Consider the following 259,598-nt stretch of genomic DNA (forward strand, 5'->3'; position numbering starts at 1 on the left):
TCAGACACATGCACAGAGGTTAAAGAAGCAAGCTGACGTCAGCCAATATGCTTATCCATACTAGATAGGAGGATCAGAAATGCTTGAAAACTCTAGGCTTAGAGAAATAGCAACAAGTTCTCCAGCCATTAGTATGAGGAACCAACAGGAAACAAGGGGAGCAGGCGGTGTGAAACTCACCAGCTTGGGTTACCAGTTGCAAGACAATTTCCCCACTGTTAAAGACCAAACAGGCTTATCTATACTTTTTAGGCTCTTTCGTCAATGTTCACAAGATTTGAAAAAAGGTGTTAAATGGTGGTTACACACAAGATCCCAGCTCGATAGCTCTCCCTCCTATTAACCATCCCCCCAACCCAACACCTGCTCAAACCCAAAGCTCAGCATCACAGACCCTAAAGCCTGGGTAAATGGAGGCAGGCTGAGGCTGGAAATGTGGGGGAAGAAAATGTGAACACCAAGCAGTCACTAAGCCTCTAAAAATATTTGATGGAAGAAAAGTTGCCTGGATTCCCAGCCGGGGCTCCTTCTTTTAACAAAAACCTTCACAAGACTCATACCAACTTACATGGAGAAACGTGTTGACTCGTACCTCAATTTTGTAAGGCAAATAGATGAACATCCAGCCTAGAAATATATTTATTTATAACGTTTTATATAGTGTGTATCATATCCTACAAGATGTAAGAGCACTTTACATGAGGTATGTTCATTACAATTATGTCAGTACAAATTGTATCATAGTGCCCATCATATAGAAGCTGAAAAAGGCATAAAGGAACATTGAGCGTTTTGCATTGACCAATGGCTTAAGGTAGAGTTGGATATCAGGTTTTCCAGTTCCTTTTTGTAGGTCTCATAGGGTTATGCATATTGTGAGTGGAATACATGCATCATTGCACCTGTTTGCGATTCCTAAATTGCGAAAATTAAGGAATCGCAATTTAGAAATCGCAAACTGCAATGCATGAAAAATTTGCATTTATTTTTGCGATTCGGTATTTTTCCTTAATTGCGATTCACAATTTGCGAATCGCAATTAAGGAAAACCCTTCCCATTGATTCCTATGGGCCAAAAGGCCCATAGGAATGAATAGGAAGGCATTCACATTTTGCGAATTTCAAATTGCGATTCACAAAATGTGAATGCAATTTCAAGGGTGCAGGGGGGTCCAAAGAACCCCTCCCTGCACCCCTGAAATGTAACTTTAAATGCAATTTACACACACACATGCCCCAAGGGCATGTGTGTGTGTAAATTAAAACTTTCAAAAATGCAATTTGTGCATATTTGAAAGTTTTCGGTGAAATAGCATGAAGTTCTACTACTTCTAATTTACCACTTCCAAATTGCGAATTCGCAATTAAAAAATGATCATGCATTGCATTTAAGAAATCTGAAATTGCGATTTCTTAAATGCAATCGCAATTTTAGAAATCGCAACATGGTTGCGATTCCTAAAATTACGAAATGCACGATGCATTCCAAATCAGTCAATTGCATTCGCAAACAGCCGAAAATTGCGATTCGCACCGTTTGCGAATGTAATGGACTTTGATGCATGTGGGCAATAGTTCTGGATTTTTTTGGAGCATTCCTTGAAATGGAAAGTTACAGGGCCAGACGTACTATATTTTAGTCACAAAAAACTGTTACAATTTGCGACTAGTCTTTCTGCAAAGAGAACCTTATTTTGCTAACCTACAGAGGTACTAATTGGTATACAAAATAAGAATTCAGAGTGGGTCGCAATCTAACCTGCTAAATTAATGAGAATTAGGTTGGTAAAAGTTGTGGCTAACTTCAAATAGACAAAATCACAGGGATCATGGCCTGCTGGGGTCACATTCCCTGCAATTCATTTTTTTTAAAAAGAACACTTTTTTAAAGCAACCCTGTTCCATAAAAGGAAACGGGCTGCTCTTTAGAAAGGTTTAACAAAAATGTACAGTGAGAGTTGCCAGTCATCCCTGAACCACTGCCTACCCTGCTGAAATAGCTATTACAATTTACAAAGGGGAAGTGGCCTAAGGGGGGACCCCTTCCCTTTTGCGAATATGTGACCCCCCTCACCTGGAAGTCAGTAACTTGTAAATGGTCTGCTTCCAGAATTAAAGTTGCAAACCATTGATACATCTGATACCGATTCTCTATTTGGAAGGGACACCCAGAACATGTTGCTTCTAGGTCACGATTCCGTATCCAATTGTGTCACATTTGTGGTCCCAAAAAGCAAATCAGGCTGTTTGTGAACGCAAAACAAAACTTAATACATCTGGCCTATAGTTCTCTGTTTCACGAATCCAAGTGGTTAAAGAAGCTTTGCACTTCTTAGGGATTCTTGCCCCTACATGGAAAGGAACTTCTGAGCAAGGTATTGCAGGGAGCCAACATGAATAGATTTGTGAGTTATGCAAGCTATTTAAAAAGCCATTTCAGATTCATGCGCTGGCTGGCATGATGTGATCAAAACCATCTACTGCATTAATGAGTCTTGCTGCTGCATTAAGGGATGCCTTCACAAAAGCAAGGTGTAGTTGTGGTATCTCTACAAGCATAGCATTTCCATTGTCAAGTCTTGATAAGACCAGCGTTCTGTATTTAGTAGAAAGTATCAATGGTATTATCCTTGCCAAGAGCTTCAGTTTATGCTATGCTGTTTTTGTTACTCCATTTATGTGAGCTTGAAAGTTCGCATTTTTATCAAGGATGAAACCAAGAGATTTGGTGCACTCGATTTTTGGTTTCCTATCAAATACTGTAAGAAAATTCAGCCCAGGCTAGTGCAGGTAAGTATGGTGGAAGGGAGTCGGCAGACGACGACGAAGGAAAATAAAACTTTTAAAAAAAGAAAAACAATTACTGTGCGCTTGTCAAATCGCCGATTTGCAAGTTAAGTGATTTTCTTTTTTTAATTTTAAAATTTTCCACTCGTCGTAGTCTGTTGACTCCTCCCTAACATTGCCCCCCGCCCATTGCTCTTACCTGCACGGGCCGTGACTGAGAAAGTTGATTCAAGATTGGAGCTCTGTGGTGGAGAGATGAGTAAGAAATCCGTCCTTAAATGCTGAAAAGCCTCCCAGAAATGTATATCCTATGGTGTTTGATCCAGTCGATATATGTCCTTTGGAGAGTAGATCATCATGTAAAGTTCAGTATTATCGACATAACAGTTATAGGATATATTTCATTGCTTAAGAAGATTGGTTAAAGGGTCTATGTACAGATCAAATAGATGTGAGGGGAAGACTGAGGAGTGTATTTGAAGTTTAGCAGATGGTTCACGCAATGTCATGTTGCAGAGAACATTACATCTGCCACCCTGAAGAACTTCCATTAATTTTGGTGGATGGTCACCCTCCCTTTTGAGGGCCAGCTACCAAACTTTTTCAAACATTTTGCTTTTCAAAAACAAACTCCCAAAGTAGGAGCTTAATATTGAAAAGACAAGTAACTAATGAGCCCCTTCCCAGGGAGGTATGTCAACAGGTGTGGGGGTCACTATTTGGTTTTTTTCTGTCCCTCATCGCCAGGTTCTACCTGGAAGTGAGGGACTGAAAAAAGGACATTACATCATCCACAAAAAGAACAATTGATGGACAGAATGCAGAACAATGTCATAGATTCACCCCAGTAAAGAAATCTGGGCCTAATCCATTGTTGTTTTGCTCACCATACCATTCCAGTTTGGACCCAGCCATATGCAAATCAGTCTTGACCCTGCACCCAATGGGAACAGTCCAGCCCGAACTGCCAGGCCAGGTTCTCCCTGGACTGGAAACAAGCATCCTAGGACCGGTTTTGGGTTTTCAGCCCTCATCAGACAGGATAGCTTGACTCCAGTGGAATGGAGAGCACGGGACCCATGTCTGGGCATACCCGTCCCACTCGGGGTGACAAATGCAAAAAGATCAACTGATGGACAGAATGCAGAACAAAGTCATACATTCACCCCAGTACAGAGATCTGGAACTAAAACTATTGTTTTCTTGCTCACCATGCCATTCCAGTTTGGACCCAGCCACATGCACATCAGTCTTGACCCTGCACCCAGTTTGGGCTGGACTGTTCCCATGAGGCACAGGGTCAAGATTGATTTGCATATAGGGCCCGATGTAGGTAATCCCAGATTACCGATTCTTAAATACCGAATCATACCGATTCGGTATTTAAGAACTGGCAATCGGGATGTAGGTAGATTTACCAAATTATTTACCGAATCGGAATGATTCGGTAATTACCGAATCGGTAAATACCGATTCGGTAATTGCCATTCATTCCTATGGGCCTGGATGCCCATAGGAATGAATGCCAATTACCGAATCGGTATTTACCGATTCGGTAATTTAAGGAAACATTGAAGGGTGGCAGGGTGTCACTTTGACACCCTGTTGCACCCCTCAATTATGTATAGGTGCACATGTTGCAGACATACATGCCCTAAGGGCATGTATGTCTGCAACATGGCACCGTTTAAAAAGAAAAAAAAATGCTTTTTAGAGGGTTTTCATTATTTACCACCAACTTCTAGTTGGTGGTAAATTATGAATTCTTACACCCCTGTAGCAGTGATTTCAGTGCTACCTACATTCCAAAATACAGATTTGGTATTTTTACCGATTCGGTATTTTACAGAATCGGTAAAATTACCGATTCTGTATTTTGAAATGCCCCTACATATCAATATCAAAATACCGGTCGGAAACGGCCGAAAATCGGTATTTTCGGCCGTTTCCGACCGGTATTCCGATACCTACATCGGGCCCATAGTGAGGTCTAAACTAGGGTGGTATGGTGAGCAAAACAATGATGGATTTAACCCAGATCTCTTGACTGGGAGTGAATGTTTTGATTTGGTCTGCATTCCATCCATCAATTGTGTGTCTTTTGCTTTCTCCCCCTAAGTACGTCAGGTATGCCCAGATGTGGGTCCTGGGCTCACTGTGCCACTGGAATCAAGCTATCCTGGCTGAAGAGGGGTGAAACCCCAAAACTGGTCCTAGGATGCTTGTTTCCAGTCCAGGGAGGACCTGGCTTGGCAGTTCGGGCTGGACAGTTCCCATGAGGCACAGGGTCAAGACTGATTTGCATATGGCCAGGTCTAAACTGGGGTGGCATGGTGAGCAAAAGAATGATGGATTTAACCCAGATCTCTTGACTGGGGGTAAATGTTTTGATTTGTTCTGCATTCTGTCCATCAATGGGGTGTCTTTTGTTTTCTCGCCCTAATTGCGCCAGTTATGCCCAGATGTGGGTCCGGGGCTCACTGTGCCACTGGAATCAAGCTATCTTGGCTGAGCAGGGGTGAAACCCCGAAACTGGTCCTAGGATGCTTGTTTATGGTCCAGGGAGGACCTGGCTTGGCAGTTCGGGCTGGACTGTTTCCATGAGGCACAGGATCAAGACTGATTAGCATATGGCCAGGTCTAAACTGGGATGGAATGGTAAGCAAAAGAATGATGGATTTAACCCAGATCTTTTGACTGGGGGTGAATGTTTTGATTTGTTCTGCATTCCGTCCGTCAATTGTGTGTCTTTTGCTTTCTCGCCCTAAGTGCGACAGGTATGCCCAGACATCGGTCCTGGGCTCACTGTGCCACTGGAATCAAGCTTTCCTGGCTGAAGAGGGATGAAACCCACGTAACCGGTCCTAGGATGCTTGTTTCTGGTCCAGGGAGGACCTGGTCTGGCAGTTCGGGCTGGATTGTTCCCATGAGGCACAGGGTCAAGACTGATTTGCATATGGCCGGTCTAAACTGGGGTGGCATGGTGAGCAAATGAATGATGGATTTAACACAGATCTCTTGACTGGGGGTAAATGTTTGGATTTGTTCTGCATTCCGTCCTTCAATTGTGTGTCTTTTGCTTTTTTACCCTAAGTGCGACAGGTATGCCCAGGCGTGGGTCCTGGGCTCACTGTGCCACTGGAATCAAACTATCCTGGCTGAAGAGGGGTGAAACCCTGTAACCGGTCCTAGGATGTTTGTTTCTGGTCTAGGGAGGACTTGGCTTGGCCGTTCAGGCTAAACTGTTTCCATGAGGCACAGGGTCAAGACTGATTTGCATATGGCCAGATCTAAACTGGGGTGGCATGGTGAGCAAAAGAATGATAGATTTAACCCAGATCTCTTGACTGGGGTGAAAGTTTTGATTTGTTCTGGATTCCGTCCATCAATTGTGTGTCCTTTGATTACATCATCCACAGCTTGATGCTCTTTCTCCATTCGCGACAGACTAACCTGTCCACCGAACTCCAAATCACTCAGAGTCTTGATGCACACCCTGACTTAGAGAAAGTGGTCTCTGTAAAAATGATCATTCTGCTTTGTACGTGATTTTTCAAGGTAATAAGTAAATCAACTGTAAACAGTTCCTGTAGTCAGTTCTTTCAATTTCTTTTCTTTCGTATCATATGTGTCAAATACGGTCAAAGTGAGTTGTGTCTAATTTTTTCAGAAACTTCTAACTGATCAAGGACAATGAGAAGTTATGAGGAACTATGATCAAGAAGGTGTTCTTCATCATAACGTATCTGTAGAATGCCCATGTCTGTGCTACAACCTGCCCTAAATTCTGATTAGAAGTTGTCAAACAGATATTTTTTGGGACAAACTGATTGAGTTGAGCAGCTAAGCAGCTTTTCAGTAATTTTCACTAGGATAGGCACAGTTATTAGCGGGTGTAAGTTGTTGAAGGTCTCAGGATCTTGGGCCACCTGTACGACCATTTCCTTTTATGACTCACAATTTGGAAATTTTAGCGACTCGCAAATTACAAATTGCTAAAAGAAATGTACTAAAGTGTCTCAGACACATTTTACAATTACCAATGGGGTTGCAAATGACCTGCCTTATCAATATTCATGAGGCAGGTCGCAATTTGCGATCTATTGAGAATGAGCAATAACATAGGAATTTTGACCTGCTTAGGATTGTGTCTGCTTTTTAAATAAAGCAACTTTTTTTTGTTTTAATGCAGGAAAACATGATGCGTTTCCAAAACAAAAATGAAACGTTTCAGTTTTTTTTAAGAGCAAGGAGTAGTCCTTGGGACCACTGTCTGCTCTTAAAAAACGTTTCAGCAACAAATCACACAGAGGAAGGAGTCCGCTCTGGATCCCTTCCCATTTGCGACTGGCTTACAACTAGGGCTCACGGTTTTATGGTATTTATTTTTTTGACATTTCCGTCTGTATTTATCCATATTTATTTTTTGCTACTTTTTCTGCATTTATCCATTTTTATTTTGTGTTTTCTTTATAAATGAAGCTTCAATGGGTATGTTTCCACATTTATTTTACTGATAAATATATACTCGCATTTGAATGCCCAAAAGGTTTCAGCAGTATACAGTGCAATAGCGTTATCTGAAAATACTTGCATTGTAGAATAGCACAATTAACTGTAGATATGCACTTAATTGGGAAATCTATGGTCTTTTTTCATTTACCCTACCTCTCAATCTGTACTCCTACTGACCTGGCACCTATGACTGAAAGTACAAAAAGTCATCCAAAGAAGACCTATTTTCCATATTTTTCTGTATTTAAAAATAAATACAGACAGGAAAATAAATAGTTTTCTGTCTGTATTTATCTGTAAAAATCAGTAAAAACGGAAAACTGGGATCCCTACTTACAACCTACTTGTAGTAGGCAGTAAACTGCGATTGTGTTGCTACGGCATTCTGGGCCCAAAACAATAGTATATCACCCTTCGACTGGCTATTAGGAAGGGATGCCCTTGGCATGCCCATTCCTAATAGCGACTTGCAAAACCAATTTTGCGAGTCGGTAACAGGTTACCAACTCAGAAAATAAGGTTGATGTATGCTACAACAATTTTTAGCAGTCACATACGGCCCGAATCTCCATTTGCGACCACTAAAACAGTTGTACATGTGGCCCCTTGGCCTGTCTTTATTTTTCTTTATTTTTTAGGAGTAGTGTGATCAATACAATTTAATACAGTCTGGGGCTTTGCTTTGTAATTGGAATTCTTTAATCAGGCTTATCCAGTACATGGGGAAACAAAGCTCTAGCATTTGAAATTGGGTAGATTAGTTCTGAAGCTTCTTTAAAAGTGCTGAAAGTGTCCCGTCTCACCCTGTTTATTTCAGTTAGGGCTGTTGGATGATAGTGAGAGTTCAGTATTTCAAGTGCTTGTTATTCAGTAAGGGTGATATCTTGTGTGCTGTTTTACATTGTCAAATCACATTCTAAACTGCACTTATGGAGAAAGGGACAAGAGCAACAACTTGTCTTACATGCCTAGAAAAAGCCAGAGATCCGAATGCCACAATCAGACGTAGCATAGACGCCAGCAAGTAGTGGGAATGTTTTTCACACTGTCACATTACCAGGGAGTTACTGAGCAAATACTTTGACAACTGCCTGTGCTGTGTGCCCATTGTCCAATGGGCATTATTAACAGAGAACCTGGCAGAAGGCATAGATGCATACTATGCCCCTAGCCCAGACTGCCCAAAAGCCAAACAGAACAGAGCTGGGCAAAGTCATGCTCACAGGGGCATAATAATATATTATCTAAAAATACATAATAATCGGTTATAGTGTTTTGGTAATGGTTAAAACTCATTCTGCCACATGGTTGTTTGAATGGCTGAGTGCAATCCTGCACTGGCACTGTAAAAGCAAAGTGAATAGTTGCCCATGATTGTAATCCTGGCATACAGATGCAAATATTATAGTGACACAATACCACCAGTGTAATTAAGGTTAAGTTACATTGTCCAGAGGGTATTTAGTGAGTTCACCAGATTTCAAACACCTTGCTGAGAAAAACTTGTGTTCAGAAGAACAAATTAACACATTCATAATAGGAGAATATCTGAAAAACATGGATTGCTCATCATCCTACTAAGTCTTCAGCATTAGATTTTTGCTTACTATCTTTAGAGGCAGAAAAGTACTCTCCATGGTAAAGACGGGTACCACTGGCCTAAGTGCCCAACTGTACTGTTGTCTGGATCCATAATTCTGATTTTTTGTTGTAGGCAAACAAGGATCATGCGTGTACGACAAGACAGAGGCTTGTGTTGGAAAGCTATTGCTTTCGCCAAGAGTTAAACAGCACGGTGCGCAATGGTGGCAGCATACTAGTAGTGATCAGTAGTAGTGAACTGGACCTTTTTACCCTGTGTTACTGGAGTGAAGCCCACAGGCTCACTTACCTGTTTAAAAGTTGCGCTGCTGTGTGCTTAACTCACAAGTGGCCTATATCAGATAGGATTTGGTGTGCTGTGCATTGCAGGAGTAGTGACTCTGCGTTGTTTGCACATGTGCCTGGGGAGGGTACAGTACAAGAATGAAGCAGTTCGGTGCAATGTAAGGATGGTTAGTACATGTACTGGGTGTATGTATGCCTGAACATTACATGAGAGATGTAGTGCTGTGCAGTGCATGTGCAGGGAAAGCATGTGTTTGGGTTTTTATGTGCTAGTGTGAGGACAATACATATAGGGTGTAGGGTTTTGCAGCGTGCACATAGAGAATGTGTGCTGTCATTGTGCGTGTTCGGAAATAGCAAACCCTGGTTAAAGACAGAAAAGCTTCAGTGCTGAACAATGCGTGCAGACTGGAGGCCTGATTCACAAAGGACCTCTGCACTCATGGTGGAAGCCCCACAGTTGTGCCCGACTTCCACATTACAGTTCCTCATTGCAGAGGTCCAGCCATGAGTGCGGGCCCTCTGCAAAGAGAGCGGGCCACCCACCACAAGTGCAGGCCCCCCACCCCGAATACGGAGGGCCAATGTGAATTGGGCCCTGAGTATGTGTACTAAATGCATATGTACATGTAAAGGTACAATGCATACAGGGCAGTGAATGTACACTTGCTGAGTGTGCTTGCAATCGCACATTTTATAGAGGACCCTGGGTTCAGTTCCACCTGCCTGGTGAAGACATAAGTGGGAGCGGAATCCCCCAAGATTTGTTTATTGCTGCATTCCTGTGAGCTGGGTGGGGACACACTGGAGGGAAAAAGAAGAGACTAATTACACTTTAGAAGACTGCTCCATGACTTAGTGCTAGATCACAAAGAAGGACCCTGGAAATATCAGCACTGATCAGGGAATCATAAAGAGTAGGCCTGGGGGTCTAGGATTCATCTGTTGATGCACATATCACTGTGGCTGACATCCCATGAATTGTGTTGTGGAAATCAGCTCTGGAGTCATGCCTGCTGTGACAGACATCTTTCATGAAGAAAGCAGAAAATAAGTGCCCACAACAAGGGAAGCAGAACCCCAAACAAAATGTCAAAGACCCAGACCCTAAATCACATTTGGTGTTTGGAAAAGAACGTTAAGAAGGGTAGGTAGAGTCCCTAAAGATTTGTAATCTGCCAAGCTTTACAACACTGCCACCTGTGACCAGAACTGGGGACAAAGGCTTGCTAATCTCTCTGTTCAGTGAAAGAACATCACCCAGGGAAACCAAGGCCACCTGCCCTGAAGCCTGGAGCACCAGTGCTTGCCTGCTAGCCAAGACTAGTGTGTCTTGTGAGAAAGAGAAGAGCGTTGAAGGGAGCAAGGTACATTGAGGAGCCCTAACATGAGGACTTCCTATGCAAGCTATGAGGATTTGGCTGTGCACAGATCAGGCTGTTGCACGTTTGCAAAGTTCTTTTCAGTGACCCCCGTATGCCAGGTGAGGGCCACTGTAGACTGAGTGAAGAGTTGAGGGCTGTGCGGGTATTGCTACGCCTGTATTGCCGCACTGTGGTGACCAAGTATGCCAGAGGGGGCCACCAATAAAGTACCATTGTAAGGAGAGCCAAGACTTGTGACCATCTGGGCTGGGGTGCTGAGGCTGAAATAGTCTGCACCTGTATATTCATTTGCCACAGCAACACCGTATGCCAGGAAGGGCTACGGGCATCTGTTGGGATTTAGAACGGGTTGCGTCCAGTCCTCTCTCTGTGCACATGCTGTCGATTACACCCCTCCCTCTTGACCCATGTGATCGCATTTAAGGACAAGAAACCGGGCAGTCAGTGCTTGGTTTAGTTACCGGTCACGTTGTCTTTTCTGGTGACCGAGCTACGTGGGATTATCGGCTGTGTTCGTGTTGGATTACTGGGAGATACATTGCGTGCTGAGCGAGGCTTCGCTCAGATAAGGATACCTCCTGTATCTGGATTGGGAATACGAACTTTGTTGGGTAAATTTACCTGATTTAGGCACTGGAGTTTGTACGCGGCTGCGTGCGGACATTTTTACACGCCAGTGCATTCATTTCCGGACTTTGGACCTCACTCGATATCCTTTTGTGTTATTCGGGTTCATTTTACGAACCAGCTGCTAGTTGGCGGGTTTTTTCCCTTTTGCTTTTGCTGGCCACTGAATTTTCGGGTTGTTGGGAAGCGGGACGTTTTGTTTGTTTACACATATCCAAGACGGAAGGGGTTTTTTATGTCGGAAGACTTTTTCCCCTAATGTGTATAAAGAATCCCGGAAGCTACTATAGAGTGGAGTTAACTCTAGAAGATTTCAATACTAAAGAAGAGGCACGACGTCTCCTGTCCAGCGATACTGACACCTTCAGCGGGTAAGACGAGAGGGGTTGTTGTGGTTCCGAAACCCTGGATGCGCATAGAGAGAGTACAAGGGGGTGTGAATTCTCATTTGTATTCTTTCTGTTTATCTCTCCTCTTCAGGGTGTGTTTCTCTCTGTACCCCTAGAGAGCCATAAGAACTGGAGACGTACTGGGTCCTCTGAAGTCTTCCTCTTCCCCAGGACGGGTTCTTTTCTATCCTGCCCCCTCTCCTGGCGCAGGCTGTAGTTTGCAGTGTTATACATATTGAGCGCTGCAGTCTGTGTAGGGATAGAGGGCTGGGAATATCGTCGCTCCTGCAGCGTGGTTCCTAGTGGGAGACAATCTGACAAAAAACCAAGCCTACGAATAGTTGCGCTGCCCGAGCGAGGATGGACATTGATAAGAATGAGGATAATGGGCAGAAAGAGAGGGTCCCCACGATGCAGGAATCTATGGGTGCCATAACTGCTTTACAAACACAATTGCAGGACTTGAAACAAGAGAATCAGGGGTTGCGTAGGGAGTTGGATGTGGCTAGGTCCCGAGAACAGGGAAGTTGGGGAGCAGGTAAACCTGTGCTACAACCCGCCACTTTTCAATATGACCGAGGCGCTAGTAATAGCTCTGCTCCTATGACAGTCAATGTTACCACCCCTACTCCTGTCCCTTTAGCGGTCCCTGAACGCTTTACGGGTGACTCGAATAAATTCGCTGTCTTTATGAATCAGTGCCATCTCCACTTCTTGTGCAGGCCCGCAGCTTTCCCTAATGATTCTGCCAAGGTGGCATTTGTGATCTCATATTTGGCAGGGACTGCAGCTACTTGGGCTGTGCCCTTAGTGGAGAATGACGATCCCGTCTTGAACAATTATGATACGTTCAAGAAATTGATGCATGCCCTATTTGCTAAACATGCGTTTATGCAGGCCAGTGACGCTGAACTATGGAAGTTACGGCAAGGTAAACAAGACCTACTTACATATGTATCCACCTTCAATAGATTGGTGTCCGAAACTCATTGGCCTGTTGATAAACGTACCTCCATTTTCTAAGAGGGGTTATGCGAGGAACTAAAGGATGTGGTTTCCCAGGTGGTTAATCCTCCGCCTGATTGTACTGAGTTTATCGATTTGGTGGTGAAGTTGAATCACCGGTTATTGGAAAGGAAGGGAGAAAGAACTAGACACTTTCTGTCAAGACCTCTGCCTATTCGGAGTGAATCACAGGGAACAGGGGGGGAGGTAAAACCGACCCCTGAACCGATGGAGATAGGTGGAGTCAGAGGACCGTTGTCATCTGTAGAAAAAGAAAGGCGTAGAACCAACAACCTTTGTCTATATTGTGGCCATGAGGGACATTATGCAAGGGACTGTCCCGTGAAGCCCTCTAAGGAACCTTCGCGTAAGGCGGTGGCTTGTGTGCACAGGGACGCCTTGCTTAAGGACTCTATGGTACAATGTACCCCGTATCAGATACCCGGCATAGTGAAGAGGGTCCCCAGACATTTTACTATCACCGTTTGTTTGGTTATATCAAACAACCATAGGGCTCCAGTGTCGGCTTTGTTAGACTCCGGTGCTACGGGGAACTTTATGGACATCAAGTTGGCTGAGAGAATTGGAGTTCCCTGGGTTTACAAGGAACAACCGGAACCGGTAAGGGCCATTGACGGTACTGAATTGTCATCTGGTACAATCACACAGCAGACCGAACCTCTATGTATGGTAGGTGACAATGGTCATTCGGAGGAAATAGGTTTTGATTTGATCGATGCCCCTTCTTTCGGTGTGGTTTTGGGAGTACCGTGGTTGCAGACACATAATCCCAAAATAGATTGGATAAGGAGAACAGTGACCCTTGACTCCGTTCATTGATTGCAGAATTGTTACAAGGTCGCAACTGATTGGATAACCCCCTTGACTTGTGCTGCGAGTTCCGGTGGGATGGGGGAAGAGTTGGGAGTCCCTGAATCCTATTCGGCCTTTAGTGATGTATTTGATAAAGGGAAAGCTAGAGAACTACCCCCGCACCGCTCTTTTGATTGCCGGATTGATCTGATGCCAGGGGCTACGCTACCTTGTAGTCATGTCTATGCTTTGTCAGGCCCTGAGGAACAACATTTGAAGGAGTATATCGAAGAGATGCTGGAGAAAGGGTTCATCCATCCCTCCTCCTCGCCAGTGTCATCGGCTATCTTCTTCATACCGAAAAAGGAAGGTGGACTTTGGGTGTGTGTGGACTATAGAGCGCTCAACAAGGGTACGATTAAGAACAAGTACCCTCTTCCCTTGATACCTGTGTTGCTTGATCAACTGAAGCATGCAACGGTTTTGACCAAGTTAGATCTCCGGGGTGCTTACCATCTCATCCGCGTCCGTGAAGGCGATGAATGGAAAACTGCCTTCCGGACCAAATTCGGCCTCTATGAGTATTGCGTTATGCCTTTTGGGCTATATAACGCTCCGGCTGCGTTTCAGTTTTTAATCAACGAGGTATTGAGGGAATATTTGGATTTGAGCGTCATAGTCTACATTGACGATATCCTTGTGTTTTAGACCACTGTTGAGGAACACGAAGTCCATGTGGGGCAGGTTTTGCAGCGTCTGAAAGAACATCAGTTGTACGTCCGACTCGAGAAGTGTAGCTTTCACACGCCTAAGGTGGAGTTTTTGGGATTTGTGATTTCCGAACAGGGGATCATGATGGATCCCAAGAAAACAGAAGCTATCACTTCTTGGCCGTCGCCAACTTGTGTGAGAGATATTCAAGTCCTACTTGGGTTCGCCAATTTCTATCGGCGGTTTATTTCGCATTTCTCTGAGATCATAGCCCCCATGACAGTGTTGTTACGGAAGGGGCTGCCTTTTGTTTGGTCCGATTAAGCTCAATCTTCTCTGGATCTATTAATTGAAAGGTTCACTACAGCACCCGTTTTGGTTCATCCTGACCCTACATTGCCTTTTTTTTGTGGAAGCGGATGCTTCTTTGCGCCGTGGGGGGGGTGTTGTCCCAGAGAGACGTGGAGAATGGATATATGCATCCGATTGCCTTTTTTTCCAAGACCTTGCTGCCCGCTGAAAGGAATTACACCGTGGCGGAGCGTGAATTGTTGGCCATCAAATTGTCATTTGAAGAGTGGCGCCATCATTTGTGGGGTGCTCGGCATCTGATAACTATCTTCACTGACCATAACAACTTGGAGTTCTTCCGGTCAGCACGCGCCTTAACCCCTCGACAGTTGAGGTGGATCTCATTTTTTAATGAGTACGATTTCATCATTACTTATAGGCCCGCGGTGCAGCAGTTAAAATCAGATGCATTGTCCCGTATCCATGTGAAACACACTAACCTGACAGTTGAGAAAGAGAGGTGTTCCTTCATAGCTCCTGAAAGAATAGTGGGCAGCATTTCCATTGAGGACTTTAACGAATTGGTTCGGGAAGAACTGGCCAAGATCGATCTTACACCTTGGTTGTCGCAGCCTTTGATTTCCTTAAGAACTGGGTTGCTGTATCATGAGGACAAACTGTTTATTCCCCCTGATCTTCGAGATATGGTATTGGAATGGTGTCATTCTTCATCTCTTGCTGGGCATCCTGGTTCCACCAAGACCATGGAGTTTTGTTTGCGGTGGTTCTGGTGGGAGTCAGTGGCTAGAGACGTACAGTCGTATGTAAAGGCCTGTCCTGTGTGTGCAGTGAATAAACCAACTCATGCTAAGCCCTCAGGATTGTTGCATCCTCTCCCTGTCCCCAAGGCTCCCTGGCAAACAATAAGTATGGATTTTGTGACGGACTTACCTCTGGAGTCTGGTTTTACAGCCATATTAGTTGTGGTTGATTCATTCACTAAGATGGCACATTTCATACCCTTGGCTAAGTTGCCTACTGCAGGGGAATTGGCCACGATCTTCTTGTCTACAGTGGTACGCCTGCATGGATTGCCTCTGGCCATCGTTTCAGATAGGGGGGCTCAATTTGTTTCTCATTTTTGGACTGAATTGTGTGCTGCCTTATGGATGAAACTATGTCTGTCCTCCGCATATCATCCTCAGTCGGATGGTCAGACGGAGCGCACCAATCAGACCATGGAGCAGTATTTGAGGTGTCTGGTAACGTCATTATCTTGTAATTGGGTTGTGGCTCTCCCGCTGGCTGAATTTGCCTATAACAACAGTGTGCATTCAACAGTGGGAATGACCCCTTTCTTTTGTTCCATGGGGTTTCACCCTCGAGCAATCCCCATTCAGCCTTCAGGCCAGGTACCGGCTGTGACTGCCTTAGGTCTCTCTTTGGTTCAGATCTGGAACACGGCTTTGGAACATCTAGAGAAGGCCAAGGTTGACATGAAGAGGCAGGCAGATAAACATAGGGCCCCTGCTCCTTCCTATCGGGTGGGGGATAAGGTGTGGCTTTCCACCAAGAATTTGAGATTAGGGGGGTCGCAAAAATTACAACCTAGATTTGTGGGTCCTTTTCCTGTTCTCAAGGTAGTTAATCCTGTAGCGATGAAGTTGGGGTTACCTGATGAGTATGGGATCCATCCTGTCATTCACACCTCCCTCTTGAAACCCTATGTCGTTACCACCCAGGTTTTGCCCCCTCCTCCCCCGGTGATGGTAGGAGAGGAAGAGGAGTTTGAGGTTAGTGCTATCTTGGATTCCAGGAGAAGGAATGGGAAACTCATGTATCTGATAGACTGGAAGGGATATCCCCCGGAGGATCGTACTTGGGAGGCAGCGAGTGGGGTCCATGCACCTAGATTAGTGAGGCTTTTTCATTTGCGCCACCCATCCAAGCCCCGTCCGGTTGGGAGGCCTTTGAGGGGAGGTGCTCCCCCACCCGACTGTTGGGATTTAGAACGGGTTGCGTCCAGTCCTCTCTCTGTGCACATGCTGTCGATTACACCCCTCCCTCTTGACCCATGTGATCGCATTTAAGGAAAAGAAACCGGGCAGTCAGTGCTTGGTTTAGTTACCGGTCACGTTGTCTTTTCTGGTGACCGAGCTACGTGGGATTATCGGCTGTGTTCGTGTTGGATTACTGGGAGATACATTGCGTGCTGAGCGAGGCTTCCCTCAGATAAGGATGCCTCCTGTTTCTGGATTGGTAATACGAACTTTGTTGGGTAAATTTACCTGATTTAGGCATTGGAGTTTGTACGCGGCTGCGTGCGGACATTTTTACACGCCAGTGCATTCATTTCCGGACTTTGGACCTCACTCAATATCCTTTTGTGTTATTCGGGTTCATTTTACGAACCAGCTGCTAGTTGGCGGGTTTTTTCCCTTTTGCTTTTGCTGGCCACTGAATTTTCGGGTTGTTGGGAAGCGGGACGTTTTGTTTGTTTACACATATCCAAGACGGAAGGGGTTTTTTATGTCGGAAGACTTTTTCCCCTAATGTGTATAAAGAATCCCGGAAGCTACTATAGAGTGGAGTTAACTCTAGAAGATTTCAATACTAAAGAAGAGGCACGACGTCTCCTGTCCAGCGATACTGACACCTTCAGCGGATAAGACGAGAGGGGTTGTTGTGGTTCCGAAACCCTGGATGTGCATAGAGAGAGTACAGGGGGGTGTGAATTCTCATTTGTATTCTTTCTGTTTATCTCTCCTCTGCAGGGTGTGTTTCTCTCTGTACCCCTAGAGAGCCATAAGAACTGGAGACGTACTGGGTCCTCTGAAGTCTTCCTCTTCCCCGGGACGGGTTCTTTTCTATCCTGCCCCCTCTCCTGGCGCAGGCTGTAGTGTGCAGTGTTATACATATTGAGCGCTGCAGTCTGTGTAGGGATAGAGGGCTGGGAATATCGTCGCTCCTGCAGCGTGGTTCCTAGTGGGAGACAATCTGACAGCATCAACCTGTCAAAAGATTTCGTCTGCCATCCGAATGAGAGAATAAAGTTATGACCCGTTGCTTCAAGCCGAACAGCAAATGAACTGCCTCTGACTCGCGCTGGACTGCTGGATACGCTGTAGATGACATCGCATCAATGCTGGCTCTAGCCCCTCACCCCACTGAGCAAAGTCAACTTATCACATATTTGTAAGCAGGGAGCTCCTTCGACATCTAAGAGACCTCTGACAAATCCGCTCAGGAGAGTGCCTGCACCAACGGGTGCTACTACGTGGGCTGCAAGCAGACTGACTTCTCCGAACTGAGCAGGACTCATGGGTGCCCACTGAAGTTGCCGTCTGCATTGCTGAACTCTTCTGTGCTGTGAAAGTGGGTAAGACGTCAACTGGGCCAGTTGGGCCCTAGGGGACTCGCTTCTATGTGCGCTGCAGCACTATAGACATTTTTGGCTATAGTCCTCAAAAGGCAAAGGGCGAACTCTTGAGTTAGGCCTAATAGTTTGCATTCCCTGATGCGGCCATCAGTGAATGTGGAATAACATGGAACACGTCACACAAAGGAGGATGGTACAGGGATTAATTCTGACAACAGCTACTCTCCCCTCCTGAGGCGGAAGCCGGGAGGTCTCCTATCTTTCCTTTTGCAATTAGCGTTTTTTATTCATGTAACTTCGTTTGTGCATGCTTGATATTAATAAGTGTGTAGAGACTCCCCTGCGGTCCTTGGCGCTTTGTGTCCCTTCTCCCCCCTCCCTTTGCCTCCGGACCAGCTCTCGGCTGAGTATAGACGCCGAGGGCAGGTTCTCCGGTTTCGGCGGCCATATTGGGTGTGGGCTGGGCTGGTGACGCGCTCTAGCAGCGCTTTAAAAGGGTTCTGTTGGCCGGAGCGAGTGATAATTCTGACAACAGCTACTCTCCCCTCCTGAGGCGGAAGCCGGGAGGTCTCCTATCTTTACTTTTGCAATTAGCATTTTTTATTCATGTAACTTCGTTTGTGCATGCTTGATTTTAATAAGTGTGTAGAGACTACCCTGCGCTCCTTGGCTTTGTGTCCCTTCTCCCCCCTCCCTTTGCCTCCGGACCGGCTCATGGCTGAGTATAGACGCCGAGGGCAGGTTCTCCGGTTTCGGCGGCCATATTGGGTGTGGGCTGGGCTGGTGACGCGCTCTAGCAGCGCTTTAAAAACGGACGGCGATGACTCTGCGCAGCGGACGCGTACAGCGGACGCGCCGGACCTGCGCCGGAGTCGTGCCAGAGTCATGCCCGTCTGCGCTCATCCGCGCTTGATCGGGCTCAGGGTCCAGGCACGCTGGTAGGCGATTGTCTTACTCTGCAAGTGACCTTCTGTTATTGGACTCAGGTGGGCAGATTTTAAATTCTACAACGTTGACCATTCTAAAGGAATTTAACATCTTACGTTTCCCTAGTTGTAAGGATACTTTCCAACCATCCCCTTTGAAGCTTGCCAGTCTAAATACTAGGTCACTTCAGAAACACCACCTGGAAATATTCACTCTTCTACAGGACGAGACCATCGACATATTGACCCTCACGGAAATGGTTAGGTGAAAGTTCCTCCCCCGACATCATAGCCGCCCTCCCAAGTGGATACAACATGATCTTGCACAATCGTCCGGACGATGTTCGAGGTGGAGGCGTAGCAATCATTTTTAAAAAACAGCTAACAGTGGTTAAAGTCCTAGCTGAATCAATAAATTCAGTAGACTTACTTGGAGTAAAAATCACCCTGAATAACTCCTGCTTTATCGTTCTCACTGTCTAATGTCCACCACAATGCACCTCAGTGTTTAATGAACTTTTCTCTCCTATCATATCGGATATATGTACACGATACAAGAAAATCCTGGTGACAGGAGATTTTAATGTCCACTGGGACAGGGCAGACAAAGATCTGCCAACACGCCAGTTACAGACCTCCATGACCGCGTTAGGCCTTGAACAACTAGTGGAAGCTCCAACTCACATAAAGGGCCACACTCTTGATTTAATCTGGACCTCTATTCCAGAGGTGACCCTCACGAGCATAGCACCCTGTATCTGGTCTGACCACCATCTACTCCTGTGTGATGTTCCCCAGGATACTCCTCCGGTCAAACCCCCTTTAAAAACTAAAAAAGTGCGTCAGTGGAAAAAAATTGACTCGGAAACCCTAACCGATGCTCTTCCCAAATATTTACAACAGTCAACCAGCCCGCACGACAATCTAGATCTAGACCAAGACTACAACACCATAGTGGCGAGTCTTAGACAGGCTTTCAATCAGATAGCCCGGAAAAGATACAGAAAATAAAGGGCGCAGAAAAAGGGGCCCCTTGGTTTACCCCGACTTTGAGGGATCATAAAAGAAAGCTTCGCCATCTTGAGAGATGCTGGAGGAAGACTAAAGAAGGTACTGATCGCGAACATTATAAAACATCTCTGAAGGTATACAAAAAACTTATTGTATCAGCTAAAGGGGATTACTATGAAACTCGCATAAACAATGCAGTTAATGTTCAGAAAGAAACTTTCAAAATTTTAAAAGAACTAAGTAAGAAGGATGAAAGGGTAGATATAGCGATAGACTTTAACACCTTTCAAGGTTACTTCCTTGAGAAAGTGGCAACCATTCTGTCAGACATTAAGAAGGATACTTCTAATATGTCTACTACTTTGCAGGCCCCCCAAACTCCCCCGAATTTTACCATTACCAGATTTCCAAGTATAGATTCTACAACTCTTAGACAGTTCATCAACTCAACCAAGTCAGGCTCCCCCGCAGACCCTTGTCCCCCCGGAATTTTTCGGTTGGCGCTCCCTGTTCTGGAGGACCATATCATAGGCCTCTTAAACAACTCACTAGATACAGGCCTATTACCAGCTAGTTTTAAAGAGGCAAGCGTCAAACCTTTGATAAAAAAAAACAGGGGCTGATCCGGCCTGTTTGAAAAACTACAGGCCAATATCCCAGCTGCCTTTTTTGACCAAGATCCTGGAACAGCATGTGTTAAAATCACTGTCATCTTTCCTGGAGTCACATCACCTACTCCAGGAGCGTCAAGCGGGGTTTCGTGCCCATCATAGCAGCGAGTTAGTAATGCTCTCGGTGCTGGATGAGCTTAGATGCATGGCTGACAGTAAAAAACCAAGCGCCCTGATACTTTTAGATCTTTCAGCGGCGTTTGATACTGTCAGCCATGCCTTGCTCCTGGACAGGCTGGCCGCGTTCGGGATAAAAGATCAGGCTTTCCAATGGTTAAAATCCTTTTTGTCAGGGAGGACTCAGAGGATCCAACTAGCGGATTGTGTCTCTGAGGCGGGTGCTCTGGAGTGTGGAGTCCCGCAAGGGTCCGCACTCTCACCACTTTTGTTCAATCTCTACCTGCAGCCACTGATAGACAGACTCCCTGGCAAACATGGGCTGTAAAATTTTGAACTATGCCGATGACACTCAGCTGTTGCTGAGTATCGATAATACAATATCGGCTCAGTCCCAGGCCCAGAATATACTAAGGTTCACGGTGAGCTGGATGACGACATATTTGCTAAAAATTAATCCCGATAAAACGGAGGTCCTGGTAGTTTCAACTGCTGCCTCACCTTGGATTGACTTGTTTTGGCCCCAAGAGCTTGGACCTACCCCAAAACCATGCCCTAACGGAAAGAGCCTTGGTATTAAGATCGACCAGGAGCTCTCAATGACCAGCCAAGTATCCTCCGTCGTCGGAACTTGTACCAACTTGATTAGGCAGTTGCGCAAGCTAGTCCCCCTGCTTTCCCTAAACATGCTCCGAACCATCGTCTCGGCAACAATAGTCTCTAGGATCGACTATGGGAATGCACTGTATCTAGGTCTGCCAAAAAATCTGATTATCCGCCTGCAGGTCATTCTGAATGATGCAGCACGGTTAATTTTTAGACTACCCAGACAGACCCACGCTTCCCCATTACTGCACAGGCTACATTGGCTCCCTATAAAGCAAAGGGTGGAATTTAAAAGCCTGTGCATTGCCCATAAGGCAATCTATGGGCATGCGCCTGCCTCGGATGCTTGATTCCGGTCTGGGAAAGATATGGCTGTTGTAGTTCGGACTGGACTGTTCCCATGGGGCACAGGGTCAGAGCTGATTTGCATAAAGCCATTATCTGACCCAGGGTGGTGTGGAGTGCAAAAAACGATAGATTTAGGCCCAGATCCTTGTACTGGGGTGAATGTAAGACATTGATCTACATTCTGTCCATCAAATTGTTTTTTGTAATTTTCTCCCTGAGTGTACTGGGGTAGCTCAGACGTGGGTCCCAGAGCCTCCACACCACTGGAGTCAAGCTAGCCCGGCTGATGAGAGGTGTTACCTCGAAACCGGTCCGGTCCTCGGATGCTTGATTCCGGTCTGGGAAAGATATGGCTGTTGTAGTTCGGACTGGACTGTTCCCATGGGGCACAGGGTCAGAGCTGATTTGCATAAAGCCATTATCTGACCCAGGGTGGTGTGGAGTGCAAAAAACGATGGATTTAGGCCCAGATCCTTGTACTGGGGTGAATGTAAGACATTGATCTACATTCTGTCCATCAAATAGTTTTTTGTAATTTTCTCCCTGAGTGTACTGGGGTAGCTCAGACGTGGGTCCCAGAGCCTCCACACCACTGGAGTCAAGCTAGCCGGGCTGATGAGAGGTGTTACCTCGAAACCGGTCCGGTCCTCGGATGCTTGATTCCGGTTTGGGAAAGATATGGCTGTTGTAGTTCGGACTGGACTATTCCCATGGGGCACAGGGTCAGAGCTGATTTGCATATAGCCATTATCTGACCCAGGGTGGTGTGGAGTGCAAAAAACGATGGATTTAGGCCCAGATCCTTGTACTGGGGTGAATGTAAGACATTGATCTACATTCTGTCCATCAAATTGTTTTTTGTAATGTTCTCCCTGAGTGTACTGGGGTAGGTCAGACGTGGGTCCCAGAGCCTCCACACCACTGGAGTCAAGCTAGCCGGGCTGATGAGAGGTGTTACCTCGAAACCGGTCCGGTCCTCGGATGCTTGATTCCGGTCTGGGAAAGATATGGCTGTTGTAGTTCGGACTGGACTGTTCCCATTGGGCACAGGGTCAGAGCTGATTTGCATAAAGCCATTATCTGACCCAGGGTGGTGTGGAGTGCAAAAAACGATAGATTTAGGCCCAGATCCTTGTACTGGGGTGAATGTAAGACATTGATCTACATTCTGTCCATCAAATTGTTTTTTGTAATTTTCTCCCTGAGTGTACTGGGGTAGCTCAGACGTGGGTCCCAGAGCCTCCACACCACTGGAGTCAAGCTAGCCCGGCTGATGAGAGGTGTTACCTCGAAACCGGTCCGGTCCTCGGATGCTTGATTCCGGTCTGGGAAAGATATGGCTGTTGTAGTTCGGACTGGACTGTTCCCATGGGGCACAGGGTCAGAGCTGATTTGCATAAAGCCATTATCTGACCCAGGGTGGTGTGGAGTGCAAAAAACGATGGATTTAGGCCCAGATCCTTGTACTGGGGTGAATGTAAGACATTGATCTACATTCTGTCCATCAAATTGTTTTTTGTAATTTTCTCCCCGAGTGTACTGGGGTAGCTCAGACGTGGGTCGCAGAGCCTCCACACCACTGGAGTCAAGCTAGCCGGGCTGATGAGAGGTGTTACCTCGAAACCGGTCCGGTCCTCGGATGCTTGATTCCGGTTTGGGAAAGATATGGCTGTTGTAGTTCGGACTGGACTATTCCCATGGGGCACAGGGTCAGAGCTGATTTGCATATAGCCATTATCTGACCCAGGGTGGTGTGGAGTGCAAAAAACGATGGATTTAGGCCCAGATCCTTGTACTGGGGTGAATGTAAGACATTGATCTACATTCTGTCCACCAAATTGTTTTTTGTAATGTTCTCCCTGAGTGTACTGGGGTAGCTCAGACGTGGGTCCCAGAGCCTCCACACCACTGGAGTCAAGCTAGCCGGGCTGATGAGAGGTGTTACCTCGAAACCGGTCCGGTCCTCGGATGCTTGATTCCGGTCTGGGAAAGATATGGCTGTTGTAGTTCGGACTGGACTGTTCCCATGGGGCACAGGGTCAGAGCTGATTTGCATAAAGCCATTATCTGACCCAGGGTGGTGTGGAGTGCAAAAAACGATGGATTTAGGACCAGATCCTTGTACTGGGGTGAATGTAAGACATTGATCTACATTCTGTCCATCAAATTGTTTTTTGTAATTTTCTATATAAAAGAAAGGCTTGAGGTCTACAATCCCAAGCGAGCATTAAGTTCTTCCAACTCCTAACTGCTGTCATGTCCGCGCTTCATAATGGCAACTAAAGGCGGGAGATCCTTTTCAATCCAAGTCCCACAAATGTGGAATAAACTACCGGAGCCCCTTCGTAAAGAAACTAACCTCCTCCTTTTTAGGAAGTCTTTGAAAACACTTTTATTTAGAGACGCCTTTGGCTCTCTTTGAGTTAGGTTGCTATAATCTGAATTCCTTGCTTACCTACCAAACTCTTGTTGCTGTATCTGTCAGAAGCGCCTAAAGACCTGACGGTGATTTGGCGCTATACAAAACCCAGATAACAATAACAATAACAATAACAATTCGCCTGACAACTATAAGAGCACAGACCTCAAGCGTGTTTCTGTTGTTGATTCTGAATGTCTTACTTCATTGCCTTTGTAGAGCTAGAAATAAAATGCTAATTTTCTTATAAAAGCAAGTACTTGGCTGGACATTTGTTTATTGTTCATAGTGTTCGCACTATGAGTTATGAGTTGTGTTCACTGACCTGTAGCTGCATCCTCCAGAGGGAGTTTTGACTGCTTGATCACAACTACCAGTGAGAGTAAAGTACAGACAGCATACTTGACCCAGTTCAGCTGTATCCACAGTAGTTCAAGCCCCAGGACTACAGGAGTAAAAGGCCTCAACCACCACAGTTGGGCCCAGTAACTCCTGTGTGCCCCGTGGCCCTCTGAAAGGGGTTCTCACACTATCAAACAAAAATCAATTAGGCATCACATAAAGAAGCTTGTGTCCAGTCACCTCACTATTTCTGCTGAACACATGGACATGAGATTAAGTGAATATAAATTCACTCTAATGAATATACATTCAGTCAAATAAAATGTAGATTCATTTTTAAAAAAACCATTTGAGCCAGCAAAGTATATTTGACCATAAAGATGTGGAATCACACAACAGAATGTATATTCAGACCAATGAATGTACACTGACAGACATAAATATAGCTCTTAATTTGACTGGGGCAATTTATACATGTGTACAGGGGTCACAGAGAATCATATTTACTGGAGTCCACGAAAATGTTCAACCTGAACCTGCTTTAAAAAAGTTATACAAATTCACTTAATTACTACCAATAGTGGATACACATCCGCTCCACTAAACTAACATGGAAAGAATACATATGCAAGCTGTTACTGGGATTCACGTAATACTAAGTTTACAGTGAGATCTAAGCATACGGTGGGTTCAGACTGTAACACTTTATAAAGTCATAGCTACTAAAATACATCAGTTAAGGTGCATTTTCAAAAAACATAAAAGTGCTATGCAAAGCTAATAACTCATTCTAAGAGATCACCGATACTTCGCAAAGTGACTTCCCGAATTATTTAGGAACAGTATTTGCACAGCACTTTAAAGTACATTAACTGATGCCTTTTAGCACTTTTGAGGCTTTCTCTTTTGTATGTGCTAGAGCCTACCCCTGTTTTTATCTTAACTTCCAGTGAAACCTTTGTCTTTTATTTATCAATTAAATATAATGTGTATTCTGTCGATCTAGCTAAGGTATAGTTTGTCATTGTAAAGCTCTCTAAATAAAAAGTGGCCCTGTCAGCCGACTCAGCAAAGGAAATTTCAAGAAACTCAGAAGTAGTAATTTCTGAGACACCACATCATCGATTCAAACATGCCCTGCAGTTCACACACAGATTTCGGCAGAAAATGCTACATTAGCAAATACATCCACCTACATAAAGATGCATATCACCTGAAAGAGGTAGAATAATCCGTGGAAATGTTTTATTCAACATTGTCTGGATACAATTATTGTTTTTACTATCATTTCATACTGAACAGGAATAGCCTCACACCATAAAAATAAACTACTAATATGATTAATTTTAAAACCATTTTTGTTAGGTCTCGCACCTGCGACGCAGAACGAAGCCCTGTTGCAGCGAGACCTATTGTAGGCGAGTCTGCTTTCAATGAGACAGGAGATGGGCACGCGCAGCGTGCCGGAATCGGATCAGGTGGCGCGCGCGTTCACCATCTCCTGTCTCCCTTGAAAGCCTTGGGCGGTCATGCGGTTAGTTTCACTTTCGCACCCTTCTCTGCCGTCGGATCAATGCTCACCATGCGAGCTCCATGCGCGGCGCGCTTTCCATGAACAGCATGCTCCAGCCCACGTATAGGATGCTTCACCCCACTTACCGGTACTTTGCGCCGCTCCTCATTTTTTGTAGCTTTGGCGGCCCCGTCCCACAGCCTCACAAGCCGCGCAGCACTCCTCAAGCACAGCGGGCGAAGACCGCAGGCGCCACCACTGGCACGAGCCTCAGGGAACGCCAACGTGCACGCTCAAGGCGTCAATCTCTTGCCCTCCCTCGTCTCTTCCATCTTAATTGTTCTACAAAGGCTGTTCTGCTCTCCAGGCCGACTTGTGCCCCAGTCCCGCCCAGACTGTGTGCCTCAACCCCATCCCGAGAAGCCTCACTGCGACGTCCACGCATGTGACTAAAGCCCGCCGACACCGCACCGGACCCTCAACAGGTATCTTGCAAAATTCAGTAGCGTCCAGCTCTGTGGGATTAGCACTACAACCGCTTGAACGTGAGCACCGCTTCCTCCACGGCCTCCAGTTAAGTCTGTGAGTACCGCGGAAAATATTAATGTATAGCATTCGAGGCCCAAGGGCTCATATGTTTCCTTCATTTCCTACCCATTAAAGTAAAGCAAGGATTTCCTGCAGATGGTTTGCAGTGAACCGAGCGCGCCGCAGAACTACCCTTGACCCCATAAGGAAAACAGTACGAGATGAAGCGCGCGCCCCTGATGCGGCCGACAACTTCCGCTCCAATTACACCCCTTGTGTCGTCTCCCCCTCTCACTTCCTGTATACTATTGTGCAAATATTTAGCCTAACAAGGCATAAATAGTGAAAAGATTTACTTCTTTGTCATTAATGTAAAACATTTTCTGAGGCACACAGTCCCACCCAGACTGTGTGCCTCAACCCCAGCCCGAGAAGCCTCACTGCGACGACCACGCACGTGACTAAGGCCCGCCGACACCGCACTGGACCCTCAAGAGGTATCTTGCAAATTCAGTAGCGTCCAGCTCTGTGGGCGCATGTAGAAATACTTTGGTGATTAACTGGGATTGGAGCAGACCTTGTATTAATGCAGCGCTCACGGCAGCCTGATGCCTGGAATCCCTTCCAATTTCAAATCCCCAGTGCGACCATAAATGCCATAGTAGAAGCGCACCAGCTTCCAAGACGGCAGCATCACACATAGCTTGCAAATGCTTGTTCTTATTTATTTAAAGTCCCATGTTTTCTCTTTAACATGGTTGGTTCGTGCGGTGAGCTATGGACCATCTCTTCAGGCCTGGACTCGTAGATCCTATCTCTTCCTTTCACCTCCGTGCATTTGAAGATGCATCTGTTGAGCCACTTTGCTTCCAGAGCATTGGTTCAAGGATAGGCACTTCTGCTATACCTATGCAGGCTAAATCTGTCCCTTTGGGCCTTCTGCAATAGGCCATTTGCATTGTTACTCATAGCACTTAATTAAGTCACCTAAATCTATAACCTGTCCCTGCATTTTCTCCTCACCAAAAGGTATTTGCTAATGCCATTAAAGACCTACAAGAAAGCCCATGTCATGCCACTCATCCTGTGTCTTGCTGTCTTTAGCAATTAAGGAGGCTGCTGATATCTCAAGTCTATCTTTCGTGGTTTCCTAATGTTTTCTCTTATGAGAGAGAGACAGAGAGCCCCTAAGTGGACTGGGCTAAAGCCAAAGCCAGTCCTCCCAAGCCAAAATCTGTTCTTAACTCGTGATTTGGTACAGCAGCTCTCAGCTACAGGTCTAACTTACCAGATCATTATGCCCCTTGGTGAAGTTCGGTTCCTTTATTCATGAAATACTCCAGTAGATCCTAGTATTCTGAGCGATATTTTGTTCAAGAGTCCTTTCCCCACCCTGACGTTTGTGCAGATATCTATGCCTAGATTTGAATGCGGACCCAGCACAAGGGAACTAGTTTACCATGGTGAGGTGTCACAAAGGATGCACACATTCTGGTCATGAAGGAGAAAAAAAATGTTTAGTATTTATTGGGTAAGCACTTCGTGTGTGTTTCACCGCTCTCTCCCTCGTGTATTTCCTCCCTCCATGCAGGTCCCCACCTCCTTATTTCTTATTTCTCTTAAGAGTGCTGCTTACTTACTGTAGTAAATATTCTCTCTAATGTTCTTCACTAGATAGACTGTACTATGTCATCTGTGACATAATAGAATGCCTGGGTGACTCTCTGGACTCACAGTGTCTCTCTCTACCTGGCTGTGGCAGTTGGTTTACTCAGGCTGAGCTGCTAACAGCTAGCTCCTGGTGGGGTCTTACTTCTGTACCTAATATCCTGGAAGGAACTTACAATAAAGGAACTTAACTCTACAGTGGACTCTGCATCTTCCTTTACTACATTTTGGCGACGTTTTTAAGAGGATGAACCTATGTGTCAACTAAACAAACTTCTACAAAGAAAAGAACTTAAGACATTTTGGAATTACTTCTACAAGAAAAGGAACTAGAAATATTTTAGAAATATCCTTAAGCAGAAAGGTAACGCCTGGCTGACCCCACTAGTGTCCTGTTTCACCTTGGACAGCCTGCACCTGGGCGTTTGTTTGTGAAGGACCTAATTACTGTGAAAGTACTCTTGGTCATCTTGCTGTCATCTGGATTGTCTCCAGCAACAAAAGCGCATGAAACTCAGCTGGCCTGATCACCCTTCTGTGCTTCTTCGTTTTTTTTTAAGCCTTGACAGTTTGCAGTATGGGCATTGTTGTGTTTCACAAGGGCATTTGGTGTGCCTACTTTCACGTTTTTGCCCAGCACTAGTCAGGGCCGGACTGAGACCAGCATCCAGCCCTGGCAGGTTGCTTCTCCACCGGCCCTGGTAATGGGAGGGGAGGGAGTTGTTACCCGCAAAGCACTGCTACCGCTTTTCTTACAGAGGGCCGATTTTGCAGCGCTGCTACAAAATCGGCACTCTGTAAGAAAAGCGGCCCCCTGCGGCCACAAAACTGGCCCCCACCCCTCCAGCCCACCGGGGAAATGCCCGGTGCCCGCAAATGCCAGTCCGGCCCTGGCACTAGTGCTTTCCTTCACAACTGCTACCATCGGTGCTTTTACAGAACAGCTGGCTGTACTGCTACCATTGGTGCTTTTACAGAGCAGCTGGCTGAGTATCGTGTTACTTGAGGAGCAGTATTCCTTTTTTCATGGGGAACATTTTGTCATTTGCGATAAAGCAACTCCCCTAGCCAATGGATACCCGCGTCAGGTAGGGTGGTGACTGTGCCTCCTTGTTTGTAGCTGCGTGTTTCCTGGTGTTTTAAGCATTTTATTGTTTAATACTTGACACTCATGCAGTTACTGTGGCACGACAGTTTAACCGCTGCAGTTACGAGTCACGAGCCTCCCACCACGCGCTTACTTAAACACGCGCAGACTTGCCTTCGCGTCATGTCTCAAGCTCCTGTGACGTTTGCTTCTTCAGGCTGCTCGCTATGTCCTCCGTTTTGGTGCACGCCCTTGCCGATAGCCATCCGGTGCGGCGTCTGGAGGCGTGCCGCCATTTTGTGTTATGACATTGTTTTACGTTACTTCTTCACAACGCCTCACTTTGTCTGACATGTCTGTTGTGCTTCCCTCGGCTGGGCTATCTTGGCAGAGGAGTCAGATGACAGATTTCCTTCCAGTTGTGCTTGTGGACAGTCTGGGCGACGGGTGAAACCTGTGATGCATCGGCTGGAAAGCGAGTGGAGCCTGTGGCTTTCCATAGACTGTTTGACCCTTCATTCTTGTGGCGAAGTTCAGCGGCGTCTGCGGAGAGCTGAGCACGAAGACCCCGGGTGAGAAACCACTCACCGGAGCTCAAGTCTTGTGTTTATTTATTCATTTACTTTTGTAGTAATTGGCTTCTAAATGCTTGTTTTGGGTGGGCGTGTGTTTGGCTTGGTTTCTCCTTCTGGCTACTGCTTGGAGCGTTTTGTGTATTTGCTGCCAGGTTGAGTTTCTTTTCACCTTTGTGGTTATTCTGTGTTTTAAGGGAAATTTGTGGTGTTTCAAAGGAAAACGTATGCAGTTATTGTGTTTGCATCGTACTACAGCATGACTTTCACTTGTACTGTGTGTTGTACTCACATTTTTAACTCTACGGTGTACCCTTTCTTTGGGGAGGTTGTGTGCTTGTGGGTAGTCCATGCCCATTTCTGTTTCCTAGGGTGATGTTGAATCTTGCTGTGCCCTGCGTTGGTGATGTTGTTGTGTTGGGTTTTAAGGGAGAGTAATGCATCCTGTTTGTACTCTTGTTGGGTGATGCTGTAGTGTTTGTGGGTAGTCAATTCCCCATTTTTGTCCCAGGTTTATTGTCCTGTGGTGTACCCTACTTAGGGGAGTTTGAGTTTGTGTGTGTGCGGGTAGTCCATGCCCCATTTTTGTCCCAGGTTTATTGTCCTGTGGTGTACCCTACTCAGGGGAGTTTGAGTTTGTGTGTGTGCGGGTAGTCCATGCCCCATTTTGGTCCCAGGTTTTTTGTCCTGTGGTGTACCCTACTCAGGAGAGTTTGTGTGTGTGTGTGGGTAGACCATGCCCCATTTTGGTTCCCAGGTATTGTCCTGTGGTGTACCCTACACAGGGGAGGTTGTGTGTTTGTGGGTAGTCCATGCCCCATTTTTGGTTCCCAGGTATTGTCCTGTGGTGTACCCTACATAGGAGAGGTTTTGTCTTTGCGGGTAGTCGGGTAGTCCATGCCCCATGTAGTGGTGTTTGCGGGTAGTTCTTGCCCTATTTTTGTTCCCAGGTTTATTATCCTGTGGTGTACCCTATTTATGGGAGGTTGTATTTCTTTTTAATCTCAGTGTTTCTACTCTGCGCTGTCCCCTGCTTTTGGTGGAGACTGTTTGTGCACTATGTTCTGGTCGTAGTCTAGCTTCTTGTAACTCTTGGCCAGGGTTTCATGTTGGTAAGACTTTGAACTGTGATTTTATCATATCTTTAGTGTCTGCACGTCTTTATGAGGGGAAGTTCTAGTTCTTTGAAATGTTTGTTTTCTTTGGTGAATTTTTGTGAAAGGGGTTTGCTCTCTTAGGGTTGTCTTGAGTGAATTTTACCCCTATTGTGTCTCTCTCTAGCGTCTCCGTCTACACTTTTTTTTGTTCTAGGGTGTTTACCCTGTGGTGTACCCATGTGTGGGGAGGTTATGAGTGTGACCACTTAGCTGTTTCGGTTCGTTAAGGGAGGGGGATGTGGCATACAGTGTTTAATTTACTTTTCTTTGTTCACATTTCTGCTTATGATACCTCATGCTAGTGTCATCTTTGAACATCTCTTTTGGTTCATTCTTGTACTTTTCTGCTGATGCTGCATTTGAGGTATGAATGAATGAATGAATGAATGAATGAAAATTATTTGTAGAGCGCGCGATGGCCGAACGGCTTCCTGGCGCTGGGAGCTCTGAAGAACCGAACAGACAGGGCCAGGAGGTTTAGCAGGGGTAGGCCAGGGCAAACAGAAAAGTTTTCAGCGCTTTACGGAAATGAGAAAAAATAGGGATCGAACGCATAGAAAGAGGAAGAGAGTTCCAGAACCGGGGAGCAAGAACAGAAAAACGGGTTCCACCAGTGCGAGATTTGTGAAAGCGGGGAACAGTGAGGAGGGCAGAAGATGATGAACGGAGAGTGCGGGCAGGGGTGTGACGGGAAATCAAAGAATTGATGAAAGCCGGTGCAGAGTGATCAAGGGCCCGATGAACAAGGCACCCTAGTTTAAACAGAGATCTCTGCAAAATGGGCAACCAGTGAAGGGATTTGAGGACGGGAGTGATGTGATGGGTTTTGGGCAAGTGAAAGATAAGACGGGCGGCCTGATTCTGGATAGCTTGTAAGCGGCGGGTTTCATAGGCAGGGATGCCAGCGAACAAGCTATTGCCATAATCAAGGCGGGAAGTGATAAGGGCGGAAATGATGATTTTAAGGGAGTCCAGAGAAAAGAAACGAGAAATTTTCCGAATCATTCGGAGGGAAAGAAAACAGGAGGACACCACGGCGCTGACCTGGCCATGCATGGACAGGTCCTGTCTGACCTTGATGCCCAAAGTTTTAACAGAGGGAACGGGGGTGGGAGGGGGGCCAAGAATGGGAGGCCAGAAGGCAGGGGACCAGGGACTGGATGAGCCGCCAATCAGGACAAGCTCAGTCTTATCTGGGTTGAGCTTGAGGTGATTGGCGCTCATCCACCCAGAGATAAATACCTATTGTGTTCTCTGTTCTGTTCCTATTCCATAAGGGAAGAGAATGTGTAGTAAATGTCCTCTTTAACGTTCTTCACTAGATAGACTGTACTATGTCATCTGTGACATAATAGAATGCCTGGGTGACTCTCTGGACTCACAGTGTCTCTCTCTACCTGGCTGTGGCAGTTGGTTTACTCAGGCTGAGCTGCTAACAGCTAGCTCCTGGTGGGGTCTTACTTCTGTACCTAATATCATGGAAGGAACTTACAATAAAGGAACTTAACTCTACAGTGGACTCTGCATCTTCCTTTACTACACTTACCTACTCTTGTGTACTCGCATCAGACCCATGTTGCTCTCACCCTTGTTTGTTCTCCGCTTGTGCTTCTTCCCCACGACTGTATGTTCTTCTGTACATCATGTGCTTCTTTCCAGTGTTACATTGCCCTTGTGCTGTGATTTGTTCTCTTCTCCCCACCTGCGCCTTTGTTCCTGGTTGCCACCAACCCCACCCCTTAGTCTTTATATTTAATTTGCTTTTAATTTCCAGCTTTTACACACAAAAAAATCTCCATGCTAAGGTGGAGTCTGTTGACACTTTCCCAAGGACTTGTTTTATTTTTGTTTGCAAAATATATGAAGCAATGCCACCTATTGAGCGTAGGTATTTTATTTCTCCACCACCACAGCACTCAGGAACACCACCACATCACTCAGGGACACCGCCACATCACTCAGGGACAACACCACATCACTCAGGGACACCGCCACATCACTCAGGGGCACCGCCACATCACTCAGGGGCACCACCACATCACTCAGGGGCACCGCCACATCACTCAGGGGCACCACCACATCACTCAGGGGCACCACCACATCACTCCGGGGGCACCACCACATCACTCCGGGGGCACCACCACCTCACTCAAGGGCACCACCACATCACTCTGGGGGCACCACCACATCACTCTGGGGACACCACCACATCACTCTAGAGGCACCACCACATCACTCGGGGACACCAGAACTTCACTCGGGGTCACCACCACATCACTCGGGGTCACCACCACATCACTCAGGGGCACCACTCGTCTCTCGGAGACACCCCCACATCACTCTGGGCACCACTCAGGGGCACCACCACATCACTCGGGGACACCACCACATCACTCAGGGACACCACCCACTTCACCCTTCCACTGTCTCAATTACAATAACTTTTATTTAAGTATTAAATATTTAAAAAAATTAAAAGCCATTGTTATTTGTAATATCAATACATCTAAGTTACGTAAATACAACACATATTGCATTACAAATGCTATAGGTGTCACATTTACAAAAGTTATAACTATTGGCATTGTCATACACAATGCCAATAACTAATACATTAATGCTGCGAGACCTATTGCATTGTAAATGCTTGTTTAATTTTCTTTGGAAAGCAAGATCCTTTTCAGATTACTTCCACCATAGACATGTTATTGTTTCTGAGATGCTTGCAATGGCAGCTTCCCGAGCCTTCTTCTGTTACAGTAGGAGTGATCATGTTGCTGTTTTTTTGTCTCTTGCAGTAAGGGTGTTCATTTGTGTACGGGTCAGCAATATGATAACAGCTGCCTCCTTTCTTGTTGACTTCACACGCACACCAAGACACTTCAAGCAGCATTTCATTGCCTGTGTGTATGGTAAACATGTGTGTATGGTAAAGTGTGTCCTTCAGTGAACAGGACAGCTTTCCCTGTGAATTATAGCTCCGTACTAGATTCATAGCACAAGCCCCTGTAGCCCATGGGGCGAAGGGGAAGAGGCTAGACTTTCAGGAACCCCCTCAACACTCCCATTCAGGCCAAAGTAAATGAATATCTAGGAGATTTGGAAGTGTCAGGGGCTCCCCTCACATTCTGTCTGGGGCCCCCATTATTTGACCTGTGCATTCTACTCGGGTGGATTTCCTGGCACACACACACACGTGTAATATGTCCCCACTCACCACAGTCAAAATACCGCAGCCCTCATAAGGTTCAAAGGCTGATACTGGACTATTTTGAAAAGCTCAGGACCGTGAAAGAAGACTTCCCAACGCAGTCGATAAACAGAACCACTCCATAAGAAGAAGAGTATCAGCGTGCGGAATGGAAACAAAGTAAGTCCAGCAGACTTGAGGAGCCAGGCGGCTGATACTTTCACAGGAGACCTGACAAAGAACAACGGCCAACAGCAAACAAGTGGAGAAGCACAGAGTCAAACGGTAGGACTCAACTATTGCACCTTACCAGAGTTTTTAACTTCTAGGAACTGTGTTTTTTTTCTCTTTTAATGTTTTACTGTAATGCAATGGTTTTAAATAACTAATAACCCCGCTCCCGCTCCCCCCTCTTACCTGCGGCCACGGGTGACAAAAGGTCTAGCTACCCCACTGTGTTATCTAAAGGTAAACCCATGAAGTAACTATCCTGCACTTACACCAACACCTTAACAGCTGGTAAGGTATTTGTGGGAAGCACCATCTCTACCGGAATTGATCCAGCAAGGCCCATAGCGTTTTGACCGGGGTGAGCGGAGACATATGGCACATGTGTGTGCCAGGAAAACAACCCCAGGGGAACCCATTGAGTTATAATTTACAGGGAAACTGTCCTGTTCACTGAAGGACATACTTTACCATACACACGTGCACCATACACACATGGCAGTCAGTCTATGGTGGAAACAGAATGTTGCCAAGCCTCTTATCTGGTATCCACTGAATAGAAGTGGGAGGAAATGGAAGTATGACTCACTTCTGTTCATGGTGACCCAAAACACCACAAGTGTTAAGCACCGCTGCTTTTGTTACGGCGGGGGCGATATTGCAGCACCACTGCACAACCGCCCCCCAGTAACAATATTGGCCCCCACTGTTGCAAACCCGGCCCCCACCCTTCCAGTCTACCGGGGAAATGCCCGATGGCGGATACGGCCAATCCGTTGTGAGTGTTTCAAAATGTTTCTTGGTCTGGAGGAAGGGGGCAGCATGTCTGCGTATATTTCTATTTGTTCGTTGCAGTAAACCAGGTCCGCAACCCACGGCTTGAACTTGTGGGCTTGGGCTCACTCCCTGCCCCATCTACAGGCTGCCTTTCTCTTTGCTACGAGCAGGCTTAACGCAACAAACTTCCTATTTGCATTTTCCACATCCTTCAGATATCCAAGGAGGCCCACATGGAGATCGACCTCCATCTCACAGTCAGTTACTGTTTGTAATTAAGGCACCAAGACCTCTTGCAAGTAATTGTGCAGGGCCGGCTCTAGGCTTATGGTGGCCCTGTGCAGGGAGCGTAGGTGGGGGCCCCGGAAGAGGGGGTCCGGACGGGGCGGAGCTCAGGAAGGTGACACTAGTTAAGCCAAGTAATTAGATATTTTAGCATTATTCACTTTCTCTTAATTTCCATTACATATGATTCTTAGATGGCAGCGACACCTCCTGTCCAAACGCACTCACCCCGACATACAAGGGCAGTACATTACACTGCTAGAGAGACGGACATGAGGAAAGGGAATCTTTTGCCTTTATCTTTATCTATAGTTATTATTTTTTTTAAAGAATGTCTGAGGAGCAATTAGACTCTATACTCTATAGTTGAGGGGAATTAGAAGAATTAGTGAATAGGGCTATAGGGAAATTGATGGGGGTCGCTGGATGACACGAGCAATAAGAAATTAAAAACCCTTTAAAATATTCAAGTAAGTGACAAACCTGGATGCTCTTCTTGGTCTGACAAATCCCAGACAAAAAAGGTCATCAGGAGACCACCCTCACAAAAAGTCTAAGAAATCTAAAGGAATTACTGACTGTTTACTGGATGACGCCGGTGATGGAGTCAGTGTGTTCGACACTGTGGATAGGCATGAAAGAGGCCCGGTTGTCCCTATATCCAGTGAGTCTGATGACGACCAGACAAATGAGCCAGAAGTGGAACTGTCCTGCTCTTCAGAGTTTGACTCTGACTATGAAGACTCGCCCACGACTAAAAAAGGGATATCTGATGATGCATTAAAGGCCTCTGGGTGTAAGATGGGGATTCTTGACCCACTTGCGGACAACATGTTTGATCCCCTCATTCTAAAACATCCCCTGTCACCTGAATGGAGTCCATCTCAGCATGTGGCTGAATATATTACCTTCTGGTTAAGAAGCAAGATCCCTAAGGAAGTCAGGTCTAGCTTACGCTCCGAATACCCTCGGCCATCCCTCCCCGATAAAATAACTAACACCCAAACTCGACCCAAAGGTCGTGAAATACATTAACAAGGGGAGAAAAGACCCCAGAAGAGGCCTAGAGCGAGGCTTAAAGTCTTGCCAGGACCAGCTCCTGGACATTACTGGCCCCCTTACCAACATCTTCGAGATGGCCGAGGCGGCTTACCTGAGTGACACACAGGTGGACCCCAAAGAACTGCATGAGTGGGCGCAGCAAGCTGTCTGCCTCCTTGGGAAGACAAACACGGCTCTTTCAACGAAAGAAGGAAAAGCACCCTCCTGAAGCTCGACCCCAAACGAATGGCCCTTTCCAATAGAGAAGGAGGACCTTCCTTCCAGGGCCAACTTTTTGGCGATGACTTTATAAAAGAGATGCTACAAGGGACTTATTTTTAAGTTATTTTGTACGATTTGTTGAGTTGTATCAAAGTAACACACTCAGTAGTATCCACGGGATAACAATCTTATTCAACAATTGTAAATTAATTAATAGAAGGTTGAAGGAAAGACAGAGCAAAAAGGTTATATTTCAAACAAAGTTTTTACTACATCAACTCCTGGTTAATAAACAATTTCATAGATGAACCTGTCGGGATACACTTTTGCCGCTGGAGCAGTTGTCTCAAAAAGAACCGAGTTCATTCATGACTGGACTTGACAGCCAGCTTCTTTCCTAGACCAACGGATGTGGTCTCACCCTTTGATTTTATTTTTAAGAATTTATTTGTGGACCTCCTAGACCAACTGATGTGGTCTCACCTCACAATTTTAAAGGGAGTTCTTTTCAGCATTTGAATAAACATCGTCCTGATGATGGTCTTATTGACGACTGCAGCAAAGACGGAAACGTCGACACCTAATCATCTCCTTTAATGTTGTTTTTTGACACCCACTTACAACCACTTTTTATTGATTAATTTGGGTTGTTTGCTTTATTAACCAGGAGTTGATGCTTTGAGTTATGAACTATAGAGAAAACATTGTCTATCTTTGTTCATGACTTTTTTGCTCCAAGTGATTTGTTTGTATTTATCTCCCCAAAACTTTTTTGTAGTAAAAACTTTGTTTGAAATATAACCTTTTTGCTCTGTCTTTACTTCAACCTTCCATTAATTCATTTACAATTGTTGAGTAAGATTGTTATCCCGTGGATACTACTGAGTGTGTTACTTTGATACAACTCAACAAATCGTACAAAATAACTTAAAAATAAGTCCCTTGTAGCACTCTTTGTCTTGAATCGTACAGTGCCCAAGCCAACAAGGTTTGATTGGGTTTCCCCTGCCTATAACATTTTATAAAAGAGATCGCAAAATATGTGGGCATCTTCAGCTCTATACAGAAATTTCAAAAGGAGAGAAGAAAGGTTGTTGACGACAGAGTTTTTGGAAGGGCCGGGCGAACAAGGGGTCAGTTCCCCGGCCGAGGTACACCTTCCTCAAGACCCTTTATGGCATGAGGCAACAGATCCTTTCAACAGGCCTATGGCTCATACTCCAACTTCTACCCCCAAAGAGGGCGTTTCAGAAACACCAGAGGTGACAGAATACAGAGAAGCTTCTCATCAGGTAGGTCATATGAAAGACCTTTTAGATTCCCCTATTAAGGTGAGAAGAAGACTAGTCCAGTTCTGTGGGAACTGGAACTTAGTGATACAAGACCCTTGGGAGTTACAAACGGTCAGGGGATACTGAATAGAATTCAAAGATACACCCTCTCAAAGCACAACCCCAAGGCAAATCACCTTTTCGCAAGAGCATTCAAAGTTGCTAACAAAGGAAGTACAAGACCTACTAGCCAAAGGTGCCATCAGAGAGGCACTCGATCCAGGGGTTGGCTTTATCAGCAATGTCTTCCTAGTAGAGAAAAAGAACATAGAGATGAGGCCAGTCATGAACTTCAAAGATTTAAACAAATGTGTGTTCTACCGACACTTCAAAATGGAGGGGATATATCTGTTAAGAGACATCCTTAGGAAAGGGGACTGGCTAACAAGATTAGATCTCAAGGACACTTACCTTACTATCCCCTTCTGGCCTCCGCATCAAAAATACCTCCGCATCACATGGCTAAACAAACTCTGGGAGTTCTCCAGTCTCCCGTTCGGATTATCCTCAGCACCTTGGTGCTTCGCAAAGGTACTCTACCTGGTAGCAGCTGCCTGGCTCAGAGCAAAAGGTGAAGGTTAATAATATACTTAGACGACATCCTGATAATGGGTCAATCCAAGGACATTGTATACCTACATACTCAGTGGGCAGTAGAGATATTGGAGAAACTAGGAGTTGTGGTAAACCTAAAACAATTATGCCTAACATAAGACACTCAGTTCCTGGGGTTCATCGTAGACTCTTCACACAGAACTAGGCTTACCGAAAGAAAAGCTAAAAAAGTTACGCAAGGAAATAAAAAAGGTGTAATCAGAAAAGACTATTACACTAAAGACTTTAGCAAGAATCCTGGGTCTTCTATCCTCAACTAGCCAAGCTATTTTCCCGGGTCCACTCTACTATCGAGCCCTCCAAAGAGTAAAACAAGCATTTACAATGCAATAGGTCTCGCAGCATTAAAGTTTGAGTTATTGGCATTGTGTATGACAATGCGTTGCATAACTTTTTTAGCAAACTTTGAATTGGTGAGCAGTGAGAGTGTGTGCAAGAGTATGCGGTTGCTCACAGCTGTTATTATTCACACAGCTCTGATGATGCACCTCACGCACGGGGCTGACGCAGTTATTATTCACACAGCTCTGATGATGCACCTCAGGCACGGGCTCACAGCTGTTATTATTCACACGCTCTGATGATGAACCTCACGCACGGGGCTGACGCAGTTATTATTCACAAAGCTCTGATGATACACCTCGGCCACGGGCTCACAGCTGTTATTATTCACACAGCTCTGATGATGCATCTCACGCACGGGACTGAGGCAGTTATTATTCACACAGCTCTGATGATGCACCTCAGCCACGGGCTCACAGCTGTTAATATTCACACAGCTCTGATGATGCACCTCAGCATGGGGCTGACGCAGTTATTATTCACACAGCTCTGATGATGCACCTCAGCACGGGGCTGACGCAGTTATTATTAACACAGCTCTGATGATGCACCTCAGCACGGGGCTGGCGGCAGTTATTATTCACATAGCTCTGATGATGCACCTCAGGCACGGGCTCACAGCTGTTATTATTCACACAGCTCTTATGATGCACCTTAGGCACGGGGCTGACGCAGTTATTATTCACAAAGCTCTGATGATGCACCTCAGCACGGGGCCCATAGCTGTTATTATTCACACAGCTCTGATGATGCACCTCAGGCACGGGGCTGACACAGTTATTATTCACACAGCTCATACGTCCCCGACTTCACCTGCACCACACAGACTCGACGCTTAGACAGGACGAAAAGAAAGAAAAAAAAGCCTGCCTCTTTACCAGCGCCACGCGCCTCTCTGCAGACTCCCCCTGCATTCCACGAGGTGTGGAATAGTCAGTCAACATGCCCAGAAGTATAACTGGAAACGTGCTTTGTGCAACTTTCCAATTGTATATTAAATTATTAAATTAAATAGTTAATTGCAGAAAGTAGTAAAATTGCATCCGCATGTAGATGTAAATATATGGTGTAGTGCAGATTTCTATATTTTTTGTGAATCAGACCCAAGGTTTTCCACCAGCTTTAAGTGGCGACTGTAACACTTACAGCTGTCTCTCACACACAGAGAAGCCTGTCACTTAATTTGCTTTTGAAACGAACATATAGTGCAACAGAAAATCCTTACCCGGTACTGAATGATAACCAATAATCTGCGACATGACACTGCATTACTCGGGAGTAATTAAGGCCTTTGAAGAGTGCTATGGTGTCATTGTCAAGCGCTTAAACCAACGTGTTTTACTACCACTGTGAGTTTTTTTATAGGTTAAAAGCATATTACTATATACTCTATTGATACAATGGTTATTTTCATTTACAAAAAAAGTATTTTTTAATATAATGCTCCACTGTAAATCAATGGTCCTATTATTCAACTCAGACTATACGTTTCCTATTTATCTCAGAAGGATGAAATCCTGAGATTTTCTTGCAGGTTTTAAAACCAGTGTCTAGGAAGTTACACATACATCACTGCAGAGGACACTCTACTCATATTCATCTACATGCGTCTGAATGCCATGTGAAACAAGGAGAATGATCCATAGAACGTTAGTAATTTAATCTATGTAACATTCTTTTTTGTCTTTTGGTTTAATTTAGGTTTCTTAAAGTGCCACCACTTAAAAACGGGTGTACAGCTGGAAAACAATAAATCAAATCCAGAATTACGTGTAGGCTATTAGGGAACGCTCCTATGTTTCTGTTCTTGGGGAAGGTTAAAATGTCCTTGTAGTTGTCAGCGACGAACACCTGAAGGATGTGGCCGACTGGTCAGAGTTGCCGACTTTGGAACAGGAGAACTAGGTTCGAGCCTCGGCTCAACATACTGTAATTCTGGGCAAATCACTAAATCTCCCTTTTCCTACCAAATAACGAATGTATCCGTACATAACGTAACTGGTGCTCATGCAAACAGCTCCAATACCTTCGGGTCAATTTTGCGCTATATAAAAACTGCTCAAAAAAATAAAAAGAGAGAGATGAGGCAGAGAGCTGGGTCCACATGCTCACGTGAAGAATTCAAAGACAAATCCGTCGCTCCCTATTAACACTGGGTGCCAAATCCGCGCTGTCCCTCCTTCCTATTCAAAATAGCAGGCGGCAGTACACTCTTGCCTGCCCAACCCTTGACAGAAAGTCACCGGTTCTGTCCTCGACTAACAGAGCTCCAGCACTCCAACGTGAGCGAAACCCTTTCATAAACTTAGGCTGGCTGAATAGGACAATGGCACGTGCTGACACTACAGCCTATCAGCTCTTCGGGACTATGATGCGCTAATATTGCCTGAATGTCTCCAACTTTACACATTAGCAGTACCGCCCCCTCCCAGATAATCCTCAGAATGCGTTAAGCCGTGAGATTGGGTGTTAAGCATCCATGGTTTCATTTTTGGACACGGTCATCCAGAAACTCCTTAAAACAACCACAACGTTCTGTAACTGCTCACAGAAGTTCCCAATTTTCCTATTCATAGTAATACCAACATTTGTGGTCGCATCACAAACAATGTGTATTGCAATAGGGTATCTTCAACAATATGTCCCCCACTTCACCTGCACCACACAGACTCGACGCTCAGACGGGACGAAAAGAAAATATGCAACAGGGGTTGTAATTTTAGGTGTCTAAAATGAAGGGTACTCACCACACGCCCCCAGCGATTCCAGCAACTATAGCGATAATCCTCAACGACCTGGAGAAAGACGTGAGCGAAACCAAAACCTTCCGTGGGGCAGGACTTCCGTCTTCGGAAACCCACGCACGCGCCCACGGAGTGCCTGAGAGCGGGGCTCCCATGCCCGAGTGAGAGCCCCGTAGAGGCTGCAGAAGTCCAGAATGGCCGTAAGTGGGGCTTAGTTGTAGGGGGGGATGCGCTTGTGGGTGTGTGTGTGCTTGTGTGCGGCGGGGGGGCGGGGGGTCTCTGTATGTGTGTGTGCGTGCGTGTGTGTAGGTGCGCTGGTGTGTGTGGGTCTCTGTGTGTGTGTGTGCGCGTGGCGGGGTCTCTGTATGTGTGTGTGCGTGTATGTGCGCTCGTGTGTGTGTCTTTGTGTGTGCGCATATGTGCAGGGGGAGGTGTGGCTGTGTGTGTGTTGGAGCTTTCCAGGAGACAGGAGATGGCCACAGCGTGCGCGTTCGCGCGCGCGCAGCCCGCTCCAATCGCCAATTTTGGGATGCGTGTGGCCAGCTCCTGTCTCCTGGAAAGCTGTGTCGCTGACAAAAGGTCTCTGGCGAGACCGCGCTTTCGCGCGGTTAATGCCACTAGACCTAAAAAGAGATGGCTTTGCAAAAATCACTCATACTCTCAAACTCTATACTTAGATCAGGAATCAAGGGAGGAACTAGAATGGTGGCTCAAGAATGCACAAGCCTGGAACGGAACGGCAATCTTTGGGGAGGAACCCGAACTGGAGATAGACTCAGATGCAAGCCTAGAGGGTTGGAGAGCGGAAATGCGGAAGTTATTCCACAGGGGGACGTTGTTCAGTCCAAGAGAAGAAAATGAACATCAATTGCTTTGCTTTGCAGTCCACAGTTTCACACAAGAAAGGATGACATGCTGTGTAATGCACAACATTTCAACAGTCCATTATGTCAGCAAGATGGGAGGAATCCAAAGACCTAGCAGACTTAGTGAAAGACTTTTGGGGTTATTGTTTGAGCAAAGGAATTACATTTGTAGCCCAACACATTCCTGGTTTGAGCAATGGAGTAGCAGACTGGTTCTCCAGGAACTTCAGAGACTCCAGCAACTGGAGAATGAACAGGGAGATATTCATAAATATCCAACACTTATGGGGTCCTTTTTACATAGATCCCTTTGTAGACAGATTGAATACTCAACTGACACAGTTTTCAGCTGGAAACCAGACCCTCAAATTGCTGGGGTAGATGCCTTCCTTCAAGACTGAAGAGGTCTAAGGCCATATGCCTTCCCGCCATTTGCCATGCTACCCAGGTTCCTCCTACAAACATGCAGATTCAAGGAAACAGTAGTAGTGGTAACTCCACTTTGGAGATCCCAAGCATGGTTCCCTTTAATTCTGGAAATTACACTAGCCTTCCCCTTACTAATACCGAATCTTGAGACCCTAGTTCTAGGCCCTCGAGGGGAAATTCATAGAAGAAGGCTCCCTCACTCTGATGGCATGGAAGATTTCCGGAGGCAATGGGAAATCCCTGGCCTTTCGCCAGATGCTTTCAGACTCATATCGGAGTCCTGGGCATCTGACACAAGAAAAGCATATAGACCGGCTTGGAATAAATGGATTTGTTGGTGTGTTCAATGGGGCATCAATCCCATTTCAACTGACCTAGTCCATATAATTAATTACCTAACAGAACTATTTGAGTCAGGATTGTCATACAGGACGGTAAATGTCTATAGATCAGCCATTTCTGCTGGCCATTGCTTGATAGATGGACTACCTGTTGGCCAGAATGTCTTAACAAGGAAGATTAAGAAAAGCATTAAGGTCCTCAAGCCACCCTTACCAAAGTACACCTCTCTTTGGAATGTTAAACTGATCCTACAAGTATTAGAGACCTGGGGCGATAACCAATCTTAATCACTAAAGAAACTCTCCTACAAACTCACAACCCTCCTATGCCTGGTTTAATTTAGACGTATATCTGATGTTAGAGCTTTCGATGTCGCCAGCAAAGCATATCAACCTGAGGGAGTATGTTTCTATATTAAAAGAAGAATTAAGACTCTTTCCTCACAATTTCTACCCTTATTACTCAGGAAACCCAAGACTGTGTGTGGTGCAATGCTTGAAAGAATATGAGAGGAGAACCCTTAATCTGAGAAATGGTGTTGCACAACTATTAATCTCTCATTAAAGGCGTCATAAAGCCGTTTCCCTCCCTACCTTAGCTAGATGGAAAAAAGATGTTAAGAATGAAGGGGGTGTGGATACATCTACTTTTGGAGCACACTCGCTTAGAGGTGCCTCAGCCTCAAAAGCTTTTATCTTGGGAGGAGGTTTAAAAGACATATTAAGAACGGCCGATTGGTCCTACAATAGCATGTTCAAAAGTTATTACTTTAAACCAATGTCTAATGTGATTGATAATGTATTGAATGCACTTTGAACTTGCATAATATTGCGCCTCCGTGTCATGCCATAAGATGTATATTTTTCACAGCCTGATGAGCAGAAAATCTGGATTTTATTAATGACACGGAAGCTAAGATTATCCCACCACTAATACCCGCCCAGGTAGACTAACTTATTTTATACTTTCTTTCCGAGTAACGAGGGTTGGATTTGGATATTTCGAGTACATTTGTGTTGTTGTAAAGTATACTTCCTGGAGCCACTTTAGAAGTATAACCGTTTATTAAGATATTATGACAACACACCATAGGCAGGTGTGCTCAGCAAGGCAAGCAATCTCAGAACCAACTGTCAAAAACCCCTGTTACGTAACTGTCAATGTAGAACACCGAGCTGGTCAACATTCCAGCTGGTGACATCACTGTCCCGCGCAGGGGAGGGGAAGCGCGCGGGGAAAGGGAGCAGAGCAAAGTGCAAAAGGTGAGTGTGGGAACATAACACATCTCCTTCCCTTAAAGACACAAAAAGAGGAAACCAAATTGGAAACAATGCTGAAATGTAAACAAGAAACACAACACATCTCCTTCCCTCAAGTACTTAAGAAAGGAATCTAAAGTTGGGGGAAAGCACAGTATACTAAAAAAAAGATTAACTAGTCGTAAACGAAGTCTTTGTATTTGCTAGGTTTATAAAGCTGCTACCAACACTGCTAGTGCAGGCCTCTTCTCACAAAGCGTCTCTATCTGCCATGTGCACAGGTTCAGGGGAAGGACTGGTTTCCAAACCTGATGAGCCACTTGTCCCAAAGGTGATGATGTCTCTCTTTTCGCATGTTAGTTCCAGAGGATCTCGATTCTTCCCAGACGTGGTTACATTACTAACGCCAGGTGATATTTCTGAGGCACCCATACTGGGATCTCTGTATTCATCAATAGACTCAATAAGTTTGTTGTCCTGAACATCACTAGTGCCCTTGTTGCCTCTTGACGTAATTATATCATTGCCTTCTCCTTTCAATTCATGTGTTCCTTTACGCAAACATCTATAAGTGTCCTGCCCGAGCACCTCTTTCCCTTCGTCCCTGGGCTTAATTTCACTAGTCTTTTCTCGGATAACATTTGACTTTTGTGCTTTAAACTTGTTCTGTCCCATGACGAAGTGTCCACCCTTACTCACGTTAACTATATCTCTTTCTTTGATATTGATTTCTTTGCAGTTATGTTTACTGTCAAACTTACCTTTGTACAGAGTTTGTGTCTTTTGGTTTTTATTCTTGTCCTTTTCTGCCAACAGTTTATTTTTTCCACTTGTCTTGGTCCATCCACTATTTACCCTGGCATTTGGTGTCCTTCCTCTCATAATCTCGAAAGGGCTTTCTAAAGTTTTCTCTCTTGGTTATCTTGTATTCGCAAGTCATTTTGTTGACCTCCTTCCTCCAACATTTTCCAAGGTTGTCAGCAAATTGAATGGTTTCTTTTAATATTTTTGTAGATCTTTCTATGGCCCTATTTCCAGCCCTGTGGTTAAAAGAAACGGTATTTTGGGTAATACCATTCCTGTCTAGGAATTGCTTAAAATGTCTGATATGTACTGAATACCGTTACCACTAACTATAGACTTTGGTATGCCTTCCCTAGTGAATATGCCATCCATGAATGTGACCAGGTCAGTTGCATCCCCTTTCTTGCAAACCTTAATTTAAGGCCATCCAGAGAATTGATCCATTTACACCATCACATCTACCCGTTTCTCATTCCATTTTATGGGTCCTATTGTGTCGATCTCTACTCTCTCCCATAGCATGTTTGGGCAATTAATAACTTGCTTTGATGGGATTTTCGTCTGACCCCTGTCAGAATCTTCACATGGTATGCATTTCTTTAAATCACTTTCTATCCCTACGGCACATGGTTATGGGCTGTTCGGGTTAAGTGTAATGCCTAGTTTTCCTTGGTCCTTTCATCCAACACGGATGGTCCTGTAATAGCTACATACAACTTGCAGCAAGTTGTTCTCTCTTTGAATGTAAAAGTTAATTCCCTGAAACCCATCAGTACAATAGGTTCACCTGTGAATGTTTTTAGTGTGTTGTCCATATGCATTCCATATTTCTTTGTGAATTTATTTCTCCAAACCTCTCTATTGATTATCGTGCACGGTGAACCAGAGTCAGCCATTATCTCTGTAAATACACCTCCTATCTCTACCATGCAAATAGGTTTCTCTTCCAGGTCTTCCACATTTCCTTCATTGTATTTTTCTTCAGTCAAGCTCAGTACACACAAGTTGCAGTCAGACTCATCTAATGAGCTCTTCTCGTCCTCATCCTCTGTTTCAACATATTTCACATTTGATTTGATTTTCCTGTAACAAGCTTTTTGAAAATGTCCAATTATGCCACACTGGGTGCATTTGTTATTCCTAGCTGGACATTTCCATTCATTTGCCAGATGTTTTTCGCTACCACAACAGTAGCATCTTAATATTCCATTCGTTCTCATTTATTCTCTACATCTTTGCCCTTCCTTCTCTTTCTTCTTGTAGTCTACCACTTTATTTCTGGTTCTACTTATTTTAGCCACTACACTTTCTCCTTAATTTTTACTTTTATTCTCATTGTTTCCTTCTGTAAAATGTATAACTGTGTACAGCAACACAGATGGCTGGTTTATAATAGTCATCTAAGTCCTCTATGGCTTCATTGAATACATTTCTATCACCTCCTTCTCTCACTTTTTTTGTGAAGTTATTGTACACGTTTAAACCACCTGCACCCAAACAGTGTAGAAGTATTTTCTTTTTCTCCTCTGGTTTAAGTGGTTCATCTTCCTTATCAAACAGAGAAATGTAGTTACAAAAGTACACCTTCTATTCTTCCCATTTGACTAAAGGTACTCCTGCTCCCTTCAAAAATGCTTCTGGTGGTTGCAAATTGTACATATTTGCCGAAGCCATAGTTAAATAATACATTCCTTAATGTCCAGTATACAATATTATATTTGGGTCACAGTACCTATTACTTCTTCCTTCTTGTTTTTTTTAAATTTATTTCTGAACTTTTTTTTTTTAACTCCTCACCTCTTAGTTACACTTCACTTCCATACTACTTCCTAGAATTTAATGCCTGCCAAAACTTCTTGCTAAGTAGCGTATTCACTCTTCCTTTTTAATTCTGTAGACTGGTCAGCTTTCCGGTATGTACAAATCTGCTTTTAATTTCCTTAAAAATGGCGGCACGCACGCTTCCTGTGCGTGAGACACACATAAATCTAGACTGCCGACATTTTTCTTTCAACGCCGGTGTCTGACGTCACTTGTGCTCTTCTTGAACGCGCCACACTTCTGAGGAGAATTTTTTTCCAAAATTGCTCTAGACCCCCGAAAAGCTCTCCCCTTCAGAAACGCTCACCACCACCATCAACTCTTCGCTGCTGAATTCGCAGGCTCTACACAGCTCCAAGGTTCATCGCGTCACAATTCATCATCCTCCCTATGCGTCTCCCAACTCGCACATCCAACCTGTGGTGACAACTCTTACTCCACTTGATGTGCTCTTCCTGAATTCTTTCACTCTGCGCTGTCTGTGAGTACTTAAAATAGGCAAACACGCTTGTATTACTTCTTCTTTTGTTTAGCGCCATTACCTGATTACGCTTGTCGCCTACACTTCTGTTCTGACTTCATTCTTCTTTATAAGTTCCACTGTCATCTCCACAATCAAACGACTCGCCTTTAAAGACTCCTTCCCTCGTTGAGTTGTGTTCAGAAGATTCTCCTTAAGTGAGGCTCATAAAAGTTCATCTCTGTTATTCTTCAAAATTATTTTCATATGTCATTCCTTCAATTAATCCACGTGGGTTCTTCGGTGTGTTGTCCTCGTCGCCATTGTTGTAAAGTATACTTCCTGAAGCCACTTTAGAAGTATAACCGTTTATTAAGTTATCATGACAACACACCATAGGCAGGTGTGCTCAGCAAGGCAAGCAATCTCAGAACCAACTGTCAAAAACCCCTGTTACGTAACTGTCACTGTAGAACACCGAGCTGGTCAACATTCCAGCTGGTGACATCATGGTCGCGCACAGGGGAGGGGAAGCGCACAGGGGAAAGGGAGCAGAGCAAAGTGAAAAAGGTGAGTGTGGGAACTTCTGGATACATTCAACTGGAATTTGTTTGGACTTGAAGTTTAACTTGTTTGCAGCGCAAAAAGAAGGAAGATGGCTGCATGTTGCAGTACTTTATAGATGATTAGAATGTTCTCAAAGTTCTAAATTCTTTTAATTGTTGCTGCTGTGTGAGCTGGCAATAAAGAGAGATTGCATAATCTTTGCCCCCGTGTCCTTAACACCTTGGCTGCTAGAGCAATTGCCGCTGGGTGCTGAAATATTCAGATCCCCCTTCTTCATGGCGAGCTCAGCTCGTCATAAGCACACGACCAGTGTACTGCATGACGAGCTGAGCTCGTCATGAGCATCGAAGGGGTTAATAAAATCCAGATGTTCTGCTCATCAGGCTGTGGAAAATCTACATTGTCTCCCTTGTATGCTAGTTCACAGCAGTAAATGTGCAGTATTTCTTTGAAAAGGTTTCCCTCCTCCTATCTTTCTGCTTGACTGATTCTACTTATCTCTGCCAAAACCAGTTCATCAATTTTGCATGCATGCAGCTTGTTAATTTTTGTCAGTGCTCTTTACCAATATCTTAACTTAAACATTCCTTTTTCTCAATTTGAAGCCCAAACCATAGGTGCTGGAAGTAAGGAGGTGCTGAAGCACCCCTAAAATAACCATGCTGGAGTTCAACATGAATGAGCAATAGACAGGCCTTTAAATTTAGTTTTTATCGTGTCACATTTGCTGTGCAATCAAAGACAGAAGTCAAATGTTAGGCTCTGTCTTCCCAGGTAGGTTGGGGTTTACTTTTCTTTCTTTAACTGCAAAGTGATAGGATTTAGGTGACAATCTTTTTGGGTTATTGTGGTGGGTGAAAAGCAAGGCTGTAGGGTGCTATTTTTTTCTAGCATACAAAACAATGTACATTCCAGTAAATAAACTGTACAAATATTTCAGAATATCTCAGACTCAAGATAGCATAAATGAAGCACAATTTTTGTAATTCAGGAATGTGGTGGAAACAAATCTTTTCATACGATCAGGTGATCACAATTACCCCACATTATTGTTTGTGCGCTGTATAATTTTATCAGTAAAACTGTAGGTCTGTGCAAATGTTATGGCAATTTCAATTGAAAATGTGTTGTCTGTAATGGTAGTGCACTGCCACTCCACTTTATGCAACTCCACTCTATGACAATCTACTCCACTCTATGCAACCCCACTCTATGACTTTCAACTCTACTCTAAGCCACTCCACTCCACTCTATTATACTCTACTCGACTTTGTGCCACTCCACACCACTCTACACTATGACACTAAAGGCCACTCTAAGCTATTCCACTCTACAACACTCCACTCTATGCTACTCCACTCTATGTCTCTTTACTTCACTCTACACCACTCAACTTTACGCCACTCCCCTCTACTCTTTGCCACTCCACTCCACTCTACTCCATACCACTCAATCACACTCCACTCTACAATATTCTACTCTATGCTACTCCACTCTACGTCACTCTACTCCACTCTATGACACTCCAGGATACTCTCCACTCTATGAAACTCCAGGACACTCCACTCTATGTCACTCCGCACTATGAAACACCACTCTATGACACTCTAATCTACAACACTCTGCTCTGCGATACTCAACTCTACGACACTCTATGCCACTCAACTCTACAACACTCTACTCAACTTTCTGCTACTCCACTCTATGACAGTCCATACCACTTTAGTCCACTCTACATCAATCCATTCTGCGACACTCCACGACACTGCACTCTGCGACACTCTACTCAAATCTTTGCCACTCTACTCTATGACAGTTCACATGCCTTTACTCCACTCTACATCACTCCATGACACTCCACTTTACGACACTCCACTCTTCAACACATCACGCCCCTCCACTCTACTGCACTCTATGCCACAACACTATTGGCCACTCCACTCAATGACACTACTCCACTGTACGCCACTCCACTCAGCCACACTTTACAGCACTCAACACTCCACTCTATGACACTATATGCCACCTCACTCTATGACACTCCATGCCACTTTAGTGTACTCTACTCCACTCCACTACACTCTATGCCACCACACTTTTTGCCACTTCACTCAATGACACTACTCCACTGTACGCCGCTCCAATTAATGACACTCTACTCCACTCTATACCAATCAGCACTGCACTCTATGACACTATATGCCAACCCATGCCACTACAGTCTACAACACGCTACTCCGTCCCACTCTACGCCACTCCACTCTACTACACTCTATGCCACAACACAATTCGCCACTCCACTCAATGGCACTACTCCACTGTACACCACTTCACTTAATGACACTCTACTCCTCGCTACAACACTATATACCACATCACTCTATGATACTTCATGCCACTCCAGTCTACCACACTCTACTCTCCTCTACACTACTAACTTTTAGCCATGCTGAATTGCAACCATGCTGGAATACAACATGGTTAAACACATTGGCAAAGGCAATGGCTTTTGCAAGACATTTTCTGGCTTTTTCAATGCTTGTTTGTGAATGAATATATAGGATAGGAGGCAGCGCAGTGGCGTAGGAGCGACCTCTGACCCTGCTCGCAGGCAGGCCGCTCCCCACGCCACCACATGGCCGCCAGCTGCCTCGGGCCTGCTCCCTGCAGCCCACCTGTTTTGCCGCTGTTTCCCGCTCCTTCCCCCCCGCTGTGTCCCTGTGGCCTCCCCCCCTGCTTTTTCAATGCTTGTTTGTGAATGAATATATAGGATATGTTATGTTATTTTAGTCTGATTTGTATAGCCAAAATAATTCCTCGTTTTTATTTAATTTAGCTTTTAATTTATTTTTCCCCTGTTTTTAAGGGCTGCTCCCCTATACTTGCATAATAATTTGTTTTGCACCGCGTTTTGCGGGTCCCTGATCCCTTTCTTTCTGCCCCTCGGCAGTTGAATTGTTTGGCGGCCATCTTTGGTGAGGGTAGCTCGACCCCCTCATAAGGAGAGTAAACTCAGAGCTCTGCCTTGCTGGAAACACCTCAAACGAAAATTCTAACCTGTGCAGAGCGGTCATACCGCCCTGCGCGCTAAAAGAGAAGTATTGTGCTTGAATTACAAGGGTTTTTAATAATTCCTCGTTTTTTATTTAATTTAGCTTTTAATTTATTTTTCCCCTGTTTTTAAGGGCTGCTCCCCTATACTTGCATAATAATTGGTTTTGCACCGCGTTTTGCGGGTCCCTGATCCCTTTCTTTCTGCCCCTCGGCAGTTGAATTGTTTGGCGGCCATCTTTGGTGAGGGTAGCTCGACCCCCTCATAAAGGAGATCATGCTGACGCGCAGCGGTCACGCGCAGCAGGAATGCAGGATCACTGCCGGAGTCATGCCAGAGTCCAGCCCGTCTGCGCCCGTCCGCGCTGAGGACGGGCTGCAGGACGGGCTGCCCATCGACATTTTGCATTCCAACTCAGGTCGGTTAAATCATGATCTTGTTCCCAATCGTCTAACATACTCCGCATTTATCTTAATATCCTTGCGACCCCATACTCCTGTTTCTTGTACTATTTGTAATCTACCTATCCATTATTTTACTTGTGCAGGTTGTGGCTTCTCTACCGGTAAAATGTCGCTTTCTAAGACGCAAACTGCTAAGGCACATCACCGGGGTAAATGGAAGGCCACTAAGATTCTTCTGCCTTCCCTTCCTCTCCAATTTTGGAGTATTAACTGCAGATCGCTCCCCAAAAACAAATTAAATTTGTTTGATTTCATAAATGAAGAGTTACCAGACGCTTTGTTTTTAACCGAGACCTGGCTTCACAAAAGCTCTGGACCTGACATTGCTTTAGCCGTTCCTAATGGCTATGGGATGGTACGTCAGGACAGGGTTTCCGGGAAGGGTGGGGGTATCGCTATTATTTTTAAATCCATCTACCAATGTAAGTTGGAGTCGTTTTCCCTCCCTGGATGTGAGGCCGCTCTATTTAAATTAACGATCGGTCCTCAACTAACGCTTACTGGTCTTCTAATATATCGCCCTCCGGGCAATGCTGGCCCTTGGATATCATCTTTGGCCGATATTATATGCCCTATATTACTTAAATCGGCTAATTTCACCATTCTTGGTGACCTCAACATCCATCTTGAGGACGCTGAAGGTACCCTCAGTCAGTCGTTACTGTCAGATCTCGAAGTCTTCAATCTTTTACTTCGAAACTCTGGGGCTACCCATTCAGCAGGTCACCTGTTAGACCCAATCATTTCTAACTTACCCTATGACTGCTCCCAAAGGGCCCGCCTACTACAATGGACTGACTATTTTGCGGTTCATTTTGTGTTACCTCTTTGTTCATCTAATGCTAAGCCTTGTGCTGGTAAGAGCAAGCTTTCTTATCGGTGGGACAAGCTTAATATGGTGGCATTTAATCAACATCTTTCTGAATCTATCCCGGCTTTGGAAAAATCTGGATTAGAATCTAATGCTGCAGTGTCCCAGTGGCTAAGGGATGCTGTAACTGCACTTCTCCCTCCCATATCTAAGAATCACAGATCTCTTTATCCTCCCGCACCTTGGTTCTCAGAGGAGCTAAAATCACAACGAGCCAAGTGCAAGGCATTAGAAAGAAAATGGAGGCGTTTCTAATCAATCCCCAGTAAGGCAGCATATAAAGAGGCACTAAAAAGATATCATATTAACTGTAAACTGGCCAAGGCCACTTTTACGGCATCTACGATCACTCAAGCCCAGAATTGTCCGGGGACTCTTTTTACAATGATAAAGAAGCTAACAGGAGCAGACACGGTACCCTCTCCTCCGGCTTTGGACAAACCACAGTGTGATGCCATTGCTGATTTCTTTATTTCTAAGGTGGAGTGTATTCATGATTTTTTGTCTACCTCCCCCCCCATCTGCTGAGTCCTCACTGGTGGTTACTTCTGGGAGTCCTCCCCTCCCTTCAACAATCATCAACGACTGGTCTTTGTTTGATGAGACTACCTTTTTATCGTGCCTAAATAGTATCAGGTCAGGCTCCCCTCGGGACCCTGTCCCTATGAAAATTTTAAAACTGTTGGGACCTCGAGCCACGGAGAGTCCTGATGAGACTTTTGAATACCTCTCTTACAAAGTCTACAATGGCACAGGAGTGGAAACATGCCATGGTCGTTCCCTTGTTGAAGAAGACCGGCGCTGACATCACGAACCTAGCACATTTTAGGCCCATATCCCTGCTGCCTGCATGTTCTAAAATTTTAGAACGACATGTGAACACCAAGCTTAATTCGTTTGTCGAAAATGTGGGATATCTCCATCCGTCCCAATCCGGGTTTCGCGCACATTATTCCACTGAATCCGCACTCCTTGGGGTGACGGAGAGGCTTCGGCACGGTATCGATCGCGGGGAGACCTTTGCACTCATCCTTTTGGATTTGAGTGCAGCGTTCGATACCGTGTCTCATTCCATCCTTCTTGACTCTCTCCGCTCCCTTGGTGTTGCTGGATCTGCGCTGGCCTGGATTGCCTCCTTTTTAAGCGGACGCACCTTTCAGGTATTTTCGACAGAAGCTGAATCTGCTGTCTACTCATCAGCATAGGGCGTCCCCCTGGGGTCGATTCTCAGCCCTTTGCTGTTTAATATCTATATCAGACCCCTTGCCACCATTGTGGGGGGCGCCGGCCTAACAATCTATTCGGATGCTGACGACACGCAGATAGTGTTCTCTCTCTCTAGCAGTGAGGGCCACGAGGTCTCTGCTTTGAAGTCTGGCCTATCACGCGTTGCTGCCTGGATGCACGACCATCTGCTCAAGCTCAACGGTGATAAGACCGAGGTTGTTATTTTGGGCAAAAATAAAGATCTGTGGGGCCCTCAACATTGGCCCTGCGACATGGGTCCTCTGCCGAATCCAACCCCCGTAGCCCGCAACCTCGGCTTTCTTATTGACGATAAGCTCTCAATGAGACAGCAGGTAACAAAGGTCGCTGCAATCTGTTTCTCCATCTTAAGATGGTTGCAGAAGATCTTATGGATGTTACCTTGCTCTACTCGGAGAACTGTCGTCCAGGCTCTTGTGATCTCCCGCATCGACTATGGGAATGTGCTTTATCTTGGGGCCCATAAGGCCACAATAAACAAACTCCAGGTGGTGCAAAACTCATCAGCTCGTTTATTGTGTAATGTACCCCGGAGATCTTCTGCAGCCAAGGCTCTGTGTGACCTTCATTGGCTTAAGGTCCCGAACTGCGTACAATTTAAAACCTTATGTCTTCTTTTCAAAATTCGGCAGGGCTCTGCTCCTAAATACCTGCAGAACCTGGTTCAAGTCTATGAGCCTGGTCGTACTTTAAGATCCTCCACCAGTGGCAATCTCTTGGTCCCTAGAATTAAATTGGCCAAAATGGGCGGCCGCTCGTTTTCCTATCTTGGTCCAAGGATGTGGAATGCTCTTCCGCCAGCTCTGAAAGCCGAGACTGATCTCCTCTCATTTCGGAAAAAATTAAAGACTCTTTTGTTTAATTGATCCTTCTGCACTGTCTGTTCTGTTTGGGCTTTTTGCTTGCTTTCTTCTTTTGTCTGTCCCTGGCGCCGGGAAACCCATTGAGGGTAGCTGTGCGCAATACAAGTTTAGATAAATAAATAAAATAAATAAATATAGCGTAACAGCTGCCTCAGCAAAGAGGCATCTTGGCGCTTACTGCAGCTTACTACCCATTGGCCACCCCGCTTCCGGCTCCCAGCTGCTTCTCCCTCCCTATCCCCCTCTTAAGGAGGCCGCGCAGTAGCATAGGAGCGACCTCTGACCCTGCTCATAGGCAGGTCGCTCCGCATGCCACCACACGGCCGCCAGTTGCCTCTGGCCTGCTCCCTGCCGCCGCCTGTTTTGCCGCCGTCTCCCGCTCCTTCCCGCTTCTGCGTCCCTGCGGCCCCGCCCCCCTGCTCCCCATTGGCCACCCCGCTCCCGTCTCCCAGCTGTTCCTCACTCCCTATCCCCATCTTAGGTAGGCCGCGCGCAGCGGGCACGCTAAAGGCAAGCCCGTCCGCGCCTGGACCGCGCTCAGCGCCAGAACCCCTGGACCCCGCGAACGCCACAACACCAGACTCCGCTACAACGCCAGCACCCTCCACGCACTCAACACCGGCCGAAACCACACCTGCTTCCAAGCCGCCCCGAAACGGACTCACTGACCCTTCTCCTGCCACACCTGCAGCTTCACCTGCGACAGAACCACCAAACCTCCAAGGACTGGACCCAACCACCTCCGCTGCATACTCCTCAACTCCCGCTCCGCACGCAAACACGCCGTCGAGCTCTGGGATCTGCTCGACACCTCCGCCCCAGACATGGCCTTCCTGACCGGGACCTGGTGGAATGATTCCTCGGCACCCGACATCGCGGACGGCTACAAGATCACCTGCAGGGATCGCGCCAACGGAACCGGAGGAGGAATAGCCATCGTCCACAAGTCCACCCTCAAGGTCGCCACCCACGCAGACGAACACTCATCTACAGACCCCCTGGACCCTGAGCTCAATTCAGCGACTCCATCGCCGACCTCGCCAGCACCCACGCACTCGCCTCCACGGACTACATCCTCCTCGGGGACCTGAATTTCCACCTCGAGAACAACAACTCCGCCAACTCCGCCACCCTGATCGCCAACCTTGGCCTCAGACAACTCATCACCGCACCCACCCACCCATGCCGCTGGCCACACACTGGACCCCGTCTTCTCCACAGGCACCCACGTTGCCTTCGACCAGACCACCTAACTCCACTGGACCGACCACCGCTGCATCCATTTCACCTTCAAAAAACCAACCATGCACCACCGCACCCAACAGCTACCTCGCCGCTGCTGGAGCAAAGTCACCGAAGACCAGCTGATCTCCACCCTCGCCCAAAACCCACCCACCGACCCCACCAACCCAGACACCGCAGCTCGCAACCTCAGACAGTGGATCGACGATTGCGCCAACACCCTCGCCCCACTCAAGAAACCCTCCAACAACCACGCCAGCAAGAGAGCCACCTTGTTCACCGAAGAGCTGCAGACCTCCAAACGCGCATGCCGGAAACTGGAGAAGATATGGCTCCACGAACGCACACCGGACAACCACGCAGCCCACAAGGACGCCATCCGCAGACATCACCACCTCATCAGATTAGCCAGGAGATCCTCCTTCAAAGACCGCTTAGATAACAATGCACACGACAGCAAAGAGCTCTTCAGTATTGTAAAGGAACTCTCCAACCCCAGCGCCAACACCAACGACATACCGCCCTCACAAGAACTGTGCAACTCACTAAACATCTTTTTGCACCGCAAGATCGCTGACATCCATGACCGCTTCAACACCATGACCACTACGACTACGCCAGACCCCACCTCCCCTTTGAACACCACCAGCGCCAACCGCCTGACCTCCTGGTCCAACGTCAATGACGACGAGACACGCAAGGTTATGAACTCCACCCACTCAGGCTCTCCGTTAGACCTGTGTCCACACCACGTATTCAACAAAGCAGACGCTGCCCCTTGCACCCCAACTACGGAAGGTCATCAACATCTCCTCCGAAACAGCGACAATCCCAGAAAGCTGGAAACAAGCTGAAATCAACGCCCACCTCAAGAAGCCCAAAGCGGACCCGAAGGACCTCAAGAACTTCCGGCCCATCTCCCTGCTCCCGTTCCCGGCGAAGGTCATCAAGAAAATCGTCAACATGCAACTGGCCCGCCACATGGAAGACAACAACATCTTGGACCCGTCCCAGACTGGGTTCAGACGAAACCACAGCACAGAGACAGCCCTCATCGCCGCCACAGACGACATCAGGCACTAACTAGACATCGGCGAAACATCAGCCCTAATCCTCCTGGACCTGTCAGCCGTCTTCCACACGGTCTGCTATCGCACTCTAAAGACACGCCTCCTAGAAGCCGGAAACCAAGAGAAGACCCTTGACTGGACCACGTCCTTGCTCTCCAGCAGAACCCAGAGCGTCCGCCTCCCGCCCTTCCTATCCGAGGCCACCGACATCATCTGCGGCATCCCCCAGGGCTCATCCCTCAGCCCGACGCTGTTGAACGTCTACATGGCCCCCTCGCACAAGTGGCCCGCCAACACGCCCTCAACATCATCTCCTTAGACGACACCCAGCTCACCATCTCCTTTACCAAGGAGCTGCACACCACCAAAACCAACCTCCACGAGGGAATGAAGGCCGTCGCCGACTGGATGAGGAACAGCCGTCTGAAGCTGAACTCGGACAAGACGGAGGTACTCATCCTCGGACCCACCCCCTCAGCCTGGGACGACTCCTGGTGGCCGACCACACTGGGAACAGCACCAACACCCACCGACCATGCACGCAACCTAGGCTTCATCCTCGACTCCTCCCTCTCCATGTCTAAACAGGTCAACGCCGTCTCCTCCTCCTGCTACAACACCCTCCGCATGCTCCGCAGGATCTACAAGTGGATCCCGACCGAAACAAGAAGAACGGTGACACAGGCCCTCGTCAGCAGCAGACTGGACTACGGCAACGCACTCTATGCAGGAATCCCAGCCAAACACCTACGACGACTACAACGCATCCAAAAGGCCTGCGCCCGACTGATCGTCAATGTCCCCTGCTGCAGCCACATCACCCCCCACCTGAGAGACGTACACTGGCTCCCCGTCGACAAGAGGATCACCTTCAAGCTCCTCACCCACGCACAGATAGCACTCCACAACACCGGACCAGCCTACCTGAACAGCAGACTCAGCTTCTACACCCCCGCCCGCCAGCTCCGCTCCGCCAGCCTCGCCCTCGCCGCTGTCCCCCACATCCAACGAACAGCCTCCGGTGGCAGATCCTTCTCCTACCTCGTCGCCAAGACCTGGAACACCCTCCCTACCCACCTACGGCAGACCCAAGACCTACTCGCCTTCAGAAGACTCCCCAAGACCTGGCTTTTCGAGCAGTAGCGGCACACCCTCCCCTCAGCGCGCTGAGACCCTTACGGGTAAGGAGCGCGCTTTACAAGTACTCTGATTGATTGATTGATTAGACTCATCCACTTGACAACTGATTGTTCAGACAGCCATTCTATCAAGGCTTGACTATGCTAATTCACACTTTTTGGGGGTGAATAAAGCTGAAGTCATGTGCCTACAAAGGGTCCAAAACGCGGCTGCCAGTGCCCTTCTGGGTCTCCCACGAAGACGTCACATTTCGGGGGCAATCCGTTGTCTACATTGGCTACCTGTGGCTAAGCGCATAGAATTTAAAGCCCTTTCCATGGCCTTTAAAATCTTAAAGTTCTCTTCCCCTTGTATTTGGTCTGATTTGTTGGTACCCTACATACCTTTGCACTCTCTGCGCTCTATGGGGTTGTAACGGGGTCGGGAAGGGAGGCCGGGAGGACTGGTGGACCCCTGACCATACTTCCCCTTCTACCCTGCAGACCGGAACAGAGAGAGAGAATTGGTTGCTGCAACAGGACACGAGTGGAGGAGCGTCCCCAGGCTCCTTTAAGTGGGCGTGTGGAGACGAAGAGGAGGTCCCGCCTACTGATGACGTGTATACTCCCGGATGGATGAATACGGGGGAAGTCCTATACACGGCGTGTGACGACACCGGAAGAGCGAGGACCGGAGACCGCGAGGAAGAGAGAACGGAGACGCGAGAAGAAGACGGAAGCGAGAGACCAGACTGTGGAGGAAAGCCAGGAGGCCAACGATCCTACATTCCGCCGTGCCATACTCCCGAGGGAGGAGTATGGCTTAGTCAGGTACGGCGGCGTTTGGCGGGCTGGCTGGGGAGAAAGAGTGCCCCTGTAGATAGCGTGTAGCTACCATCGTGTGTGACTGTCCTCCGTGTTTACCCGACCCCGTTTTCCATTCCTTTTTCCCTACCCGTATTCCGCACGCCTCTCCTCCCTCACTTGAGCACATTAGAGTGGCTGAAATAACACGGGTGCTCCCACACGATCACCGGGTCCCCTTTTTGGTGTACACTGAATAGAGAACAACGGCTAACGGCCTCCCTCTGTCCTTCTTCTTTCCCCACACTCGGGTTCCTGAGACGTTACGCCAGGGAGAGACGATCTCGGAGGAAGGCCAGCGCCCAGGGACAACGAGGCAGAGAAGACCACCACCACGGACAACTTAGACTTTGCCAGGGAGAGACTAACCTATAGAACACGCCGAACTATAAAAATAAAGCCCAGTTTGAGAAAACATTCTAGTCAGCCTCTTACTGCTGCGGCACCAGTTCCTACCCTAGAGACAGTCCTTGGCCCCCCTCCCATGCCTACAGTGGTGTCAGAAGTGGGATCTTGTCTCGCTGTGTCAGAGACGGCCATGGAACAAGTGGTGCAGCAGCTCATAGATGGACATAAGAAGTTAGAATGGGCCATCGGACAACAGATGTCGACGGCGGATGCAGACCGCGACTTATTTTAAAAAACACCATATCAGCCCAAATTGAAGGACTGCAAAAAGTGGTACAGGGCCCCGGTAACCTGTTCCGATGGAGAGAAGGAATTTTGGCCCCCATCCTTCAGGAATGCAGTTACAGAAATATGTAACAGGGGAAGATCCCGACGCCTTTCTCCTCAATTTTGAGCGGGCGGCTAGAGCCTGTGGATGGCCTGAGGAGAAATGGCCTTTCTTCCTAGCACCCCTGTTATCCGGCGAGGCACAAGCTGCCTACCAAGTAGCCAACCATGCGGGGGTGACTCCATATGCAACAATTAAGGCGGTGATATTAGATCATCTAGGGCTAGACACTGAAGCCTATAGACTGAGATTCAGGAAAGAGAAGGGAATCGCTGGTGAACACCCTAAGACTTTGTATCTGAGACTAAAGATGGCTGCTGATAAGTGGTTGAAACCAGAGAGTAGGAGTAAGGAGGAAGTGATGTCCAGCATATACCTGGAGCAATTTATGGAGGCGTTACCCTATGGTACACAGCGGTGGCTCAGACAGCATTCGGGCCTTACCGCTGAACAGGCCATTGAGATGGCTTCGAACTATAATAGAGCCCTGCCCCGCACTTTTCCCTGGGAAATGGACAAAGGTCCCAAAGGAACCCCAGGAATAGCAAAGCAGGAGAAAAAACCAAAACAGGTACCAGAGACTTTGAAGACACGCCCCATAAGATATGACACGCCACCCACGAGGGGACCGCAGTGTTTCGAATGTGGGGAGTGGGGACACATAGCCCGAATGTGCCCCCGGAAAAGACCAACAGAAGAACCTATGGAGGTCGGATACATCCCGAGGGCCGTGATGTATACTGCGGAGATGGGACCTTCCTTTTACGTAAGGGTACAAGTGAACAGCACATGTGTGAAAGCCCTTTTAGACTCCGGATGCAAACAGTCGGTCATAAAAAAACGATTAGTTTGCCCTTCCCAGTTAGGTCACAACCTGGTGGTACACATTAGATGCGTACACGGCGACGTGAAACCTTACCCTGTGGCTCACCTTACCCTAAGACCCCTGGGAGGGACTCCTTGTCTAGTAACGGTGGGGGTAGTGGATTCTTTACCTGAAGACCTGATCATAGGGGTGGATAATCCTGACTTTCTGAGCCTATTCAAGGAAAAGATAAAACAATCAAGAGATGTATGCTTAACCACAGAACCCTGGGAGTTAGATCAGGGTTTCAAGTTTGCCCAAAGTAACGACCCAACCCTACTGAATGCATGGGAGGCAGCACACCTAGGTGAGACCACACAGAGACAGGCTTACCCCAGATTCCGAATAATAAACGATCTGTTGTACAGGGAAGGAAATGCAGACGACCCTCCACAATTAGTCGTTCCAAACGACTTCAGAGAACAGATTCTGTTCTATGCCCACACCCATTTAACGGCAGGACATAGTGGAACCGAGAAAACATTACAGAATATCACCAGATTGTTTTTTTGGCCTGGTATTTACAAAGCAGCAGAGGTCTATTGTCGCCAATGTGAAGTATGCCAAAAGAAAAACATGAGCAGACCACCTGCAGTGCCCCTGCAACCTCTCCCCATTATTGGCAACCCCTTTGAGAGGGTGGGAATGGACCTTATCGGCCCCCTCCCTCGCACAACCAGGGGACACACCTACGCTCTAGTTGTTGTTGACTACAATACCAGGTTCCCCGAAGCATTTGCCATCAGTGCTCCTATAACCAGAAATGTGGTAGATAAACTAATCGAACTATTCTCAAGAGTAGGGTTCCCCAGGGAAATACTCACGGATCAGGGAACCCCATTCATTTCTAAAATGATGGCAGAGGTATGCAAAACCTTAGAACTGATACACATACGTACCTCAGCCTACCACCCCCAGACGGATGGGTTGGTTGAGAGGTACAACCGCACACTTAAGACAACCCTCAAAAAAATGTTGACAGCCGAGAACAAGGACTGGGACAAGTTGTTGCCCTTGGCTCTCTATGTCCTAAGAGCTCAAGTACAGAGCAGTTTAGGATATTCCCCGTTCGAGCTGTTATACGGGCGTCAGCCGAGATCCCTCTTGGAAATAACAAAGGAAGCCTGGGAAAAGGAGGAATTGGCAGAACAAAGGTCCCTGCTAGAGTACACCAATCAGTTAAGATCCAGGTTAGGGAAGTTAAGGGACCTGGCGTACTCCAACCTAGAGAAATCCCAAGATAGTCAGAGATACCAATATGACAACGGGAAGAAATGGAGGGTCTTGAACAAGGGTGATTGGGCCTTGGTACTTCTTCCTTCGTCCACTCAAAAGTTTAGAAGCGAATGGAAAGGGCCCTACGAAGTGGTGGAAACTATAGGAAAAACTACTTACCGCCTACAAATCACCCCAGGAAGACAACAAACCTTTCATATCAATATGTTGAAGAAGTGGATAGGGTCCCCTCCCAAATCAGCAAACCTGACGTTGCCAACAAAAGGCGAAGGCACTACTCTGGAGATGCTCCCCATTAACCCAGAGTTGACAACATCTGAAAAAGGAGAACTCCTACATAGACTACAAAAGTTCTCGCCCATATTCTCGGACGTCCCAGGTCGAACACATTTAGCAGAACATTGCATAGACACTGAGCCAGGCAAGGTGGTCAAGCAGAGAGCCTACCCTATTCTGGCGGCCCGAAGAGCAGATGTAAAAAAAGAGGTAAGGGACATGCTTCACCTAGGAGTCATCAGACCCTCAAGAAGCAACTGGGCCTCACCCATAGTGATGGTACCAAAACCGGATGGGTCCACCCGGTTCTGTATGGACTTCCGCGCCTTGAACGCTATATCCTCCTTCGATGCTTTTCCGATCCCTAGAGTGGATGAGTTAATCGAGCGAATAGGAGAAGCCAGGTACATCACAACCCTTGACTTAGCCAAGGGTTATTGGCAGGTTCCACTAAGAGAAAAAGACAGGCATAAGACAGCTTTTGCCACTGATGATGGATTATTCGAATTCACAGTGCTGCCTTTTGGACTCCATGGAGCACCGGCAACGTTCCAGAGACTAATGAACACGGTGTTGGCTCCACACACTGAGTATAGTTCGGTATATCTAGACGACATTGTCATCTTTAGCAAAACCTGGAAGGGTCACCTAGAACACCTAGACCGTATATTACTGGACTTACAAACAGCAGGGTTGCACATTAACTCATAAAAAATCAAGGGCGGTGTTTCCCAGAGTGAAGTATCTAGGGTTCATGCTGGGAGAGGGGGTCATCGCCCCTCAGGAGGAAAAGATACGAGCCATCACAAGTACGCCTTTTCCATCCTCAAAAAAAGAACTTCGGGCCTTTCTAGGGCTAATCGGTTATTACCGGCGATTCATCATGACCTTTGCTGAGATAGCTGCCCCTTTAACAGATCTTCTGAAAAACAAAGCCAAGAACAGCATAGGGAAATGCCCGTCCAAGGAAGCTACTTCTGCTTTTGAAGTACTAAAGAGGGCCATTACATCAAGCCCCGTGTTGATACCACCAGACTTTGAGAAAGCTTTCTCCCTGTCAACCGATGCCTCCGATATTGGCATTGGGGCCGTTTTGTCCCAAACAGGCGAGGATGGGCTGGAACACCCCATCCTCTTCATAAGCAGGAAACTCCATCCCAGGGAGTGTAAATACCCAACAGTCGAGAAGGAATGTCTGGCGATTCGCTGGTCTGTGGACAAGTTGAGATATTACCTGGAGGGCAAAACTTTCACTCTCTTTTCAGACCACGCTCCTCTGCAATGGATGCAGAAAAATATGACTCAGAATTCCAGGGTGTTACGGTGGTTTTTGTTTCTACAACCCTTTTCATTCAAGATAGTGCACAAAAAAGGGTCAGACAATGGGAACGCAGACTATCTATCGAGGGCGCCCGTTCTCCCCGATCGGGAGAATTCAAGGGGGGAGGAGTGTAACGGGGTCGGGAAGGGAGGCCGGGAGGACTGGTGGACCCCTGACCATACTTCCCCTTCTACCCTGCAGACCGGAACAGAGAGAGAGAATTGGTTGCTGCAACAGGACACGAGCGGAGGAGCGTCCCCAGGCTCCTTTAAGTGGGCGTGTGGAGACGAAGAGGAGGTCCCGCCTACTGATGACGTGTATACTCCCGGATGGATGAATACGGGGGAAGTCCTATAAACGGCGTGTGACGACACCGGAAGAGCGAGGACCGGAGACCGCGAGGAAGAGAGTACGGAGACGCGAGAAGAAGACGGAAGCGAGAGACCAGACTGTGGAGGAAAGCCAGGAGGCCAACGATCCTACGTTCCGCCGTGCCATACTCCCGAGGGAGGAGTATGGCTTAGTCAGGTACGGCGGCGTTTGGCGGGCTGGCTGGGGAGAAAGAGTGCCCCTGTAGATAGCGTGTAGCTACCATCGTGTGTGACTGTCCTCCGTGTTTACCCGACCCCGTTTTCCCGTTTCCCATTCCTTTTTCCCTACCCGTATTCCGCACGCCTCTCCTCCCTCACTTGAGCACATTAGAGTGGCTGAAATAATACGGGTGCTCCCACACGATCACCGGGTCCCCTTTTTGGTGTACACTGAATAGAGAACAACGGCTAACGGCCTCCCTCTGTCCTTCTTCTTACCCCACACTCGGGTTCCTGAGACGTTACGCCAGGGAGAGACGATCTCGGAGGAAGGCCAGCGCCCAGGGACAACGAGGCAGAGAAGACCACCACCACGGACAACTTAGACTTTGCCAGGGAGAGACTAACCTATAGAACACGCCGAACTATAAAAATAAAGCCCAGTTTGAGAAAACATTCTAGTCAGCCTCTTACTGCTGCGGCACCAGTTCCTACCCTAGAGACAGTCCTTGGCCCCCCTCCCACGCCTACAGGGGTCATGCTTGGCTTTGGTTCCACGGGTAAATTGTGTACGTGCCCGGGGATATTCTTTTCGCTATATAGCGGCCAAGCTTTGGAATTCTCTCCCCTTTCACATTCGCAGTCTGGATAACTACTTGACATTCAGGAAGGCCATAAAAACTAATCTTTTCCCCGTGGCGTAGGCTCTAGTCTCTTGCCGTCTGCTGTAGTAAGCGCCAGGATGCCTCTTCGCTGAGGCAGCTGTTGCGCTATACAAATCAGACTAAAATAACATAACATATCCTATATATTCATTCACAAACAAGCATTGAAAAAGCAGGGGGGCGAGACCACAGGGACACAGCGGGGGGAAGGAGCGGGAAACGGCGTCAAAACAGGTGGGCGGCAGGGAGCAGGCCCGAGGCAGCTGGCGGCCATGTGGTGGCGTGGGGAGCGGCCTGCCTGCGAGCAGGGTCAGAGGTCTCTCGTACGCCACTGCGCAGCCTCCTTAAGAGGGGGATAGGGAGGGAGGAGCAGCTGGGAGGCAGGAGCGGGTGGCCAATGGGAAGCAGGAGGCAGGCCGCAGGGACGCAGCGGCGGGAAGGAGCGGGAAACGGCGGCAAAACAGGCGGGCGGCAGGGAGCAGGCCAGAGGCAGCTGGCGGCCGTGTGGTGGAGTGGGAAGCGACCTGCCTGCGAGCAGGGTCAGAGGTCTCTCAAAGATTCTAAATAGCCCAGAAGGGGTTTCAGACCCCGTAGAATGCCAAAGCACGTACCAGAAATCTTCATAGTGTGATCCTGAAGGCTAAGGGTTGAATCCATCCAAACCCCTAGGTTTTTCACAACCGACATAGGGGTGGGTGCAATCCCCAGGGTATCAGGCCACCAGTTCTCGCTCCAAAGCTTGATGTTTCTACCTACCAACAACACCTCCGATTTATTAGCATTAAGCTGGAGGCAGTTGATGGTCATCCACTCTGCGACCGCCACTAGACCGCTCCTAAATTTAGGGGCATCCTGTGTGGAATCATCGGATAAGACCACCACCAGCTGCGTGTCATCGGCGTAAGAAACGATGGAGAGACCCGTGTCCTTGGCTATCCCTGCTAGAGGCTGTACGTACAGATTGAAAAGTACGGGACTCAGGGCAGAGCCCTGTGGCACACCTTGTCTGACAGACTGAACACGTGAGAGGAAGGGCGGAGCGGACACATGGAAAGTCCTTTCAGAGAGGAAAGATCTAAACCATTCCAAGGCCAACCCCACCGATTCCTGCCTCCTCCAGACGATGTAAAATAATCTGGTGGGATACAGTATTGAACGTGGCACTTAGATCCAACAAAATCAGTGCTGCGGTGTCATATATATGTTTATATCAAGGAAAGTTTGCCTAGCAAAATGAGGGTGCACTCAATCAATCAAGCATTTGTAGAGCGCACTACTCACCCGTGAGGGTCTCAAGGCGCTGAGGGGTTGCAGCTACTGGTCTAACAGCCAGGTCTTGAGGAGTCTCCTGAAGGTCAGCAGGTCATGGGTCTGACGCAGGTGGGCGGGGAGGGTGTTCCAGGTCTTTGCGGCGAGGTGGGAGAAGGATCTTCCGCCTGTGGTCGTTTGGCGGATGCATAGGATGGTGGCAAGGGCGAGGTCGGCGAAGCAAAGCTGGCGGTTTGGGGTGTAGAAGGACAGTCGTTTGTTGAGGTATGCTGGTAGGATGTTGTGTAGTGCTTTGTGAGCGTGTGTAAGGAGTTTGAAGGTGATCTTCTTGTTGACCGGGAGCCTTTACAGATCTCTAAGGTGGGTGGCGATGTGGCTGTGGTGAGGGAGTCAGAGGATGAGGCGTGCTGATTCGTTTTGTATGCGTTGGAGTCTCTTCTGGACGGTAGCGTGGTCGTGGTTCCTGCGTAGAGGGCGTTGCCGTAGTCCAGCCTGCTGCTGTCGAGTGCTTGGGTGGCCGTTCTCCTTGTTTCGATAGGGATACATCTGTAGATCTTGCGGAGAATGCGAGGGTGTTGAAGCAGGAGGAGGAAACAGTGTTGACTTGCTGGGTCATAGAGAGCGTTGAGTCCAGCATGAACCCCAGATTGCATGCGTAGTTAGTGGGGTCAGCTCCCAGCATGGTCGGCCACCAAGAGTCGTCCTATACGGAGTGGGTGGAGCTGAGGATGAAGACCTCCATCTTGTCTGAGTTCAGTTTCAGGCGGCTGGTCTTCATCCAATCTGCGTCGGACTTCATTCCCTCATGAAGGTTTGATTTGGCGGTGTTCGGCCCCTTGGTGAGGGAGAGGATCAGCTGGGTGTCGTCGGCATACGAGACGATGTTGAGGTGGTGTGCTCTGACGATGTTGACGAGCGGTGTCATGTATATATTGAAGAATGCCTGGCTGAGGGATTATCCCTGGGGTACGCCTCAGGTGATTTTGGTGGCTTCGGATCGGTACGGGGAGGCGACTCTCTGGATTCTGCTGGTGAGGAAGGAGGTGATCCAGTCCAGGGTATAGCCTCGAATCCCTGCGTCGTGGAGGCGTGTGCGCAGGGTGTGGTGACAGACGGTGTCGAAGGCGGCTGAGAGATCCAGGAGGATGAGGGCCACAGTTCGCCCTTGTCCAGTAAGGACCTGATGTCGGCAGTGTCAGCGATGAGGGCAGTTTCGGTGCTATGGTTGCTGCGGAAGCCGGATTGGGAGGAGTCCAGGACATTGTTCTCTCTAGGAAGTGGGTCAGTTGTCTGTTGGCGGTCTTCTCAATTACTTTTGCCGGGAACGGGAGCAGGGAGATGGGTCGGAAGTTCGTGAGGTCCTTTGGGTCCGCCTTGGGCTTCTTGAGGAGGGCGTTGATCTCAGCGTGTTTCCAGATCTCAGGGAAGGTGGTGGTGTCGAAGGAGCTGTTGATTATCTTTCGGAGTTGGGGTGCGATGATGGAGCTTGCCTTGTTGAAGATGTGGTGGGGACAGGGGTCGGATGGTGCGCCGAAGTGGATGGCGTTCATGATTTTGATGGCGTCTTCGTCGGTGATGTTGTTCCAGGAGAGCAGAAGGTCGGTGTGTTTGGTGGGTGTTGGGTCGGCGTTTACCGTCGGCGTCTGGGTGTTGAAGCTGTTGTGGATGTATGCGATCTTGCGGTGGAAGAAGGTAGCCAGGGAGTCGCGGAGTTCTTGTGACGGCGGTACGTCATTGGAGCTGCAGCTGGGGGTGGCGAGTTCTTTCACGATATTGAAGAGCTCTTTGCTGCTGTATGCATTGTTTTTTTTTTTTTTTAAATATATTTTTATTGCAGGAATTAGCCAAGATTACATATCGGACTGGCAACACAAGTACAATCAGAGATATCGAGCACATCAAATCCCCATTTAGAAAACGATATGTGTACACAGCCATTCAGCCCACAACCCGAGGGTCGGGCGGCGAACACCAGAGGGGATCTGAAAGAAGGTCGCAGCCGGTCCGGATGATCCAATGGTCTTCATCTGCTTTTCTAGATCAACCTACAAAAAAAAAAAGGGGCAAAAGAAACCCCCCCCCCCCCCCAACAGCCCGATGATTCAACTAGTTCCCACCCCAACCCAACCATCAGTGTGTGTTGTAGTGCGTGTAGGAAGGCCTGTGGGAAAACCCCAGGTGATTCTATAGTAATCCGAAGTATGATTGATTATCGGGACTCGGGATGTGCCGCATCTTCATTCTCGGAATCGCTGGAAGCGCAATAATCTCTAAGGGCCTGCACTAACGTCTCCCATTCTAGTGCTGATTCCTGCGCTCTCTCGTTATGCTGTCGCCTAGCCAATTGGTATCGCAGAGTGCTCTCCCCCGCCGCCCATTTCAAAAGTTCGCTGTGCCACCTAGCCCCTGTCGGACCAACTCTTGCCTTCCAATTCCTGGTCACCTCCCGCTTAGCAAGGAGAAGCCCCAAGTCAATAAATTTACTTGAAATTTTATTTTTGGGGGTATGCGGGAACCAATGTAGGAGCCCCACCGCCGCGTCGACCGATAAGGACCTGCCCGTTACCCTATTCAGAGTGTCCCCCACTCCAAGCCAATAGGAGGACAGCGTCGGGCAAGACCACAGCATATGAAGGAGGTCCGCCTCAGGGGCCCGGCACCTGGGACACTCTGCAGAATCCGCGGCGAAAAATTGCTGGATCTTCACCGGGGTCAAATAGGCCCTGTGGAGTATGTAGAAGTGGACCAGTTGGAAGCGGGCATGGCGTGTGCCCTTCCAGGCCCGACGCATGAGCTGTGACCAGGTCTCTGGGATCTCCTTCCCTATGTCTGCCTCCCAGCGGGTCCGTAAAGTGGCGAGGGGGGTCAACCCATCGTTAGCCAATCTGCTATACAGGCACGTGAACGTCTTGACCGTCCCTGCGGACATCATAACATACTGGCACACCGGGGACGTAGGCGGCTCCTCCAGTCCACTTTTCCAGTGGGCCTGAATCGCTCGGACCAAAGCCGTGTGTAACAGGAAGTCACCTCGGGGGACGTCAAAGCGGTCTATGATCTCCTGGAAGGGCAATAGCGCCCCGTCCTCATAAAGGTCCCCCACTAACTGCAATCCCGCGTCCTCCCAGTGTCCCAGGCGTGACCAATCTCCCCCGTGAGGCAGTGCCGTCAGCATCCCTAGTGGTATTTCAGGTGCATATGGAACCCTCATCTGTCCCCGGGCGTGGGCGCGATTCCAACATAATCGAATGGTCTTTCCTCAAGCGTCAGGTCTTGCAAGGCCAAACGTTGTCGTAATGTGATGAAGGAGATAACATGCCTAGGCATCCCCATGCCCCTCCTGGTCTCCGGGCCACGAAACTCCCTCGCGACCTCCTGGGTGAAGGTCTGCAATTGCGCCGCCAGATAATATTTCTCGAAATCCGGCACCGCAAGGCCACCCTCAGATTTCGGCCTCATCAAGGTCTTGAGGGCCACTCTCCGGCGGCCCGAACCCCAAAGGAATCCCACCACCATGGATCACAATAGCCGAAAGGTGGCCGGCGGGATCCAAATCGGTAGCGCTCGAAAGTAGTAGAGCAACCGGGGGAGGGCCACCATTTTCAACAGAGCGATCCGCCCTGCCACCGAGAGCGCAGGGTAGCCCAAAAGTCCATGCTACCTCGCAACGCGCGAGTACAGCGGGCTATATTCCCATCCAGGTATACATATACCCCCAGGTACTTGAAACAGTTAGGTTCCCACCTAATGTCCCCACTGATGTCAGGTCTGGGCGTTCCCCTGCGAACCGGGAACAGACAGGTCTTGGCCCAATTCACCCGAAGGCCCGAAACCTCCCCAAAAGCCGTTAGTGCCGTCGCAGCCCCATTCAAGGCAGCAAACGGGTCCTCGAGGAAGAGCAATAGGTCATCAGCATAAAGCGAGACATGATGTGGGCCAGACGGTGTCTGCAAGCCGTTAAAGGAGGTCCCGGACCGGAGCAACAGCGCCAGTGGCTCTACCGCTAGCGCGAAGAGCAGCGGGGAGAGTGAACAACCCTGCCTCGTGCCTCTCTCCACCGGATATTGTGGGGAAATCAGCGGGCCTGCCCTCACCCTGGCCGGCGCCGAGGCATACAATACCGTGGTCCACCTGACAAAGCCCTCCCCCAGACCGATCCGTAGCAGTACTCTGCGCAGGTAGTCCCATTCCAGACTATCAAAGGCCTTTTCCAAATCCACCGAAAGAACCACCGGGCACGGGGCGTCTACGTGCGGTTCTCCCAGCAAGCGAAACAGTCTACGAATATTCATGGTTGTGTTTCGCTTAGGAATGAATCCAGCCTGGTCCTCGTGTACTAAAGAGCGCATGTGCCCCAGCAGCCTCGATGCCAATATGCTGCTCAGGATCTTATAATCGACCGTCAGCATCGATAATGGTCGGTAGGACGCCGGGTCGGTCGATTCTCTTCCAGGTTTGTTGGAGGGGAACCACTAAGGCCTCACACATCGAGCCGGGGAGGCGACCCAATCGCTTCGCCTCTCTGTAGACTATTAACAGCCGAGGCGCCAAGAGGTCAGCGTAGGCGGAGTAGAATTCAACCGGGAGGCCATCCAGGCCCGGGGTCTTATTCCTCGCCATCCCTTTAATGGAGCTACGAATTTCACCTAATTCGATATCGGAGCCCAGAGCCTTCGCCATTTCCGGCTCCAGCGTTGGCAACTCTAGGGGTTGCAGATACTCATCAATCAGGGCGGGGTCCCTGGCCGAGGAACTGCGGTACAGTTGCTCATAGTAGAGCAGGTAGCAGCCCAAAATCTCCGGCTGGGTGTGCACCTCAGACCCCTCCGACGTACGCATGGACGTCGTCAGCGAGGTACGGCGCGTAGGATTGGCTAACCACGCTAACAGCGCGCCCGACCTGTCCCCCTCCGTGAGCGACCTAGTAGTGTAGGCCTTATAATCGAAGCAGCGCAGCCGTTCGACTTCCGCCGCCACAGTCTCTCTCGCCGCTGCCATACGCTCTTGGAGTTCAGGATGACCGGGGCGGGGAAGCTCCATGTCGCGGAGCTTTCGATCCGCCGCGGCCAGTCATCAAGGATGACCCGCCGCATGCCCACTTTTTTAGCAATGCAGTAGCCCCTGATCACAACCTTAAAGGCGTCCCACTCTAACGCCCTCGATCCCGCAGTACCCCCATTGGACGTAAAATACTCCGAGATTTTGTCCTCCAGGTCCGCCTTAAAGACTATGTCCTCCAAGATCTCCGGTCGCATTTTCCAGGTGGGCACATTAGGAACCCCGGGAAACCAACGGAAGTCCACCAGGAGGGGGTTGTGGTCCGAGAGGGTCCTGGTCAAATATTTAGAGCGGACCGCTGCGGATATCAACTCCGCCGATCCCAGAAACCCATCTAATCGCACGTGCAACTCATGTAGGCCAGAGAAATAGGAGTAATCTCTAGAGTCTGGGTGCTGTGCCCTCCAGATGTCCGTGAGCCCCCAGTGCGTCTGCCATTCCTTCCTCCCTTTAGCCACCCGGCGGACTGGGGAGTCTGGGAGGGGGGGGTGCGAGCGGTCGGCCTCTACGTCCACTATCGAGTTAAAATCACCGCCAAGTAAGAGGGTTCCCGAAAGAAAGTGGGCCAACGAACCCGATAACCTGGAGAGGAAGGCAAGCTGGTCCACATTAGGTGCATAAATGCAGCAAATGTTTAAGTCCCTACCCCCAAGTGTGCCTGAGAGAGCCACGTAGCGGCCCTCCGGATCTACCACAGATTTCGCAACCTGAAAGGGAACCCCAGCCCTGATCCATAATAGCGCCCCCCTTGCATACGCTGAGAACGAGGTATAGAAGACCTGCCCTCTCCATCTACGCTGAAGCGCCGCCCCTTCCGCCTTGTTGAGATGAGTCTCCTGCAGCAGCGCTATCTGTACCCCTCTACGCACTAGATAAGCGTGAACTTTGTGCCTCCTAGACATAGTGTAAAGCCCCCGCACATTCCAAGTGATGCATTTCACATTAGCAATATCAACCATTGTCCCATAGTGTCTGTTCCGGGCTTCCCAACCAAGGCTCCAACAAAGGGCAAGCGACAGTCAAGTCAACACTGATGGCGGCCATTTTCCCCAACAAAAGAACAACACCCGTCTGAAACAAACCCTCTCCCACCCTCCCCAGAACAGGACCCAAATAGTTCCATCTAGTTCCCATCCAAACCATTTCCCCAACAATCCCACAATCCCCGACTAATCCTGCGGTCGCCACCGGCTGGGTGCCAGTGATGGGCCCTCGATTCTCGGGCTGCCGAGACTAGATTGAGCCCAAAACAAAAATCTGCCGCTCGAGCAGGGCACCCTCCCTCCACCACCGGATCCCGCAATCAATCGCCTCCCCTACCACACCCACCTCAGACCCCCACCCAAATGGAAGTAGCTCACCCAGTCATCCCTGTCCGTCCAGCATGCCCTCAGCCGAGTCTGGAGTAACCACTGGCAAGTGGACACTATCAGTCTCTGATTCCTCCGTGTCTGTCTGCGCCTCCTCGCCTCCGGGTTCCAGTTCCTCCACAATGGGGCCACTTTGCGATCCAGACAGAGTAGACACCATCTCCAGCACTCCTCGCCGCTCCGCCATTGTCTCCATAGTCGAAGGCCTGCCTGGCTTGCCACGGCGGCTGCAGAGCCTTTTGGAACGACGTTGCTGCCCAGGTTCCACGGCCAGCTGAGACGACGAGCCGAAGCCATCCTTGCCGGCCCTATAAAGTTCTAGCCAATTGCAGATTTCCTCCGGGGAATCGAAGAACTGGGTTTTGTCGTCCATGATAATGCGGAACCTTGCAGGGAACAGGAGCGAATATTGGATGCCCTCGCTCCGGAGCTCGCGCTTGATCGCCAGGAAAGAAGCCCATTTACGCTGGGTCTCATAAGTGTAATCCGGGAAAATGTTCACCTGGCTATTCTCCACCTGATAAGGGCCGTTATGCCTGGCGGCATTGAGGATGAGGTCTCTGTCCCGAAAGTGCAGCAAACGCGCCACCACCGGTCGCGGGGCGCGGCCCTGTTGCGGCGGCCTCGCCGGCACCCTGTGCGCCCGTTCCAAGGTGAAGAAGGAGGACAGACCCTCCGGAGCTACTTTGTCCCGGAGCCATGCTTCCAAGTAGGCCACCATGTCGCCATCTTCGATCTTTTCCGGCAGGCCCACCACCCGAATATTGTTCCGCCTATTACGCCCTTCGGCATCCTCCGCCCGTCTCTCCAGGGCCTCGATCCGGGACAGGGCATCCTTCATTGTCGCGGCCAGAGTCTTCTGTGCCGGTTCCAGGACCTTCACTGAATCCTCCACCTCCTTAACCCTGTCAGATAGCTTGCCGTGGTCTGCCCTGAGGAGGCCCAGGCTCGTCGCTACCTGGGCGATGTCTTGCTGTAGGGCTGAGCGCGTGGTTGCGATCGCTTCCAAAACCCGGTCAAATTGTTGTTGCAGGTGGGGACCACCAGAGCTCTCCGGGTCACCTCGATCATCTTTATCCGGCGCCTCCATATCCGAGGCAGCCGGGGTGGTCCCTTTGCGCCCCCTTGGTTTCCCCATGGCGGTTGAATCCCGCGGAGGAAAGTGCGTCAGAGGCACCACCAAGTGTGGACATCGACTATGGCGCTCCTGGTACGCAGTCGTTGTGCTGAGGGCCGTAGAGTATCGTCGCCAGGGTCCACTACTCCTCCGAACCTTCGGGTCGTTCCACCGTCGTGTCGCCGGAAGCCAACGAGAGGGAGGCGGGGATGATCGGCGCCAGGTCGGGCAGGTCCGCCTGATCGATGTGGATCTGGAACGAGAATCACCAGTGCCACCGGAAACTCTGTGGCGCCAGGTCGCTGTGCTGCCCATGAAGTGCACGGAGTTTCGGCGAGTTCAGGCACTCAGTGGGGGGGCAGTCGGGTGCGGCTCGTGGGATCGTCTCCCCACACAGGGCCTCCGGTCGTCCGTGTTCAGATTTCACCGAAAATTTGACGAACAGTTCGACTGGGGATGGCCACCGCGCTCGGACCCTTCCAAATATTCAACCAGACCAACGTGTCTCGGAGAGATAGGATGTAGAGAGGATGCGCGGAGTCCTGCTAGGCTCCCACAGGTCTAGGGTCTCGACAAAGCAATCGAGAAGGTCCGGGCGCCATCCTGGGTCCCGCTCCGCGGTCCTCTTAACTTCGGTTTTTCATCGAAACCGCCGGTTTTCAAGTGTCACCGGGCGTCCCAGCAGGACCCCACTGGTCCGATCTTCGGTTTGCGGGGGCCGGGGTGCCCCGCGGACTCCGATCTGCAGGATCAAAGCGGGCTCAGTCCCGGAGCCGAGCTCTCAGGCGACCATCGCCATCGGCGTCCAAGCCACGCCACCTGCTGTATGCATTGTTGTCGCTGCGTTCCTAAAAGGAGGTTCTTTTGGCGGATCGGATGAATTGGTGGTGTTTGCGTCTGGTGTTCATGAGAGCTGCGTGGTTGTCTGGTGTCTGTTCAATGCGCCATTGCCTCTCGAGTCTTCTGCAGGTGTGCTTGGAGTTCTGAAGGTCGGTGGTGAACCAGATGGCTTTTGTGTCGGTGTGCCTGTTGGAGGGTTTCCTGATCAGGGCGAGGGTGTTGGCGCAGTCGTTGATCTCTTGTCTGAGGTTGTGGCCTGCTGCGTCAGTCTCGGTGGGCTTGGGTGGAGGGTCTTGAGTGAGTGTGGTGATGAGTTGGACTTCGGTTACTTTTCTCCAGTTGCGGTATGTGGTCCATTGCAGTTGGTTGTGCGCGAAGTGTTTCTTGGCGGAGAAGTGGATACAGTGGTGGTCAGTCCAGTGGAGTTCGGTGGTAAGGCTGAATGTGATGTGGTCGCTGGCGGAGAAGATGGGTCGAGCGTGTGTCCGGCGGAATGGGTGGGTGTCGTGACGGGTTGATTGAGTTAGAGGTTGGCGATCAGTGTTGTGGAGTTGTTGTCGTTGGCGTTCTCGAGGTGGAAATTCAGGTCTCCGAGGAGGATGTAGTCTGTGGAGGCGAGGGCGTGCATGCTGATGAGGTCGGCGATGAATTCGCTGAACTGTGGTCGGGGTTCCAGGGGTCTGTAGACGAGGGTTCCTCTGACGGTGGTGTTGTGATCAACGTGGATCTGAAAATGTAGGTGTTCGGCCATGCTGAGGGTGTCTTCGGTGTTGGTTGAGATTGTGATGGTGTTCCTGTGGATGATAGCAATGTCTCCTCCTGGTTTGTTGTTCCGGTCCCTGCGTGTGACCTTGTAGCGGTCCGGGATGGCTATGGCTATGTCCGGTGCTGAGGAGGTGTTCATCCAGTTCTCCGTCAGGAAGGCAACATCCGGGTCGGAGGAGTCGAGCAGGTCCCAGAGTTCGACAGCGTGCTTGTGGACTGAGCGGGTGTTGAGTAGTATGCAGCTGAGGTGGTTGTTGCCTTCAGTGTTAGGATGGGCCGGACGTGCTGGTGTGCGCCGGCTGGTGTAGCTGCAGTTTCGGCAGGTGAAAGGTCCGTGGGTGAACTTCAGGGTGGCCTGGAAGCAGGTGGGATTTCGGCCAGTGTTGAGTGCGTGGAGGGTGTTGGCGTTGTAGTGGAGCGGGCTCTGTGGAGGTCGCGGAGGCCAGGGTGTCTGGCGCTGGTTGCGGTCAGGTTTGCTCTAGGCGCGCCCGCAGCGCACGTCAGCTGTGCGATCGCGTAGTGGTCAGCATTTGTAGGAGGGGGAGGGATGAGCAGCTGGGAGGCGGGAGCGGGCGGAAGGGGAGGGGTCAGTGACGGAGGAGAAACAGAGGCAAAACAGGAAGCAACGAGGGGGCACAAGAGGAAAAATAAAATAACAGTAACAGAGGGGAAAAATAAAATAACAGTAGCAGTCCTAGGCACTGATCTAACTCACAAGAAACTCACACAGCAGCTAACCATAGTAAGTCTTTATTTTCCACAAACGGATACCCAGCCCTCTGAATTTCAATTTACCTGACACGTTTCGGAGTCTAATCTCTTTCCTCATAGGCTGAAATGTCTCTGGGCCCACACCGTCACACTTTATCAATGCTTGGCTGCCTTCCAATAGGCTACTCGAATGACCTTAATCTCTTGTTGCATCATTGGATTTGTAGTGTACCATCGGCGCAATCTTCTGGCCCAGGTAAAATCTTACCCCAATGGGTTTCTGAGCGCGGGTCCGTTCACATCCCCTGAGGACTGCTGCTCCACAGATGAGACTCGGCAGATTCCAAACCTCGTGGCCCCTTTTACATCCATCGGGTGGTGCTGCCCTCCACGGCCCAAGCCGCTGCGAATACATCAAGGAACGTTTGCTTAGCAAAATGAGGCCACACTCACACAGCAGCTGACCATAGTAAGTTTTTATTTTCCACAAACGGATACCAAGCACTCTGAATTTCAATTCACCTGACGCGTTTCAGAGTCTAATCTCCTTCCTCATAGGCAGAAATTTCTCTGGGCTCCCACCGTCACACTTTATCAATGTTTGACTGCCTTCCAATAGGCTACTCGAATTAGCTTAATCCGTGATAACATCATGGGATTTGTAGTGTGCAATCGGCGCAATCATCTGACCCAGGTAAAATCTTACCCCAATGGGTTTCTGAGCACGATTCCGTTCACATCCCAGAGGACTGCTGCTCCACAGATGAGGTTCTGCAGATTCCAAACCTCGTGGCCATATTTACTTCCATCGGGTGGTGCTGCCTTCCATGGCCCAAGCCGCCGCGAATACATCAAGGAACGTTTGCTTAGTAAAATGAGGGCACACTCACACAGCAGCTGACCATAGTTAGTCTTTATTTTCCACAAACGGATACCCAGCCCTCTGTATTTCAATTTACCTGTAGCATTTCAGAGTCTAATCTCCTTCCTCATAGGCTGAAATGTCTCTGGGCCCCCACTGTCACACTTTATCAATGGTTGGCTGCCTTCCAATAGGCTACTAGAATGAGCTTAATCCCTTGTTGCATCATGGGTTTTGTAGTGTGCAATCGGCGCAATCTTCTGACCCAGGTAAAATCTTACCCCAATGGATTTCTGAGCGCGGGTCCGTTCACATCCCCGAGGACTGCTGTTCCACAGATGAGGCTCTGCAGATTCCAAACCTAGTGGCCCCGTTTACATCCATCGGGTGGTGCTGCCCTCCACGGCCCAAGCCACTGCGACTACATCAAGGAACGTTTGCTTAGCAAAATGAGGGCACACTCACACAGCAGCAGACCATAGTTAGTCTTTATTTTCCACAAATGGATACTAAGCACTCTGAATTTCAATTCACCTGACGCGTTTCCGAGTCTAATCTCCTTCCTCATAGGCTGAAATGTATATATATATATATATATATATATATATATATATATATATATATATGTATACATATATATATGTGCTTATTAGGATAGTTATACTTACGACAACATTTCCATAGAAAATAATTTTTTTGTTTGTTAACTTTGGCACCATATGATGAATCTTGCTGAAACTTTCCCCCACCCCAAAAAAAAGTTTGCCCACCTTAGTACTTTCCTGCAAAGTTTTAGGGTGATCTATCAATTGTGGGCCGATAAAAAAGATGGACTTAAAAAAAACTGTTTTTCCCCATACAATTTCCTATAAGAAAATTAGATACAGCTAAAGCCAAAATAGCTCAAAATAATTACACCAAATTTGTCAGAAAGCTAGATCTTTGTCCAGAGAGGGGGCATCTTGTGACTTGGTGTGTATGTGTTCAGTAGTTTTTTTAGAAATTAATGTTTTTTTTAGAAATTAATGTTTTTTAAGAAATTAATGTTCAACATGTAAGTATATATCACGCTGCAGAGGATCCACAGATCTTAAGATAATATCTGATTGGCTGCCACCACAGCAACAAAGATGTGATAACAGAGATTTTAGGACTCAGGACTCAGTCTTCTGTCCTGAAAATAAGCATTAAAAAAATATATGGGGCAGAGTAGTGATACTCTGCCCTCCTGAGGGAAAAACATATATATTTTTTAATTTACCAAGAGTTTACGGGATGATCCCTTGGTAAAACAATTTAAAAAGCTAGCTCCCACCCTTTAAAAGAAAAATAAACCTGGGGTGGCCAAGCGCCTGGCATAATATATACTTTTGAGGAGGTATGTGTATGCCTACCATTGCCAGCCCATCACGTTGCCCCGGGTACCCAAAGCCCTGGGGCTGAACACTTAAGTTTACGGAAATAGGTGTGTGCATTCCCCCTGCCCGGGCAATGTTAAGGCCCCGGGGACCCCATCCCCTAGGGCCAGAGCAACATGGGTGCCCCGGTGTCCACCCGGGACACGCACAGCAATTGGTGACCGTGCAGCTACGGGAAGGGCCCCAGGGACGCCGCAGCCCCTCCCAGCTGCCGTATCCCAATCCATCGTTATTTTGCACACCATGCCACCTTAGTTTGGACCCAACCATATGCAAATCAGTCTTGGCCCTACTCCAACGGGAACAGCCCAGCCCACACTGCCAGGCCAGGTGCTCCATGAACCAGAAAACAAGCAACCCAGGACTGATTTCACCCTTGTTAGAGCTCCTCTGCCAGGTATGGCTTGGTTCCAGGGACAAAGTGTCCATGGGGCCCACATCTGGGCATACCAGTCCCACTTAGGGTGACACACTAAACAAAGTATACAAAAAAGTAACAGATTGAATGCTTAAATGAATATCAGCCACTGGTAAATACTCTGGGCTGCAGTATTCTATTTGAAATGCCTGAATCACCATATTCACTAGTTCTTTCTGTATTATTGTTTTTATGTCTACTTTTTAAAATGTGGCTATTCTATAGACTGTCAAACTTTATTCTTTTTAGTACTCATGATTTGACAGTAAAACATTGTTGAAAAAAAGAATGCTGGTTTACAGTATGAACTATTGCAGAATAGAGTGGGTGCTTGAATGTGAGATTCAGAAGTGTGCTCCAAGTATGTCATAGTGAACTTGGATGGAGCTACACTTGCCTGTGCTACCTTTGGGCAAACGGGTAAGTAGGTATCCCCTGCTGATTCGTTGCCCTTCCGTGGGTGGTCACCTGCCTTCGAAACAGAGAACGTATGTATGTACATTTATTTATATGGTATTTCTATAGCGCAAACCTAGACAAAAGGCAGTGGGGCATTGTTAATAATCAGGGGGGCCAAGACCCTACCATATACCCTTCGCCAATCTTTGATGTTTCATTGTGCTTAGTTTCGAAATCAGCCCCAGGCCCCCTGACTAGCCCTTGCTACTGTTAGTAAAGGGATGTTGTCACAGGCAGCGGTGCTGTCGCTCATGAGATCCCCATCTCTAGTTTACAACTGGAGCTCCTGGCTTGCAAACTTCTGAGTTGTGTATTCCTTGGCCTATTGCATGTATACTTCCCATCCCGATTGTTGTCTGGGAGTGGGACACAAATCTAGAACTACACACTTACCTAACAGTATGGATTTTATATACAGGGTTGCCAGGTGACTCTTCACCGGTACCCGTCTTTTGCTGTCTAGTTCCATCTTTTCAAAAATAATTGTTTCTTTTTGCTTTATTATGTTAAGAGATATTTGTATAGCGCTGTATTTGTATACGTATGACCGAAGTGAATAAAGACTACAACTCCCATAATTCGTGGATGCGCTCATTAAATGTGGAGTATTAGAAATACGGTGCACTCGCTACTAATGAGTTATTTCGTTACCCCTCACAGAAGAAAACAAAGTTTTGCGAGACTTAAAAGTTACCTTCCACCTCCCAGGCTTAGCAGAAGCTAGAAACAAAAGTCACGGGGTCACCTGTGAGGTAAGTCACCTTTGCGCACAGCGTGGAATTCAGAACAAGGCTCAAGATGCGCCAGAGGGTCGGACCCGTATGACGGCTCTGCGTCACCGCCCCTCGCCGTTACCTCAGCGCGAGCGCAGCGCAGGTTAGAACGCTCCGCGGCTGGTTGGGAGCTTCGACCGCCCCCTTCTGCGCAAGGAGGAAACTACCGTGGAAAGCGTATAGTTTAACCTCTTAAAAGCGGGATCGATGATTTTAAACTCTGAATTGGATTCTCTGAGAAGAGATCTAAATGAAGTAAAATTAATAAACGATGGGTCCTGTCCCTTTAACGCAGCATCTTCTGCTCCCCATCGCTTTGCCTCCCTCTCTCCCTCCATTTCCTTTTCCCATCCCCTGGGGGAAGCTTGACTCGGGGCCCCGCCTCCTGGATGGGCAGGGCCAGGATCCGCTTCCTGCAGCAGAGCCTGGGCCTGGACTGGAAGCAGCAGAGGGAGAGAAGGAGGGCAGGAAGGGAAGGAGCGAGAGAAGGGGAGAGTAGATGAGAGCAGCCCGGTGGGCTGTGGAGCCGCCCTTCCCTGCACCAGAACCCGGGCCTGCGAGACCGCTGGGGCAGGAGAAGCTGAGAAGCAAGAGGAGAAGGGAGCCTGCCCTTCCTGCAGCCGGGCCTGGGAGCAGCTGACAGCAAGGAAGCGGAACAGCGGTGCAGCCCCGGGGCACCCGTCCCTGCACGGATACCAAGCTGGCCCAGAAGGGTCTCCCCGCCTCCCCTCTGAGGATGTCCCGGAAGGTGCAGAGGAGCGAGGTGTGCGCCGATTGCAGCGCCCCAGGTGAGCGGGGGCTTCAGGGGCTCTGAAGGGCATGTTTAAGGAAGTGGAGAAAGCCTTAGGGTGGGAGATGCATTAGGAAAGCATAGCATAGGTGTCCAGAGTAAGAAGGGTACATGTTTTGTGGGGTAGTAGAGGGGGGCAAGGAGGGAATCCAGTGTAACAACAGCTCTGGCATGGTCCAGAAAAGAGTGGACGCAGGGGGTGAATGAGGAGGGTGTGTTAAAAGAGGCATAGGAGGAGCTGGATGAGACGAAGGGAAGGCAACGGGGCAGGAAGAACAGCAGGGGCAGTCCGGAGAGCGGCGCATTGGAGAGGGAGGCAGGCAGGCAGTAGAGAGTTAGTGTACCAGGCAGTCTGTGGCATCCCTGATGCACACAGGCTGGCTGTGCCCAGCCTCTTTTGTGGAGGTATGGCATAGAATAGATGGACCCTGTACATGGCCTTGGCATAGACACCGCCTCCCCCTGGCTTTTGGGGCAGACACATCGCTGCGGTACGTGGCCGGAGGTCACCGATGCTGTGCGGGACTCGTCAAAGGCCTGGCGTGAGCTGAGAGGAAGTGCACTGACTTGTCCCATTGTGCCACACACAAAGGCACTCCTTTGTATGGTTCCTCCCAGCTGATGCCTCTGCAGCCGGAGTGAATGGGCGGGAGGCAGAGCACGCTGAGGTCCTCGGGTGCTCAATGAAGGCTCAGGGGCCCACACAACTCCGATCGCCAACTACCTCCAGGTGGGACCAGCCAGTCCTGGTGTTTTTTTTCAGCCAACAGCTCTTTACATGAGTGAACAAATGGGCCCGAGTGTACAGGGGTTGCAGGCAGCAAACTACAACTCAAAATGCAGAGACTTGTGAAAAGACGTGCATAGCAGAAGCTGCCAAACTAGGCACAACTGTGCATGCTTTAATCTTTTGACCTTATCCGGGCACACTGGGAGAGCCCTAGGCCTTGTCATGTGAAACACCGTCAGCCCGTCCCGATTAAATTGGGAGGCAGGGTTTTCAGTGCCGGGATTTATAAACTCATTCTTGTAATAGTGAAACTACATGTCCCAGAATCTATAGTGCTCTTAGATAAAAATCCAGGAGTGCGGAGCGGTGTCACACCTGCGACTTGGGCTCGCATGGCAGCTGTGTGATGGGGAGGAGGGGTATGACCTATCGGCATGTCAACACTGAGGCTCAGGATCCCAAGTAGCTACTGCTTGAGCTACTTTGGAGCAGTAGTAACATCCATGGTCCCACATAGCAGCTAGAACAATTATGAGGTTCTTGCATGCATCGTGAGCGGTGAGCCCATGTGCATGGGTCCACCTCCCGGTGCTGGAAACAAAGCACAGTTAGTGGTGTTATATAAATAATATTGTAGTTGGGCTTGTGGGCACAGTTTGTTTCAATTTAGATTTCACGGTGACCTTCTTTGTAATTCGGTTATACTGTTAGCAGTGTGCGTGCCTAATCTTTAACCTGACCATGGTGATGTTTGGAGAAAGACCCCTAAGAGATGCGCCCGATTGTAAGGTTATTTGAATGTCGCTTTGTCACACAGTGCCCCAGACCTGGATTTTTATTTAACGCCATATATCCTGGCAGGTATCTTCACGGTTCACTTCACTTGATCCAATGGTACTAACATACCTGAAAGCAATGACTTGTAAAAGAACAAACCATTTGACTACTTGGTGACTTGGAATCATTTGGTAGCCTTACCCCAGTGCTGGAGCCTTTGAAAGGTCCACAAGTGGTTACATGCCACTGGCTAACCGGGCTTACACTCTGTGTCACTTATGATTTACAAGGTCTAGGTGTTTTTTGTGTCTTCCTCTGGTGGTTTCCAAAGCACTTGATATTTCCATTTTAGGGTTGAGTAGAATATTAATTCAAATGTTTGTATAGCGAGCGCACATCGTCCTATTCAATGCTTCTTAGCTCTGGGAAAGAACGGTCAAGTCAAGTCAAGTCAAAATTTATATAGCGCACTACATACCCAGAGGGTCTCAAGGCGCTTGAGGAAGGGGGGGTTTATTTATCGAATATCCAGGTTTTAAGCTGTTTTCTGAAGGCTAGGTGGTTTTGGGTAAGGCGGAGGTGGATGGGAAGGGAATTCCAGGTTTTGGCCGCCAAGTAGGAGAAGGATCTCCCCCCCCCCCCCCATGGTGGCTTTGTGGATGCGCGGAACAGCGGCGAGGGCACGGTTGGACGAACGCAGTTGGCGGGTGGGAGTGTAAAGGGAGAGGCGCGTGTTGAGACAGTCCGGTCCAAGTTTGTAGAGGGCTTTGTGTGCGTGGGTGAGGAGACGGCACGTTATTCTTTTGTTGACGGGGAGCCAGTGGAGGTCTTTCAGGTGACCGGAAATGTGGTCTGTGCGGGGGATGTCTAGTATGAGTCTGGCTGAGGCGTTTTGAATGCGTGGGAGTTTTTTCTGCAGCTTTGCGGTGGTGCCGGCGTAAAGGGTGTTTCCATAGTCCAGACGGCTTGTAACCAGTGCGTGGGTGACCGTTTTTCTTGTTTCGGTGGGGATCCAGCGAAATGTTTCTTTGAGCATGCGCAGGATGTTGAAGCATGAAGATGAGACGGCGTTGACTTGTCTGGTCATCGAGAGAGAGGAGTCCAGGATAAATGCCCAGGTTCCGTGCGTGGTCCGTCGGTATGGGAGCTTTTCCTTGGGCCGTTGACCACCAAGAGTCGTCCCAGGCGGAAGGAGATGCACCTAAGATGAGGACTTCCGTTTTGTCCGAGTTCAGTTTCAGACGGCTGTGCTTCATCCACTCGGCTACTTCTTTCATCCCTTCATGTAGGTTGGTTTTGGCGGTGATTGGATCTTTGGTGAGTGAGAGGATCAGCTGAGTGTCATCAGCGTAGGAGATGATGTTGAGGTTGTGTTGACGTGCGATGGTTGCGAGTGGGCTCATGTATACGTTGAAGAGGGTAGGGCTAAGAGAAGATCCTTGTGGAACGCCGCAGATGACTTCGGTGGCCTCTGACTTAAAAGGGGGGAGGCGGACTCTGAGTTCTTCCAGAGAGGAACGAGATGATCCAGTCCAATGCTTTTCCTTGAATTCCGATGTTGTATAAGGGTGCTATGACAGACTGTGTTGAAGGCTGCGGAGAGGTCGAGGAGGATGAGGGCGACTGTGTCTCCATTGTCTAGTAGTGTTCGAATGTCGTCTGTTGCTGCGATGAGGGCGGTCTCAGGGCTGTGTTTGGCTCGGAAGCCAGACTGTGAGGAGTCGAGTGATTTGTTGGTTTCGAGGAAGGTGGCGAGCTGATTGTTGACGGCTTTCTCATTTACTTTGGCAGGGAATGGGAGGAGCGAGATGGGGTGGTAGTTTTTGAGTTCGGTGGGGTCAGCTGTGGGTTTCTTCAGAAGGGCGCTGAGTTCGGCGTGTTTCCATCTATCTGGGAATGTGCCAGAGTTGAGGGAGCAGTTGATGACGTCTCGGAGGTGGGGTGCGATGATGGAGTCTGCTTTGTTGAAGATGTGATGGGGGCATGGGTCTGTAGGGTATCCTGAGTGAATGGAGTTCATTAGGCGAATGGTGTCTTCTGTGGTGATTGGGTTCCAGTCAAGAAGGATATTCGGAGGAGGTACAGGTTCGGAGGTGAGAGGGGTGGTCTGGTTTACGGGTTGGTTGTCAAAGCTGATATGAAGGTATCAAGACAGTTAAGGGTCAAGCAAGATGTAAGGGAATGTCCTCACTGAAAATTCTTCGGTCGCCGCTCTAGATTGATTAGGTTGTTCAACTACTTGGATTTTTGTTTGGATTTCTGGTGCTTGTACATTTCATTTTCCCATTGCATGTAAGATGGTTTAAGAATCGGATTGCAAATAAATACCAGGACTGGTTGAAGTGCTTCCAAATGACCTGAGACAGCAAGTCTCTAGCTTGCAGCGTATACATGCAGAAGAGCCATTCGTTTGTTTATTAAGTAGCATGAAACATTTCAATTTTTAATTGTGTAGATTAGACCAGTTTTCATTTCAGTGCAATAGTTCAACTGATGGATAGTGCGGAATTATGCAAGTCAGCTTGGTTATAAATAATTTGTCTTAAGCTTCTGAATGACTGGAAGCACAAACAGGTATCTGAATACGGTACGTCGCAAAGCATATGCAGTAGAAGAGCAATGGCTTGTTCAAGATGTATGTATTCAAAATGCACATATTTACAATGATTTGTAACTGCGGGGACGTTTTGTTATGGTTCAGACTCAGAGGTGCTGATTGGCCGAGACTACGTTGCTTGATGGGACATAGCTGAATAAAGGATCTGAGAGGTAACCTAGGGACATACCACGGATGGCCATCTAAAGTCGAATGGCAGTCGGATGTATGCACCTGTGGAAAGAGTTAGAAAGTGAAAGAGAAGATGGTTTGGGTGATAAATCCCATATTAAAGGAAATAGAACCCAAAAGAGGGATTGACCTCTCTGAGTGAAGTGGTATACCGTGGGAAGAGGAGAGGACCTGAGACAGAGCTTTGGCAGCTGTGAGGCGATCGGTCAGATTGCCAGTCGACAGACGGGTCAATTCAGAGTGATAGGGGAAAAGCAGGTGAGTGGAACCTTCAAAGCCAAGGGCTCACCAGATGCAGAATAAAAAAGATGGGACAATGGTCTCAAAAGCTCTAGATCGATCCGGGCGTATGAGGTTGGATTGAGGTGATTGTTACAAACGTTGGTGTTGATAGCTAAGTACGGGAGGGCTGTTTCAGTTGGAGAGTACAGAAGCCTTATTTGGAGGGATTCAGCAGATTATTACAGTAGACATAATGGATCAGTAGGTTAAAGGTGAGGTGTTCATGTATTATGGAGAAGAGAGGAGTTTGGGAGACTGGAGGATTGTTAAAGGTGGAGGGTCTACTGCTCTGGTGTAGGGTGGTTTTTAGTAAGTGTGTAGAACGACAGCAGTATTTTACAGCGTGAGTGATGGGCAACACATAAAAGCGAGTAGATGAAAAATGGAGGGGCCAGGCAGAGTTTGAGTTTACAAGAAGAGGTTTGATGGTTGCAGGACTAAAAGGGTCAAACGGGACAAAAGAGGGATTAGCAGATTTGTGTTTTGTTAAGCCTGTGGGTGAGATGCAGAGGCAAAGCCATCAAACATAGCAGTTTGCGGTTGGAGGGTCTTAGGGCTGTAAAAAAAAGTGGGGAGATTAGTAGTGTGTCATGGGTTTGTGTGTTGCAGACTACTAAGACTAAAATATTTACCCGATGTAAAGCAAGAAGGTTGTACTTACCAGCCATTGTGGTTGTGACTGAAGAGAGATCGTGATTGACAAATCCTTCAGGACAGGAAAATGAAAGCCGGATGTGCTTCTTGATGAGCCGCCTGCGGTCAGCTAGCCTGCCTGATCTGCAAGTGTCCACGTCACTAATAAACATAAACACAGCTGGTGCCCGGGAGAGAGACTGCAGAGAAGGCGGTGGGAGAGAGGCCAAGCTGCCCTTTAACCCTAATGCGCGGTGACGTACGACGAGGAAGTGCCTGGCGCATGACAAGAGTGTGTGTGCGTAAAAACGCACCGCTGCTATCTGTTCGACAAGGACCCGAAATATCGTAACACCACATGTGCTGTGTGTCAGTGAACGCGTCACTGCTAATGCTGCTCGCAGTTTATCAATTTGGCGTATTTGCACGCCTACTGCCCCTTCTTGAGAGAATCCTATTGTGTGTAGGGTGTAGCCACAACTGTACGGACTGCTTCGGTCCAGGTGGTGATGACAACATCTTTTTGAACTTGATAAAACATGTGTGAGGATGGAGCGCACTTCAAGGACTGGCTCTTTTAGCACTTTTGTGGATGACAATATTTTGAAGCTGTTTTCAAATTTGTAATGCAAAACATATGCTGTGGTCCTCAGGACAGGTAGCAGGATGCCTTGGTGAGACGAATGTTGCCGCTGATAAATGCGGTGACTTGAAGGTCTTTTATTTTTTATTTTATTTATTTTTGTGGTTTAAGGGTTCTTGTGACCAGTAGAAGCTATAGATACAGTTTAGATCCAGGTTAGGTAATGCAGCTTTTCACCCATCCGTTGATGTTCAATGCAGCTTCATTAATTGGGTAGTTGTAACATTTTATTTACAGCGCTTAGAAACGACAAAAGTGTTATGTATCAAATCATTAGTGTATGAATACATGTAGAATTTGTAAAGCGTTGGAATCATCCCCGAAGGTGTATCTCCGTGCTGACAGCAGAAGAAATAGAGGATAGAGGGATGCTCAGTTATTAAAAAGTTAAGTTTTCAATAGTTTCCTGAATTTAAGAAGACTAGGGTACTTGCGTAAGGCAATGGGGATAGAGTTCCAAAGACACAGGGCTAGATGGTCAAAAGATTTGCCCCCAATTCGAAGTTTATTAAATCGAGTGACTACTAGCAGAGCCTTCTCTCCCTATGGCGGAGATATGCTAGGACGGTAGTGGACGAGTTTTTCCACCAGATATCTGGCCCCCTATCATTAATTGTTTTATGGACCAGGCAACGGATTTTAGACTTGATTCTGTCACGGATGGGGAGCCATTGTAGGCCTTTCAATAACAGCAGGGAGGCTGTTCTGGTCATCATTTTAACATTCAACCGTGCTGCCGTGTTCTGAACTACTTGCAACCTGTTCAACACCACCTCATTTGCTGCTCCCGGGAGTGCATTGCAGTACTCAAGTTGACTGACTACTAAAGCTTGTAGCAGGGTCTTGCAGACAGATAAAGGGAGAAGGTAGAACACTATCCGAAGGAACTCCAGCATGTGATCTGAAAGATCCTTCAGTATCCTTTGCTCAACTCCTCTGCGTATTCCACCCTGCACTTGTGTTGAGTGAGGGAAGCTTGCACTCTTCCTTCGCACCTAGTGCTCCTGTTTGTTGCTGCCTACCCTATACTACGCGCTCTTATGCACTCTGAGCCTTGTGCATGTGAGGAACGCTTGCACTTGGCTGCCTTTGCTTGCTCTGCGTGTTGTGGGGGAGGCTTACAGTGTTGCTGCTTACACTGCACCCCCGCTCTGCTGACCACTGAATGTGAAGGAAGCTTGAGTACTGAAGCAGTATCCTTCTATTGGTACGGGGACAGTGTTTCCTCCGAATGTATTAAGTTTCCTGTAAAATGGGACATCAGCCTCCCTTTGGTTTGGAAACTTTGCCTTCTTAAGAGCACAGTGTCCAGGCTTCCGAGTTCCTCCAACCTCCCTAAATAAGCAATTGGTCTCTCCCACATCGCTTCGTGATCTTGGCGACAGCGAGCTTGTTGAAGGGAAGTCTTGAGGAAATTAAACGTAGCTATGAATGTGTTTGGGACCTCGAGCATTAATTAGTCTTCAGGGCGCTGGAAGTTTGTTGTTAAGAGAAGAGTGCATGTTGACGCAGGTTACAGAATCTGTGGTTCTATGGTGTACATGTGTTAATAATTTGGATCACCCCTGCCATCAACGAGCCTTGTACTCCTTGGAATGGCCTCCTCCTGGAGTTATGCCGGACCATCAGACGTGACTAGACGGTGTGTATATAGGGAGAGTAAAACTTGTATACAGATGTGAACGTTTTCTGGGGCACCGTGTTTAATTAAGCCTGTCTGAATCGCCACTGATGATTACTTGTTTGTGATGGCAAGAGGGGAGTGAAGTTTTCTTGCTTGCTGTTTCGCATCACTGATTTCGAAGTGTGCTGCTGGACGTTTTCTTCTATTCAAGACAATTCGGTTTCCAGAACAGAGATGGGCAGCAAATATGGCCCATTGTTCTGCACACATCCAGTTACCAGGTTTCAGGTGCTTGTTTGGACTGGTGCTCTTTTCACCTATTATTACCCTGCTGCTCTACTTAGCTTAGTCTGGCATGGTTTATCGATATGTAGTTAGTCTTGTTCTTCTCAGTGCCATTCGTGCAGCACATACCAACACACTGTGTGGATATGTATCGCTCTTACCTTGCCAGAACATACAACAGCAGAAGGTGTGCCCGCCTCAAGTGCCTCTGCCTACTGCATGGAAAATGTTTGCTGTTCTGCATAATGGTCTGAGATGTTCTCTCCTAATGCCTTGGTGAACTTGGCGTTGTGGCTTAAGTGGGATTATGTGTAAAAAGGTAAGACGATGGAGTGGAGGCAATGGCTCACTGCATGGATGACAAATCACAACGTTGAATCTATATGGGAATATGAGGCACCAGAGCTGTGCTGGGATTGTTTCAAGGACCATTTGTTATGTGCGTTTTCATAGCGTCTTTTCCCCTCTGGTGCTTCACAGGAGTGTGAGACTAGCCGTTTTGAGACTTACTCAAAGGAACCAGTCTACAGCTTTTTGCGGAATTCAAGCTAATGGAGGACCCTCAAGTGAGGTCTAATGTGGGACTGGCGTGGGAAGTTGAGGAACAGTGTGGCTGCATCAATCTGGATGCTATGTAGTCTTTTCGAGAGTTGCTTTTTTATTCCTGTGTAGAGCGAGTTCCTGTAGTGATGAGGACTTGGGCGACATTTTTCTGGTACTGTTTGGCACCCACTTGTAGATTTTTTTTCTCTGAGTATCTTTAGCATGAGGAAGCAGGCTGTGGCGATGAATTGACGTGAGCGGACATATCCTGCCTGTTGTCATTGATGATTCTGAGGTTTCTTGCTTGTGAGCTGAGAGTGGGAGCGGGTCTTAGGTCCATTGACCTTCAGATGGAGTTCCATTGTGAGGGATCTTTTACGAAAATCACCACTTCGGTCTTGTCTTTGTTAAGCTTATGCAGTTGGAATTCTTGCAGATTTTGAAGTTGTAACTTTTACTCAGTGTTTTGTCCGAGAGGGACTGAATCAATTGTCTCATTGACATGGGTAATTATGCCGAAGTTGTGTGCTCCTATGACATCGGCCAGTGAGGACATGCAGATGTTAAAGAGAGACTGGCTGACCGAGGACTCCTGTCCACACAATGTCTAGGGAATGTTGCATATTCTACCTAGTGGTGAGAGGGATTTTGTTTTGGAAACCAAAATTGTATTACAGGATACTGCCTCCCTATCGCTATATAACACACAGTAAGCTTATGCTTGATCCCAGTGCCGCATTCAACACTATATCTCACAGTATTTTGGTCAAGCGGCTTTGGAGCAATGGCTTCAGCACCCTAGCACTGTTTTGGTTGACCTCATTCCTGCAGGGACTCACCTTCCAGGTGGCACAAACGTCTTTTCAGTCATCGATTTGCTGTCTGCAGCAGGAATCCCTTAGGGCTCATCTCTAAGTCCAACTCTTTTTAATGTCTAAGCTTTCTGACAATTAATAGTGTTTTTTGTAGAGGGAAATATGTGATCTATTTGGGACTTAAAGAAGATTTGTTGGGCCTCTGTTCTTCCAACTCAGGCATTCTTAGATTCCATGGTTTTAGATGAAGCAGGAGTCTTGCAGCTGAATCTGCAATTCTGTGAAGGCTGCAAAAGAATGTAGGTGGGCACCAAGGTGGTGTCCATTGGCTTAATTAAGGAATGTGAGCTCAAGAGAGATGGTGACTTTAACCCAATCAAAAAAGGAAAGCAATATTACTTGGAGACTTCGAAGTATAAGAAAGGAGGATTTATCCAGCTACATTTTCTTTTGGTGTTAATGTAAATTTGGTGTCTGGGGGGACTCTTAGGCTTTTATGTTTTTGTGTTCAGATGCTACAGGTGGGTGGCAGGGGTGTCAAGTCACCCATTTTGTTCCAGACTAGGGAGCATAATAGTTGTGTTTTATGGCCTGTTGTGAAAATTGGCACACTTGTTAATACTCTACAGTTTCACCCCTTGCAGACAGCAATATCTAGGAGCTTTAATTGTGGAAAACCATCCACACATATATGTATAGATATTAAAAAGTATGTTACAGTGTGTGTATGTTTATGCATTACACACACATATATAGTGTATTTTGGGCCTTGTAAAAATTATTACATGTATGAATGTATGGGTATATATCTATGGGTTTATGTCTTATCCACTGTGGCGTAACAAAGGCCTCTGCAGCCCCTGAGATCCAGGGTGGTCCCCTCAGCACAGTACCCTGGCTTGAGAGCTCCTGAGTGAGTCTGGAGGGGGGGCCTCACCATGTACTTTGCAGACCCCCCAAACTTCGTTGCGCCACTGCTTATGTAGAGACATGACTTTATAATGTGTGTGTCTGTGTATATGTTTGTTATTTTCTAAGAAAAAATAAAATATAAAAACCTTCTATGTCTTCCTTTACCTCCACACTCTGGCTTATCCCAAACTTTACAGACTACAATGGACCCCAATCAATCTTTTCCAAACCTTCTTTCTACCTACTCATCCAAGTCACAGGACGCAGATGTCCACGGCTCCAAGTACCATCTCACATTTTCCCTTTACTAATCCACTTCAATTAATCTATCCCTATTCAAAACAGTAAATGCATCGGATATCTAGAGCACAAACAACACAATTAACCCTTCAAGGGAAAGGAAGCACATATTATTAATCTACTACCTGTTTGCTACTAACCTTGGGTCCAGGAATAGAATGCTACTCACAGCAAAGCGCTCCACGCCTTCAGCAGTAGTAAGCCTTCTTTATATGTAATGCACAATTACAATAACTTCCAGGCGTTGAATAGGAGTTGGCCCAAATGTAACAGCCATGTTAAAGGATTTGATTTGTAAAGATGAATATCTGTTGAAGCTGATGGGTAAAAACTGTTTTGCTGTATCCATTGCTGAACATATACGTGGGAGTATAAGAAATTAATTTTGTTGTGGTAGTCTCTGCATATTTCTCTCCGCCCGTTCTGAGAGGGATCTGTGTGTCTTTCTTGGACATAATCGATTGTCCATTGAAGGATTCTGTGATGGTGACCATAGTGTAAATTAGCATGAGGGAATACTGACAAGGCTTATAACTATATATTTGCTGGACCCCACTGGTGAGGATTGAGATGAGTCTACAGGGTATACTTGAGATCCTCCATGCACATTTCTAATCGCTATAGCATGATGCAGCGAACCTTTGTCAAATGCTGCTACACATAAAACCCATGAATTTGCCCAATTTAAGGGTGTTGATTAATTTACTGAGAATTTTATTTCTCCTGGCTTCTTTTTCTGGTACTTTGATGATCAGTGTAAAGTTTGATTTTGCTAGTTGTTGACCAGATATTTTGTTTCCTTTATCTGTAAAATTCGGAAGACCCTATCATGGTCAATTCCTGGCTGATCCCATTCTATGTACAGTGAGTCATTGATGTTTATGGTGGTTTTGAAGATTGCAGCAAAGGTTGCTAGGTGTTGCTTTATGGTGCTTGACAGTCAAGGACTGTGATTATGATGAGATTGTTTATTGAGTATAGGGTAAACTTGCTATGCCTTGGATGTCTAAGGACATAGAGAACTGGGTTAGTGGCGTGCTTATTCGTACATATAATATTATTTTATAAACTTTGTCCTAGAAAAACATGGACTGTTAGTTCACTAGTTCTGACTGCATTGTGGCACAAAATAACCTATCATGTGTATTTGTAAAGCGCATGTTGACACGAAAGAGTATTTTGGTGCTGAAATAACAGATGTTTATTGTTACCCAACTCATTTGTACTCCTTTTTTTTCCAACCTCCGAAGGATGAAAGGCTGAGTTGACTCGTCTGCATTCAAACCTGTGACCATGAGATCAAACGCAGATCTCTCCAGCATTTGCTTTATCCCACTGCCCCACCAGACACATTTAGTATCTCAATACCCACGAGGTTTAAAACTGTATCGAGCTATTTTCCCACTTTTATATTGTTTTTCTTGACCCCCTTAATTGTCTTATTGTGACCTCTCTGCAGTGATAATGACATTGTATATTGTGTCCGTGGTGCTCGCAGTTTTCAGGCTCTGCACTCTCCTTCAAAAGATGGCTACTTAATTTCTCAGCCATTGTGTTTCTGTTCTTAGTTTGTTCTGCAGAACTGCTTCCATGCAGGTACCGAATGAATAGAGATTATTTGTTGCTGTTGGAGGAGATTTTAGGAGGTTTGCCATTGTGTTTTTTTATCATTACCTTGAGTATCATTGCTCAATAAGGCTTTTGGCAGGTATGTGGACAGTTGTCTTGTGTTGTATTGCTGCAGCATTCATACAGAGCCTCGACGTACTCTGCTTTGGAATCTAGTGCCTGGGTGCCCTTTCGGAGTGTGTGGTTTGAAGAATGATGGATGTAGTATGCCCTGCTCTGAAGGTCTTGCTGAGGTGCATGATGATCAAAGCTGTGCTTCAAACTTAGTACAAAGTACCACATTACGCAAAAGCATGAGCCATTGCAAAGATTGTGAACGGAACATCTGGAATTGACGGTAAGGTTTGGGAGCGATCTTGTGTACTCGAACCAATTAATCTATGGATGAGCCAGGGTTACGGACTCTCGACATTGCAAGTGCTTTATACTTTGAGCCAAGACCATAATGCAGATGGCCGGGCAGCTGGCCTTGGAGGAATAAGGAATGTATTTCGCTGCTGTGTACCCCTGGAAAGAAAACCTAATTTTGCATCTACTGAGATCATCGGAAGCTGGTGAAGGTTGACTGGATTTGAGGAAAGTATTTATCTTTTTTTCTGAGTTATTGTTATGTTGGGCAATTATTTGACATTAGGTGTTTTATTAGCCTGCTTAGCTCAAGCTGTTCTCAAGGTGCCTGCTACCCAAGTAAATAGGCCTCACTTTGTTGCTGCTGAAATCCCAGGCATTTTCTCGAGAAGCAACGGTGTGTTCTCGGTTTGAGCCAGTACATTTACCTAGAACTAAGGGTTTTATTCCTAAACTGGAGGAGCTTACCTGTGAATGGAGACTGTGATGCAGGGCTATCCGTTTGTCAACAAAGCCACATCCATGTCAGTTTGTCATAATATCCTCATGAAGCCCATTTCATGTTGTGCTCATGGTTGAACATTGCTGATCTGAACTTGTCTTTGAAGCTTTCTCAATCACAACAGAATAAGGGAAAGAACCTCGCGTGCCTCTGTATTTGTCATCTTTGTAAAGCCAAAGTGCATCGATATAGAGGATTCAATCCCTTTTTGTTAGGTAGGATTGTAGAATTGTGAATGGATGGCATATGCTCTGAAGAGTTAGGTTTTTGGTCGCTTGTATGTGCATCAAGTTAGATTTTTTTCAGGATGGTTAGTGTAGGTCAGTTTTATGCTTTTGGACATGTTGCCGAGGCAGAGCACCAGGCTACCTTTGTTGTGGTATCCAATGCTCCTCAAAAACTTCGACTCCTATTCTTTTTGTTTCCGTCCAGGAGCTTCGCTTCCTTGCTAGCTGATATTCTTAAATTGCGCTTGACCTATTCAAGAACAATAAAATTCATGCTGAATATTTTCTCTGCATCGATACATAATGACAGCCTGCTAAAGTGCCACCTTTCAATAATGTAAACAAAAAAAGTAATTATATGAGCTGACTCCTTTTAGTACAATCTGAACCGTGGATTGATTTTTCCCGGTTTTGGAGCACGCGAGAGACTGTAGGGAAACTATAATTTTTATTAAACACAATTCTTTTTGTGGTTTCTCTTAGAGTAGGTTGTTGTCTTTAGATTCCTGGGTAAGGTCACCGTGGTCTGTTTACCAGGTCTAGGCAGCCTTAGTTATGGTCTCCTGGTGCAGGAGCGGATTAAATACTGATATAAAATCGTACAACGAATGGTAACATTTTGAGTTTTTATAAATTCTAAAGGGTAACGAAGGCTGCAGAATATCAATTGTGGGTGTTTGAAGGAGATTGCTGTTTTCATAGTTATTATTCGGATAAGCCTGAGCCTGGCTGTCCATGTTTTGCCAAATGCTTTTTAAAGTTTTAGTTATATACTGGATAATACCTTCTGCTAGTGGAGTGCATATGAGGATGTGTTTGTGGCAAATGCATTGAATCCTGTCCTTTTTTATAAACATTTTTAGTTGCCAGTGTTTTGTATCTTACAGAATTTTATTGGATAGAAAGGTGGGGAAACAGGGAAAAATGTTTTTCTTATCATAGAAGTGCTATTCTTTATATTTTTTGGTTTTATTATTTGTGTGATGGGTGTACCCTAACTATATGGGTGAACTCTCAGAAAGCCTGGTAAGCGGTGTCAGGGATGAACTAGAGTGCACTGCAGCTTATTGAAGCATAAACAAAGGTGCTGTTAAATCTCCCGTCTCAGAGACTGGCTCCTCCAATTCTATGTATAAAACTTCTTTTTCCTACAAGTTTAGATATAGATCATATCATAGATGAGATATAGTATTGGATGTGAACATTCAGATTGGAGCAAACTGAGTGTCAATACACCAAAAATGCAAGGGGCATCCAAGGGAATTTCACACATCCATTGACGCATTTATATCGCATCACAGGATTGACAACTTGTCTCACCCATAGCCTCTCAAAAGTTTCTTATTTCCTGGTGAGGCGCTAGAGGAAGGGCAAGGAGTGTAAACTAAGAAAAATAAGTAAGGTTTTCAGAGCTTTGTTTACTCTGATTTTGCCACTGCCATCATGACCCCTTGTTGACAGGGGTCATGATGGCAGCAGGGATTGCAAGTACCATGCAAAGCGCAGCAAAGTTGAAGGTAGGGATAGCACCTGATTGATGTTATGGCAGTTTATGTTATGGCAGTTTATTAAGCGCCATGGTTACTCCATTATGGAGTGTCCCCATGCTGAATTCCATTCAAAAGGCTGAGATCATGAAGAGGATAAAGGATAGAGATTCTAGGTAGCGAAACATTTTCCTAAACAACCCAGTTTTGAGTTGCTTCCTAAAAGCTGCTTCTGATGGCTCCTGTCTGAGGTAAACGGGTAGAGTGTTTCACCTCTTAGCTGCCACGTACCTAAAAGAGGTGCCTCTGAAATGTTCCTAATGAATTTCGGAATGTAGACCAGTCCTGTTCCAGCTGATCTCAGGCTGCGTGTGGGGTGGTAGGAGTGTATCATCGGATGAAGATAGTTCGGGCCCTAGCCCTGCAGTATTCTGTGGACATAGCATGTAGCTTTAAAGGAGATCCTCTCCTCAACAGGGAGCCAATGGAGAATCTCCAAAGCGCTACCAGTTTGGACGAGTCTAGGGATGTTTAAGAGCATCCATGCAGCCGCTTTTTGCACCCGTTGGAGCATATGTATGCTCCTCTTTTTAGTGTCCCTAGACAGAGAACATTCCAACAATCCAACCTGGATGTTACAAGCGCCTGTACCACTGTCTTCCTAGCATCGTCTGGGATGAGACCGAAGATTTTTCTCAACATTTTTAAGATCCCGAAACAGGTGCTGCTGGTTACTGTTCAGAGTGATGAAGCAGTCACCCCCTTTTGTCTACAGTTGTGGCAGTCCATTATATTACCAAGGAACAGCACATTTATTTATCTGTGGTCCTTTGAAGAACTGAATGTATACTCAAGGCAGAGTTTCTTGTCACTATAGAAGTTGGAGATAGCTAGATTTGTAAATAGTTATGCTTTTTTAAAAATTGGAAGTGATCAGATGTGGCATGAAGTGAGAGGAAGATGGTTCCAAATCATGGTGTCGTTGACGTGAAATGTCTTAAGACCCCATTTGCTCTATTAGTATTTCAGACCTTGGAATAGAAGAGACCCTGATCTAAGAATGCATTTATCAGTGTATATTTAGAAAATTTGTTAGACAGAAATTTTGGGCCCTGGTCTTAAGAGTTTATGCATAATACATGTTGTTTTGAAAGTCTCTTGGCTGCAGAAAGCAAGTGCAACTATTTAGGTTGACCGATATTGGATGGTGTTTATAAAGTCTGAGCAAGGTTCTTGCTGCTGTATTTATATTGTTTGAAGGCAATAAAGTTGATTTGTGCTTGGACTGTCACGTTTAGGAAATGACAGAAAAGGAAAAATCTGTTGAAGCAGATTGAGATGATCCTGGCAAGATTTAGACATGGCCAAGAGTTGTCTGTCTAAAGGTAGTGTCAATGAGATATTCTAGGTTCCTAATGACTCAGCAGGTGTAGGCAGATTGCCCATAGAAGAGGGCCAGAACCTAAGTTCATAATCCGGAGGTTAATGATTAAGCAAAACCTTGTTTTTCAAAGGATTCAATTTTTTTCATCCATAAGGGTATATCTTGTATCATAATTGTAGTTGTCACACTTGTTAACTTTAAACTGATGCAAGCAAATGCACTTTATTTGGACCTGGCTGTGAATCAAGTAGGGAGATTACAAGGCTTTCAAAGTGCTCCTGTCTGGTTTTGGACAAATACAGAAGGATCCTATTTCATTTGCCTTGAGTCCTCTTCAATATCTCTGCTGGTTTTTCAAGTGCATGAATAATTTTGCTACGAAGTAATCTACTGATGTCTCAGGTTGGTTTCTACCATCTAACAATCGCATTTTTAGGTCTCCTGGCGTTTAACAGCGCGTCAGCGCTGTGTCCGCCAGGAGATCTTTTGTTGCTGACTATGCTTCCCAGGAGACAGCACTGGCCGCGCGCAAAGGCGATCGGCGTAGGCCACGCGCACGCGAACACGCTCAGCTGCCGTCTCCTGGGAAGCTCCAACACCCTACATGCATGCGCATGCGCATACGCAGAGACACACACACACACACACACGAGCGCCCATGCACGCATGCACCCCTACATAAAGAGAACTCACCCCTGCTGTCGCATACACACACACACACACACACACGTGCACCAAGCGCCCCCGCCTCCCCCCGCCCCCCGCCGCCGCCGCCGCCGCCACTTACCGCTACTCCGGTCTTCAGCTGCCACCGCGGGGCTCTCTCTAGGGCATGGGCTTCTCTCCGTGGGCGCGGCTTCTCTCCGTGGGCGGTTCGATCCCCGGCCGCTCCTCCTCACACGTGGGTGTCCTCCCTGACGGTTGCATGCGTCAGTAATACCATGTGACCCCAAGGCAGCCACGTACAGCAACGAGAGGGGGCCCACTGCCGACAGGACCCCCAGGTGCCTGTGCTACGGCTCCCTACAGCATTTTAAAGGCGGCGCGAGGACGCCGCGCGAACCTGCACCGAGATATGGAGATACTGAGACAGGAAACAAACCAAACGTTTCCACCGAAATTTGTACAGACTGGAGCAGTGCGTAGGTTTCAGTGCACGCGCGTGTGTGTAAATAAGTGCGAAGTGGGGATGGGCAGGCCATTTTACAAGCATTGTATCAAAGAGGAGGGAAGCACGGAGTGGGGACCATTGTTAACGGGGTCCAATGTATATGTCCCAGACAGACTAACCAACAAAAATTAATACAAAGTTCCCCGGGCAAAGTCAACTAGGTGACTGGCATGAGCCGCTCTCTCATCAAGTCAGGCAAAAAGGGTGAGTGTTGTGAACCCTTTTCGGAATTTTTAGGGATACCTCACACAGGTCACCGGTTGGACTACATTTGTAATCCCACCCGGTGATCGTCCAGCGTCATCATCTGTATCCTGCCCCTGCGACAGACTGGCGGTGCAATGCCTGTCGGGCAACAACCGATGTTGCACTTTGGCGGGGATCTTCTATTCCTTCGCCAAAGGGTGTGTGGGTGTAAGGGGCCTAAAAAAGGGGGGAAAGGGTTTGTGGTTGTGCAAAGAGGGATCCAGGACAGCCGGCTGTCCTGCGGTATCGTCCGAAGTGGGAGGGGTAGGTGCCTAGACGCCCTCTGCCAAGAACATTCAGGTGTCTCACACCAAGTTCTGGCCCCACCAGGGCAGCGCGAGGGAGCTTCCCTAGGAAAGAATACGGTTCTGGGAAGGGTCCTGACGAAGGATTTCCATACGACACACACCAGGTCGTATACTGGATCCCTCTGATCACTGAGGGATCCCCTGCAATTATATGAGCACTGTTTATACTTTTTTGGTCCTGACGAATTGCCTTCGTGGCGAGAAACATGTTGACCATTTGTTCACTAAGGGTTGAATGAGGCTCCACTACCTTGATTGTTCCGCCTCAATACCCCTTAATGTTTTAATAAAGCAGTGAGCCACCCCATTAAAAGCTCTTTTTGGACTCTACTGACTTTTTTTTTTTAATCTCACCCACGCTCACTTTTGCACAACCACAAACCCTTTCCCCCCTTTTTTAGGCCCCTTACACCCACACACCCTTTGGCGAAGGAATAGAAGATCCCCGCCAAAGTGCAACATCGGTTGTTGCCCGACAGGCATTGCACCGCCAGTCTGTCGCAGGGGCAGGATACCGATGATGACGCTGGACGATCACCGGGTGGGATTACAAATGTAGTCCAACCGGTGACCTGTGTGAGGTATCCCTAAAAATTCCGAAAAGGGTTCACAACACTCACCCTTTTTGCCTGACTTGATGAGAGAGCGGCTCATGCCAGTCACCTAGTTGACTTTGCCCGGGGAACTTTGTATTAATTTTTGTTGGTCATTTTACAAGCATGCAAAACACACTTTGACGTAAAGGCTCTAGGTTCTGTAATAACTACCTTCAAGGTTGAAGCAGATGGTTATGAAGCCGGGCTACGGGGTTCGAGTCCTGGCAACGGCTCAAACACCCTGTGTTTCCGTGGGGGTTACTTTGAGCTGGCATACGCGCGCAGGAGATAAATTAGTGGAACGGGGGTTAAATGGTTTCCGGTTACCCTGTGTGTAAACGAAGAAAGGAAATACGTGCACAAATACGTGCCATGGCTTATTATCTCCCCTGCGCAAGCCGACCCCTCCCCTGCTCAAGCCGACCCCTGGTTTTGCTACTAAAAGTTGGTTCTTAGTTATAAGCTGAAGGAATTTGCATGGGGGAAACAGTTTAATGTGAAAAGGGTGTGGCGCAGCGGCTAGGGTGGCTGGTTCTGAATGCTGGTTGAACGGATCGATCAACGGCAGCAGGTTACCGCAGCAGCATGTGACATTTGCCAATAGCGCACTTAATGTAACGTTGTTGTAAAAGTGAGTACACACGTTCTCAATCTTGGGGTAATTGTCCCAGTTGAAAAAAACACAAATTACGGCAAATGTTTTCCCCAAGGCAAACGTACGACACAGTATGCCTGCAGCACTCCCAGTGCAGTAAATTGAGACAATAGAGAGCTTCAGGGTAGTGGTCACGGAAATTCTATGCGCAGGAGTACAGTCGTAAGTCCGTAGGTAGTCACTAACATATTACGGCGAATTCCAGGCGTATTGTATGTGTATCTTGCCTACACCAGAGGGTGTGCGTGTAGAGGGTGGGCCATTAAATAAGAAAGCTATTTACAAATACGGGAAAGCTGGACTGTAAAAATTGCTTTCTCACGTATGTTAATTCCGTACACATCGTCAAATACATTGTCATGCTTAGGTTACACAGAACGTGCATGCTTTTCTGCCCCCCTTCCCTCGTTGTGCCTGCTAGTCCCTGCTTGTGACCCGGTTGCTGTGTTAGGTGGGGCTAGGGGGAGGGTGGTGGGAGGAGTCCGCTGGTGGGCAGGTGTGTGTGAGGGTGCGGTAGAAGCACTGCGGGAGAGAAGCTATGGTCTGGAGAGCACACATCAACCACGGGGCAAGAACTTGGAGCAAGAAGAAACCACAGTGACGCCCACCCTCAGCACCACTGCTCTCACCCCAGCACCCGCGCATTTCCAATTGCTGTTTCCCAAGTTTAACCTGCGCGTTTGCCAAAAGAGCTCTATTCTGAGCCCCGCGTCCATCTGCTCCACCCCCTCTTGTGCCCTCAGCTCTGACCGGTGCCCGGGTCCGACATAGCGGCTCTTACCCCTTGGTCATCAACTCTTGCCCCGTACCGCCCTCTGACCTCAAGCAGGGCATTCGTCCCTTGCCACTTTACAAAAATGTCAGAAATACAAAGACAACTGGATATCATTTATTTACCTTATTGGCTGGGTAACCTGGCTCATAGTTGACTCTTCATTATTCTAGTTTTAGAGAGGTTACTGCCAGTGCCTTTGAAGATATATTTCTACATGACCAAAAGGATGTATCAATACATCTAAGTCCCGTAAATACAACACAAATTACAATAGAAATGCTATAGGTGTCACATTTGCAAAAGTTAAAAAATATTGTCATTGTCATACACAATGTCAATAACTCAAACTTTAATGCTCCGAGATCTATTGCACTGCAAATGCTTGTTTTTGTACTCGTGCGTGGTGAGGTGCCCTCGGGGGAGGAGGAGGCCGTTGTTTTGGGTTTGCGGACAGTCGCAGAATCGAAAGCAGACTTTCAGTGAGTGTTTTTTTTCATTTATTTTTTAAATCGATTGTTATGACTATGCTTTTGTCCCTGCCTGTTCAGCTTCATTACAATAGCGATTGCGAAAGCTATCAATTTCAGTGCTGCTTTTTCTTGCAGCATTTACCATCTTTATACAACAATTCAGAGTTTGATAACAAATTAATGTAACACATTGTAATATACAATGCCAATAGCTCAAACTTTAAAGCTGGGAGACCTATTGCATTGTAAATGCTTGTTTATTTATTCCCAAGCCTAAATATTGATGGAGAGATGATCGCAGACTCTTTAATCGGGCTCCATCCCTTTTCAATGTTGTACCATACTCCGTGAGTCTAGAAAGATCCCTAAATTGTACTTATATGATTTATTCCTTTCTGCTTTGAATTCTTTAGAATTTGTTTTGTTATGCATTACTTGGCCCAAAAGCAAAGATATTTGTCTGCTTTGTGAACCGAACCATTCCACCCCCAAAATCAGCTATGGGCTGCCCATAGAAGAGTACAGACCCACTAGCGTCCATTTTCGGAACTTGAGACTATGTGTGGCTAGTAAAATCTCAAGACAAGAGCACATTGAGAAGGTCTATGATTAGGAATTCTAAGAAACAGCAAGGCCCTTTCTAGATGCAGACAGAATAGTGAATATCAAATATTGCTCCGAAATCTGAAGAAAGAAAGTATATGAAACGGTATACAACATTATTTACGATTTACTATGTCTGATATTGCATCCACAACTAGAGCAGTTTACTGCTCAATACAACAGTGTAAACAACATTATGACAAATACTGCTCCTAAAAGTGAAGCAGTATGTGGAAAAGTATGTGATTGATTAAATACAGAACAAATAGCATAGATTAGTATACTTTGCCAAATAGGTCGCCAATTCCACAGAGTATGGAAAGGATGCATGGTCATCCATTTAATTGTGTTAATTCTATTACCACATCTATAAAGGAAATGACTGCATAAGCATACAGGTATAGTCCTTTTTTCTCAGGATAAACCTCTGATGTATTAATCTTTTTTGTGTAGCAAGTAAAAGGGGAAAAACATTAAAGGGGGAGTTTGTCCAAATGGTCTCTGTGTTAGGGCCAACGGCCTTTTTGCCCCATCTGCGTTCACAGGACGCATTGCCAATGTGTATTGATTTACATAGTAGAAAATCTAATCAGTAAGGGGCAAATAATGTATTTTAAAATTACAATTTGACTCTGTGCTCAAAATCTTTAATTTGGATTATTGCTCTATTTTATATCTTTGTGGCATCTCTCGCAAAGAATCAACATCTCCTTTATTGTGCTTTGACTTTATAGTCTAGGTGTGTGTATTTTTTTTTTTTTAAAAAGGGAGTTGTTTAGCTAGTATTGGGCAATAGCCAGCCATTCCTTTTCATCCAGATGAGAGAAAAACACAAGCGTTTACAAAGCCGATAGGTCTCGCCTTTTGCTATTGGTTTTGCCAATATGTTTACCCATGTTGTACACCAGCATGGCTGCTGTTAAGCATAGCTAAAAGTTAGTGGGGTAATAGAGTTGCAGAGTGATTAGAGTGGAGGGGTGTGGAGTGGCATAGTGTCATGGAGTGGTGTAGGACAGAGTGTAGTGGCATAGAGTGTGTTGCTAGAGTGTTGTAGAGTAAAGTGCATAGAGCGGAGTAGATTCTCGTGAGGTGGAGTAGTGTTGAGTGGTGTGGTGTGGCATCGAATAGCGAATACTGGAGTAGTAGAGTAGATGGGAGTAGTGTGTTGTAGAATAGAGTGGAGTAAAGTGGCACGGAGTGGCATAGAGGTAGTTGCGTAGGGCGTCGCACAGTGAAGTAATGTTGTAGAGTGTCGGAGTGGAGTAGAATTTAATGGAGTGTAGTGTCGTAGAGTAGCCTAGCGTGAAGTAGTGTAAAGTACAGTGGTGCAGAGTGCATTGGTTTTGAGTAAAGTGGTATATAGTGCATTGGTGCAGAGTAGATTGCAGTGGCGTAGAGTGCAGTAGTGTAGTATAGTGTAGAGTGCAGTTGCCTGTGGTGCAGAATAGATTAGAGTAGTATGTAGTTGCGTAGAGTTTAGTAGTGTGACTTAGAGTTGAGTGCCACAGAGTAGAGTGGCGTTGAGTTCAGTGGTGGAGCATGCAGACTTGCAGAGTAAAGTGTCTTAGTATGCAGTGGTGCAGAGTATAGTGGTGTAGAGAACAGTGGCCTTGTGTACAGTGGTGCACAATAGAGTGCAGTGACGTAGAGCACAATGGTATAGAGTGGTGTTGCATGCAGTGGTACAGAGTAGTTGACGTAGAGTGCATTGGTTTTGAGTAAAGTGGTGTTGAGTGCATTGACGCAGAGTGCAGTCGTTTAGACTAGAGTGTCGTGGAGCTCAGTGGCGCAGTGTGGAGTGGCGCGGTGTGGAGTGGCGCAATGTAGACTGCCGTGGTGCTGAGTAGAGTAGAGTGGAGTGGGGTAAAGTGAAGTTTGCATGATGTGGTAGCATACTGCCATTATAAACAACACACCTTTAATTTAAATGACCATTACATTTGCGCAAACATCTAATTTTACTGATAAAGCCTATGTCTTCCAGGGAGCTTGGTGGTTACTTTTCTTTTTCTGACTTCAAAGTGAGAGGATTTAGTGACAGTCATGCTGGTTTTGGAGGGAGTGCTTGACGAAGGCTGTCTGATCTCTTTATTTCTAGCACACAACAAAATGTAAATGCCTGTAAATTAACTGTGCAGATATTTCAGAATTAGAAAAGTCGAAATGAAGCATATTTGTTGGTAATGCTGAAGAGTGGTGGAAACAAATATTTTAAAACAAATCAATACACTAGGTGATGAGATTTCTACACATTATCATTTGTGCTCTGTATATGTTAATCAGTAAAAGTGTTTTTTTTTAAAAAATGTTTTTTTATTGGAAATCAGGAAAATACATATTTACATTACCGGTTATTTTTACATTTGTTTTTACTACCGCACCATTGTTCTCATTGTTGAATTCATTTACATTGGCACTACTATTTACATTCTACATATTTACACATGCTTACACGTATTAACACCTATTTACATATAACTGGATTGTTCTTATTCTAACAGCTCCTTCTTCCAAGTCATAAGTGGATCCCATATTTTCATTCCTTTCAGCTTAGCTTTGATACCTTTTACATTTATATAGGGACACTTCCTGCTGACCAATATTCAATATCATATGAACCCATTGAAGGTACGTAGGAGGTTCCTTATCTTTCCAAGCTGTAGCAACCAATAATCTTGCCACTGCAACCATTATAAATAACAAATCTCTCTGTGTGCTATTTAGTTCCATCGTGTTGTCGTAACCCAGCAGCATCAGGGTTGCTGTGATTTTTATTTCAATATTCATTACTTGAAGCCAAAACTTCTCTATACCTATTTTAAGTTCATCTAATTTCCCACAAGAATAAAACACGTGAATACTATCTGCCGCTGTACCTTGGCACATTGGGCATTCGTCCATTTGACTCATACACCAGCCTAACAACTTCGCTGGCGTACAATAGAGATCATACAAAATGTTATATTGTTGGGCTTTTAAATTTGATGACCGCAGAACCCTCTTCCCTATCTCTAATATGCTATCCACAGCCACCTCCCCGTCTGCAGTTTTTTCTGCCCATCTCGTCTCTATTTTTCCCCATGTCATCTATTACTCTCTGGGACAATTCCACATAAAACTTCATAATCCTTCTGTCTCGGTGTTCCATTAATCTCAGCGTAGGCTATCTCCTTGAATGTGACCACTCCCCTAGCCAAACTCTTAATTCGATGGTGTAACTATATATATTTGAAGCATGAGCTTCTGCTTAAGCCAAATTTTTTAAAAAGCTCCAAAAAGGTTAGTTGATCCTGGTTGTTGAACATATCTGCCACCATCACAATCCCTGCCTGTTCCCATTGCCTAGTTGGCCCATCATAAAGTTCATATGGCAGAAGATCTGAGTGCCAAACTGAAGTATATTTGTTATATCTGGACATTTGGCAGTGCTTCATCACCCTCTCCCAGACTTTTATGGCCCCCTGAACACATTTATATTGGTTTCTCTTGCTATAAATGAGTTTAGATAGTCTTTACCTTCTGCTTCTTTCCCCAGTGCCAGCTGATATATATTAGGTAACTTAGATCTTTCATCCCTAACATTTTCAAAAAATAAAGTCTGCGGAGATGCAGTAAGATGCATGCCCAGTAATACAATAATATTTTCAGAGCCTTCCAACCCCCCTTTTCTTTGGGCAAAGTCAGGAATTTATATGCTCGTATCTTTTTCTAGCCCCATATGAATTTTGAGACCAAAGCTTCAATTTTTTTTATTTTACGTCCAGGTAGTTCTAGCGATATAGCTCGCATTAAATATAGAATATTAGGGAACATCCGCATTTTCAATACGTTGATCCTATCAATAATCGTAAGATGTAGCTTTTTAATTTGTTTAAGTTTGGCGTCTATTCTCCCCAATACTGGATCTATATTTGTATCCCAGAGCTTGTCTATCTGCAATGTTAGATTAACCCCTAGATACGCGGCCTTCTCAACTACCCGGGGGTCTTGCAGATGACATGTAGTAGAGCATATGATTTGCGTTTTCTCTTTATTTAACAGATACCCTGATTGCCTCCCAGATTCTGTTGCCATCATTTCAATTTCTTTTAGGGTCCCTTGCGGATCTGTTGTGACTATTTCAATATCATCTGCGTACGCAAGGATTTATGTCTCATATCCTTGTGTAATAATTGGTTTAATCTCCTGATTATTTCAGATCCTTACTTTGAATGGGTCAAGATAAAACGCAGATACAATAGGAGAGCAGGGACACCCTTGACGCTTGCCCCTTGAGATTTCAATTCTCCTAGATGTGTTCCCCATCACTTGTAACTGTGTGAACGGTGTAAAATACATGGCTTGAATAGCTTTAAATAATCCAGGACAGAGCCCTCTATTTGCCAGAGTGTCCCACAGAAATGGCCAGGACACTCTGTCAAAAGTATTTTCCGCGTCTAGGAGGATCACAGCCACTTCCATGCTCTCTACTTCTGCGATATCTAATATTGATATAACACGTCTGGTGTGGTGTCTGGTCCCCCTACCCGGAACAAAGCCATGTTGCCAGGGTGATACCATTGAGAACTATTTTATGCAGTTGTGCGGCAATTATTTTAGAATATACCTTTGCGTCCGCATTAATTAGCGATATTGGTCAGTATGAAGATGGTAATTCTGAAGCTTTACACTTTTTAAGAAATACCACCATATCAGTACCCTGCCACGATACTGGTGGGACCCCACTATATTTTATACCTAAATATGAATCAAGTAAGATAGGGAGAATCTGAATGCCTAGCATTTTATACACTTCCAGCGGTATTTTATCTGGCGCAGCAGCTTTGCCTGCCGGAAGAGACCCCAGTGCTTCTTGAACTTCTTGCATAGTAATTTCTTTTTCTAGTACTATGTCCTCTTCCAATCTGGGCAAAACTAGGTTGCTATCCTCGGTTTCTGACACATCCAGTACCGTATCCGCCCGATACAGTCTTTCATAGAATTCCTCAAACACTTCCAATATTTTCTCAGAGCCCTCCACTGTTTGACCTTTATTGTTCTTGATTTTCAAGATGTTATTTCTAGTGCTTTTCTGTGTTATCCTATATGCCAATGTTTTTCCTATTACTTCCCCGTATTCATACATCTCACCCGTATATACTTGAAATGCTTCAGCCACCTTCTCCTGAAAATGCACATTAATATCTGATTTAGCTATCTCTAATTTTAACATATGCTCCCATACTGCCCCCTGCTCGGCCCCCCTTCTTATTAACCCAACATGCTCAGATTCCAGTTCTGTCAATATCCTAATCAGGTGGTCTTTTTCTGCTTTCTACTGTTTTTGAGTTTGGGCTGTATATCCGATTACTTTCGCTCTAAAAGAGTCCTTAACACCATCGCTGCTAGTGATATTGTCCTCCTGTGCTGGAATTTTCAAAAGTCCATTGATCATGACGAGCTGGGCTCGTCATCAGCCTGGTAGGAGGCTACTTCATGACGAGATCAGCTCGTCATGAGCCTGGAAGGGGTTAAAAGTATCCCAGACATCACCGGATCTGCATTGTACCTGTTACAATCAAAAAATTCTAACTCCCATTGCTTGATATAGGAGCAAAATCCCTCATCGGCTAATAACTTCTTATCAAAAGACCATGAATTCTGTTTTGGTCTACCTGCCGTGCCTTTTATTTCCAGCACCAGAGGATGGTCATCAGAAAATATTTGGGATAGTTTCCTGATATCTATCTTATCTACCAACTGGCTAGACACCAAAAAATAATTCAATCTAGCAAACTTTCTTTGAGGATGTGAAAAGTATGTGTATCCGGTATCTTGCTGTTTCTTCTTTTTTCCAAGCATCTACCACCCCATAAGTTTCCTTGAACGTATTTATTGTTCTGAACACTTTTGGTTTCCTCCCCAAGTACTTATAACTCTTTGATTGTATATCCACTTCTATATGTATATTAAAATCTCTACATATGATCACCGTTTGTGACTACGTGGCTAATTCTACCTCTAATTCTTCCCATGTAGCTGTATCATCTAAATTGGATCCATAATATTAACCACAGTTATCCCCGTATTTAGCTCCATTATAGCCCAGCGTCCCCATTTGTCTGCCGCAGTCCGGATAACTCCCCCGGCTCTCTGTTTAACATATATAGCCTCACCCCTTATCATAGTAGTTTGCGTGGAACACACCGCTAGATTATACCCCCTAATTTCCAACAGATCTTTATTCTTCCAGGGAATATGCATCTCTTGGAGACCTATATAACATCTGGGTTTACGGCTTTAAGGATCTGAAAGAACCTCTCTCTCTTTCCTATCATTCAAACCAGCCACATTAGATGTGCAAATTTGTGAACTATCCATCGCCATTTCTCTTTTTTCCTGTTACATTTGCTCGCCATTGCTGCCCACACTTCATTTCCACTTTTCCATTTTGTACTTCTGATTTCCATATTTTTTTCCCTTTTCTCTTCCTCTTTCCCCCTCAACCCCTCCTCCCCTTTCCCTCCTCATGTCTCCCTACTCGTCCTCCACCTCTGCTACCCCTTAACAACCTCTGTGCTCCCACAGTATCCCAAGCCCCCCTCCACCCCCCCTTTAAACTGTATGTCTGAGCAAATATAATGGTAAATTCCTTTGAAGATGTGTTGTCTGTAATGGAAGTGTGCTACCAGGCCAGGTATATTCCCCTTTACGCCACTCCTCTTTATTCTGCACCACTCTACACTACTGCACTCTACTCTGCACCACTTCACTCTACACCTCTCTTCTCTACATCACTCTACTCTATGCACCACTGCACTCTTCGCAACTGTACTCTACACTCTGCTCCACTCTATTCTGCCCCTTCACTCTATTCTGCCACTTCACTCTGCCACTTCACTCTGCCACTTCACTCTGCCACTTCACTCTGCCACTTCACTCTGCCACTTCACTCTGCCACTTCACTCTGCCACTCCACTCTGCCACTCCACTCTGCCACTCCACTCTGCCACTCCACTCTGCCACTCCACTCTATGCCACTCTACTCTGCAACACTGCACCACATGCCACTGCAGTTGACATCAATGCACTCTACTGTGTACCATTCCACTCAATACCCGTGCACTGAATGCTAATCCGTTCTAAGCCACTCTAATTTACTCTGCACTCTATGCCACTGTACTCTACCGTGCAGGACTCCAATCTACTCTGAAACAATCTATTCTGCTCGAATCCACTCTACTGAGTGCCATGCTGCTCCATTCCACTCCACGCCACTCCAATCTGCTCTCACCACTGCTCTCTCTGCCAATGCACTTTACACTACTTTACTCAAAACCACTGCATTCTGTGCCGCTGCACTCTACGCCAATGCACTCTATGGCACTAAACTATATGCTACTGCACTCTACCCTGCAGCACCCTGCACCACGCCACTCTACAACATTGCAATCTGTGCCACAGTACTTTACGTCACTCTTATCTGCACCACTGCACTCTACGCCACTGCACTCTACGCCACTGCACTCTACGCCACTGCACTGTACTCCGAAACAATCTACCATACGCTACTACATTCTGTGCCACTCATTCCACTCTGTCCCATTCCAGTCTACATCACTCCACGCCACTGCAATCTACCCATAACCACTCCACTCTGCCCTGCTGTACTTTACCTCATTGTACTCCGCACCAATACAGTGTACACCACTTTACGCAAAAAACAATACACTCCACACCACTGCACTCTATTCCAATCTACTCTGCACCACTTCACTCTACGCCAATATTCTCTACCCAATTGTACTCCTCACTTTACTGTTTCCCAATCCACTGCACTCTATGCCACATCTCTACATCACTGCACTCTATAAGAATCTACTCTGCAACACTGCACTGTCCACTGAACTCTACACCATTCTACTCTGCGCCACTCTATCCCCATGCACTGTACTCTACCACGTACCTACAATCTACACCTCAGCACTCTACGCCACTCAAATCTACTGTGCCCCACTGCACGCTATAAGACTGCACTCTACGTCACTTCACTCTATGCCTCGCTACCCTGAACCACTCTAGTCTATGCCAGTGTACTCCGTTCCACTCTTCTGTGCACCACTGCACTTTTCACCACTGCACTCTACACCACTCTAGTCTAGGCCTCTGCACTCTATTATGCTCCACTGAACCCTCTGCCACCGCTCTCTACCCCACTACTCTATGCCACTGCACTGTACCTTTCTTCTCCCCACTCTGCCCCACTGCACTCTTTGTCACTACACTCTACATGGAAATCTACCCTGCCCCACTCCACTCTATTCTGCCCTGCTGCACTTTACCCCACAGTACTCCACACCAATGCAGTCTACACCACTTTACTCAAAACCAATACACACTGCACCACTGCACACTACGCCGCTATTCTCTAATCTGCAACACTCTGCCACTCTACTCTAAACCATTGCATTCTCTTCATTCTCTGCACTCAACACCAATGCACTCTATGCCACTCTATTCTACATAATTTACTCAGCAATATTACACTCTGCCACTGAACTACACACCACACTAATCTGCGCCACTGCAGCACTCTACTCTGTGCCACTCTATGCCCATGCACTCTACCCTACTAAGTCACAACTCTTTACCACAACACTCTACGCCAATCTAATCTACTGTGCACCACTGCCCTTTTTCCACTTCACTCTACATTGAAACAATCTACTCTATGCTAATGTACTCTACCCTGCACCACTTCACTCTACTCTACAACAATCTACTCTACACCACTACACTCAACGCCACTCTACTCCACTGTGCGCCACCCATGCCACTGCGCTCTACACCACTCTACTCTAAACTGCTGCACTCTTCGCCAATGCAGTCAACACCGCCATACTAAAAATCAATGTACTATATGCCACTGTATTCTATGCCAACTACTCTGTACAATTGCAGTCTATGCCACTATTCTACTCTGCAACACTCCACACCACTGCATGCTACGCCCCTTTACTCTAAACTGCATCACTCTACACCACTCTTCTCTGCACTGCTCTACTCTCACTGCGCTTACGTCACTCTAGTGTAAACCACTACAGTCTATGCCAATGCACTCCAAACCACTTTACTCAAAACAAATGTACTCTGTGCCACTGCACTCTGTGCTACGCCACTCTACACCATTGCACTCTACATCACTGCGTTCTACGCCACACTTTTCTACTCTGCAATACTGTACTCTCCGCCACTGCACTGTATGCTACTATGCAGTACTTAAATCTACACTACTCTAAACATGCTGTATTCAGTCTGTGGACTCACACCCCGCCTATAGGCTTGCTATTTGCTGGCTTCATTGTCACTCTTCTCTTCTGTCTTTCTATTGGTTTATGGCATATATTTGTCATGCCTCTGTCAGTGTTTATCCATCCTCAAAAGCAGCGACTAAGTTCAATCTCACTCCACCAGTTCCAACTATCCCAAGTGTTTTCCGAAATGCTTTTTTTTTGTTTGCAACGCAATTTATACAGTCTCATTTCCCCAGGCCGTCCCTTCACCACCACCACCTCCCGCCCGTCGCTGCTTGTTATTTTCAGTGCTTACGCAAAGGAGAACAGATGGATAATGTGCAGCGCAGACTTTGCCTGTAAGTAAAAGAATATATTTTAAGGTTGCATTCTTCATCATAAATCAGCATAACAGCCACGCTGGCGCCTCCGCCCAATTCTTTTGGCATTCCCGCCGAGGTCTCAATCTCGGTGAAAGAGGGCAGCCTCTTCTGTGATATGAAGGTGTGTGAGCGAGGTGTAGCGCTTCTGAAGTGCAGACTGTGTCACACTGTCAGCGACTACATCAGTGCCTCATGACGTGTGCTTTCTTAGTTGATGGGACGGCGGCTCGTATGTTCTCAGACAGAAAGGTGTTTATTATGCTACCCCTTTACTGCAACCATCCCTCCCCACCCCGCCCCCCAAACAAAAAGCCACGGCTGCGTAATGCATTACGCAGTAAGGTGGAAAATGCCCAGACATCTTTCTTTCACTGAGGGTGTCGAGTCGACCACACTGAAAACAAAGAGGTGCGAACGTGCCTCTTTGTTTACTTCAGGAAATCAAGGCGATACCAAAGGGGATGATGGACGGAGCGTTTGAGCAAATCAAACACTCCCCAGTCAACTGATATGGGTTTAATCCATCATCATTCTTTAGCCCACTCCACCACCCCAGTTCAGACATGGCCATATGCAAATCAGTCTGACCCTGTGCCTCATGGGATCAGTCCAGCTAAAACTGCCAAGCCATGTCTTCCCTGGACCGGAAACGAGCATCCTGGGACCTGTTTTGGAATCATAATCCTCATCAGCCAGGCTATCTTGAAACCAGTGGTAGAGTGAGCAAGGGACCCACGTCTGGGCATACCCTGCCAACTCAGGGCGAACAAAGCGATACCAAAGGGGATGATGGACGGAGTGTTTGAGCGTTCGAGGCATGTGGGCTGCTGAATTCATATCTGTGCATAGATCGCCGCCTAGTGTTGGGTCCGGATGATTGCACATTGTTGTCCTGGAAGAGTCTTCGAAGTATCACGAGATAGGTGGCTCCTCCCCTGGACTACAGTGCGCATGGGCATCGCCTCCATCCCCAGATTGTTTTTTTCCGCCATTGGGTTCGGATGTGTTTTGGTTCCCTCTGTCGGGACCGATAGTAGTTTACGTTTCTACTTGAGACCAAAAGGTCTTTAGGCTGGGCGTCGGTATTGTTTTCGTTCGGGTTTGTCTTCCTTCTCAGCTCCGAACGCTTCCTGCCCCTCCGCGTGCTCTCGGCGCGGACGGGCCTACTCGACGCTCCAAGTTCCTGAACATGGAACGGACTCCGTTCAAGAGGTGCCCGGTGTGCACCTCCAAGTATTCACACCTCGACGTGCACCCTGTGTGCAACAAGTGTTTATCACCGGACCATGATCAAACACTCACCCCCAGTCAACTGACTGGGTTTAATTCCGGTCCAGGGAAGACATGGCTTGGCAGTTGGGGCTGGACTGTTCCCATGAGGCACAGGGTCAAGACTGATTTGCATATGGCCATGTCTGAATTGCGTGGCTTGGTGAGCAAAATAACGATGAATTAAACCCAGATCTGTGACTGGGGGTGAATGTTTTGCCATTGTGCAACATTCCGTCCATCAACTTGTGTGTTTTGCTACTACAGGAAATCAAGGCATGTTTACCATTAATTAAACTATACATCCACAGTGTGTGCCACCCTCCATTGAAGTTCAGATAAATGGGCATTGGTGCATAACTAGGCATGAAAACCAAGCCCTGGAGTGGAACCTCCACGCTGACCTACTGTGCTAAGAGCTGTAAAATACTTGCATGTGTAAGGCTCTGTTCACATTTTGCAGACAGTAAGTGACACCCCTTGCTGTGGCAGAGCTATAATTTCACTCTGCACCCGTAAATTTGTATTGTTGAGAAGCTATCTGCTAAGGCGAGATTATCAGCACAAGGTGTTTGCAGGCTTGTGTATCATCCCTCCGTCACCTTATGCTCTCAAATTTCTATTCCGGCTACTCGCAAACCCTTGTGCGTCATGTTTGCTCTTCGACGTCTATAGTTGGCACCCCAAATTCTTTGCATAAAATCTTAAATATAACTGCTCTGGATTTAGCTTCCAGCACATGCATAGTATGTGAGGTGGATTTTCCTGAGCCGGCAGACTTGGCATTTCGCACCTCATTTGAAAATGGCAGTCGATTTCCTAAAAATTCCAATTGGGAGAGGAAGACATTAAACTAAGAAACTTGTTTCTGGTGGTACTCTGTCAAGGAACATGTTGTTAAATGTAATTGGCGAGGCGGGATAATGCAACATACAAAGTCAAATGCAAAAAATATTCCTTTTATTACACTAAGTCAAATCAAAAGTTTAAAGGCACCACCAATCTTCTGCCTAAATACTGCTGTCCATGACGTGTATGTTTCTTTCTCGAACTCCTGGGTTATAACTGTTCTCTACTGTTAAAACAAATTGCATCAGTATCCCATGTAGCTGCTTGCTCGTCTGCTCTTTGCAAGAATTCATTCATATCGAAGATTTCAATCAGCGAGCTTTGCTTATTCAACACATTCTGAAACAATGCATTACAAACTGGACCTTCAACTCCAGTGATTGACACACTAAACTAAATTCCAGACAGATCAAGGATTGTTTCGAGGAGCAAGGTTGATGGAAAAAAACAACCTCTAAAATTGTAGCACTGTGCTAGATTTAACCATTTGAGTTCTTCCAATAGAATACTCCTAAGGCATTTGCCATTAAGACGGGCATCGGTTTTGCTATTGTTACTGCAAGTATCGGCTTAGCAAGCGTGTGTGAATTTTTTTTAAGGGGTAGGTTTCTGTTGCTGCCTTGCTTTTAAGTTTTAGGGAATTACATTTCGGTCTTGTCATCTTATCTAGCCAAACGCCTGGACTATTGTAAAACGACCAGTGCTTCATCATTTTCCAGACTTGATTCACCTACGTCCAAAAATCCAAACATTTGTTTTTTCTGTATCATCCCCTAGATTGTTTTGCTGGTTATAGCAGTACAGCTGTAACTGCTTCTGTAAACCCACTGAAATATTATCTAAAATGATAGTGTCATTGATATACTGAATCACCTTCGGTGTCAAGAACTCGGTATACATGGAAAACTTCTAGTCTAAGTCCCAGCCCTGGATCGTCAGTTTATAGGCAACAATTTAAAGGGGGCCAGCACCCCCCCTCTTTTCCTCCCAATCTGTGAATACCTTTTCAGACATGTCCTGTTTCAATCCCAGTTTAATGTGCTTTTGTGTGTTTTTTTATATCTAGGGCCTGAATAACATGCATTAGGAATTTGAATCTACATCATCCAGCAAGATGTTATTTACGAATCAGTTCTACAGACACCTGTTCATGCAGCAAGCATGGGATAGCTCCAACTTGATTAATATGGAGGAATAAGTCACAATAGAGCTACCCAAAGGGTTACCAAAGATACCACTGTCCAGTGGACAGCCTTTCTGATAGCTTACTCCTGTAATTTCTCAAACTAAAAGCACCATGGGACTGTTGTTTTAGGTCCACCTCATTGTGTACAATACCATATTTACAGTGGGCTCTGGGTCAGCCAGTCCTTGTCATTTGATAAGCTTTTTTATCAATCTATTTGCATTATTCCTATTGGATGGATTTCCTACCTCTTTTTGTGTTTGTCCCTGCACTGGAGCACAACGTCTTGACCATTCTTTGAAATGGATGACTTGTATCCTACCACTGCTTACATTCAGGGTATAATTTTTTCTTTTGCTTTCAGGCCTCAGCCTCTCTCCCTTGTGTGCTGTGCCCCCTTCGAATCCCTTTCGCTTGCTCTCTGTATTGCCCTAAGTTCATTCATTCCAGCCCTCACTCTTACCTGTCCTGCTCAGATTTTTTTAAGCCCCTCCCTTAGCTCCTCCATTTCTCTCTCGTCTCTCACTGCTCCCTATCGGCAGCATTCAGTTGATCTTCCATCAGGTCTCCTCCGTTTCTCATCTGCCCCTCTTATCTCATTTAGTTTTTTTTTTCATTAATTTAAAAAAAAAACTTTTTAGTATGGCCCATTGGCTCCAATGTGATACTGGGCCGCTCATTCTTTTAAATGCGTTTTTGTGCACTTTTTTTTTCCTTGGGCGAAGATCAAGCGGGATTAGTAAAATAAATAAAAAGCCAAAATTGTCACTGTGCTATGTGCATGTGCGTTTATCCAATTACGATCGGGCTAAAATGGCTGCCACGCCACGACTTTTGCGGGCATGTGATTGGTGACGCATGTACATCCATAAAGCATTATGCTGGGGTTTTATTTTGGCGATTTTTGCCACCAAGAATTATCAAAGCTAAAAAGTTGCCTAATGCCTTTAATAGCAAAGCCTGTTGTATTTTCCACTGCTGGTTTAAATGTTGAGCGTAAGAGGGACTGCAACTGGCTGTATTCTCTTTATTCTGTGAACCTGATGGGGGTGGGGGTTGGGGGAAGTGGGTCCTTCTTAAAGTTGTTTGAGGGAAGTCTATTGGGGCCTAATGCACTTGAGGGTCTGACTTTTTAAATTATTCTTTTTAGTATAATTGGGGTTGAGTCTACATTTTATGATGTGTGCCACGTTCAAGGGCACAAGTAACAGCAAGTCATGAATATATACCCTAGTACACAAAAGTTGCTTGTTGCCGTCAATTTTCACCTTGCGCTGCAAACTGCATATCCATTTGTACAAACCTTTTACCTTTTCACATGAATTTGCTACCCATATGCTAATTGAATATTAATGGAACCGAAATTGGTTTGTGACAACTTGTGTAAAGCAGTACGTTTGCATTTATAGCTCCTAGACTCACCACTCCATCTCTGACAGCACATCTAGACCTCCCTCCCAATACTTAGGCCATCAACCTACTTTCTTTTATGTACTTTTATGTACCTGAGCACCAGCTCAGCACCACCTCTGTATCAGTGCACCAGCACTGCCTCACCTGAGCACTAACGCGTCCCCACCTCAGCAGCAACTTGTCACTAATGGAGTACCACTTAAGCATCCGCGCAGCCCCACCTCCGCGTCAGTGCAGCTTCACCTTAGCACAGCACCAACTCTGCATCAGCACAGCACCATCTCAGCATCACCACAGCACCACTTCCATCTGTGCACCACCACCAGCGCAGTCCTACTTAAACACCAGCGTGGGACTACCACAGCACCAATGCAGCACCACCTCAGCATCATCGCAGCATCACCTAATCACAGCACCAACTCAGCATCACTCGGCATCAACACACCACCACCTCAGTATCACACCTCCATACCAGCACACCATCATCTCAGCACAACCTCAGTCTGCCCTCGGACTGCGGCCTCTGTTGATTCTCTCCTAGTGTCCATCTGTTGCTCGTGTTGTAATTCAGGTACTATTTCCTAACCTCCACCCTCCCATTGTTAATGTCCATCTTCCCATAACAAAAAACTATAGCAAACAATTATTCGAACAGGAAGGAAGAATTTGCCAGCATTGCAAAGACTAAAAACTGGAAGACATTTTTTATATTGATTGTTTTTTCAGTAGGGCCTTTCAGTTGCACACAATGTAATTTTGGTTACATATAAGGTAACAAAAATACTTGAAACACTTTTGTATTATAACTTTTCAACACGCTGCACAGCAGCGATGCTGCTCTACAACGTAGCCTAAAGACATTGGCAAAGCCAGTAGCTCGGGCTAAACACTTACAAGGTGCTAAAGGCGAGACCTATTAGCTATGCAATGCTTGTTGTACTTTGGCATGGGAGAGATAGTTCTGCCTACTGAAACTGATGAGAATGTTCGTTCTGTAGAAGAAACATCAACACTAGAATGGTTAGATTTGCTCTGCTGTGCAAGTGGACCGCTCTGCTGTATGTGGCAAATGAAGATCTGCCATATTTACATGATCAAGCCATGAATAAAATCAATTCGGGATAGCCCTTCTGTCTACGGTCAAATATAATTAAATCAGCTGAGCATGGGTTAGGTCTGCTGTATGTGGCAAGGAATGGAATAAATTAACTGGTTCAGGAATAGCTGCTCTGTGGCAACAGAGATCTATCTTATGTCTGTGACAAGGGAGGGATAGTACTGCTGTCAGCATCACGCGAGAGAAGGAAATCAACTGAGCTAGAAATAGTTGTGCTGTCGGTCACAAGTGAAGGATGAAGCCTCTGTCTGCTCGAGCTGGGATAGCAATAAGCGAGTAAAGGAGAAATTATGCCCATATCTGGTGTGGGGTAGCTCTTCTATCTGCACAGGGAAAGGGGTAAATCTAGCTGAACAAGGATTAGCTCTTCTGTTTATAGAGGGATAGTTTGCAGGCTCACACACGTGACGATATCCCTGCACTGTGTTACACTTTGAGGGATAGCTCTGCTGTATGTGACATGAGTGTAGTAGCTGTTGCATGCACGAAGGAAGAGCTAAATCAGTTGACAAAGGAGCGGCTCCGCTGTTTGTCACCTAACTGCTGTCTGCATATACGAAGGCAAACAAAGTATAGATTCAAAGGGAGCAACAGCTCTGTTATGTAGGCCAGGCATCAATCGGAAAGGCAAACATTATCTCTGATATGTGTGACAAGAGAGGCATAGCTCTGCATATCAAGTGATGGATGGCGGTGCTTTCTTCGCTGTGTCGGGGATTAATCAGTCCAGCCAGCGACAGCCCTGATAGGTGACGGATATGCCAGTCTCTGTTCCAGTGCTATAGAAGGACTCCGTGAGCTCTACCCCTTCCTACCACCTAGTCTAAAATCTCCAGAGACAGATGCCCAACTGTGTAGAGTCCGAAGGCGGTATCGTTCTAGCGGTGTGATGCATGGCTGTTATGGAAAAGTAATTCATTTTTGCCTGGGCCATGCACCCCGGGTGCGGAATTACCAGGTTTGATCCACATTACTGCGTGCCCTCAATTTTTGAGCACCATCACCCGTGCGTTTGGATCAGGTTTGTGTGAATGGCTGGAGGGTGTGATCTGTGCTAACTGGGATCGTGTATACCTGCAAAGAAATGCCTAGAGTCTAAATCCCTGCTTCTCGTATTCCACTTCAGCTACTTTACTGGCGTGCTTTAGACTGTCGGTGCATTACAGCAGGATGATGGTGAGCGGCCGCCCAGCCCTCATCACTCTGCCAGAGCACCGCCTAGGCCATGAAAGCAGTGGCGCTCGGGATTCCTGTGCACTGCTGCAGGGCATGTACATGTTGTCTTCGACACCTGCTCTGCTCCAGTTCATACATGCTCAGCGAGGTTACCAGAATAGTGCAACCATTAAGCTAGAGCATGCCCTGCATCCTGGCGTCTTCAATGAACGCAGAAGGAGAAAAAACATGAATGGAAGGCTGATGAGCCTGTGTAGCTCACAAGAGCCTACCGGGGGACTAGGCAGGGTAGGTATCTGCATTTATTCATGTATAACCTACATTTTATATTTAAAATGTACATCTCTAATTTATGTAAGTACATTTTTTATATTTTAATTGGTAAATAGGCCTAAAGCCTGACCGAGAATTATTGTCTCATATTGACATTAATGAGTTCTGCTGACATTACCACGAGCTCCAAGATCGAGTGATTATCATGTTTGCCACCACCTTTTGAAAATGTAATTGAAAACATATATAGAATAGAAATATTTATGTCACCACGTTGAGTTTTCCGACCACTTCAGTGGTCTTCGGTTTTACTGTAATCATCTGGTCAAATTAAACAATTTTCATACATTTGTATTGTTGGGTCAAATTTAGTGTGTGGCATTCCTGGACTCTAGAGTTTTAGGAATACAGAGACTGACCAGTCACAATTTTAGCACAGTACATTGAACAAAAATACAATGAAGCTGTACTTAGTGTGTTAGAAACTGATTTAGTGGGCAGTAGTGGGACAGCATTTTGGTCTCAGTATGCCTTTGCGTGGAGGTTTTGTGATCAAGTTGGTGATGTGGGCCTCTGGTGTGCTCTCCAAGCAATCTTTCCAATAATTGAGCAATTGAATTTTGGTTGTTGGATCATTGTAGTAGTTGGTTGTCTGGGGACCATGACGTCCAAGGATGCTCCAGCTGTAATAAGATGAACCGTGAGAGTGAGTGAGTGAGTGAGTGAGTGAGTGAGTGAGTGAGTGAGTGAGTGTGAGAATAAATATATACGCTCGTAGCGAGTCTGAAGGAGAAGGGTCGGCTTCGAGGTCATCTTCGGGGCATGCTTCTCGATCGAAGAAGAAGCATGGGTCGCGACGTCACTCTGGAAGAGAGTCGGATCTTAAGTCGAAATCTCCAAAACTTCGACATCGGAAGGACTATGTCTCTCCTTCGCCTATTGCATCGAATCCGGAGTCGCAAGGTAAGCCTTCTCCTGTGGCATCTCCGGAACATGCTCCGGCTTCGAAACCTTCCCCAACGCACCCCCCATCTCGGGAGGAGGAGGAGGCTCCAGTGCCTGAAGAGTCTTCGACTCCGATGGATCCTCCATCGGGTCCGGTTGGCCCGACTCAGATTGTACCACAACAGGAGCAGTGTCTGGGGCCATACCCACCCTATCCAGGCCCGATGCATTATTTGAATGCGATGTACGGGGTCTTTTCAAGAGCCATGTACCCCTCTGGAGCACCATCCGGTCTCATGGGTCCAATGGCCTACAATCTGGGTGTACCGCAGACTTATGCACAGGCCCCGTTTATGCCTTTTCTGCCGGCGGCGCCGTCCTGGCATTTCTCGGCTCAGAGGTCCTCGACGCCGATACCATCTTCACCGGCTCCGATTCCGACTCGACCTTGTACGTTCCAGGCTGTACCTCCGTACCCAAGGAGGATGGCAGGCTTTGTCCAATCCTGGACATCAGGATCTTGAACCTCTTTTTGAAGCAAGAGAAGTTCAAGATGCTCACCCTTGCTCAGGTTCTTCAAGCGATGCAGCAAGAGGACTGGATGGTGTCGATCGACTTGCAGGATTCGTATTTCCACATTCCAATCCTGAAGTTGCACAGGAAGTATCTCTGTTTTACGGTAGGATCGCACCATTACCAGTTTGCGGTTATTCTGTTTGGTCTTACTACTGCACCTCGAGTCTTCACCAAGGTGATGGCGGTGGTGGCAGCCCATCTCAGAAGGTCGGGGATACCAGTATTCCCTTATCTGGACGACTGGCTGATCAAAGCAGAGTCGCCAGAGAAGGTGCTCCATCATCTGCGATTTACAACTCTGTTATTGTACAGGTTGGGTTTATCGATAAACGTGCCCAAATCTCACCTGGTGCCCTCTCAGCGCAACCTGTTCATAGGTGCAGTACTGGATACCAGTGTGTATCGGGCATTTCCTCCTCCACAAAGGATTCTTGACATACAGGAAATGATTCCTTTATTTTACAATGGAGCGGTCGTTCCAGTCCTGAAGGTCCTTTGTCTGCTCGGTCTGATGGCTTCCTCTATTCTTTTGGTCAACCATGCACGCTGGCACATGAGGGCACTCCAGTGTTGTCTCCGCAGACAGTGGTATCAGCACAACAGAGATCTCAGGGAGTCTGTGAGGATCACCCGAGAAGCTGCGGCGGATCTGTCTTGGTGGAGTGTGGAAGGCAATCTGTCTAAAGGAAAGCCCTTTCATCTGCCTCCATCGGTGGCGACAGTGATAACGGATGCATCCACCCCAGGGTGGGGTGCTCATCTGGGGATCTGGAGATCAAGGGTCTTTGGTCTCCAGAGGAAAGGTTGCTTCACATAAACCTTCTAGAGTTGCAGGCGATTCGTTTGGCGCTTAAGGCTTTCCTCCCTTCACTTCGCGGTCAGTCAGTTCAAGTCCTGACAGACAACACTACTGCGATGTGGTATGTCAACTAGCAGGGAGGAGTAGGGTCGCAATGTCTCTGCAGATAGGCTCTGCCACTTTGGTCCTGGTTTCAGGACCATCAGATTTGTCTGATGGCAAATCATCTGGCCGGAGTTCTGAACGTGCCTGCAGACAGTCTCAGTCGGCATTTCTCAGCCGACCACAAGTGGAGACTTCATCCAGAGGTGGCTCGTCACAACTTTCGGATGTGGGGAACTCCTCGGATGGACCTGTTTGCCACTCACGAGAACACTCACTGCCAGTCATTCTACAGTCTCCAGTATCCGATGCAGGGAGCTTTGGGGGATGCGTTTCAGATGAGTTTTGGCTCACAGCTCCTTTACTCGTTTCCTCCGATACCCTTGATTCTGAGGAAGATTCGCCAAGACCGGGCCCAAGTCATATTGATCGCTCCGGATTGGCCAAGAAGGGTGTGATATACAGATCTTCTCCACCTTTCCTCGTACCCTCCTCTCCGTCTCACATTCAGGGCAGACCTCCTCTCGCAGTCGCAGGGGCAGGTTCTACACCCCCACCTCCAGAGCTTACACCTTCATGCCTGGAGATTGAACGGGGCAGCCTGAATTCTTTTTCTCTTCCACCTGACGTGGTGGATGTTATTTTATCAGCCAGGCGGCACTCCACCAAGTCTATCTATTCTTATAGGTGGTCCAAGTTTGTCTCATGGTGTGGAGAGAAGTCCATTGACCCCTTGAAGGCTCGCTTGTCCGATATTCTTCAGTTTGCACTCTCTTTGGCTCAGCAAGGATTTGCTGTAGCAACATTGAAAGGTTATCTTTCAGCCTTGTCTGCATTCCTTTGCCTGCCGGACCAGCCGTCCTTATTCAAGTCACCTAATGTTTTAAGGTTCTTAAAGGGTCTTACGAATAAATTTCCTCCCACTACTTTAATTATGCCTCAATGGGACTTGAATCTTGTCCTTACTTTATTAATGGGTTCACCCTTCGAGCCCTTGCACAGGTGTCCCTTGAGGTTTTTATAATTTAAAACGGTCTTTCTGATTGCGATTACCTCGGCAAGGAGGGTAAGCGAGTTTCAAGCTCTAAGTTCAAAGCCCCCGTTCTTGACTATTCATGCTGAAAGAATGGTACTCAGGACCAGGGCTCCGTTTCTGCCTTAGGTGGCAACTCCCTTCCATCTGGGGCAGTCCATTACCGTCCCTACCTTCTATCCTCCCCCTCACCCTTCCAAGGAGGAGGAGAGACTTCACCATCTGGACCCTAAGAGGACAGTGAGCTTCTACCTTGACAGACCAGGGAGTTCCGAATTGATGACCAACTCTTCGTGGGTTTCGTTGGCTGCAGGAAAGGCAGAGCGGTGCACAAGCGCACGCTGTCTAGATGGATTGTCTTGTGTATCAAGATATGCTACTCCCTGGCCGGTAAGGAACCTCCAGAAGGTTTGAGAGCTCATTCTACTAGGGCAAAGTCATCTACATCTGCCTTGTCTAGGGGTGTTCCTGTGGAGGACATTTGCAGGGCTGGAACTTGGGCCTCCCTCCACACTTTCGCAAAGCATTATTGTTTGGATGCAGAGGTGAGGAGGGACGGACACTTTGCTTGTTCCGTCCTTCAGGACTTCTTGGTATAGAAGGGTGGACACCCTCCCCCGGGAGTGGGACCGCTGTGGGAATCTATTCACAAGGTGAGGAATCCACTGACAGATTAATCCATCAGAAGAACAAGTTACTTACCTTTGGTAATGTTTTTTCTGGTGGATACAGTATCTGCCTGTGGATTCCGCACTGACCCACCCGCCTCCCCGTTGTCCACCCTTGTATACCGATAATAGTTGCTATTGCTTTTGTGCATGTTGTTTTTAAGGCAATGTCTTGTTTCTTTTTGCTCTACTTCATTGTCTTCACACTGTGTGTGTTACCTTGATTATTTTGTACTGTGTACACTGTGTATATATACTGTTGTCAGTCCGTCCGTGTGCCTCGAGGGCACGGAAAAAAGGAGGGAACTGATTTCATCACGCCGACAGGGTCCTATTATGGATTCAGTGACGTCAGCGGAGCCGCACGCGATACCTTGCTTCTGTGACGTCGTTCATGTCGGCGTGAGGAGCTACGAAAGAATTTCAGAATGTTGCTGACGCAGGGGATATTCACAAGGTGAGGAATACACAGGCAGATACTGAATCCACCAGAAAAAGCGTTACCGAAGGTAAGTAACTTGTTCTTCATGCCCACAGGAAGACAGGAATCTGGAAGACAAAAAGAAAAGTACGAAGGGTCTGAGTTCCTGAGGGGGTTGATAGCAACCAAACCTGTTTGCAAGTGATAAAGAAATGACTCTGCAGAACTTTATAAACCAAACATATGTTCCATTATGAGTAACCAGTGCACAGAGGTAAGTGATATAGTAGCTGCAGAAGAGATGGAGAAGCAGCCTAGAAGCTTCATTTTGTACTGTTTGCAATCTTTGTCTGAAACGTGAGTGTGAACTCTACTGAGGACTATTGATGGAGCTTTAGTGCATGTTTAATATGATCCTTTTGTTTCAGGTTCTGGGATGTATATATTAGTGACTATCTTTTCTTGTGAAGTGTTGTGACAAAATTAGTAGCTAAAATTTCATGTGTCTGTGTTGAGCAGGATCTCAGTGATGTTTGTGGAATTCCTATAGCCCAACGCCCGGGACATATTGTTTGGGGTCAAGGGCAACAAGTTTTCATGTATATTTTGTCCTTGGGACAAGTAGGCCCAACCCCCTATAGCACAAACCCTTTGGCCGCCAGTTTACAGTCCCACATTATAGATCAGGGAAAGGCATTGCCTGCAGTTAAGGTAATATTTGTGTCCATGTATTTATGGTTCATTAGTGCAAAGCCATTATTATTAGGGTGAGCGCTCTAATTAAATGTTCTAAGCTTAGACTGCACTACAAATAGTGGTTCCAGAATAAAAACGTGTACACAAGTTTTCAATGTTTAGCAATACGAGGCTATGTATACTGCTACCAGAATGCCCTCTGATTAGATGCAAATATTTGCAGAACCTTGAAAGCGAGATTGATGATTCCTTGCTTTCAAAATAAAATGTTCACAAAAAAATGCAAAAACATTTTGCTAAACTACTGTAAAATTTTAAGTACCATTTCTTTGTAGCATTATTTAGTAAAATGTGTTAAAGTATGCTAGTATTTCCCACAAATATTTATAATGGAAAAATCAGTGTAACCAGTTTTGATACTATGGGAAACAAAAATAAATAAGCATTGGTAAAGCCAGTAGGTCTGAAATTGTGGTCAGCCTTTTAGTTTTGTCAATGTGTGACTTATTTTGCCATGGTTTTTGTAAAACCTTATTTGCATGGGAGCTGCCTGGTTCTCGCCATTATAACAAACATTGGCAAACTCAAAAACATGTTGGTCTCAAAAGCGCACATTACCACAGTGTTCCTGGAACTAAACAAAACGACTGTGTCTCATATGCTCCTTGTGAAAGAACAGAATGCTGTCACGCAAAGTGAAGCCAGCCAATAGACCGAGAGAGAGAGAGTCGGAGAGAGAGCGAGAGAGTCAGAATTTTAATAAACACAAACGGTCGTGGTGAACGCCAGACCTAATTAGAGGCCCAGTTATTAAGTAAAGTCTCAAAAGTGCACCCATGTTCTTGCATTGAGTGCAGATATACAACTTGTGTGAATTCACAAGACTTTACATAAGTAGGCCAGGAAATAGTAGTCCTAAAACAGATTTGTGAACTTCATTTCAGCAGGAGCAAATATCCAGGTGGAGATTTGCTCAAGCGAAAATCTGAGTCTTTTCAAGTTCACTTTCCCTCCAACCACTTTTTTTTTCCCAACCATGGAAGAAGTTTTATGTCTGCCATTGGCCGGAGTAAATTTTCAACCTTTCTCCGTATGGGAACATATTAAAGAAGTGTTGGTGAAAACCCTTCATACATGCAAGTTAGTGGGTTTGCACAGACTCAAAGGGGCATTCCAACCCTGCCATTACCTTCAGCCCAAGTATGTAGATCTGCAGAAACGTGGCAACATAAGGGAATTACTAGTATTCAAACCCTACAATGGAAGAAACCCTGGCATAACCGGAGAGGCTATTTTAGAGCTCTTATGTATAATGAGATTGCTGCCATTATTTTTGCTGCATTACATGGCACAAAAGGGACAAGTGATTTTGTTACAGGACAAGTAGATATATGAAGCACCCTGCCCCATGGACAAGTAGATATTTTATTAACTTCCACACCCCTGGGAGGGAGCAGTCCAAACTTTGCTCTGCTTAGTACCTTGATCTGCTTTGTGATGGAATTGAATCGAAGATCGAGTAGCTTTGTGGAATGCTGCATTGGGCTTTGTGTCTAGGTGAATTATTGCAGGAATAGTTGGATCCAATCTGGGGCCATTTTTGCAATCGTGGCTCGAAAAATCCCAAAAATTGTACTAGTCCTGCAGGTCCAGTACCTTGAAAACTCTCCTCGACCTAACTGCAACCTACTTGACCTCCGTCTCTGAAAGCCAAGCAAATGGGACAAGATTACAAGATTTAAAGACATCTTTATTGCTCATTAACTTTGTGAGCAATAAAAATGCCTTTAAATCTTGTTATCTTGTCACATTTGCTCCGTTTTCAGAGACATAGGACAAAAGTTAGTTTGTCTTCCTACTCGCCAGAAAGGGCGAGTAGGACCTAAAAACAGCTCACCCTCGTTCAATTCAGCTCGCATATGCGAGCGGTCGAGTGGATTTTTCGGGCCCTGGCAATGCCTAACCACTACTTCAGCATTTAGATCACAATTCTATAGCTGTCTGTTGCAGAAGCAGCTGAGTTGAGTAGGATCACTCCAGTGTAATGAGGATTTTCTCCCTTAGGGTAGTCGGTGCTGTTTCTGTCCTTGACTGATGTCTGATCATCGATAGTCTAGGTTATTGTGTCCCCTCATTCACTCCTCGAGCTTTTAAATCGCATCATGTATTACATCGTGCTTGGGTGTGAGGGGTTTGAGATGTTTGAAGTTGACCAGAATCTTTTGGCTTGCATTCGTTTCTTGTTATTCTTTTTTTGGATGGGTGAGAACTGCATTGTTAGTCGAAAACCCTGGTGATCGATGCTTCAGAAAGCCCGCTATGCCCTAAGTAAATGTTAAGAACTCCCTCATACAGCCTGCTACCTGTGGTTTGACTATCTAATCATGTGACCTACTGTGAGGACCGCAGATTCTCACAAATAGTAAATATCTAGTAAAGGGGCCTTCAGTGAAGAGAAAACAACAGTTTGCTTTCCCTAGTCCTGCATCACCTCCAATCATTAAATATTTCTTTGATGACATCTGCTAGGGTTTTGACACAATGCGAAATCGCTTACCAGATGGCCCTTTAAAGGATGACTGATGGGTGGATAAGATGTAAGCTGTTGAGCGGGAAGGGGTTTAGGGATTTTTTGGGGATGTTCATGTTAGCTTCGTTATTTTTTCTTGTTGTAGAGCAATCATTGAATGCATTTGTATTCCTGGAAATGTTGGCTTTCCTGTCAGTTCCAGGAAGTAATTAACACTTTTAAGTTCCATAGAAGCGCAAGTTCTGGAAGCACTACGGTTTGCAGTTTCGAACATTAGTATTTCATTGCCATGTATGCTTGAGGTCATAGGAAGATATGTAATTATGGTTCTGCTGTTGTAATGAATTGTGACTTTTGAATAAAATGCCAAGTATGTAACACTACAGTGACATAGCTATTTATAATTGAGGTTTTGTCGCACTCTATACAAGAAAATCAGTAGCTGTATTTTATCTCTACTTTTCACATTTAAGTCCACCAAATTCTGAAATATGTGAATTTACATGTACAATTTGGGCAAAAGAGATTGCAAAATACTTTGCTTAAAACACATCTTTTTTTTTTCGAAATTCCTTAATGGCAAACACCCCACACGTAACAAAACGTAATGAGTGATTTATGGTGAAATTGGATTCTTTTGTTTTTATTTATGTAACCTTCTTGGAAACAAGGGAGGGATGGCCTTAACTGAGCTGTTTCTATATGAATAATGCATAGCTTTTTATGGTCTGGTTTGACAGCACAGCTGTCGACAAACAATTATGTGAGAGTCACCAGGACAGGGGCTTTGGTTCCACCCACATTTTGGGAGCCAGGAGTGGATATTTTGATTGTTTTTCACTTGTGTGCTTCCACAAAAGAGCGCTCGCCTTCCACTTAGCTGTGATCATTTTGTTTATTGATCCAGCTGCCCGACCTTGAACTTTCAGAGGCCCAAACATGATGTTTTAATGTGAAAAATCTTAAATAATTTCATAATTTGTTGTTTTTTCTGTAGCGGCAGGACAGATGGGAAGAGGGTAGTCATGAACCTACATGGATTTTTAGTTCTTGCTTGATAGTGCAACTGTTACCCGACCTTTTAACCTTTGAAATACATATCCATTCCCGACTATTTACCTTTAGAGCTTCAAATTACCTACATTCTTTTAAAAGACCGACCTATTGCTTGTAGAAAAAACACCAATACCCCGTCTAACCTACACTGCAGTTAAATTATGTATCGAATGTCTAGGGAAAAAGATTTCGATGGTAATTCATGATTGTATTGGGAGATGACTAAACCAGTTAAAACAGTTTAGGATATCCTTATATTTTAGCCTCCCCTTGCCCCTTCCTATACCCTGTACTCATCCTGCCACCTATCCTATTGTTATTCCCTGCTCTGTCTCTTACTCTTCCACGCACTCTCTTGACACTTACACATATGCGCATGCTTTACCTTCGCTTCCGCCACACTCTCCGTGCCCATACCTCTGCCCCTTACTCTCCATTAACACTTATTCTCATGCTCTATAATTCGCCATGCTAATATTTCACTCCGCACTTTATCCTCCCACCTGTACTCATGTTCTAGCTTTGCTCGGCGTTTCACTCTGCCCCGCACTTTATCTTGCTACTCATCATGTTTTTAACTCCCCGTGCCTCTTTCTTGTTTTTTATTATATGCCACATGGTATTGCATCTACGTGCCTGTAACTTTCCACTGCACTCTGTCCTGTTACCTATACTCATGCTTTTACCTCACCTTAAAACCCAGACCGTCCTTCCTTGCTTCCACAACATCGTGCTCCCAACCAGACACCCCCTCCCCCCCAGCATACCTTCACCTCCATTGAGCCTCCCGCTGTCTGGGAAAAAATACACTTCAAAGGCCTCCCCCTGCACCAATCCCACTTGCGCCTCCTCCCCTGCGACCCCGTCAGGTGACACCCATACTCCCCGTGGGACTTTAAACACTGTGCCAGGCGCCTTTATGCTAACCCGTTGCGTCACCCCAGACCGAATTCCTCTTTTTCGACTTTTTGACTTTCGCTTTCACCGTTACTTTGCTTCTTTTTATTAAACTTTGAGCGTGAGGCTCACTTTTTTTTTTAGCGCGCGCGTGTGCGCGCACACAACTTGAGGCTTGTTCAATTACATTTTCGCCCACCTCTGATTCCATTCAGAGTGTAGATGAATCATGTAGGCGAAATCTTTTGATCCTACAGTGTGGGGCTTTGTCCCGCCTTCTCTTTCATTGGCTAGCTCCATAAATGGAGGCTAGCCATTGGAAGAGATTGGTTGTCAATCACTCTTTCCCCGTCACAACGTGAATCGGGGGCGTTTCCGTGTCTTTTTTTAAGTCCCGCCCCTTTTTTCGTCATGCCACATGTTCCCGGCTCCCCTCCCGCTGTCCGTGTCTCAGTAGATGTTTTATGTTTGAGCAGCTCAATCTTAGCGGGAGCAGATTCGTGGGCGGTTGTCATTTTTTTATGTCCCGGCCCTTTTCTCCTTCATTCGGAGGTAGACGTTTACTTTTTTTTGCCGGCGCTTTTGTTTGGCTATTTCCTCCGACCGCCGCCGGAAGAAGTCGCTGCACAGCACTTCCGTAACAGTAATGGCCGCCGTGAGGGCATCCCTAGATCACATCGCGATCTACTGGGCCCCGAGCCGTAGATCACACAGTAAGGACGGACTCCCGCTCTGTGTCATCTCCCACTGATCCGCTCTGCACTTCGGCTGGGTACGCCCCGCACTTGGGGACCGTATTGCCGATTGCACCCCTCTCAGCCGCTCTCCCCTTCAGGATCTAGGCGGAGCCAGGACCGGCACCCACAACTTCACGCCGACCCAAGTGACCCGTGACCTGCCCAGCCTCGAGCCGCAGCTCGCCTCACCCCCTGGGAAAGCACTGCGACTTGGGACAACCATCCTCAACGTCGTCCACCTCGAAGATCCCCAGGACGACACAGTAAAGGTAAAGCGTGCTTCCCTTTCAAAGTAGACTGTATGCGACGTACGTTATTTGTGAAGGGAACCGTTCGCTGAAGGTACGCTCCACCCTTACCACAGACTGTGCCGTGAAAGGGAACTGTACGCTGCGCTCTTTCAAGGACCTGTACGCCTCACACCTTCTATTTCCAAGTATTGAAGGCTGCGCGCATCGTAGTGCTGCTTCCAAGCCTGAAGCGTAGGCTGAGAATTGTAGCTGCTGGCAATCTTAGCCCACTGGGACTTTCAGGCAGATTTGGCCCCACACAGGTCCCCCCTCCACCCCCCTGACCGTTGTTGTGCTCTAGTCCCCCCACCCCCTCGACCCTCGTTGCGCTTTTTTCCCCCCCACCTGACCCTCGTTGCGCTCGTCCCCCCTTGACCCTCGTTGCGCTCGTCTCCCCCCAACCCTCGTTGCGCTCGTTTCCCGAGGGAAGAAACTCATTACCTGCACATTCAAAACGCACTTTTTATCTCCTTGCGGTTCCCACCCATGAGGTTCCGCAGAATACTCGCTTCCCGCCGGTGTAGGCTTACACATTTAGCACGTACTTGCTCAGAGAAAAGTAAGAAAGAAAATAATCTAGTGCATCATACCGTGCTTGTGCCCGCAGCTAAAACAAGTGCTAAAATTAGGCTTAGTTTAAACTGCCAGTTTCCAACAGCAAGCCTTTGACTCACTGAGCCATGCCTGAGATGTCACTTTGAACCTGGAACCCCCAATAGGTACATCGCGAGCAACCAGTAGCTCGCAGACAGTCTTGGAGAAGCTCCCCTGCTTTGTCAGGTTAGTTTACAGCAGGAGTCTCCAAACCGGTCCTGGAGGACCGGATCCATGCCAGATTTTTTTGCTATCACATTGAGATACATGTAGTTATTTTAAAAATCTGGCATGGATCCGGCACTCCAGGACCGGTTTGGAGACCCCTGGTTTACAGTATGTAACTGCACGGCCCAAAAAGATGACAGGCCTGCTACTTGAAAGAAGCCTTAAATAAACAAATACATCATATCCGATAACGCAGCCTGAAGAAATGTATATCTCCATGAGAGTTTTATTTCCTTAAAGTCAATGGCAGTAAAATATTTGGTAGAGAGATGCATCACATTTAATTCTGTTTCTTTCATGTTCTTTTGCAGCTTGTTTTTCTTGTTATTCTTTTACAATATTTACTATTCTGTTTGTTGTTCTTTTCTTCCCTCCTTCTATCCTCTTTTTCTATTCCCTGCCTCCATTTGTTTTCTTTGTTACCCTTTCATTTTTGCTTTCCCTCTTTTTCCGTTCTGTTTTTAATATTCACATTCGATTTCTCTCTCATTTGCTCGTATTCGTGCTCGTTTCCTTTGGTTTCGTTCTTTGCTTCCATCTTCCTCTTCTCTATTTACTTCCATCGCACCTCACATTTGTTCCTTCTTCTTTCTTTTCCTTGGTCGTTCTTTCTAACCCCACTCTTCCCCCTCCACCCCCGATGACCCGTAGAAATTCGACTTTTCCAACAGTGAGACAGTAAATGCTCACAGGAGATTTTTAAATTAGCGCAAACATTCACCAACCCTCAGGGCAGCAACTCATCGATGACCTACACACAGAAACTGGGCAAAGTTCTGGATAACGTCTATATCCAAAAGTCCATAAAAAACCTGAGCAGAATATCGCCAAGCACATTTCCTTACCCCATACTGAACAGCTGTATCTGGTCAACCAACACAGGACATGGAAATGGTCAAGGTCAAACACACTTTTAAATGTTGGAGACATTCTAAAGCTCAACTGTGATTTGTACTGAATAGAGCCTTTGAGTTCGGGTGAAGCAGCTCTGGAAGGTGGAAGGTTTATAGCACTGAGAGCACGAGGTAGGCACTGACAGGTAGGGGCACACGGTGTGGGGCTGTGTGTGTGTGTGTGTGTGTGTGTGTGTGTGTGTAGCTTTTTTGTGGGTGGCTCTGTGTGGATGGCTCTGTGTGGATGGCTCTGTGTGGATGGCTCTGTGTGGATGGCTCTGTGTGGATGGCTCTGTGTGGATGGCTCTGTGTGTGGATGGCTCTGTGTGTGGGTGGCTCTGTGTGTGTGGGGCTCGGTCTGTGTGTGGGGCTCGGTCTGTGTGTGTGGCTCTGTCTGTGTGTGTGTGTGTGGCTCTGTCTGTGTGTGTGTTGGGTTCTGTCTGTGTGGGTGGCTCTGTCTGTGGCTTTGTGTGTGTGGGTACATGTGGCTCTGTGTGTTGCTCTGTGTTCTACTCGTACCTGATGTTACTGCATTTATTACTTTCCTTCCATCCTTTTGTAAAGTGCTCTGATATCCTTTGGGATCTTGTTTGCGTTTTATAAAAGTTTATATATAAATAAATAAATAAAATAAATCTATATATATTACACATGCAGTACTGATGACTTTGTATTGGATTGTGTACTTTTTGAGAAGCAGACACACAGTACTGTGCTATTTTTTTAATCCAATTTAGCAAATCCCTGTAAACCTTGGATGTGTTGCTGTTTGTGTAAAGTGGACTGAATTAGAGTTTTTGAACCCAGCATATCCTGTCGTCTTTATGTACTTCTGGGAAGTTTTAGATTGGACCCACCAGGGCATTGAATTCAGCCATTCTGAGTCTGTTGCTGTGTTTAGATCCGCGTTTAAAAACATTGGTGCAAAAATCATATATATTCCAACGTACATTGTGTCCTGGATGTTCAAAAGGCAAGTGGGACAGTTGGGCCTGCATTAGTGGGTGCGTTGCCTTTGATGAGCACGAGCATTGAAGGTTGTAATTTTTTGGACCTGATAAGACTTTGACATGTATGGCATAGCTTAAATGTTTGTGATGTTAAATGCAACATGCAACATAGGCCTTACTACATTTTAACATGGCTATTTGGCTTGTTGGCTTGTTGTAAATTTGAGCATTATTAGGAACGTGCAGAATATGGATTTACTCCCTAATGTACATGCACACACTGACATGGTGTTGACTTTGAATCACATTTGCTATTTAAAAGGGCCTTTTCCTGGATGATGCCAACTAGGTCTCGTCGCCATCTTGTTTAAAATGGATGTCTCCTCCTGCATATTCACTGCTAATTATGTCTGCAGCATACAGTCAAGTCAGGTTTGTTTGTTTCCATTGACACTGTTCTCGCTGTTATCTAGGAAAACCTTCCATCGTGGACAAAGTAATGTTGCAATTTCTCAAGGACTTTCCACGTGCTCACTGTATTTCATTCATTCACAATAGCTTGCTGCTATTTTTGTAACTTTTTTGTCCTACAATTTCCGGATGACATTAGCATAGAGCGGGCAGGATCAATATTCATGTAGTGAGATAGTGCGTCAAATGTAAGGGAATATGGTGTTTAATAGAACTATGCTCTGATTTGCTAAAACTGTGATTCTTTTGCTAACACTATGATGACTTTGCAGATTTGAATGAATGCTTTCTGATGCAAGAAAACTGTATATGAACCCTACCTAGACTTTGTAGATGTGCCAGAGCTTTTCAGAAGACTTTCCGATGCTACTAGGGATGCCTCCTAATTTCGTATTGATTTTGATGCTTATTTTGGACTTTAAGTTTTTCATGAATTTGCACCTTATTCTATATTGCTTTGTTTGCTGAGAGCCTTTATGGCAATTGCTTCATGGATTTACATTTACAATTTCTATACCACACCTATTGACGTTTTGTAATAAATCTTGTAATATTCTGTTCCTGCCCTAGAACTCCATTATTTAGTCTGTCGTTATTTAAATGACTTTAATTTTGATAATTGAGGTCTAACATGGTGTCTGATTCATCCACCCATGGGTGTGCTGTTAAGGTAACATTTTAAGGTGTACAAATTTAGGGGTTCACCCCTCCCACATTAGGTTACGGCCTAGAAGACGGGCTTGTTCAACACTCACATTGCCATTTCAGTTTTTATATTGTGTGTACTCCAAGGTCACACGTTCTGCTGCTCACGTAGTAAGCCACTGAAAGGATTCTTCCACTCTGCAACAGTTTGCTATCACTTTAACAGTGGGCCTGGTCCAAGAATAAATGGCCTTGCATGGTTCCATATCCGTGAAACTAAAAAGATACAAGCCCGGATTATTCTGAATGCTTCCTGAAATCTGAACAAAAGCAATTTTTTCTGCCTGTATAACAAATGCATGAGCTGAACACGAGCAGAACCCTCCGTGACCATACACTTACATGTATGTTAAATTTGTGTATTTATTCAGCAAATTATCACTCCCAAGGGTGTTCTGGCGCTAAGTAGCTGTGTGTGCCTTGCCCTACCTTTCGTAGGTTGTTTAATTGAAATGCCAGGTCTTCACCTACTTGACGAATTCAAGAAGAGGAGGCACCGATGTGGAGTGGGAAGTTGTGCCATGCTTTAGGAACAATGTAAGAGATCTGTTCTCCTGATCTGGTTCAGAACATCTGTCCTCCTGAGCTGGTTCTGTGTATGAAAAAGGTATAAAAGATACCTACAAGAGGGGTTGAGGTAAAGCAGATGCACCCCTTGCTAGAGTGATGCGGAGAGACACATCGCTAACTTCAGCCCTGGTGGCATCAAGGGGTACAGGACCTACATTACTCGCCAACTATTATTTTAAAAAAACAACTAAAAGCGCTTTAAATCGGCTACTTATAACACAGGCAGAGACTAATGGGCGAGTGATTTTTGTAGGACAATATCACGTAACAAATATTTGTTGTAAAATACCAATACTTGTGTGTGTACTGATTTTATAGCAGGGCACCACATTTTCACCTGCAGATGAGATTTTCTGAGAAGTTGCTTTAGCTCCCAACACCCTTCGTCGTGCGAGCAGAAAATCAGTGTGAAGAAAGACTGCTACCAATTTCCTTTGAAAAGGTTTGTGTTGACCTTACTGTACATCCTTCCTTGTGAAGGAACCTATGTTGTTGTGTGTGTTTTTTTTTTTTTTTTTTATTTTTTTTTTAAGTCTGAAGGATCTATTCTCTTCCACTCAGTTGTGCCCTCTTCTGTATTTCTAAAAAAAGAACCTTAATTCTCGGCCTTGAGAGTCTCCACTATGTGTGTCCCTGGCCGACTCCACCCCTCTTTTTGCTGCACGTTCATGTTGAGACAGTGAGAGCAAGAACTGTCTCAAGACTTTCGTTTCCACTATTTAGGTCTAGCCTAGGCAGCGCTTGCATTGTCTTTTTGAGACAAGCTGTATCTAGGATTTAGGCTTGGAAAAAAGCCCCTCTTTTTCATTTGTTCTTATTGCTGTCCTTTAGAAATGCTGCCTTTTCATTTGTGAATTCCCATAGTAGTCCCTCCTTTTGTATCCTCCCATTAGGACTGCCCCTCTTAAATGTGTTCTTACTGGTCAGGTTATTTATACTTGGCTCCAACAATTTTTTTAAGTTGGACTGCCTCTTTGCTCCTAGACTGTTCTGTTTACTTGTGCAATTAAACTTTTGTTGCATCATTTGCTTGCCACCGCTTTATATCCTCTGCCTTCCCCTCACCCCTCCCACAACACTGCTTTGGCTGCTACATATCCCTTAATCTCCCTGTGCCTCTCCATCACCGCTCCCACAACACTGTATGCAGGCCCCCACCACCCCTCGGAGGCCACTAGTGTTTTGCTCCTTTTTTGTTACTTTACAAACACTTTTATTTATATAGCGCACCTGGCAATGGGCTCTGGGAAATTAAACAATCAGCCCATTATCACAGGATGTTGAACCGGACAGCCGACTCGAACCAGGATCCCCAGCTCACCGTCGGCAGCTTTCACCCCTGTGCCATATCTTTTACCTAGTCTTGTTGCAGGGTGCAGTACCATATGCGGCCAAAAGAGGTCCTAAGGGGCACCTAGTGACAGTCTGTGGTACTGCACCCTCAGCACTGCTTGTTTTACCGTGGAGTCGGAGCTGTCATTTTCACAATGGAATTCTTTATTTTATTAAGGTGGGGAGGGCATATCTATTGCATAGGTAAAAAAACATTGGCATTTATAATGCCAATAGCTCTAACTCCAGCAAATGCAACCTATTGCATTTCCAATGATGAAGTATTGCCTCTTGAAAGCGGGTCTGCAGATTAGTTTGACGAGTGTGTGTTACATGCATCATAGGAATGCATTAATCATTAAACTCATGGTCCATTCTGAGCACATCTGCTGTCCTCTTGATTCCTAAAAGTCTCTTATTATTCACAAGGCTCCTTCCTGATGTTTTTCAAGGCACTATTGCACTGTCTCCCCGAAGTAGGTACTCCCTGAAGTCAACTAAGACTGGCACTAGCCCCTTCTTGGTCCAAATAACTGTGAAGGCTTATGGTGATGAGTCATTCTCCTTCTCTTGCTACTCTAATGCTTCTTAAATTAAGTAGTTGGTATTTTGGGACTTGTTGCTTGTACTGAGGCATCTTGGTTGAACTCCTATTGCCTACTCTGAAACCGGTAACGGGGTCCTGGGCCAGCACTGTGAAGTTAGCGTTCTCAATCTTCATGTATTGAGAAGTAGATTGGCCTTGGTTGGACTCCTATTGCCTACTCTAAAACTCGTAATGGGGTCCTGGGCGAGCGCTGTGAAGTTAGCGTTTTCAATCTTCATGTATTGAGAAGTAGATTGGCCTCCTCGCTTATTGAGATCTCTGTGGTGGAAATGTTTGCTTACTGAGGAGTAAGTAGTGGGAGTCTTTCACTGTCAGTTCATATTCTTCTCTTAATGGGAATCAGTGGTTGGACTCTTCGCCTTTTGCCCAGAAATAAGTGATGGGCCATGTTTGCTGTTCAAAAGTCAATGGTTGGACTCTTCTCTGGCTCCAAAGTTGATGGTTGGACTCCTTTTTCTTACTGGGAAGTCAGTGGTTGGATTATTTGTCTTACTGAGACTCCGTGGTTTGACTATTCTCCTGCTCAGAAGTTGATGATTAGATTCTTCTTGTGTAAGTCTACATAGATGTATCACGCTGCCCACTTGCCTTTCACCACCTCCCACTGCTGCACTGTTTAATTTGGTGCTGCAGTGCAGATGGCAAAATGTCCGTCTGTCATAATGAGTCTGGGCATGTTTGCATACCAAAACCAAAGGGGATGACGAGTGTTGAACATTGCAAGCACACACCCCCAGTCAACTGATCTGAGTTTAATCAATCATCATTCTTTAGCTCACTCCGCCACCCCAGTTCAGAAATGGCCATATGCAAATCAGTCTGACCCTGTGCCATATGGGAACAGTCCAGCCCGAACTGCCAAGCCATGTCTTCCCTGTACCGGAAACCAGCATCCTGGGACTGGTTTCTGACTAATCAGCCGTCATCAGCCAGGCCAGCTTGAATCCAGTGGCAAAGTGAGCAAGGGACCCACGTCTGGGCATACCCTGCCAACTTGGGGCGAACAAAGCAAAGCCAAAGGGGATGATGGACGGAGTGTTGAACATTGCAAGCACTCACCCCCAGTCAACTGATATGGGTTTTATCCATCACCATTCTTTAGCTCACTCCGCCATTCCCAGTTCAGACATGGCCATATGCAAATCTTTCTGACCCTGTGCCTCCTGGGAACAGTCCTGCCCGAACTGCCAAGCCATGTTCTTCCCTGCACTGGAAACAAGCATCCTGGGACCGGTTTCTGGCTAATCAGCAGTCATCAGCCAGGCTAGCTTGAATCAAGTGACAAAGTGAGCAAGGGACCCACGTCTGGGCATACCCTGCTAACTTAGGGCAAGCAAAGCAAAACCAAACGGGATGATGGACGGAGTGTTGGAACATTGCAAGAACTCACCCCCAGTCAACTGATCTGGGTTTAATCCATCATCATTCTTTAGCTCACTCCGCCACCCCAGTTCAGACATGGCCATATGCAAAACATTCTGACCCTGTGCCTCATGGGAACAGTCCAGCTCGAACTGCCAAGCCATGTCTTCCCTGGACCGAAACCAGCATCCTGAGACTGGGTTCTGGCTAATCATGTTTGCATAACTCCAGACTTCCATCATGCACTGGGTTCCATATAGTATCTCAAATCCACCTCTGCATTGGCTCACCTTATGCACTTGAATCCCAGGACTGATACATTCACACCGCACTCACAGAGCTCCTCTCCCTGATGGGAAGCCTACTGTGATAACACAATTTTGAGATGTCAGACTGAGCTTTCCTGAATTCATGATCAAACGGGAATGATGAACTGTTCAGCACTTCTCTGCATCCATATCCACACATACTCAATAGGAATATGTTGGTTAACAGTAGACAGGAGGAATTGTAATGGGATAAGACAGAAAACAGGTAACCTGGATATCCTAACCACCCTGTCTTGTCACTCCACTGGGAGCTGATGTGTACTAGGTCATAGTAGATATCTAAAAATAATTGATTTATCGAATTCCTTATCTATGTATAGAATCATCCAGCACTTTCGAATATCTGTATGCCTCAGGCTCTCTGGGATCTTGGTGGAATTTTGACATAACTGGAATATTAATACTATTTCTGTAATTGATATTACTTGATTTTTGGCATAACCCCACACCCTTCGTCGATGAGGCAAATACTTTCTGTTTTCATTATTACACACTGTCTGGTTCTGATATGTACTTAAGGTTGTTTTTTAAACTGGAACCCCTGGAACGAGAGTTTCTGGCCGGTAGAGCTGGGTGCACCACCGAAACCAGCGGTAGCAGTCAAAAGTTTGGGTCTGTACCTGGATGGGAAACTATCCATGGAAAAACAGGTCACGTCTGTAGTAGGAACCTGCATTGGTTTAATGCGGCAACTGAGGAAAATATCGGCACTGCTATCGTTCTCTACCCTGAAACAGGTGGTTTCAGCTACAATCTTGGCCAGACTGGATTATGGAAACTCCCTGTACATAGGGCTACCCCAGCGGCTGCTGGATAAGCTACAGGGGGTTATGAACGATGCCTGCAGGTTGATCTACAAGAAACCTAGGATGACCCACTCATCCCCGCTGATGCAGGAGCTTCATTGGCTCCCAATCCGGCAGAGAGTAGTTTTCAAGGGACTGTGTATAGTGCATAAGACGCTGTACGGGAATGCACCTAAATACCTTAAGTCCAGAATTTCTCTCTATACGCCGAGCAGGACTTTACGCTCTTCGGATGCTACTCTCCTATCCCAACCCCGATTTAAACTGGCCACGGTAGGGGGACGTGCTTTCTCTAAAACACTCCCGGCTCTGTGGAATAAATTGACCCCAGATCTAAGGAAGGAACGCAATTTGTTAACTTTTAGGAAAAAGCTAAAAACTGTGTTATTCAAACAAGCATGGAGCAGTCACTAAGCGCACTCCAAGATCAAGTAATATGCTCAGCCCTACTAGTTAATTTGGACAACCAGCGCTTAGAGGCCCCGGTGGCTATAACGCGCTATATAAATCAAATAAATAAAATAAATAAATAAAACTGTAACATATACATCCAGATTGTATAGGTTACGTGGATACTAATAGATCACTTTCCAAAGCATATACCACTACCTTAAATACAATACAAAAAAATACATACATGAAAATATCAACAGTCTTTAATGGGGATGAGGATGCTTTCCATCCCTCATGGAGTTTAGTATCAAAAATATGTGCAACAAAAAATATAGGTTTATATTCCTTCAGTTGCTCTGTATTTAGTTAAGACTTTGAACATGCGTCCAAAAAGTAAACGATCAATTTCCAAGATTTTCACAGGGTCTAGTAACAAGGTCGGGCTGCAGCAAAAAAGTGTTTTGATTGCCTAGCAAGAACCCTGTGGGCCACGTTGATATCGATAAAAGATATCTTAAAAATGGCCGCCGACATTGCCAAAGAATGTAGAAATTCTGTGGCTTCATGGGAAATAGTTTGCTTTTGTGTTCAGCACCATGTGTGTAATGCTTACTGCTGAGACGCAACGTGGTGGCAAAGGTCTGGGTGCACTGCCAGCCTTTGCTTCCCTTAGAATGAGCATGATGAGTTCAGAGTATTAAGTATGGCAGATGCAGGAGCGTGGAAACATGAGTCTGGCCCACACGTCATGGCACTCAAAATGTAGTTGTCTTGTTGCATCATAGGCTAATAGATAAGTTGTTAGGCACCACAGGAGCTATCACAACGACACTAGTTTGTTTTGCGCCATCCACTAATAAACAAGTTTTGCGACTTTGATAGATCTTTCATATTTAGATCTTTTGTGATCTAAAACAGATACAGATGTCCCTTTATTGAAACATTCACAGAGTTTAGATTGCACTTTTATCCCATTATTGACAAAAGCACAGCACTCTCAAATAACACTACAGTTCTCACTTGCAGTGTTAGCTGTGTTCTTAGTGCTGAGAAAATTAGAGCTCTCGGGTATATAATTATCTAAATTGACTCCACACATTTCAGTTGGGGTTTAGCAGGACTACTTTAGACATCTATTCAAACGACAGGTTCACAGTTAAACTCCTAGAGTAGCCAACTCGGGTGTCATTAGAACCACAGAAGGATGAACACTCGTCATTGAAAGCCTCAAAATGACTCACTTAAATGTACAATGCGAATGTGGTCTGGTTAATCAACATATCCCAAATGCGTAACCTCTTGAGATAAGCTAGTGGTAGATCGGTGAGATGAGTGCTTGCCACAGACACAGTAACCTGTAGGTCACAGGTTCCAAACTCTGTAGCTCTGGAGGCAGCAGTAATTTGCTTGTTGTGACTTGCATGGCTGGGGTTCTGATGCCAGTAAGCTTGCAGCCATGCTGCTGGTAAGGTAGCATGTCTGTTAAAAACACCTCCTGCAAAGATACTGATGCGAAATCTGAAGGTGGTACTTTGCTGTGAAAATAGGATCGCTGTGAAGATTTATGTCCTCGTTGCAGCCATGCCAGTAAAATAATTTGTGATCATTTACCCTCTCCAGTTTTGTGCTTTTTGGGATTTGGTTCAAATCCCTTCCGCTGTTATGAAAAAAATTCTGTTTCAAAGATGTGCTTGTGATTGGCATGAAGGAGTTAAAAAGTTAATTATATCTAAATGGTGGTTCAGCGGGAGTCACGCAGTACTGGAAATTGAAACACTGGCTGAGGGAGCTTTTCTCCAGTCAACCATTTAGGGTTTGCGGGTCCTGGACTGAGCAATCTGATCGCAACACTGAGGAAAATGTAATGGCTGCCACTACAGGACTCTGGGACTCAGTCGCTGTGCCCTAAAAAAGTATTAAAAAAAAGACGGTATAAGGAGGCAGGGTGAGGGCAACCTTAAACCCTATCACTAGTGGGGACCCCATTTTTCACCAAAGGCTAAATAAAAATTTAAAAAAATGTAAGTTGGCCACAGACTGAGATGTACTGTGGTACTCCTGCAGGAATCGCCACTGTAGCTTTGCTCCTGTGGCAAAATAAAAAAAAATTGCAAGAAAATGGGGTTTCAATGCACATGGAAGTTTTTGCACCTTCTGGGTGCTGTGCGCAGGCCTGACTAAATGCCAGGGCCCATAGCCAAGCAAAGGTAGGGAGCAGCAGGGGAGTTGGCTAAAAATTATTTTTAAAATATTCACTGGAAAAAACCCATTAAAGTATTATCGTTAGATATGTTAATAAGATCTTAGCTTATATTAAATACAATCCTTTAAATGCACTGAAAAACTAAGGTTAAAGTGACGTTATAGTTAGTTACCGAAGTAAGATAAAACTAATGTTTAAAGACCAAAATAACTACTGAAATGTATTAGTTATAGTTTACTGAGCAAATTATACTTAGCACCCCGCCATGCGGTACTTATGGCCTTGCATATTACATCACTCATGACATGTTGAATGACATTGCTCATGACATCAGTGATGACATCATCCAGTCATTGTGAGAGTTCCTATTGGGTTGGTACACTTGTAGTAATTCAGCACTCTACATCGTGGCCAATTTTCTCACCTTAACTGGATTACCCTCTTTAAGTGTTCATACGACCTAATTTTAAGTCAAGCGGTTGACAGGTATGAGGGGCGTGGCTTGGCCGGCTGCAAGATGGCCACACTCTCAGTGGGCTCTGCCGGCCAAGCACATCATCCGTTAAAATCCTGCAGATGACTGCATTTATTTTACTCACAACTAACATCTTCTGCTCTGTTGGTAGTACCCCTTGGCCTGGGCCCTGTGCTGATCTAATGCCCGGTTACATTTCCTCGGGCTCTGGCGCCACTGACTCCCAGGCCTCGCCCCCCTTGCTCCCCCGCTGCACCCACCCCTGCCTGTCCCATACTCCGGCAGCGTCCCTGCTCTGCGGCCCAGCGAAGCTCCGCCACGCATCCACCCCAGCTGATACCTTCGGAGGCCTGTCATGCCGTCATCGCTCCGGCCAGGGTACACACTTACTGGCGTCATCCCCGTTCTTCAGGGGCCTTCCTGCTGTGATTAGTCATCGGCCGGTGGGCCTCATGGCTGAGCCCGGGCCTGGATCTCTGCGCCCCACCCCGGAGGCCCTCAACGCAAATTCACCACGCCTGCTGCCTGGAGGTCTGGCGCCCGCTCTGCCTTGGGCCCTGCCCTGAGCTCCTTTCACCATCGCGCATAGCCTGGGGCCTGCCCCTCCTCTTTGCTGCTGACATCTGCTGGTGTGTGGCTATTTACGTGGGGTGCTCTGTCAACCTGGAATTCTAGGGCCTGCCTTGCCTTCTGCTTGTAATGACACCTCTTTGGTGCTGCCTGTTTCAAGCTGCTGTGGTACTAAGGCCTATATCTTTGGCTGGTGTATATGGAAGCGGGGATTGCGGGGCACCCTTTGGAGCTTTCTTCGCTAATCAAATTTGCTCCCACTGTCTCAGTAAGCTGTTGCTCTACCCGCTGGTTGTTCAATGGGTTCCCATGGTCACATATTCTAACCTACCTGTGCTATCTTGGCGGGCTGTCGTTTCGGATCTTTTGACGCCTGCCACACCGCTCTGCAATTAAACGTCGCCTTCTCGTGCCACCCGCTAGAGACAGAGATCCTGCCACCCTTACCGTTAGTGTCTGCTGGCCTCACAAGCCGTGCTAACTACGCCTGCACACCGTGGCTACCCTCTCCTCTGCCTGGGTTTGACTTTTTGTCTGTCTTAATTTGCCATGGGGAGGTCTGACCCAAAACAACCCAAAATCACCTTCGAGCAGCGCAGATCTCTGCACCAAGAAGGTGCAGGATCGGATTATGGTGATCCCGCGGCGAACATGGAGGCCCCACCGGCTCGTGACGACGACCTGAAGGCTATTATGCTCGATGTCAAGTCTACGGTTACTGGAATCGCGGCTCAACTGTCCGCACGTCTGGACTCTGTCAAGACCCGGGTGGACTCTCACGACTCTCGCCTCCAACATGTTGAGTCCCGGGTGTCAGACGCTGAGGACGCCGCAATTCAGGATCTCCGGAAGCTGCTGCAAATGGACAAAATCCTTGACATTATTTGGAATAAAAATGAGGATTTGGAAGCTCGTGCCCGGCAGAGCAACCTCCGCATAACGGGAGTGCCAGAGTCCACCAATATCTCCTGTATGGAGGACTATGTGGAGCAGCTCCTCGGAGAACTCTTTGGTGACGTTCTCTCCCCCATCTTTATTGTTGAACGGGCGCATCGCTCCCTCGGCCCACGTCCGGGCCCCGGATTGCCTACTCGCCCCATAATTGCAAAGATTTTGAATTTCAGAGACCGTGATGCTATTTTACGCGCAGCCTGAGACCAGGGCAAAATAAGTCACCAGGGCAATTCGCTCTCATTCTATCCAGACTACACCGTTGCAGTACAATCGGCCAGACATGAATTCCTCCCAGCCAAGATAATTCTCCAAAACCACGAAGTCGCTACTCATTGGCGTACCCTGCAAAGTTGAGGGTCCGGCAGGGTGCAAATACACATGTGTTTTTCAGTTCCCAGAGACACTCTTGTTTTTGCCAAGAAATTCGATAAAATTCATCGCACCTTGCCTTCTAGCTTCCAAATTGCGGCACCTGACCACCTTAGTGACAATGATAAACTGGTTGTGCTCCTATGGCTTTCTATTTCACTACGTTGTCTGAAGCTCTGGTAGCTTGGCCACCCTGCTCTTCTGCGGGGGAGTTTGCAGAGTCCTGCCATGCCCTCACAGGATGATTCCCTTATTTACCATTGTTTCCCTTTTTCAAGTTGTGGATTACTGGGGTAAGGATGGGTGGAGTCTCAGTCGGATTGGGGGGTTGGAGTGGGTGTGGGGGTGGAGGGTCTCTTGGTAATGTTCTTTGGTTGTGGGGGTGGGGCGGGTGGGATTGAGGGTCCGTCAGGAAATTGTCTTCTCCTTTTTGGACTATTGTATTGCTTCTTCTTGGGTGCGTGGGAGAAGGTTGGGTTTGTGGGTTGCTTACGTTTTTCTGTTCTCATTTTGTGTTTCTCTTCAGCACAAAACACTGTACTTTTATGTTCGTTTATGGTTATATGCCTGTACGATGCACCTCACCATTTTGTAGGCTGGCACCTACTGGTTCGACACTATTGGTCTCGTCTTTCTTCCCATTTCAGTGACGCTCCTCATGGATAGAATCTCTACACATGTAGGCACTGGCTGGCTCAATTGCTTTTCACTGTGACTGCTCAGGACACTGTTTATGTAGATACACCTACTATTGCCACACAAACCAGATCTAGGTCACAGACTGAACTTGCCGCCCGCGCTCCACGCCTCCTTTGAATAGCGTTTAATGACTGATACTACATGCTGGACCTGGAATATTCGCGGTCTCAATGACCATCGTAAGGCCATGCTGATTCACTCCCATTTAATCTGCCATAAAGTGGACATATGCCTATTACAAGAAACCCATCTGTTACCAACGTCCTCCACCTGACTTCAATTGCGGCACTGGGGGGAATCGCACTCCTCCTTTTACTCCTCTTATTCACACGGGGTGTCAATTTTGATACGAAAGGGGCTACGGTGGAGCACGATGCAGGTTATCACGGATCCCAACGGGCGTTATGTCATCCTACATGGCTCCCTATTGTCCCAGCCCATGACAATCGCGGCCGTGGACGGCCCTAATTCGGACGATTCTGACTTCACTCACGTATGGCACCTTATTTCATCCTTGAGTCCCGCAGCGCTTCTGCAGGGGGGGGAGGATTTTAATGTCACGCTTTCTGCTGCCTTGGATTGCTCTGGCCACACTTATCCCACCCCTGCTCCTCCGCTCTCCTTCAATCAATCCTTATTGACAACTCATTATTCAATGCCTGGCGTCACTAATGGCCCGATGCCTGGGAGGGTACTTGCGTCACCGGCACCCGCAGCTGTTGGTCTCGCATAGATCTCTGGATCAACTACCCAGATGTCCTCACTTGGCTCACCTCCGCTACTAACATGACTCGTACTCTCTCTGATCATGCACCAGTCCAGCTCGGTCTCCGCCTTCCCCACTCCTCTCGGCGTGCTTTCTCCTGGAGTCTCCCTCCGAACGCTCTCCGAGACTCTATTTTCTGTGCTGAAATCCAACCGCTATTTCTAACTATTTTGACTTGAACGTCGGCTCCGTCGATTCGGCATCCACCCTGTGGGAAGGTTTTAAGACCGTCATCAGAGGCGAGTGTATCTCCAAACAATCTGGCATCCTTCGCTCCATACGTTCCTCTTTAAGCAGGCTTGAGGCCGAGATTAAGGCCCTGGACGCTCTTTAGGCAACCCATCAAAGCCCCAAGAATCTTGCTCTTCTGCACGGAAAACATACTGAGCGCCCACTGTCCTGATACTATGAACCCGTTTGAGTTACGCGCGTCATGAAAACATCGCTCCTCAAGGCACTCTGCCATTCGTGTGTCTGGAACCAAACTTTGAGGGTGAAGTGATCATAGGGCACACCCTAGCTGGAATTTCCAAGCGCAGAGTCCTTGGATCCGTGTTAGGCTAAACTTTGACTAGGAAGTCAGCAAGTCCAGGCCTTTCCCGCACCAGTTCCCGTATTCAAAAGTTTGCACAGACTTTGCGGGTGCTGGTTCTTGTAACTATTATTTCTGCGAATGTGAATATCCCGATGTCCCTCAAACGTTCAGTGAAATCCGTAGCAGTGCCGTCTCGTTTAAACCTAATTGGAAGGGTACACTTTGCAATGAACAGAAGTGAAATATTAACATTTTTTTTAGGTGACATTTTGTAATAAAGCGTGAAACATTGAGCTAACATATTTAAACTAGTTGTTGCGTACCAGACTTTAACATCAGCCAATCGCGCTCACGGGCATATTTGCTCTGTGACCGCGGCGGCTGGGACACGCTAGTAGCCAGAAGGAGGCGTGCTTGCGACAGGCTGGGGAGCGCGCGCGCACAGGTTCCAGGCAGCGACGGAGGCCTGGCGCGCACCGCCTCCCTGTGCCGTGGGTCTCGTCCCCTTTTCCTCTTGCCAGTGTGCGCACCGCGTGGGCCTGTTTCCTACGCTGGGGGCCTGCAACCGCCGCTTCCTGCGATGTTGGCGGAGGCTGGCGGGGATGTGCCCCCGGTCGGGGGGAAGCTGCCGGTTTTGCAGCCACTCTCGGTCCTTCCCCTGAAGCCGGGCCCGCCTTCCCACCACTGCGTCCTCCACCCGGAGCCTCCGGAGCTGCAGAGGAGCCTGACTCTAGACGGGCAGGAGTACGAGGAGGAAGAGGTGGTGATTCCGCTGACCGCTCCGGCGCCTAACTAGTAAGTACCGAGATTGTGTGTGTGTGTGTGTGTGTGTGTGCAGGGGGGGTGGGGGGGCGGCAGCGTGTGTATGTGCGCTCGCGCGCCTGTGTATGTGCAGGGGGTGGGGGCTGGCTGTGTGTGTGTGTGCGCGCGCCGTGTTTGCATGGAATAGCAGGGGCTGTGTGTGCGTGTCTGCGCAAGCGCGTCTGAGAGGCACGCTTCCGCGGTGAAAACTGGAATGGAAAAGCGCGCGGCACACTCGTGTCTTCATTCCCAGATACGGGCAACAATAGGTCTCGAGCAGACACGCTGCTCGACCTAAAAAGGGTTCTAGAACACACCCTGGTAACTACCGGCAAATAGCTCTATTGGATGCTGTGGGAAAGATCTTTGCCCGTAGCATCCTTGATCATCTTACAGAATGGGTGGAGAAGAAGAAGGTTCTTCCTTTAGTGCAAGCAGGTTTCAGGAAAAATCGTTCCACCTTAGATAACATCTTCATGCTACAATTAATAGAGGAGAAATATACAATTATTCGCAATTCAAATGTGTATGTAGCGTTAATAGATTACTCAACGGCATTTGATAAGATGTATCGCACTTTATTATGGAGAAAATTGCAAAAATTGAGCGTGCCCATCTACTGTTATCTTTAATAGCACTCCTTCAGCTCCGTGCCTCAGGACTCTGCACTGGCTCCCAATAAGAAAGCGCATCAAATTTAAGATCTGCTGCCTAGTGCACAAGTCCATAAATGGACAGGGACCAAAGTACCTTCAGAGAAAACTCCAGGGCTACTGCCCGGGAAGGACTTTACGTTCATCAAATAAACATCTTTTAAAAGTCCCAAATGTCAGGACTGTCAGAAATGGGGACAGAAGTTTCTCCAAAATAGGCCCCACCACCTGGAATTCCTTACCATTATCTATTAGAACTGACCCTAACCACAAAACTTTCCGCAAGAATCTTAAAACCTGGCTATTTTAAACATTGCACTACATTCACAAACTTGGTGTAAGATACTAATGGGTGATAATCAAGGCTTATCTGAAGCTATTCCTACTGAAAATGGCCTGAAACAAGGTTGCTTGTTCGCGCCGTTGCTGTTTTCTCTATATATAGCTGATCTACAGGATTGTTTTAATTGTGCTGAGGGAGACGCCCCAAGGATGATAAGTAACTGGTCATTTGCATGCCGCCTTTACGCAGATGATATTGAATTAATGGACTTAACCCCTATTGGGTTGAACAGAAAGTTGATTTCCTTGCAGAACTATACAGTTCATCACCTCTTGAAAATAAATGTTTCAAAAAGTAAAATGTTTGTCATGAAATGTAAGAAAAATAGAAAATTATGTAATTTCAATTGGCACATAGGTTCTGAAAAATTGGAGGTTGTAGACTCATATCCTTATTTAGGGAAACTAATGGCAGGTAGCACAAAGAACAAACTGTATTGAACACAGCGCATCTAAAGCAGCATCTCACGCCAACGGTTTGCTTATTTTTTTATAATGCTATGGGTAGAAGGCATTTTTTACATGTATTAATGGTTTTTAAAGTAAAAATTCCATCAAAGCTGCTTTATGCCACGAATCTATCCCTATCAAAGATTGGAATTTTTGGGACAGAATCAAAGGTCAGATATTACGCAAATTGTGTAATTTTAATACTTTAGTTCCAACGGCTGCTATTAGGCTGGAATTTGGCTTAATAAGCTCCTACATTCAAGGTTTAGCTAGGGTTTTACGTTGGGATACCAGTTGAAAAATAGCGAGCAAGACTCATTAAGAGGGATCATGTGTCTGGTGTTCCGGCAAGTAATTATTCCTTTTATCATGACTTTTTTATTTGCACAAAAAAACTTCTCTGTACAAGAAGATTTTGTGAAATACTCTTCTTCCTTCAGAATTTAAATCTTTCTTAAAAACCTCTAGTGGTAAGATTAGTTTTAATAGAGACAATGAATTCTGTAATTCAAAAAAGAGACTAGAATTAATTGCAAGGACAAACACACCATAAACTTCCCAAAAATATGTATACTGGAATTTACAGCATTGAACCTGAAGACTTCTCACACTATGTCGCATGAATCTTCTACCTTTAAACAATCTAACTGCACACTGGTCCCCAAATCTGAGTAATGGAAAAATCTGTAACCAGTGTTCAGACCTTGGATCACGTCTTGTTTGCATGTTCCGCATTGACCTCGAGCCGCCGTCGTTGGCTACGGCCAATGTTCTTACAAAATGGTGTCAAAAATGTAACTTCAGCTCACGATTTTCTATTTTGCCCAAAAAATGAAGCAGTGTGTTTTAAATTTTTTTAATTATTTTAAGGAGTTCATGTGTATATTTTAATCCCATTCTCTGCAGCTGTTTGTACAAGAGGGAGATGCTGCGTTCTTTTTCCATCTTCTGTTCTGCAGCTAGCTTAAAGTCTCAGATAAAGTGAGATACTGGATTGCGGTTTTTTTGCACATGCACTCCTGCTACTGTATTGCTTTTTGGTTAGGATAGGATATGTTTTATAAATTCCGTTTGCTGCTAAAATCAAATACTCTGCTGAGGATGAATTCTGCATTTTATTTTGTATTTTACCTTTTTGACCGTTATTGCCCCTCGTACATTTTGTACTTTTCAGGATACATCTTGACATTTTATCCTGTTTATTGTTTGTGGAATGAGTGTTGCTATTTTCACATTTTCTTATGTGTTGTGTTGTTGTTGTAATACTTTATTCGATAGATATTTATCATAAAAGTACAAACATACAAAATACATAAAAACAATCAACCCAATAGTACTACATTTCCAGCAGAATAGCACAGACAATTTGAAAGGGTAAAGGAAAAAAAGGAGGGTTAAAACAATACAGTCAGCCCAAATAAACCATTATACGTTGCCCAGTAACCTGGAACGGATTAACCAGGTACCCGCCAGGTATTTTGCAACCCCACAAACGATGTACATAGAAGCAGTGTTAGTTGACATAATACGCAGGGCTGATCTATGATCCTTTACACCCAGAGCCCTGCACACTGGTTTCAACCATTTATTCCTAACATGTTTATAAGCTGTACATGCGAATAGGAAGTGCCCCAGGGTTTCCTCCGGGCAACTGCAGCCTGGGCAACTTAGGTCATGCCCCCCCTTGCTTACCCACCCTTCCATAAATTCCTTGAGGGGCAGAGTACCATATATCAACTTCAAAAACAAAATCCTGTCTCTGGGTAACTGGATAAAGTCCAGAAAGGGTTCCAACTTACAAAATGATTTATGGTCAAGGAATTTGATCGTCAGGGATCCCAGTTTGGGGTTGACATGAACCTTGGCCTCAACCCAATCCCAATATAACTTTTTGACAATTTGTTTAGCAGGTGGACATTGCGAGGCCCAAGACTCTCCCAAACCTATAGATGTTACCAGCAACTTAAGGTTGTTAAGCCACTTTATCTTGTTGTTGACATTAAGGGAGATTAATTCATCCAGCACTCGAGCATAATCTGTTGATTCCTTCTAAGGCGCACCCAAAATAACAGAGGCCTAAGATGGACTTTATCAGAAATTGATTTTTTTCCCATGTCAAAAAATAATGGTATCAAAGGGGTAGATACTGGGAGTGATACCAAATCTCTGATGAACTTGTTCTCTGCGGTTGCCAGGGCCTTGATGTTTTCGGTACCCCATAATTCAGAACCGTAGACTGCTGAGGCTACAGCCTTCCCCTCATAGACTGCCAAGGCTGGAGCAACCGGTCTGCTAATAGAGAGGCGCTGGTTCTTTAGTATCGCTCCAGAAACCTTTTTGAGATTAAGTACCATTTTGCATATATGAGAGCCCCAGGACATATTGTTCGATAGCCTAACCCCCAGGTAATCAAATTCATTCACAACCTCCAGATGGGACCCGAACAGTGAGATATGTACCTTCCTAACCTTTCTATTTGCGGATAAAACCATTAACTTTGTTTTCGCGGTGTTTATCTATAGACCACGCTCTTTACAAAAGAGAGAGAAACGGTCAAGCAATTTTTGCAGGCCCTTCGGGGTCTTAGACATCAGTTATGTTATGTTATGTTATGTTACAAAAATTTTAATACCGCGCTCGTACACCAATTGGTTTCTTGGCGCTCAAAGACAACAGGAGTGTGGCACGGGGGGTGTGAGCAGCTAACCATGAGCAAGGCGGAACAGATAAGTTTTTAGAGATTTGCGAAAAGTGGGGTAGTCAGGAGTGAGCCGAATAGGGAGGGGGAGGGAATTCCAAGTGAAAGGGGCAAGGAAAGAAAAACGAGCACCGCCGTGCTTCTTACGACGAAACCTTGGAATAACCAGCAGATTGTGGGCGGAGGATCTGAGGTGTCGGGAGGGAGTGTAGGAGAGGAGACAGGAAGAAATAAAAACAGGAGCAGAAAGGAAAAGAGATATGAAGACGGTGCAACCAAGCTTGAAAATGCATCGTTGCGCCACCGGAAGCCGGACATCAGGAGGGTGTCGTCCGCAAAGAGGAGTGTGGGGGTCTTCTCTCCAGCAAGGACGGGCGCGTCCGCAGGGTCCTCCCTCAGATGGTCCACCACCCCATTTATAAAGAGGGAGAACAGCGTTGGGGCCATCACGCATCCCTGCCACACCCCTCTGTTGACTCGTACCCTCCTTGTCAATTGCCCCTGATTCCCCCACCGTATCGTTGAAAAATTGTCCTCATGGAGCTTGATGACAAGTTGCAGCAAATAGTTAGGAAAACCCATGGACAGTAATACCTCCCATAGTTTAGCATGTGGAATAACATCAAATGCGGTTTTGAGGTCTATGAAAGCCAGGTAGAGGTTACCCTTATTAATAGTTACTGACTTCCAATAGACCGCACAAAACCGAAACACCTGGTCCATTGCACCAACATTCTGCCTAAACCCAGCCTGGAAATGTGTTAATACATCTTCATCCATAAGCCATGTCTCTACTCTGCTTATAATGACCCTGCCAACTACCTTTTGGATGGTATCAATTAAACTAATTGGTCTGTAGTTGGCAGGGTCCTCTCTATCACCTTTTTTGTGAATCGTGATCACCTCCGTCCCTTTCCATGATTCTGGGACGGGGTGGCCTAGCTGGATTAGATTCATTAGGCGTGCTATGAAGTCTGCCCATCTGGACCGGCTGCTTTACCTGGAAGGATTTTGGAAATGGCATCTCGGACCTCTCGCGGGGAAAATGGGATCGCCTCAGTAGGAGCATCTGTTCTTGGGTGGGACGAAGATAATGGTATTGGGTGAGCTAGAGCATCATCATCACAATATAATTTTAAAAAGTGGGCGTGCCATTGCTGTTCATTGATGTGATTTAAAATGGGATCAACTCCACTACGGTCTAAAATATTTATTAATTTCCAAAAGGTGACTGAATTCTTTCCACAGGCCGCGGTTTTAAGCTGTTGCCAATGATCCTCCTCCCAGTTTTTTTTTGCTAGGGAAATAGTGTTACGATAGTCCCTCCTGGCCAATCTTACTGCTCTGGGGTCATTCAGTTTTATAGCTAAGGCACTAGCCTTCCTCTTGTTTCTACAATTTGCTGTGTACCAAGGGTTAGTCTTTGGTGGTCTAGAATCAGTCGATGGCTTCCCCTTGGAGTTTTTAAGGAATTACTTTCCTATTTTAACTACAAGGTTCTGGTATTGAGCTAGTGATTTCGGCCCAGAGAAGTTTGGATTTGACAAATCCACCACTGCTAGACAAGAAGTTTCCTCAATAACTAGCTCCCTGATGCGGTTAAGTTTCTCCTCTTCGCACTTAACCACATCCCATCTTAGTTTCCTGTTACAGTTAGAGGGAAAGACCTCCTTAGTAATCAGCTTCTGCCCCACACTCTCACATGTCCCATTGGCCCAGTTGATTCCCATACACAAAGGGTTATGATCACTGTCTGCGGACTGCCTGACCTCCATATCTACAATGTTGGCCCAGGATTGGACGTCTAAAAAGATGTAATCAATTCGCGATGGGGAGCCTTATATTAATTTGCATGTATTTTATGTGGACTTCATATGAGTTCCAAATCCTAATAAATATTTGAATTGAATACAATCCCCGGCCGTATTTATTAAAACATAAAATTAAATCAAAAATTGAAATAACGAATTTGTACACAATTACGCAGAAAACATTACACAACATTTGATTACAATTGATATATACAGATATCAGATGGCTAACCTTAACACCTTCAGCGCGGCGCGACTTTTCGCGCTGTGCTGAAGGTTCTAAGAAACGGGTGTGGCTGTGACGGAACGGTTCTGTCATAAGCACAGCCCAACCGGCGCTCGTGACGGAACCGTTCTGTCACAAGCATCGAAGGGGTTAACATAATTCTAGTACAAGGTATTTCCTATCCGAATCTACGTATCAATCACATTATACAATATTTCCTTTCTGCGTATCCTATTCGGGCCTACGGCAAGGTCACTAACTGGTGTCAAATCCTTATCACTTAAACCATGCCCTCTTGTCGGAGTGCGCATGCGCAGAGAGCCCGTTTACCGTGAGGGTACCCCCCCACCCCCCCCGGTTACCCCTGTACGCTCCATTAACTCCACTAAAGGGGCCCTTGCATCTCTGCGCCGTTTACTGGCATCATTGTGCATGTGCGGGTGGCCAACCAGCCTAGAGAAAGCGTGACTTACCCCTCCCCCGCACCAATGTAGCCAACACGCTTTAACTGCCCCTGGAGTTCTAGGAGAGACCACTTGTCCCTCCCTTTGGGCGACCCCATTCAAGAATGGCGCCGCCCCCTAAGGACCTTAAATTAACTGCTCACCAATCGTGACCTTACCGCCGCAGGCCAGCGTAGTTGACAGACTATCTGCTAATTTCCCACCACTGGCAACACAAATGGGTGACAATTATACACTTCAATTATAATGCATGGGTAGCACCTTCTCATGCTTGTACCGCTTGAGCCTTTGAATTGATCGCCCATCAAACTTGATGCCGTTGCTTTCCACTCACATTCTGGATCTACATGTCCCCTTGGTTGTCCACCATTTTTGCAGTCATAGCGATGTGGAGAACTTCCCAGGTGTCGGGCGTGAAACCAGTCATACAAAAAATTAAAATCAAAGATGAATGATTAGTACCTTTTTGTTTTTATATGACCGAAACACTTCACAGATCATACAAATCAGTGCTACTTCATGAAACCTCGCTGTTACTTTAGTGGCAGCTCCTTATGATAGCACCTGCAGGCATAGGTGCCACAATGATAAAAGAAATTACTGTTTAACGACAAATGGGTGTTGTCTCCACCCGTTACCCCCGGATTTTTGTGAAGCTGGAACGGTCTACACCTATAAGGCAGAGTGCTGCTAAAAATGTACACCGGCTGGCAACAACCACTGGTTGACACACCTGTACTCAACTAATATAGTGCCTGGGCTGCACCATCTCACCCCTTGAGCTTCTCTGTTGTTCGCCCATCAGACTTGATGCTGAGGCTTGCAAGTCACGTTCCGGATCTAGGGTCCCATTGCCTGTCCGCGTCTTGCAACCATTGTGTCATGTAGCGCCTCCCATGCATCACAGTCATGAATCCATCCACAAATGCAAAATCAAACACAGACGATTAGTGCTATTATTCTTTGGATAAAAGATACTTTGATATTATGTGCGACCCAACACTGATGCAAGATAACGTAAGCCTTCAAAAGCACTAACCGTGCACAAGCCATGAGTACGCTAGGTATGGTGTAACACAGTAATAGAGTGCAGAGATACAGACGTCCAATGCACCAAGCGTTCAGGCACCCTAGTGCAGTGGTACTGAGTGACACAATACATTGGTAATAACAACTACGAGCACTTAGCGCACAGCATCAGATGTGTTACCTGGGGAACAATGACAATAGCTTCCAGTGAGGGGACGTAGCATAGCGCCAGTTGTAAACGTGGGGCCTCCTCTTGAATACCCGTAAGGGATCACATTGCTACGACCCAATAAATGAAGCTTTTGGAAGGGAAAAGGACAAGTACTATATACCATCATGGACCCCTTTTGAGAAATGTTGACAACAAAGTGAAATGCCCATGGCTGACCCCCAACGCCCGACTATATGGAAGCAACCCAATACTCTCATTAGAGAACTGGTTAATATTTTACCAGCATACTATGTACCATGTACCCACCTCCCCTGAAGGTGTACTCCACGTGTGCAAGTTGCCCATTAATTACAGAATGGAAGTATTCAGTGGAATATTATATCGCATTCCTAGTTACTTAGGGAGGGTACCGGGCACAGATAGGAGAGCAACCGCGCACTCATGATTATGTAAGGAATGCTGACGCCATGCCAAACAGGGCTATTGGCACAGCAACGGTTGCATTGGATGGGGACCCATTCATTACCTTCAGATCACCCTCAGACTCTCAACTGAGAAAGCTTAGCATTGCACCACTCGCATGCCTCGAGAAAAATTTACATTAGGCTTACAGTGAAAGTGCTAAGTATAGCACCAGTTGGACTGCCTGAGGATCCCTTCATATACCGCTGCAAGAGGTTAACTGATTTGCCTAACCTCACCTGAGTTATAGGTGATGGATATGACTTGTTCACTGAAACCATTGAAAGTGAAGTACCAGTGCCATCTCCCATCTTGGACCCCCTGAGAAACTGTAAACAAAGTGAAATGCCCATGGCTCGCCTTTCTCTGTACCAATGATATGGGGATGCAATCCACAATTCTGTCATAGAACGGGCTAATCTTTTCCCTGCATACCATGTCCCTGGCTCCCCTGCAGGTGTACACCAAATGTGCGCGTGCCCTCACTAATAAAAGAATGGACCTGGAGTGCCATGTTGAGTGTAATAGTGCATTTGAGGTTACCTAAGGAAATGCCGATGCTAAAAAACGTTTAGGCAAACTCACAGCAGAATCCCAAAAGCATTTACCTGGAGTGCAGAGTTGAGTGTAATAGCACTTAGTAATACTTAAATAATACTAAAAGCGTCTGGTCAACACCCAGGCAGCACCCAGACAAATGATGAGTTACCTAGCGCATGTTTTCCTACCACCACTCAAATTACTGTCATATTTCACTATACTAATTAAACACTAAACCTTTATGGTTCTGTGGTAGTGTGCTACTCGCTGGAAAAACGTGTTGACGCCTCGTCAGGGGTAGCAAGCGCTATATAAATACAATGCATAAAGTGAAACTTTGGCAACTATTATAGAGGCGTCTCCATCCTCCAATAGCAGTGTCTCATAGTTAAGACACTGTGACCTTGCCTTGGGTACTACTGAGCATACTTCGGTATTAGAAGTGAGCGAGCGTGGCTTAAGCCAGCCGCCGGGTCTTGGCTCAGCTCGTGGTCCATGTGAAGCTTCGAGCCAGACCTCTCGCCCTTTATCACTTACTTCAGGATGTGAAAACTAAAATCGTGATAGGGCCGGACTGGGAACCCAAAGTAACCCTGGCAATTTTCTTGGGACATCCCCAGGGGAAGCAATGCCTGGCCCGGAAGGCTCGAAATGCCAGCTTGCTGCCTATGTTACTGGGGGCCGTTAATGCGGCACTGCTGCAAAACCGGCCCCCACTGCCCCAAAACCAGCCCCCACTGCCCCAAAACCAGCCCCCGCCCCCGTCAGCCTCCCGGGGTAACACGTGATGCCCGGTCCAGCCATTGCAGCCCTGGTTCCATGACTTCGCTCCAACAATGTGGATAATATTTTAAAGCTAGCTGCAGAACAGTGATTCATACACAAGCAATCAATGTGTACCGCCCAAGGACATTTTCAGGAATATTAAACAAATTAGATTGGATAGCACTATAACCCATGTTCTTGTATTTCCAACAGAAAATCTGATTCACGTCGAGGAACATGAAACACTCAGGAAAATTAAAATCAAAAACATGAAAGAAAACATGCTTTTTATAACGACGTTAACCATGCTAGTGATCTAAAAGCACTCTATCATCCTGTGGTCGAACAACTCAACCCTTGTGATTTCAACACACTGGCTAAAGCCTCCGGCTATATCTGCCCAGCATGGCCATCAAGTCGGGCACAATCAATAGTTTTTATAACTCTGCTCTCTTTGTTTTCCTTCTAGATGAAAATGATCCAAGAATTATTTCCAGCAGGAGAAGGCACTAGCACACTGTTAACCAGTCCCATCTCGCAGACGATAACCCCCATCAAAAGAGCGCCTAGCTCTGATTCTCCGCAACCGAGAACGGCCGACTCAAAGTATGTGCAGCCGCTTTCAAGGGAGATTACCGATTAATGTTTACAAGCCATGGACTGGTCAGGCTCACTCGATTAGCTGGTCCCAAGTAACCTTACTTATTTAACTCTGGCTTTTGAACAATTTGCCCACAACCCGTCCGCTGACCTTTCATTGCAGCATTTTGTCCGTAAACTTTCAATGTTGGTCATATTATTTAAAATGAAATTGCTATGGTCTAAGCGTTTCCTTCAGCTGATCGCGCACCTCACACTGCCATTTTAAAAAATCCAAAATCTTGTGTTGCATTTGCAAGGGATTCCCTTAACGTAATGGCAACTGTTTCAAACAGAGTACCTGTGTACTACGAAGGTGCAAATATTACCTGTTTTGCCCTGGCCTGCCTCCGAGCTCAAACTAACTACCGAGGATCCACTAGTCGTGTTTCTTCGTGCCAGGCCCGAGCCCAGCCAGCTTAATTTTAACTCTGTTTTCCAAAACCACTTGACACAACTCCACGAACATAAGCGTTCACGGCAGCAATTATCATTTAAGGACGATGCGGACATACCAAATGCGCTGTGTCCCGCGCGCAGCAACACGCTCTGTCCCTGTAATTCCCTTGCAGGGATATCGATATTGAGATAGCTCTGGATTGTGGACGGAAGGGCGAGTGCGCTATTTGTTTATGTTTAGAAACTCACTCGGAAATGGGTGACTAAGGGGCATATGGCGCCTCATTAAAGAGCAAAGTAAATCATGTTATAGAACGGTGCAGAGAACCATGGCCCCGGTACCCCGTAACCACACTGAGCAATTCACTCTAAAGACTCTGGGGAAGAGTGCAGTTGGATGATGCGAGAGGAGCCGCATCAGCTGTGTGTGGGCGGAAGTGGAACAAAGTGTTATTTTGCTGTTTTTTTTTTCTTTCCTCCCTTCAGCCTTTTGCAGCGGATGGAAGCTCGGAGACTTCCGAGAGGGTCTTGGGCACCTGCATCGGAGGCGCTTACTGACCGCGAGCTCGTGCGCTCTGCGCACCATGCATTATTGAAACGAGAATGGAGCGGCTGCCGCTAATAGGGGTGCACATATTTGCTGACGCCACAGCTCAACACCCCCAACACAGACACACACACACACTCTCACAACTTCCGCCCCAGGTCTCTTTAACTAGGCTAATAAACATCCAGCCACCGACCAGCTTGTGAGCATGGGTTATGAGTAAATCAGGAGATTTATCGACAAGTCAGGTCTATGGCTCTTAAAGAGCCGGCAGGCAGGCAGTACTGTAATAAAGTTCGTTGCATGTCCCATCTTCCAAACTACTGCCTTTTTAGACAGCGACGCTTTTTAGAACTGTTTTATAGTGCAAATCTGGCTATGGGCATCAAAGCAGTTTACAGAGTGCCACTTTACGTTACATGCTCATTTCTAGCTCAGACAAAATGAATGAGTGCCCAAAAATACAGCGCACTGAGCCGACGACCGGATTAGAACCACGGGATTTTACGCCTAAATCGGGGGTTCAAGCCTGAATCCCCATGTTACATGGTCGAGCGCTCTCCAGCCATGTCTCCGTAAAATCTCCTGCTACGCTTTGAACCCATCATTTAAGTGTTAACAGTGAAATTACAAGTCTTAGAGTGCAACTTTATCTAAAAACTTTGGCGAAAAAGTAGAATTGCTGTGTTATGCGACTTAAAACGGCGCTACAGACGGGCTCAGCACCATTTTGGAATATTAAGTTAAAAGGGCTTCTCTGGTCTTAAACGGCTTTTGTGAAGATAAATTGAGAATCTTGACGTTTTTATTTTGTTTCATATGTATTTTTTGTTTTATTGCACTTCAACATATAACAGGTCAGAACAATTCACCATAGTTCATAATGGTGCTTCCTTAATATTCGGATCCACATATTGGAAAGGTGAGCCCGTTTTGATGTGACATTGGATGTTTCAGGCTCCCAGTCTCACCTGCCACATGTAACCCACTGGGGAAAGATTTGCATATTTTTTGAGGGAGCAATGACACCCACTGAGGTTTGATTTAGCAACGTGGACTACAACCTAAAATAGGACTTTGAAGGAACGATTCCCTCTCTAGAGTCGTGTTTGGGAGTCTCTGGTCACATTGATAAAGAAATTACATTGTTGCTCAACTACTTGGTCATGGAACTCCTCAATGACTTATGTACTTTTAATGTATGTTTGTTCGGGTTGACTCAGTGCCTATTGGATTCCCAATGTTGGACTGATGTTCTTATTTGTTACCTTTTGCCTCAAATTGTAAAGTGCTCTGATATCCTTCGGGATCAAGTTCGCGCTATATAAAACTTTATAAATAAATAAATAAATACAAATGTCTTTGATATATACCTACTATAATAGCAATCTAAACAAAACATAACTTGTCTCAACCTTTAAGTGATCACACACTTCTTGTACCTGGGTTGACCTTGGAGCCATGGATATGTGTATTTGATGCGTGGTGCTGGGGCACAGGGAAGTGTAACCTTGCACAATGGGCGTAGGGAGGGGGGGGTCTCTAAGTTTGGGTATCTCCTACTTCAGTCATAAGTAGCTTGTGCCACCAGTCCACAGTGGCGGCTGGAATCTACTGGTGGAGGGTGGGGGGGCACACAAAATATTTAAAAAACTTACTTAACCCGTTCAGTGCTGCGAACGTCCAACGGTCGTCGCGTGCACTACCTCGCTAGTGCTGCGCACGACCGTTGGACGTCCGGATCCCGTTAGCGCAATCGAACGTCCGCACTGGGGCGGAATTTGCGGCGCGCTTAACGGGTTAACGCGACGTTCTCTGCTCCGGTACTCTTCTTACTAGAAGAACTAGATGCAGTAATTTCCTTGACCAATCCTGTCACTCTCTCATGCAGTATGAGAGCTGCGCCCTGATTGGAGGTAGCGGTCTCACTCGACGCTCCACAGCGCTCTGGAGGCCTGCATTTGCTCTAACGGGTTAGAGATGTTTAAAGTGCAAATGTGTCGCTGGCCGTTGCAAGACGGACGGCTAAAAAGACATTCACACTTTAAACAGTACATTGACAGCCCACCCTCCTTCCTGCTGCTGTCACTCAGCAGGGGCGCCGCCCCCGTCCTGACACACTGTTTGTGACAGGGGGATGATGAAAAATCAAATGGTAATAAGTTACCATTTTATTTCTCATCTCTGGAATTTTGGTTGGGGGGAGGGGGGGCTTTAAGTGGGGCGACTCTCTTCCGCTCCAAGAGGCTAAGCACCACTCTGCTGTGTTTTTCAAGCAGCCGTCAGTGCCCTATTACTCAGCCAGTAAATTGCCAGTCGCTGTCTGGCAAGCTGTAGGGTAAAATCAAGAAACTTTTTGTTTTGTTAGGCGCTTCACCTGGGGGACCCCATTCACCAGCAGAAAGAGCTGCAGAGTTGCTGATAGTTCCAGGGGGGTGGGGGTGGGGATGAGGGGTGGAAGGGGAGTAAATATATATATATATATATATATATATATATATATATATATATATTCGATGAAGAGACACACGAACACCACTTCCTGTGATATGAGGTTATTTTTTATTATTCATCGTTTTTGTATGCAGTGCTCCCGCAACCTGCCATTACGCGTTTCGGCCAGCCAAGCTGGCCTTGATCACATGTAAGCTCCACGCGAGATTTAGACATATAAATACACACCCATATTAGTGTCATGGATTTACGATTGGAAATGGAAAAAAAAACTGTAACATAAATTGCATTTAACAACTCCATATAAATGAATATGCCTCGTGTCTAATTTCATTTCATGGCCAGCAATTTGAATAAAATGTTATATATACAACATATGCCTCCTACACAATGAATAATAGTTGTAAATGAAGTACGAAATGCCCAGTACAAAATACTGCAAATCTTTTTTAACTTCTGATGTCCGCCAGACTCCTGATAAACCTTACCTTCATATATATATATATATATATATATATATTTCCTTCTCCACAAGAAAATAACGCAGGATACCTCTGGATGCTTTCAAAGATGTTTATTTGGGCAAATGTGGCAACTGCCTACCGACGCATTTCACCAGTTACGGCTTGTTCACGGTAAAGCTGTGAAAGTGACTCATGCTATTTACATGCTTGTGCTTAAACAGTGAGGAAGGACAACCCATCGTTACATAGCGGCCATATTGGACTAGTCACTTACGCGGAAAAACAATAGATCACCTGATGAATATACATTTTTAGGTAAATCAAAAACATCAATTACTCGTTATCATTACGTTAAAATAACTCTTGATTTCTGCACGATTGTCACAAAATGTCACATATTCCAGTGACATATCAGTTTACGTTTTACATTTTAAAACGATCAGAAGGTCCCGCCCAAGTGGGCATTTAGTAATTTTACCACCCTGCAGAATAGAAATGTCATTTCTTTCAATCATATATGCCGTAACGCATAATATCAGGTCCAAAAGAAAAGGTGCAAATGTTACATACTACGAAATATTCATATTTCACCCATATGAAACGTTTATATCACATGACAGTAGTTTCGCTTGAATACAAACAATTCGTAATTGGTGCCTGGTTTGATTTCTCAAAGTCCCGCCCAAGTGGGCATATTCCACAGAAATGACAATACTGGCAGTTTAGTGACTTGTTGAGTTCTAGAAAAGTCAATAATTTTATACAGGTGACCAGTATCTCTCCGATTTCAAATAGTCCAATGGGTTTGAGGAATTGGGTTGTCCTAAGAAAAACAAAGAATGTGCTTTTAGTGAAATGAATACTATACTGAAAAAGTATAGTATATCGTAATGAGAGTTAAAATCAATCTTATGTCACTTAAAAACAGTTTACATCATTAAACGAAAGCAGGTAAAATACAGATCCTACGTCATTGTTACATTTCTACGTTATGTGTACTGCCAATTCCTCATTTGAGTTCATCCCTATCGGGTATAGAGTTTCGAAGTCAATGATGTATTTCGACTCCATTACTCTTAATTGGTGTAGTCTATCTCCACCCCTCATTGATGGTTTCACCGCATCCAATACAACAAAGGACAACAAGTTGTCATTTTGGCCATGATAGCTTCTAAAATGTCTGGCAACGGGATATTGTTCGTTGTTGTTGCGCATTGCCCTCTTGTGTTCAAGCACTCTCATTTTAGCTTTTTTGATTGTGCTGCCGATATAATATTTAGAACATGGACAAATGAGGCAGTACACACAAAACTCTGTATTACAATCAAAGGGCCCTTTGATCGTGAACACTCTCTTGCTGTTAGGTACCTTTATTTTATCACAGTTCTTGCTACCCTTACAGGCCTTACACCTCATACAGCACTCAAAAACACCTGTTATTCGATTAGACCTAGTATCCATGGTTGAGATTGCATTTTTACTCAATTTATCTTTTAATGAGGTATTCCTCCTGTAGGTGATTTCAGGAGTGTCATTAAGGCATTGACTTAGATAGCTGTCTGTCTGTAAAATATGCCAGTTTTGTGTCAAGATTTTCCGAACTTGAAAGGCCTGGCCTGAGTAAGTCGTGATGAATCTTACTGTGTTATCATCATCCACAGATCTAATTTTGGGTGTAAGTAGTGCAGTTCTGTCTACTTTGTTAACCTTTTCTATGGCTTGGTTAATTGTCTTCATGGTATAGCCTCTCTCAGAAAATCTCACTTTCATAAGATTTCTCTCTTTTTCAAACTCTTCATTTGTACTGCTGTTCCTTTTAACTCTCAATAACTCCCCATAGGGGATGCTTTGTACCAGACTATACGGGTGGGCACTAGTTGCAAAGAGTAGGCTATTGCCTGCTGTGGCTTTCCTGTGGAGCTTGGTTACAAGTCTTTGATTAGAGACTTCTACCTCCACATCAAGAAATACTACCTTCTTACTGCTAATGTGGGATGTCAATCTGATGTTCAAATCATTATTGTTCAGGGACACAATGAACGCCTTTACACTGATTTCATCTCCTCTCCATATCAGGAAGATATCATCAATGAAGCGTGTCCACAGGATCACCTGCTCCCCTTGGTAGTCCCGACTACTGGACACCTGCTCCTCCCACCAGCCCATGAATAAATTCGCGTAGCTGGGGGCGAAGCAGGTGCCCATCGCCGTGCCCTGTGTCTGTTTGTACAGTTTGTCATCAAAGAGAAAAAAATTATTTGTTAGGCAAAAATGTAAAACGTAAACTGATATGTCACTGGAATATGTGACATTTTGTGACAATCGTGCAGAAATCAAGAGTTATTTTAACATAATGATAACGAGTAATTGATGTTTTTGATTTACCTAAAAATGTATATTTATCAGGTGATCTATTGTTTTTCCGCGTAAGTGACTAGTCCAATATGGCTGCTATGTAACGATGGGTTGTCCTTCCTCACTGTTTAAGCACAAGCATGTAAATAGCACGAGTCACTTTCACAGCTTTACCGTGAACAAGCCGTAACTGGTGAAATGCGTCGGTAGGCAGTTGCCACATTTGCCCAAATAAACATCTTTGAAAGCATCCAGAGGTATCCTGCGTTATTTTCTTGTGGAGAAGGAAATATTTGCTGATTTAAATTGAGGGTGACCGGCACCCACGCGGGATCGCAACCGTTTGTGCGCCAGGAACAACCGGACTGTGTTTGGATATATATATATATATATATATATATATATATATATACACATTTATATACACATTCATTCATTCATTCATTCATTCATTCATTCATTGTTTTCTCTGCTCCAAGAGAAAGTTAAGGTGCTCCTTAACTTTCTCTTGGAGCAGAGAAAACCCTGCATGAATTTAATACAGCCTGGGGTCCTGGCTGACGAGTGATGCACCCCCAAGAAAGTGCGCCGGATTCTGCCAAATTGGGACTGCTAATATATATATATATATATATATATATATATATATATAGTGCAAATTTGGCGTAACTGTGCAAAATGCGTTGACAAAGTGAATAGAGTGACATTACCCAACATCTATCTTGAGTTGCTACATATTGATTTCTAGTGCAAAATACTATTCATATATATATACTGTCCGCCTCCCACTTGTGCTTTTAAAGTAACTATTGTTTGGTTGTGTCTGAGCAGATTGCCTGGTAAAGGCGCGTTATAACTTCAGTGCCCTATCTGTTGGTAAGATTACTGTTTATGTATCCGAAATGTGTGGCTCAGTATCCTGTGATCCCTACGCTCTTTGGGCCACCCAACATTTCTCCTGATAGTGTAAAAATTGTTGGTCCCCCTTCTTGGAAGAGAGCTTGCGCTTTGGCCAAGAGAGCAAACGCCCATTCACAAATACATCTCCCACCTCACAAAAGCCTCCTAGTTTCCAGTTTCTCCTATTAAGTTCCCAGTCTAAATGCCGATATCCAGGGAGGTCCCAGAGCTGCGCTGTCCAGCAAAAAAGGGCACTTTGCGTCCCCATCGGGCTCCAAACAGTTCCCATGCATGCAGGGAAATTTGTACAATTTGCTAGTCGGAGATCTGTGCTGCCCTCTTCTGTATAATGCCCGAGTGAGCTCCAGCTGTGTCTTCACTCCCTTCAGTAGAGATCTATCATCACTGCTTTCTGTCTCATACCAACAGCCTATAAATTGATGTTGTCCTGATCGTGTACTTCTAGGTTTGGGATCCGGAGTACTCTCTGTTCGTAGGTGTATTGTTATGTTTCTATTTTTTCTATTCTCTTCCTTTTCCCCCCAAACTAAGCTGGTAATGGCCGATTTCAGTTCAATTAGTATCTCTCATGCAATTTGGAACATAGTGCACTGAAAAATGTATAGCATCTCGGGAGCATCAGAATCTCTGCTATGGCTATCCTGCCTGCCATGGACAGAGGCAGGGATATCCATTAATCTAATCTGCCCTGTACGTCTGACAAATGTTTATTTGGATTCAGTGTTGTCCAACAATTGTGGTACTTGGTTACCTGAATCCCCAGGTATAGAAAATTAGGTTACTTCCCAGTGTATCTCTACCGGCGGAAGCTGTGCTGTACTCATCCCGTTCAAACCTCAGATAGAAAATATTGTCGCCTTTTGCATGACGACTTTGAGAACTGACTGCGGCCCGAATGTGTCCAGCTACTAAGCAGAGCATTCAAGGGTATTCTGTAGTTGGCTTACTATACAAATATATCATCAGCTTAAAGGACACTATATGGCAGCTTTCTCAGGTTTGTATCGCCCAGTCACTGAGCATTTTATGTAACCTATATGCTAAGAGTTCAATTGCAAGGGCAAACAGCAGAGGTGTCCGCGGGCAGTCCTTTCGGGTACCTTTTATCCAGTTTCTCTCAGCAAAAGGGAGGAACCGTGGTGGACTTTGTTTAACGGGGTCCAGTGTACAAGTCCGAACAACTAGTGACACAAGAAGGGTACAAAGTTCCCCGGAGGAAATGTGAAAAACAGTATGAGTGTAGCGTAGAGGACAGGAAAAGGGAGAAATCCCCTTTTGGAACTAAAAACCCTCACACACCCAGTAAACTAGGTGTCATGCTTCATCATATGGGTTCTGCTCCTCGTCAGACTGGCGCTGCAAAGTCTGACGGGCTCCCGAAACGGGGCTCTTTATCGGAGATCTTTTGATCTGACCATATGGTGCATGCGTGTGAGAGGGCAGAAAAAAGTGTAGTCGTGGAGTGAAGGTGGATTAAAAAAGGTGGGTCAATCCACAAGGTACTTTATTAGCGTGGTTGACTCCCTTGATTAAAAGTGGTGGGGGGGGGGGGGGAGATATATACCGGGAAGGTTCACATCAAAATATCTACAACCCTCAGATCAGGTCAACATGTTTCTTGCCGTAATGGCAATTCTTCAGGACCTAGGTGTTCAGTACTACACAGTGAGAAATAAATAATGTAAATTACAACCTCATTATGTAGGTCAGTAAGCGGGCAGGCCAAAGTCCTACTCTAGTGATGCGACCCTAGGAGATTCCCTAAGGTGCCCCGCAGACTGCTCCCGTGGGACCGGCACAATTTGGTATGTTACCTTCGGCGGCGCGCGGTCCAAGCCGTATAAACCTTACCCCCACGAGCAGCGCTTGGTCAGCCCTGACCAGGCGCTGCTCGTGGGGGTAGGTAATTTACATTATTTATTTGCACCAGTGACATCATTACTCCCTCAAGGCGCATGGCCAGTATCCTGCCTAAGAACACAGAAAAGGTGATGGGAGGCTGCTTACAATAAATCTTACCACTGGCAATAGCGTGGGATAGCACTGTAATCAATTGTTCTGTTGCTCACCATGCCACCTCAGTTTGGACCCAGCCACATGCAAATCAGTCTTGACCCTGTCCTGATGGGAACTGGCCAGCTCGAACTGCCAAGCCAGGTACTCCCTGAACCGAAACACAAGCAACTTAAGGACTGGTTTTGCCCTAGTTATGGGCTCATCAGCCGATTACAACTTAGTTACAGTGACACAGTGAGCATAGGACCCTCATCTAGGCATAACCATGCCACTTAGGGTGGTACATTAAACACAGCAGCTTTCCTAATATTTTATTGTCCGTATTGATAAGAGACAGTGGGTGATGGGATTTATAGTTGTGGGAGTCCTTCCCCGGTTTGGGGAGGAGAATATTGGTGGCCTCACTCATGGATTTGGGCAGTTCCCCTACTTCTTGTGCCTCCTGATCGAGCCGTCTGCCAGCGCACCTGAAAACTTTTGATACCATTCTGCTGGCAACCAACCTGGGCCCGGTGTCTTATGAATGTTCAGTTCTTTTATCACCCCTTTTATTTCCTGCTCTGTTATTGGCCCCTCTAATTCAAGTTGTTGCTTGCACGTGAGGGTGGGCAGCATCATTACCCACAGTACTGTGTATGTGCTCTGATTACTGGGTCGTAGGGGCTTGTGTAAAGTGCATCATTGATCACCCCTTGTGCAAGTACTGTGGCTCCTGTTATGGCCGTGATGGCTGCCGGCGCCCGATCCCTCTCTAGCTGCCAAGTCAGCAGTCTGACTGACCTAACTCCCTCACAATGCAACGACTATCTATATTCTGTGTATTTCAGCTGCTTTTTTTTCATCGTCATTTCTATGATTCGTGTCCTCAAAACATGTTTGTCGCAGGGCCGCAGTTGTGTTGTGTTGGCCTGTAAGGCACTCATCTAGTTCTTTTTTCAGCCTTGTAGATTTGTGTCTCTAGGTCCTTCTTCCTTGTGTATGCCCCAAACATTGCCCTACCCGGTATCACCACTTTCATATGCTAAGCCATCTCACAGTTCTTGCTGGTGCACCGTCTCCTACACTAGCGAAGCCAGGAGTCTCTACATGGGCATCTCTGCCCTATATCTTGAGCTACGCGAATTGAAATGTAGTGGGAAGTGGTCTGAAAGTACTCTGCTTTTGTAAGTAACATTCGATTTGTAGTGTATATGCTGTGATCTAGCAAGACCTAATCAATCCTGGTGCATGTGCTTGTGGCCAGTGCATAATGCGAGAATTCCTGCGGTTGTGGGTGTTGTCCTCTCGAGACACCAATCATGTCCAGGCCCCTCATGGCCGTTCTAGTGTTTTTCTCACGCAGACTCCTTTCTGCGCCACCGTCCAACACGCAGTTAAAGTCCCCTAGCCATAGCATTGCAGCTCCCAAATAAGGCAGTGCAAAAAGTGCCGGGTCCCTGTAGGAGGATTGATTGTGTTGGGGGTGTATAGTCCTAAAATAGTCTGGGGGTGTCCATTAAGACGTAGATGTAGCAGGACATATTGCCCTCCTCTCTACCTCATACAGTGTCTTCGGTGCAAGCCAATTCCCCACACCTCTGGCATGCATGTTATACCCGGTGTGATACAGTGTGGCCCTCCATTTTTTATAGAGTTTGTCTGCCTCTCTTTGAAGAAGGTGTGTCTCCTGCAGACAGGCTGTAGTGAACACATATGCCCTTACCCATGCCTGCTTAGTGAAATTATATAGCCTCCTAACATCCAAGTAGCGTTGTTTATAGTGTCAGCTATTGAAGCACTCCATGCCACTTCTGTGCTTCTAACCCAAAGCCCCCCTGTGACTTGTTTTGTGCCCACTGTACCCTGCCTTGGCACTTCAGTCCAGACAGCCTTTGTCAATGTGATCCCCTGGTACATCACATTCAATCAATTTATTTATTTATACTATGGTAAGCACCTATACTCAAGTCCCTCAACTATACATACTGTCTCTTATGAGTGTGTGATATTACAACGCACACATTTATGTAAATGTAAATGTATTGGCATTTATATAGCGCACTACTTACCCGTAGGGTCCCAAGGCGCTTCGACCGCTGCGAAACCCTTCCTGGCTTCCCTGAGAGATGGTCCCTTAATGGGTATCTCCAGGGTGAGACCAGGCATCCCCGGCGGTCTGGTGGGGCCGTTAGTGAAGATGAGGCAAGCTAATGCCCAGAGTTGCCGAGTGTGATCGCTGATCAGAGTGGGCACCGAGGTGAGAGAATTATCGAGTCCGCTGACCCTGGTCCAGAAACCTGCCGCGCCGGGAATCGAACCCTGGTCTCGGGCCGTCCTCTGCTCTCGGGTCTGCCGCCTCTAACCAGTGAGCCACACTACATCACGCATGCCTTTACAACGCGTCCACTACCACGCATGACCCACTACCACACCTCCCATTACCATGCATACCATTTCATCACACATGCATCTGGACACTTTATAAGTTCCATTCCAACGCCTACACTAACCACGCATACCACTTCATGCACAATTTTATAATGTATTTGTGTTATGTGCTAAACTACCTATAGCGCTTAAACTTTCATGCAGGGCAGCTCTTCGGCTCTGTCTTAACATTACTGTTTTTTGTTTTATTTAATGTTTGTGTTGCAAACATGCACTCTCGCACCCGTACTCCCCTCTCTTTCCAACTCACCTACCACTTACCCATCACAGTGACATACCCCGCAGTTCCTGGTGTGCTCCTCTATGGGCCATGGACACACTTCAGAGATTCTTAGTTTCCTGTTGTTTTTCTGCACCAGTTGTCTCTACACATGCGCAGCCTCGTTTGCAAGACCATGCTACTCTCCTTTTCTTCAAGTTCGCCAAGCCACCCTCTCCTCATTTCAGGTACTAAATTGCCGCTTTGTTTAAGCCCACAGTTTTATTGAGTACTCTGATCTTTTCAGACTTGGTCACACTAATCCCTTGAAAACTAATTTAAAGCACTTAAACCACAGCCATTACAACGCTGTCATAACCGCGCGTGACCGTCACCACATAGCCATTACCACGCTTATGCCTTTATCATACGTGGTAAATGCGTACTCGTGGTAAAAGCATGAGTGGTAAAGGCATGCGTGGTAAAGGCATATGCGTGGTAATAGCTGCGTGTTGATGGTCACATGTGATTATGACTGCGTTGTAATGGCTGTTTCCCGTCTCCTATCTCTCACTATGTGCTTGCAGGGTCCAACCACACTGGGGGGCACTAGTCGGGTCCATTCAAAGTCTTCCCCTAGAGGGGGCGTGGGTGGATATCCTTCATACGTACACCACTCCCTTCCCAATACCTCTCTCCATCCACTCTTCAGTGCAGCAGTTCGCTTTCGCCCCTGTCATTGGACTTGCCCTTTCCTGCCGTGTACCCCTGCAGTTCATTGCCGCTTTTCCTCCATCCTGGTCCATGGACAGGCAGTGTCTCCAACCAGTCCCATGCTTGATGCAGCTCCAGGAAAATGTGTGATTTAGCACCATGCACCACTTGGGGTCTCGTCAGATAGAACATCGGGTATTTTAGATTCATGTCTCTGCACTTTTGTTCACTGCCTCGAAGAATTAGCGCTGTTTTTGTACCTTGAGTGTAAAGTCGGGGAACAACATTACTTGTGTGTCTTCGATGCGCTTTTGCAACTCCTGCAGCAGAACATCTCTATCCCTGTTGTTGAGAAGTTGGAATATAATGGTTCCAGGCGATGACCCCGGAGGGGGTGGCAGCGCTGGTGTTCTTTATGCACGTTCTATTTAGAAGAATTTGTACAGCCCACGTTGTTGAAACTCCTCTGTTATCACTGTTCCAAGTACAGTTCCAGACATTTTCTTTCCATTCTTTTGGGAAGACCCAACAGACGGACATTGGCCCTCTGGAAGTGTCTCTGTGTCCTCCACTTGAGCCTTCAGGGTGGCCGTCTGTCTGAGCAGACCTTCAATATCCCTTACATATGCCTGACGCCTCCTGAGAAGTTTCCTGTACCTGTGCTCCACCCGCGTGATTTTTTTCTGAGACCTTCTGTAGATCCGTGCGAACTAACCCATAGTCTACAGCCACTCCATCCACTTGAGCTTCCAGCAAGTGCCACATGTATTGTATTGCTTTCATGATGTCCTGCAATGTCAAGTTGTGGGGCTGCACACCTGGAACCCCCGAGCCCTCACCCTGAGGCACCAGCACCTTGGTGTATTTGTCCATGTTGGTCTACATGATGGTGTGCCTACGGAGGGCTTATTTTTCCACATGGTGCAGGTGTGGAATTGTTTTGTTGGGGTGCTCTGCCAATGCCGTCAGTGCTCTCACCACCTGCACCTAAGCACTGCCCTGGTCCGCCTGGACCCCCATGGGGCAGGCAGGTACACCGCTCACAAAGCTTCTCCGGCTGGGGGTCCCGGTCCTGTAGGCCTCTCCTGCTCCTAGTCGCAGAGACCAGTCAACATAGCTTCTAATCTCCGCAACATCTGTCATTGCTCCACTTCAGGGGTCCCAGGGGCCTGTCTGCATCCCACAATCACCTCTGCAGCTGTTCGCTTGTCAGTTGGGGCCTCTGTCTCCTCCACACACAGGCTGCACGATGCCTCCGCAGGGGCCGGGCCTTACTTCTGCTCACTCCAATCCCCGCCAGGCTCTGTTAAGCCAGCCCCCCGCTCGTGCAGGGTCGCTCGTCGGTTGGGCACTGCCACACTCCCTGCATCTCCCCCTGGGTAGCAGATACTTCTTACGGGCTCCATTCATCACTTACTGCTCCTTATCTAGTTGCGGGTGCCAATCATACACCATTTTGGCCCGTTCTGCTCCCATATTGTCTCCGGGCTTGAATTGTCGAGTGTCCGATGTCGGAGCGAAGGATTTCACCACTGCTGTGCCTCACCTCTACGTGACACGCTCAGGGGCGGCAATTATCTGGGTTATTTTTTAGATGGATAACTGCACAGATGGTGGGCCGAGGGTCGGAGCTCTCAAACTCGTCCTCACGCCATGGCAGTGCCCCTTGAGAATCTTTTGGTTAACGGATTAGGTCACTTATCATCGAGGGTTTGTGCACTAAAAGTAGAGATCTGAATGTAACCCCTGGGTGATTGACAACCAGTGTTGTTTCTCTAAAGGTCAAGAAATAGTTTCAAATGTCTTTGTATTCAAAATCATCCTGGCTTCAGTATTTTGAACCGTCTGCAACATATTCAGTTTTTTTTGTTGGCAGACCCAGATAAGCAGAATTGCAGTAGTCCGGCTCGGCCAACACAAACACATTCGTAATGTGTACCCCTTGCTAGAGATCAACAAGCATCAGACAGAAAGAAAATGTTGTATCTGGTAGGTGAAATGGAAGCACAAAAGTAGAAGTTATCTGTTGTGGAGGAATTCAACATACAGGCCCTAACTACAACCAAGTGCATTTGAGGTTAGACAATCTAATGTGTGAAACTAGAGTGCAGGGGAAGAAGGTGTAAAAGAGAAAATGGCTTGAATGTTATCAGCATGCAGCTGGTAGTGAGCAAGTAAATACTAGTGTGTTTTTAGGGAGGGGAAAAGAGAGGCACCCAGCCCGAGCCTTCACTGATGCTAATGAACAAGCCGGTCCGCAATCAATGCCTCAGCATGATTGCGGACCGGCTTCTTAATTTCTAGCTGACCGGGAGGTGGTTGCATTTTGGATGTTTTGTTCTTCTAGTTGAGAATAAGCGCAACACGCGAGATAAGGGAGTTCATTTCTGATCCCAGCGCCTTCTATGCACCACAGAGGCTCATTTAGAGATTTTCAACTTGTGAACCTCTTAGAGAAACCAGGCAATCACTGTTCCTTTCCCCTCGTCCTGAGGAAGCCGATTTAATTTCAGAGGCTGAAACGCGTTCTCGTCGACGATACGATTGCGGATGAGTCCTTATTGAACATTTCATAAGTTATTGTTTTGTGACACAAGAGAGCTACAGGATAAGGGTTGTTCTACCACTGAGGCACCTCATTTGGCTACCTCCAAGTGGACTACCTTAAATAAATGGGCAGACACTAATGTGACAAACAATTTTGAGGGTATTGGTAACACTATGTTGTTCATATTAGGATTCATGTTGTGTGTATATATATTTTCCTTATGTACATTTGTATGTCCTTATATATTTAATGTTATTTTGATCGGAAGACCGGTTCCATCATGTATGTGTGTCCTATATCAAATTAGGTGATACGTTTCCAATAGGATTGAAGGACTAAGGTGACAGTAATTGATTGTTCTCTACACTTGCATAAAAATTAACATATCACTGCCTCCATATCATTGTTCGCTTATATATGATTGTGTTTGTTTTCTCAGATACAGGAGGGTGAGTTGGGTACACCCTGAGATATATATATATACATGTTAGATCAAATCATCAGCAAGATATCTTATCACAGAGCAGTTTGCCTCCAGGGCTGCTGCATCCCCTCCCTGCACTGACCTCCTCCCTGCACGTGACAGCCTCCCAGGCTTAACGTGGTGGACCAAGGACTCCTGTGTAGTCTACTCAGCCTGGCTCATCCTATAGTAGTCTTCTTTTCAACACACCACTTTATAAAATATGTACGAAGCCTCAGATGGTTATAAGCAGTTATTGCATAACTTATGTTACCCTCCTTGGTAAAGTGCCATTAGAGTGGTTTTGCAGCATTTTCGAGTCGGTTTTTATGATGTTGCTGGTACTATATTCTGGTACAACTCGTGTGTGTTAGGCATACGGGGCTCTGGGTGTTAAGTAGGAGTCTTTTACCAACCACCTACACATCTCAGTCGGTAGACATGGAAGTCGTCTCAGCATGTTGGTGCAGGGTTTGAGATTTCTGTCTCGTTTTATAAAAGTTGTTGGTTCGTTTCCCCAAGAATGTTTGCTATTACATCACCCCTGATACACCAAACATGCTTCATGCATTTGGAATCCTGCTTTATTTACATTATCTGGGATTAAGTGGAAGCCGGTTTGCTAACGACATCTTTAGGAGATTCGGAAACCATTCGTGGGAATGCATTCCACCCTTTGCCCACCATTGGCTTTGTCGTTTGTAACTCACATGTGCTTGCTTTCTGTTTGCTGGCTTTATTTATTTTAAGCTGACCAGTTTCAGTTCGCCCCTTCCCTTGTCCAAACTCTATTTACTATATTCTAACAGTAATGAATTTCTGTAAACAGGGCTTTAAATCTTCTTATTCTGTCATGTTTCCTGTTTATTCTAAGACAGTGGTCTAATGTCAGGCTCTGCCTTCCAAAGATCTAGGACTTTACTTTTTTTCTCTGACTTTAAAGTGAGAGGATTTATGTGACAATCATGTTGGCTACTCGGGGTGTGACGTAGGAAATGTTTTTTTCCAGCACAAAACAAAATTGAAATGCCTGTAAATGAACTGTGCAGCTATTTCAGATTATATCAGAATAAGGAATGCACAAATGAAACACATTTTTGGATCTTCTCAAGTTTGATGGGAACATACATTTTAATACGATCAAAACAAATCAATACAATATGTGATGACATTTCCACACTTTGTTTGTGCGCTGTATACTTTTATCAGTAAAACTGTATGTATGTGCAGATGTAGTGGTCATTTCAATTGAAGATATGCTGCCATACCATGCATACTCCACTTTACCTCATTCTACTCTCCCCATGTCACTACGATCTACTCTGCACCACTCCAAACTATGCCACTCCACACTGCTTCACATCACTAAACTGCACCACTCCACGTCACTTCACTCGACAACTCTACTCGACACTATTGCACTCTAACCCTCACTTATATTCACCACTGCATTCAACGCAAATTCACTCTAAGACACTAATCTACTCTGCACTACTGCACTCTACAAGACTCTATTCTGTGCCACTACACTCTACACCACTTAACTCTACTCTGAAGCATTCTACACTGCACTACATGCCATTCTATTCCACGTTGTGCCATTCCACTTTTCGCCACTGCAATCTACCCTGTGCCACTGCAATCTACACCAATGTACTCAACCACTTTACTCAAAACCAATACACTCTACGCCACTTCACTCTTCTAGTGTAGTCTCTACCACTGCACTGTTTGCCACTACACATTAAAACAATTTACTCCACACCACTACACCATTGCACTCTGTGACTTTACTCTGCACCACTCTATGCCACTGCACCCCTATGCGCACTGTGCACCATTCTACTCTATACCACTACACTCTCCTATGCACCACTCTACTCTATTGCACTCTACACTAATTTTGTGTTCTGTGCACCTTTGCACTCTACACCACTGCACTTTTCGCATCTTCTCTCGATGCCTCTCTACTCTGCACTACTGTATTCTTTGCCAGTGCACTCTACCCCACACTAATATGCTCCACTGCACTCTTTGCCAGTGCACCACTCTACTCTGCCTTTGCACTGTATACCACTGTACTCTGACATTCTACTCTGCAAGACTGAACTCCACACCACTCTACTCTGCAACGCTGCACTCTATCCTGCGGCACTCTGCCACTGCACTCCATTCTCCACCACTCTGCTGCACCCTACCCCAGTGCACTTAATGTCACTGCACTGTATGCCACACTGCTCTGCATCACTCTACTCTAATCTGTTTTACACCACTGCACTCCATGCCATTGCACTCCACGCCACTGCACTCCACACTACTCTGCCTCTCTAATCCACCCCTGCACTCTGCCCTGCGCCACGTCTCTCTGCCCTGCGCCACGTCTCTCTGCCCTGCGCCACGTCTCTCTGCCCTGCGCCACGTCTCTCTGCCCTGTGCCACGTCTCTCTGCCCTGCGCCACGTCTCTCTGCCCTGCGCCACGTCTCTCTGCCCTGCGCCACGTCTCTCTGCCCTGCGCCACGTCTCTCTGCCCTGCGCCACGTCTCTCTGCCCTGCGCCACGTCTCTCTGCCCTGCGCCACGTCTCTCTGCCCTGCGCCACGTCTCTCTGCCCTGCGCCACGTCACTCTGCCCTGCGCCACGTCACTCTGCCCTGCGCCACGCCACTCTGCCCTGCGCCACGTCACTCTGCCCTGCGCCACGTCACTCTGCCCTGCACCACTTTACTCTGTCACTGAACTCTATACCGCTTTACTCAAAACCAGTGCTTTTTACGCCAGTCTTTTCTGCACCACTGTACTCTACTCCTCTCCTCTCGATTCCACTATACGACACTCCACTGCATGATACTCCACTGTATGACTCCCTACTCCATTAGACTTTATTCTTCTACTTGACTCCGCTCTATAACACTACTCTAAGGAACTTCCTCTACGCCAGTCCATGCCACTTTACTCTACTCAATTCTTTGACACTCTACTTCACTCTGTGCCGCTCCACTCTACAGCAATCTACTCTGCTCTTTTTTACTCTACTGTGAAACACTCTACTCCAATTCATGCAACACCCTCTATCCTCTCCAATCAGTTCTACACCACTTAGCGGCACTCTATGCCTCCCCACTCCATGCCACTTTGCGCCCTTCCACTCTACAACAATCAACTCTCTTCACAACACTCCACAACACTCAATACTGTGCAACTCCATGACACTTCACTTCATTTCATGCCATTATAGAATTAATGTAGCTCAGGGCTCTGAGTCTCATTGTGGTTCTGGTGTCCTTTCTAAGGCTGCTTCCCAGATCCCCATGTAAACAGGACAGCCGTATGTTAAGTGTTTCTGTTTTTTTATGGTTTGAATTTGAGCATATATTGGGTGTAATGTTTTTACAATAAAGTTGGTATCACTCTTGGCTATCCTTCTGACCTTGTTCTTGTCAATTATTTATAATTAGAAGGCCTTTGCTTGGGTATCTTCATGACGTAAGGACTGGGAGGAGGAAGAGTATGAGGAAGGATTTTACTTGGATTACCTGCTGGGAATCCTCATTACTTCAATTCTCTCTTCCTATTCCCAGTTCTTAGGACCCTCCCTAGATTCCTGGCCTTTTTATCTGGGCATTCAGAAACTGCTTGGGTATGGCTCTGGAAGTGACTGGGAATGGGGGGGGGTGAGATGTATTTAAGGGACTTGGTCTTACTGTAATGAAAGGGGGGCAAAAGCTTAGTAGATAGTGAAGAAAAGGGAATGCGAAAGGCAAAACCTCACAACGTAAGTACTGGGACGAGGAATAGAGAATTGGAGTAATGAAGATTACTGGTAAGTAATCCGAGCATTAAGTACCCTGCCGCGTTCTTGAAAGAGAAATAGACGAATGCAGGTACTCACTATCCCAGAGTATCTGTTTGAAACTAAGAGCTGCCTGTATTCACCCATTAAAAGTATTGCACAGTGGCTGCGCCCCCGCTATTGCGAAGGAGCGTTGCCCTACTGCTTTTAAGCAGTGCAAAGTAAAGAAAACATAAAAATGATATTAACTTTGAGTTATTATCATTTTATGTTTCTCTCCGTGCTGCTTTGCGGGTGGGTGGGCAGGCCTGCTCTGCTCTTGGGGGAGGGGAGGAGTGGTTTGCCTACTCCTAAGTGCACATGACTATTTGGCCAGGCCAACCAAAACAATCATGCTCACTTTCCCTGTTCTCCATGCAGGCTGCATTGCATCCTGCGTTGAAAACATGCCCAGGCCTCCATTACCTGACTGAGTGTCGAATCAGTACGCTCAGAGCAGCGTTGTGCTTTGTAAGCACCTAGGCTCCCCTGACCAGTCACAACGCTGGCTATGCCTCCTGTTCCGCGAGTCTGACGAGGAGAGCAGGAGCACAGACACGGGACCCGGTGGTTAGGTAAGAGTTTATTCTTTTTTTTTTCTCATGTTTTACATTGCACACCCTACTCTCCCTGCGCCCTCTGTCCGTCCCCCCAATCCTCCAACCGCGAGCCATGCTGGCCGCCACAGGTATTACACCCTGCAGAAAAGTTCGAGTACTCTCCCCCCTCTTAAAACTAACAAGCATTTACAATGCAATGGTCTCGGCAATATTATAGGTAGAGCTATTGGTATTGCTCATTTTTTAAAAATTTTTGTATCCCTAAATAAATGGCATTGTCCTTTATATTGGCAATAGCTTAATTGCTTGCATATGCGAGACCTATTGCATTAGCAGAGAGATAGTGAGGTTGTTAGATAGAGAGATAGTGAGGTTGTTAGATAGATAGAGAGAGAGTGAGGTAGTGAGAGAGAGTGAGGTAGATAGTGCGAGGTAGTGAGAGAGTGAGGTTGTGAGAGACTGATAGAGTGAGGTAGTGAAAGAGTGAGGTAGTGAGGGAGAGGGATGTTTTGAGGTAGTAAGATGGAAACAGAGAGTGAGGTAGTGAGGGAGAGGGATGTTTTGATGTAGTAAGATAGAAACAGAGAGTGAGGTAGTGAAAGAGAGTGAAAGTGAGTTAGTGAGATAGAAAGAGAGAGAGTGAGGTAGTGAGTTAGAGAGAGAGAGAGAGAGAGAGTGAAGTTGTGAGGTAGTGAAATAGAGAGTGAGGTAGTGAGATAGAGAGTGAGGTAGTGATGTTTTGAGAGAGCAAGTCACAAAGGCACTGTCCCAGCAGGAGACACTCAGGACAAAGGGCGCCCAAAGCCAGACAGTTAAGTGCCACTTTACCGTTGAGCACTGCGAATTGACTCTTCCTGGTCTAAAAAGGCACCTGATAATGGTAAAGATAGGCAGAACTCTTCGGGCCTGTCATAATGATGAAACATATAGGTGCACACGATATTGCACAAGCAAAGCAAGTGAAATGTATAGAGATATAATTGTGGTCAGCAATGCGAAAGTGAAGCACCCAAAATAAATTCTTTCTTAAACATCTGTTCCAATTAAGCTTTGCTATGCAAAGTCATACAATGAATAGAGTCTGTGCACTTTAATTCGAGCGCACAAAGTACCGTCAGCCCCATGTGATTCCTCGTTTTAATGCACCTGTAGCAGAGAAGTATTCGGACTCCAAGGATTCCTTGAGTCCCTTTCTCCTCCTCCAGAAACCATAAATCACTCTGGCAGGTAGCTGGGAAGCAGCTGCTGATGATAGTTTTGATCTGGAGTACAGTAAGTCAACCTTTTACCCCGCCTCCTGTTGTTTGTCCCAGGCTGGTGACAAAAGAACAGATGTCAGCAAGATGCCAACTGTGCGTCTAGTCACAGAGCTGCAAGAAACCTGGAAAAGCAGAGAGGCTGCAATACACACACACTGTCAAATGACAAACTTGAGTCCCGGTCGATTCACAAAGCTTCCCTGACTAAGCGGACATCCAGGCAAAAAATTAGACACATCAACATTTTTGCAGTTTCACATAGCGCAAACTCGACCCTCAGATCTCGGAGTGCCTTACATGAGCATCAGTTACATTACTCTGTGTCACTTTTTTGGGGCGCGTATTCACAAGTTTGTTGAGCCGCTGCGAACTGGGTCCACAAGCTCCAACATCGCCAGCTTTGGGACTGCTCTCCTCATTCTTTCCAGCCAACCTACTGAAATACAATTTACCTTGTTTTACGTGGCATACATACCTTGTTTTCATTTGCACAAGCGGGTGAGGTGGTATTCACAGATTCCCTGAGGAGCAGGAGTCCAGTCGCTGGAGGAGTTCATGAAACATCTTCGCATGGACTCGGTGTAACTGTAAAACGGTGCGACGGCCAGGAGTGACGTGTATCTGTGAAGTGCATGCTCGCCCTATCTCTTGGCAATATTATTGACACAAAAAGGATGTTTGTTACTCAACTTATTTGGACTTGTACCCAGTTCAGCAACCAGGATTCGAACCTCTGTCCACGGGATCAGAGGACTGTAGGTGGGAGTCCCGCTCGGGGGATTCGCGGACAACTGGGGAGCCTCTTCAGGGCTCGTCACAAATATGCCCCACGAGCCTCGTGGGCTCTAAACAAATTGCCCCTGCAACGTAGGAGCAGCCTGCTGCCTTTGGGGCTGCTCTAGGGATGTGCCTGGGCGTCGTTGGGGTCCCTCTCGGGGGACACAAAACACCTACAATGCCCCCGAGTCTCGCAGGCTCTCGGAAAGAATGCGGCCGCAATGTGGGAGCCCCGCTCGGGGGACTCGATTACCCAGGAATGCCCACACAAGAAAGCCTGCACCACTGGGGGAGCGGGCACCGGCAATGTGCCCCGGCGCCCCCACCCTCTTCAACAAACTACCACGGGGCTTCGGCCTCACTCCCCCTCCTCCCGGTCAGCTCCACTCACCGGTGTGCAACACAGGGGCTCCGGAGGGGTCGGCGGCGGTGAACTCGGTTTGGTGCGGGCAGACTTCTTCAATCTCCGCTCCGCTCACCAGGCGCTTAGGCGGGGCTCTCCCCCTTCTCAGGAGAGCCCTGCGGGAACCGGCGCTGGCGTCTGGACACTTTTTCTCCTGGACAAGTGCACCGGGGCGCAGGGTTGGCTCCTGCCTGCCCCGGTGCGATTCGTCTCTGGGAGGCGGGGTAGGCTCCCGCCCTCCTACTTCCGGTTTCCGGTTGTCCCGCCCGGCCTGCCTGACTTCCTGGTCGCGGGCCAGCAGCGATGTTCGGTATGTCCCGGGCTGCGGCGGTGATTCTGGGCTGATGAGGGGTCGGCTCCCTCTTTAATGAAGTCACGAACACGGGGCAAATGAAGGCGGCAATGCGAGGACTGTAGGTGAAACAAACTCACATGAAGGTAGACGTGGAAAACGAAAGGCGCTTCAGCCATTGTTGAGGATTCGAACCTCTGACCACGGATGCAAAGGACTGTAGGTGAAACAAACACGGAGCAGCGAACAGCGGGAGGGGGCGGGAACGAGGACAGCGGGAGCAGGCGACCAACCTCATCTTTAACAGACAGGAAAATGGCGACCGGCAACTCTGAACATTTTCGGATTGGGGGCGCGTTTTGCTGTTTTGAGTGACAAAGTCACTGTCTAAAGAACAGCAAAACTTACGCCCCCAAATCCGAAAAAGACGGAGCCTATTCGGAGGGACGGCTCTCTCCTCCAATGGCTGGCCTCCGTTTAGGAAGCCAGCCAATGGAGGGAGAGCCAAAAAGAGGGAGGGATAAAGCAGCCCTCTTATTGACAATAAATCTCTGACTTCCGGTCTGCCGATATTACCTCGACCTAAAAAGTGCAGGTACTAAATGCCTGCTCATGTAAAGCACTGGCCCAGCCCTGAATTTTCTGTTCATGTTATAACCTCCAGGGTGTACGGAGAACTGCTAGTATCTGAGCGAGGTGACGTGCCGGGTGGGTGTTCTTTGAAAGGTTGAGTCTTTGGAACGCTGCACAGATTAAAACTTGGCAGCTGCCAGAGTGTTGTTACTTCTGCAATGGAAACAGCAACATTAGTGTGAAAACTGAGCATCCTCCGGCAGACAGAATCTTTCCTCCTCTGCGTGTTTTTTTTTTTTTTTCGACGGTGACATCAGCAAGTACCACTTAGCTGAAGCTGCCTTGTGCCGTAGAATTAGAATACCCATGATTCAATTCGCCAAGCTGTATGCTATGCCAGTGGGAGAGGTACCAAGCGGCACAATGTCACCAGTTGCTCCTTAACTATCAGTACATCTCATCTGGGACTTGTTGGCCAATGCTGTCCTTGGTGCTCCTGGATGTAACGAGTCGTTGGCTAAAAAAGAAACAAGCATTTGCAATGCAATAGGTCTCGCAATAGGAAAGTTTGAGCTATTGGTATTGTAAATGACACATTTTTTATTTAGGTTTTGTTTTTGAAAATATCAAAATAAATAGCTTTGTCATTTACAATGCCAATAGTTATAACTTTCGCAAATGTGACACCTATAGCATTTGTAATGCAATATGTGTTGTATTTACATGACTTACATGTATTGATATTACAAATAACAATGGCTTTTAATTTTTTTTCAATAATTAATACTTAAATGAAAGTTATTGTAATTTATAATGGCACTAGCTTAAAGTTTTGCAAATAACTTTTGTGAAGAGTATTTTCAGTGTATTTTATTGTGATGAAAATCCAAGAACAGAAGTGAAATATTAACATCTTTTTGTTAAATTTGTAATGAAGCTTGAAACATTGAGAGAACATATGTGAAACTGGTGTTGTTGAATGGTTGCACAGATTGATGCTGTGGTGGCGCTGAGTGATGTTTTGTGATGGCGAACGAGTGATGCTGTGGCCTTCAGTGATGCTGTGGTAGCTCATAGTGATGTGGTGCCCCTGAGTGATGCTATGGTGGTGCGGAGTGATGCTGTATGCTATGCTGTATTGTTTTGCTATACTATGTTTTGTTTTGTTATGCTATACTATGTTTTGCTATCCTATGATTTGTTATGCTATGCTGTGTTTTGTTATGCTATGCTGTGTTTTGTTATGCTATTCTATGTTTTGTTATGCTATGCTATGTTTTGTTATGCTATGCAAATTTGTGTTATGTTATGCTATGTTTTGTTATGCTATGCTGTGTTTTGTTGTGTTTTATTATGCGATGATTTGTTTTGCTATGCTATGTTTTGTTATGCTATGCTATGTTTTGTTGTGTTTTGCTATGTTTTGTTATGCTATGTGTTGTGTTTTGTTATGCTAAGTTTTGTTATGCTGTGCTATGTTTTGTTTTGCTATCCTATGCTTTGTTTTGTTATGCTATGCTGTTTAATTTAGCTATCCTATGCTTTTTTTGTTATGCTATGCTATGTTTTGTTGTGTTTTGCTATGCTGTGCTTTGTTATGCTATTCTATGTTTTGTTATGCTATTCTATGTTTTGTTATGCTATGCTATGTTTTGTTATGCTATGCAAATTTGTGTTATGTTATGCTATGTTTTGTTATGCTATGCTGTGTTTTGTTGTGTTTTATTATGCGATGATTTGTTTTGCTATGCTATGTTTTGTTATGCTATGCTATGTTTTGTTGTGTTTTGCTATGTTTTGTTATGCTATGTGTTGTGTTTTGTTATGCTAAGTTTTGTTATGCTATGCTATGTTTTGTTTTGCTATCCTGTGCTTTGTTTTGTTATGCTATGCTGTTTAATTTAGCTATCCTATGCTTTTTTTGTTATGCTATGTTTTGTTGTGTTTTGCTATGCTGTGCTTTGTTATGCTATGCTATGTTTTGTTATGCTATGCTATGTTTTGGTATGCTATGTTGTGTTTTATTATGCTATGCTTTGTTATGTTATGCTATGCTATGTTGTGTTTTGTTATGTTCTGCTATGTTTTGTTATGCTATGCTTTGTTGTTCTGTTATGCTATGTTTTTTTATACTATGCTATGTTTTGCTATGCTTTATGTTACGTTATGCTATGCTTTGTTTTGGTATGCTAGGTTTTGTTATGCTATGCTGTTTTGTTATGTGTTATATGCTATGCTATGTTTTGTTATGTTTTGGTATGCTAGGTTTTGTTTTGCTATCCTATAATTTGTTTTGTTATGCTATGCTGTGCTTTGTTATGCTATGTATTGTTATGCTATGCTGGTGAGGGTGTTTGTGTGTGTGGGTGAGGGGGTGTGAGGGTGGGGGGGTGAGGGGGTGTGAGGGTGAGGGGGTGTGAGGGTGAGGGGGTGTGAGGGTGAGGGGGTGTGAGGGGGAGGGTGAGGGAGTGTGGGGGTGAGGGAGTGTGGGGGTGAGGGAGTGTGGGGGTGAGGGAGTGTGGGGGTGAGGGAGTGTGGGGGTGAGGGAGTGTGGGGGTGAGGGAGTGTGGGGGTGAGGGAGTGTGGGGGTGAGGGAGTGTGTGTGGGGGTGAGGGAGTGTGTGTGGGGGTGAGGGAGTGTGTGTGGGGGTGAGGGAGTGTGTGTGGGGGTGAGGGAGTGTGTGTGGGGGTGAGGGAGTGTGTGTGGGGGTGAGGGAGTGTGTGTGGGGGTGAGGGAGTGTGTGTGGGGGTGAGGGAGTGTGTGTGGGGGTGAGGGAGTGTGTGTGGGGGTGAGGGAGTGTGTGTGGGGGTGAGAGAGTGTGTGTGGGGGTGAGGGAGTGTGTGTGGGGGTGAGGGAGTGTGTGTGGGGGGGTGAGGGAGTGTGGGGGGGTGAGGGAGTGTGGGGGGGTGAGGGAGTGAGGTTGGGTGAGGGAGTGAGGTTGGGTGAGGGAGTGAGGTTGGGTGAGGGAGTGAGGTTGGGTGAGGGAGTGAGGTTGGGTGAGGGAGTGTGTGGGGGTGAGGGAGTGTGTGGGGGTGAGGGAGTGTGTGGGGGGGTGAGGGAGTGTGTGAGGGGTGAGGGAGTGTGTGGGGGGTGAGGGAGTGTGTGGGGGGTGAGGGAGTGTGTGGGGGGTGAGGGAGTGTGTGGGGGGTGAGGGAGTGTGTGGGGGGTGAGGGAGTGTGTGGGGGGTGAGGGAGTGTGTGGGGGGGTGAGGGAGTGTGTGGGGGGTGAGGGAGTGTGTGGGGGGGTGAGGGAGTGTGGGGGGGTGAGGTTGTGAGGGTGTGAGGTTGTGAGGGTGTGAGGTTGAGTGAGGGTGTGAGAGGGTGAGGGTGAGGGGGGTGTGTGAGGGTGAGGGGGGTGTGTGAGGGTGAGAGGGGTTAGGGTGTGAGAGTGAGGGTGAGTGAGGGTGTGTGAAATGTTTGTTGATTTTTGTATTCTTCAGTGTGCCTTAGATAAATAACATGACGGTGATACACGATCAGCAAAGCATAATGCAATAGTAAAGAAACCGAGGTAACACGCAACATAACCAAGAGATTTACAGAGAAATGCGCATTAGCAGATCATTCCAGGGCAATGAAGGGCTTGCAAAGAAAGGTTTACAATGCACTGCTGAGAGAACTGGGGACAATCCGATAGATGCATGCTAACAGTTTCAAAGCCTTACAGCTTTGCGGGTGAAAGCTTCTTTTTTTTTCATTCCTTATTTTGAGTGATTAAAGTAGCATTGCGAATTTACTTCTGGTGCTGTGAAAAGCAGCTAGAATCACAAGTTTTTCATGGAGACAATAGGGTTAGTAGCAAAGAACTGTTTTATGAGCGATTCACAGGATTTTTTTGTAGAATTCTGACTTCATACAGGAGAAAATGAAGGCTAACTAGGTGTCTTATTATTCATCTCCATAGTACACGAGGTGAATGGGGCGGATCTGCCAATCAGTAGTAAGCATTTTAATTCAAATAAGGGTTAACAAGAGGACTTGGAGAGATGTTTTACTCTGCAGCAAAATGCCACATTTCACAGATAACTGTGGAGTGCCAAATGGGTACAAGCTCTCGGCATTGCTGTGGCGGGGGAGCGTATTCCTTTGAAGTCTGATGCGAGGCACAGACAAATGGTGGTTTGTGACGTGGCTGATTTGTGCACGCGCATAGATCACATGAACTGTGTCTAATCTGCCGTTTTGGCAGACTGTTCGGACCGCTTACTAGAATCTCGACTAACGAGCATTCCTAAAGCAATGCTTTAGGTCGAGACCTAACTAGTGTCGGGTAAGGGTATTCCTTGCCATTGGGCCAGTTGACAGCTATGCGGCCGCTACAAGGATTATGCCATCCGTCACTTTAAAATGATGCGCACAAGACCCTTATCAGAAGCAGTACAGCATCTCTGGCCATCTCTCAGCGAGTTGTGTTTTGTGCATCTCTGTGCCGGTGTTCTACCTGTGGAAGCATCCCATCTGTCGGTTTCCCACAGCTTCTGGGGAGCCGACGAACACATTGTAGGCAGTCGCAGGAAACATTTTCACTCTCTGCTTGCTGAAAAAACAGCAGGGCTCTTGGAAATAGACTGTCCCCCAAGTAGTCGAGGATTGGAGTTAGGATAGTAAATGATTCTGTCCTCGACTATTTGGATGTCATTCTATGCCGGTCATCGGATTTTGTAGCCAAACGTAAAACTGTGGCATTTTTCTTGAAGTATACACAGGGAAACTTCTGTGGTTATGTATGTATGTATACAAATATCAATAAAAAAGTTTTTTAAAACTTGATAGGAGTCCACCTCGAGGGGTAATCTTTGTCTGGGTTTGTGATCTGGAATGTCTTGATGGCCTTCTGAAGGAGGTGAGGCTCCAGAAATAGGATTGTTTATGATTAAGGATCTCTGTTTTCCGTTTTTACTGATTTTTACAGATAAATAGACAGAATTTTTTTTCTTCTTGTCTATATTTATTTTTAAAGGTAGATAAAAACGGAAAATTGGGTTCCTTTTTGAGTAATTCTAAATACTGTCTGCCATGACTGCCAGGCCAATAGCTGTGTGGATTGATAAGAAAGGGGGCTAAAAAAGAAAGGATTTTTAGTATAGAGGCTTTAACAGCAGTAGATCTGCACAAGGTTAATACTGAAATTTACGTATTTTCTTATAATTTCATTGATGTATCTTCTGCGGGTGTTTACAGCATTGAAACCTAATAAGCATTCAAGCATGATTGCATATCTACCAGTTTTCCACAAAATCCAAAATAAATCTGAATAAATACAGATAAAATTAGCAAAAAATAAACATGGATAAATACAGACGGGAATCTAAAAAAAACGGGAGCCCTATTTATGATTCACAGAGTTTTGTGAAAGGTGAACCAGGCCACTTCAGGTACTGGAGTTCTCGGCTGGAAGTTGGACATGACCGATGACCATGGTTCTAGAGTGTGCACTATTCGCTTAACAAAGACACATGAAATAGGCTGGAGAGGGAGACCAAAAAAGAGATGGAGGTGGTCATACCTCATTGTTGATGTCACCCCTCCCTCTGTGTTTCTGCGGGTTTTAGGCAGTGGAGGTTGATGATCCTGCTGTACAGGACTGACACAACTGCAGATAGTTTCCTCTTCCTGTGGCTTGTACGGTATTGACTCTCTGTTATGACTTGTCTGTTTCTCATCTTACTGGCTCCACTCTTTGACTGTATTTAACTAACCTGGGTGTCTTTTTGCCCATTAATTCCTTGGACCTGTACTCGGATTTATGACTTTGCGTGTCCCTGGTGTCTACCTGTCTTAGTGCCACAGGCTGTAGAATACTTCCACTATGCAAGCTCATGTAGGCATTCCAGGATTTCATGCCATTCAAGTGCACTGAGTCTGGTTGCACTCTTTAGCCTAGGATCTTAGTCATTCTTCTGGCTAGCTTAGCTACTTTTTAGTATGGCTGCTATTTCATGTCAATTTTGTTTGTGCGTATCAGAAAAGTTCCTGCAGTCTGTTTACTTCCTAAAGATTGAAGTGACGTTTTGTCTCCCCTATTTCTTCCCAGGAGTTTCTTGTGCACCTCAAAGAATGTAGAACGTGTCGATATTTTTTTGATGTGCCTGGCTTTGTTGGAACATACGGCTCTCGCAATTCTTCCAACAAGTTTACTGCTTACTGGTGTCTTTGGGCTTTTGATTTGACCTGTCTCATCCAGTTTTACTGTACAGTTTGCTCCTGATAGGCATTCCAAGTGCTGTGCTGGAACTCTACTCCATCTGTTCCAGTAGGCTGCATTGCAATCTGTATTGCCTGAATAAGGTGCCTGAATGTCTCCTCTTCCTGTATGTCTGAATCTGTCCATCTAGCTGGTCTCTTTATTTCTAGAATCGCACGTGTTCTTCTACCCCTGTGTGGCAGGTATATTTGGAGCAGGGTATGTCTTATGTTTCTTAATATGGTCACCCTTGTGACACCATTAGGTCATCTGAATGGGGAAGGTTGTCTAGCGTAGCTCCTTTCCCAACCAAGGCTCTGTGGACGAGATCTTGTTTACCTGTTTAATTGTATCTGTTGTCTTTTCTGGTTTCATATACTTCTGTTTTCAGACTTGCCATGGTCTTCTTCCCCTTAGGCGAGGATGGCTCAACCTGTACAGCATGAGTCTGTTTGTGGTTGTCCCTTACAAACCCAACTCAACTTGTTGGGAGTGGAGTGAATCCCATCTCTCATCTGTTTAGGAGTAATCCGTTCACCATCCACTGCTGCACTTTTTCCTCTGCTAAATCGATTCATCCCTTGAATTCCTGTCTTCTTTGGTTGACTGATAGATATGTCGTGAGTAGTCAGGCAGTGTCATGGAAAGTCATTTGATTGTCTTTGCTGATTTGGCTTAGCTCTGTCAGACACCCTTGCCACTTTTAGACTGCTGGTGAAAGTACTTTTTAATGTTTGTCAGTAGAACTGACAACCGCTTGCACTCTGTAGTGGTCCTTTGGAGCTCTTTCACTACATATGACATACTCTTTGTGCATGTGACGTTTGGATGGATATCATGGAATATTATGTAAGGAATTGGCCATACAGCCTCGTGAAATAAAGACAGACTTGTAATATAGTGCTCGGGGTAATGATTTGATTTAGTTTCCATAATCTTAATTGCACATCGTCCTACTCTTTCTCAAAACAATCCAAGACTCTTTCACGTGCTGTGTGTATCTTTGGTATGAGCTACACATGGTAAACAGGACTTTCCAGCTTGATGAATTGGGATACACGTTTTTTAATTCCAAACCATTCTCAGGTTTCCCTGCTTCCCCATTATACCCGTAGGAAGTAAGGATTGTGACGCAGAATAGCATTTTGTGCTTTAGAATCTATAATTGTAACCTTGCATGAAAGCATGATGGCATACAAATGCTCCACAGCCCCTGGGGGCCTCTGGTATAGGGCCGCCACCCCGCACAAGGCACAAGCAAGAAATGTGGGCGGGAACATTGTCACTTGGAACACCCACATTTTAACTAGTATTTTCCAAAATAATGCATCGATTCATTCCATAATCTTTAAAATGCTGAGGACGACTGTTCGCAATAGGTCGACGTCTCGGCAAGATGTACAATAACCATGGACATAGTTCGCCCTATTCGAGGCCTGTCGGCATAATGCAGCTGGCATAGTTTCAAATTTTTGAAGCCCATGGTATGGCAGATATGTCGACCACACATTACAACTCTTTACGGAGGCCTGAGATGTTAGAGCATCTGATCGGGGCTCATTAGCAAGGCGACGACGGGTTTAATTTGTATGTGAGGCGTGGAGTGTTGTCGCCACGTGAGAGCTTCTGTCGAACGCCACAATGTGCCACTGACGTTGCTGACAGCTTTTCCTGTGTCAGACGCGGAAGGGGAGGGGGCAGGGTCTGCAACGGTGCTCAGAACTTATTTGTCCCTAGTTCAGAGTCTGGATGTATACAGTAGTCAGCCAGTAGTCTGCGTCATGGTATTTATTGGCATACAGATGGTGTGTGCTTACATGTATTGTGTATTTTCTAGTGATGCATTTGCAAGGCCATTCTAAAGGTTATATGGCACATAAATATACACAATTGTATCCTATTTAAAATATGCGATCACAAGTTCGTCTAATGTTGCTTTAGTTACAGCTTCACACTCATGTTTGTACATTTGAGGTTTGTAGTACCTAATTCCAGAATTTAACATTTAAAGCTGTAGTTGTGCGGAAACGCATTTTAAAAACAATAATTGTGTTAATTTGTGAAATTGTGTGACTTCATGAAATTATCCTTTTGGTGTAGAATGTGGTTTGCTGATATTTAATGACTTTTTCAATAGGAGGCCATACTTCACCTAAACCATGCGAGATAACGGCAAGAGGGGTTTGAGCAGAAAATATCTCCCAAGGCATTATCTCTGCATTTGTTTGAAAGTATCACTTGTATGAAGGCAGTATTATGGCTCTAATTTCTACGAATGCAGCAAACATTAAGTTTGTTATTTATAGAGCGCACGGCTGCCCAAGGGCTTCCCCAGCGCCAAACATTGAAGGGTGAATGAAGGTGTAGAGGGTTAGCGGTGGAAGAGATGATACGTCTGTGTATAAGACCCATGAAAACAACCTCTCTTTGGAATTTGTTTTGTTTGACTGCTTTCTCCATCCACTCTTTGATGGAAGTCATGGCAGGTGAGGTATCAAAAATGTGTGATGAGGCTACGACCTTGATAGACCTGGATTAAGACTGAGTTTACGGAGGAAAAGACCGCAAAGATGACAGAGCACATGGTGTCTGTGTAACACAGCAAGAGATGGTGTTCACAGGAGAGAGGAAATGCCTTTGTGTGGCCTGTTGTGAATGACATGACAGAGTTTGAACCACTTGAAGGTCTTGCTTGATGCAACTGTGCCTGCCTGAGCATGCAGTAGGTGTACTGGTCTGAGGAACAGCTTGATCCTCTGTGGATACCAAAGATTTCTGTGTCTTGTGTAGAACAGAATCCCACTTGGTCAGGGTCGAGAATGCTTTGAGTTTCTTTAAGGTGTTTGAAGGGCTATGGCAGGTCAGTGATCGTTCTAGAGCTTTGTGATTGAAATATTTATTACATGATTAGACAAACATTGGTTTGCTATTAATGAGGTTGATATATTGTAACTAATAAAATGAATTTTGAGAACATAAAATTGTATTCACGATTTTTTTTAGGTTGCTATTGTGGAATCTTTATAGTAGTTAAGACCAAAATAACTTTTAAAATGAAAACAAGAAAAATACATGGTTAAAAATAAATTCAAATAAAATCAATTGGACTTTGGAAAGGTCAAATGCACTGTTCTCACCCCACTCTCTGCAACAGTAGGGAAAGTGTTGGATTTTGGAGGGGACAGATTTACTAATCCCACTCCAACATCTGCAACTGTTGGTAAAGTGCTGGACTTTGAAGGGTGGAGATTTACTGTTGCACTCCAAACTAAGCAGCAGTAGTGTATAGGACTTCTAATGGGTATGATTTTCGATTCCCATGACTGCTCCAGAGCTTTAATTTTGAGCGAGGTTTGAAGATGGGCTGTTTCAAAGCAGATTGGACAGCTCATGAGGAAAGGGGCTTAAGGGAGGAACTTTGTCAGTGAATTTTGGTTTTGTTTGCAACTAGGTTTGCGCACTACTTTTTCCTTGTGGTGGGATTGCCCTGCTGCCCATCTGGTATGAGCGTGAAGCAGTGGTTGGCATATGAGGAAGGGAATTAACGAGGCTACTTGAGTTGATGTTTCTTGTGGGATTTCAGTATTCGTGAAACCCCCACCACATGGGGTGCAGGAAGTTTTGTTCAGTCTTGAATAAAACGTGAGTGGTGGTGGTTTTATTTGGCCGTGGGTAGGTGTTTTTTCCTTGTTTGTGGGCTGAAGACTTGGTTTACCAACAGAATACTTTTAGCATGCTACAGTTGCTTAATTTGGTAAAACGGGTCTATGTGTTTATCTGACGATGCTTAATTACTTTGAGATGAATTTTGAGTAATAGCAGGCTTCTAGTTTTTGTATCATTTTTTTTAACTCCGGACTTTTACATTTGAACTAGCGAAGCAAACCTTTTTGTTTTTGTTGAGTACAGTGTAGAGCCAAGTATCCTATCCCTTAATGTTACCTTTAAAGTTGTGTTATTCAGATTTTTTTAGAACGCACTATCACATGGAAGGGTATCCTGTCACTGAGCAGGTGGGAGTCTAGCCTCAACTAGGGCCTAATGTGAAGCTTAAATACTTCCAAGTAATCTTCCTTCCCCATTGCATTGATGTATGGAGTGCCCCTCGCCCGTATGCATCCTTTAACCTAAGTCTTTCCTCTTTATATCATACATTTAACCCGGTCTTTAGAGTATACTGTACCATTCCCATAACCAATTCCCTTTGCACTTAGAACTTACCTGTATCTATCTTCGTTTTTTTTCATCCTCTAGTTTAGATCTTCTAATTTATTTTCTCTTGTATTGTTTTACCAAGGCAATTAAACAGAAAAAACAACAGGTTGTTGGTCAAAGCGAGGTGATGCCTTGTGATAGTTTTGAGGGTCTTTTGTCACAGGCACACAGTGGCATGGAGTGGCCATCCCTATAGCTGTGGCGATGAAGATGGCATATGCTACGTCTCGGAGACCGTCTGGCTTGCCAGATGTGCTAATTTGTCTGAGTCGGTCTTTAGCCTTGGTTCAGGAAGGTGTTCTTTCTTCACCGCTGTTTCTGTTTTGGGGTGGGTCAGAAGAGAGGTCTGGATACAGTAGAGCATGGCCGGTGAAGGTATTAATTTTTTTTTTTTATAAATCTTTTTATTAACTGTGCTCATGATATCCTACATTACACTACAGTGTTCATAGAGCATGTAATAGAACAACATTTCACCATACTGTATAAAGCTGTAACAGACACATGTAGGTATACCAGGCCCTGATCCGCCCCTCATAGCCCTGTATTTCTGCCACGGCACCCAGACCATCTTCCCTTTTTTTGTGCAACCCCTGGACTTGCAAATAGTTTCTTCGTCTCTCTGGCACCAATCTACGCCACGCTGCCATTGGTCCCACTGTGGGGGCGCCTGCGCCCCCCACCTGGTAGCTATGTTGCGTTTCGCCACCCCGGCTGCCATCGCTACCCATATCTCGTTATGTCTGGACCAGTCTGTGGCTCCTTTGATCATCAGTAATAGCCACTTGGGAGGCATTCTTTTAAGTAGCATAGTTACATCATTGAGAGAGATTTTAATTCTACGGTTGAGGTCCAACCAGTGGCTTTTGATGTGGGACGGTGTAAATGAGAAGCGGCTGGGATCGTGTGGGAGATGTCTTGATAATCTGAGTCTGGATGGGAATCTCAGAAATCCATCCAAAAATGGACCTTTCCCTGTAGCAGCAGTATGTCTGAGACCAGAAGGAGGGCAGTTGAAGGTTGGATAACAGGAGACGACGCTGCTCAGACCCGATTAATCTGAAACGCATTGTCTAGTGTAGAGGAGGCTATTCTAGCCGTTCAGCTGCACAGCTCATACATTGGATTTCATTTCTAAAGGTTGCACAAACGAGCTCCTAAAGAATGAAGACGCAGCCCCAAGGCACTCGGTGGTTTAAGAATTATTACTCATTGATTTGTTTCCTGCTGTATGCTGGCTGTGTTGTCGGTCCTATACCACACAATAATTTACAATATTTGTAATATGTGTTTTAGAGAAGATGCACTCTGGAAGCTGCAATCCCTGTCCTGTTATTTCAATCGTCGTATTCTATTTGCAATTAAAAGAAGCATATTTAAGGCTTTGTAGCCAATGAAAGGGCACACCCAACAATTATAAAATAAACAAGATGAAAAAATGTAGGTTCGTGATTTCTCCTAGTGCTGCTTATACCATCTGTGACTGCTGATTGGCAGGCAGGAAGCCGCTCAGACGCTGACGCCTGGGACCAGCCTGTGGAATCAGGGTTACCAGCTGTCGTGCAGTTCTGCTTTCCAGGAGCTGTGTTTTTTCAATCGTTTTATTTCCCCAGATTATACCTTTGTTACGCTTTCCTGCTCCGCAGCAGCTTTATAAGTGGATACATATAAACTTCAAATATAGGACAAAAGCACCCATGTTAATCTACGTAATGTAGGCTGCAAAAGATGTAATCCTTTCTTAGAACACACTTTTTTTTAGTACAGTCTGCATTAAAGGTGGATTTCAATTTTGGACACGTAGGGTCTAAACCTTTATTTTTTTATTGTTTTATGTTTTTAATAATTCCATTTTCGATTTTTGCACCAGTCATATTACTTACTTTTCTTTCGTGAACAAATAAAAGGTATTGCTGTTGCCGAGCTGAAGTTGCTCATTTTATTGACCTTGGCATGATGAAAGTCTGAGTTAAATCTGCAAGAAATTGAACATTTAACCTTCGTGTCGTGCATATGTTTGTTGTTGTTGTTGTAATTGGATGAGCATGTGTCCGTGCACTCCGGTAATTTAAATATTTTTTTCTTCAATTTCTCGTGTGCTTGCGGGGTGACGCCTTTTGATCCACAGCGCCAAGTTACAAAATCAATAGCACGGGTCCTGTTCCCCCTTCGGCGCGACTCCAAAGCCCTTGTTGATGTTTTTTTACTTATATTTCTCGTTTACCTGTTATTACCGTCACTGGTAATCAAATGAATCACTTTATTTCCATGAATGGTTTCCGTTTATTCTTTGTTTATTCCTTTTACACCTCAGTGTTCTTCTGCACATGCTTGATGACATGTGTAATCGACATCCCTTGTGATACACTCCCTTTTGTGCTCCTCTTACATTCTTGCTGTGATTGGATCATATTATCAAAAGCAAATTCCCAGAGTACTATGGACAGTACGGTGCTGTGTTAGGAACTGGGCCGACCAGCATGAGTTTGTCCTGATCTGTGTGGAAAGTGATAACCCAGAGCTGGTATACGGCTTGAGCAAAATGGGCAATTGCCCAGGCTCCAAGCGCCCCCCTCCCCCTTAGCCCCCTACCATCTGGCACCCGGAAAAGTGCTGTTTCTTTATATATTTTATATCACCGCGGTCTATTTATGAATTTCAACCTCTGTCTGCCTACTAGTGGCTGTTTCTCTCTTCCAAATACATATATCAGGTATTTTTATGTGACCCATAATGTAGAATGAATTTTTGCTAGCCAGCGTGCTGGCTCGAATTAGCAGAAAATGGGTAACATATTTTAACATTGTACAGAATGCTGGACCCCTAAATATATCTTGATCTGAGCCCCAAAAATCTTGAATTATGCCACTTTAGTAATCTGTGTGCCATTGGCTCGTAGAGGTGTCAGCATAGCAGCTTTTGCCTTGGCAAGCTAGACTGGTGGGTACTGTCTTAGTGATTAATTTTACACAGGTCTGCCACCAGTTCTTGTCATAATATAATATTGCCCCAGATGTGCTTAAGGTGGAGAGACCAGAACAATGCCACAAGTCTATGTAAGGGCCATAAATGCCCAGGGACTTTATTTTCCTTTAAAATTAAAGGTCCTTTTAAACAGATTATGAAGGCAGGAGATAGACTTAGACTGACAGCAGACCTATCTTTTGAGGCATGACACTGAAAACTGAAACAAGAAGCCCGACTACTAATATAGCACAACGAAGCTCCTAGGCAGCCTCTATGTATATATGGGGTAAGCTAAAGGTATTGTAGGTAGGTAACATTGACTTTGACAAGATGAATATTTGGTCTGATTTCTGTACATAATGCAAAAATGGGCAATTGACATACACAGTGACATTTTTAGTAGGGCCCGACGGATCTCACGTATGCCATTAGGCTGTTAAGGTATCTAGGGCAATAGTGAAAATATTGTACAGCTGGTGCACTTTGGTTCACTCCCAGATACCTCTTGGCACGAGTGACCGCAGAAGGATGAGTAGCTGTGTGGACCTGTCGAGATTCAAATCTATGACCATGGGCTCAAACAAAGTTTGGCGGTGATCAAGTCTCGCATGTCGAGACCTACTCTGACATGGGGTTGACTGCTTCAATCCTGCTAGCCACTCGGCTACTTTAAAGTGTCCTGGGGTGCTGTGCCATCAGGCTTCTGGAGCTAGAGGGCACTCAATCCGAGCCCTCCCTGCCTTTCAGAAACACCAACCTGTCCGCTATATTCGGGACTATCAGCCTGTCCGATTTCCCAACCTTTAAAGCTCTTGGCTGCCTCTTTCAAAGGTCCAGGCCTGTTTTGATGGGCTCAGCACCAGTCAGCCGTGCTTGCCTTTCAGAGCATCATTCGGCCTCGTCTGGCTGCTTCAACCCCACTGGTCTACCAGAACCACTGTTCAGTTCGGACTGACCCCGCCCCAGCCGTGTTGAACGTGCAGTGGCAAGTGTTAAATCTTACCAGTTTGCCTTCCCCTCATTCCTCCCACAAATTACCTCTGCTCTTTCAGGGAGCTCTTTCACTCCCTGTTGTCTTCATGAAAAATGCAGTTTGCGAGTTTTCCAGGCATCCTCGTCTCGCCTCCAAGCTGGATCTCCTCTGGGAGCCGTGCTTTTCCACTTGACTTTGTAAATGGCTCCCTTCATCGGGCAGGAGATGGGATGCGCCCTCTTTGTTTGAAGAATAGGTGGGCGGGGGAAGGAGAGGATATGAACAGAGGGGCTTGGCAGAACATGCTCTGACTTGGAGGGTGGGGGTGGAGGAATGTTCTGCGACCCTGAGGAGGGTCTGGAAAGAATGACTTCATTTCAGATCCTGTGCACTTCGATTCCCAGATGGGGACACGTGGACTGCTTGCTAGTGTGTCTTTAGGCTGCCAAGGAAAGAGTTGTATTGTAGCACTCCTAGTGCTCAGCAGCCCCTCAGTGGCCGTGTCGCTGGCTAGATGGGTCATAAGGTTATTGCTCCTGCTGCAGAAATGTGCGTACGTGCAGCTTGTAGGTTTGAATCCATTGAGGTATAGGAGGCCTGGGAATGGATTGAGGTGCTTGCCTTCGCTAGTACAGTTAAGGTACTGTATTAAAAGACAGCACAGTAAGTAATTCCATTTGGTAAACGTCAACAGTTAGAGTCTCAGTCAACTATTTCATTGTGTACTTTTATAAGGCAATGCTGGACACCTTTCAGTTGCTCCGCAGCTTTTAGTGATGCCAGAGGCAGTATGGTATCTTGTTGCAAAATGGTGGTCTCCATCTGATATTCTGTATTTCTGACGCCATTTGGCTGGAGTTAATTTACAGGTTCATTTATTTTCAGTTTTAGATAGTGCTAGCTAGACCCGAGGGAATAAGAGCGCTTTTCATATAATGTGGGATAGCTTGGTTTCGAGGCTTTTGTATGGGAATGGGGCTTGGATCCTTCCTCTTTTGCTTTCACTTGAGTATAGAGTCCTGAGGCACAAAGCAGGGTGAGGGTTTCCCTACTTTTTCCGCCTGTCTAGCACAGTGAAACTTATACTTTGCATCCACAAGGTCCAATGGAGGGCTTGCCAGGCCTATTGCAAAAGGATATGCAAATTCTAGGCATCTGGTTTTGAAGTTGTTGCAGTTTGTCAATCGTTTTACATTGGAGCCCAGTGTGAATTATGTTGAACAAGTCTCAAGCATGTCATCACCAGTGCTCTAGTCTGATCTATGCGGTCATCGATATGGACATGTTGGAGGATTTTCCAGAGATCATGCGTTGACTAGGATTAAGAAGGCGATTTAAACTTGAATAGAACTCCTAGATTTCTCATATTCAATGCAATGAACTGCTCAAGGAGCTATTCCAAAGAGCTTGCGTAAATGCTGAGCAGCATTCAGGAAGAGAATGACCCTTGTGGCAAACCATATGACTCCTTACTTGGTGATGATTTTGTCATACACTCCAATTCTTCAATAATAATCAGCCAATTGTGGTTATCTATAGTTTTGTAACTGCAGAGATATCAATTATTTAAGGGATGTATTCTGCTGTTTCTGCTCCTGGTCTCTGATGTTAGACAATGGGATTCAGTGTTCCGTCGTTGGGTTGAACCTAGATTGCTGGCCATGCAGGACGTGGTTTTTCATAATCATGAAGCTGTCTTGCTCGTTCAGTGAACTCACTTGAATATGGTATGTTGGAGATTGACCAGTAGTTTCAGGGACCTTAGGGTCGGCCAGTTTTTACGTACTAAAAAGGTGGGCTGAAGATCTGGGTCTAGGACTGATGCATTTGAGAAGTTGTTCCTAATCATGAACTTGAGGTCCACATCCGATGCAGAGAGAAACAGCTTCAAAAGTACATTTAGACAGGGCCTCTCTGGAAGTTGGTCTGACGGTTGGTGATGATTAAGTGTAGTACTGGGTTACTAGAGTCACTAATTTAGGATGCTTTGGATCCTAAAGGTGTTGTTTTTTATACATTGGACTAACCACCTACAGTAAATGTTGAACATTTCTACTCCATTGATCTGTGTCCCTGTTAATAAAAATTAAGTATTTAGCAAGGTAGATCTTTTTGACTAAGAGCATTATGGTAGTCTCTTCTCTACTTCTTGCATCTTATCTTGTGCTCCTCAGACATTGATTTTCAAAATTGCAGTTGAAGGGCTGCTGCTGATTGGTTTAAGCCTGGTTAATCTACCACTGTATAATTTTTGGGTGGATTTGGTAACTGTAATGGCTTTTGTGTGGCAGATAATGGCCGGGTGCACTGAGGAGGGCCCAACTAGCATTCTAGTCATGAGAGTCCAACTAGCGTTCTAGTTGTGAGGACCCAACTAGTATTCTAGTCGTGAGGGTCCAGCCCCAGCCACTGCTGCGGCAGCCTGTTAAGCTGGGGAGAAACTAAAGAAGAGGTGCGAGAGGACGGGATGAGATGGATGCCGGGAGCATCAACACAGGGGCAAGACTGTGGATCGGAGGAGCAAATCGGGAGGAAGAGTATGCCGAACCACTGGAGTGGGCTGAGGCGGAGACCGTGACCAGAAAAGAGGGCAAATAAGGACTGTCTGCTGTATCGGAAGGCCAAGGGGATGAGTCCATATGCCTTGACGCTGCCCTCAAGCCCCCAGGGCAAGGCAAGACGGACTAGGTGGCTGTGACTCTGTCAAAGAGTCACGGCTTCAGGCAAGAGGGCCAGAAAGGTGCACATGGGTGCTATTGTTTGTTGGCTGGCTGCACTGGCCTTCTTGGTGGGGGTATAGCTTCCCCTGCATAAGTGTTACAAGGGGATTCTCTGCGTGACCTGGGATTTGAGACTTGGCACTAACAGTGTTGCATGCACACTTGAGATCACACTTAGGGTTGGCAATCACAACTGAGGAGAGCGGACAAAGAGAAATGGAAAGGGGAGGTCACGGTTACTGAAACTAACTGTCTGAGTTTCTCACCTTTCCTTGTAAATACAGGCGAAAGGTACAGTTGGTATCCAGGTTGTTTTATCGGGACACTGACAGTGGTGAAGCATACGTAGGGGTGATAAGTGGTGACCGGTCCTGTGGTCAGATTAGGACAGATTTTCAAAATCTTTTATTTCTTTGTGAAATGAAATGAAATGAAAAGGGGACTTGTATAGCGCGATTGCTGCCCTGGGGCGTCCAAGCGCTGCAAGACCGAGGTGCCGCTCGTCGAAGAGGTCAGCTCTAGGGACTAGTCAGAGGCTTTAAAGAGGAAAGTCTTTAGTTCCTTACGAAAGGAGGACAGATTGAGATTGACTCTGAGCTGAAGGGGGAGCGTATTCCACAGTTTAGCCGCGTTATAAGAGAACATCCTACCGCCAGCTCTAGTCCTCTTGATTCTGGGGACTACAGCCAAAAAGGCCTGGCTAGAGCGGAGATATTTGCTGGGAAGGTACGGTGTGATTAACTCACGGCTGATCTCCGGGCCCTTTTGCCAAAAAGGCTTGATGAGATATACACATGGCCTTGAAGGAGATTCTTTCCCGCACCGGAGCCAATGGAGGCTCCTCAACTCGGGTTTTGCTGATGTTCTGCGTGGTCGCTGGAGCAACGTGCGAGCCTCGCAGTTCTGAATGATCTGTAATTTCCGCAGAGTATAGTCAGGAGCACCCAGGTACAGAGCATTACTGAAGTCCAGACGAGACTGGATCAGAGCTTGCACTGCTAACTGCTTAGCTTCCATAGGTAAGAGAGGAAGGACTTTCGTCAGCATCCTGAGAAGTCCGAAGCAGGTTGCAGATAGCTTGGTAGCCTGGGTATTAAGAGTCAAGGCTTTGTCCAGCCGAGGGTGACAACCAACCACTGAAGGAGAACACAGGAGAAGATCCCAAGCGGACGAGCCAGACGGGTGACTGGAGTGTTTAGTTTACCTACCTTGTACTACTCAGACTTTCAGAAACAAACTACGTACCACTCATCTATTTGGTGTGAGCTCATGTCTCTGGTCCTGTAATAGTACCTTTCATTACTTTTGAATTTCCGAGGGAGGTCAACTTGTGTACAGTGTGGTGGATTAGTTATATTCTCTACCTAAGCTTCAGGGTCGTGGGCGTTTTGAGAGGTTAACAAGATTTTACTGTAGGTAATATTGAAAATACCCAACACTTTAATAAATATAAAACGTTATAAATAAATAAATAAATAAATAAATAGTGCCAGACTGGGATGGGCTGAGGAACCCAGACCAGTGCCAGGAGTGGTGGAGGATAACACATTTGAGAGGTTTCTGTATCGGGTGTTCAAGCTTAATCCGGCGTGTGACTGGCTGTGTGCAGCGGGCTATGTGTTTCCTAATTGAAATACAATGCCTGCATACTTTCCAGGAAATCTCGTGCTTATTTTGAATCTGGTCTGTTTGTCCACAACTCTAGGTGGTTAAATTACCACAGTGACAACTGAGATGTTAAGGTTATGACTATACACTCTAATGATGGGCATTAATGTAAGGAAGTTCTAATAACATTATGAACTAATGATACCCAATCTCGTCCCTGAAGAGGAAATCGGACCAGTGTGTGCTTTTGGGCAGATTATGTATGGTTAAAACACAGCTTTATGCACGGACTGCTTTCCACTTTGTTATGTTAAAACCAAGTGGTGAGGCTAAAGGTTGCTCTTAACAGGAGTCCGATACAAAGGATCGTGGTGCACTTTTTTAGTGAATCAATACATTTGGCGAATGGAGCTCTAAATGTGAGTGAAGATTGACGGTCGTATTAAAGAAAAGACTATCAAGATTCTGATTTATTGACATTTGTGTATCTGATTTGGTCTGTTACATATTTCGTCGTATGCCTTGACAAAGTCTAAGGGAAATGAAACACGTGTTGGCAGTTTTTTGTCTGGATGTAACATCAAAAAATAAAAAAATTACATCATTTGAAGATATATTATTTGATGTAGACTCTGCTTTCTGAGTAAAATCTACTTCTTTGGATTAGTCTATTTGTGTCAAAGAAATGAGTACATGAAAGTTTGACTCTATGAACCTGAGGCCACTAGATTGGCTATATGTACAAATATAAGGGTGTGCTAAATATCTCTTCTTAATTGTCATTAATAAACTAATGATACTCAATCTCCTCCCTGAAGAGGAAAGCGGACCAGTGTGTGCTTTTGGGCAGATTATGTATGGTTAAAACACAGCTTTATGCACAGACTGCTTTCCACTGGATGGATTACCCATTAGGGGGATAATAGTCGACTAAGGCTGCTATTTGGTCTTACTGAAAATGCGGCAAAATAGGATCTTTGTATGACTTTAACAGATATTACCAGAAATAAAATATTAAAACCAATTAAATTCCCGTATATTAACTCATTTTCTAGTTTGTGGCTTTTAGGTTTTATTTTGAAACAATAGTTGCATTCTAACCTTTTTCAGTGAATTTCAGAGTTTTTAAAAAAAAAACGGATGAATGATAAGATTTGTAAAGCGCATGGCTACTCCGGGGAGTGTTCCTGTGCAAGAGGGGCAAAAAGCAAACCCTGCAGTACACACCAATAGACACACACCTTACCGTCACACTGGGAAGAGCCAGGATTTTAGCTTCCTACGGAATGCAGTCTCAAGAGGAATCAGACACAAATCGCATGGGAATGCGTTCCAGGCTTTGGCTACCAGCAAGTAGAAGGCTTTGCCTTCCATCAGATCTGCTTGAAGCGAGGAATCAATAGAAGAGAGGCAGAGGAAGAACCCAGCTTTCTAGAAGAACAGTACTGTGCAAAACTCTTCGCCAGATAATCCAGACTATCTAAATACACTGCTCTATGCACCAAGACTAGGGCTTTGAATAATATCAGTTTCCCGATGGGCAGCCAATAGAGAGCCTTCAAAGCTGATGCGGTGCATGAACCCCTTGGAAGACGTAGATGAAACCTGACCACCGCATATTGGACCACCTGTAGGTGGCTCACCAATGCCTCCACCGCTCCTAAATAGAGTATTGGCGTAGTCAAAACGTGAAGTGATCAGTTCATCAGCCAACACTCTCCTCACTTTCAGAGCGAGGAGGGGAAGGAATTTTTTCAGGGTGCGGAACATGGTGAAGCATTGACCCACTACTGCCGAGATCTGCTGCCACGTAGAAAGGGCAGCGTCAAACTTCACCCTTAAATCCTTTACCACAGCAGCAGGAGGAAGCAGGGCCGGCAGTGTGTGGGGACAAAGATCTTCCCACCAATTTGATAAATGAGCTCCAAATGGGATGATTCCCGCTTCTCTGGGTTGAATTTAAGTTGGCTACCCTGCATCCAATCAAAGACTGCGTGCCTGCAATCCATAAAGGAGTTTGCAATAGATACATGGGAGCCACTGAAGGCAAAAATCAGTTGGGTATCATCGGCATAGGAGATGATTTGACACACATGCAGCTCCACCACAGAGGCCAGATGGGACATAGATATAAAGAAAGGGTGGGGCTAAGCGAAGAGAACTGCGGCCCCCCTAGCTTGACTACCTTAACTTCAGAAGAAAAAAACGAGCAAGCAACACCGATTGGCTCCTGGAGTCCAAAGAGGACTTCTACCAGTCTCACACAGTACTCCCCAAACCTAAGGCAGACACTTGGTGGATAAGTATGGAGTGTGGAACGGTGTCAAAGATTGCGGACCAATCAAAAGGATCAGAACCACATTTTACTCATTTTTATGTTATGGTGTTCGAAGCTAAGGTAACCATAACTTCACTTTCAACTTTGTGTTTTTCACTGAATATATGCACATATTTTATTTTAAATTTTTAGGAAAACATGAGGATGAGTCTATAGTGATAGCTTTCCTGTGGTCCAACCCAAAAATGCTTGTGGCGCTGTAGAGTGGGGGAATTCTCGCGTACGTAGGTGCGGTACTATGAAACTTCACTTATAGGTCCAAAAACGGTACCCATTTTATCGTGGCTTGCTAAAATGATTATGGTAATGACCCTGCTATAAAATGTGCAAAACATTTTCTTACTCATTCACACCTGACATTCTAGTTAATGAGCATGTGTCTTACAACAGATAGTGTTTCAGAATATGTCAGCAAGCTATTGCTGAGACTTAATGACTATTACTCAGTGCTGTGATGAGTTGTGTAAAAGGAGAAGGAAATGGCATTCGAATACCCACAGAGCAATAGCAAGAAAATAATGGGTAGTAATGCATAACATGAAGGTGGAGTGAAGATACAGAGATGTGGAGACCAGTATAGGACAGTGTAGAGTAGTTCACGTCTAGCTGAAGGCCTCATAGAGGACGGATTGTGGAAAGTTAATTTTCTCCTCCGCCTGAAAGCTCCAGATTTTGAGTACACCTTAAGTCCTCTTTCGGTCAGTGAGCATCCATTATATTATTGTAGTATTTCTACTAAGGTGGAGTTGCGGTAGGTAAAGTGGGAATTAGCATTTCTGCATGTATGAGGACGACACCCAGGCTGCCATCTGCACAAGGAGTTTCTGAATGAGATGGCCCGTAGATTAAGGTCTTTAGGACTGGCTTGTGGATGAGCAGTAACATTAAAACTGAACCGGGCTAGTACTACTGGCGAATGAGATCAGCAATTTGAGGAAATTTTCTTTTGATCTGGTAAGATGACTCGGTGCCTCCACCCTAGTTCATGAACCGCTTGACCTTGAAATGATCTTAGTCAGGTTTGTGTTTGAGCCCATGGCTGTGGCAGTTCGGAATGCATAATTGACAAAAGTATGTACACATGTACCAGGTTTTAGTGTGCAGGTTATTTCCAACAAGCTGCAACAATGTGTTCTTTGGTTTTCCAATGAAGAATTATCGGATTGAAAACCTAGGTTATCCAAATTGTGACGACTCATATGAGTATGAAATTAGGCAAACAGGGCAACATTTCCCCTGTAGTTATATCTATCTATTTACTGGTTTAGGAGGAGAAAAGATGCCTAAAACCATCTTAGTGATTCTTTTTTTCAAAGTAAAGTCACTAAATATACACCTAGAGTCAACAAGTATTTGTTGATCATGCTGTTGTGCACTATCCAGGCTTGCTGTACTGGCTCGTGTTTCTCTTTTCTGACCTCAATTTGCGGAATAGTCACCTTCAAATCCTGCCGACCTTTCTCCACTCCTGCATCGGGCGGCTGGTTACTCTCCTCTAAGGGTGTGGGCCTACTCTGAGCCGGCGCTGGAGATGGTGTTGCATGCTGCTTTCCAATACAGCTGGCAAATGTAAGTGCGTAGCAGCCTTCTCGAATCGTAGCTGAGGAAAAGACCAGAGTCTGCATTGCTGGGACAGGGAAATTAACTCATGCAGAGACGCAAAGTATGTTGATCATCCTGTGAACCGGAAGGGTATACATATAATTCTGCTCTTATCCCCCGAGCTGTCCCCCATCGCCGATGACCCAACAACAAAATAAAGCGATACACTTAAGCACCAGTGAGAGATGCTGAATTAGTCCCATAACTCAGAAATAATGATGACGTTTGTGTGCTGCACAATTCCATCAATAGGCTAGGCATTGAGCCAGCAAGCTGTGCCCTTTTCAGCCGGACATTGAATGTGCTGTCCACTTTTCGTACACTAATCTTATTGATCTGGAAATTGGGAGTAGTCATTTTCAAACCAGCTAAGATCTGGCCCCAAATATAATTAGGGATTTTAAATTGGCATGACTTGGAATATTCATTTGAAAGAACAGAGTAAACATGACTTGCTAGTAAAAACGTATTGATAAACGTTTTATTTATTTCTACCACTGTTGAGATCTACGCTTTCTTTAGAGTGATCTGTCCATCTGAATAAAATAATTGAATTTTCACTGTTTTCAACAAGTCATTTTGAGTTCAGGTGGAAGATTATCTCTTGTCAAGCAGTGCTAAGAATGTCATCTGATCCAAACAATTCAACAAAATGGAAGAGGAGAATAGCAGGCATTTATGTATTTTGGCATCTTTTGCTCAGTTCTGTTAAGTAAATCGGGCTTACCTTATCTGAAGCCCTGATTGTGGCAAAGTACACTGTATTTGATGGTTTCTCCAATATGCTTAGAAGGCATCCCGTTTTCCATTTTAATGAAGGAAGCCATGGAAATTAATAGCCATTTTAGACAACACTAAAAAATATTTATAATTTGAAAGCTGAAATGAGTCGACTTAAAATATTTCTTGGTATACAAAATATATTGTTAAAAAAGCAGTATTTTGGGTATACGGTCTTGTTTAGGCGGCACATATTCTTGGCTTAATGCCTTCAAGGCCACGCTGAACTATTGGTCCGGCAGTTCTTGCACAACCTAAACACTGCTTCCTTTTGTGAGAGGATTGTGTAGCTGGTTAAAAGAAAATGCTATTTTCTTCTACAGTTGTAAAGGAAAACACCCCTTCAAGTCAGAGTGGTGCTGTCATTAGTAGTTAAAAAATGTCAAAATGCGACTTGCCCAATGAACATGCTTACATTATTATTCTCAGTTTGCTGGATTTTGAGCCAAGGTATTTTACTGAAATGCCTCAAAGTGGCTGAGCGATACAGTTTTGTGGAGTTTCTGTCAAAAATTGGGTACACATCCTTGCAAATGGAGGCAGGACAATTACTGGGACTGAAAAGTCTTCTGCATGGTAATGAGCGTAAACCCCTGCTCCGAGAGCCCAACTGCACTAACAGGGACAGGTGTGTTTCCGTTGTGGCCCAGTCACTGACAAAGACACTTAGACAGCCACTCGCAAACCCATTGACAGACCCACTCAGACACTGATACACCTACTCACAAAGCCACTCATTTTCTCTCACAACCACTCACAGCCCCATTCAAAGAGAGACACACTACAGACCCGCTCAGAGACTCACACACCCACTCACAGACCTACTCACACTCATGCACTCACTCACAGACTGACTCATATTCATGGAGGCAATTGCAAACCTACTCAGACACTCTTGCACCTAGTGAGACACTTATGCAGCCACTCCCAGACCCACTTAGACACAGACCCATTCAAATACTCTTGCACTCATCGAACCACTGAAACACTCATGTACTCTCTCACATACTCCTTCTTAAAGGTTGCAGGTTATAGTTAGGAAATAACATTAAACATTGTTTAGACATTCACTGAAAAAAACAAAGGTTACAGGGACTTTATAATTGGGCTCAGATTTCACTCGTACACAACCAGTGAAATTCAGCATTTATAGTTGGCTGAGCTAACCATAACTTACACCAATGAAATGCACTGCTTATGACCTCATATTAGATCACTCATGACCTGGTCAGTGATATCACTGATGACATCAGTGATGACATCACTCACACACCCATTCACACCCCCATTCACACCCCCATACAATCTCTCACCCACACAAACCCACACGATCACTCACATGCCTGTTCACAGATCCATACAACTATTGATGCACACCCCGTCACTTACTCATACAGACACTCACAAAACTACTCGCTCATGCATACAGCTACTAATAGAGCTACTCACTCATTCATACAGCCTCACACATACGTTCACAAAACCACTTGCAAACCCATTCACATATAGAAACAAGCACTAACACGCCCAGTCACTCACCTATATAGCCACTCATACAGACGCTGACTGTACAATACATCTACTCTACCAGTGTGGCTCACTGGTTAGAGCAGGCAGACCTGGAAGCAGAGGTCAGCCCGGGACCAGGGTTCAATTCCCGGCTCAGCGGGTCTTGAGTCCTAAAATGTCCATGGACTCGACAATTCTCGCTCAGGTGCCTACTCCATTCATGGGTTCACACTCTGCGACTCTGGGCAATAGCTTGCTTAATCTCCACAACGGCCCCTCGCGGCGGGATGCTTGGCTTTCACCTTGCGGATACCCTGCCGGGGTTATCTCACAGGGGAATACCAGGACGGGTTCCCTAAGCAAGCGCTTAGAAACCAGTGGTGATTTGCGCTATATAAATTCCTGTACATTTAAATTTACATTTACACCCACTCACCCACCCACCCAGGCAGTCACTCACTCACCCACCCAACCACTCACCCACCCACTAACTCACAAATGCAGCTACTCACTCACCCATACGATACCCACACACCACTTACATACGCATTCACACATCCATACAAGCACTCAAGCTCCCACTCACTCGCCTATACAGCCACTCACACAGACACTGACTGTGCTATACAGCCACTCACTCACCCACTTACCTATGCATCCACTCAAATAGCCACTCACTCATACACCCGCTTATACACCCAGTCATTCACCAATAGAACCACTCACACAGGCACTAAGTCACCCATACAGCCACACACCTGCCTATACAGCCACTCACTCAATCAGTAAGTCATCTATACAACCAATGGCACAGTCATTCAATCACCCATACAGCTACTCACACACTCACATGGTTCGTCTTCTTACTTTTAAAGAATCTAATTGGTATTTTATGAAGTATATTGAAGTTTACTTTGCTGGATGATGTAATCAGGGATGTAATTTGCGATGCCATCAGTGATGTCACTGACCATGTCATGAGTAATGTAATATGTGAGGTCAGAAGCAGTGCCTTGCGGGGGTGGGGGTAAGTTATTGTTAGCTCAGGTAACTAGAGCTGCTAAATTTCACTAGTTTTGCAGAAGTGAAATCTAAGCCTAACTATAACATCCGTGTAACCTTTGATTTTTTTTCCAGTGAGTTTCTAAGGTTTTTTAAATTCTATTTCCCAACTTTAACTCCCTTGTACTCGTTTTTTCAATTGAATATAGATGTGTGTATATATATATATATATATATATATATATATATATATAACCTCCACAGCGGTTCCTTCACGGGAGTTAGCGCAGCGCTCACGTATGTGCGGTATCCTGCGGCAGAACCAAGCCGCTATTTATTGCCACAACTTCTCCCAGCAGGGAAAACTTCCCTGCTGGGAGAAGTTGTGGCAATATATATATATATATACATTTATATTTGTGTGTGTGTAATATATACATATATACACACACACACACACAGAGGAGGAGAGTGTGACTGCTTGCTTTCTTGTCTCTTTCACTGCCTTGTTTTCCCGGCAAGAGGACTGGTTAAGGTTTTATCTAGGACACAAAGTGCGAGGCAGAACCGGTGACTGAGAAAATGTGTCCTTCCTAGCAAAGCGGCCTTCCATAGGCCTAAAGATTGAGCGCGTCATTAGATAAGGTCAGTTAATGATTTTGCAAGAACCGGAGTTAAATACCAAGTATTCGTGTAACATTTGAACCGCTCTGCATGCGCCGGCCAGGCTGGTGGTCTGCCGGCAGCAGAATCCTCCGATCCCCATAGATGTCACTGCAACTCTGATCTTACAACACTCGCAGAGCTGCGAAGCCTGCCTGCGGCCCTCCGTGGGCACTTTCCCCGAGACATGTCATTATCACACCTTTAATGCGAATCACTGGACGGTGCGTACAAACATTTTGTTTGTCCAGGTCTCATGCAGAATGTCCATTCTCCGTAGTCCAGTGACACGCCTGACCACCTGCAGAATGCCATGGGTATCCAAGGGCGCCTGTTGGTAAACACCACTTTGGTTCCTGAACCAGAGGGTATGTAGGCCCGCTGGGGGTTGTCACATGGTATTGTCTTGAATGGTAAGCTTGGCGGGAGAGCAAGGGAGAGCACACTTCATCAAGGTATATTAAAATGCTCTACCAAAGACAAAGCGCGCCTCAAACCCCACCTCCAGAGGTGCTAATTAGATCTGAACTGGGCTACCACGGTAATGAGAGGATGTGGCCTAACGGTCAGAGCTGCCGAATTTTAAATGGGAACCAGGTTCGAGTTTGAGCATCGTCTCAACATCCTGTGATTCTGGGCAAATCACATAATCTCCTGTGCCTGCCAAAAATGCACGTAATTTTGTGTAACGTAACAGGTGCTTATGTAAAGAGCTATAATACCTTCAGGTTCATTTCGCGCTATATAAAAGTGCAAAAAATAAAAGAATAATAATCATTCCAGAACACCACGTGCTAATATAATCTGATGTACGACAAACTTAGCCTCAAGGAGTAGAGGCGTAGTGAGAGAACCCCCACGCTGCAGTGAAAGCATCTCGAACATGAGGATCTTTGGTCAAGTGCTGGAGCAATGATTACAAGTGGTGGAGGAACTGGATTAAATTATAGAGTTATTGAATAGTCATAGTATACACAATTACACAAAATGCACTTGACTTGTATTTCTTATGGAAATTGAATGGAAGAGCATACCACCCGTACAAAAGTTGTACAACAGAAAGTTTTATCACTGTGGTGCACATACGTTTCAAACATCCTGCAAGACATTTTCTATTTGTACCAGCGGCTCACACGAGGAAATAATAATAAAAAAACATTAAAAAAACAAAAACAACCTACAATCAGGTACTCTGCAAGATTACACCGTTGCAATAAGAAATTGTCCTGGTCTAAATTACAACACAGGTCTCCAGCTTCTGAGGTTAGCAACATGGCCTCCTGACAATCTCTCTCTCACCTGGGATAAACAGTGGGAGCAACAAGAAACATAGGATAATTCCTAAATCTAACGCCGATTTATGATGAAATTAACTATTTTGTTGTGGCTATGGCCGTGTATCGTATTTGTATAGCCACAGTATGGCTGGATATCACTCCTCCGACAGAATATGTTTGGCTAAGTAAATTTATGTCTGTATATAATTGGGAGATGGCGGTGGTGAGGAGGAGAGGCAGGCGGGCTAGAGAGAAAGGAGAGAAACTATGGCTGCCCATGACCAACTGGCTCAATCGTTAGATAAAGACATATTTATTTATATTTCTGATTTCTTTCCTATGTGCCCCATTTATCGTTTTAGTGTATTATGGTATTATAGCTCCTTTCCGTTTTTTTTTCCTTTTGTGCTTTCCCTTGTTTTTTGTCGAACTGATTGTTAGGGGAAGGATTGATCCGCCGGGGGTGGGGGGGAGAAAAATTGTGAAAAACATTGGGGGAATTAACCACAGTGCCGAATTTCTGTTTCTTCTTTTTGAATGGTATTGTTCATGTTTGTTTTCTGTGTTTGGTACCCCAATAAAAAATTTTAAACAAAAAAAGAAATTAACTATTTTGCAACAGCACTCCTAAACTTTGCATTGCTACAGCTTGGCTTATATCTACCCTCCAGATCCTAGAGATTGGGGGGGGGGTATGTCTGGTTTAGAGAGTTCTAGTATACAAACAAATTAAAGTCGTAATGGAGATCTGGGGTTCTGTTATTAATTTGTTGCAGACTTTATCGCCTGGATATGTTGGATATATACCCATATTCTAACTCTGTGGAACATGTGAACATTTGAATCACCACCTACTCTCATTTCTGAAGCTGCTATATATTTATCTGTTTACATTGCATGTATTTTTGTTACATTCTGCCAATTGCATTTCGGACTGTAAATATGAGCCTTACGTCAGGAGTTATCCACACATTCTGTGGGCACAGCCATAGCCCACGGAAAACCTTAGATATGAACATGCACGGTTAATAACAAACTTCATTTTACACTCTGACAAAGGGCTCATATTTATATCCCAAATGCATTGGGCATTTGTTAAACACTGTGTGCACAGTGTCAAGGAAACAAAACATGATTGACTTCAAAAAATGAAATGCTGCAATAAAGAACTACGCAAAAATTGTAACAGCAAGAGTTTACATTTTTCTGGAGAAATCATCAGCCTGGAACTAATTCTGCTGATTCACTCATTGCACGTTAGGCTGAGCTTCCTTTCTTATATCTATCGCCCTCACTCTGTCGCCCTCACTCTGTCGCCCTCCCACAGCATCACTGAGCGCTGCCATTCAACAACAACTAGTTCAAATATGTTGTCTCAGTGTTTCAAGCTGTATCACAAATGTCACAAAAAGAGGTTAATATTTCACTTCTGTTATTGGATTTTCGTCACAATAAAATACACTGAACATATTCTCCACAAAAGTTATTTACAAAAGTTTAAGCTATTGCCATTATAAATTACAATAACTTTAATTTAAGTATTAATTATTAAAAATAAAATAAAAGCCATTATTTGTAATATCAATACATCTAAGTCACGTAAATATAACACAAATTGCATTATAAATGTTATAGGTGTCACATTTGCGAAAGTTAAAACTATTGGCATTGTAAATGACAAAGCTATTAATTTAGCTATTTTCCAAACCAACCCATAAATACAAAATGTGTCATTTACAATACCAATAGCTCAAACTTTCCTAATGCGAAACTTATTGCATTGCAAATGCTTGTTGAAGAGGAACGTCAAGGTGATTTTTCTGATGAATGGCGGAAGCGAGTTCCAAATTGTTGGCGCCGCTCCAGAAAATGCTCTGTTGGGGGTTTTAGCCTTGTTGAACCAAGAAGGTTTCAGGAGTAGATTATCTGTGCTCCTAGAATGTCTGTTTCCTACAGATAGTGTAAGTTTTTGGGCTAGGAACTGTGGGGTGTTGTGGTGTAGCGCCTTGTGAGTAATGCAAGCAATCTTTTGGTGAATACGAGCTTCATAAAGTATGCAGTTGAGTGCCTTCAAGTGTGGCGATATGTCGTCAAATTTCCTCGATCCTGTAATGAGTCTTACTGCGGCGTTGAGACAGGCTTTTAGAGGTGCGGTAGAGATTTTGGGAAGCCCTGAAAGGTTGGATCAACCGTACTCCAGCCTTGAAATGACAAAGGCATGAACTGCAGTTTTGAGGTCTGAGATCTTGATAAATGACTACATTTTTCTGATATAGCTGAGGTGAAAGTGGGCATTTTTAGCCATCAAGTTAATGTGAGCTTGCATGTTAAGGTTCTTATCCAGTGTGATTCCAAGTGATATTGTGGAGTCCACCAATGTTGGCGTGCAATTCAGAACAGTGATCATTTTGGTCCATTCCTTTATTTCTTGTGAGTTATTGGGGGGGTAGATTAGAAGAAATTCAGTTTTTTCGTGAGTTTAGCTTGAGGAAGTTGGTCGTTAGCCATTGTACAGATTTTTCAAGAGCTAGATTCATTAACTTTATCTCTTCAATGGAGGTGATTTTAATGTAAAGTTGGGTGTCGTCCGCGTTCATGTGGTAGGAGATGTTCGCCTTCTGTAGTAGATCAGTGAGTGGTTCGACATACAAGTTGAATAGTGTGGGTGATGGGGTAGAGCCTTGTGGTACTCCTAGTAAGTTAGGTGAGGGTAGAGAAAGAATCTTGTTGGTCACGAATGATTGTGTTCTATTTTCCAGAAAGGATTTGAACCATAGAAGGACTGTGCCAGAAAAGCCCATCCTGTCTTCTAGTCTTCTTAGAAGTTTGTCGTGGTTGACCGTATCGAAGGCTGATGAGAGGTAGAACAGGACTAGCAGTCATGTTTCATTGCGGTCAAGAGCTAAGAGGGCATCATCTACTATATATAGGATGGCTGTTTCTGTGCTATGGCCAGGTCTGAAACCCGATTGGTGGGTGTTCAATAAATTGAAGTTTGTGATGTGTAGATTCAGTTGTTACTGAACACATCTTTCCAAGACCTTTGCTAGCATGGGAATGTTGGGTATTGGTCGGAAGTTGTGGGGGTCGGAGGTGCTAGCTGTCGTTTTTTTAGGATAGGGGTGTTTAATGGCCTTTTAAGGTAGTGTGAGTGAGTGATGACCTCATGGCTCTGGGAAATGACATCGATGATCTGGTGCCCCCTTTGCTGCTACACTCTCCTTTGTGCAACTTGTCGCAGCACAATCCTCGCGCTGGTGGATAAAGATGATCCCATTCCAAGATGGTAAGCAGTATTTGCATATTATGACTCGATGCTACCATAACACTGACTGAACTCTTCAGGAAATGTAAGCCTGCCTTATCCAGAAGAAAGGATATATATTCGATCCCGCTACTTCATTTTGAGTGGTTCTTTTCTCAAAAGGTACACTGTAAAAGTATTCCCTTGCAGTACTGAAATAACACTAGCAAAACGTACAAATAGGCAAAATTGCAAGCCACAGTACCTTTCATGGAAAGAAGACTGGAGCTCCAAACCACTGTGATTGTAGCGGCAGGACACAAAATTGCATCTATATAAAGTAACATGACCTGTTACAACTTAAGGAAAGAAGTAGGTGCAAATGTATTCCACTTCGTTCCAGCAGCTGATCCAGGTGCAAATTGAGGCAAAGACTAAAATAAATGTACATATCCTCAGACAAGCGAAGCCATGCTTACTAGGCCCACAAGCTGTGCCTGAATGCCTTCTGAAAGCCTTTCTTACTTAAAATTAAAAGTAGCTCTAGTTGTTAAAAAAACTATTATATATGTCTGTCAGAAGCAGAGGAGTTCATTATATTGTGTTAGTTGAACCAGAAACTAATGGAGGCTGTAGTGAATGTCTCAGTTAAAACACTGTAGGAAAAGCAAGGTTTGAGTCGTTTTCTGAAATGTTATTTGAGGAGGTTATTTCTGCAGCATGGTGGCTTCCATTGTGAAGGCTCTACCTCCACATTTGATTGACTTGACAGCGGAAACCTCTAAAGAAATTATCAGAAGCAGATATTAAAGCTCAGACAAGATGATCAGGGCAAAACCTTCAGGATAAGGAAATGGGCCAGGCTTGAAGATGAAGGGTTGGTCAAAGCTAAGAGAAGTCATCTCGATCTGACCGAAGAACTTTTTTGGCCAGAACAAGTTTTGATTATAGGGAGTCTGGCATCAGTAGTTTGGTTAGTTATTGGCCAGGTGGGTTGTTGTGAAGTCCCATTAACGCAGTAACCAATCTGAACTCCTCAGTTACCGTCTTTATTTACACATTAAAATAGGTCCAGGAAACATCAGGTTCAGCTGCAGGTTACAAGAATATATCTACAGGATATCACACCAGGAGCATAGGAGGTCCCTGCTCAGCCTCTGGTTTCAGCTGGTGTAACAGTCATACAACACTTCAAGTAACATAGCAACATTCCATGGAGCATCATGTACATTGTGGAGCAGGGACACATAGAACACAAGGAAACATGACACAACATATCTCCCTCCTTCAAAAACACAAGAATCTCACTATAGTAGCCTAGACAAGGTATTTTTGCACAAACATATTGACAAGACTGTTGAACCAAAATAAACCACACAGCGTACTAATATAGGGAACATGCAGAGTCATACCAACATGACAAGACCTGTATCAAGCATACTCCACCAAGGAACTTGGCTAAAGGTGTCTTTCAATCCTCATTCTCGCAGTATGCAACAGGTGTCTTCCAACCCTCTCATTAGCAGTGTGGACTAGGAGTCTTTCAACCCTCGTTCATTCTAGAACAGCAGAAAATCTGATGAATTTTGCAGTGGGTCTGTTTTAGCTCTCCCCTGTGCTGTGACAACAGGGCACCTCACGAATTTAGCAACAGATCTCTTTCAGCACACACTCATCTCACAGCAGCAGGGCATCTTGTGACTCATACAAACGACTGCATAACTCAGATAATTCCCAACACAATGTCACACTACAGAATATTACTGCACGTGTGTAGCTGCAGGGACCACAATCTCACCCTGGGTGCATTCTCACTCCGGGTCAACCAAGAACAACAAAACAGTCCTCTAACTACACAGGCTACAGTACAAAACCACTCTGTTACAATTCATCTCAGAACTCCTAAAATAATTGAAATTACTAGTGATCATATTCTGATAAATTTGACAGTTTTAAACTTCAACTACTATCTTCACGCCAGCCCTCTGAACATAGCTTGTTTCTGTACTAAATAAGAAAACCATATAATGATAATTTTACTAATATATAGCAGAACACTTCATGAAACTGTCATCAGTTTCCCAAAGGAAAGAAGACTAAATTGCTGAGTAGCCTAAATGTCTCAAAGTGCCTGCTGGCTAGCTTCATGTCATAAATATCTCAGCACACGTAAACATAGGTAAAATGTTTTATCCTTCATTGCTTACATTTCAGGCTACGAGTCTGTTGTGGTTTCTTACTATCTTATGAATTCTCCCACAGTCTAGCTGTTCCCTGCTGCTCAGCCAGTGAGTGAGGTCATTGGATGGTTGGAATGTTGAGTGTTTGTGCTTGGATGAGTGGACAGCTGGACTGAGAAATGCTGGTGGGGCTTTACCGGTATCCTGATCTGAACCTAATAAAACTACTTCTTATGTAACCTATGAAACTACATCCTTGATTGTAACACTGGCGATGAGCGGAAAAGAAACAATGCTAGCGGAACAACAAACATACACGAAACTTGTGGAGCTGCTGAAGAAACTGAGTGGATTACAAAACAAAATAGATTGAAGCCTGTAAGATACCTGTGAGGAAGGATTGCGCCTGGTAGCCCCACCAGTGTTGATTAAAGCAAACAGCCAGCAGTCCAGGGCATTTTCACAGGCCAGCGTAAATTGTGCAGCCGATCTTGAGGGCGAGTGCTAAGTTGATAGGACTCTGATGACAACATGATTGAAGTTGTTATGCCAGAGGGAATTGTACTGGCAGCATTTATATGAAGTTGCAGCGTTCAAGAACCGAATTTCTTGACTCTTAAGGATTGTGAATAGGTAACTGAGAAGTATATGAAGGGCAATTGCCTGTGAGGATGCTGCGAGGGTCTGCACAGCTATGTGTTGGTATGCAAACAGAAGAAAATTGAACTGATCGTTGGCACTGTTGAGCCCTGGGTGAATTCTGCATGTGGAGGCTGTCGGGGACATTTTTACCTTGACTATTGTTACCATTGTAGTTACGGTTTGAGAGAATTTACAAGCTCCCCAGCATTGTTTTTTCCAAATACGTTGTGCTCAAGTGGAGGAGCCGACATTGATGCAACGTCATCAGTGGTAGGCGTCATCAGCTTAGTTAGCTGGCCAATCCTCGTCTGCTGACAACTAAGTCAATGCATCTAGTGTGGTGACTGAGGCAGCTATTGGTCACTGCTTCATTGTTAAACGCCGGCCGACCCTGACGTCTGACCGAGGCTCTTGTTACAGAGCCTTGCTAGGTGATGTTAAGCAACATCCTGCCAGTGCTGACTGCGGGATGTGTAGTGTGAGCAGCACTTCTCGTCAAAGTGGCTACGTAGCTCGCTGTCACTTCATGAGGAGGTGCTGATGTGTACAGCGGGAAACAACTAATTACTGATTAGTGCATCTTTGAAACATTCATACCTGCTTATGAACACACCGTGGGATACTACACTTTGATGGTAATGGATTATCGCTTGTCTGCACTGCTAAATTGCAGATTGTCAGTGCTGACTTGTAGTGTACCAGTATTCAATAGTGGACAACACATTTTTATAATTTCTCTGAATCTGCTATACTAAATTGGCGGAGTTGGATTACAGGGAGCTGATATTTTGGTACAGTTCTTCTAAGAAATTCTGCCGTGCACTCAAATTCAGGTGATATTTGATTTGATTTTGATTTATTGTCTTGTAAGCTTGAATCACCCTCTGGAGGGTATCTCAGCGCTCGGGAAATGCAGCAAGAGCAGTGGCCATGGGCTAGCTAAGAACAGAGCAATTTTCAGAGTTTTCCTAAATTTCCAATGGTCTGGGCTTTGCCTTAAGGCAAGAGGAGTTGATTCCATATGAGTGGGGCTTGGTGAGATAAAGACTTGCCTCTAGTTTTTGCCTTTTTTTATTCTGGGAATTTTGAGAAGGCATTTAGAGCTCGAGTGCAGAGCCCAGAGTGGGGTATAGGGGTGGAGCCTCTCCGCCAGATAGGAGGGTCTGTTTCCCCATATTGCTTTGTGGGTAAGACAACAGATCATAAATTTCACGCGTTGTCGTATGGGTAGACGATGTAGTTGGTGAAGGAGAGGAAGAGAGGCTGATCTGTGAGGGGCATTTAAGATCAGGCGGGCGGCAGTGTTTTGTATCTGGAGGCGGTTTAATGAGGACTCGGTGGCTGTGATCAGGAGGGCATTGCAATAGTCTTACTTACTCAGTACTAAAGTCTGGGTCAAGGTCTTTCTGGTGGAGTCGGGGAGATAGGGGAAAGCTCTCCTTAAGAGGCCTAATATGTGGAAGCATGAGCCCACAGTGTGAGTAATGTGCTTCTTCATAGTAAGGGTCTGCTCAAGGTACACTCCTAGGTTCTTGACTGTGGTTGTAAGGGTTGGGGCCTTCCCTGGTTCTGGGGCCCACCAGTGGGGTGTCCATAGGAGTGGGCGTCTCTGAAGAGCAAGACCTCTGTCTTCCCGGCATTCAGCTGGAGGTAGTTGTTTTCCATCCAGTGGGATATTGCCAGCATGCCAGAAGAGAAAGTGGATTGGGTGGTCTGAGAAGTTTTGTTGAAAGAGAAGGTGAGTTGGGTGTCGTCCGCGTAGAATATTGGGACGAACCCATAGTTCCTTAGGAGAGCTGCCAAGGGGGCTATGTAGATATTGAACATAGTTGGGCTTAGGCATGATCCCTGTGGTACCCCCTTGGTAAGGTCTGCTGATTTGGACTGGAAAGGGCCAAGGTTGATAGTTTTGGACCGGTTAGAGAGGAAACTGACCATCCAATTCAGGCCTACTCCCCCAATCCCTGCCTCCCTCATTCTCATGAGCAAAGTGGTGGTCGACCGTATCGAAAGCGGCAGAGAGGTCTAATAGCACTAGAAGGGTGGGCTGGTTCTGGTCTAGGGCAAGCCTGATGTTATCGATAACTGCCACTAGGGCTGATTCAGTGCTATATTTAGGTCGGAAGTCCGCATGGGCCGGGTTCAGGTAACCTGCCGCCTCTATTGTATTTCTACCTTTGCTTATTGCATAGAGCTTGGGAACAGGCATGTGCATGTTATCGTGTTGTGAGGTTCGTCCTTTTGAGATCAGAGTGAAGGGTATCTATCCCTTATCATGAAGTGTGACCGTGGTATATTGAGTAACATGTTGGCTGTTCAGTTGTTGTGACCATGTTATTAGTTCTGTGAAGATTCCCTGTATGTGGGAATGAGGGTTGAAAGATACCCATTGCGAAGATGCCATGTGAGAGTGGCATGAGTTAAGAGACACCCAGTGCGAAGATGCCAAAGTTGTCCACCCTTAATTAAGGATGTAGACTAATTGCGTAAGGCCAAGGTTCCACCCTTCCTAAGGGGGTTAAGGGGTTCGGTGACATGTGTAGAGCCCAAGGTTGTACGTGTGTACGTTTTCTCTCTCTTTGCTATGCAGAAGGAGGAGAGGTGGTAGAGTGACATTTTTTTGTGATTTTGTCCAACCTTCCTCTGGGGTTTAGAATGTATGGGCAATGTGTTAAACCCGTGGGTAGTTACCATCCTTCCTATGGGGTTAGGAAGATGGGGTAATTTTTAGCCCAATGTTAAGGGAGTACATTTTTACACCCTTATGTAGTAGAGAGTTGAAAAAGCCCTGGTCCAGTTTCAGTCTTTTGTTATGGAGGCTAACGGGCTGGTCCTGTAAGAGTGTATGTGTTGTGAGGGGTTATCGGCACACTTGCATTGTGAATTTATGGGACTTGTTGATTGCCAGTGTATTTTTTCCTTTTTCTATCCCATTGGAGCATTGAAATTACTGCGGGGAGAGTTGTTTGACCTTTTTCTGTTTGTTTCGAGTGGTATTTAAAGTTTTGTTGGATGTTTTGCTGGATGGTGTTTTACTGTCCTTCGTCCTGCTGAATTTCCTTTTGTTTCATAGGGAGGAAGATGTGTTGTGGCCTCTTGCTAACTTATGCATTCTCCCCACAGTCTTGCTGTTCCCTGCTGCCCAGCCAGTGAGTGAGGTCATTGGATGTTTGGAATGTTGAGTGTTTGTGCTTGGATGAATGGACAACTGGATTGAGAATGGCTGGTCAGCAGGATGCTGCTCCTGTTGGGGCTTTTCCTGCTTTACCTGTCACCTGATCTGTACCTAATAAACCTACTTCTTTTATAACCTATGAGACATCCTTGACTGTAACAGTCTTTGATCAAATGTTGGGTTGAACATATATATAAGGGCCAAACTACTCTGTTTCCATGTCTGACAAACGAAGCTGCACCTCCTCAAAAATGTGTTACCAGAAAAACAAACTGTCCATTACAAATATATAATTCCATTGTCTGTTCCGATAGAAAAACAGAAGTCCATTTTCCTTCTGACAGCTGCCTGCATTGAAGTCCGTTTTCTATATTTACTATCCATTAGAAAGCTTCCCGTTCTCGGTACTGAAAGGCTTTCTTCCTGTGACACAGAGGTGAGCCTGGGCTAGTCGTCACTTACCATAAACTTGCTGAGCAAGGAATGTTGAGAGCGTGAAGAGCTTCCGTAAATCAAATGCAAACTCACTACTTGACAGAGCGTTTTCGATGCATGTAAATAAAACATTTTTGTCTTTAAGAGCAAACTTGTCTCAAAAGCAGTACCTCCGAATCATACTGTATTGCAGACCAGTTTTAAATAATTAAAAGATACTGAATCTCCAATAAAATCGTGAGACTCTCTTACTCGCTGTGCTGTATTGACCGTTGAACTGCTCCAGCAAATCACCTTGCTCATGCAGCCTTGTTTTCATGGTCTATTCATGCCTTGGTGTCCCTTGTGATCCCAGGCAAAGACGGTGTTCCAAGCGCCTTCGCTTGTTGCTGGAGGCTTTTTACTAGCTACTGGCTAGCAACTTCACCTTGTGATATTTTAACTCTACAGCTCTTATGTTTACTTTGCTGTGAACTTCAGAACACTGCACACAGCTTGCAAACACAGTTGATTGCTACGTAGTTCACAACAAGTCTGTAATTTAGACCAAAGGACTCCTGAAGATATGGCACTTAAATGTACACGACCACAGCAGAAAGAACACTGCTTCCTTTCTACCAGTGTCCCGTAATCTGTCTTTCCTGTCCCTTCCTTCACAAGCTCCATCCAGCAGCAGGAATGCTGAAGCCCAAACGACCCCTGGCAGATTTAAGGGCAGAGCAATAACTGGACTAGCACAGCCAAGAAAGGCTTTTACGCCTTGGTACTGAGGTGTAGGTCATTGGCACCTTATAAAATGACGGAGGACTCTGGTGGAAGAAATAAGGTTATTGTCTCTCTTACTGTAAACTCTGATGATTAAGACACTAGAGGCAACGCACAGCTGAAGTCTGATTTTAGGTCTCGCCTGAGCCACCGTTATGCGCTGCTCTGCGAGGCTTCTAATAAGGACTTCCAACTCGGAGCACACGCTATTGGCCTTTGCGTGCGTCTTTCTAAGACAGACAGCATGCAATTTGCCAAAGGCGGGTGCATGTCCCGCCTTCTTTTTCCCCTGGCCTAAGGAGCTCGGGAGCCAGCAGCGGCCCCCCCACTGTACCTGCTTCATTCCTTTAATTCTTAGAAGTGCGCGCACCGCTCTGGAGCTTTTTTTTTCTTTTCTTCTAGCTTCTTTGCAGCGCGCACGGCACAGGCAGGCACTGTGCATCCCTTTCCCACCGTTTTAATGTTATAAAGCAGAGCATGCATCCAGAGGCGGGGGAACTCTGCAAAACACGTAATTTGCATGTAGGCCCTGCAGCTTTCAGACTGCATTAGAGGTGCGTTTTGTCACAAAGCGAAAATGAGAAATAAGCCTGCCTTTCAAGAAATTCGATATCATCCGAAAGAATGTGTTTTACAATCTAAGCTGCAGGCTTGTGTAGCGCAAACTCAACCCAAAGGTATTACTGTGCCTTACACTCAGCCTACTCGCCCTACAGGCTATTGTAGTGCTTTTAACCATCCCGGCGCACATTAGGAGCGCTGCAGCTCACCCTGCAGGCTCGTATAGCGCAAACTCAACCCAAAGGTATTACTGTGCCTTTCACTCTGCCTAATCGCTCTACAGGCTATTGTAGCGCTTTTAACATTCCCACGCGCGCGCACTGCACAGGCAGGCACTGTGCGTCCCGCTCCTACCGTTTTAATTTTATAAAGCAGAGCACACCACCAGAGGCGGGGGAACTCTGCGAGAAACGTAATCTGCATGTAGGCCCTGCAGCTTTCAGACTGCATTAGAGGTGCGTTTTGTCACAAAGAGAAAATGAGAAATAAACCTGCCTTTCAAGAAATTCGAGACCATCCGAAATAATGCGTTTTACAATCTGACGTTATGGCAAGCTGGATAAAATGCGCAGGTCGACCTCTCGCTGCATGTTTCTGTGCAGCCAATTCCTGGACACTGTTGAGTGCCCTGCAGGGTTGAGGGGGCTCACTTACCTGGCTGTGAGAGCAGGATCTTCCAAGTGCCAGCATGTAACCAGACGCAGCTGCAGGGCTAGGTCAGCCATCATCCCAGCTCTCCTCCCTTCTTCAACACCTACTTCGCCTCCACCCTCCCCTCAGCTTCCTACCCTCGCCTCCTCTGTCCCACTTTTCCTCTCTTCCTGTGCTGGCTTAACCCAAAGGTGTTATAGCGCTTGTGACTGTCCTGGCACACATTTGGTGCGCTACTTGCTCTCTACAAACTCAACCCGAAGGTATTACTGTGCCTTACACTCAGCCTAATCGCTCTACAGGCTATTGTAGCGCTTTTAACCACCCCAGCACAGATTAGGAGCGCTGCAGCCTTCACTGCATGCTTGTATAGCGCAAACCCAACCCAAAAGTATTTCTGTGCCTTACACTCAGCCTAATCGCTCTACAGGCTATTTTTGCTTTATTTTTATTGATATGTTTTTCTTCTTTAAACCATATGCAACAGGCCATTGCGTGGTAGTTTCGGAACTCTTGTAATGTATGCTAGCCTCTCCCTTTGGACAGATATACTGTTTAACGTAATGCACAACACCACGACCCAGTCAAAAATCTTGGGATCAGTAAGCCCCTCCTGCCAGACTCACTGTATTACACACTCTAGTATAATTTGAACAGCACTAAACACACAAATTATTTTCTATTGCAGGATAGTTGTAGAAATGCACGCAGGGTTTTGTGTGTTGTAGTGATTGCAATAAGTATGAGTTTGAGTAAACAGAATAACTTTGAGTTCACATAATATTTTAATGAAAAGAACAAATCCAAGCTTTTCATTTTTCAACCTGATTACAATTGAAATTGCAAAGCACAGTTTAGTCAGTCAACCTTTTGAAAATATTGTTTAGTCCTAAACCTTCAAGCTACAGAAGTGCAGCTTTAATAACACAAGCATTTGCAATGCAATAGGCATCACATTTGTGAGAGTTTATGCTATTAGCATTGTAAATGACCATGCCTTTTATTTATGTTTTAAAAACAAACACATAAATAAAAGACATCGTCATTTGCAATGCCAATAGCCCAAACTCGTGAAAATGTTAGACCTATTGCATTGCAGATGCTTGTTTCTTTGGCAACTTGTTGCTTTACCAGGAGACTCTGATGTTGAAGACACCGGTGGGGTACCCAGTTCTTTAATTTCTTTTTCTTCTTTTTGGTCTTTTCACTCGCATGAATTCTTTAATCTCGCCGCTAGTGTTATGAAATCCCATTAGCGTAGTTACCAGCCTGGACTCTAGTCAAGTCAAGTCAGGATATTTGTATTGCGCACATATCACGTCCAAAGCGTCTCATGGCGCATGCAGACGGTTCTAACAGAAAGGTAAGCAGCCAAAATTAGCAGAAAAGCCACGTCTTGAGTTTCTTTCGGAAACTAGTGTGTTCAGAGGTTGTGCGCAGACTGAGAGCCATTTTATTCCAAAGGGATGGTGCCAAAAAGGCAAAAGCGTGACCTCCATTTCTGGCAGTTTGAATTCTCAGTGGAGTGAGTAGTGACTCAGTGCTTGATCTCAGATGCCTCCTTGGCATGAACCATGTGAGTTTCTGGGTCCAATATTTTTGGCCCCTTCCATACATATGTTGGTGTACCATACATAGTGTTTTAAACGTGATCCGTTTTTTTACAGGAAGCCAGTGTAGGGTTTTTAGACACGGCACAGAGGAGGATCTTTGAGGTAAGTCGAGGACAAGGCGTGCTGCCGTATTCTGCAGAACCTGCAGCTTCCTGAGGTGGCATTCGTTTGCGGCAAGTAGTAGTGAATTTCCATAATCAAGCCTGTTTTGATAAGGCCCTGTACTAAGGGCTTACGGGCTTCAGCTGGTATCCACTTAAAAACCCTGCGCAAGCTGCGCATGATGCCAAAACAGGTACCAACAATATGATTTACTTGAGCTTTCATGGAGAGCTTATTATCCATGTGTAGACCTAGATTGCGGACCGATTCCTTAGGGACTGGGCATTCGCCCAGTTGTCTAGGCCACCAGTCCTGGATCCAGTGTTCAATGGCTTTGCCGAACAACATGACCTCTGACTTGCTGCCATTGAGCTGCAGGTGATTTTGACCCATCCAGTTTTTTACCTCCATCAGACAGTTCTTAAAATGGCCTTTGGTCTCGCTAACGTCAGGGCCAATAGTGACCAGAATTTGAGTATCGCCCTTCTTTATCCACTCATTAATATAGGTTTAGGAAACCTCAGGTTCAGCTGCAAGTCACAGGAATCCATCTAAAGGATAGCCGACCAGGATCATAGGACTTGCCTGCTCAAACTCTGTTCTCAGTTGGTGTAACAGTCATACAACATTTCAAGTAACACAGCAACATTCCATGGACCATCATACCCCTTGTGGAGCAGGGACACACGGAACACACGAAATCAAGACATAACATGGGTCTTATAGGCCGAGATCAAGTCCATGACCGGACTATGGCGTTGGAGAAAAGGTCAGCGTTATAATAACCCTGCTGATTAACGAGAACCTATGGCCAGGGAGAGCCGCATTTAAGAGGCGTTGTTGAAGAACGTGTCCAGGAAATTAGCAAAAACGGGTTTCAGTTTTTCCCAGATCTTTTCTGAAAAAACTCACAGCCGACGGAGCTGTGAGTAATCAGGGAGTGAACAGAGGCCCGCAGTTTCAATCCTTGCAACCAGCAAGTCAGAGCTCCGCACAAGGGAAGCTCGCCTCCTTCATTCGGGTGTAAAATGCCCGGAAATCCTGTCCAGGTCCAGGGTGAAGCTGCTGGAGTGGTGTAATCGGGCACTGGCCTGTGGTGATGACTCTGACTGTTCGGATTATATTCTTACTATCTGTGCCAAGTCTGTGTTTCATCTGTTGCGGCAGCATTCGAGGGCGAACATTGTGTTGTGTGAGTATACGATTAGTGAAAAATAGTATTCACAAATTACTGTTAAACCTAACAGTGATGTTACAAAACTGCTATTTTCTAGTCGTTTGGTTTAGAGCGTGTTTCTCTGTCTGGGAGAAGTGATAGCGCTCCTGTAGCAGGTGGCATGTAGGTCCTTCCATGCAAACTGTCATTTTTTTTAGGTCGGAGGCCTAAAAGGCTGCGCTTGCGCAGACTTAGGCTGGAGATTTAATGACTCTTAGTGCGCTGTAGGTCCCGCCTCCCTGACCCCTCTCTCCTTCATTGGCTGGCTTCTTAAAAGGAGGCCAGCCATTGGAGGAGAGATGCATCACTTCAAACATGCCCCGTCTTTTTCGGATTTGGGGGCGTGATTTTTTGCATTCTTTAGCCCTGTGACGTCGTCCGTCACTCAGGACAGCAAAACACGCCCCCAAATCCGAAAAATGCCGTAAGCTTTGTGGCCGCCATTGCTGCCTAGCCTGCGCCGAGTACGGTGATGCTGCTGCTTTCCACCCACTCTAGAGCCCCTTCCTCAGCTCTGACGCGGACACGGGCAGTCAGGTAAGCTTTTTCTTTTTTTTTCAAATGTATTTTTTAACCCCGCGCCAGTCCCGTCCCTCCCCCCCCCCCCCCCCCCGCCAGTCCCGTCCCTCCCCCCGCGCCAGTCCCGTCCCCCCTGCAGTTCCAAGGAGAGAGGATCCACAAAGTGCGCCAAACATCATCAGCTCGGGTCCCGTCCCCGCGCCAGTCCCGTCCCCCCTGCGGTGTTAAGGAGAGAGGATCCACAAAGTGCGCCAAACATCATCAGCTCGGTATAATAAATGCGCGCTTACTTTGAAAAGGCTCTGGAGCAAAGACAGACAATGTCACTGTCTTCACCGGGCTCGTCTATATGCAGCACGATCTCTGCCACCATGCTCCACCTTTCGCACAACATGCTGGTTCCCGCGGAGAACAGCAACCAGATGCCTTATCACAGGCGTGTCCTTTTCACCTTCCGTTCCTACCTACGGCAGCTACCGGCCTCTGTACGGGCATCTTTCCGTAGCACCCGCTCTGTGTGTTGTGCGCCCCCCCTCCCGCAGCTTTTCACTTGGAATATTCCCTGCAGGATACCGGCGTCCCGACCGGTTCAGGTGAGACTGCTGCAGCGAGTAGTATCACCTGCTTAAAGGGCGCGCCAGACACGGTACGGGATGGGGCTAAGCTACTTGTGGTTTAACTCCCTCTCAGATGCCAGTGCAGAGCTGGCAGTGCAGTGTTGCACAGATACTGTCAGGGTCGTCTTATTAGGGAATAGCACATGTAGTTTTTGGGTAAATATAAAATGTATATGTATATCCCGTTTGCCATCATCTATCAACAGCCTCTTTCCATGTTGCGGGAAAATGTGTACCAATGTGTCCGTCACTTTTTTAGATCCCACCTGCTTGAGCATGCAGTTGCGTATGCTCTGGCTTGCGAGGTGTAGTGTGTTGAACAAGGGTCTTGTAGCTTGCCCATAGCGTAGCAAATGAGTATCAGTGGGCTTCACTGTCATTATTTGCTACCTTCTAATCGGGCAGGGTGAGACGGTTTCACTTACGGCTTGAGCACGGAACAAGAACTGGTTGCTTCATCTGGATTATGGTCCTTCTGCTATGATTGAGGTACTATTTTTTAATGTATTTTCTTTCTTCTGTCCGTGTAGCTTCTTCCCTTCCCACCCCCATCCGTGCTGCTACTTCCCCTCCCTGTCTCTGCTGCTACTTCCCCTCCCTGTCTCTGCTGCTTTTTCTCCCTCCCTGTCTCTGCTGCTTTTTCTCCCTCCCTGTCTCTGCTGCTTCATCCCTTCCCCGTCTGTGCTGCATCATCCCTTCCCCGTCTGTGCTGCATCATCCCTTCCCCGTCTGTGCTGCTTCATCCCTTCCCCGTCTGTGCTGCTTCATCTCTTCCCCGTCTGTGCTGCTTCTTTCCCCTCCACGTCTGTGCTGCTTCTTCCCCTCCCCGTTTGTGCAGCTTCTTCCCCTCCCCGTTTGTGCAGCTTCTTCCCCTCCCCGTTTGTGAAGCTTCTTCCCCTCCCCGTTTGTGCAGCTTCTTCCCCTCCCCGTTTGTGCAGCTTCTTCCCCGTCTGTGCTGCTTCTTCCCCGTCTGTGCTGCTTAATCTGCTTCCCCGTCTGTGCTGCTTCATCTGCTTCCCCGTCTGTGCTGCTTCATCTGCTTCCCCGTCTGTGCTGCTCCTTCTGCTCCCCCGTCTGTGCTGCTTCTTCTGCTCCCGTCTGTGCTGTTTCTTCCCACGCCCCTGTTTTTATTGCATCTTTCCCTCCCACTCCCTCGTCCGTGTTCCTTCTTCTGCTCTCACCCCCATCTTTGTTGCTTCTTCCTCTCCCACCTCTGTCTGTGTCGGTTTTTTTCCCCCTTACAGCTGTGTTACTTATTCCCCTCCCACCCCTTGCCCTTTTGCCTAATCCCCACCAACAAGGCCAGCCCTGCTGCATATCCCCCTCATACCCCACCCATCCCCTGGTCGTGTTGCTTGTTTCCCATTTTTCTTAATTTACCACCACCTCCCCCCTTAATCCCCTCCCATCAGTTTTGCTATTATCCGGCCACCCCCTCGTTGTCCATCTTGCAAATTCCCCCCACCACCAACCGCCTTAAGAAAAAAGCTCTTACATGCCCAGTACTGCCTGCCCGATAACGTATGTTTTAAACCTGTTTCTACATCCTGTGGATAAGTAAATGGAAGGGGAGGTTGGAATCTAGCCTATTTACAAAAGAAAGCCTTTATGAAAAAACGTACGTTGGGGTGACGACCCAACTAATACCCCTATTCCATAACTCATTTGAGACTGTAAGCATCTCTGGGCGACTCTATATTGACATCATTTTACTAAGTTGGCCACAGTGAGGAGGCTGGCAGCTAAGGAGTAGTCATCCTAACACTAGTGCTGGGGAAGTAATCACTTGTAAAGGACAGTACAGCTAAATGTCTTGAACTGAGTGATTCGATGACTTGGGTCTAGGGCAGAGCGATGTCGCAAGGGCAGGGTTCTGCTGACAGACTTGCTGGGTATCTCAGGAGACTTGATCTCTCACCAAAATATTCACCCAGGTTGTCAAAGTGTGGTTAGAGGATCGTAACGTCCTTGCACTGATTCAAGAAGGTTTTAGAGTGGCCTGTTTTAAAACTACCCATACATTATTATTTTTTAATTTGCAAATAAACTGCCAGTTAACGAACTCTGCTGTAGATGGCCTTCACGGACTTTTCTCAAGCCTTTATCCTAGTCCATAGAGGACAACTATTGTCAAAGCTGAAGAAGTCCATCCTAATATGCTCCTAGTGTATTTCACCTATGATACTGCTCATTAACAGAACTATTTAAGTTCTGTGCAGCTCGCCAGGTGAACTGGCAACAACATTCCAGGTTGATACTGGTGTAAAACGGCTTCCTCTTTGCACCTCCCCCGTCCAGTGTATACATCTAAACTTTTCTGATGTCCTTCAGATAAATGGCTCAGAAATGCAGCTATTGCTACATGCCAATGTTTTGGAATCTGATGGTTGAATACTGCAACAATCTTAATATAAAAATCAATAAGAACAAGTCTCATGTCTTAGAGAGCCTCTGCCAAGACCAGCTGTGAACAAAAAATGTGCATGGGGCAGCTCTTCTAGAAATACGTAACACAATATATATCCGTTTAATTTGTGCTGAGCAAGGTATGCACTGGGGCACATACTGCTCACAAGTTACCGGCCTAAAGGGAAACATGCCAGTCGCTCGCATCCAAAATACTTGTGAGTTACCAGCTCCAATCAATGCTCGGAGAAAAAAATGCACAAATACATAAGGATATGAAACACAGCAAACACTGATTTAGACTATGCTTGCATAGAGAAACTTTGCACTCCCCTACTTTAAAAACACACCTTGCCGCTGTTCTCTGCATGCTTGGAATACTGCAATGCCCTCTCCAAACTCGACACAAAGGTTCAAATGTCTCAAAATAGGGAAGTACGTCTCATTTCGCAATTAGGAAGCATCGGTGGGCCAGCTCTGAAGGGACGGGGAAGCCTTCACTGACTGACAGTGCACTGCAGGATGTTATTCATGATTCTACGCCCCGCCCACTAGAAGGACCCTCACTTTCAGGCACTGAGGCCACATTGCCAACCCTCGGATCACGCCGATGAACCAAGGGAACAGTGTCAGACGCGGGAGACGGGCGCTTCTGTGATAGTGGAGCCTGCATCTGGAATTCCCTCCCCGGAACATCTGTACCCCCTCCAATTTAATGCTCTTCACAACCCCCCTCCCTCCAGATACTGGCGCCCGTCATCGCTTCAGCATGGCATGCAACCTTCCAGTGATCAGTGCATTGCTGTGACGTATCACACAATGAGTGTTATGAGCATGTGCTGCCTCACTAACGGCTCTCGGGATACACTCAGCGAAAGCAAGACCCCGGGCCATATACATGTGAAGCTCTGCAAGAGCTGTATGTACCTGACTGCTCTCCTACTTTGCCTGTGTCTTAGTGCGTCCGCTCCTCCTTGCATTTGATGCTCAAGGCCAGCTTGCACATGCTTAGCCTGGGATCAGTGCTTGCGTTTATTCTTAGGTGCTTTGGCAAGGTATGCGTTTAAGCGGAGGCATGGTGCAACATATACCTATCTGCGGAGCGCTTCCCTCCATAAAGGTACTTGCACGAGCTTGCACTGCTAACTGTTTTCGTTGGCGAGTGTTGCTCCATTGATGGATTCTTCCCCCTGATTGCACTCGTGTTTTTCTTGCCATCTGCCCCGCTGTCCGTGTATGATTGCACTCAAGAGATTAGGGTCTGGTCTCCTGCTGGTTACCTTCTGCACGGCCTCACTGGCACGCCGAGGAAACTGTGAGGCATCGAGGCATAGGAGCTAGGATCAAGGTAAGAGATCTGTGGTCACCTGCCTGCCACCCCTCTCACACTACCTCACTCTCTATCTCACTACATAACAACTTCACTCTCTCTCTAACTCACCACCTCACTCACTCTTTATCTCACTCACTCTCTATCTCACTAACTCACTTTCACTCTCTCTCTGTCTATCTCAATACCTCACAACATCACTCTCTGCTTATATTTCACTACCTCACAATATCCCTCTCCACCTCACTCTTTCACTACCTAACTCTCTCTATCTCACTACCTCACTCTCTCTCTCACTACCTCACTCTCTCTATTTAAATACCTCACTCTCTCTCTGCTAATGCAATAAGTCTCACATATGTAAAAAATTAAGCTATTGCCAATATAAATGACAATGCCATTTATTTAGGGATAACATTTTTTTTAATAAAAAAAGAGCAATGCCAACAGCTCTAACTATAATATTGCCGAGACCATTGCATTGTAAATGCTTGTTGTTAATAACCTTTGACCCATGTGATGAATTTGCGCTAAATTTCGTAAACGTGCCCCATCTAGCTTTGGCTCTTCATGTCTGATTGTTTAACGATATTGAGGAAAATCAATTAGTTCTCCGTGGTAATTTATACACTATGCTGGCATTACAAATTGTCGATGAAACAAATCTGAATGTTATTTTAAGAGCTGGGCATGGGATCTCAGACTCAATGATTTGTAATTTGCTGCCTTTGTTTGTCTGTTTTCTTGACAGGTTGACTAGTTGTATTTATTTGTTGGCCTTCATACCCAGTCATGACCACGGGTCCTCGCTGCTTATAACCATACCTCGGAATGCTCTACTACTGGAAAGCCTCTAAGTGGCATTTACTTAGGATGCGTTTCTCCTGTACTTGTCCGTGGGCTATTCCTGGATGGATTCTGTGCATCATTTACCCTGGCTGCCCGAATCCATTGTATGCCTGTGGGTCACTCGTGGGTGGGAGCATTTTACCCAGAAACTAACAGTCACATTTCAGTGAGCTTCTACTTTATCACACCAGGGTGAACTCATTAGGTCACGTCTAATGGCTGCCTGTGCCCAGTGAATGCATGTGAGACGCTCACCTGTTGCTCCTGGGTGGTAGTTTTACCCTGGTAGCCCGTAACCAGTGCATTTGGGCGATCTGATTTTCATGGGCGGACTTGTAATATCATTTACCAAGGGTACCTGTGTCCTTTGCATGCCTGTGGGTTGCTCAGCTGATCCTCCTGGAGGACACCATGGATTATTTGCCCAGGCCATCTGATCCAGTGCATGTTTCTCCTTTATCACTCCTGGGTAGACTATAGAGATACATTCAAGCAGGTGCGACAATAAATTAATGTCAAGTGTGGGTGTTGTACATCTATCTCCTTACACACTTAAGAACTAATGTGGTCAGTCAGGCATAACAGCAAAATACTCTCCCCTTAGGCCACCTGGCAGTTCAACACTCTTCCAGCTAAATTCTCCACTACAGTGTGGCATGCAGCCCCTTTGCTAATGAACTTCAGTGTATAATCAGGATTTCAAAGGGTTATATAAATGCAACCACAATATAGTGTAACTCAAACAGCTGGACTACTAAACAAATAGTAAGAACTATAATTCGTTAGTTCACGAATCACATAGGGATGGGGTATTTAGGACTTCAAGGCTGACCACAGAGTTTGTGAATCAACATGTGATGGTGGTCAGTTATAAATCACAAATCACAAATCATGATGTTCAATAATTTGCAAAACAATTATTGAAAACACAGAAATTCTTTGAAAAAATTCCATTAAGAAACCTTATAGTCAAGACAAGAAATAACTACTGAAAATAACCCTTAAGCTTACTTTAACGTCAAGAGACATACTTTTGGGGTGTATTAGGGTGTCGCTGTCTCTTTAGTCTTTAGTTTATATGGCAGCCATTATTTTCCTTTGCATCAAGTTTAGTAATTTTCACAGGAAATCAGCAACAAGTTGTATTTATGAGCTGTGATTTGTCAGAGAACGATCTTCAATGCAATAATGTATATATCATTTCTTATAAGAGACTATTTTGCGATGAGTGTAAATATATTGCATCAGCTTTTTTGGTGAAACTATAATGCAAATTAATGAAAGTACAAATATACCAATGAATGCAAACTGAAGACGGAACATAAACCTAAAGGTAATGGGTATAGCATTGGACCACAAGTAGCAAACCACCTCCCTTTCTAAAAAAAAATATATAAATATATCTATCTTAATTTTTGTTTTCTCAGATCCTGGCTGGGCCTCCATTAACCGCGGTGTCTTGATATGCGATGAGTGTTGTAGCGTGCACCGGAGCCTTGGGCGCCACATCTCCATGGTGAAGCATCTGCGGCACAGCTCCTGGCCCTCTTCCTTGCTACAGGTAGGTATAGGCCGTGGGGCCTCCACATATGCTACTGCCAACTCAGAACTTGGCCCTTCTCCCCAATGTAGGTAGGCATTCATCTCAATTCAGCAAAGTGCCTGGGGTAGCAGAAGTGACGACATACATCCATTAATGGCAGTTACATCACCTTTGTCCTGTAGACATCAAAGGGTATTTCATGGGAACTTTGCCTCTGAAGGAGCCACAAAAAGTGACATTACTGACAGTAAACCACAGTAGGTGCAATATCAATTAAAAACGCAAAGGTTACTAAAGACAACAAATATATAGCCCGATTGTGACTTGTACGTTACATAGAGTGCCACAATGATATGCTGGGTAAAGATGTAACCTTTCCAAACAGAGAACATACATCCAAGTAGATAGTTAAATGTGCAATTAAAATACTGCATGCCTAAGCACAGTTTCCAGTATCTAGGCATAACCATGATATGCTCAGTTATGACCTCAGATGTGCCAACCAGCCTCTAATGCCCAATTAGTCAAATGCCAGGCAAAAACCACAAACGCCCAGACATGGCATAAATGGTCATCCAGTGCTATTATACGCACGGATACAACCATCCTGTATTATTTACACAGATAATCTGACCTATCCCACCACTAACACATCAAGTGAGTTATCATGCACCACAGTGTTAACTTACATGCCACACTAGTCTAGCAGTGCTAAGACATCTGTGAAACTAACAATGCAAATATTTTGTTTGCATTGTTACATGGTCTCCAAATATCCATAGACTATGGTGGCCTGCTGCTTTCATTTCTGCATCTGTAATCTGATTGCAGTGCACCCAGGAATCACAGTACCGAGATTCCAAGGTGGCGCTTGCAAAGCTCCACAGTCCTAAAGTGCATCATGGACTACTACTTCGATATACAAAGCCCTCATGACACATCTCCATCCTGATTTGCAATACACCCTTAATCACAAAAACGAAACATCTACCAAGTTTTTGCAATGTACTTCTTGCCCATCTTTAGTCTGCTCATACACAGATTTTTCAAGTAGCACATAATCTCTGTGTGTAACCTGCCGATAAAAGGTTACGATATCAGTAGTGGAGAAGTGTGGCTCAATGATTAGAGCGGCAGACCCTGATGCAGAGGTCTAGCCCGGGACCAGGGTTCAATTCCCCGCCTCGGCGGGTCTTGGGCTCAAAATTCCACGGACCTGATAATTCTGGGCAATAGCTTGTAAGATTTGTAATTAAGAACGGTATTAACCGATTCGGTATTTACCGATTCAGTAATTCCCATTCATTCCTATGGGCCTGGAAGCCCATAGGAATGATTGGGAATTACCGATTCGGTAAATACCAATAGGGGGAACACTTTCAAGGGTGACAACGTGTCACATTGACACCCTGTTGCACCCCTGAATAGTGTATGGGCAGACATACATGCCCTAAGGGCATGTATGTCTGCCACATGGCACTGAATAAAAAGCAAAATTTTGCTTTTTAAAAGGAATTTCGTTATTTACCACCAACTAATTGTTGGTGGTAAATAACGAATCCTTAAATGTAAGAAGCACTCACTTGAGTGCTCCCTACATTACAGATTTGGTAATTTACCAAATCGGTATTTTAAGAATTCTGTAATTTACTGATTTCTTAAATTACTGATTCGGTAAATTACCGAATCCTGAAATGTGGCCTCCTACATCTGAAAAGCCTAATACCGGTCGGTAACGGCCGAAATTCGGGAATTTCGGATGTTACCGACCTGTATTAAGCTTCCTACATTTGTCCATGGTTTCTTGTTGCATAAGCCTCTTCCTCTCTTGCCCATCTTTCTTGCTCTCATTATTTGTATCTTTTCTTTTGGTACCATTCAGTCCCTTGTCCATCAAATCTGTCCCTTCAGTTCCAGTGCCTGATTAGTTATAGCATTCTTTGATACATAGCAGGCAGCACTTGTGCATGTTTAACTCACGAATACAAAAATCACAGGCCGCTTTAGAAACCCATTTTCACATAAAAAGAGTACACTCCAGAAAGCAGCAGTTCAGTATGCCAGTGCACAAAACAGGTCCAGACCTCCACCGAAAACAAGCACGGCATGGAAAACAATGATGCTAGTGCAGGCCTCCCTCAAATAATACAAGTACACTGTGGAAAGCAGGGCTACGTTCTGAAGCAAGAATGCAGACCTCATACAAACGGGTACAGTACAGGGAACCACAGTGCGGTTACCTGGCAAACTGATTCAGCACAGCAGCAACCGTGCGAACTCCATGTCACAAATCAAGTGCAGCACAGGAAGAGGCAGAGCAGGGCTACGTCACATGGCAGGAACAGCACAGAAGCAACAGTGCGGCCTCCATGTCACAAATGTGGTACAGCACAGGAAGCAGTAGAGCAGGGATACCTCACATGGCAGGAGCAGTGAGGCCTCGATGTGAAAAAATCAAGTATAGCACAGGAAGCAACAGAGTAGGACTACCTCACATGGCAGGAACAGCACAGGAAGAAATAGTGCAGGCCTCCCAAGCAAAATACAGGCTCTGTGCAGACAGCAGTCCAGCATAAAAACAGGCGCAGCACTGGAAGCGGCAGCGCGGGTGGGTGTCAAATCATAAAAAATGGATGCAAAACAGGAAGAAGGGCAGGTTTACCTCACAAACCAGATGCAGCACAGCAGGAAATCAACAGTTCAAGAATTACAGTAAAAAAACGGGAAAAATACAGGAAGTATCTCAATGCCAGGTTTATACAGCTGCCAGGAGGCGCACTCTCAGTTGGGACCTCTTTAGCCAGCCATGGTTTTTATTCAACAGCACCTTTCATGCTATTTTTAAAAGCATCGTTATAATGGTACAGAATAAACTGCAATGAGTCACAGAATGCAACGTGCTGCTAGCAAACAAGCTGACTGAATGTTGTCGCCTCATATGACATGGAGCTACTTGCAAGCCATGTTGTGCATTCAACAGCCCCGAGAACAGTGAAAGACATTTTGTTAATTCCAGCTACACTTTAGGTCTCAGAGTGGCCAAGTGTTGGTGGAATACGATCTTTCGAATGCATGTTTTGAGCCTAAATGTGGTGCTCTTAACAAATACGTTTTAGGGCTTCTTCAAGACTGATTATGGGCATTTTTTTTCATTTTATTGATGTGAGCAGTTCGTTTCAATGGAGTCAGGTCTACAAACCACTGAAATGATTCCAGTGGCTCCCACTCGGCCAGTTTGTTTTAATTAAATGAAGAGCTTTAGATAGCTTGAAGTACACGTGGTCTGGAATAAGTTGTTGGTGAAAACGCACTATTCTGCAAGACCGTTGTCACTCTGCCCAACCCTTGCTGCTTCGGTCTAAAAGTGGCAAGCCATGCATACACACAAATCTCCTGAGGCACTTGGAATTGGCTACCATCTTTTCAGTCCCTGGTCGCAGGCTTGCTCCGGGTACTTGCTAATCTAGTGGAGAAACAACAAGCATTTACAATGCAATGGTTTTGCCTTTGGAAAAATTAGAGCTATTGGCATTGTAAATGACAAAATTTGTATTTGTGTTGGTTTTGAAAACAGATAAATACATGGCATTGTCATTTACATTGTCATTAGCTTAATCTCTGCAGTCACCCTGCAGTCCCTAGCACTCCATAGCACTCCCTAGTCACTCTGCACTCCCTGGCACTCTCTAGTCACTCTCCACTCCCTAGTCACTCTCCACTCCCTAGTCACTCTCCACTCCCTAGCACTCCCTGGTCACTCTCCACTCCCTCGCCACTCTCTCGCACTCCCTAGTCACTCTGCACTCCCTAGTCACTCTGCACTCCCCAGTCACTCTGCACTCCCTAGCACTTCCTAGCACGCTGCAGTCACTCTGCACTCCCTAGCACTCTGCAGTCACTCTGCACTCCCTTCCACTCCCTAGCACTCCCTAGTCACTCTGCACGCCCTAATCACTCTGCACGCCCTAATCACTCTGCACTCTCTAGCACTCTGCAGTCACTCTGCACTCCCTAGCACTCTGCAGTCACTCTGCACTCCCAAGCACTCTGCAGTCACTCTGCACTCCCAAGCACTCTGCAGTCACTCTGCACTCCCTAGCACTCTGCAGTCACTCTGCACTCCCTAGCACTCTGCACTCCCTAGCACTCTGCAGTCACTCTGCACTTCCTAGCACTCTGCAGTCACTCTGCACTCCCTAGCACACCCTAGCACTCTGCAGTCACTCTGCACTCCCTAGTAACTCTGCACTCCCTAGTCACTCTGCACTTCCTAGCACTCTGCACTCCCTAGCACTCCCCAGTCACTCTGCACTCCCCAGTCACTCTGCACTCCCCAGTCACTCTGCACTCCCCAGTCACTCTGCACTCCCCAGTCACTCTGCACTCCCCAGTCACTCTGCACTCCCCAGTCACTCTGCACTCCCTAGTCACTCTGCACTCCCTAGTCACTCTGCACTCCCTAGTCACTCTGCACTCCCTAGTCCCTCTGCACTCCCTAGCACTCTGCACTCCCTAGTCCCTCTGCACTCCCTAGTCCCTCTGCACTCCCTAGCACTCTGCACTCCCTAGCACTCTGCACTCCCTAGCACTCCCTAGCATTCTGCAGTCACTCTGCACTCCCTAGCAGTCACTCTGCAGTTACTCTGCAGTCCCTAGCACTCCCTAGCACTCTGCAGTCACTCTGCACTCCCTAGCACTCCATAGTCACTCTCCACTCCCTAGCACTCCCTAGTCACTCTCCACTCCCTAGCACTCCCTAGTCACTCTCCACTCCCTAGCACTCCCTAGTCACTCTCCACTCCCTAGCACTCCCTAGTCACTCTCCACTCCCTCGCCACTCTCTCGCACTCCCTAGTCACTCTGCACTCCCTAGTCACTCTGCACTCCCTAGTCACTCTGCACTCCCTAGTCACTCTGCACTCCCTAGTCACTCTGCACTCCCCAGTCACTCTGCACTCCCTAGCACTTCCTAGCACTCTGCAGTCACTCTGCACTCCCTAGCACTCCCTAGTCACTCTCCACTCCCTCGCACTCCCTTGCACTCTGCACTCCCTTGCACTCTGCACTCCCTTGCACTCTGCACTCCCTTGCACACTGCACTCCCTTGCACTCTGCACTCCCTTGCACTCTGCACTCCCTTGCACTCTGCACTCCCTTGCACTCTGCACTCCCTTGCACTCTGCACTCCCTTGCACTCTGCACTCCCTTGCACTCTGCACTCCCTAGCCACTCTGCACTCCCTAGCCACTCTGCACTCCCTAGCCACTCTGCACTCCCTAGCCACTCTGCACTCCCTAGCCACTCTGCACTCCCTAGCCACTCTGCACTCCCTAGCCACTCTGCACTCCCTAGCCACTCTGCACTCCCTAGTCACTCTGCTCTCCTCCCTAGTCACTCTGCACTCCCTAGTCACTCTGCACTCCCTAGTCACTCTGCACTCCCTAGCACACCCTAGCACACCGTAGCACACCCTAGCACTCTGCAGTCACTCTGCACTCCCTCTGCACTCCCTCTGCACTCCCTCTGCACTCCCTCTGCACTCCCTCTGCACTCCCTCTGCACTCCCTCTGCACTCCCTCTGCACTCCCTCTGCACTCCCTCTGCACTCCCTAGCACTCTGCACTCCCTAGCACTCTGCACTCCCTAGCACTCTGCACTCCCTAGCACTCTGCACTCCCTAGCACTCTGCACTCCCTAGCACTCTGCACTCCCTAGCACTCTGCACTCCCTAGCACTCTGCACTCCCTAGCACTCTGCACTCCCTAGCACTCTGCACTCTGCACTCCCTAGCACTCTTCAGTCACAGTCGTAGCCATCGCGCCCATATACAGCGTCTTCTGCATCCCTGAAGAAGAAACATATAGTTATCACAGTACCAATAACTACACAAATTAAGGTGGGTGAATGACATTTAGCGAAAGGACTACGCAGCAATTTGTTGAAAGGAAACACTGATGCTTCTGCCATGGCGCAGGGACAGACTTTCGCACAAAGCGTATATGATTTATAAAAAGGATGGTGGAAATATCTGTACATTTATTGATGCAAATATACAAACCTGAAACATTTATGTTTGTGGCTAAATGGTGACACATACGCGATACAGTAAGCAATTCGACATTGAAGACACAAGTATCGAGCACTCCAATATCAAGAGCTTGCACATGCAGCTTCCTATACAACATTACAAAGTGCTGAGCACGTAAGGAGAAAGGGCAACAGGCCTGCAATAGCAACCACAGGGAAGAGTCCCTCCGGCCACCAGAAATAGGCGGGTGCATGCAAGAGTGAGTACGAAAAAGGAAGACATTCCATTAAAAAAATGAGTTTAAGATTGACGTGCAACACATGCTGTACCAGTAGTACGAAAATATATTGTGTAGTTAATTAAAACCATAATACAAAACGTTTAAAAGGCACGTTAAAGAAAGAGCAGAAGAGTACGTCCCTGCGATACCGTCTGTGACTGACATGCTGTGTGTTTAACAGAATGAAAACCTCTGGACTAAACTTTAATTGGAATTAGCGGTTTACGTGTGCAATAAACAAGGCAAGAGAATAGCATAATACTCATACAAAAGAGCCAATAAGAATCTCAATACACGTCCGATGCAGCACGCCAGCCCTCCGCGCTTCGCGCCCGCCATGTCCAGGAAGCAATTAAAGACAGTACCGCCCACGTAATCTAATGAGGTTTGCATTGTCGCGAATACGTACAAATAAAAACATTTTCGATTGTACATCATAAGAGTCCAGCGACGTTTTTGTTCATTTAGAGCGGCTCACGGACAGCGGGAGGGCGGCGGGTGAACGGGCTCACGGACAGCGGGAGGGGGGGCGGGCGGGCACACGGACAGCGGGACGGGGGCGGGCGGGCACACGGACAGCGGGAGGGGGGGCAAGCAGGCACACGGACAGCGGGAGAGTGGTCAGGAAACAGCCAGCGGGACAGGGACAAGACGAACAATGAACACAAACATCGGTGTAAAAAAAGTGCACACCCACAGTGGCCACGTCTTCATGACGTTGCGGAGAGGGAAAGAATCGGCGGAACACCCACCAATCGCCTCGGGAAATGACAGACAGTTCTCTCTTCCAATGGCTAGCCTCCATTTATGGAGCTAGCCAATGGAAGAGAGAGGCGGATGAAAGCCACACTGTTCTAACATTAGATTTCGACTGCGCCGAAAAGCTGCGCAGTGAGCAGCTTTCGAGGAGGCGAAACCTAAAAAGAAACTGTCCTGCAGACAATTCTCACTAAAACACACTCAATGTGTGGGTGGGCTGTGGCCGCCCCAGCGCATAAGTTTTGAGTTCAGAGGTATTTTGTCGGTAGTGTGACTATAAATATATTTTTTTAATGTGGATAAATGTAAGCTCTCATTATGGAGTGGCAGAGGCTTCTTTATTTAAGGTGCCATGGCGAGAAATACCCTCCCACTATTCTTAACACCTTGGCTGCTATGGGTTTTCCCCTCCTGTGCTGGAAAAGCTTGAAAGGCATTATTTCATGACGAGCTCACCTTGTCATAAGCACAGCTCCAGTGTGCCTCATGACTAGCTGAGCTCATCATGAGCATGGATGGGGTTAAAGAAAGAATGAAATCTTTCAGCATTTTATCGCCACCCGAGGAACTGTGTTATAACCAGCTAAAGTTTGTCTGTTCAGTAGGGGCCCGTTATATGCCTTGAGCTGATGAAGCGTCGCCTATGGCCTGGGAAATTCGGGGGCGGGGGTGTTGGGACCAGTTGCGGAATCTGCTCCACTATTGGGGATTGGGCACAAGGTCAATTGATACTTTCATAGACATGAGTTCTGTGCCACTGGAACCGGGCTACTCCCGATTGAGAAGGCCCAATCAGTACAAAATCTGTCTATGGTTGTGGTTCAGGGTGTACCTGGCCTGGCAGCTCAGGCTCAACTGTTCCTATTGGAACAGGGTCAAGCCTGATTTGTATACACAGGGGCCGAAACTGAGGTGGCATGATGAGCAAAAGAACGGTTGGCATGCTACCCAAGGAGAAAAACGGGAAAGAAAAATCATGTCCATAGGTTTTTGTGGGTGATACCTGAAACCAATTTGCCAGTATCTCCATTTGAAGAATCAGCTGTTGTACTGCGCAAGAGGCTGCTTTGCATTCACGGACGGTGCTCTTCAAACAAAGACTATGGAAAGCATCTCACTGAAGTCAGAGTGAACCTTTTTAGCAAACACACACTTGTGTCTCAAAAGGGTAAACGAGGGAAGTTGAGACGTACTTCTTCATTTTATAATTGTGACCGAACACCGATTGTTTGTCACACCCAGAGGAGAGCTGGATGTTGCGTTGCACGGAAGTCGGCGGGGTGAAATGATGGCAAGTTGGAGACTGGACGGCAACCTTGCGGAAATTCCTACGTCGAAGTAATGGATTCTACTCGTCAATGTGAACTGGACATGAGAAGAATATCTCGTGTCTGCAAGCACTTACCCAAAAAGTCACTCACAGGGATCCATGCAGCATCATAGTAAAAAACTTGACACTAAAGTATCTAAGCATCATACTCGCCGTCTCCTCTTCTGACAACTGATGTGTGATATCACGTGTCTTGCTCTGCTGTCAGGGGTGCCATCTTGGGTGGGGATCACCGATCTTGCTGTAGAGCCAAAGGACTGATAATGTCCTGACTCAGTTTTCTGAAATATAAGGGAAGCAAGGAGACACAGTACTCCCTCACCTACATGCGAGACAGCTGTTGCACGTGACCGTACACAGACAGGGGCACCTGATTAATGTTTTTTTTTTTGGGTTTTTTTTTGGAAAAACCTTTATGGCAGCATTCGTAAAGTACAAGTATGGGCCTACAACTGCAGGGGCCGGCCGCTAAACAGAAGTAAAAACCCGATGCATCATAATATAACACAGCTCATCAGCCGACAACCCTGAGGTCCGGCAGCGATTCAGGATGGATCTTATATTAGAACACATTGATAAATCACAGGATATAATAAAGGTTTCATTTTATATTATTTAAATGAGCGGATCAGGTGCCATACAATCTAACAATAGGATACGGGGGACAGGCCAAGAAAACAGGATATACTTATAAAGACTGCCATTTGTAGGACTCTGGCGTTAATGCTTATGAATCAGAATAAACAGAACAATATACCTTTTCATGAACGCCAGTTCTCAGGGCCTACCCACCCAGAAGTTCGACCAACGTGGGCACTAAATTCCAGGTCACAATGAGTCAAAATAAAGAACAAACCATACTGATCCTAAAGGAATAAAGGAAAGGGAGAAAAAGGCCATAGAAAATAAAAAAGGCAAAATAAAAAAAAAAACACCCTGCACCCCTGCCGATAGCTATAGCCTAACCCCACTAGCAGCGTGCCTGTCGCCCCATTAACCTAAACCCTAAAGGAAGGAAGAAAAAGGATGGAGGAGGGCATAGTCGTACGATGTTCCCGGCCCCTAGCCCCCCGCCAAAAACAGATACCCCTTGTAGCAAAAGACGGATGTTGAGCTACTCTTTCAAAAGACAATAGGGGGCACAGTGGTACACCGCCCAGCCTCTTCAATCAAACAATTACAGTTCAAGCGTCCATAACAGTGGTTCCAAACCATCCCGATTCAATTGACTTAACCTTGACCCTTTCGAACTAGCACACGAACCCTCCCCAGCGAGACCCATGAGCACACAAACAAGTCCTAATGGAGAGGGAAGTCATCGAAAGTCAATCCATTACCACTTGGAGCTAGTAACTCCATGAGAACTTCAAGCACAGAAAGTACCCCTCCCCTAGCTGGACTGTCCTGATGTTTCTTGCCCCGGGATCGTAAAATCTCCAAAAAAGGGAGAGACAACCACAAGAAGAGAGAAGAGTCTACAGTACAGGTCTCCGGGGGGGGGGGACGCCACTCGATACCTCCAAAGTCAATGGTGATGAAGGGTATGGTGATACACTCACGGCCTCGGCGACACCATCTTCCAGAGCGCAGTCCGTTGGTTTCGACAGTCGCTTCCATACTCGTTCCCTCACGGGGTCCTCGCACAAAGTCAAAATGGCCGCTGCTTGATTGGCTGTAGATTGCTGGTTCAACCGTAGGGCAGGGTCCGGTACCTCGAGCAGAATCCCAATTAGGCATGCATTCATTTTAGTCAATAACACATCCACTTGCAAGTGAAACGTCCAAAGTTCTGCCAATATTGACCTCAGCATTAGCCCAGACGCCGTATGGTCCATGGTATCAAGTTCGGTACCAGTCACAATCAACTACCCGGGTGAAACTGGCATTTTTGGGGGGAACGAACAGGATCACAAAAGGGCAAGCGTGGACGGCGACCCGTCGTTATCCACAGCCGCGGTAACCCGGCGTAACACCGCAGGTTGGGTCCCGACCCGCCGAGCCCCGGCAGAAATCTATACCGGGTCCGCAGGACGGCGAGCCCCACCCACAGTCAGCAAGCAGGTCACCTCTCTCACGATGCTGGGAAAGGAAAACAATCGCCACCAAATTTGGGTGTAGCCGAAGTCTCCACTGCGATTGACCGGACCCTGCCAGGGTCTCTCAGCCGATGTTGTTGCACTACAGCCTGGCCTTGCAGATACTCGAGGCCCCGGCTTCACCGCCGGAGCAAGCCTCGATCTTCAACTCGGTGTAAGTTCATTAAATCAGCCGATAAAAATTTGGGAAGTTCGCCATTGGAGTGAGGAACACTTCATCCAAGCAGAGGCTGGGCGTAAGGTCAGGATATTGTACAGGATCTTGCGGCGGAATATGGAGGTCGGCGGAGCCGGGAACCTAAGCAGCCATCTTGTTTTCCGTCGTAGCTCCTCCTCCACCTGATTAATGTTGATGATTTTATTTTTAGCAAGTGTGTGAACACTTGACCTTGTTGTGTTTTGAGGAGGCCTTTATAATAGGCCGAAACTTGTCAACACCTTTGTATAGGGGCATGACAATACACACTCAAAGATATAAAGGATGACCAGTCTGGAGGATATTGTGTTGCAAAATTTGGGCATACATGCACCTTCAGGACTGATTGTTGTGCTACATCTTGGCTGAACCACATGCTGAAAATGGGAAGTGGACTCCTTTGCATGTAAAATTGAGCATCAAGGATAAAGTGCACTTGCACGGATTGTTGATATTATGGAACGTTGATTAATAACTTTATTAGAAATCAGTGTTGGTAACATGCGTATTTAGCTAAATGAATTGATGTATGGGCGAGTGAGTCTGTATACATCATAGTGGGAAATAAGTACTTTCGCTCAGCAATAAGATTCTATTATTGTTGACTAAGTAACATTTGAAGCTATCCTATGGAGAATTCTCTGTTGTAGTGGTGATGAATGGTTCACTGCTGGAACGAGGTGGTCACCTGGAAATTGCGGAGAACATAGGACTCAGGACTCTGGACTCTGGTCTCTGGCGGATCCTGGCTCCACATCAATCTGTTGGAGTTGCAGGCCATTTGCCTGGCGTTGAAGGCCTTCCTACTGTCCAGGGAAGGCTGAAGCAGGTTATCACAGACAACACTACTGCCATAAGGTCCTGCAACAAGCAGTGCAGACTAAGGTCTTGGATCCTGTACCAAGAGGCACTGCAGCTCTGGAATTGGCTAAAGCACCAGGGCAACTAACAGATAGTGAACCACCTGGGAATCTTTAAATGCCTGGCTGGACAAACTCTGCTGACAACGTTTGGCTGGTCACAAATGGTAGTTGCACCCAGAGGTAGTGCAAGACATCTTCCAATAGGAAGAAAACCTTGAATAGAGCTATGCTAAGCTGGTCTGACCATAAATATGTCTACATTAACATATATATATGCACAGACTGACCCACACACACACACACAAGAAGGCATATGTGCACAGAACACACCTTCTCATACTGTCTTCAGCTTACTTCACTTTCCTCCCTTACCACCAAGTTGGCAAGTGGATAAAATTATCGGTACTCCTTATATAATCTGATGGAATCTGCCATCGCCACTTCTCGCTGCTTATGTGCATCCCCATGGTAATGAGGCACTTTTTATACTAGAATCAACTCTTCCTCCCCACCCCTTTCACAACTCTTCCTTTTCTATGGTACCCAGTCAGGGTATCTGAATCCTACCTTACAGCCCCCTAGATACCCCAGTTACAGTTCTACCAGTGTGCCTGTCTCTTCTAATATTTTTCTCTTTTTTTAAACTTTCGTTGTTGCATTGTTTGCTCTCTTTCTGCAGATGGTACACACTTTGGCTGGCAATGGTGCCAACTCTATATGGGAACACTCGCTACTGGATCCAGCCCAGGTGCAAAGCGGTCGCCGCAAAGCAAACCCTCAGGACAAAGTGCAGTGAGTATCCCTGTCGGAAGGGCATTTCACGTGCATCCCCTACTGTTCTATGTGACGTGACATTGCGTGTCCTCTCAGACTATCCGCATTCCTGCTCCTGCAATTTATTAAACATCAGCCATGATTGTTTCTCATTATTTTTATTCAACCTAATAAAGGATGAGTGGACATAGAGTGATTCAGTTTGGCGATAGGCTTTGCATCCCATGATGTGTGCAGGAACACATCATGAGCAAACAGCTAAGAGGGCATGAGTGTCCTTCCCACAGAGCACCTTTTGTGGTAGAAACATCACATTTCATTCCAGGCAGCAGCATGGTGCCTATCTTGTCCCAAAGTCTTTTTGCTAGTGGAATGGAGGGGGTGTCGAGGGGTGCAGTCCACATCCTGTAGGGCAAGTCTCATCATTTCTCTCTGCCTAAAGGTCACAGAAAACATGGGTAGGTGTCTTTTTGGGGACACTGAGCCCCTCTTGAAGTCTCTCCATGATTGCATGCTTGTTTGGATATGCAGCTTCCTCTCGCTGCATCCAAATGCATATACTGCATTGTTTAGGACTGATGAGGCTTCAAATTCAAGCTATCTAAGAGCACCCTAAGCTTTAACTACATAGATCATATGGTGTACCCTCCGTAGTCTCTCTTAGTGACCTCTGTAAGTCGAACTGTACCTGTAAATAGCTACAGCTGGGAACTAGGAAGTCTGGAGCCCTTTCATTAACGTTTATGATTGGGTTTCATTGGTGTCCCAGCAAGTTTTGTAACACAGAGGGAGTACTTATTGGTGGATTTTGGTATAGTTCTGTGTGTAACCTCTAATTCTTTCTTAATATTCTCCTAGCCCCACCAAATCGGAGTTCATCAGGGCCAAGTACCAAATGCTGGCCTTTGTTCACAAGCTGCCGTGCCGCGATGACGATGGAGTGACCACAAAAGACCTCAGCAAGGTAACAGAGTTGTGTGCACGAATATTTAGAAGGATGCCCATGATGTTTGTTTTTCTTGACTGCCCACTCCAGACACCTCATAGATGTGACCTTAAATACAAAAAGAGAGAGGGAAACCCTGACCAACCTGGAGTAGTTTGCTCTAGAGATGAATAGTTTAAATATAAAAGTATCATAGCTCACGTGCACTGTTACACTTGTAAGAAACACTCAAAATTAGGATTAGTAGGTTTATGAGCCTCTAAATTACTGTATTCTGGCTGTTGCCTAAAACACATTGTTTCTGCATACCAAATTGCTGCACCAACAACTCTTAAAAGAAGTGCATTGTAGAAATTATTATTATAATTTTTTTTTGTAGAATGTATGGTGCGGTAGTCCACTTTGTAAATAACAAAGTGACTAATGTCTTACTAGTAAGAACAAATCCCTGTTTGTCTGTAATTCAAGAATATAGCACATAGGTGGGTTGATGTCGATTCTGTTGTCAATGTGGCAGTAGTTAAATTAGTACGATAGAGTGTAGGGTTAGAAATAGACCCCAAATAGGCTGTTTGTAACTCAATAGCAACTGTTCTAACTAGTAGCGAATAAAAAGAAATTGCTAGCATTCACCCCAAGAATTTTTAATTCTATTAAGGTGTCCTCAATAGAGGCGAGGATTATGTATTTTCTTTTTTTACTGACAAAATTTCAGCAGCCAATAAAAAAAGTTCAACATTCTACAAAACTACATTCCTCATGATGCTTTAGTTTATATCCACCAATCAGTCTCTCTGTCCCTATAACCAGGACCTTTCACGTAACACAATCTTTTTCTTTGCCTCAAAACGAGTAATGCCATTTACATCTGCAACCGACTAACATCGACACCTCTGCAGGTGGTCATTTCCGACTTCAACAAGTGTTCAAACGTGAACCAGGACACAAGATGTCAGCTTTGACCAGTAACTTGGAGAAGGATCATTCCCCTTTTTGCTCTACACCTTAAACAGAAAGGCAACCAGTAATAACTGTGGAAGACACCCGATACATAAGGGCGTGTAATCAATTGTCACTCTTAGGATAATCACAGATTGGCCTGGGATAATCCTTGCCTCCGTGTCCTTAATAGAATTGAGAATTCTTGGCGTGAATGCTAGCAAATTTTTTATTCTATTACAGGACCGGAGGCCTCGGATTATATGCTAGTTTAACCCTTATCAAGAACCACTGATGACATCTCTCACACAGGTTTGTAATAAAACTATTTAAACGCAGAAGACCAATAAGTTAATTTCATTATATCTTGCACTTTCGTACCCAACATATACGATTTTGACTCCATTGCGCTGCTCACTGAATGAGCACCAAACTTGTGTGTCAATACCAGCATCTGCTGTGACCGATCTCTGCCATCTTGCAATAGTGGCAGATGTAACAGACTTGAAAGGCTTTTGTAATGCAATTAATACTCTTTTACAACCCTCCGGCTTTACGGGTCGAGTGGATTCTTCATACATCTTTAAACATTGAACTACACACAGTTTCTCATTAGACTTAAAGCATTATGCTCAGTGGCACGTGGAAACGTTCAGTCCTAGCAGAAATAGTAAATGAAACCCATTCCGGGAGAATACTCTACCTGTGAAGTTGAGAACTCTCACATCAGAAACGCGTCGACAAGCAGATAGGCACAGAAGCATAGCCAGTTTGGCCAACAGTTGTTTTCTAGATAACTTTGAATTGTCTGGCCATCGTTCAAACAAGGTCAAGACTTTAGAAACATTCTGTAAAAAGGAATACTTGGCCTTAGGCGGGTTTGCTACCCGAATCCCCTTAAGCAGCTTGCATATTAATAGATGCATACCTACCGTTCTGCTGTCCACTTAGGTATGTCCTGCCAAGATGGCAGATCGGAAATTGTTTACTGATCTGTATGTTAAACCTTCTGAGACTTTTGTGTGAAAGGAAAATGTATCACCTGAGAACTCTTCCTCCACAGGATCCACATGCCTTTCCACGCACCAACCCATCCAGCCTCACCATACTGACTTGTACAGTGTCCTGGTGGAAGGGGCCCAGGCCTGCTGGTTGAAATCTGAAGCTGCTTCAAAAATTCCTGGCAATGTCCACTGTTGCCTGAAAGCCTCCAGGCCATCAGGGATAGTTGCCTCAACAGTATTGGTGGATGCATCTCCCCCTTAGGGTCCTGGAGCATCGTCTGAGACCATAGAAGGAGAGGACAATCGCACACCATCTCCAACAGCATGGAGACCTAAGGTTAAGCCTTGCACAGGGGGGTGACTGATAATCTCTGCCATTTGGCGGGAGAACTAATTCCCCAACCTGGGGATAAAGCCAAAAGGTGGGAACGCATAGTTCAAGGTTATGGACCAATCCTGTGAGAAGGCATCCGTGGCCTTCTCTAGGGGATCCAGTCTCTTGCTGAAGATGATCTCCAGTTGCCGATTGAACCTCGAGGTGAACAGGTCCATCACACAAGGACTCCAGATCCAGTGAATCATCTGAAATAAGGATGGGTGGAGTTGCCAATCGCTGTAATCCTTCCAGTGATGGGAGTTCCAGTCCGCTACTGTGTTGGATTGACCGGGGGAGTACTCCTCTATCACTGAAATCTGGTGAGAGAGGCAATAATACCAGAAGTCCTTCCATCTCCACCAATATGGTGGACCTTGTGCCCCCCAGCTCTTTGATGAATTGCACCGCCAGTATATTGTCCATCCAAAGAAGGATACAACAAGATACAGATTTGGGGGACAGGGTCCGAATGATCCCGCCAGATGTTCCAGGCAGTTGATGTAAAGAGACAACTCCTGAAGAGACCATCTGCCACCTGTGGAGACTACTCTGCAATGAGCCTCCCAGCCCCATTGGCTGGCATCGGACTCTATCACAATCTCCGGGAGAGAACCGAACATAATCCGGCCCTTCCAGGAATCCCCGTGGGTCAGCCACCAACTAAGTTCCTCCCTGATGTCTTCTGTCAGGGGAACCTGATCTGTGTAGGACAACCCCTTCTGATGATGGCGTATTTTAAGACGTGTAAGGCCCGATAATGGTGGGGACCTGGAAAAATGTCCTGTATCGAGGAAGCCAATAGACCGACCAGGCGAGCTATCGCTCATAAAGACATGACTTGTTCGAGTAAGGCTACTTTCATTTCCTTCTGCAAGTCTCGTAGCTTTGATTTCAGAAGTTGTAACTGTGCCATCTGAGAGTTGATTACAAACCCCAGAAATTCTATCGATTGGGTTGGACACAGGACTGACTTGGAATTGTTGATGACAAACCCCAGCTCCTGTAGCCGGGAGAGTGTTTGTAAGTGAAGCGATGCCATGGAAAGCGATGTAGCCATGAAGAGAATGTCATTGAGATAAATTATTAGGTCTCAATCCTGTTCCCTGAGATGGGCCACTACCAGTTTAATCAGCTTGGTGAAGCAACAGGGATCCGAAGAAAGCCCGAAAGGATGGACCAAATATTCCAACCATCTGTACTTCCCCCGGAATTGTAGAAAACGCTGGTGCGGAGGAAAGTATGGCACGGTTAAATATGCGTCCTTTCGGTCCAGTAGGAACATCCAGTCTCCTTCCTGTAACAAATCTGCCAACAGATGGATACCTTCCATCTTGAGGTCCGTGTAGGTGGCAAAATGATTGAATTCTCTCAGATTGAGGACTAATCTTTGTCCACTTCCTCTGTTCTGTACTTGGAACACGCTGCTATAGAAGCCCCTAGGGCAGTTGTCGCAAAAAGCCACTGCATTCTTCTGCAGCAGTTCTCCTATTTCTGTATCTATAAAATCGCTGTCTTGTTGGGAAAAATGTAACTGGTAGGGAGGAAACTCCTGTTACGGAGTCTGTTAAAAGTCTGAGTAAACTCTGAATGGTTTGCAAGACCCATGCATCTTGTGTAATGGTCATCCATTTGTGTAGAAAGTGATGGACACGACCCCCCAGACAAATAAAAGAAGTATTGAGAGATCTTACCAGAGGTAATTTGGGGCTGGAAGCCTGCTCTTTGGCTGCCTCGATTAAAGCGACGGTGGGAAAACCTCGGTCTTGTGGGGTAAAAGGTGCCACCTCTGCTGTCCTGCCAGTCTCCTCTGCCACGACTGTAGCTGCCGGTAGTAATGGTGGCCTGGCGAGCGGGCTCTGCCTAGCCAGGCCCTGCCAAAAAGGCCAGCTTGAAACACTCGATGTTGGTTTGGGCGTTGTCAATGGATGTAAAGGTGCCTACATATTTGGATACGTCCTAGAGAGGTGGCCTTCAGCCACGGCACGCAATTAGGTAATTGCGAGCCGTGAGGCTAGCCACCGTCCTTTATTAAGCTGCTCTGCTCTGATTTGTACATTGCTCGCACTTTGCACTTCTGGTTTTTAAAACCTTTAAAACTTGTTTTAGTTTCTGCTGCTTACTTGTGGGAGATTGTTTGTTAATCACGGTCCCCGGTCCGTCACGGCAAACAGTGCCGATTGCACGGAGGGACAGACGCGACTCAGCCCACATTGATCCTCACTTCCTGCCACCGGGTATATGAGGCTGATGGCTTGCCGGCCGCGCCGCTGGCACGCCAAAGGCAAGCCCATCTGCGCCCGTCCGCAACCGGCGCCGGCCATGCTGCCGGTTGTAGTAGCGGTGAGCCCATATGCTGGTCGTGAGACGATTCAATGGGCCTCTGAGGCTCAATTTGTGCTGGGTCTCACCAGATTGATGTAGCTGTTTACCCACTACCACATAGATGCCACGCATGCGGTCAGTCTCTGAATCAGTTCATGGGCCCCAGTTTGAGAAGGCGTATGAGTGCAACGATAAAATCAAGGCTTGCCTCATTAACTGCAGATCATTGCCCAAGCATGCAGTGGATGTATGGTCAATTTTAATTGAGGGTACCTGGGATGTTATGTTTTTAACGTAAACCTGGCTTAATGTGGATACAGTGACAACAATTACAATAGCTATCCCACCAGGTTTCAAAATGTGCCAATGCTTACCAACTTCATATCAATATCACCTCAGGATGCTCCAGCTGAAATCCAAAAATGCCGCTCAGGGGCCCCAGATGATCCATGTCCTTCCAAACTGTGGAAAATGTTATCCCTTTCCCCGATGGGCGGGCAACTTCATATATGGAACTCTTCTCTGGAAACTGGTGTCTTTCCTGATAAATGGAAACATGCAACACTTCTCCCTCTTAGAAAGAAGCCAAATGGGGACCCAGGAGGTCTTAGCAACCTTAGACCCATCTCACTGCTCCCCGCCCCAGGAAAAATGCTGGTGAAGTTGGTTCAGCGCCAACTGGCCACTTTTATTGAGCAGAATGGCGTTCTGCATGACACACAATCTGGTTTTCGGGCAGGATTCAATATGGAGACCGCTCTTCTTGATGTTGCAGAGTCGGTAAGGTGGTCGCTGGATTCAGGAGCATCAGCATTACTGGTGCTCCTGGATCTGTCCGCGGGATTCGACACTGTCGACCACACCATTCTGGTCCAGAGACTACAAGATGTGGGCTTTGGTGGGAAAGTGCTGACCTGACTGACATCCTATCTGAGTGGGCGTACTCCGAGAGTTGCCCTTAAACCATTTGAATCCAAACCAAAACAGCTCTGGTGTGGTGTCCCCCAGGGCTCAGCCTTGAGCCCTTTACTTTTTAACCTCTACCTAGCCCCTCTGTTCTCTTTTATTGCCAACTGGGGAGTGAAAGCGATCTCCTACGCTGATGACACCCAGGTTGTTTTTTCGTTTAAGGAGCAGACGGTAGATGCTTTTAAGAATTGTAAGGGTTGCTTGCGCGACATAGCACTATGGATGAACTCAAATAAATCCAAGGTTAACACTGGGAAGACAGAAGTTCTGTTCTTCGGTCAGGGCCCAGTGCCAGATTCAGATTTATGGTGGCCGTAAGAAATGGGCCCACCACCCTCCCCTGCCACATGTTTTTGAAATTAGGGGTGAGATGGGAGTCTGACCTTTCCTTTACAGCCCAAATACAGCAGGCCTCTGCAATATGTTTTAGTAAATTAAAAAATCTCTGGAAAATTCTGCACTTTTTACCGGAAGATTGCCACAAATCAGTAGTACATGCCACAGTTACATCTAGGCTAGATTACGCTAATGGCCTATATCTTGGCCTTCCTAAATACGCCATCTACCGCCTTCAGATGATACAGAATGCGGCTGCGAGACTGGTTTGTCGTATACCATTTCGACACCATGTCTCTCCTCATCTATAGAAGCTCCTCTGGTTTCAGTGAAGAAAATAATTATAATCAAGGCCACGACGTTGGCCTATCGGGCTCTTAACGGAAAATGCCCTGGTTATCTGAAGAAAAGACTGTGTCTCTACAAGCAAAATCGTGCGCTGCGATCTAATTTTCATAAACTGCTGCGTGCCCCACGCTTTGCAAATTCACGCCTGGGCTGTAGAGCGTTCACGGTCAGAAGGGCTTCACTGTGGAATGCTCTACCAGTTCCCCTGCGGCAGGCAGTTTCAGAAACTTGTTTCAGAAAGGCCTTGAAGACTTGGCTCTTTACGGCAGATTAATAACGGGCTGTTAAGTCTGCTACCCTTTCTGACGCAATTTCACTTTGTGTCTCAGCGCCGGGACACCCCTGTTTGGGGTAGCTGTTGCGCTCTATAAGCTTCAGTATTATTATTAAGTGACACGCTTCATAGGAGGAAAGCTCTGTGAGAATAGAGTCCATTCGCATGAGTAAGGATTTGCACCTTTCAGCAGAAACGGCGCAGTTGGAGTTCCCCAAAAAATAAATCGCGATCTAAGTCCAGCCCGATAATATGTCGGGATCTACAGCTAAATCTGTGTCTTTAGCTACTGAGCCATCGCCAGGATTTTGCAAGAGGACCAGTTTCATCTAGAAGTTTGTCTTCACAGCCGTGCCCGGCATATTTGTGCCTGTATCAGTGGCTCTTTTGTGCTCTGGTGTCGCGCCTGCCGGAGGGGGAGAGCCAGAGTACTCATTGTCTCCTGAAGGAGCTTGGGGAAGACTGTCTAAGGCCTGCATGTGAGGCCATGTAGATGACTTGGCTTTTGTCCTTGACGTCTTGTCGGACAGGACCGGAATTGACCCCGAATCACCTGGGAAATGTAACCCAAGACACTTGGCGAAGTTCTCCAACTGCGCAGTAATTGGCTGTAGGGCGGCCTCCTGAGCCTGGTTGACAGTCTGAGGGACAGCCTATTCTCTGGCACTGTTGAACCGAAGCATCTAATGCTTCAACCAATATGCACTCTAAATAAGGGACCCTGCCGCTCCCCGTGATAACCATATTCGTCCTCCTCAAAGGTGATCCAATCCTCCATTCTGGGGATATAATTAACACTCGCATATTGGCCAAGTCAATTCCAAAGGAATAGATTAGGGGAAGCAACCCTTAGCGCACCAGATATACAAAGACCTATGCTCCTCAGCCCAGCTGTATCAGTGTTTGCAGCCGAATCAGGGCGTCAGGAGAGCCCAAGATCTATAAATAACCTGCACTCTGCTTGGGCCAACTCTGATTCTTCCAGCCCGAGTAGGCGTAGGACCACACACACACACACACACACACACACACACAGTTACTTGACTGTGTGGTGTCCCGCGTTAAAAGAATGCGGAACGTGGAGGAAACTGCACACCGACATCACATAGTCCAAAAGGAGCCCAAAACCAGCCCAATCTGGTTGCGCAAGTCCGGCTCCAATGAAAAACTGTTATGCTCGCGGGCCTGATGCCAGTGCGTCCACCAGGGGAAGCTGCAAAAGGAAATAATCTGCGACCTGCAAGAGCGTTTGCTCACACCCAGTGAACCATTAGCAGGAAAACTCAGAGATGCACAAATACGCTGGCATATGCAAGCAGATAACCAGCAAAGCAGTTACCAACAATTTTCTACCAATGGTATAAGGCAATAAAGTATAGAACGACAAGAAGTATAGAGCCCTGAACTAAGCTTCGAACAGCAATGTAAGAGGTTCATATTTCGTCAAAGGTCCTGGTTATAGGAACAGAGAGACTGATTGGTGAATGTACACTTTAGTATCATGGGAAATGTAGTTTTGTAAAATGTTGAACTTTTTTCATTGGCTGCTGAAATGTTGTCAGTAAAGAAAAAGAAACCATAATCCAAAGACTTTGGTCCTGTAATGGAATTCATAACATTTAACATTTTTCAACTTTGTTTTTCTATAGAATTCCTCAGGAGACATATTGGCACAAATGTCCCTTGTTTACTAGTGTTGTTTTTCACTAGATTACAGGAGCCTTACTTTTCATGGGCAAATATTCCTGGTACCTGCTTATCGCCTTGATTAAGTGATCCTGTAAATGGCTCAACATCCACTGATTAGCCACTGGAAACCCGAGCATCCAGGACTGAAAGGGCATAGTAGCTCCTTCGAACTCCACCACTGATGAAGAAGGTGATATAACTGCAGTCATTAACAAGGCTGATATTAAATATTCAAATCTGTATTCTCTGGCGCAACTCTACAGGTCTGAAGCGATTTCGAGCTGAGTTCTCCGATTCTCACACGGGCAACGCTGTCTTATGTGACTATTTACGGTTTTTATCTTGTGCATAAATGAGTCCTCCTCTCCATGCACACAATCGTGATTAAGTATGCAGAAAGAACATTGAAATGTCCTGCTCCAGCATACAAACCTGACGCCTGTTGTACAAAGCAACGAGGCTGATGCATGTCCTGTCCACGAGCGTCCTTCTGTCTTGTCAACAAGCAGTCGTAACCGAGGGAGCTTTCTAGCTTTATTCTATGAAACGGAGTGTTTAGTGGCACAGGCTGCACCCACATATCGGCCAGGACTCTGATTAATGCTCGTTCTTTTCTGTTTGCACTGTGCAAATTTTAACTAGGGATGTGCACAATCCGTGTTATTTGCTTTTGCATAATTATGCGAAGTTATGCAGAAATTACACTATTTTAACCAGCATTTAGCGCTGTATCTTAGTGCAAACTGCACCCTCGTGCCCATTTTGAACACAAGGACACATTGGAAACTAGCATTGGCATAGCCATTAGGTCTCGCTTTTGGGACCTTATAAGTATTTAGTAATGCAGCACAATATCCTTGGTGCAACAACATCAACTCAATCAATCAGAGTACTTGTAAAACGCGCTCCTTACCCGTGAGGGTCTCAAGGCGCTGGGGGGAGAAGGGTGCCGCTACTGCTCGAAGAGCCAGGTCTTGAGGAGTCTTCTGAAGGCGAGTAGTTCTTGGGTCTGCCGTAGGTGGGTAGGGAGGGTGTTCCAGGTCTTGGCGGCGAGGTAGAAGGATCTGCTGCCGGAGGTTGTTCATTGGATGTGGGGAACAGCAGCGAGGGTGAGGCTGGCGGAGCGGTGCTGGCGGAAGGGGGTGTAGAAGCTGAGTCTGCTGTTCAGGTAGGCTGGTCCGACGTTGTGGAGTGCTTTGTGTGCATGGGTGAGGAGCTTGAAGATGATCCTTTTGTCGACGGGGAGCCGGTGTAGGTCTCAGGTGGGGGGTGATGTGGCTGCGGCGGGGGACATTGACCATCAGTCAAGTGGATGCGTTTTGGATGCGTTGTAGTTGTCGTAGGTGTTTGGCTTGGATTCCTGCTTAGAGTGTGTTGCCGTAGTCCAGTCTGCTGCTGACGAGGGCCGGTGTCACGGTTCTTCTTGTTTCGGTCAGGATCCACTTGTAGATCCTGCAGAGCATACGGAGGGTGTTGTAGCAGGAGGAGGAGACGGCGTTGACCTGTTTAGACATGGAGAGGGAGGAGTTGAGGATGAATCCTAGGTTGCGTGCATGGTCGGTGGGTGTCCATGCTGTTCCCAGTGTGGTCGGCCACCAGGAGTCGTCCCAGGCAGAGGGGGTGGGTCCGAGGATGAGTACCTCCGTCTTATCCGAATTCAGCATCAGACTGCTGTTCCTCATCCAGTCGGCGACTGCATTCATTCCCTCGTGGAGGTTGGTTCTGGCGGTGTGCGGGTCCTTGGTGAGGGAGAGGATGAGCTGGGTGTCTTCAGCGTAGGAGATGATATTGAGGTCGTGTTGGCGGGCCACTTGTGCGAGGGGGGTCGTTCAGACATTGAACAGCGTCTGGATGAGCCCTGGGGGACGCCGCAGATGATGTCGGTGGCCTCGGATCGGAAGGGCAGGAGGCAGATGCTCTGGGTTCTGCCAGAGAGGAAGGACGCGGTCCAGTCAAAGGCCTTCTCTTGTATTCCGGCTTCTAGGAGGCGTGTCTTTAGAGTGCGATGGCAGACCGTGTCGAAGGCGGCTGTCAGGTCCAGGAGGATGAGGGCTGATGTTTCGCCGTTGTCTAGTTGGCGCAGGAAACAACCAGCTCAGCGCATGCAGTACAGCGCATGCGTTTACATCGCGTGCAACAACATCGCACGCGATGGTACGACACGTGCGTTGTCTACGCACGCCATTACGTCGAATGCGCGTTTAGAACGCATGCATTCACAACGCACGGCCTCCAGGGAACACAGACGGCAGGGAGACAACGCAGGAACAACGACGACACAGGTAAGGAGGTGCTGTTTTGGGGTTGTGTTAGGGCTAGTTGCAGTATAGGTGCTGTTTTTCAGGTGGGGGATTAGGGCTACTTGTAGAATGGGTGCTGTTTTCGGGTTGCGGTAGGGCTACTAGGGCTAGTTTCGAAACGGGTGCTGTTTTAGGGTGGCGGTAGGGCTACTAGGGCTAGTTAGAAAACGGGTGCTGTTTTGGGGTGGTGTTAGTGCTACTAGGGCTACTTAGAGAATGGGTGCTGGTTTGGGGTGGCGTTAGGACTACTAGGGCTACTTAGAAAATGGGTGCTGTTTTGGGGTGGCGTTAGGGCTACTTACATAATGGGTGCTGGATTGGGGTTACATTAGGGTTTAGGGCTACTTACAATATAGGGGCTGTTTTCACCTTTGGAGATTAGGCTTTAGGGTTGAGTCGGAGAGTAGGCTTGTATTGCTGTTTAGGGGAGGGTTAGCGTGCCAATATTGTAAGGTACTGGTTCAAGGTTTAGGGTTTAGGGTCGGGTGAAGGGAAATGTGCATACGCCAAAAATTGCTGTGTCATGCCTTGCGGGGTGTCTGTATGCGATGTTACGGTCTTTTACATGCATGCCTATACAAATGCAACGTGATGGTATGCGCTGTGATTAATCCTGATGTAACGGCACATGCAGTGTATTATTTGCGATGTGAAGGCATGCAATGCGAGTGTTTGCGATGGGTCGTCATACAACCAGTTGGTGTCTGATGTCATCTGTGGCGGCGATGAGGGCTGTCTCTGTGCTGTGGTTTCGTCTGAACCCGGACTGGGACAAGTCCAAGATGCTGTCTTCCAGGTGGCAGGCCAGTTGCATGTTGACTATTTTCTCGATGGCCGTCGCCGGGAACGGGAGCAGGGTGATGGGCCGGAAGTTCTTGAGGTCCTTGGGGTCTGCCTTGGGCTTCTTGAGGAGGGTGTTGATTTTGGCGTGTTTCTAGCTTTCCGGGAATGTCGCTGTTTCAAAGGAGATGTTGATGACCTTCCGTAGTTGGGGTGCCATGGCAGCGTCTGCTTTGTTGAATACATGGTATGGGCACGGGTCTGACGGGGATCCTGAGTGGATGAAGTTCATGACCTTGCGTGTCTCGTCATTGTTGACTATGGACCAGGAGGTCAGGCGGTTGGCGCTGGTGGTGTTCACAGGGGAGGTGGGGTCTGGCGTAGGCTGGGCGGTCATGTGTTGGAGCTGTCATGGATGTCCGCGATCTTGCGGTGGAAGAAGATGGCCAGTGAGTTGCACAGTTCTTGTGAGGGCGGTATGTCGTTGGCGCTGGGGTTGGCGAGTTCCTTTACGATGCTGAAAAGCTCTTTGCTGTTGTGTGCGTTGTTATCCAGGCTATTCTGATGAGGTGGTGAGGTCTGCGGGTGGCGTCCTTGTGGGCTGCATGGTTGTCCCAAGTGCGTTCATGAAGCCATATCTTCTCCATTTTCCGGCATGTGCGTTTGGAGGTCTGCAGCACGTCGGTGAACCAGGTGGCTCTCTTGTTGGCGTGGTTGTTGGAGGATTTTTTGAGTGGGACGAGGGTGTTGGCGCAGTCGTCGATCCACTGTCTGAGGTTGCGGCCTGTGGTGTCTGGGTTGGTGGGGTCGGTGGGTGGGTTTTGGGCGAGGGTGGTGATCAGCTGGTCTTCGGTGACTGCGTCAGCAGCTGCGAGGTAGCTGTTGGTTGTGGTGGTGCGTGGTTGGTTTATTGAAGGTGAAATGGATGCAACGGTGGTCGGACATTCACATATTAAACTTATTAACGGCTTTGTCAAAAACACGTTGTTGCGTAGAGAGCAGGGCATTTGCTTTCATTTAACTATTGCTGTTGTTCGAAGTACATGTTTTTCTCCTCTATATGAACTATTTGGTGTAAAGCGCTGTTGCCACTCTTCAAGGTATAGCAGTGCTATATAAAAAACCTCCACAATAAATCTAATAATTTATATCTAAACATGAAATGTCAGCGCCTCTTGTACTTCCAGTAGGTGGTACAGATTAAATTGGCTGCCCACTGTTCTTTTTGACAGGGATATGTGATTGGTCAGTAAATGTTGTGTGTAGTACAACGACCCTTAAAAGAATATACATCTCACAAGGTAACGCCTTTGAACGAGGGCAAAACGTTAAATAAAAAAATTAAAATACATTGAGTGAGGACAGGAATTTTAAAAAAGTTTAACATTTTGAAAGAGTGCTTCCATAGTTGGTCTGACTTATTGAGATGAACGTACCAGAAAAGTAGAAGCTGCATGCTGTGCTGAAGTTAGCCCCTCCCTGTATCATTAAGGCAGCTTCTGAGTTACCCTTCTACGTACAGACTTCCAATGTTCCAGTAAATTACTGCTGTGAGGGAAGGAGGAGGGGTGTAAAAAGAAAAACAGGGAGCTGGACTGAGAGGAAGGGAGAGACCCGAGGAAGAAGGAAAGGAACGGAAATAAGGGAGTGGGTATGAACGCGAGGAGTAAAAGGAGGTGAAAAGATGAGTAAAGGAGGGTCTGGGAAGCTGAGGGTCACTCGATGCACGCACTTCAACTAACGTGTAACCGTCAAAAGCATTGGTAACAGGAGAGGGAGTGGGCGGGGGGTTCAGCTACCCAACGGAAGGACACGCTGTATCGACACCGGAAGGATGAGGGGCTGAGCCCACCCTGCTGGCATTCAAAGTTATCGGCTTCAGACTCGTCCCAGAGACGAGATGTAAGCGACAGTGGCTGAAGGGAAATGATTGAGACTGAGGGCTGGGGGTGATGAAAGATGGGGGGAGGGGGTTCTGGGGGTGTGCAAGTGAAGGGATGAAAGGGAGAACCCAGAAGAGAAACAAAGAAGTTCCGAAGCGGAGACTGAAGAAAGGGGAGAGGAGCCATGGGTTGAAAGAACAAGCATTGGCCGCGCGGCCGTAAAAGTAATGTGGCCACGCAGCCGTGAAAGCGATTGCGTGCTTTGTGCTGGGGTAGGGGCAGAGCAAGTCTCGCTGTAAGGGTGCCGCGAGGAAAGCCAGATGGCTGCTGCGCACGTGCTCGCAAGCTTGAGGCCACACACAAAGATTGTGATCGCATTTTAAAATGCCCACTCACTAAAAGTCTCGCCAGGACAGTGCATACAGTGGCTCAGGCGAGACCTAAAAAGCACACACAAAAAGTAAGTACAGCTGATCGTGGTCTGGTTTTTCTTCTTGTCCCCATTTATTTATTTATAAAGCTAAAACTGGGGTAATAGTGTGACTTTGGGAAAGTGTAAACCAACAGTATGCTGCCATAAAGGAATGTCGCATGGCCCTGATTTTAATTATGTCTTTCTCATGAAAATGTTGCTTTTTGTGTTAAATCATATGCTTCAAACTTAGATTGGGATAAATTAGCAATTTGTGCTGTATATTTTTATAAAATGGGGCATACTGCTTAGGTGCTTAAGGCGTGCCTTTACTTTCTTGACGTTGACCTGTCCATGCACAACCTAATATGTAAAATGTGACGTTATTTTGTGCATCCGAAGAATTCAGTACTATAGGGGGTCTCATCAAGCATGGGTTTGTTCTGGACGTTTTCGTAATTTCTGCTAAATAAATAAGCAGTCTGGGGATCACATTGATGACTTTTGCACGCTGCACGAGGACCATCTTTTGTTCTTTTTTTTTTTCTTATTCTTATGTTTGTGCTATTTAGAGAATGGCGACGAAACTGTTCCTTTTATAGCATTAATGGTGTATAGATCAATTTGCTTTACACACTCCTGCCATCTAGTGGCTAATCCAGATTTGACTAGTGGCGTGTTTTCAAAAGACAATTGATTTGGTTTGCATTTTGAGTCATGAGTAAACTTGCAGTGAAAAATCAATGTAAAATATTTATTTCACTATACAGTGCATCTGAGATAAAGATTTTAATGTGTGATGGCTATAGATTGTCTAAGCGACACCTTCAACAAGCACTGGTAAATGAATTGGGTTTCGCCTATGTGATTAATAATAACCTGTTTTTTGTTGCAAATTGTAGTTCGGTGAGTTTTATTTAACACATTAAGTTTTTTAGTGTGCAACAGGGAATATGTGAGTTGCTGTAGCACACACTGTCACACGTGAGGCTTTTTATGTAGACCACAGGTAGACGTAAGTTGGTCCAGGGTGTACCTTACTTGAGTGTAATAACCTGAATTTGAGCTCCTTGCTTCTTAGTGCAGACACAGGGCACCTGTGAAGCACTGATCACAGCAGGTGATGTGGCACTATTGGCAGAGCTGTCGACTTTGGAACTGGAGGAACGAGGTTCAAACAGCCAGTGGTTCTGGTCAATTCACTTAATTCCCGTGCCTTAAGAAAATTAAAATGAACGCGCCCTTATGTAATATAACTGGTGCTTATGTAAAGCGCTCTAATATTTTCGGGTTGAGTTCGCACTATATTGATGAATATAAAAAACTGCAGGTGTCTTATTGTAGTTTAATTAATCAAAACAACATATCTTTCAGTCCAATGCATTTCGGGCTGAATCGCCCTTCATCTGCGACCAGAAACTAGAAGCAAGACAAAATAATCTTTTCAAATGTCTGTAAACAGTGTTGTCCTCACGCAACATGTGAGTGAGGACGGCTTTATTTTATGTTTTCACTATGTTCACCGGGGCTTGCACACTGGGTTTAATCACGAACATTCACTGAGCATGAATGGTGCCGACATTCTTTATTTATGTTGCATTGTTTACAGACATTTGAGTAGACTTTTTTGTCTTGCTTCTAGTTTCTGGTCCCAGATGAAGGGCGATTCAGCCCGAAATGCATTGGACTGAAAGATATGTTGTTTTGTTTGAATATCACTATTCATGGAAATGAACAGAATTGAATAAAACATGGACTTATGATTAAAATAAGACTATTCTAACATAAAGACTTAGATGAACTCTTGTTTGAGATAGAACTGATCTGGAGTATTCCAGTCACATAGAGTGGAGCGCCAGGGAATGCTTCCAACATCCATTGGGATCACTTACTTGATGTTTTAACTGACGTCCACGACAAGAGACGCCACCCGGGCAGCACCCTCGAACATTGAACAATTTGGTGATCTATTCATATAGAACTCCTAGCACACTAGAGCTGTGCACCTCTCCATTACTTTGGTTTACTGTAGTTTAAAGCACTGGCCCATAATCTGAAAACAATCTGCGTTAAAATTGCTGCTAGTGTAACATCCAGCTAGAGGTTGGGTTTACTCAATATGGTACAAATGATATTGAAACAGTACTCGCAAAACACAACAGTCCTACCAAAACCGAAAGTAATGTACTGCCGATCATTAATGTCCTGCCATCAAAGCGCTGGTGGTAATTATGAAAGTATAAGTGCACAAAAGAGCACATTAAGGTCTATTTTTCTTCACAAAGCATAAAATAAAAGTTTTAAGTTCTCTTTTACCGCAGTGATCTAATTGTTTTTAAGAACCCTATCAATCAAAAACAGTAGAGGGCTGCAGAAATGTTTGTACAATTTACTGAGACATAATTCATGGAAAACTACCTAGAAGCATCAATCTGTGTGTTTGTAAGGGCACGGTAACATACAGTTCAGAAATCAAGCTTGCCACGAGAAAACAAAATTGAGCATAACAGATGTGTGTGAATACGTAGGATTGCCTCTGGACGTTTAGTTTTCAGGTATTGTTTGTGTGATATTACCAAAGTGAATGCCAAAATAAATGAGTGTGCAATAAATGTCGACCTTTAATTTTTGTTTCTGTTTATTAATGTTAATAACTACTCTTTAAAATATTTAACTTGTATTTACTTGCTCACTGACAACAAGTCACATTTGGCACCAAGAGCAAAAGCTTAAAATAAAAGTCTCACAAAGCAGATGAAAATAATACTTGGGCCACAAGAGACTGACAAGAGAAAGTCCTAAGGATCAACAGGAAATAGTATGCTACAGCCAGTAGACACGAAGGAAAAGTAAGTGGCTAGCACAGGAAGCAATGAAAAGCAAAGGGGCAAAATGAAAGCCCCCTTTTAAGATGTATATTAACAATAGATTTTACAAGCACAGTGCAAGCGCTGCACAGGCAAAAACTAAACATCAGTCCACATTCAGTGAGGTTTTATCAGGAATAAGACTCTCTTAAGTAGGAAATCTGCAGTGCCCTGCACCAGCTTCACATTTCTTTTTTTCTGGATTATGATCGATCAGAGAAGCAGCGAGATTGCACACAAAATAAAAGTGAAGAACATTAGTAGAGTAGAGCCAAAAAAAACACAGAAGATGCAGAACGTTCAAAGAATGGACTTGGGAACAGGTCATAAGAAGGATCATGACACCATTTTTAAAAAATTTCAAAGCATGTTGTGGGACTACATCACTAGTGGTAATGGGGTAACCCTGTATCCCTCAGCACATGGGCATTAATAAGTAATCTACAGCGGATGCTGTCTGGTCAAACAATTGCTTAGTGTGTGATGCTGGAGTAAAGTTTTACACAAATCAATTATTCCATCATAATAGTTTAACAGTTCTGAAACACCCCAAATAACATGAATAAAAATACTCATACAATGTAAACAATCACTTTTTTTTTATTTTAAAAAAGATTCGGACATATATGGCTGTCACGTATGTATTTGCAGCAACAAAGGTGGAAGAGGTGACCTATGTGAATTAGGTGAAATATGGTGAGACAGTGGTGGTATCAGTGAAAGGTAGAGAAGTCTTCATTTCTCCAGTATTAGGGTGTCTTTCATAGATTCACATGCCTGAATCATTCCCCAGCGTCTGAGTGGGAGTCTCACGTTATATAAAAAAGCAATAATATGCAATAATATCCTTCGAAAAACTTGGTAATAACCAACCAGGAAGTAAAGTAGCCCAAGCTACAAGATTAAAAACTTCCACACTCATGATTATCCTAGTCATTTTGTATAGTCCAAACTGCCGCCAATCAGGCGACAGCACCCACCAGAATGTTCTCCCCAGAGGCTCAGGCTCTCAGATTTTCTACCGCACGTCGTGTGAAATGAGTCCCTGAGCTCTGCTCAGTTTTTTCTTTAAAGTTTTTACATTTCTTCAAAGAAGTCTTTATTTTCAACCCTGCTTCGCCTGTGGAAAGCTTTGCCTTTTTTCTAAGGACCCTCACTATAGTACTGTCTTTTTCCAGAACTTGAGGTGAGAAGTCGCAGGTTCTGTGGAACTTTTTTGAGAGGCCCGTTCTCCTTCTGTGGCTACAGAGGTTGTAGACTTTAGAAATCCCGGTCTCTGACATGGAGATGTTT

The 259,598-nt window shown here is 46.1% G+C and overlaps 1 protein-coding gene and 1 pseudogene across 1 annotated transcript; both read left to right on the top strand.

Moving 5' to 3' along the window:
* Positions 1-80,014: 80,014 nt before the first annotated feature.
* Positions 80,015-241,980, top strand: LOC147730311 (ARF GTPase-activating protein GIT1-like). The gene is made up of 4 exons (XM_086954057.1): positions 80,015-80,364; positions 228,419-228,552; positions 240,766-240,878; positions 241,719-241,980. The coding sequence occupies exons 1-4, from the start codon at positions 80,313-80,315 to the stop codon at positions 241,978-241,980; spliced, it is 561 nt and encodes a 186-aa protein (XP_086810183.1). The 5' UTR covers positions 80,015-80,312.
* LOC147730312 (small Cajal body-specific RNA 14) lies at positions 97,177-97,305 on the top strand (annotated as a pseudogene).
* Positions 241,981-259,598: the final 17,618 nt, after the last annotated feature.

This window comes from Lissotriton vulgaris, chromosome 2_1 (genome assembly GCF_964263255.1).
Source record: "Lissotriton vulgaris chromosome 2_1, aLisVul1.2, whole genome shotgun sequence".
Lineage (NCBI taxonomy): Eukaryota > Metazoa > Chordata > Amphibia > Caudata > Salamandridae > Lissotriton > Lissotriton vulgaris.

Bases quoted from the DNA above. Each gene is read 5' to 3' on its own strand.
- LOC147730311 (XM_086954057.1), top strand. From the start codon at position 80,313: ATGTCCCGGAAGGTGCAGAGGAGCGAGGTGTGCGCCGATTGCAGCGCC. The intron at 80,365-228,418 runs GTGAGCGGGGGC...TTGTTTTCTCAG, and splicing joins CGCCGATTGCAGCGCCCCAG to ATCCTGGCTGGGCCTCCATT. The intron at 240,879-241,718 runs GTGAGTATCCCT...ATATTCTCCTAG, and splicing joins AACCCTCAGGACAAAGTGCA to CCCCACCAAATCGGAGTTCA.